This window comes from Tenrec ecaudatus, chromosome 1 (genome assembly GCF_050624435.1).
Source record: "Tenrec ecaudatus isolate mTenEca1 chromosome 1, mTenEca1.hap1, whole genome shotgun sequence".
In the NCBI taxonomy this organism is placed as follows: domain Eukaryota; kingdom Metazoa; phylum Chordata; class Mammalia; order Afrosoricida; family Tenrecidae; genus Tenrec; species Tenrec ecaudatus.
The window spans coordinates 194,306,306-194,555,095 of record NC_134530.1 but is presented as its reverse complement, the minus strand read 5'-3'; the positions used below and the strand labels follow the sequence as shown (position 1 = coordinate 194,555,095).

Here is a 248,790-nt window from a genome sequence, read left to right as displayed (position 1 = left end):
GTAATGACTGGGGGGTCCCCACCACATGAGGAACTGTAGGATAGGGTCGCGGCCTGAGGAAGGTGGGGAACCACTGCTCAAGAGGGGCAACACCTTAGCCCTTGAGTGCAGCTCAGTCCTAGGCTGGGAGCTGCTTTATTTACTTTAGTGCCAGATCCTTTCAAAGCCAAGGCTTGGAGCAAACTCTAGGAGGAAGACAGGTGCATGGTGAATGGTGACCATGTGCCCCTCCTCCTTCTTATGAACAACTCAGAAATCACCGTCTTTAAAAATCTTGGACTTGCTGTGGATGGAAATACCCACCTGATTTCTCTCCCGACCACTCGGTGGGGGTGGTGGTGGTGGGGGGGGGACGGGCTCTGCATCCTCAGCTGGAATAAGGAGCAAGGCAAGGATGGCTTCAGGGTTAAGTGCAATGGATGAAGGGGGAAAGTGAGAGATGGTCCTCAAAGTCACACCATTAGAGCCAGGTGAGGTGGGAGGGACAATATCCCCCACACTCCCAGACCCACCATTCCATCACGCCACCGTTCTGTCTCAAGCTGCATGTCCGTCTCTGCTGGCTGGCAGCTGAATTCCCTAGTCCCTCTTCTGGTGATGGACCGATGCATTTGTAGGATGGTGCTGGCGAAGAGTACTGAAAGTATCATGGACTGCCAAAAACCAAGTCTGTCTTGGAAGAAGTACAACCATCATGCTCCTTAGAAGGAAGGATGGCAACACTTCCGGGAAGATGGCGACGGAGTGACACACACCAGAGGGACTCCACAGAATCCAGCCCAGGAGAGTTGCTCAGAGTGAAATTCAACGCCACTGGATCGCAGGAGGTGCATCATAAAGATAAGTAGGCACAGATCCACGGGGTTTTGAGGGGCTGGGGGCTTTTGGCTTACCTCAGTGGAAGCCGGCTGGGGCTCGACCCTAGTCCAGTTGCCGGATCTGCCCAAGCCGGGACCATTTGGAGCCTGTAGCAGGGCTTGGTCTCAGCACAGCCACAGTTTTTCCCTATCTGCCTCAGGGCAGGAACAGGACAGAATCGGGGTTCATCTACATTGTTGCTTATCTACATTGTTGCTTCTGTTTGCGGCTCTGCTTTATATTCCCACACAGCCTTGGAGGGCTGCGCAGGGGCTTTTTCAAGGCACAGCCGCAGCCGCGTCGCGTGGTCTGAGCAGGGAATAAACCCAAACCCCCACAGCTCCAATGGCAGGGATCAAGCTTCAGCTACACGGCGGCGTCTGTTAACATCTCTGCTCTCTGTCCCCCCATTTCTCTGGGGGCTGCTCAGCAGTTTTCTTGCGACCCTTCTTGGGGCTCAGCTGCAAACTACCGCTGGGGCTTGGGGCAGGGAGTAAGCCCTTGTAGATCCACAGGCAGGGAGTGGGACTCAGCTACATAGTTTCTTTTGCTTCCCTGTACCCCTGCACAGTCTAGTCTCACTTTTTGATTTTTCTCACCCCCCTTGTTCGTGCCTTGCTCTCTCACACTCCTTTGCGGACTTACGGGGCACTCCCATTGCCCTAGGGCATTTGCGCCTGGGTCACACCCAGCTAGGTGAGCTCCACCCTGCATAGATAGCCCAAGGCTAGGGTAAGGCCTGCTTGCTCTCCAGGGGCTACTCCTCAGACTTCTCACCAGGGAGTTCCTGCCTGTGTACCTGGGGACATAAGGCAGCTCAGCCAACACTTATCAATATTCAAATCAATAGCGGGAACTTCAGCCTAGCCTCTGCAACACTGGTGCAGGCAGTCGATCTGCCATCTGGGGCACTCCCCTGATAGGGAAGCCACAGGAAGATAAAGTGGTAGGTTAATCCCATAGCAAAATCAGCTGTAGGCAGATCGAAGAAGAATTCCTATAAGTCTTCCAGAGAGAGACTAGAAAATGGCACCTGGTCCCTCAAAAACAACTCAACGCAAACAGCCATCACCCCCAACGACCTCAACAAAGAAGTAAGGATGGCCAGTGTACGTGCTCTGGTTTAGCCGGATTTGTAAGGTAGAATTGGAATCATGATAGTGGTGGATAGGAAGCATTTAGGAACTAGAGGAAAGTGCTACCCGGCACCCTGACTGGCTCATCTCCTCCCCACGACCCTTCTATAAGGGGATGTCCAGTTTCCTACAGAAGAACTGGAAACACAGGGAATCCTGGACAGATAAACCCCTCAGGACCAATAATGAGAGTAGCCACGCCAGGATCTACCTGTAACCCCCTCCCTGGGGACAGATGACAGAAAAGTGGGTGAAGGGAGACATTGGACTGTGTAAGACATGACACAATAAAAATAATTTATTTAATTATCAAGTGTTTGGGAGGGAGAGTGGAGGAGGGAGGGGGAAATGAGGAGCTGATATTAAGGGCTCAAATAGAAAGAAAACGTTTTGAGAATGATGAGGACAACAAACATACAAATGTGTCTGACACTATGGATGGATGTTTGGATTGTGATAAGAGTTGTACGACCCTCCAATAAAATGATTAAAAAAGAAGAAGAAATAAGGATGGCGAGACTTTTCCCCCTGTGCTTTGGACGTGTTATTAGGAGAGACCAGACCCCGGCAAAGGACAATGTGCTCGTAAAGCAGAAGGTCAACCAAAACTGAGGCAGGCTTTGAAGAGATGGACGGACACAGTGGCTGCAACACCGGGCTCAAGCCTAAGAACCACTGTGAGCATGGCCCGGGACGGGGCGCTGTTCCACCGGCAGGGTCGCTATGAGTAGGAACCAGCTCACCAGCACCCTCACCACGACTTTTCTTGATGCCGGAGCAGGTGGAAGGGGCAGATCCCAGCAACAACCCCAGGGCGTGGTTTGCAGCCCCGGCCTTCATTGAGGCCCTGTTTGCTTCTCTCCAGGAGTGGCCCGTCCTGCCTGTCTCTCACCTGCTCCAACCTGGCCACCCTCCCCTGTGGCTTCTGGGAAGCTGGTGAAAAGAGACCTAACCACGTGGCAATCCCGAGTCATTAGGTTGGCGTACAGCCCAGAAACCGGCTTGCTAATTAGCTTCTGGGTGATGTTGAAGCCCAGCCAGCTTTGAGACGCACGCGTGCTTGGGTTAAAATGCAGACGCCTTCGGATGGCACCCAGGTCTCTCCAGCCTCACCTCTCACGACCCCTGCCGGCCCGCCCTGCAGCCCAAGCACATTGAATTGAATTGTTCAAAACCAGCTCACTGGCCCTGCTGATTCAGGTCTCCTGGCCTTTGTCCAGGCTTTCCTCGGCCTGAATCACCCTGCTTTATTATACACACACACACACACACACACACACACACCCATCCCAACACCACACACACCCATCCCAACACCACACACCACCACCACCACCACCACCACCACCACCACCACCACCACCACCACCACCACCACCACCACCACCACCACCACCACCACCACCACCACCCATCCCAAGGTGACTCTAACTGGCATAGTGGTTACACGAGAGGCTGAGATACAAAAGGTCAGCAGTTTGAAACCACCAGCCACTCTGAGGGAGAAAGACGGGCTTTCTACTCCCTGTAAAGAGTTCCGGTTTCAGAAATCCACAAGGGCAGTTCTACCCTGCCCTATAGGGGCGCCATGAGTCAGCATCGACTGGATGGGAGTGAGCTGGGTTTGGTTTTGAGTCTTCTCTGGGAACGAGTTACAGTGGCAGTTCTCCCCGTCCTGCAGGGTCACTGTCAGTCAGCACCCCCTCAATAGCAGTGAGGGGTTTTGTTTGTTCTTCCTGAAACTGCCTTTCACACACAACTCTCATGTCACCCTCAGGGAAACCTTTTTCACCACCCCCCCACCCCTCTCCCAGCAGTCCTCCTAGCAGGGGCCTGAGCACACGGGTGCGTCCCACACTGTGAGTCCCCTATCACACAAAGGGCTGACCCTCTCTGTGTCTCCGGCACCTAGCACTGTGCCATCTCCATCAAACCCATCCACCCCCTCCCTGCCATGAGTCCGTTCTGACTCACTGAAACTGGATAGAGCAGAATAGAAATGTTCCTGTGGGCTTCTGAGACGGTAACTCTTTATGGGAGGAAAAAAGCCTCGTCTTTCTACTTCCCAGCAGCTGGTGTTTCAAGATGCTGACTTTGAGGTTAGCAGCCCAACCCATAACTCACTAAGTCATCAGGCCCTCCCTCCATTAAAGGTAAGTAAGTAATAACTAAATGTGAAGTGGTTAAATGGAAGGGGGAAAATCCCCTACCAGTTAAGATGCTGCAGAAAAGAGGGAGCTGTTGCTTGCTAAGAAGATCAAGGGAATTTTCTAAAGGCTTGGTTTATCCGCTCACTGTGACAGTCCTGCCCCAGCCCGTAAGAATGTCCCTCCTGGCGGGGCCAGGACCAGCACCCAGGTCTCCAGCCTGACCCCAGTTACATCTGATGCCCAGGTGGCTTGCCCCTGACCTTTTCCCTACTTCCCCAAAGGGCCTTTGGTCATAAATGTCAATGACATATCAGTCCTTTCATCCACTTCAAGTCAGAGTGAGCCTGGAAATGTAGAGAGGAAATAGCTATCCAAAAAAGACATGGAAGCGATTCTGAGGGGACCCTCAAGAGTGGAAAACCTGGCTTAGAGAAGCCACCAGGGAAGCACGGGGCCAGGCACTGCCCCTGGGGGAAGCAGGCTGCACGGGGCCTCCTTGTTTTGTCGCTGGACCTCCCTGCACATGCCCACACATACACGGGAGTGTGAACACATGTCCCATGCTCTTCTATCCCATACCAGCCTAAGGGGTGCGGGTGTGAGATCGATCCTTACCTGGCCAGGACCAGCTTCTCCCAAGCGGACGGGCAGAAAGCCCACTGGATGGGATCCGGACTTCACTAGCCCATATGGACCCTGACCTTGCCAGCTTGGATTCAAGCTACAGGTCTTGTTTCATAATCCCAGTCACAGGGACTGGATTAGGAAGATCTTTTAATACTTTTAATACTTCCCTCCGAGCCTACCCTGCCTGCCAGTCATCAGACTCTGAGAACACCTGACTCTGGCCCCTGCCTGCTAACAGCCCCTGCTGCGCTCACTGTAACTAAGAGGACACACAGCCAGAAGCGTGCTTTGCACATCAAATGAGAAGACTTTGACGACTGTGAAAAGGCCAGGGACTGGGGCTGAGGCAGCGAGGGGGGAGTCTGTGGTGGTTACACAATTTCATGTCAACTTGATCAAAGAATGAAGGGGTCAAATCTATCCTGGCAATCAGGTCACAGCTGATGACAACCTCCTTGTGAGCGCGGCCTTCTCATAAGGATTCTAGGAACTTCCTCTCTTGATTCTCCCATCAGAAGAGTCGGGACACTCACTCTCTGCTACACATTCCTGTTGACAAGCCACATGGACCCATGCTGATGGCAGCCAGAGCCCTGGAGAGGCACCCACCACCATTGGATCCACGAGTCTCTTCATCCGCTGGCCTGTGCTCTAACTGCAGTTGGCATCATTGCACGTACTTTGTGAGTGTAAACAGGAATCTATGAATCATGACATGTGGGTAATATCAGAATTATGGACTTGCTCTGGACGGCTGGGATGTTTTCTCAATATACAATTGCGCTTTTATATAAAGCTCTCTCGCACACACATATGAGGGTCTCTGGATTTGTTTCTCTAGACTAACAACTGAGGCAGAAGAAATATGGAGGCAGGGTCACAAAAAAGAACCACATGTATTGGGGGCTTGAAGCAATTCTATTACTGATTTGATTCGATGAGGTGAGGTATACAATTATACAGACTATGTTTTTCTTTAAAAAACAAAATTAAGTAAATACAGTTTTTAAAAAGAGTGAGGGCTTGTTAGGCAACTTAGCCTAGGGAATTGGGAAGTCCATTTACGCATGCCCAGGAGAGCCAGCATAGGAAAGCTGGATTTTCCCGCTGGAGGCCTCAGATGGTTGTTACACCTGGAGCAGCCCACCTGGGCCAGGTGACTGCAATTCAGCTAATGAGATCGACCTGGGGTCATTCACCACGCCTCCCCCAGGAACCCTTAAAAAGGCAGGAACCGAGAGGGAGAGGGTCTTGCTTGGGCAGTCTGGTCGTCTTCCTGGGAGGAGAGAGATCCTTGCGTGACCCGGAGCAGTCTCTGCCAGGCCGCATGGTCAAAGGAATCCTATGGGTGCCGCGTAAAACCTGAAGCTTCTTTTAACTCTCATTAAATTCACTTGGATCATGAACCAGGCTTCGGCGTGAAATCCTTCTCATGCGGAGCCAAGGGCCGAGGCTGAAATCTAGTCCCGGAGAGAGAGACCTAACAGGTTCATGGCCTTTAAAAAAATCATCTTACTGGGGGCTCATACAACTCATCACAATCCATACATATATCCATTGTGTCAAGCACATTTGTACATTTGTTGTCATCATCATTCTCAAAACATTTCCTTTCTACTTGCGTCCTTGGTATCAACTCCTCTTTTTTCCCTGCCCCCTCACTCATGAACTCTTGATAACTTATAAATTATTATTTTTTCATGTCTTACACTGACCGATGTCTTCCTTTACCCATTTTTCTGTTGCCTGTCCCCCTGACAGGGGATTATAGATAGATCATTGTGATTGGTTCCCCCTCTCTCCCCCACCTTACTCTTACTCTCCTGGTGTGGCTACTCTCATTATTGGTCCTGAAAGGTTTAACCGGCCATGGATTGCATGTGTTTCCAGCTCTTATCTGTACCCATGTACATGTGATCATGTCAGGAAGGTGAGCATCATGGAATGCCAGGTTAATAGAACAAATTGTTATTGTGTTGAGGGAGTACTTAAGTAGAAGCCCAGTGACCATCTGTTACCTTAATACTAAACCTATAAATATATGTTCATAATCTATTTCTCCATCCTCATATATAAATCTATTTACATATGTACATGCTTGTATTTAGATCTCTATAAATGACTATTGCCTCTTAGTTCCTTTTACTTTCCTCTTGTCCCACTACATGTTCAGCCTTCATTTGGGTTTCAGTAATTCCTCTTGGTTACATTGCCCTTAATCAAGCCCTACCAGGCCTCCTACACCCTCCTCATCATTGATTTTATATCACTTGTCCCTGAGTTTGTTAACACCACTTCCTTTTCCCCACCTCCCTCTCTCCCATGTCCCCCTGGAAGCATCAGTCCCATTGTTTTCTCCTCCAGATTGTTTATCCCACCTATCTTATCTAGATAGAACTGCAGAGATAATGATATGCACAAAAACAAGACAGAGCAAAACAAAGCAACAAAAGAAAACTAAAAACAACAATGGCAACAACAACAAAAAAAGCCTATAAATAGTTCAAGGCCTGTTTGTTGACCTTTAGGAGTGTTTTCTAGTTGAGTCTGAAGGGGTGCCATGCCCTTGTCTCAAAGTCTATTTTTGGTATTCCCTGGGGACTTCCTTGCTCTGCTCCCCTTGCTATTCTGTTGCATACCACGGTGTGGTGGGGTCAGATCGGGTGCAATTCCCAAACTGTGTCTCCAGTGTTGTCCCCTGCAGGACTGTGGGTCAGTGAGGGACATCGTGTCTCATAGTGGACCAGGCCCTATGGTCCTCTCTGTGTATTGGCTGCTCTGAGCAGGGATATCGTCCTCAAGGCTTGGTGGGCCAGGATGTGCTCCACTCTCCCCGCCCTCCCCTTCATTTGCTCCTGTGTGCTCTGATCAGACATGTCCCTCTCCCTGAGCTGTAGCTTCAGTGCTGTCCTTTGAAGTGAATTCTTCTGGGGGCTGGGGGTCTGTCCATGTAGTTTGGATTGGGGCCGGCCACTCAGACCTCTCTGTTGGTTCCCTGCTTCATGCTGGTATGTTGCATTCCCATCTTGGTGCTCGGGGTTGAAGTGTGGTTCCTCTCTCCCTCTCCTTTAGAGATATGAACAACACCCTCCCCTTGGGTGGGTTAGTGCCTTATTCCCTCACCACCCATTTCTCTTCCTCCGCCTCCTTTTTAGTTGGCTACCATATGTATTCCTGGATTAGGTCTGGTCCCTGCCATATTACCTGGACCTCACCCCAGGAATGTTTGTATACAGTAGCTTTTTCCCTATGCCCCTTCTGCATTTTTTTAAAGCTTACCTCAGCGGACTCATGTTATACTTGTCCTTTTGTGCTTGGCTTACTTCACCTAGCACAATTTCCTCCAGTTCTTCCCATGCGGCGATGTGCTTCATGCATTCATCACTGCTTTCTAGGGATGCATATTACTCCATTGTATGTATGCACCAGCGTTTTTTAATCCATTTGTCTGTTGATGAAAATTTGGGTTGTTTCCAACTCCTTGTGATTGTGAACTGTGCCGCGATGAACATTGGAGCACAGATATCTGGCCGTGGTTTGTTTCTTGCCTCTTCTAGGTATATGCCCAGTAGGGGGATTGCTGGGTCCTGTGGTAGCTCAATTTCCATCTGTTTTAGGTATCGCCAAATCAATTTCCATAGTGGCTGTACATACCAACAGGGCCCCCAGCAGTGGATGAGAGTTCCTGTCTCCCCACAGCCCCTCCAACCCTTGTTGCTTTCTGATTTTTTGAATTGGGCTACCTTTGAGGATGTTAGGTGGTATCTCATTGTTGTTTTAATTTGCATTTTCCTTGTGGCTAATGATCGTGAACCTTTTCTCATATGTTTGTTGGCCATTTGGATTTCTGTCCTTGTGAAACTTCTGTTCAGGTCCTTTGCCCACCTCCTTAGTGGGCAGTTAGTTTTTTTGTTTTTGAAGCTAGCAGAGTACTGTAGATTTTCGTAATAAGGCCTTTGTCTGATGTGTCATTACTAAAGATATTTTCCCAGTTTGTGGGCTCTCTTATTGCTCTCTTGGTGAATTCTTTCGATGTACACAGGTGTTTTATCTTCAGTATATCCCACTTGTCAATTTGCGACTTATCTGTATTTGTCCTTCCCTATTTCTGATAGCCTATGTAATTCCTGTGCCAAAGTTCTCAAGTTTGTCCCAACTTCCTCATTGATGGCCCTAATAGCTTGGGGTTTTACTTTGAGGTCTGTGATCAACCTTGAGTTTATTCTTGTTCATGGTATGAGATAAGGGTTTTGCTTCATTTTTCTGCAGGTAGATATCCATTTTTTCCAGCACCACTTGTTGAAGAGGGCATCTGCTTCCCATTTAATATTTTTGGGCACTTATCAAAGATCAGTTGTCTGTACACTGATGATTTTATTTCTGGGTTTTCAGTTCTTGTCCATTGGTCTGAGTATCTGTTATTATACCAGTACCATGTGATTTTGACCACCATGGCTATATAGTACGTGCTAAAGTCAGGTAAAGCAAACCCTCCCACTGTGTCCTTCTTCTTGAGTAGTTCTCTGCTAATTCTTGGCTTCTTCCCTCTCCATATGAAGTTGTTAATCATTTTTTTCCAATTCTTTGAAGAAAGACAATGGTAACTGTATTGGGATTACATTAAATTTATATAATGCCTTGGGCAGAACTGATGTCTTTACTATATTGAATCTTCCAAGCCACGAGCATGGGATAGTCTTCCATTTGTTGAGGTCATTCTGGGTTTCTTGTAATAGTGTTTTGTAGTTTTCCTCTTAAAAATCTTTTGTTCTTTTAGTCAGGTATATCCCTAGATATTTCCATCTATGCTTGGCTATTGAGAAGGGCACCACCTTTTTGATCCTCTCTTCTGTGGCCTTATCTGATGTGTATAGCAGTCCAATAGATTCTGTTTGTTGATCTTGTATCCTGCCACTTTCCCATATTCCTCTATTGCTTCCAGTACTCCCTTGTGGAGCTTTTGGGATTTTCCATATATAAAATCTTATCATCTGCAAATAACAATAGTTTCACCTCTTTTTCCCGGGAAAATACCTTTGATGTCTTTTCTTTGCATTATGCTTAGACCTCCAGTACAATGTTAAATAAGAGTGGGGACAAGGGACATCCTTGCCTGGTCTCCTTTTTCAGAGGGATTGTTTTCATCTTTTCTCCATTGACTACCACATGGGCTGTTGGTTTTTCATATATATATCTTGTACTATATTGAGCAATTTTCCTTCCATTCCCATCTTCTCGAGTGTCTTAAGCAGGAATTGGTGTTAGATATCGTCAAATGCTTTTTCTGCATATATCTATATTATCATGTGGTTCTTATTTTTCATGTCAATTTGGCAAATGATACTAATGGTCATTCGTATGTTGAACCATCCCTGCATCCCTAGTGTGAATCCCACTTGGTCATGGTGAATTATTTGTTTTTTATACTTTTGTAGACTATTGGCCAGTATTTTGTTAAGGATTTGTGCATTAGTGTTCATTAGGGATATTGGTCTTTCGTTCTCGATTCTTGTGAGAAATTTCGAATTGAATTCTTAATTCTCAATCCTTACTCAGTTTCGATATCAGTGTTATACTAGCTTCATAGAAAGTGTTCAGGAATTTGCCATCTTTTTCTATATTCTGGAAGAGTGTGTATAGGATTGGTGTCGGTTCTTCCCTGAATACTTGGTAGAATTCTCCTGTGAAGCCATCTGTCCAGGGGATTTTTTTTGTTGGTAATCCTTGATAACCTTGTCTATTTCTTTCAATGCTATGGATTTGTTGAGATTCTTGATATCCACTGGGGATGGTTTAGAGAAGGATTGTTTGTCCAAGAATTTATCCATGCCTTTCAAGTTGTTGAATTCATTGGAGTACAGTCCTTCACAGTACTGCATAATTATACTTTTGATTTCATTAGTGTCTGTTGTAACATCCCCTCTTTCATCCCTCTTCCTTGCTATTGAAATTCGATCCTTCCTATCTTTGGTTAGGTTTGCCAGCAGTCTGTCAATTCTGTTTATCCTTTCTTCCCCCGCCCCCCCGTTTATCCTTTCAATGAATCAACTTTTAGTAGCACTTTTTCCATAGTTTTCTTATTTTCCCTCTCCTGAATCTCAGTCCTGATTTTTATTATTTATTTTCTTTTGCTATTAGTAGGATTGTCCTGTTGACTCTGCTCTAGTTGCTGTAAATTTTGTGCCAGAATATCAATCATAAGTCTCTTCCTTTTTCATATGTGCATGTATTGCTATGAAACTTACTCTGATAACTACCTTTGCTGTGTTCCATAAATTGTGGTATGTTGGGTTCGCATTCTCGTTGGCTTCTAGAGATTTCCTAATTTCATCTCTGATCTGGACTAGTACACACTCTTTTCTCAATAAAGAGTTATTCATCCTCCAATTGTTTTCCCTTGTTTTCTTCATCTTCCTTTAGTTGATTTACAGCTTTATGGCACAGTGGTCAGAAACAGAGGTCTGTATGATATCAATGTGCTTAAATGTATGCAGATTCAACTTATGCCCAGCGTGTGGTCTATCTTTGAATATGTGCCATGTAGACTTGAAAAGAATGTGAATTTATTTGTATTTGGGTGGAGAGCTCTGTAAGTATCTATTAGGTCAAATAGTCTAATTGTAGTATTTAGATCTGTAGCCTCCTTGTTGAGATTCTTTCCCTGTGTTCTATCTTTCTCAGAGAGTGGCATATTGAAGTGACCTACTATAATTGTTGAGCCTGTGATTTCTTTTTTCATCTTTTGGAGCATTTGATTGACATATTCAGCAGGTCTCTCGTTCAGGGAATATGTTTAAAATGCTTAGTGGTTATTTTTCTACAATTCTCTTGAGCATTATATATTGTCGGTCCTTATCTTTTTTTATGGTTTGGACTGGGGATTAATTTTATCTGAGATTAGCATTGTAATGCCTGCTGTTTTAAAATTGCTGTTTGCTTGGTATGATTTTCTCCAGCCTTTGATTCTCAGCCTATTTTTGTTTGTAGTCTTGAGATGTGTCTCCTGTAGGCAGCAGATGGACAGGTTGTGTTTTCTAAGCCAGTCTGCTAGCCTCAGCCTTTTAATGCTTGAGTTCAGTCCATTGATATTGAGGGTTATTATATCCATCTGTGGACTCTGTGATGTCATGTTATACCTTTTGTCTTGGGTGTTTTCTACCTCCGTCTTATCAATGTGTTGTGCATTCTTAATCCAATGCTACCTTCTGGGTTGTTTTCTCTTTGTTGCCTTCTGGATGTGGTTGGTCTATGTGGTGATCTCTATGCTTGGTGAATGCTGTTCTTCTGCCGATATGGATCTGCAAGCATCTTTTGTAGGGCTGGATTTCTTCTAATGTATTCTTTGAGTTTTTCCTTGTCTGGGAAGACTCTTACTTCTCCATCTATCTTGATAGATAGTTTGGCTGGATAAAGTATTCTTGGGTTTGTGTTGCTTTCCTTCAATTTTTGGCATTCATTACTCCATCTCTCTTCTTCATAGTGTCCACTGATAGGTTTGAGCTTATTCTTATTTGAAAAACTTTATGTGTGACTGCTTGTTTTTCCCTAGCTGCTCTCATGATTTTTTCCTTTTCCTCAAGTCACGTACTAGTTTAACTAGCAAGTGACTTGGTGACTTCTTCTTGTGTTTCAGTCTAGCTGGTGCTCTTTCTTTCTTTCTTTTTTTCTTTTTTTAGCTGGTGTTCTTTCAGGCCCCTAGTTCCCTCTGCGCTACTGCTTGGAGAAGGCGGAACACTGCCCAGCTCCATGAGTAATTCCCACTAATCTAAGTCATATGCGTAAACCTCACATCTACTCAACCATTTAGGGCAGTCACGTCTACTTAACACTGCTCTTTGTTAAAACGAAGCTAGCAGTCTGCTGGGTGTTTCATGCATGCATTATTGAATCACGAAAGTAAAAGGGCAATGACCTTTGCAGGCGGTGATAGTGCATCTTGTTTCTGATAACTATTTGTCCTTGCTTTATCTTTTCAGGGAGTTCTATGTCTGTTAAAACATGACATTCTGACTTGAAGGAAAACAAGTAGCCATCTAGCTGACAAGCAACAAAGCCCACATGGAAGAAGCACACCAGTCTGTGTGACCACGAGGTGATGAAGGGATCAGTTATCAGGCATCAAAGAACAAAAAAATAATATCATTGTGTGCTCACCTCCCAGATATAATAGCTGAAGACAAATGGGGGCATAAGCAAATGTGCTGCAGAAAGCCGATGGTGCCCGGCTATCAAAAGATATAGCACCTGGGACCTTAAAGGTTTGAAGGTAAACAAGTGGCCATCTAGCTCGGAAGCAAAAAAGGCCACATGGAAGAAGCACAGCAGTCTGTGTGATCACGAGGTGTCGAAGGGCATCACGAGGTAGCAGACATCAAAGAACAAAAAATCATATTGTGAATGAGGGGGAATCTAGAGTGGGGACTTAAGACCCATCCATAGGCAACTGGACATCCACTTATGGAAGGGTCTTGGGGAGGAGACGAGTCAGTCAGGGTGCAGTGTAGCAACAATGAAACAAACAACTTTCCTCTAATTCCTAAATGCTTCCTCCTTCCCCGCCCCTCCCCCACCACCCAACTATCATGATCCCAATTCTACCTTACAAATCTGGCTAGACCAGAGCATGTACACTGGTACAGATAGGAAATGGAAACAAAGGGAATCCAGGACAGATGAACCCTTCAGGACCAGTAGTGAGAATGTTGATACTGGGAGGGTGGAGGGCGGGTGGGGTAGAGAGGGGGAATTGATTACAAGGATCTACATATAAGCTCCTCCCTGGTGGACTGACAACAGGATAGTGGGTGAAGGGAGACGTCAGACAGTGTAAGATATGACAAAATAATAATTTATAAATTATCAAAGATTCATGAGGGAGGGTGGGGGGAGCAGGGAGGGAGGGGGGGAAATGAGGAACTGATGCCAGGGGCTTACGTGGAGCGCAAATGTTTTGAGAATGATGAGGGTAACGGTTGTACAGATGTGCTTTATACATTTGATGTATGTATGGATTGTGTTAAGAGTTGTATGAGCCCCCAATAAAATGATTTAAAAAATGACATTCTGTGTGGTGGAAAAGGTGTGACATAAATTCTTTAAAAGAATAAAAAAGAAAACCAGACACAACTAAACCAGCAAACAAACAAACAAAAAAACAGAGTGAGCCCCTTCTATGCTACCCCAAGACCACTCCTGTCAGCTCAAAGTCCCTGCCCTCCAGCCAGCCCGACTGCTATCACCCGGGTGGACAGGTGGACCTGCCTGTGTGAGCAGGTGGCCCACAGTGTGGTGGTCATGCGGGGAGCAGCCCACCTCAGGGTCAGCAGCTGGAAAGCACCAGTCACTCAGCAGGAGAAACAGGGCTTTCTGTGAGAGCTCACGGCGATTGCTCACAGGGAGACTTAGCTCACCCTGAGGGTGGTCACCTTGAGCAGGAAGGACAGTGGCTGTCGCTCTCCCAGACTCTGCAGGGCAGACAGGGAGGGAGGTCTCAGACAGAGTTGTTCAGCGCAGGGCCAAGGAGAGAGTACATGCTCTTGAGTGGTAAGCAGGGTCTGCCCTTGGGAGAGCCCCAAGATTTTATTTCCTGTGCTTTCTTTCCTTTTCCTGGGGCAGGAGCCGAGGCTGCTGTCTCCAGGGGGCCCAGTGCTTGTTTACCTTGCAGATAGTAGCCCCTTCGGAATGAATGAAAAAAGGGGAGACCAGCTCCAGGCTGGTAGATAGCCTCTAGGTACTGCATTGTGTGCTACAACCAGTGACTCCCATGGCCATGGGCTCACTCCTGCACATCCTTTGTTGTAAAGCAGATCTGCCAATCCAAAGTGATATTATGTGGAATCCTATGCCAGAGGGTCAAACCCATGATAAATCTTCAGATGATAGTTGAGACTGTGATCAGAAAAGACAAAACCATATCCTGAATATGTCTAATCCTGCAAGAACAAAGTACTGGATCTTTCCAGAATGGAAAGGGTACAATATAGTCAACTTGCCAGCAAATGGCTGGTTGTTTTTGAGGTATGTTGCCATCTCAGGGGTCAGTGTTGGTCTCAGTTGTAAACAGACTGGGCACTGGAGAGTCAAATCATCTGTGATAAGTGGGATTCTAGGCTGTTGGGCCCATGCATGTCCTCCATCTCTGCCACCACAGCCTTTTTTAGTCACGTTTTCATGGCAACCTTGGTGACTGAAGTCCATGGGCTGGCATCCTATTTGGTTGGTTAGTGTTTTCTCTGTGGTGCGTATTCTTTGGCAGGTGTTAAAATGTAATACAAAGGTTGTCCTGTCCTCTCCCATAAATCCATCCACATACTACTACCACAGACTCCTTCTCGTCAATCTTTTGGGCTCTTGAGCGACTGGCCAGATCATCTGCCACTTGATATTCTAACCTTGGATGGCTTTTCCACACGATGCAGATGACCAGGTGCACTACTCAAAGCCCTATTAGGAGGAGTTCTCTGTCAAGGTTACCCCTGAATACAGGTATAGTGCAGCTGCCAACCAACTTTAGCCTGCCTACCATTACATATGGAGCTGACCCATTTGGGAAGCAAGTTCAGACTTTGCCTTCCTCTTTCAGCTCACCTTATGGAAGTTCCACTGCAACCACAGGTGTGCTCCAGGGGTGATGACCTGGATTACTTGCTCCTGTGGCTGATCTGTGCCCTCTGATCCTGTTAGTGCACTCTCCTGTGGGTACCACTTCCATCATACAATGGATTGGTGTTAAGCGCCTCTGACAGGTTAGATCTTCTAGGACCCAGTTTGTGATGAACAAGTCTAGCCACAAGGTCACTTAGTAAACTGAAGTCAAGCATTCTTATCCACCAGGACACACTAATAGACTTGGAGTTGCTTTCTTTTTTGTTTGTAATAGTTTCTTATTGTAAACCAGGCAGAGTTTTGCATTTCAGAACAACCACTTTGTATTCAACAGTGTAAACTATTAATCAACACCCCGTAATAGTTTACCTTCACCAGTACCTTGATTTCTCTTCTCCCAATACCCATCCGCAGTCTAGCCCATTGCTGTATCTTCCCTCCCTTCCCCTCCTCCTACCAACTGGGCAATCTCCAAAGTCTGTTCCCCTTTTCTACCGTGGTCTTCTACAATGTCCGTCCTTTTGCGATTGGCGGATTGGACTCAGCGTAATGTTCTTTGGGTTCATTTGTGCCATAAAGTGCTTAGTGGTGCCCTTGGTTTTTTTTTTTTTAACGATGCACAGTATGATTATGCACCAAAGTTTCACTATCTTTTCCTCTACTGATGAGCATTTAAGAAAGTCCGTCTTCGTGCTACTGTGAACAGGATTTGTAATGAACACGGAGTTCATTCATACCAGGGGGTACCCCCAAAACAACCAGAAAAAGGCTCCACTGGGTGCAGCTTTCATTGGAGGCATTTTTCCCGCTAGGCGAGCATCCAGCAACTCGCTCTGAGTTAGTGCACCCAGTGGCATTGTCTGGGAAGTTTCTCTGTGGTCAGAGTGAATTATTTTGTAAAAGCAGTTTTGCTCGAACCTTTTTTTGTGATGGTTGATTTAAGAGAACAGCGTGAGGTTATGAAATTTTGTTTCCTGCTCAGGAAAAAATGCCACAGAAACTGTTGTGATATTGAACATAGCTAAGAAAGACAGTGCTATGGGGGGGGGGGGAACAAGTGTACAAGTGGTTTTCTCTTTTCAAAAAAGGTGAAATGCCCATTAGTGACAAACTTCATTCTGGATATTTGTCAACTTCCCAAATAGATGAAAATGTTGACTCCGAGTGTATTTGGAGTTTCTTTTACCAGGTCAGAGTATTGATCAAGATTTCTATTTAGAGGTTCTGAAAAGATTGTGTAACAGTGTGTGACAAAAAGGCCTGATTTGTGGCAGACGGGGGACTGGTTTTGCCACCATGACAATGCACCTGCTCAGTCATCTTGCCCCATGCACTTTACCTGACCTCACTTGTGCAACTTCTTTTTGTTTCCACGAATACAGGACATAAAAGGGTATTTGATGATGAGAAAAAACAAGGGAGGTGCTGTCAGCCATCCAGATGAGTTTGAAAAATATCTCCAAGAGTGGAATTGCAGATTTGACAAATGTCTTAAGTGTAATGGAGAGTACTTTAAAGGTGATGTTGTTTTATTAAAAACAAACATAGCTTTGAAAAAACAAATTCCTGTTTTTTGTGGGGCACCCCCTCGTGTTTCTATTTGTGTTGTGACTCTTAATTTTCTTTAGGATATATACCCAGCAGAGGGATTTCTGGATCCTACGAAAGTTCTATTGCCAGTTGTTTGAGGTAGCGCCATATTGCTTTCCACACTGGTTGTACATATTTTCAGTCCCACCAGCATTGTACCAGAGCCCCAGTCTCTGCAGCCTCTTCAGAATTTATTTATTATGCCTTTTAGGGATGTATAATTCTTATTATGCTTTTTAGGGACATATAATTCTTCACTGCAGATGGCATGATCTTGCTTCAGGGCTCTAAGGATTTGTATGTGATTCCCTCACTGGGACTGCCACAGATTCTTCGTGGCATCTCTCCCCACCACTGATGTTTCAATCCCACAGGGCCAGTTGACAGCATCAGCAGAATTACTGACATGCAGCCCGGGCCTCCTGGTATCCTTTCCTGGTGGAACATTTTCATAACACATGGTGAGCCAGAGCAGTATTCCCAGGCGTCCCAAAGAGGCCTGCCAGGCGTGTACCTTCTTCATAATAAGAAGTACAAGATGCAATTATTTGTCTTTTACTTGGAGATGCTCTGGCACCCCAGTCCAGACAAATCTACATGTCGTTGATATCATGGATCAAAGGGATGTTCTGTGGATGCTCAGCGGGCGCAGTTCCCCTTATGCTCACCATAATGGAGCAAAACAGTAAATGCATATTGTTGTCATTTCCATGCAAAATGAACTGTTTTGACTTTATTGGGAATAAAAGAATGTTGTAACCAAATCAGCGGCTGCATGTCAAGTGTCCGAGGCAATACTGAGCTGCTTCATCACTTCTGGTAGAGTGAGGAAGAGTGTCTGGTAGAGTGTCTCTTCTGGTAGAGTGAGGAACCCTGGTGGCCTAGTGGATTTGGGTTGGGTCACTAACCCTAATGATAGGAGTTTGAAGCCACCAGCTCCGAGGGAGAAAGAGGAGGCTTTCTATCCCAGTCGTTTTAGTCTTTGAAACTCACAGGGGCAGTTCTACTCTGTCCTGCAGTCGGAATTAACTTGATGGCAGGTAGCTCTGGTATGGTGCCTGCGATCGGGCTATACTTGATGGAACGTGTGATGGTCTGCAGTAACCCTCCTTAGTCCATTCAGTTTCTTCAGGGGCCAGGCTGGTTAGCGGAACGAGCACGGAAAGGTAGCAAGACTGAATGAAACTTTTATTATCTGGCGCTAAAGTAGCTTATACATTGGGCTACCAACCACAAGGTTGGCAGCCTGAACCCATCAGTGCCTTTGAGAGAAAGACAAGACTTTCTATTCCTATGAAGATTTACAGTCTGGCACATGCCCTCTTCCTTCACCACTGCCACCTCCTCCTTCTGCCACTCCTTCAGGGCTGACCTGGTACAGCTTTTGTGAAGCAGCAGCTGAGGAGACTCCAGGGCGCACCCAAGGAAGGAGTCAAGACTGAGTACAATGATTATCTGAATTTGAAGGTGGCGGGGCAGGTTGGTTCTGTGGTCCAGGTTAAAATTAAGAGGCACATGTCACTTAGCAAACCAATGAAAGCCTAATTTTAATGATAGGGTTGGTCAATGAGGCAGATGGATTCTGATTTGACCGACAGCCAATCAATGAGACAGACACACCTGCACTGTTGGAAACAGAGGATGAAGATACAATGGATGTGTTCCAGCAGCAGATAGGAGGCATCTTCTAAAAGGGAATCTCTCCCTTTTCTCCAGAACTCTCTTCCTACCAAGAATCCAGTCTCAATTAGAAAACCAGTTTGGTTCCACCACCTTCTTTCACTTCCCCTCCCCCATTCCTTTATTGTACATCAAGTAACTGGTGCATGCGCACAAGCACACTGCATCCCCCATCCCTCCTTTTTTTTTTTTTTTTAACTAAATGGCCAAAGGTAGGTTTTGATTGACATCAAGTGGAGCAGGGATGGGGAAATGCTGGTTCTGTGCAAACACCCCCTTCATTAGTGGCACACTCTTTATATTGCACTGCTCCTTAACACAAAAACCAAAAGTACAAAAAAACCCAAACTCTTGCATACTTTGTTCAACTGGAAAATCTGAATGTTTTTCATTTATCATTGTAAAACCAAGGGGAATTTTATAACTTTTTTGTAAGTAACTGTTAACATGTAGGGCAATGTTGTTTTTAAGTAGGGGTAAATTACTCTCAAAGAAATGACGCCTACATAGTTTTCCCTTCAAGTCAAGCATCTTTTTGTTTAAATACACCTTGTTGAAAAAAAAAAAAGTTAAACAGTCTTAGAAACCCACAGGGCCAGTTCTACCCTGTTTAGAATGGACTAGATGGGCAGAGCCTGGCTTTGGACTTCTCTCTAGACATGGCTCTAGATTTATTGTGCCTGGGGGAGGTGGGAGAAGGGTTAGTTTCACATGCCCACTTTCTTTTTCCTAGTAGTTCTGTCAGACCAAGGATGCAATGTGGGAATTGTATCAACTGCCGAATAGGTCATCCCAATGATATCTTTAACGAATAAGGAAATGGCCACAAGGCGGGTTCATGGATGCAGTGAACCACTCTAAACTGGCCCTTGGTCAGGACTGCATCATCTGAGCTCAGATGACCCCTTAACATGGGGCTCGTGATGATTCAGGATTCTGGATATCAATGACAATTCTGATCCTATGTCCGACAGTTTTCAAAATGTCTGTGTAGTCTTTACCACAGGGTACATTTACCTGAAAGAAAAAATATAGCCATAGGGTTCGGGGGAAGACCTAGGGGTCACTGTCACGTGTACTTGCCATAATACTGCAGGGTCCTTCATCTAGAGGCCCTGCCACATCATTAGTCAGTAGCTCTGTGCTTGGAAATTGGCTCCAGTTCAGAAGTGGCAAGGGATTGCGATTTTTTTCCTGGGACAACTGCCTCAGTCTCCTGTAATACAAGTAGAGTGCTGCTCTTCTACGTCTTCTCTAGGCACATTGTGTCCTAAAACTACTATCTTCTGGCTCTGGGTTAGAGTCGTGTCACCTCTTTTGCTGTCAGTTAACACAGCTTGATAATAGTATCCTCTATCATCCTACAGTAAAGTCAACTCTACTTTTAATAATGTTTTCACCAGTTAATTTCTTATGACCTTCTGGCTGTAGTGTTTCCATTTCAATATGCCCAATGCCAAAGCCCTTGAAGATTCAACTATCTATCATGACAATTTTGGAATTTCAATTTTGCAAAGTGGGCTATTTTTTCCCATGTTTCCAGGAATCAGGCTATCAGCAAGGACTCCTGGGGGCCTTGCTAACGATGTTAGCATTCTCTATCTTGGGGAAGCAATTCCAGGTTTAAAAAAAAACTTTAACCTTATAGTCTAGCTTTTTTCTTCAAACCCTCTCGGCACCTCCTCCAACTTCCATCAACATATGCTGTTTTGAAACTTATGGGTCAGTGAATTACTTAATATAGCTTGTCATAGCCTCTGACTTCGACAGTGATTGGGTGGGACTATGTAAATAAGAGTGTGTGGTCCACCTAGGGGATTAGACCAAACAGTGTCTATGGAACCTGTGATGGTTAAGATTACATAGAACCTTGACTGGGGCATTGTTTCCACTGATTTGGCAGTTGTATGAGACAAATAACCTCCCTTTTGTGATGTGCCTCTATATGACTATGGTCCCATTTGGGAGTGCATTGTCTGTCAGTAAAGCAGAATTAGAGTAGGATGTATCTGGAGTCACCACCTTACTAGAGGGCATGACTGAAGTCATCACCCTTACTTACCTCAGTGAGTTACCACCCTCCACAGCCTTGCTCTCATGTAAAGGGTCTTTTCTGGATCCTGTATTTGTCTCATCATTGTCTGAGCCTCCGTTCTTAGACCTTCAGCCAATAGTTTGCTATCTGACTCTATTCTCCAGTTTCCATAGCCTTTCGAGCCAGCAGCCTGTTATCTGACCTGATTTGGCTTCATCAGCCCTTGCAGCCACGAATCAGAAGCCTCCAGCCTGATGTCTGGCTCAAAGATTTGGGGCTTGCCACTCTCCACAATGATGTTAGCCTCATTTCCTCGATAGTTTGTGAATTCTGAGGGGTTGCAGTGAATTATGGACCCAAAGACGGGAAGGAGTATGAGAGGTGGAGGAAGGGTTGATGTTAAAAACTACATAGTATTGCCATTTGGAAAACAAATGTATAATTGGGACTTTAACTTCTGCCTCTAAAGGAAATTATTCAAGTAGGCCCTTCAGGGTAAAGAGATCTCCACACTCCCTCAGCAGGCCCAGCATATCTTCAGTTCAGTCGTGGAGGGTCCCAAGGCTATACACGTAGCTTTGGATGAGAGGCCTCTTCAATTTGGTCTTCCATTATGGAATGGAGATGGAATGCGGGGTGGGAGAATCCAAGGAAATGGTGCCATCTGATGTGTCAGGCCTACCCAATTAAGGCCTTAACCTTATAAGGTAGATGTGCCTGGGTGGCATCGTCAGTTAAGTGCTGGCCTACTAACCACAGAGTAGCTGCTCTGTGGGAGAGAGAAGTGGCTATCTGGTCCCATAAAGATTTACAGTCTTGGAAACCCTAGATAGAGTTGCTTGCTAAAGTCAGAACCCACCTGATGGTAATGGGTTTGGCTGGGTGTTTAACTGCCTTTTAAAGTTCTGCCGTGTACATGAAGTCTTTGTACAGAACCGACCAAGCACACATTTACACCTGGCTTTCAGTGGCTTGGCTTCAGATACAGATATCAATAACCGTAGCATTCAATCTCATTGTCCTATAAGTACTATTTCCAGCCTATATTTTAAATGTACTCCAAGTGCGTGCCTTCCTCCCGCACACCATTCCAGTTCATTAGTGGTGAGCATTTTATCAGCTGGGAGGGAGGGTAGGGGAGGTACAGGAGGGATAGGGAGTGGCTGGTACAGGAGAGGACACCGTGAAAAAGGTCAGCAGTCAGAGCAGCATCTGAATCAAGTTTTCACACAACTCGCTGTTACACAAGCGAGGAGACTAGTGTTTGCTAGGGAGAAATCATCCATAAGCAGCAGTCTCTGAAGCTGGTAAAATCCAATTACTTCCTAAAGGTATTCAACAATGAAGATATCAATAGGCTTCTGGAGTGATTAATAAATATACAAGCCCCTACTATCTACTAGCCATTTAAAACATGTTGGTAAATATGACTTTATGTCAACTCCTGGTGACCAGAGCCCTACATTTGGAAAAATAATGTCTCCTCCTCCCTGAATGGTATTATTCCCGGGTGGCATCGTGGTTATGCCTTGGGCTGCTGTCATGTCAGTAGTTCGAAACCACCAGCGGCTCCTCGGGGAGGAAGGCGGGGCCTTCTACTCCCATAAAGAGTTAATCGTCTTGGAGACTCACAGGGGCAGCTCTACCCCGTCCTATAGGGTCACCGTGAAGCACGGATAGTGCAGATGCTGATTCAAGGGTTCACTGGATGTATGTGTTGGGAGACAGGGAGAATGAGGGGGTTTGGGGAGCCGACAAGGAATCGAGGAGGGGATAAGGAGCACTGGAAGGGATTGTGACGATGTACATGCAGCTCATTTTAAAAGTGGTTTAACCACAAATGTGTATGATTTGTGAATACTGTATCTAGAAAACCATTAAAGAATGTTGATGTGAAAAATGTAGCCAAATGTCATTGAACAGTATGTATAGAAATTGTTTAATGGGAACCTAATTTGCTATGTAATATATTAAAAAAAAAAAAAAAAGAATGAGTCTCAGAAACGCAAGGGGCAGCTCTCCTCTGTGCGAGAGCGAGCGTCACCAGGACCTGGAAGGGGCTCCACAGCAGCGCGGCACTTTATAGAGCCGTCATCTTTCTAACTGCCAGGTGAGTGAGGTGGACTATGCAAATGTGGGGTGATTACAGCCCACCCACGGGATTGGATGGGCTGCTAATATTGTAAATACGGCACATGGCACCCTTGTAGGGAGGGATCATGCACATACATCGTAGGGACCCCTAATAAAGGGTTTGTCAGTTTTAGTTGAGTCAGTGGTTCTCAACTTTCCTCATGCCATGATCCTGTAATATAGTTCCTCCTGTTGTGCTGACCCCCAACCATAAAATTATTTTTGTTGCTACTTCATAATTGTCATTTTGCTACCGTTATGAATCATCATGTAAATATCTTATATGCAGGATGTATTTTCATTGTTACAAATTGAACATAATTAAAGCATAGTGATTAATCACAAAACAGTATGCAATTCTATATTGTGAAATATTTATTTCTAATGACAAATGAAACTTTGTCTTGAAGCATGGTGTAACGTGGGTCACAGTCTTCATGCCGAATACTCATATATTGGCATATCTGCATGTGGGTGGACCTGCCTGGAGACAGACAGTGTCTCGGTTCCTAAAACCATCGAAAATGTGTTTTCTGATGGTCTTAGGTGACCCCTGTGAAAGGGTCGTTCGACCCCCAAAGGGGTCACCATCCACAGGTTGGAAACCACTGATCTGAGTAGACTTGAATAAAGGGCAGTCAGCCCACATGTGTGAGATGTTGCATGTTGTTACACACCAGACATACAAATGTTGAATGCAGTAAAACCTGTGAAAACTGGAACGTGTCAGATAAGGGAAGCATGAATACTGATTTTCTACTAAACCAGGTAGGTGAGATGTGGTTAACTGCACCCGGTCAGTAGTAGAGAGTGAGAGACAGCCCCGAGTCCTGGCTCTCACAGGTTTCCCTGCACCGGCTGCCTGCAGGAAGGGGCATCGAGTATTGATGGACCTGCTGAGCCTGTCTAGACTTTGGTCTGCAAAATCCGCATTATTCTATTCTGGGTTAGCCTAGACCAGCAGGTCTCATCCTGTGGGTCGTGACCCCTTTGGAGTTAAATGATCCTTTCACAGGGGTCGTCTGATTCTTAACAGTAGCAAAATTAGTTATGAAGTAGTAACGAAAATAATTTTATGGTTGGGGGTTACCACGACATGAGGAACTGTATTAAAGGGTCGCGGCATTAGGAAGGTTGAGAACCACTGGCCTAGACTGAAATAAAGCAAGAGCTAGTGGAACTAAAATAAAATGAAAAGGTTTTGATGTTTTACAGTCAATAAAAAATTGTTTTTGTTGGCATTTTAGGTATAGGATGTGTTAATGTCCCATTTTCTCCCCCAAACAGAGATAAGGAGTGAAGATTCATTCGAGAATGGCACAGAAAACACAAAACCTGGGTAAACTCACTGTCACGTTAAGTTTCCGCGACTGGAACTGCTGTTTATGGGACCAGAAAGGCCGGTCTTGATTTCTTGGAACAGCTGGTGGTTTCAAACTGCTGACCATGCAGATTGCTGCCCAAGCGGTAACGTAACCACCAGGGTTCAGATAGGTAGTGGTGATAGTGCCCAGCTCTGTAACTTAGTAACTAACCACACCACTGCACCTAATAGTGGAGACTCTGTGTGTGAGCTAACTAATGACCCACTGCATTAGGGCCACACCTCCTACCCGACTACATTTAAAAAGCCAAATAATTTTTAACTTAGCGAAATAGCTTAATTTCGTTCACCCTTGAAGTCTGTGTTCGCTACTCATGTTCTAGAATCCGAGAGCTCCAGGAGCAAGCCACAGTCACACACACACACACACACACACACACACACACACACACACACACACACACACCACTCGTCAGCGACAGAGGGGGCAGCACACTGCTGGAAAACACAGCTTGTAATAATGAAAAAAGGACAGAGGTTTGTAACCAATCACTTATTTTCTTTTAAAAACACATGACCACATTAACTGTTTGCTTTACACAACCATCTAGAAACTCTAAAACAGTACCACATTGTGCATTTAACCTACTTTGTCAAGAAGAGAAGTCCACATTTCATCAGAATTCTACCCATGTAAGGAGGGAAAAGGAGTCGGCTAGTCGCATCGTCAGACACTACAGGAGTCCAGAGCAAGCATTAGTTCTTGACGTCACCTTTTCCATTTATCAGAGTGGAGAGAGTCAAAGAAAGAGAAACAGCGCGAGAAAGCAGCACCCACAGAGGACTAATCACATTCCATAGTTACTTCTGACAACTACAGCTCAGGGTTTCATAGGACAGCATCATTTTGACCAACACAGCGTGTGTGAAGCGCGGGGCAAGCAAACACGAGAAGGGGAGAGGGCTTGAAAAGACAAAGACTTTTTCCCACCCGACTCCTCCTGAATACTCATCACTGATGCAAGCTTCTGTGCCCACACGATCAGGACAACAGCACAGTCGTAGTGGCCAGTGTGATCAAGCTACAGTTCTGCTCTCTTTGCAAATGCGATGTGGGCGGACCAGAGCTTTATTTTACAGTGCGAAAGAAAAACCATGTCATGATCGGCTACTCTGTCGGGATCCTCCCACCCTGTTCCCACCATGCTGGTGTTGCCACAGGACACTGGGCAAGTGCAGGCAAGGACTTCAGAGAAGGGGCTGGCAGGAAGGGGACCCCTCTCTCAGGAGCCCTGGTTTCTGGACGCACGTGCTGCAGGCTTCCCGGGGTTGGCGGTGGTGCAGGGGAACGGCACAGGAAGAACTAAAGTGACTCGGTGGCAGTTTTGTCAGTCGCTGGTTTGAAGGTATACAACCGGAGACCGAGACCGTGAGATTACTGGACACGCGGCATCCAAGGCAAACAGCAGGTTATTGGATTGTCCTTCTTAGGTTGATGGCACCCTGAAGAACTAAAGGCGGCTTTGATTTTATAACAAGAGAAATGGCAGGTTTGTTACAAAGGACATACCTTTGGGATGGAAAGAAGTATGATAGCTCTCTTTTCCCCAGGGTAAACTCTCATCTAGCCCCTCTCACTGCCTCAGCAGACAGGGTGGAGGCCGGTCTGAAGTTCTAATTTTACTCAAAAGGCCTTATGAGTCATCTCAACCAGTAGGCTCCTCCTTTCGTCTCCACTGTCAAAGCTAAGGAGATGCTTTCGTTTTCCGGTAGTTGGCGATCGTGTGGTTGAATACAGGAGCCTTGGTGGCGGGGTGGTGAAGCACTTGACTGCTAACCAAAAGGTGGGTCGGCACCTCCGCCGCGGGGCAAAGATGTAGCGGCGGCTCCTGTACAGATTTACAGTCTTGGGAACCCTGTGGGGACAGCTATACCCTGGGTGGTATTCAAGTAGAGGGCAGTGGATTTGGGGTTTTTGGTGTGGTTCAATGCTGGTTAAATGATTGGCTTATAAAACCAACCAGCACAAGTTTGTTGTGCTTTAATATAACCAACCAACTCTATCCTACATTGCTACTGCGCTCTGACTTCAAGTACAAGGCAGAAGAGGGGGAGCTTTTCAGATTCACCATCAAGAATGCCTGAGATGTAGCAATGAATGCGTGTACAAGGAACTGAAAAACTCTGTGCTTCAGCTAATGGCCAGCAGCAAGAAATGTATCTCAGACCCATCAGATAGAGGAAAGGAATTAAGTGGATACATTTGACTGAATCTCCTTTACCTCTTTTCAAAAAGTTCTGTAAGAACCTCTACAGTCTTCACCTAGTTAATATAGACCTTACCTGTGGTGACATTGGTTTTTGTCAGATATGAGACAAACATGATTTTATTGTTAGAAAGTCATTCATTCAATAGTATTTTTTGAGGGGAAAAAAACCTTTGCAGTTAGTATAATTTAAAAATTCAAATACACTATACAGTAAGGAATACTCATTTTGTTGAGGGTGTTAACCAAGTTTCTTCCACACTGTTAAAACAATTATAATCTGAAATGTTTACCAAATAAAGTGCAGTCATTTCAGAGACTCCTGAATTTTAAAGTAAAACAATGGCATGAAAACAAAGGCAGGTAGGTGTCTCACCAGCAACATAATAGCCATGAGTCTTCATCATCAGTTCAACAAGCCTGGATTTGAACTAACATGGCTTCCGAACCCATGGCTAGTACCTCCTGCTCTTCTCTGCTGCCTCCCAAATTACTTCTCTTCTTGTTCTGTTCCTGTCTTCCCCTTAGGATACCTGTTAAGAGACGATGCACTTTTCTTTCTCTAGGTAATGCGCAAATGTCCTTTTGGTCAACCACGTGGACGGATACATGTATCAACAAGTTTCCTCTAGTAAAAGCTCAGTTAGAATCTCGGACAGAACTGTTTAGAAGATCGGGAAGTCATGGATGGTAGGGGTTCTGTAAAGATTAGAGCCTTGGAGACCCTAGGGCACAGAACTGACAGAGTGGCAAGGGGTTTGGTTTGTTATTTTCCCGGAGGCCACTGCTGGGGTAATGGGCATCTTCTCAGACCGTGGCTTCTGAATCTGAAGCTAAGCAGCTCTTCTAAGGAGTTAAATGGCAGGTGCTGGGAACCAAAGTTACACTTGGGCTTTTAACTCGCTCCAATCTTACAAATATCCATTACAACCTAATTAATGATGATTGCTTTGTCATCCTTTTGGTGCCTCCTTGTATGGTTCAAAATCATCAACTATTCTGTTCTAATAGGGTTAATTTATGCACAAGAAAGAAACCAATTTTGTCTGCTTTCTACACGACCTATCATAAAATGAAAAATGAATTTACTTCTTTTGTTTATATTACTTTGCTGTTGGGGAGAATTTTCACTGGTATCCTAAACTGAGTGTTTCTCAAGTAAAGTTAAACCTGCATTTTTAAACCTAGAATCAGACACAGCCTATCTTTGGGTGGGCTGTTTCTCTTTTAAAATGATTATGATTTCTATTGAGAATTTTATTTTATACACCAATAAAACCTCAGGTGGGGCGTAGTATACTCCAAGCTAGGTTCTATCAAAATGGAGAGAAGAATGCATGTTGCCCTTTAAAAGGAAAAAACCTAGACATCACAGTATGTTTCCCACCTTTCCTGTGGAGGAACACTTCTCTCATTGGGGTTTTAAGACAAGCATGAAGCTGTGTGTTTAAATGCATATTTGAGTATCTTTCAGGTAGGCTGTTACATGAGTCTTTTTCGTTTTAACTAGATTATGCCAAAAGGACAAACACATCATAAAAGGGACACACTACATCAATCTATGAAAAAAATAACACTGTTTAGGGGCCAGGATTCTAAGGAAAGACAAAAGCCCCAATGCCCCCAAGATAGAGTGAAGTGAAATGACTAGGGAGTCAAATACTACAAGTCAACTGTATGATCTTGTGAGAGAATGACACTTACCATTTAAATAGCTCTGGACACACATTGGTGCCAATTTTATTTGTACAAGAAATAACTGGCCCACTGGACAGATCTCTATAATCTCAGAATAATTACTGTTGTTTCTTGACAGACCAGTGATAGCAGTCCTCTCCCTCAATAGTAAAAAACAATAGGTAGGGGTGAAAATCCCAAGTATAAATAATCCAATCTTTAATCTATCAAGGGTGACTAAATTATTACCACTGATTATTATAAGTGATTTGATTTATTTAAACTAAAATACTGAAAGAAAAAAAATCCCAAACTCAGTAATTAAATGGTTTCTCTTTAGTTCTGGGCCACAGGACATGCTTGGCAAAGGACACCCCCCCCCCCCAAAAAAAAAATAGCAACCAAAGCCAGGAAATTGGATTATTTTCCAGTAAAACAAATTTTTAAAAATCCTCTCTACTCTGAAAAGGAAAAATTTTTGAAAGATTGTCAGAACAAAGATGGAAGAAACTTCCTTAAAAAAACCCAACTACCTGTCAGTTAATTGATAGCACTTTGGTGCTAAGAGTAACTTTAATAGTCTCCTGAAGCAATGATGGGGTGACTAAAGACTTGTGATGTAAGGGGGTGGAATGAAGGGCAGCACACAAATATTTATAAGACTAAGTGATGATCGCTGCCCCTTTTACTTCTTGACTCTTTGTTTACACCAAGTTGAAAATGACAGAAGTAATTTGCTGGGATGAATTCACTGCTGTTGACTCTCAAGTAGCATGGGGATCAGGAGCAGGTCAGTATGCAATGTGAAGTACTTCATGTGACAACTGCTGTCAATCACACAGGTAGAAATGAATACGCTGAAATTTTCCTCTCCATTTGGGTGGAGGTGAAGTGGTTAAAAGACACTTTATTTTTGTGTCTTGTTAATTTTGTTAAAAATGAAAGAAACACTAAATTTAAGGCCAACCATATTAAAAAGAAGTAAAATCTCTTACGGTTTCAGAGCAATGTGGGTGACTCCAGGGCAGAGTGAAGAAAACGAGACAGAAGTGGAAATGGGCACTGTGTGCAGACTATGATAGCTCCAAATTTCTAAGAAAGCCTTTAAACGTGTATTACCAACTTTAGATCCTCAATATCGACTGTTGTGGGAGATGATGAAATCCAATGTTCGTCTCTTAAAACTGCTACCGAGGTTTGTCTTAGCTGTCGATGTATTGTGAAGGAGGAAGGAGAATTTGTTCTGTGTGCTCAAAAACCCCATCCCTCCACAACAGACGTCTACATTTGATCAAACTGTGGCTCAGGTGCACGCGTCCAGAAGAAAGATGAGGGCACAGGGTTGTTTCTCTCTGCCATCATTTTGTCCTCCAATTTGGAGTTCAGAAAAGCTGCCCCGCAAGTACCCTCCACGTGGACGCACGGGAAAGCACGACCTCAGTGGGTATAACCCGGTGTGGGCAACTGTGCTCCACATCTGTTCCTTAAGGGGAGTGGGGGAGGTCTGAACTCTTACATAAATTTCAACCAGTTGTGTGAAAGTGTGTACGTAATAAGAGACAGGCTCAAGATTCTAATGCCATAGCAACCAAAAAAAGCCAGCAATAGAAACTTTGGTTTACAATGAAAAAGAAAAGAAAAGGTCCAAATTGGTACGGGTGTTCCATCCACGAAGGACTTACTGTGGGGCTGAGTCCTCTCAAGCACTCGCCACCATCATCCCCTGCCTTCTTTCACTGTTGTCACCGTCACTGCACAGGAGCACACCTATCATTCTCTTATGCTTAAGTTTCATAAATAATGAGAAAAACTGTATGTAACAATTACATCATATTTCCCACCCAGCAACCCTCCCACAAATAAGAAAAGTTACATCAAATTAAAAAGCAGCTTCATGAATGAAGGTACTGCCCTACGTTGCACTTTCCCTGCAAGTGCAGCCAGTGCCTTTGCGCTGGGTATGAAGGAAAGGAAACATTTCTCCACATAAACTGACAAAAAATTTAAAAACCAATGTCCGGTTTTAACCAGTCAAAACCGGGCCAACCGGAAGCCGAGCTAACTCGGTACCGTCCCATCAGAAGGTCCGTGTGTCCCATTCTTCATCCTGATAGGTATCTATGTCCTTGTGATTGTAAACAATCCATTGGATACTATGTTTTTGTTCCTCAAAATATCCTCTGATTGGCAAAATGAAGTAAATATTTGTTTTACAACTAGAAAATTAAAATTAAACCAGAAGAAAGAAAAGAAACACAGTGAGCTTGTTTGGAGTCCATAGGATCCGATCTGGAAGAGCTCGGAAAATGTGTCACGCGTCTTCTGTTCCAGCTGGAAAGGTACTCGAGGTTGCATTGGTCGAAGAGAGAACTGAAGACAAGGAAACCAAGGATGCTAATGTAGACTTCTGAGAGCTCAGGTGTTAGCTTCATCGTCGGTGTCTTCTATCAGTACTTTAGTGTCACGGGCCTTGGATCTAGGGGTATGGGGGGGGCAGGATTCAATCAATTAATAAAAATACACACACCATACATAACATTAGGTACATTTTCAATTAAACATACATGTCCTAAATGCATTATTACCTGGGTTTTGAATTCAATTTCAGGTATTCCTGGAAAAGCACTAGGAAACTAGATTACAATCACTCGAGAGCTACAATAGTTAAGTCAAATGTGTGTGTAGTCAAGTCCATTTGACCAGTAGTGACCCTGTAGGTCTGAGGAGAAGTGTCCATGGATTGCCTAGGCTGTAGTCTTTGCGAACAGATGGTCAGGGCTCTTCTCCCAAGGAGCTGCAGGTGACTTTACAACACTGGCCGTATGGCTAGCAGTCCATGCTTAACTACCACCTCACCAGGGCCCGTAGGTCACATGTAATGATGAGTTAATCTGTGAGATACTCTTACATACTGACTTTGGTTTTATAATGATGCAAAGCTATGACCTCTTTCCATGCCAGTTTTAACCTATGAAATAGGAATAATACCTATTTCAGTTAATACTTTCATCTCATGGGTATGGTATGGATATCAAAAGCATCAGCAGAGCACTAAACAAATATTAGGAGTTATGAAGATGACAGAAATACTGCTACTGAAATCTGCCTGAAAATAGGAGAGTTAGCTAGCTGCAGAGAAGACTCTGAAGCATGGCAGGTGACCGTCTTCAACCAATTACCAAGGCCTGATTTAGCAGGGAGACACACTCTAGCGTATGTCAGAAAGCTCAGCTAGGATCAGCTGGCTGAAATTACAGGGCATTTCAGCCCAATATGAGCTATCTACTTCTAACAGTAAAATCAGTTATGAATTTCATTATTAATCATAATTACCAGTTGATGGTCTTAAATTGAATTTTGTCATATTATTATGGGCTTTGTTATACTTATGAATTTTACTATAATGACTGTCTACTCAGCATGCTGTAGAAAAGAGTCCTACTCTGAATGAAAAATGAGAGGAGAAATGCGATTGTTAATTGTTATTGTTAATATATTTTGTAGCCTATAAGGCTTATGGGGTAAAAAGGATGTTGGTGAAATACGCTATGATGTTCCTTGGGCGGAGTGGAAACTGACATTCAAAAAGGTCAAGAACATGTTAAGAGTCCAAGGAGTCAGTATTCAAACTAAGATCTTATTTTAGGTTCTCTTCTCTCTCCCTTGCACACAACCCAGCTCCACTGTTGTAAATATCTTCCTCTGATTGCAATCTACATTACCGGTGTTTTCCACCAAACACTGAGACTGGACATTAAAATCTATTTCCCCAAAGCCTCCCTGGCTGTGAAGTAGAAATAACGTGTTTAGGTTGCCCTCTTCTGGTGACTGTAAAGGAGTAGCCCTTCAACTTGAGGAACCACAGCCACCGACAACATTCCCTTCTAACCCTTTGTAAATACTTACCTTGCTGACCTTCCCTTCCTTTGTTTCCTCAAGAGCAGCGGTCTTCAACCTGCGGGTCAAACCCTTTTGCGGGTTGAAAGACCCTTTACGTGGGCCACCCGATTCATAACAGTAGCAAAATTACAGTTATGAAGTAGCAATGAAGTAATATTATGGTTGGGGGGGTCACCACCACATGTATGAAAGGGTTGCGGGATTAGGAAGGTTGAGAGCCACTGCTCCAGAGGCTTCCCTGGTTTTATCAGAATCAAGCTTTGTCTTGATGCTCTTTCTACTTACCTGCCTGGTCATTCCTTTCCTCGCTCTTTTGTTTATTCTCCTCTCCCGCCCCTACCCACCCCCCTCCCTACTCCCCCAAAGCTTCCTCTGCATACTACTCCGGTATTTTTATCCCTCAGGCAATGTCTACATCTGTTACCTGAAGTATTAGCTAAAGTTTGGGCATTTTCTACTCTATCTCCCTTAAAATCAGTTTCATGGTTCCCAACTTCTGTTTTTGTGGCCCAGTCCACATACCCATGTTGTCTCAATAGCTGCTATTCTGGCCTATAGCTTAACCTTTTTCTCTATAGTGCCACGAAACCCCTCCTGAAAATACTAATTTCATGTCATTCTTTTATGATAAAAATCCCTTGTGATTCTTCCCTGCCTCAAAGACCAATGTTGCTTTCCAATGTGTTTATTCACACTGTGCTTCTGGCTTATTCAGACACCTGCTGATCCTCAAAAAGCTGGTCCTGCTCCCTCCACTCCAATACACTGTCCTAGCTATCCACCCCTAAATTTCAAGTGCACCACCATATAACCTACCTTATTTCTACTTTTAAGAACTTAGAAAGTCAGAAAGTGACAAAATAATCTCATTTCACAGGTAAGAATAACACTGGGAAATTAAGTAACTTGGTCAACAGAGGGGAAATGGCAGAGTCCTAATATTTATAACATGAAAATGATTTTTGCATAAAATCTGCTAGTCAAGTAAATAATTTCCCAGCAAACTTTCCCCCAAATAGTGTACTTGGGAGTGCCAAGCTAGCAAGTCATGCACGAATGACTGTTATACTCAACATGCTCATTATCATTCCGTAGATTGTGCCACATGAAATGACTGTTTATTGTAGGTGAGATCTGTTGAGTATCTGCAATTTTATTTGGTCTAGCTTAATAGCATCTTAGTTTAGAAGTTACTCCATGGTAAAAAACCTTTACAGAAACCTGCTTCCCCGGGAGAGACCCCATACTAACTGGGAAGCGAGGCGAGGCCGGCGCAGGGCTATGCTTTGGTTGTATTTCCACTGGCGGTTCTTCTGGCGGTTGCGCACCCCGTCTTCCTGGTCCATCATCTGCTCCAGGAGGGTCTGGTCATCTGCGTTCAGTGGGGCCACAGAGATGTCGCGCACAGCACGGAATTCACCACAGTTGTTCAGATGTTCGTTCTCCAGGCGGAAAAAGTTCCATACAAATCGCCTTAGGGAGTAAAGCACGCATAAGCATTTTAAAAACGGAAATACTTTAAATTGATTTTGTTGCTACTGAGAATGTACACAGCAAAGCATATACCAGTTCAAACATAAGTATTCTGATAACATCCAAATTTGCTTAAAATATTTATTATGCTAAGTAAATTACTTACATATCTCTTACATATCTACTATCACCTGAGTATCTCCTAGAATATCAAATTTCAACTCATGGAAACTAATATAAGGAATGAAGGGATTAGACTATCAAAATAAAATAGAAAATATGAGGGGAAAGATAACAGCACAGAAGGCAAAGGAATGGAGCTCATGGGAGGCAATTTCAGAACACATTCTTTCACTTCATTCTACAAATATGAAAGACAGGGAAAGGCACCGAATAGAGCAGGCAGACAGATGCAAGGACTAGTAAATAAATCATCGGTGAAAGGTAAGTGCTCTGAAATAGATAATCAGTCAGCTCAAACTCAAAGCCGCCAAGTTCATTCCAAACCCACTGCCCCTGTGCGTTTCTGAGACTGCCGCTCTTCATGGGAATAGAAAGCCTCTTCTTTCTCTCAGAGCGGCTGGTGGTTTCTAACTATTGATCTTGCAGTTAGCAGCCCAACTCATAACCCACTATGCCAACCTAGGTTCCTCTGAAAAGCAAAAAAAAAAAAAGGGGGGGGGTGGTGGTGGTGGAGGAGAGGGAGAGAGAGAATTCAGGCATGATAAGGTTCATTAGGATGGCTGCTCGGCAGAGATGGCATCTACCAGATCTGAGAGATGCAAAGAAGTGAGTTAGGTAAAATACTCCAAGCAGCAAGAACTACATGTACAAGAGGAAAGGCCTTTGGTTTAAACAATAACAGGGACAAATGGGACTAAGATGGAATAAATCAGGTTAAAATGGCAGGAGATAAAGATGGAGTGATAGTTAAGGGTCACAGTAGAGATTTGAGACTTTAAGTGTGATGGAAAACTGGAAAACAATGAGAGTTCTGAACAGGACAATGATACGACTTGTTTGAAAAATCATTTTATCTGTTGTACTGCACACAGACTGAAAAGAGACCCACTAGAAGGTTTTTGGGGTCATCCAGGAAAGAGACAATGATGGCTTGGATTAAGATACTAATTATAGAAAAGACAAGAAACAGACTTGGGATTTATTGTTGAAGATGGAGCTAAATAGCACTTACTGACAAGGGATTCACATCCCTTGAGTTGCCTTAGGCCTTGGTATGAATGAATGGTGTTACCAGTTATTAAGATGAGAGGACCCAGCAATCCTAGAAGTAAAGGTAGGAAGACAAACAAATCTGGACACAGATGTTCACTAGTCCTGACAGTAAAAAGGCAGAAACAGCAGATGAATGGACACACAAAATATGGTCTTTGTACATATAATAAAACATTATTCACCCATGAAGAGAAATTTAGTTGTGGTATACTGTAAGATGGATGAACCCTGGAAACAGTATGTGCTGAGTAAAATAAGCCAGTCAGTCACAAAAGGACAAGGATTCTATGATCCAGTCTTTCTGAACTATCTAGAACAGGCAAATGAACAGAGAACAAAGCTTATTCCTGGTTACTAGGGGCAGTGGGGAAAAAAGGAGAGAGATTCAAGGTGCAGGGGACACTAAGCTTCTGGTATAGGTGATAGGAAAATGTGGAACAGATAAGGGAGATGGTTGAACATGATGAGTAAAATGTCCTAACTACTGTACATGTGAAGATGGTTGAAATGGCAAATGTTTTGTTAAATACACCTATTTACCAGACACAGAAGACTGTAAGCTCATCTGTTTCTACTTTTAGCAATGGTAAATTTCCTTTTTTAATATTTTCAAACATCATACAATTCAATAGTTCAATCACATGAAGAAAAGTTGTACAATTATTAACACAATCAGTTTAAAATGTTTTCTTAATCCTGTACTCATTATTATTAATCCCCATGCCCCCCCAACTATGTTATTAAGCACATATAGATCTGAATTGTCCATTATAATGGAATCTTAACATCTAAAATTATAGTAAATTTCGTTAGGGCCTAAGGGGTTTGAATGTTATGCTTACCCTGGGGGTTCCTGCTTTATTCTATATTTGGAGCTATCCTGTCAGATGACTGATGCTTTTAGGAAAGATTTCAAAAATATTTCACCTGGCACTTTTACTGTTTTCCACGAGAAGGTTGGGCTGAATACCCTAGAATGCTAACTTGCCTGATATGATACAAGATTTTAATTTCTGTCCTCAGTCTTTTTACCTCTCAATTTCTACTCATGACTCTTCTCCAGTAGACTCCAATTCTAAATAAAATAGCTTGTAAGTCATCATCAACAATCAGTTCAATGTTGTAAGTATTAAACTCAAGTCCCTCAATTAGGATTTTCCAACTAAGAGGCTGAAGAGAAGTTGGATAAGAAGTTGAATAATTTAAGCTCTTCAAGTAAAAGTTTAACAATAAATTCCTATCTGTAACTAGTGACTTGCCTTTAGGTAAAAAGGACTTTTGATACACCTTTTACTTGTTTGCTTACCGGAAAACCTCAAGGGGAGCAAAGACAGTAGCAATGATGTCTCCAGAATGAGGCAACACAGTCGTGGAGGTAATTGAGATTTGAATAGTCCAAGCAAAGCGCAATATCACATCCTCAATGATGGCACAGTAGTAATAGGCCTGAGGAACAACACACAGATTGAGTATGCTTCCCACCCCATTCCTTACAAACATGCACAACTAATACTTTACTTAGTGCCGTAGCATTTAAGAATCTAAAAGTCTTTTTTTCTTAAAGTATCCAGAAGTCTTAAGTACACACACATCGCCAATTGACCAGAACCATAATTCATGAATTTAGACATTTGCACATCTGGGCTGTAACATCTTTTGGGGAAAACATTGGCTATATTTAAAATCAGTGTTTATTTTGTTAAAAAACAAAACTTTTTATTATTAGTGTCAGAAGCCATTAAAAAACCAATAGCTCCTTTCCCAACAAGAGACAAATATTTCCAATATCTGTAGCTATTTCTGCTGTTTGCCCTTCATATTCCTAAATGTGTGTATACTACTATACTTAGACTCATCAATGCTTGGCATTATCCATTGCTCTTATGATAGGCAAAGATTTGAAATATGAATACATATCCTTGTTTCTCCCCTTTCCAAGCCTCTTATGACAGCGGCACTGCAAGTTTTAGATCCGGCCACATTCAGGGGATTCAGTATTAGGTTTATATGAAGAACTGTAATTTCATGTAGCCTTTTAGAGTTAGTTAGCCTTAAGTTGATCTACATATGACTGAGATGAAAGCTCATGCTACCGAAAATGTGAAAATCTTTTAAGAGGAATATATTCAATTAAAGATGCAGAGAAGTGAAGTTTTTTTTTAGAAGTTAAGTTTTAATAGGGAGATAATAAACATGCTTCTTGGATTTGAAATGTGGTGTTCAACTGTATGTACTGTCCATCCTAAGAACTGATTTTACAGTTTATCTGGCTGTATATGTGGAAACTCATGTAGGAAAAAAAGCACACATTTTATCATGAAAACATCTAATAGGGAAATGACTTAAACATTCTATTACTAATTTTATTACATGGAACAAGTTTTAGAAGGGGATGAATGAACTTTTATATAAAGATATCGTTTATATAACCAATCGGCATTAAGGAAAAATACATCTCTCATTAAGTCAAGAACAAGAAGTTTGAAAGGACAGTCGTCCGAATGGTCTACTCTTGGGTGCCCATTGTGGTCGTTGGCAGCCACTGAGTTGACCTTGGTTCTCAGTGATCCCATGTGTGCAGAGGAGGAATGCTCTATAAGGGTTTCAAGGCTGTGGCTTTTGGAAGCAGCCGGCCAGGCCTGTTATTCTGAGGTGTATCTGGATGGGCTTGAACCACTAACTATTCGGCCGGCAGTTGAGTGATTACATGTTTCCACTACCCAGAGACTGATCTTTTTTTCCTCAAAATCAGATATATAAAGATATGTTACACATTTTAAATTTGCACATTGGTATGATTATTGCTATAGCTTAGATTAAAAGACAACAATCATTTCTGAATGAACATCCTCTCTTCTACCCTCATTTGCTCACCAGAGGTAACCCTATTACCATTCCTTGTATTTATTCTCCTATCTTTTACCTTCATTTCTCACATTTTAAAACCGCTGGGATTACTCACTAATATTACACATTCATTTATTTTTAAGCATAATTTTGAGTACTAGGTATATTTTGACATATCCAATCCATACTGTCTTCGTCCATCAGAGAAATTTAAAATTGTGAGAGATCAAAGAGATAAAATGCTCAACATGCTCACATAATAGAAGATAATCCACTGTAGTTTGAGTTAGAAGAGAACTGGGATTAAAACTCACGTACCAAGATTCCTAGTTCATTGCTTCATTCCTTTCCCGGGTTTAACAGTGATAGCGATCCTTTCCTGAACACTGAGTAAAGGGCCTCTTGGCCTTTTAAGATTTTAATAAGGAGCCCTGTGGTGCAGTGGTTACACAATGGGGTGCTAACACAAGGCCAGCAGTTCAAAACCATCCCCTGTCCTGAAGGAGAAAAAAGCCTTTCTATTCATGTAAAGAGTTACAGTTTTAGAAACCTGACAGGACAAATTTCTAGGAGTTCCTAGGAGTCGGAATCATCTGAAGGCAGTTGGGCTTCTTTTTGTTCTTTTAATTTATATGTAGATAAAACCTTAAGACAATTTCTCATGTATTACTGATATTTGCAAAATTGAATTGGAATCTGACTAGAACAAATATTGGTTGAAATAATGTAAGGAGAAGTCTTCCTGATTCATCCAAGCAGAACCACACAGTCCCCTCCCTGTGCTCTCATAATACTGCTAAGTTAACCTTCCATTCATTAATTCCAGGAAGATTTATTGAGTCTGCTCTCAACCAAGCACTCAGCTGGACAGTGAGGGATACTGAAACCTAAATGTGGTAATTATAGTACAATGCAATACTTGCTGTAATGGAAATTTATCTAGGCAAACTAGGAGCTGGGCAAATAGTTCAAAAAGCTTATAAGAAAACGAGAGAGCCCTGGTAGCACCGAGTGCTCCTTGAGAGAAAGATGAGCCTGTCTGCTCCTGTAAAGATTCAGTGTAAAGTTGCTATGGGTGGGACTTATGTAACTTGGTGGCGGTGGGTTTGTTTGGGCTTTAGAGAAAGGTATCCTTGAAACACTTAAGATCATTCTTAAAGAGGAAACAGGAGGTTGCAAGGCAGACAAAATGGGAGAGTGGGCTTTTTAGAGGGACTTGTGTGTTTAAAAACAACTAATAATTATAGCAATTTATCCATTCCTCTTCTCACGTATCTGTTTAGCATATAGTGTATTTCCTATAACCAGCAGCCAGTTGATGCACCCCATGTATGTGAGAGCAGAACTGTGCTCTGCAGGGTTTTGTACAGCTGATTTTTTGAGAGCAGTTATTTCCCCCCCAAGGCACCACTGGGTGGACTCAAACTGTCAACCTTTTGGTTAGCAGCTTTTGCACTGTCCAGGGACCTTCTGGTTTCATACGGTGCCTAGGACAGAGTAAACATCCGAGACATTTTCATGGGCTGAATTAGTACTTCTGATAACTACAGTTATTTTTCTTATGAAAAAGGCTTGGACAAAATCTGTGCTGCCTTAGGATTTAGCTGTTGAGCATGTGAGTTTTCTAACACACATACTTTTTGGGGGTAGACAATCTCTTCCCGGAGGAAGGTGTTTTCTCCAGCATTCTTATCAAAGAGACCCCAGTCCATCTTTAGATCCCAGATGAGGGTATAGCAGGAACTGATGATGCAAAAGACAATCCACAGGTAAAAGAACACCATGGTATCCGAGTGACTTCGTGCTGAAGACAGAAAAGGGGAAGGAAAAGAAAAAATGTTTAGGTAAAACTTTTCATTGAAAAATAGATTCTTTGTAGAACTCTGTAAAAGCGGTAAGATTTTTATAAAAATCTCCTTAGGAGGCTGTTAAATTATATATGCCCAAAATCCAAATGTCCAGCTGCTGAGTTGATTTCAACTCATGGTGACCCTATATGTGTGCCAGAGTAGAATTGCTCTATGTAATGCTTTAAACAGCTGGGATCCTTTCAAAGTGGATCTCTGGGGCAGCCTTCTGAGGCACCACTGGGTAGATCTGAACCACCAACCTCTTAGTTAGTAGCTAGGGACAAACTGATGGGGCCATTTAGGGATCTTAAATAATAAATAAAAGTTAAATAATAAATACAATCTCCCTTCAGTCCCAAGTAATTAATGCATTTATAAAATACATATAGCTTGTACAAATGTTCACTTGGTGTTTTAGAAGACCACATTGAATCCATAAAAGTCCAAATAATGGTAATATAAGTTTTCAATGTTATAGAAGATGTCATTTTAATGTTTGCCATCAGGTGGCAGCAGGTGGGAAGAAAATCCGGTACAATTAACAAGGAATGTGCTGCCTTTGCTTCAAGAAATTCTTGGATTGTTTTTATTTTCAAACGACATTTTCTTCACACAACTAGATTTGTTAATATCTTTTTTATGAAGGCCATCAGATAATTCTAAATCGAGATAAAATACCAGAAAGACTAATGAGGAATTTACCCTTAAGGGCTTATTTGAAAGCAAATTTCTCTCAAGTCATAAAGCAAAGCATGATATTCTTTCTTTTAGAGGCAGTTTACTGAAACAAAGGCCACATTTAACTTCATGCTGGGACAATTATAAAGTAACACGTGGCATTATACTGAAAATACTCTAAAACGCACTACATTCAGAATAATACATACACCTCAATTATGTAATTTAGTCTTTTAGCTCTTGGGTCCTTCATATACTCTTGAAATGAAAACCCTCTCCGGTAAGTTACAAAGTCATCATGATGCTATTCTTTAGGTGCAGGATATGGGTGTATAAATGCTATTGTGGTTCTGAATCAACAGGAGAAAAAAACAGCAACAAAACAAGGTCAAAGTGAGCTTCAATTTTAGACTGCTTTCCAAAGAAATAGAAACATTCCCTTTAAAAAGGATCTAAATTATTAAAAAAATATTTTAAAGGGTGATGTATCAAACATTATCCGCAATTCTTCCTAGTTTAAAGCATCAACAAACCCCAAAACAATGCTTATTATCACACTGAGAAATTAATGTACTAGGTGTAGGATTCAAAAGCACCCTTTAGAAATGTATAACCTACTGAGAGAAACAGACATTTATTAATACTGATGATACTTAGTGCTCAAAGTAAAAGTATAAATGAAATGCTAATAGAACATGAAAAGCATGGGAATGCGTCCAACAACTGGACAAGAGGAAGTAGCAGTTGAACTATTTCTAGAAGAATAAATAAACAGTATTACAAAAGTCAGGCAGATGAGGCAAGATCATTTAAGGCTGAGGGAAGATACTGAAAGGCATGGGGATGAGAAAATGCAAGGTGTATTAGAGGAGCTACAAATAATCTAAACCTAGACTAAGTGAATGCAGAAGATGTTAGGGATGAACAGGATTTGAAATAGGTCTAGAGAAGAAATTTTGGATCTGATTGTGGCATGCCTTACTGGGCCCACAGTCAGACCAGTGTTTTAGGAAAAGAACTAGTTGGAAGGTTGTGTTGCCAGCATTACATAATTGGTTAAACAAACAAAAGCAACACGGCTATTCAGTGTTCTAATAGAGTCAATTCATACCAGTTAAAGAAAGCTGATAAATTTACCCAAAATGTATAAGCCCAGTTGTTAAATTATTACTAATTTAAATGACAAAAACTTACAATTAATATATAAAACAAAGGTAATACATATTCAAAATACCCACTTCCTGATTATTTTAATCAGTCACAGATATTATAATTGACTATTATGCATTCTCTTGAGGTTGCATATATTAATGTATTTGTATGACATAAATACTATATGCCTTGGTTATCTGGTAAGCATGCTTTTAATGAACAGTAAGTCCTTTTCACAGTTTAGGAGGCTAGAAGCCTGAATTCAGGGCCCTAGTCCTAGGGGAAGGCTTTTTCTCTCAGTAAGCAATGTGGACCCCAAGCCCCTTGAAGATCTCCATGCCTCAGCATCAAGCTTCCCCTGGGTCTAGAAGATTCACAGCCTAGGGATCTTTAGTCCAAAGGTGGTACTCTGCTCCCAGCTCTTTATTAGTGGTTTACATATAGTAGTAAAATATAGCAGTAGATAAGAAAACAAGTATTTTTAAGTGAGTGTATAGACAATATCAAGTGTTATTAATGAAAGTGTATTTTCTTTCAATCTTTCCTAATTATTGATACAAGTTGTTGAATACAAAATTGATGACCTGAAATGTCAAAGAACCACCTTAATTCACAACTTGGAAATTGTTAAAAAATTTGTCATATTAAAAAAGGTTGAAGGAGGAGGAAGAAAATAATTGTGATGAAACTCATAGGAAGAAATGTAAAAAAAAAAAAACTAAAAAATGCTATTTTTCTGTCATTTCTCCTAGATTTTAAGTACAAGTCCTTTCCATGGAGTATTATTTATAAAATGGTAAAATGGGACAGCTGAGGGGAGTCTGAGTTGCACACCCGAGCCTTTTAGGCTGCCGTGTTCCACCACGCCCGGAGCCATGGGGGAGTGGAGATGTGAACTGGAGCCTTACAGCCTGCTGCACACAAATTCACCCAGAGCCGCGGGAAACTAGAGATGTGGACCAGGGCCTTGCAGGCCTTCTGAGTTGCAGACCAGGATCTTGTAGGCCATTGTGTGCCACCGTGTCTGGAGCCATGGGGAAATGGAGACGTGGCCCACTTTGCAGAAACTTGCCTGGAACTGCTGGGAAACAGAGATGTGGACTGGGGCCTTCTAGGCCCGTGGCCTGCAGCTCTGCCTGGAGCCTTGTAGGCCTGCGGTCTGCGGCTGTGCCCAGAGTCATGGGAAGAAGAGAGGAGGACCAGGGACTTGCAGGCCCGCTGTGTGCTGCCTTGGTTGGAACTGTGGGGAGTCTATATCTCAGACTAGGGCTTGCAGGACCACAATGTGCCTCCTCATTTGGAACCATGGGGATTCTGAGTTGCGGACTGGGACCTTTCTGGGTCACCGCACGTCTCCTTAGCTGGCGCCACAGGGAAGAGGAGATGGGGACTAAGTACTTGCAGGCCTGCCGTGAGTTGCCTTGCTCAGAGTCACGGAATGGGTCTTTGCAGGCTCATTACATGCCCCTTCGCCCGGAGCCATGTAGAGTTTCGGACCAGGTTCTTGGTCCTTGCAAGCCCGCCCAGGAAGCGCCCAGCCCCTGGGGTCTTAGATAGGCACTGCCTGGGTCTATCACAGCTTCGAGAATCTTTGCTAACCAGTCTGCTCCCAGACCATACAGTGGAGAATACATCCCAGGCCCAGAGGGCATCCTTGCCTCAAATGTAACCTAGATCCGGAATACAGGGGACCAACAACCAGGTTCTGGGAGCTCCCCCAGCTCACACTGGTCACATCACCTTAGACTTGAACGGCGCTGCCACCCACCCATTGGCCCCTACAACTGTACCGGAGCTATCCACCAGTCGGATTGAGTTCCCCACAGCTGTCCCCACTGGTGCTCGCAACTTCTCATCGCTGTTGACCAACTGAGTCACTTCAGCACCTACCTACACAGCAGCCTGACCCACCTCTATAGTAGGCCACAGGCAGCCCTTAAAAACACCATTGCCAGTCACACAGTGAAAGAATACAGGGCCTCTTGGTCTCCCAGAAATATGGTGCCCAGTTCTTCGAAATCATCACGTAAACAACAGCAAATCACATCACTCCCAACAAGTTAACAAGACAAACCACATTAGCAAAGCTAACAACACTTACAGAAGAATCTGACGTGGATCTGCCATAAAAAGAAAATTTCAGAAGGCTTCTTGGAGTAATACAGGAGATGAGGGAAGCCACACAGACTAAGGATGCAACAATAGAGGAGATGAAGTCCACTATAGAGGGGATGAAGTTCATACATCAAAAGGAAATACAGGAGCTAAAGGATAAAGTAGCAGAAGCTGTACACAAAATCACAGATCTCATGAATAGACTAGAGGAAGCTGAGAACCATATCAGAGATCTTGAAGACAATTAGGCAGACCTCAGCAAATGAGAAATACAATCAAACAATATAATAAAATAGACAGAAGAAAACCTGAGATTAATGATGGATGCTATGAAGAGAAACAACATCGGAATTACTGGCCTACCAGAACAAGACATAGCAAAGAAGTCAAAAGCTCAACTTAAACGGGAATTTCTGAAAGAAAACTTCCCCACTCTAATGAATGAGAATCAATCACTCATACAAACAGGAGAACACCATATAGCCCAACTCCAACTAGAAGTCAATGAGCCGATACCAATCACCAAGATAACATGGTCAGAGGGAAAAGATGGGAATAAAGAAGCCCACCCAACAAAGACACAGTACAGTGATAAGAAGGGTGATATGAAAACACCCAAATCAAAAGGCACGAGATGTCAGCATTGAATCCACAGATCGTGATAATAACTCTGTCATCGATCGTGATAATAACTCTGTCATCAGCTTTAACTACTACACTAAAACAAAAAGGCTTGCAGACTGGCTTGGAAAACACAATCCTTTGATCTGTTGCCTGCAGGAAACGCATCTTAAGCTTGCAGACACGAATAAACTAAGAATAAAAGGCTGGCAGAAAATATACGCGGCAAACGGCAACTCAAAAAAAAACCAAACCAGCGTCATAATCCTAATCTCAGACAAAACTGATCCAAGGTTCAAACCATAAAAAGAGATGAGAGCCACTTTATAATGCTCAAAAGATAACTTTACCAGGAACCAGTGAGTATAATAAATATACATGCACCAAATGAGTACCCGTCAAATCTGTCAAACTATTGAGAACATGACAAAAGATATCACAGATTCAACAGTTATAGTAGTTAACTTTAGTATACCACTTTCAGAGAAAGAAAGATCATTGCGAAGGAAGCTCAGCAAAGAGACTATAGAGCTAAACACTACAATTAGGAAAATCGATCTGATAGGCATATTTAAAGCTTTCGATCCAAATGCAAAAAATTCACATTCTTTTCAAGTGCGCATGGCACATTTTTGAAAATAGACCACATGCTGGGACACAAGTCAGGTGTGAGTAAATTCAAACACATAGAGATCATACAGACGTCCTTCTCAGATCACCATGACATAAAGCTGGAGATCAAGAAAAGGATGACCAGAAAAACAGGCAAACAATTGAAGGATGAATAATGATCTTCTGCAACATGAGTGGATACTGACCCAGATTAGAGGGAGATCAGAAAGTTTCTAGAAGTTAATGAGAATGAAAATACATCATATCAAAACCTATGAGATATGGCTAAAGCAGTCATCAGAGTTAGCTTGATAGCAATAAGGACACATATGAAAAAGGAAGAGAGACTTATGATGGATATGTGCTCATAAAACCTCCAGCAACTAGAACAGAGTCAACAGAAGAATCCCTCCAATCGCAAAAGAAAATACATAATAAAAGGGCAGAGTTGAACCACTGGGAAGACAAAAGAAAGATTGAGAAAATTAATGCAGCAAAGATCTGGTTCTTTGAGAGGATCAACAGAATTGACAGACAATAATAGCTAGGATGAGGAATGAAACAGGGAGAATCACAACAGACCCTAATGAGATTAAAAGGATAATCACCAAGTACTATGAAAAGAATGGAATCTAATGAATTCAACAATGTGGAAGAAATGAACAAATATTGGGAAAAAAAATCCCTCCCTAGACTATCCCAGATAGAGGTCAAGAATCTAAACAAACCTATAACAAAAGAAAAAATATATATGGTTATCAAGAAGCTACCAAAAAACAAACAAACAAACCTTTCCAGACCAGATGGCTTCATCAGAGATTTCTACTAAGCATTCAGGGAAAAGCAGACACACCGGTCCTCCACAAATGATTCCACAGTGTAGAAAAGGATGGCAAACTCCTCCTACCCAAACTCATTTTACGAAGCCAGTATAACTTTTATACTCAAACAGAGCAAGGATCCCACAGGAATAGAGGACTACAGACCACTACCTCTAATGATCATAGATGCAAAAATCTTCAACACGATATTGGCCAATAGAATACAAAAGTATGTAAAATGCCATTGGCCACCAGGATCAGGTAAATTCATCTTAGGGGTGCAGGGATGGTTTAACATTTGAAAATTCATCAATATTGTACACCACATTGATAAGAAAAAGTATAAGAACCACGCGATAATATCTATAGATACAGAAAAAGCGTTTGACAACATCCAACACCCATTCCTAAATAAGACACTCAGGAGAATAGGAATGGAAGCCTAACAGCTAACATCATAACAAATGGAGAAAAAATGAAATCAATTTCACTGAAAAAGGGGACGAGACAAAGATGTCCCTTGTCCCCACTTCTATTCAATATTGTACTGGAGGTCCTACCTAGTAACATAAGACAACGGAAGGATATCAAAGGTATCCATCAGGGAGAGGAGGAGGTGAAATTATTGTTATTTTCAGATGACATGATTCTGTACATTAAAAATCCCAAAAGCTCCACAACTGGAATACTGACAGCGATAGAGGAATATGGAAGAGTGGCATGATACAAGATTAACAAACAGAAGTCGAATGGTTTGTGATATATATTGGATAAGACCATAGAACAGGATATCAAGAAGGCAGTATCATTCACAATCGCCAAAAACAAACTGAAACACCTAGGGATATATCTAACCCATAAAACAAAAGACCTACACATAATGGGGAAGCCTCGCGGCCCGAAGCCCACAAAATGGAGCTAATCAAGAAGGGAGCATATCTTTATAAACAATCTGGAGGAGAAAACAACGGTACTGACGCTTAGGGGGGACATGTTAGAGGGGGAGGTCGAGGAAAGGAAGTGGTATTAGCAAACCCAGGGACAAGGGAACAACAAGTGATCCAAAGTTGGTGGCAAGGAGGTTGTAAAGACCTGGTAGGGCTTGAGCAAGGGTAATGTAACCGAGAGGAAATACTGAAACTCAAATGAAGGCTAACATGATAGTGGGAAAAGAGGAAAGTAAAAGGAAATAGAGGAAAGAACTTGGAGGCAAAGGGAATTTATAGAGGTCTAAATACATGTATGTACATATGTAACTATACTACTATAAGCTGATGGGGATATAGATCTCTGTGCATATATTTATAGGTTTAGTATTAAGGTAGCAGATGGACATTGGGCCGCCACTCAAGTACTCCCTCAATGCAAAAAAACTTTGTTCTATTAAACTCTGGCATTCCATGATGCTCAACTTCCTGACACAATCGCTGAAAACAAAATGAGTGCATAAGCAAATATGGTGAAGAAAGCTGATGGTGCCCGGCTATCAAAAGATATAGCATCTTGGGTGTCTTACCCAGGGCACTCTGTAAGTTTAATGCTATCCCAATTCAAATACCAACAACCTTCTTCAAAGAATTGGAAAAAACTGACCACTTAATTCATATAGTGAAGGAAGAAGCCCAGAATTAGCAGAGAACTCCTCAAGAAGAAGGACAAAGTCGGAAGACTCGCTTTACCTTTTTTTTACACCTACTACAAACTCCAGTGGTCTACACAGCATGGTACTGGCATAATGACAGATACACAGACCAATGGAAAAGAACATAAAAGCCAGAAATAAAACCATCAGCATAAAGACAACTGATCTTCAACAAGGGCCCCAAAAGCATCAAGTGGGAGGGTGACACCCTATTTAACAAGTGGTGCTGGAAACAATGGAAATCCACATGTAGAAAAATGAAACAAGATTTCTACCTCACCCCATGCACAAGAACGAACACAAGGTGGATCACGGACCTAGAAGTAAAACCTCAAACCATCAGGAACATTAGAGAAGGAATCGGGACAAAACTAAGAACATTGTCCCAGGGCATACAAAGGCTAACTGCAATAGAGCAGAGTACACACACTAGAAACCTCAAATGGACAAATGGGATTTGTAAGGATAAATCACCTGTGTGCATCAAAAGACTTTACCAAGAGGGTAACAAGGGAACCCACAGACTGGGAGAGGATTTTTAGCAATGACACAACAAAGGGCTTATTACGAAAATCTACAATACCCTCCTTGCCTGAAAAAAGAGGAAAACAGTTAACCCTTTGAAGAAGTGGGGAAAAGATCTGAAAAGAAGTTTCACTAGGGAGGAGACCCACATGACCAAAAAACATGTGAGAAAATGCTCCAATCATTAGCCATCAGAGAAATGCAAATCAAAACAACCATGAGATACCATCTAACACCCGTGAGGTTAGCCCAAATATTGGAGGGGATGTGGTGAGGTAAGAACTCTCTTACATTGCTAGTGGTCTTGTAGATAGGTACAGCCACTATGGAAAGTGATCTGGCGATACTTAAAAAAGATAGAAATGGAGCAACCTTATCACCCAGCTACCCCTCTACTGGGCATATACCAAGAAGAGATAAACCACGACCAGTTGTATGCGCTCCAATGTTTATTGCAGTGCAATTCACAATCACAGAGAGTTGGAAACAATCTAAATTTCCATCGGTAGACCAGTGGACCAGTAAACTCGGGCACATACACACAATGGAGTACTATGTATCACTAAAAAGCACTGATGAGCACATGAAACATGTCTTTTCATGGGAAGAGCTGGAAAAAATTATGCTAAGTGAAGTCAGCCAATCACAAAAGGGGAAATACAGCATGAGTCTCCTGAGGTAAGTGTAATCAGCCCGGTAGGTATAGAAGAGAAGCCACCTATATCACAACATTCGGGCTGAGATACAGGGAATTGGGAGGAGGTTGGATCAAACCCAATGGGAAAAGGAGGGAGGTGGGGAGGGAGAAAAGGTGGGGGTGAAATGATTGTCAGAGGGAGCACGACACTAATCCACCCAGGGGGAGAGCACTGGTCTTGTCTGCACAGAATCGGGAGTGCGCATGCAGACCTTACCATGATGTACCAAACCATGAGGAGAGTATGGTGGGGAGGCAGTGTGGTCTGAACCCCTCAAAACGGAGCAAACCAACAAGGGAGCATACCTGATCAGCAGCTGGAGCAAGGCAGAGCTATGAAGCCCCTGAGGAGCCCCCAAGGGGGTGCTCCAGGCCAGGAGGGATAGCTCCTGGACAGTCTTGAAGGCCAATGAACAGACCCAGGATTTTGTGTATTTCTTCTCTTTTAAGAATAAAACTTTTTTCTTATTTATTTACTATTTTCATTAAAAAATCAGGATAGGCACGGAAGGTATGCCTGAGATGAGAGCAGCAGGGTTGGTCCTGGGAGACCTTGGAAGTGAGGGCAGTGGGGGAAGAGGGGCGGTGAGCAGGCTGCGCCATGGACAGGGGAACAACTGGGGTGTTGGAATCAATAGCGAGTAGATACGGATCCGAGGTAGGGGAGGGGGGTGTCGGAGCAACAGAAAACTAACTAAGAGGAGGTACCAAGAGGCAGAAATAAGGGGGAAGTGACAGTGGGGCAGGAGGAAGGTGAAAGGAAACAGAGGAAGGACCAAGGAAGCAACGCAACGGATAGAGGTATAAACATAGTGGTAAATATATGTAAACACATTAATCCACAAAAATAAAGGTATTGGTCAATGCACGTACATTTATATGGCAATACACTGAGGTAGGGAATGGACTTTTGGCCTCTACTCATACCCTCCCTCAACACAAGAATACTTTTTTTTTTTTGCTCCTCCTTCTTCTTCTTCTTCCCCGTTTGATCTACAAGAACACTTTGTTCTAACCAATCGGCAGTCTGAGATGTCCACCCTCCCAACACAATTGTTGAAGACAAAACGGGTGCATAAGCAAATGTGGTGAAGAAGGTGGATGATATAGTGTCTGGGGTCTTAAAGGCTTGAAGTTACACAAGCTGCCATTCAGCAGTGACGCAAGAAGTTCACATGGAAGAAGCACACCACCAGTGCAATCATGAGGAGTCATAGGGACCTGGTAATAGGCATCAACAGACACATAACAGACAAAAACAGATTGTTGAGAACGAGTGGGGCTGTAGCAGAGATCCAAAGCCCACCTGTAGACAGTGGAACAATCTCCCCACAGAGGGGCCACAGGGAAGGGATGAGTCACCAGGGTGCAGTAAACCATCGATGAAACACACTCTATTCCTCTGGTTCCATGAGGCTTCCTCACCCCCCACTAACCATAACCCCAATGCTGCTTCTCAAATCAGACAGACCAGAACATGTACACAGGTATAGAAAGGGTTGGGAACTCACAACATAAGAGAATCCAGGAACAGGAGTGGGAACACTGACACCAGAAGAGTGGGAGAAAAAGGGAGAAAGAGGGAACCGATCACAATGATCGACACATAACCATACACCCTTCCACAGGGGGAAGAATAACAGAAAACATGGGGAAAGGGAGACAGCAGTCGGTGTGAGAGATGAAAATAATAATGCACAATCTATCAGGGGCTTATGGAGGGGGGAAGAACGGGGGGAGGGGGGGAAAGAGCTAATACCAAGGGCTCAATAGAAAGTAAATGTCTAGAAAAGAATAAAGGCAATATAGGTATAAACATGCCTGATTCAACTGGTGTATGGATTGTGATGAGTTGTATGAGCCCCCAATAAAAGGATTAAAAAAATAATCATAAAATGGTATAATGGGTCAAAGTATCTCCTTCTTTTCTAAGCCCATATTATTCCCATGAAATTTCTATGGCACATACATGGTGACTTATTAACTTAAGCAAATATTATTCCAGGATATTTCAGAGTAAACAATGTTATAGACTTCTTCAAATAATGAGTAGCCAACACTTGGTCTACAAAAGCTACAATTTAATATGCTCATTTAAATGATTTCCCCTTACTCAATCTTACAATCTCCTGAAATCTTCTGCCTTCATTGGTATTCAGGAGATGAACTGGAAAGAAATTATTACTCTAGGCAAGCAATTACATCTTATTCTCTCTTGGCTAGCCCTGGTACCCCACTTTAGGAGATTCACAGTTACAGAAAATCAAGTCATTGCTATTCTACATGAGGCTTCCGAGCTATTGAACACCTGCCACATTAGACGCATACCTCATATTGGACATGTTTATGGCAGCAGTTTACTGAATCTAAGAAAGAAACAACTCTCTTAGAGCTTTGTGCCCAGTCATAGGGATGATACAGTAGAAGGCATCAGAAAAATTACATATGGAACTCATCCTAAACCATGTTTCAGAAAGGATATTCTAAGAGAAAAAAATTTTTAAGTGGCACTGAGAAAGTGAACGCTCTTTTCAGCTAACAGCTTTCTGTTCTGGTAACAGTTTAGCAGTTTTTAATCTGAATGTAAGTAAAAAAACCAAATAAAATAGACTGGCCACAGCTTTCAAAGCTATCATAGGTAAGCTGAATTATGAGTAAGTTGGGGACTTAGGAAGTCCTCATTTTAGTCCTATAACCTAAAAGAGGCGCACTATTGAACTTATGAGGTTAATATTGCTCTCTGACAAACGTATTATCGTGGTGGTTGTTAGGTGCCATCAAGTCAATTCCAACTCACTGTGACCCTGTCTATAACGGAATGAAAACACTGCCCGGTCCTGTGCCATTCTCACAATTGTTCTCCTATTTGAGCCCTGTGCTGCAGCTACTGTGCCGTCCATCTTGTCGAGGGCCGTCCTCTTTTTGCTGCCCCTGCACTTATCAAGCACGACAGCACACGGGTGGGGTCACACGTGTCACTCCTTCAGATGATTATCTCCTGTTCCTCAGTATGATTACTTCCACTTCATAGTTAAGTGAAGGAAGTGAAGCTTAGAAAAGCAGTCAATCAACGAAAGAGAAATGAATTCAGAGTTGGAAGATCATCCCTTTCTCACTTCATGACCTCTGTGTTCGACAGCAGGATTTTTCCTAAGCCTAGCTCAATTGTAAAATGAAAAACAATCCCATGAAACTATGAACTAACAAAACACATAAGAAACTGGAAAATAGACTTGAAAAACTATACACAATGATTTCATACTGCACATAACACCATGCTTATTAAAAAAGATAGAAGTGATTAGCTCTGACAAAGGAGGTAAGATTAAGAGGACTCTACCTATTTTCGTATTTTATCTTATTATATATTGAATGTATATCCTTGTTTTACTTGTATAATTAAAGTTAAACTAAAAAGGAGAAAATGAAAGACAAGATTAGAGGCAATATTTTATAGATAATATAAATAAATATTTAATGCTGTTAATAGTGTTTTACAATGAAAATCATACACAGAATTCATTTATTCATTAAAATATTTGCTGAGTTAACATTTTTTAAAAGATCATTTTATTGGGGGCTCTTACAGCAATCCCTACATCAATTGTATCAAGCATATTTGTATATATGTTGCCATCATTATTTTCTAAACATTTACTTTCTATCTGAGCCTTTGGTATCAGCCCCTCTTTTTACCCTCCCTTCCCCCAGACTACGTATCTTTTAGTCTGAGGCCTACTCCCTGATTCCAGCTAAGTGCCTGCTCTAAATTGCATTATTTATTATATGGATAAAATACCTGAAATTAACACCAAATAAAAATTTTCTCACTTCTAAATTGAACAGACATATGCTGAATGAATGTCTAGTGGGTAACCAGGCATATCTTAAGGGATATCCTAAAGAATTATTAAGTGCTAAGTTTAAGGAGGCAAGAGATAGAGTACCAACAGTGTGGAAGTAATTCCGGGTGGTGACCTTCAGTTTTCCATGAATTTGATCATTAGGACCAAAGTACAGTTTGAATTGTTCTCCTCCAAAGACCTTTTGTGCTTTCTCAAACATAAATCTGACACTTCCATGGATATCACACTACACTGTCTGACCTTCCTGTTTTAATGTACCACGAGTTTAATATTTTACTACGGGGAGAACTCAGAACATTATATAAACCTAAAAGGCAGTATGCTAGCATAAAAACAATCACAAGACCCCAATGTAAATTCTAACTTTGTAAGCTATTTGATTTTGGAGCTACACTGTTGGTATTTGGATTCACAGCTTACTACCCGTATGACTTTGGGTAGCTACCTTAATTTTCCTGCGCCCAGTTTCCTCAGCTACAAAACAGGGGTCAAGTACTTACTTCAGAAAGCTCTCGTGAGGATCACAGTTAATACATGTTAAATGTTTACTGTAGAGAGCTCAGCACCTAGTAGTATTCAATAGATGTTAACTATGTCTTACAGGGTGGCTATTAGCATTGACTTGATGGCAGTGAGTGATATTACTTTTGGTAACCTACACCCACTCCTCATTGACATAGTCAGTTACCAAAGACCAGGTTGTTAGATGAAAATCATTGCTAAATGAAAATGGAGAATGATCACATTACATCATTAAATAACTGCCAAATTTCATCATTACATAATTGCCAAATCACTGAGACTCATGGCCCAGACAAGCTGATCCACAATCTCACACCATCACAGCCAGTGTTACTCTTATTTTACTTATACTTCAGTGTTTATTACTACCAGGCACATGGTGTTAATGCGCATACTAGCAAGTAGATTTTTATTCATGTGTTTAAATCTGAAATTTCAGATAGCACATTGGTCAGGAAAGAGTAGGTGCATAATATTCCATGTACCATACCATACAGTTACTGTAATTTAACTAGTTTCCAGTTGCTGAAACTTAAATTACTTCCAATTTTTCCAATATATGCTGTGAACTTACATTTATTTTATACAAGTCTCTGATTTGCTTCAAAAGGAAAAAGTAATAAAGGGAATTACTAGGTCAGAAAGTAGGAATAATTATATCTCTTCATAAAATGCCAAATTGCTTACCAATTTGTACACCAACAGAATAAAGCCCATTTTTCTGTATCTTTGCTGGTATTAAGTATTATCACTTCTTTAATTAAATATTATTTTCATTTTAGGAGTTAAATATTTTATCACGTTTATTTCTTCAATAAAACGATCAGTTTACGTTCTTTGGTAATTGAAAACAAAAACCAAAACCCAGGATCTAAATGGTGTTCCATATCATGGCAAACTGGATTACAGTTCAAACATACTTACTTACTTCCTCTCCACCCTCCCAGGCCCAGGCCTAGCCTATAGAACAGTGGTTCTGAACCTGCCTAATGCTAGGACCCTTTAATACAGTTCCTCATGTTGTGACCACCCAACCATAACATTATTTTTGTTGCTCCTTCATAACTTTAATTTTGCTACTGTTATGAATCGGGCGACCCTATATGAAAGGGTCATTTAACCCCCAAAGGGGTCGCGACCCACAGGTTGAGAACCACTGCTATAGAAGGTGTATATATGTCCTTGGTCGCTCGATGTTGGGCTTAGTGTTTTGCTTTGTCAGGCAGAACAGGCTTTCTTTGGGCTTAGTTGTGTAACTTACACCTTTGGTCCAGGGAAGGCTAAGAGGTAAAAAGTAGACTTAAATTTGTTTGAGCAAGCAGAGCTTTTTGTTGTCAGTTTTATAGTAAGAAGTGTCCCTGAATAACTGCTGCCCATATCGCCTGGGCCCCCAAGAGCACACATGCAACAGTCAGGAACACAACTTGCAGTGCAGAGCCCAGTCCAGTCTCAGCAGCAGTCTGTAGCAGCAGTCCTTGGTTGAGCCCAGGCTAGTTCTCTCAATTCCCAGACGACCTACCGACTCATAAACGAGTATAAATTACTGTCTTAAGCTACTGAGTTTTGGGATAGTTTATTATGTAGCAATTTATGTGCTTATTGCATTAGACTATAAAACTCTGCAAGAGATCCAGATAGAATCTATTACGTATCTTCCCTAGGGTCCTATATTCTCAGCAAACACTCAAAGCCTCAGAGTACATTGTGTGCTTATTTTCCCTCTTTTCTTTTTGTTGAAAGTTCCTAGATACAATACTTTGTTTTGATGTTTTACACTTTGCATGTATCACCCTCAAATAAAATTACATATAAAAGATAACATACAAAATACAGCAAAAATAATATATTTAAGAAATTACCTTTAAAGTTATTTCTAATTAGGTACTTTAGTTTATAAGTTGAATTCATAAATAATTTTCAACTTTGCTACTATTAACTATCAGTGATGTTTTCCCAACTTAAGCCATAAAAAGTATAACCTGCTTTTAAATTTGGAACCTGTGTGTATGAGTGTTCCAAAAGCAATCCAATTTACACAGAAATGCGAATCACATCAATCAGCTATAGGAGCAACTAAGGAACACAAAACTGACTACAAAAACAAAACAACCAAATGGCATCAAGGTACAATTATTTTAAAAAGAATATACTCTTACCAAGAAAATAGAAATAACTTATTAAGAGGTTTAATTAGCATTTTAAAAGTTACTTACCAAACCCCAAACTAAATCGATTGCCAATGAATGTGAGTTCAACTCATAGAGACCTGGGTGGGGCCAAGTAGAGCTGCTGCTCAGGATTTCCCAGACTCTAACTATTGACAGGAATAGACAGCCTCACCTTTCTCCCAAGGCTAGAGACTGGTGTGTGTGCGTTGCCGACCTTGAGTTTAGCAGTCTAAGAGGAGTGTTAATGTAATAATTTTAAAATCAATGAAAATTAGCAAAATGCCAAGTAGATAGAAGACTATCAATAATTACTTGTTAATGAAGAATGAGAACAGGAGTTCACCTTTAGTTTGATCTCATGTTTGTACCTAGTGCATCAGCAGGATTATTAGTATCTGCATTATTCTTTAGTGCTAGAGAGAGCACAGCAAGTAGTGTATTTTCAATTTTCAAATGGGTTAAGGGTTTGTGCTACTTTAAATAGTGAGCCAAAAATGAAAGCAATTATACAAATGAGTGTTTTTGTGTATGTTAAAATAATAAAAAAAGAAGTCAATGGAACAAAAACACTTCTCCAGAGAGTTAAAAACAATTAGCATGTCTATTATAATATGATAAGATTAAAATGAGAAAATCCTAGCTTAGCAGCCTATTACTGGGTGTAGAAAGAGGGTAACAAACTGGCTCTCCCCCCAGAGAGGAAGCCCTTCAGGACTGCATGTGCTCAGTGCTCACAATGAGCTGATGATTTGTATTGCAGGCACTGAACTACCTCCGCTGAATCCTCATTAGGGACACAGCATTCCTAAGAGGGTGCCAAACAAGGGGGCCGGGAGGGGTCGGATCTGGGAAATGAAAAACAGCCCAACATACACAAGTGAACCCAGCTTTTAAGTGAACAGAGAATATCTCTTTTTTCTTTAGTATTTTTGAACGCTGAGTAGCAATGTTAGGTAAGAGACTAAAGTAAAATGAGGTATTTTTAAAAGACATTTTCCCCTTTTACATATTTAAAGCACAGCAAAATGCTAAATCCACAAGTAATTTATAAATATTTCAGTAGAAATATTAGGAACTGTCAAAGAAAAAACAGGAAATCGAATGAAGTATCGTTTCCATCAACAAGTTAGAAATGGCAACATAATGGTTTTCATTTTTCTTTCTTATTGTACTTCCCACAGGCTTTTCCTTGCCAAAGCCAAGACACTTACCATTTAAAACACCTATCCTGTCTCCTCAAACAACGCCCCCTGCCCATCCCAAGAACAACAACATTTTTAAGAGTTGTCTTCGAATTTAGCCTTATAATAAAATGTGAATACTTAAAATAAGGAAATTGGCTGCTAAATTTCTTTGTTTCTAAGATCAGTGGTGGAAAACAAAATATACTGAAATGTTTCCCTTTTCATATAGTACGTAGGACACTAAATTCTCTTTTCTCACCTTCTAAAAAATGATTGTTGATGTAGTTAGCTCTTGTTAACTCCATTCTTACAAACCATGCAACATAACATATGTAACTTTTGAAAACCCTTGAAAATGCTCTCAATAATGCTGTTACTATGATTACTCATACAGGCTAGTTCTCTGAGGAAATGAAGATTGCTGAACCTGAACAAGGTTTCTCACCATACCTCTTTACACTCATGAAATTTATCCTTTGCAAGAGCACACATACATTTACTATCTATTTGATTAGCTACATTAAATATTTTTTGGGGGTGGGGGCTCAATGAGTATCTCTAAATCTATGTTTTCTGATGCCCTTTCCCTTGCAACAATTTTCAAGATAACAAAATAAAATTCTACTGTCGATCATCCTTCAACATCATCTTTTCTGTCAGTGGTTCTACTGAGCTGTCTTTTCAATTTTTCCTCCAAGTTTTTCTGTTTAGTCATGTAAGTATTTATATGCAACATTTTAATAGATTTTTAAATCTTAGAAATATGATTAAAATGTTTAACTCGCTACAAAATATTTCTTTGGTTTCTTAATGTTCAAGGAGCATACAGCTGGCTACTTGGTCAAAAATCCAAACACATTCCCAACTGGTACTTGGCTCTACAACTCCCTACCCAGGAAATTTTTAAGAGTTTCTCTTCAAAAGACCTTCCTAAAGGAAGACATATATATGATAGCCATAAAGGAACAACAGGAATTATATTCTATTGAATCATAGATTCTATTGATGTAGCACATTAGAATTTATAAAGGTAATTTTATGGGTATGATTTCCTTTAATTCTTACAACTCTGTGAATTAACCAGAGCAGGTGCTATTAATTTCTTTAAAAAGATTTGGCTTTGTTTGAATGAAAGAGTCCTAAGCCTGAAGGTGAGCTGAAAACAGTATCACTTTTCACAACCTACAAATTATATGGCTTTGGGAAAGACTCATGAGACAAATGGAATCCTTCTAGCTTATGACAATCATGAGGGTCAAACCAGAACTGTTCTTCATAAGGTTTCCAAGGACGGAGTTTTTAGAAGTAGACTGCCAGGCCTTCTTCAAAGGCACCTCTGTTTGTATTCAGACTGAATTTTTCTCTCAACAAGCCAACCAGAAGCCTAAGAGTGTAGGGGTTTGTGTGTAGGCAGTTCTAGTACCCTGATTAAATTTGTATACTCCTTTTTAAGGCCTTTTTACTTATCTTGTTTTTTTAATACTGGATTGTAATTTCTTCAGGGTCGGAACTATGCTTTCTTTGTTGCTGTATCTCTAGAACCAAGCACAGCCGTGGCCCACAGAATATTCTCAGTAATTACTTGAATTCATGCATTCTCTCTACCTCCCTCCCTCCCTATCCCGCCGTGCAACCATACTTAATTTGCAATTAAGAAGTGAGGTGTTTTTACAGTAAATGGAAATCTGAAGTTAAAAAATGTTCTTATATAGCTGGTTTGGCTGTTCGATTTCAACATTAAGGTATGGCAGGTATTCTCCGTAAATTAAATGAGAATAATTTGAAAAATATATTTTAAAAGTAGGATAAAAGCTTTTCATAAAACAAAACAAAAAAAATGAACTGCAAATGTGTACTGAAATATGCACTGAAAGGTAACTTGGTATGGAATATTTTTATTTCCCTAAACCTTCCTGAGTATGCGGAACTAAACAACCTCCACATAGGTCCTACAACAGGAAGAGGAAACTGTGAAAGGCTCTAAACACTACTAATTAACAAATCCTTTTCATTGCAGCTTATCTCTAATTCTTTGATTTCAACAAAGAACACACGGCAGATCATTGAAAATAACTGATGGTGGACCACTGCAATTCTGGGGCTACTGATAATACTGAATTTTACCTGTGAGACTGAAGACAAAACAAAACTTAACAGCAGTGGTTAAAGAAATTCCTCTCTTCTGTTTAAACTTAGATAAGACTCATGAAAGGCCTATTTCCTATGAACAGGTCACAGACAGATCCTCCAAATCCCCATTCTTTGCCTCATAAAGAGCAATGGAATTGCTTGTTCCCAAAGAATCAAAAACAAAGTGCTTGTTAACCAAAGTCCCATGAAGCTTTTCTCCTTCCCACAAGTCCCTGGTCTTGGGCCCAGCCTCAGTCTGAATCAATTGCAGTGTATTTCCTTCTTCAAGGGTCCCTCACGGAGAAGAGAGGTTGCCTTCAAGATAAATCATTCTGATTTAACAGGTGATCACATGTCTGTTTTATCTCATTTTCTCACACCTATTTTTTCCCTTATCACTTTGTATTCTCAGTCCCTCCATAAGAAATACAATTTCTCTCTACCGTGCTGAGTCTTGCATTCTTGCACACCTTGAAGTTGGCCAGCGCCCTGCCTATTGTCTCTTTCTTCTCTTCCACTACTTCTAACGCTCATTTTCCTTGCTCTTCTTTCTTCCTCAATAAAACCTCTTCCTATTAATGCTCAGCTCTTTGATTTTGCTTCGTTACTTTGACAGAATATAACTCAGACACGGTTCAAAAGCTCAGCAACATTGCAACAAATTGCCTTCCATTCTCCCTTGTACATCTTTGTTAACAAAGTTTCTTAGAATTTATTTAAAGGGGGCAGCTATAAGTAATATAAATTTATCTAATTGCCAAATGCAAAATAATTTGTTAAAATTCATAATACATTTGTAATGTTTGTCTTGATCCATTATAAGTAATAATCATGGCAATGATAATCATAATCCAGAAAAGAAAAAAAATCTCTTAAAGACAGGGAGTGATAGGAAATTTCAATTTACATAAAAACACATGGAGCAGATCAAAGTTATTTAAAAAGCTATATTAATTTAAAATGACATTCAATAGGAAAGGGATGCAAAATTTCTATTATAAAATTTTTTTAATAAAAAAAAACATGGTATCAGATTGCTTTTATATTTAGATTACCTGGACATATTTAGTAGAGAAGCATAGCAGCTATTTGTTTTTTTTAATTAATTTTAACAATTTATTAGGGGCTCATACAATTCTTATCACAGTTCATACATATACATACATCAATTGTATAAAGCACATCTGTACAGTCCCTGCCCTAATCATTTTTTTCTCCTCTTTTCTTTTTTTACATTTTATTAGGGACCCATACAACTCTTATCACCATCCATACATATACATACATCAATTGTATAAAGCACATCCATACATTCCCTGCCCCAATCATTCTCAAAGCATTTGCTCTCCACTTAAGCCCCTTGCATCAGGTCCTCTTTTTTTTCCCCTCCCTCCCCTTTCCCCCCTCCCTCATGTGTCCTTGGTAATTTATACCTCGTTATTTTGTCATATCTGGCCCTATCCGGAGTCTCCCTTCCCCCCTTCTCTGCTGTCCCTCTCCCAGGGAAGAGGTCACATGTGGATCCTTGCAATCAGTTCCCCCCTTCCAACCCACTCACCCTCCATTCTCCCAGCATCGTCCCTCACACCCTTGGTCCTGAAGGTATCATCCACCCTGGATTCCCTGTACCTCCAGCCCTCATATGCACCAGTGTACAGCCTCTGTCCTATCCAGGCCTGCAAGGTAGAATTCGGATCATGGTAGTTGGGGGGAGGAAGCTTCCAGGATCTGGGGGAAAGCTGTGTTCCCCATCGGTACTACCTCGCACCCTAATTAACCCATCTCCTCTCCTAAACACCTCTATGAGGGGCTCTCCATTGGCCGACACTTGGGCCTTGGGTCTCCACTCTGCACTTCCCCCTTCATTTAATATGGTATATATATACATATACACATATATACACACACTTATATCGTTGTTGTTTTTTTTTTTGCATGATGCCTTATACCTGGTCCCTTGGCACCTCGTGATCGCACTGGCCGGTGTGCTTCTTCCATGTGGGCTTTTTTGCTTCTGAGCTAGATGGCCGCTTGTTCACCTTCAAGCCTTTAAGACCCCAGACACTATCTCTTTTGATAGCCGGGCACCATAAGCTTTCTTCACCACATTTGCTTATGCACCCATTTGTCTTCAGCAATCCTATCATGGAGGTGTGCAGTCAATGATATGATTTTTTGTTCTTTGATGCCTGGTAACTGATCCCCCTGGGACCACACGATCACTTCCATTTAGTAGAGAAGCATAGCAACTATTTGTTTTTAAAGTGAATAATGAAAATACAAAGCCAACTATATCCTTTGAAATGATTTAAACTTAAAGTGAAAAATTCTAGATGTCAACTTAAAATGCAAATGAGGTAACGCAGTTCAGGAAGTTCTTTAAGGGGTTCATAAGAAGAAAATACCTACAGATTACAAGCCAAGTCAAACTACTACTTCTCTAGATTTGGGTTTTCAGGTTTGGAGTTGGTGGATTTGAGGAATTCAGATTTTAGTATGTTATTTAGTACCAGTATGTTTAAAGGTATTTTATGTCACACAATAGGCAACTACAAAAAAAAAAAAAACAGTACTAATTTCTACCCAGGACTGGAGAAAAGTGCAGGATTCTTGATAATTCTGTCACAGGAATCACAGGCACTTGATTTACAATTTCTCTAGTGCCAGACTGATGCCATGAAACACGCACACCTGACTAAATGACAGCAGTTCTTGGCAAGAGGTGAAATTACGGGAGCTTTGGGATGTTTTTTTTCGCTGAGGTACTCAGTTAAATTATATCACTTAACAAGAGTGCCTGCACAGTGATAAAATTATTGGCTACGTTTATTAATACCAGGGTAACTGCTGAATTTACTGCAAAAAGTCAAAGTAGGTCAGAGTATGTTCTTTTGGACCAAATTCCAAGTTTTACTAAAACAGTGTTTTGTTTAATGATTATCTTCATGTTTTAGAGTTTTGTAGCACCAGCTCTCACAATATAACAAGAAAACAACTCACTGCCATCAAGTTGATCCTGACTCATAGTGACCTTATGACTGGGTAGAACAGCTCTTATGGGTTCCCAAGACTAACTCCCAAGAAAGCCTCATTTTTCTCTAGTGCAGTGGTTAGTGGTTTCAAACTGCTAACCTTGTGGTTAGTAGCCCAATGTGAAACATTAGCTAAAGCTCCAAAGATACCCGCCACCCACCGGCAGACCCACTGCCATCAAATGCGTTCTGGCTCACAGTGACCCTATGGGACAGAGAAGAGCTAGCCTACAGGGTTGCCAAGGCTGTACGTTTTTACAGCAGACGGCCTCATCCTTTTCAAATAAAAATAACATCTCTTAGTAACATTTCTTTACCACCTATAGATTAGAAAATGTAGCTTCTGAAGCGTGGGCTGATGTTACGTAGACAAAGAAGAATTTCATTTTAGTAAAAGGAACCTGGATTGAGCTTTGATTGACAGTTCTTAGAAAAAGGTTAAAAATTCAAAGGGAGTGACTGTGTGTGGCTCAGAACCTAAAAGCTTTTTTCTCCTCCCAACAGAAGCAGTCTCAAGTACTATCTGGTTGCCATGGAGATAAGAAACTAGAGGGATGGCAAACTCAATTTGCAGCTAAATGGGCTGGAAACAATCCTTACTACAAGAAGAGGAGAGATTAAAAATATACAAGATTGCCAGGGGGGATCTTTTTTACCTAGCATTTCCCAACCTCATTAATGAAGGAGGAAGTCTAAAAAAGCAAATGAAAACCCTAGGTGCTCATCCATCGAACACAGAATTTCATGCATTGCCACACATCCTGAGCAACTTTGCTCCTTTCTGATGGTACTTGTTAGCAAATATTGGAATGCGACTAAAGTTGTGCTCAGGAGCAAACAAGAATGCCCTAAGGGTGTTGGAATTCCAATGGGAAAAAACCAGACAAATGGAAACCTACCGGGCCATAAGAAAGAAATACATACATAAATGAAAAATTTTTTTCCAATCCTAGAATACCTTTGTGCGTGCTGTAAAGGGCTGCAAACGTCACGGTGAAGAAAGTTGTGGAGTATTTTCCAGCATTAACTAGGTGAGGAAATGCCCTTTTTGTGTCTCGGTATCGGCGCAGGCACTGGATGAAGCGAAGCCAGGCGGGGATGCACTGCACCACGGCCCGCACTCCGTATGAGTAGCTGTGGCAAATTTCTGGTCCTGTGAAGATTTCAAAGAAGAAAAAAATACAATTAAAAAAGTAACTTGGTATGGATTATTATAAGAGCTGTAACAGCCCTCAAAATGTTTTATTAAAAATAATAGTAACTTGTCCACATCGCTTAGCCACTTAATGAAAAAATCAACAAGTCCATAAAAGACAGGAGATGGTTTCAGAATCACTTACTTTTTTGCAACTATTCACAAATTTTCTAGTGGTAGATAAAAGCAAGGGGGAGGAGAGCTGCAGAGGGGACTAGTGGAAGGCTGTCCTCTTGGGATTCTGACTATGTATCTGTTCTGGAATAATTTTCTATAGAGTCTTTGAAAATCATAGGAAAATTCGGTTAGTATCTACTAATCAAAAGGAATATAAAACAAACTTTACTGATACAGACGGTAGCCCTGTAATTTGAAACATCTGAAAAACAAGTATCACAATTCTCTTGAACTTTAAATTACTGTAATACACCTACTATAGGTTGTTCACATTCTTGGGCTCTTTTTCTGGGATGAAGAAATGAATTTGTGTTTTTAAATGAGAAAAACCAATTTGTCTTTGAATTCCAGCAATATGTCATGGCATGACCAACATACAATATAGTACGATAAACCAACTGATGATAGTTATAAGCTTCCATTGGCAATCAATGAAAAGGCATTGGGTCAGCCCTGGTTTAATGAACTGTCATTAGTCACGTGTTAAATTATCTGTCTAAATAAAGTTGTTTTTATCATTAGCAGAATTCCTTTATAGCCTGAACTACCTGAATAAGGTAAATTGTGAAAAAAAGAGGCAGGAAAAAACAAGTACCAAATAAAAGTAAAAAACAATTTATAAAGCACTTAACCTAATTCTAAAGTCAGCATTTTAACCACTGCCTTCTTTGGAATATTATCAAGAACACTGTGATGGCAAATTATTAGCGCTAAAAGCATCTGTGGTACAACTACCAACAACCTAACTTTTTTTTTTCAGTCTGAGAATTCTTTGAGTGTAAGTTGTAAATCTCTTGGCAAAAGGATCGTAAAATCTTACCACATAATTTAAGAGCCAAATTATATCAGAGAAAGAGAATGCTAAGATTGCCAAATACATTTAATTAAGTTTGCAATATTATTGGATAAGTTTTCATCATAACCTTAAATTTCTCAGGCACCATTCTCAATAACTCTTGGTTTACACTGGCAGTTTAGTAGTGTGAACTTTCGCACCCTACCTGCTATATCATCTGGCAACAGGCCCTTACTTTCATCCCATTTGAGCTCAAAACTGTAGAAGCAAATCATGTATTCTAGGTCCATCAGAATCACTGACAGGCTGTTCAGCTGATCAGCCAGCCAGAAATCAGCAAAGCCTACTTTATGGAAGGGGGCTGTAAATACTCGAAACTAGAAAAAGAAGAAGAAAAAAAATCAGAAGCATAGTAATAAAATGCAATTAAAAAATTTAAATTCTATTTTGAGCACTGTGGTAGGTCGGGCTGACTAGAGAAACAAATCCAGACACTCATATATATGTAAGAAAGAGCTTTATATTAAGAAGCGTCCCAGTCTAGTCTAATTCAAGTCCATAATCCTGTACTATTCCATAGAAGCCTCTTCAGACTCATGCAGCCACATGCAATGACACAGACTGCAGGAAGACCACAGCGCTAGGGTGCAAAGTCCAGTGGATCCAAGGTCAGTGGAAACATGGCAGGGCTCCAGTAACTCTCTGGGTGACCAGCAAGTGGAAGGTGAAGGCAGAGAGGAGGTTGTTTTCAGGGCCCTCCTTATGAGAGGGCCACGCCTACAAGGAGGTACCATTAGGTTGGGACCCGACTGACAGGTTAAATACCACCCTTATACCTTCATACATCAAGTTGACATAAATTTATTTACAATAACCATGTAACAAAATCGTGCAGTTTGTAAGTGGAAGATAATGAAACCAATCACAGACAAACTGAATAATAGCAGGCAGGTTGAGAATTCATCATAAAGGCAATGAGTTGCGGAATAGCTAGCACACAAAAAGGAGAAAGGTAGGCAGAGCTGAAGCTGAAAGAAAAGGGAGTGTCAGAAGATAGACTCTGAGAGGTGTTGCGAAGACTCCAGGTTGGTTTTCCCTAAAGACCCCAAATGCTTTAAATTCTGGAATGTTTTCTCTTCTTGGCTAGCTGGACACAAAACTTCTCTGACCACAAGGAAGGGTAGGGAAGGGTGATACAAGCCTTAATCCTCTGACCTATATCACTTTCACTGGACTGAGACCATAGTGATGTTTATGTTCATCCTTAAACAGGGCCACCAAAGTTAGTTCTCACACCCGTTATGAAAACAATGATATAATAGCTTAAAGTTATTGAAAACTTGTCCATGCTGTATACTCTTCTAAGTGCTTTTATATGCTTTAATTCATTTAATCATAAAAACATTACAAAATTTAAGTACTATCTATATATAGATCCTCCTTTTAAAGTGGACCCAAAACAAAGCCATCCTCACTGATCTGTGGAAGCCTATTTATCACTGTAAAGGGAAATCCTAGCATTGCAGATCAGGTAGGATTAGATAGCAATATAACTTTGAACCCATTTGTTCAAATTGCGCAGACTGTCTTGAAATGCCATACGAGAGGAGGAAAAGAAGGTAGCTATAACCTTTACTTGTCAGGCCCTACCTTACTTAACTAGCGCCACTGTGACAAAATGACTACAAGTGCTGGTCTAGCAACAGGCGGTTATCTTCTCCTGGATGAGGATGCTAGAAGACTGCACTTAGGGGACCAGCTCTAGGGGAGGCCTTTCTCACTCTGCTGGTTCTGGGGGAAGGTCCCTGTTGCATTTCAGCACCTGCGTTTTGGGGAGCTCTCTGTGTATCTTGGTCTTAATTGTCTCCTGGGTCTAACACTGTCTCAAGACTGGGACCTTGGGGACAAAGGGTACCCTCCACCAAAAGTTCTTTTTTCTCCCCATGGTACTGAAGTATCTCAGATCTCTACTCATTTCTTTCTCTTAAATCTAAAAGGAGATGGGCCCAAGATAAAAGCTAATCCTGTTGATTGTATCCCATCTTGTTAACATAACTGCAATCTTGCCTACTACTTGTCTGTCAGTTTGTCATACTGTGGTGGCTGGTGTGTTGTAATGTTGGACGCTGTGCCATAGTATTTTAAGTATCAGCAGGGTCATCCAAAATGAATAGGTTTCCTCCAAAATGAACTGTGAAGGAGGAATAGGCTGTCCACTTTGGATGAATTAGTTGATGAAAACCTTATGAAGGGCATGGAAATGTCACATACTGAAGGCCTAATGAAACTGAACTTTGTCAGAGACTGCGCCACAAAACGAACCTCTCAGGTCAGGAGGAGTTCAAAATACCACCGAGGAAGAGCTGCCAGATAATCAGAGTCCAGTGGACCATAATGACACAAATGGAGTACAGCCTTTGGGACTTTCATTATGGGGCATGGCTCAAGATGAGAAGAAACTACTGCACACAGCTACAAATAATCGGAACTTGGAATGCACAAAGTATGAACCTAGAAAAATTGGAAGCCATCAAAAATAAAATCAATGAAGATTGATAGCCTAGGTATTTTAGTGTGCTGACATGGACCGGCATTTGTCATTTTGAATCAGAGACTCATGTGGTGCACTATGCTGGGAACGACACAATCAACAAGAATAGCATTGCATTTTTAATCAGAGAGGACATTTCAAGAGCTCGCTTGAAGTACAATGCTGTGATCATATTTATCTGCATGTAAGCATATCTAGTCACTACAACTATTATTCGAATTCATGAACCTACCATGAAAACTAGTGATACAGAAATTGAAAAATTAAAAAAAAAAGAAATTGAAAAATTATGCCTTCAGTCTAAAACTGATCAAATGTGCAACCAAAATGCATGGATAATTCTTGATGACTGGAATACAAACACTGGAACAAAGAGGAAGGTACAGTAGTTGGAAAATATGGTTTTGGTGATAGAAACAAAGAAGTTGGAGATTACATGAAAGAATTTTGTAAAACCAATGGCTTCTTCTTCATAGCAAATAGCTTTTATTTTTTGTTTTCAACACAAATAGGACTATACACAGGACTTCTCCAGATGGAATACTAAAAATTAAAATGACTACATCTATGGGAAGAGATGCTGGAGAAGCTCAAAATCAGCAACTAAAACAAGGCTAACTGTGGAATAGACCACCAACTGATCATCTGTAAGTTTAGGATAAAGCTGAAGAAAATGAAAATAAGTCCAGGAGGGCCAAACTATGACCCTGAGTACACCCATCTGAGTTTCAAGACCATTTCAAGAACAGATTTGCTATGTTGAATACTAATGACAAAAGACCTGATGAATAAAGTAAAAGGTCATTTAAAAGACTGGGAACAAAGAAAAGATCGAGTGGTTATCAGAAAGTGCTTGAAACTTGCTCCTAATTCATAGATTAGCTAAGACAAATGAAAGAAATGATGAAGTCAAAGAGTTGAACAGAACATTTGCAAGGGAAACTTGAGAAGCCAAATAAAATATTACAATGAAATATGCAAAGATCTAGAGTTAGAAAATCAAAAAGAACACACTCGCATATCTTAAACTAAAAGAAATATAAAGGGAAAAATCAAGCCTTTAGTCGCAATATTCAAAGATTCTATGGGCAAAACACTGAATGATGCAGGAAGCATCAATAGAAGATGCAAAGATTTGAGAGTCACTGTACCAAAAGGAACTAGTGGACATTCAACCATTTCAGGAGGTAGCATATGAGCACGAGCCAATGGTGCTGAAGGAAGAAGTTCAAGCTGCACTGAAAACACTAGTCAAAATCAAGGCTTCGGGGATTCACGGAATACTATTGAAATGGTTAAACAAGCTGATGGAGCACTAGAAGCACTCACTTGTCTACACCAGGAAATCTGGAGGACAGCTACTTGGCCATGTGACTAGAAGAGATCCATATTGATACCCATTCCAAAGAAAGTTGACCCAACAAAATGCTCAAATTACACAGCAATATCACTGGTAACACAAGTAAAATTTTGCTGAAGTTTACCCAATGGTTGCAGCAGTACCGTGACAGGGAGCTGCCAGAAGTTCAGGACTAATTCAGATGAGGAGGTGGAACAATGGATATCACTGCTGATGTCAGACGGATCCTACACAAGCTATGGTATTTTCAATTGCTTCATACGCATGTGAAGAACTGAGCCGTCTGAATTACGCTGCTGTCAAATATTGAAAGTACCTTGTCAAAAGAACAAATAAGTTTGTCTCGGAAGAAGTGGAGGGAGAATGCCCCTTAGAGGCAAGGATGGAGCGGCTGTCTCGTGTACAATGGACATGTTCTCAGAAGAGAACCAGTTCCTGGAGAAGGACATCATGCTTGATAAAGGAGAGTAGCAGCAAAAAAGGGGGAAGGCCCTCGATGAGATGGACTAACAAGGTGGCTACAATAATGGGTTCGAACATAAGAGCCATTGTGAAGATGGCACAGGCCCTGGCACTGTTTTGTTCTGTTGCACATAGGGTTGTTATGAGTAGGCACTGACTCAATGGCACCTATCAAAAACAATCGTTAATTCTGCCTCAGTAACAGATTAGGATTTATAACATAGGAAGTTTTATCAGATCACAAAATAGAGGTGATTATATTATACTGAGAATTATAAATTATGACCTAGCCAAATTGAAACATTTTGGAGGAGGTAACAAATCAAGACTTCTACCTTATTTATTTAGTACAAATCTGTTCCATTTATTTATTTTTAAAGTTTTTTTTTAAAGATCATATTGAGGCCTCTTACAGCTCTTATAACAATCCATACATCAACAGTATAACGCATATTTGTACATATGTTGCTATAATTTTCTAAACATTTACTTTCTATTTGAGCCCTTGGTATCAGCGCCTTATTTTTTCTCCTGCATGTGAGTTTCCAAGGCTGCAAATTTTTTACAGGATTTGAAAGACTTATCTTTCTCCCATGGAATAGCTGGTGGTTTCAAACTGCTGACCTTGTGGTTAGCAGCCCAAGATATAACCCACTACACCACCAGGGCTCTTTGTATAAAGTAGAAGTGTTAAGGGATTTGACGATGGCAGTGACTTTTCCCCTCTATCTTATACATCAGAACATGGATTACTAAACCACTAACTTCTCACAAAGCAGTTTTGAGAAAATATGTGTAAATTTTTTAAATGATTAGATTATTGCAGTACAGCGAATCACTTGCTATGGCTCTTCTAGTCCTAGTCTTTTAAACTCTTATCAAGTGCAGGCAGGGGCAGGGACTACTCACATAAGGGAAATGGGACTCTAATGAAGAACCTGGTGAGTTTTGATATCACTCTGGGTTTAAAATCAGCCATCTGAAGAGGCAGGAAGAATGACTTTCAACCAGGATGGGTGACTCCAGGATGGGAGACAGTAACTGGATTGTTTTTTTTTGGGGGGGGGGGGGTATGGCAGGGGAGACTGCAGGAAAACAGGGAGCTGATAACAATGAGTACAATAAAGAAGAAAATGTTCTACAATGAACTGTGGTAATGATTGTACAATTCTTCTTGATATGAGAGACTTATTGAATTGTATGATATGTATATTACATCCCATCAAAACTGTTGGAGAGGATTTATTTCACTGCCATCAAGAAAGAGCTAGAAGTGGAATTTATCTATGGATTCCAAGATTCCTGCTTATTGAACCTTCCAAATCTAGGAGACAGATCTGTAACACCAGAGACTTGGGGGAGATGGCAAAGTGGCAGATCACCAAGAGCACAAGATAGGCGGGCTTCGGCTTCTCTTCTCGGCTTACAGTGTGAATAAAGCTTTAGGCAGGAGGCTTGCTTGTGGAGTGGTTTGCCTCCAGGCACTTAATTAGGGGGAGTTAGTTTTGTTCACCCACAGAGCTACAGTAGCCAAACACCTGTGGGCTGTAGCTTAGGTGAAGTGGTGTGTCCTTCCAGCCATTTGTTGTAGCACTAAGTGAACTTTGTAACAAGTACGGCAGACACCTACTTGGAGCTGAGATGTGGCTGGGCTGGATAGAAGCCCTATATCCTGTGCATTTCTGATCTTGAGTTGTAACTTGTTAACCCCCATAATAAACTTCATAATCATAAGTACTGTCTATGTGTACTCACTGCAATGAAAGTTTGAACCCAGCAGAGAAGCAGAAAGTGCTTTGGGAGGAACAGTTGGTGCCAGAATTAGTACAGAAGTTGGAGGGGTGGAAGTATGTCTGACTGACCTCAGCCTAATAGGACTCAGCCTTGGGCAGAAGTTGAACTGGAGTTTCCTTTCCCCTGGTGAAGTCAGAAGAGGCCAGTTATCGCTCCACATCATTTTTACAATTATGAGGCCAGACTGCCTGGGCTCAAAACCCCCTCTCCATTAATAGCTGTGTGGCTTCAGGCTAGTTATTTGATTTCTCTGCACGTCTGATTCTTCTTTGTTAAATGGGGATGCCACATGGGTTATTAAAAGTATTACATAAATTAACACATATAAAATGCTCAGAACAGTACCTGGCATAACAATGTTAGTCAATATTAAATGAAAATACCTGTCTTATTCCTATCTCATCTATTCTTATAGTGAACATGTGCAAAAATTTTATATATTCAATCACAGAAGATATGGACACAAACTGCTTTTGAAATTATATAGTATAGTCTAATTAAAATATATTAACTAGCTTACTATAAGTTGATACTTTTGTTTAGGAATTCGGAGGCATTGTATATATTTCCTAATTGGATATTCAAAATTAGAGTAAATTGATATCTGGGAGATGATGTAGGACCTAATGGATACAATTAACTTTTATTAACTTGATCTAATATTTTCATCTTAAGAAATCAGTTTCTTATATAAAATTTTTAAAGCCTTTGGGAGCAAGGAGAGAAAGTCAGGCAGCAGATTCACAGATTCGATCCAGATACAGATGATGTCAGTGCTTCTAAGTACAGCCAAGCAATATATGTGCTTTAACTTTAAAAATTAAAGAGAGAAAAAAAATTAAGTTTCAAAAAAAGGTACAATCAGAGAAATAATTAGGGTAGAAAATTCATTAGAAATAAGTTTAAGGGTAAATTTTCTTCACTGAGACTTAAAATAAGTCAATAGGTCATTAAAATTAGATTGGTTTATAAATGATAATATTCTATTTATAACTTAAAACACAAAAACAACAGACTACAATGCTTCTTTCTGTATCTCTTTTCTTCTGATAGATGGTGGTGCAGTGAATTACTTAATGTGGTCATTTTAGCTATGCATGATCTGGTAACTTCCACAGTGACTGAGGGACTATGCAAATAAGGTACATGTGCTCTACCAAGGAGATTAGAGAGGTTGTAAAGAAGGTACATGGAATCCTTTTAGAGGTGCGTCTGTAGAACCCTAACAGAGAGATTGGTCAGTTTTGCCATTCTGTTAGACTTTAAAGAGAGCTAATCCTAAAGTTGAAGCCACGGGGACCTCACTAATACCAAGAAGGTGCAGGAGTGCAGTGTATCCTTTGGACCCTGGACTTCTACACCAATAACTTCCCATACGACAGAGGCAGAGAGACTAAGAGAACTTGAGCAGGTGTAGCATTAATGAAGATATTGCAGAGAAACAACTATAGCAGAACCAGGCCAGCTGGGGACAGCACAGTGGGTTTCTCTCCCTATAGAGCAGTGGGTCTCAACCTTCCTAATGCCACGACCTTTTAATATAGTTCCTCATGTTGTGGTAACTCCCAACCATAAAATTATTTTCGTTACTACTTCATAACAGTAATTTTGCTATTCTTACGAATCGGGCAACCCTTGTGAAAGAGGTAGCGACCCACAGATTGAGAACCGCTGCTATAGAGCAAGGTGATTATAGTCAGCTTGTCAACCAGAGTGAGAGCTGAGTGCCTGCAGGCAGGAAGCATTCTGGCAGAAGGGGTGCCTTTGGGCACTTATCAGGGAGCAAAAGAATGTTGTAACACTTGCTGGAGGAGCACAGAAGCCCGGCCAAGGAGACCAGGAGAGACCAACCCATGGGCATTGCTGAGGGGCTGTCTCTATAGAGGAACTATATTCTGAGTTGTTACTGAATTGTAAATCTATAAACACTGTAAGTGTAAACATAGTTTGTGAGTCTGTGTGGCCACTGCAACAAATTATCAAGGCCAACAGAGAAGTAGAGAGTATCAGTTCTGTGGAGAGATGGTTGGTGTCAGAACCAGTAAAATGTTTGGAGAGGAGGTGTGTCTGATCTTCATCTCACAGGAGGTGATCCTGGGCTGATGGTAATATTGATTCTCTTCTTCCTTGCATATTAGAAGTCAGATGAGACAATAGCCATTTCTACAATTATTCCATTACTATATTATCATTGTCAATTTATTCCGTCAACATGACCTAATTTATTAACAAACATAAAACAGATGCATAGATAAATGTCTACCCAATAGGGGATCATTCTATTAATAACAGTAATTGGTCATGTATGAATCATAACTTGTGACTTGGACAAAGAAGAATGCACTGGGAAAATAGTACAGAAATGTACACAATGATTATCTGATTTCTGCAATGATGCAATCATAGTAACAATTACATTTTCTTCATTTTAAAGTAACTTTATAGAAATTTCACAATAAAAATTGAGGCACAAAACAATAGGTGTTTATAATTGTAAATGTATTTCATCATAACTAAAAGAATGTTATAAGTAACAGTTTAAAAAGTCACAAAATCTGGTAATAAAAAATGACAGACAACCTCAAATGAGAACGGTAAACCAGAACGGTAGCAACTGGCAATGTTGTTTTGGTATAACTCTGAAGACACAGAAAGAATAGCTCATATTTTTTCCCAAATTCACACAAAACAAAAACAACAGCCGCTGTGCCCTTAAAGGAAAAACATCACCTCTAAAACATATGCTGCCATGTGATGACAAAATGTAGGTGATCGTGTGCTTTATGACTGACGCGGCAACTCCTGAACCGAGGTGCCCCAGGGCACAATTCACACCCAGTCTCTGGCTATACCCATGGAATGTGCAGATCGTGTCAGAATTCATATCCAGTTTTAGGCTCAGATTTTCAACTTGTACTAAAAACCCTGGTACAAGGTGAGCTTTTCATAAGAGATACAAACAAATCACGCTGGGGCTGGGGCACCATGATGCGAGCCATTTTTGTTTCGTGACTGTCACGCTTACTACAGGTTAGAATGTGTGTTGCCTTTTATTTACTGGACATTTAACCATTTTCTTTTAACTAAGTAAGTCAAACAAAGGGACTACAAAAATTTCAGGGAAAATAGAATTAAAAGCTAAGAGATTTTCTCCACAAGCTTAGAAAATTCCTTGTGTTAATCTTTTTTGTTGTTGCTAAAGCTACAGTGAGTGAACTTCTAAGAACTACAACAACACTATAACACAATTCTGCTAAACCAGAGTTTTCAAAGCGGCAGGTCTGTAAGGTGAAAAAGCAAACTCTGAACCCTTGGATAGAGCCTGGACTCCTTGGGTGGTGCAAATGGTTAACACATTTACTGAAAGGCTGGAGGTTTGAATTTGTCAAGAAGCAATTCAGACAAATGACCAGAAATCCTACTCTTGAACAATCAGCCTTTGAAGACCCTACAGAGCAGAATCTATTAAGACAAACTTGGGATCACCCTAACTTAGAATTATTTTTTTGTTTGGGTTTTAATCTGGTGTATAGATTGGCCAATATAATTACTAGTCTTCTTTCAATTTTTACTTATAATTGATAAGCTGAGAATCAACTACATGAAAGCATTCCAATTCATTTTTTTAAGTAAAAGTGGTTTCAGAGGGAGCAGATAATCCAAATCTAAAGGAAGGAATGGCATCACAGCTTAAATCGTGCACACCTGGTTTGCAGAAGGCAATGAATGGATGGCAGTGGAAGCCCCACATCTATTGGCACAGGGTAAATTTAGCCTCCCTTGAATCCTTTCGATCATAGTTACCACACAGGAAGCACTGTACAGTTGATTATGGCAGATATAGTTAAGTCAAATGTAATATCTTATAATTTGAACTCCCTTCAGATTTATTTCACAGCTGTTTCAGTTAAGAACAACAACGACAACAACAAACAGGGGAAATACACATGGATTAAGCTCCTACTGATTTCCCTCTGGCATAGACCAGGGATGTGAATAGCCTTGTTAGCATGCAGAATGAAAGTGGATAGATGCAGATGTAATTAGGTTAAAATTTAGCACCCTACCATTTGATCACCATTATGATCCATTTATATGTGTTCTTGTTTCTAGTATTTTCTCTAGTAGTTTCTTTCTGATTGGGTTTTTATGTTTTAGTTTGGTATCTTTGTTAGTTTTAAATATATTGCTGTATGTGAAAACCAGGATAGGTAAATCTAGGACAGTTATTGGATTAATTATTCCTTGGCAAGGGAGTCGGGGGGAATGAATAGTACAAGAATGAAGAAAATTTTCTAAAACTGACTGTGGTGATGATTAAATAACTCTTCTTGGTTTCACTGAACTATTGAATTGTATGATATGTTAGTTATATACCAATACAATTTCTGTGAAAAACCAAACCCCCAAACCAAAACCAAAGCCACCCCCCACAAAACTAAGAAATGGAATTTAAAACAAAAAGAAAAAAAATGAGTGAGCATATCTATTTTAATGTTATCACAAAAAAATACAGCTTATTTTTCTCACCCAAGAAATTGTAGACTCTATGATTTGAGATTATTAAGAAACAGGTAAATTAGAAGAAGAAAAAGAATTTATCATAACCCAGCCTAGAAATACATTTCCCATATTAAAGTTTGTGATCTGACAAGCTATTCCTACTGCTTTTAGGGAACTAATAGTGTAGTGGGTTGCTAACCTCAAGGCTTGCAGTTTGAGACCACAAGGCACTCTGAGGGAGAAACGGGAGGCTTTCTACTCCAGAAGAGTTATAATCTTGGAAACCCAAAAGGGGACAATTCTACCTTGTCTATACGGTTGCTATGAGTTCAAATGGACTTAATAGTAGTGAGTGAGTTTGTGAGTGATGTCAGACAACAAAAAACCTGGTTGACTACTGTTATGGAATACATTATGTCACCTCTTAAAATGTGTCCACTTGGCTGGACCAGATGCTTAGTGGTTTGGCACTTATGTAATGATATAATTTAGCAATTATCTGCGATGTAATCAGCCAATTCAATTAAGATCGGATGAGGCACCTGGCTATCTCAGTGTGTGAGGAGCCCTGATGGCACAGTGGTTGCTTGCTGGGCTGGGAACAAGTGAGTAGTTTGAAACCACAAGCAACTCCAAGGGAGAAAGATGAGGCTTTCCACTCCCATCAACGGTTACAGTCTTGGAAACCACAAGGGCAGTTCTACCCTGTCCTACAGGGTCGCTACAAGATGGCATCACCTGGATGGTAGTGAGTTTGGAGGTTTTTTGGAAGGCAGGATGTAACACCCTCACTTTTTATCTTATAAGAGATTTACGTAGAAAGAGGCAAGCCAAAAGACTAAAAGACCTGAGTCACCAAGAAAAAGAGCTGTTACAGAACATTATTTTCAGATCCAAGATTCCTGTGTTAGGTATCCCTAAACCCAGAGGAAGAGCGACGTCAAGACCCATGGAAATCTCCAAGGAATGCTGGGTCCACAGGAGTTGAAAGGAGAGTAGGATCTTCATCCAAGGACAGAGAGTCTTCCCCCTAGAGCTGATACCCTAAATTCAGACTTTCAGCAATTTAGATTGCGAAAGAAGAAATTTCTACTTATTAATGCCACCAACTTGTGTTTTTTTATGCCATAGTAGCATTGGAGATTTCGTGATGTAGTGGTTATGCACTAGGCGGCTAGTTGCAAGGTCAATAATTCAAAACGACCAGTTCCTCCGTCAAGAGTTACAGTCTCAGAAATCCATAGGGGGCATTTCTACCCTGTTTTATAGGGTCATTATGAGTCAGCAGTGAGGGCTTTATTTTTCTTTGAGAGCACTAGATAACTAAGACAACTACCCACGTTAACTTTAACTGGACAATAATCATAGGTTTACCAGTTTTAAGATACTGATAAAGTTCTACTACAATGCACTAAACCAGACCCACTGCTTTCTAAGTCTATTCCAACTCATAGCTACTCTGAAAGGCAGTTATCACTTCCCCATAGGGTTTCTGAGGTTGTACTCTTTACAGAAACAGACTACCACATCTTTCTTCCACGGAGCATCTGCTAGGTTTGAACTGTCAGCCTTTCAGTCAGCTGGCCAATGCTTAACCCACTGGATCACCTTTAATAGATGGCTAAAGAAGTGTGTCATGAAGTGATAATTATATTTAACAAAATAATTTCAACACCTGGCCACTTTATACTTCATTTTAGGAGGAAGAAATGCATGAGTGTTTTTCCAGGGCCAAGGTGTACCTGTTTTCAAATACAACTAAAGGCTATCTGTCACACTGTATTCTTTGGCTTTGGAGCTGGGGCACCACTCACTTATGATGTGAAAGGAGCTTTTGATGTCAGGGAACCCAGCATCTTTGTCTTCATTCTAGAGGACACGAGTGACCAATGTGTTACTCTAGAAATGGTACCAAAGTTTCTGGACTTACCAGCAGTTTTAGCAGCCAAAACCGAGATTTATAATAGAAAGTTTTGGTGGGGTTGATAAGAAAGAATATCATAAATCCATAAAGGACAAGTGGATATACATATGTGGGGATGATGCTGATGGGAGCAAAGAAGCACGCCAGAAGGCTCAGGCACCACAGAATCCCAAGGAATCCAGCGATCTGGTAAAGGATAGGGAAGACAAAGAGAAAAAACTTGTTACTTATACTTTCAGCAAGATTCAGAAATAACTTTAATAAAACCAAGGTAAGGACATTTAGTTATTAAGTTAATAACCCTTTTCAAGTAGAGGACAGATTTCAATACCCACGAATCTAGGTTTATAGCTAATGCAAACTATATTCGTGAACTTTATGTCTTGCTTTGTTTACCTCAAAAAGATGCTGATGGGACAAATTGCTTCTTGGATTAAGTTCAAAGATGAGCACATGATTTACTCCAGCCTGTCGCCAACCATACGTGTTGATGCCCAGTAGAAAAAGGAATTCAATCAGAAGAAAGCCACCCCGATAGATTCTTATCAAGGGCCACACACTTCTATCTGTTTCAAGTTTAAATACAGCTGAAAGAATATTAATTTGTTGATTAGTTATACAATTCATCATAGTTTCTCCTTTCATTATCTTTTCTCTTCATTTACAATGATATGACTGTGGCAGAAGAATTTTTCACAAATAAAATCAAAATATAAATTATTTAAAGAGCCCTATAACCCTGACTGCAGGTTTCCTTTTTTCATTTCACTTCAGAATTTCATCAATTTCCTAAAATTCAATTTTTTGTCAAGTCATTCGATTGTTCCATTAGTTTCACAGAACAATCATGGTATTATGACTTAGTCCTGTCAGCTAAGGATTTCTAGCATGACACAACTTTTGTGGCTTAAGCAGGATACACTGAAACCACCAGCAGAGCTGTGAAAACTGAAAAGAACAGTACACACAAAAGCAATGTGAAATCACTCAACTATAATAGAAGTGAAATAGTTAATATTTATAATTATTGCCATGTCATATTTAAGTCTTATTGATGTTCACCATGTGCTAAGCATTGCTCTAAATATTCTTATACACATACTCAATAATCCTTACAATGCCTCTACGAGTTAAAGAAGTTAGCTCCTCTTGATTGATATGAAAATTAAAAGCACAGACATACTAAGTGATCTAGTCAAGTTTACTGAGTTAGCAAAGAGCAGAGACAGGATTTGAAACCAGTTTTGTTTCCAAGTTTAATTACTACATTCTATTGCTCATATGTTCACATGAACGTTTGGTCACTCCCCAATAATTATGATGTTCAAACACCATAGCCAGGCATTCAAGTTCACCACACAATCTGATGTGGAACTAATTTCTCTGGTACTTATTTAACAGCACCCCTAAATATTAAATTCCAGCTCTGGGTGAGTCTGATAAGTCTTTTTAACAAATTTGCTTTTCCACATTCAATCAGTTAAGTGTACCTAAAATGGTCTTTGCTTTTACTCTAGCAGTTCAAATTCTACTTATTACTCTTTCAGAGTCACATCTTTAGCTGTTCAGGGATTCACTGAATCAATAGTTTTGATTTTGAGTCAACACTTTGGGGATTTTCCATGTTCCAAACAACTATAATATTTATTGTTAGTTCATTTGAATTTAATTATATATGGACTTATTTTCTATAGTACATAGAATATTTAATTTTTCAAAAAAGAGATACAAAATGACTTTGCTCTGGTGTCAAGTAGTATATACCAAATTTTGAATTCTAGTTATACTAGGGAAAATTATTCAAAATTTTAAAGTCTTAGTTTTATTGTTGATCAATGGGGAAAATGTCTATTTTTATATAGTTAAGGAGATTAAATGTGAACTACATATATCAAATGCCCAATAATGAGTTTGTTCATTGTTAAGTTTTTCCTTCCCAAATCATGTTTATCCATTTGACAGATAGTAGGTGCTTATTAAACACAAAACTATTCTAAATGGTGAGTTTCGTAGAGAGCAAGGAAGAAGACAAAACACTTCTCTTCAGGAAACGTCTGTATGTCAGACAGTGATAAGTGCTTTCAAGAAAAATAAATTATGACAAGAAGATAAAGAGTGCTATTAGACACTCTTTTAGGCAGGGTGGTTAAAGGGAGACCTCTCAGGAGATGGCATGTGCCTCCGGAGACCTTAAGGAAATAAGAATATGAGACTAGAGCACTAGGTGAAAGGAAAGGTATGAGCGTGGTGTGCTCCTAGACTATCAAGAAGACCAAGGTCACTATCAGTGGAATGAGCAAGAAGTGTGAGAGTTAGCTAGAGGCAGTTTGGGAAAGGCCTTGCAGAATTTTAAGATGAACGCTTTAACTTTGTTGTAGGAAGTCAGCTGGTAGGCTGGGTAACTGTCGTCCAAGTTTCTTGGAATGGACAAGTAAGCACTTACAGAATTGCATCCATTTGTTGAAATATCTCAATTGGTATTCTTGGAGGCTTGTTTTCAACAATGCCTTCAGTACAGCTTAGACTTCTTCCTTCACTGCCATTGGTTCATTAAATGCTACCTCCTAAAATGGCTAGATGCTGGCAAATTATTTTGACACAGTGACGCTGTATATCCCTCCATCTTCTGATGACTCCTGCACTGTTGAATATTTTGCCCAGAGAACTGGTTTGATTTTTCTTTAGTTCTTTCAACTTGAGAAATGGCAAGCATGTTCTTTTTCTCGTTTGCTTTTCTAATTTAGGGTCTTTGCAAAACTTCACTTTAATACTTCATCTTCTTGAGCTGCCCTTAAAAATGTGCTATTCAACTCTTTCAGCGTATTATGTCTTCTATTACATTTAGCTATTCTAGGCTCAAAAACAAGTTGCAGAGTCTCTTCTGACACCCATTTTGGTCCTTGTGTTTCTCAAATGACTTTTGCTTTTTTTCATGTATGCATCACAAGCTCATAAGGATTTAAAATCCAGTTTGTAAGCAACTCCTATAACTTAGTAACAAAAAGGAAAACAACGGAATTAAGAACTAGAAAATGAACTGCCATTTCTCCACGGTATACATATGGTCCAATTAAACTCAAACTCAATGCCATCAAGTCGATTCTGACTCAGCAAGCCTACAGGACATGGTAGAATTGCCTCTGTGGGTTTTTGAGATTGTAACTCTTTACAGGAGAAAAAGCCTGGTCTTAGTCCTATGGAGCGGCTGGTGGTTCTTAACTGCAGACCTTGTGGCTAGCAGCCCAACCTGTAACCACTATGCTTCCAGAGCTCCCTAAAGTGCTCAACATCATTAAAGCTGGGAAGAACTGCCCAATGAGGCTCCCAAGGTTGAATCTTTACAGACTCATCAGTTTTTTGCTTAGCAGCAGATCCCTTAATCACCGCACACCAGGTCTTGTTCATTAGTCATTAGGGGAATGTAAATCAAAACCACAATGAGATACACCCACTAAGATGGCTAGTATCAGTAAAAGGAAATACAATACGTGATGAGGGTGTGAAAAAGTGGAACTCTTGTAATATTGCTGGTGAAATGTAAAATGCTGCAGTCTGCAGAAAACAGTTTGGTTATAATCCAAAAAGTTAGAGTGAATTACTATGTTGCTGTTGAGTCAATTCTGACGCCCTAAACTCCGTCTATGTCTGAAAGAACTACTGTATAGTTTTCAAGCTTGTGACCTTTGGAAGCATATTGTCAGGCTTGTCTTACGAGGCACCACTAGGCGCACCTGAACTGCCAACCTTTTGGCTACTAGTCTAGGGCTTATATACAACTATATTAACTATAGGATTAAAAATGGCTCAGCAATTAAACTCCTAGACACATAGTTCTCTCCAAATAACAGAAAACAGCTACTCAGAGACATGTGCACACATATTTTCAGAAGCAGGACAGTATTCACAATAGCCAAAAAGTAGTAGTATCCAAATGAAATGAAGTTCTGACATGTTGACTCTATTGTGCCAAACTGTCAAGCCAAGGTCTGAGGTCATCAGGAAAGACACGACATGTCTATGGACATTGGGTGAAAACAACTCTTTCTTTACACAGAAAAGTAACAGAACAAGGCCAGTTTTAATAATGGTTGTGCTATTGAAGAGGGGCCTTGCTCACACACACACACACACACACACACACACATATCAGGCACAGATACAGAAATGGAGTTGTCTAGGTACCACATGCCACACATGCATTAACAGTAAGATGACTATGAACGCAGAAGAGGGAGGGAGTTTTCACAATGGAGAAGAAACAGGGAGAGAACGGGGCTTGGTTCCCAGCCTCCATTATTAGGAAATGTTCTTAGCCAAACACTCTAAGTGGTCCGGGTGGAGGTTGAGCACCTGTGATAAACTGCTTTCCCATTTATGCAATATGATACATGGTCCAGTGTGGATGAACCTTGAAAATGCTATGCCAAGTGAAATTAGTCAGACACAATATGGAACATACTCTATACTTCCATTTTAAATCAAGTATCTTGATAGCTAAATCCACAAACAGAGTAGTTTAGGAGCAACTGCTTAATGGGCACAGAGTTTCCTTCTGAGATGATGAAAATGTTCTGGAAATAGAGGTGGTAGCTGCATAACACTGTGAATGTACTAAATGACACTGAATTGTTACATTAAAATGTTAATTTGTTATGAATATTAACTCAAAAAGACTAAGAAAATATGGAGTGGAAAATAATCTATCTGAAGATGACATCATTGATTCTTCTGTTTGGCATCTTTGAACTATTTTACTAGTGGTAATGATGTATTTGATCTAGTCATCCTGCTATTTCTTAGTCTGTCTCATTAACATCTGGGGCTATGGAGAAGTAAGGACTCAGGACCCCAGCCTGTAGCGTTCTGTTCTACATATGAAGACAATGGCCTGCACCTGGCAGAGTAGTACTGATTTGTAACACTAATGTAACTACTTGATGAGAATTGTTGCTAGGTGCTGTCCAGTCAATTTCAACTCCTAGTGACCTATGTGACAGAATATGACTGCCCCCTAGGTTTTTCTGGGCTGCCATGTTCACTCAGCAGTTAGCCAGGTCTTTCTCCTGCAGACTCTCATTTGGTTTGAACTGTTGTACCACAGAGCTCTGTCCTAAAAATTAAAAGATCTCTAAGGCTTTTAATATCCTATGATCCAGCATAAAATAAGATCCTTGAACTCCACAATTTGTTAGAAATGTTAATTAGAAACAGTGCTAAACAACAAAACAAAGATTTTTGTAAAATAATGAATGTTAAAGGTATATAGCCTCAAATGAAAATGCAAGGTGATTAAATGTTAATGAACTGGTTTAGTTTCAAAATGTTTAAACCACACCTGGCAATCTTAACTGCAATTGTCAAATTAACCTTCAAAGATCAGAAACGCCAAGATGGCACATACATCTATACTCTGAGGAGCCCAGAAGGTGCTCTGGGTTGGGCACTGGGTTGCTAACCACAAAGTCGAGTCTCGAATCCTCTAGCAGCCTCTAGAAAGATGCACAGCCTTGGATACCTTATATAGGGTCACCATGAGTCACAAATGGGGGAAAGATGAGGCTGTCTGCTCCTGCAGGGTCACCCAAGGACAATTGGACTGTGTCATATAGGGTCGCTGTGAGTTGGAATCAACTCTATGGCAGTGCATTTGCTTTTTCTTTTGAGGATGAGTCTAAATCAACTCCATGGCAGTGGGCTTCGGGTTAATGGCATAGGTTTAATAACGCAATAAGATAGCTTTGAGGCATGACCTCCACTAAGCAATCTTTTATAGATTTCCTGTGGGTGCTGAATCATAACAATTCTTGTTAGACAAAGGTCATCATGAAAAATTCCAGGAAATAAAAAAAAACCCAGTGAATTAGTACTATTTTTAAAGAATAAATATCATCCCTGTGATCCATGGCCCACAGAACAAAAGGTATATATGGCTCCATTTCAAATAGTCTGCAGTTTTATGCATTTTTAATTTAATCAAATAACTAACATTTACCAAATACTTATTCTGGGCTAGACAATGTGTTCCTTGTTTTATGTTACATAATTCTCCTAACAACACCATAAATTGGTTTTCCTCAATGGATATATGAGGAAATTGAGGGTTAGCCCAATTAGGTAATTTGCCCAAGGGTATATAGTAAGTGGCTCCAGAGCTGTATATACACACAACATGTCCATGTTTGTTTGTTTATTAAACAAAACAAGTGCTTATATTAAAAATTACAGTCCTCTCTGCATTGTACCATGTTGTCAAATCAATTAAGAGAACATTAAATACATAAATATATGCGGATGAGGAAAATCATTTCTCAGTTACCCAGAATTTGAGAAACACTCTTCCTCCCCTCCCAAATATCCTCACTTTCCCAGAGGAAATCAAATCAATGATTATACCTTTCAAGAAATTCTTCCTGAATAAACATCTTAAACGACAACAAAGCAATGCATCGATTAAAACTGAGCGCATGCTTAGACATGCTATTGTATTCCCAACTTTTTCCACCTATATCTGGGAGTGGAAGCTTTCCCTATCACTGCTCAGAACTACCAAACTCCATTTTCCTTTTTTTTCACTCATTTTCTTAATGTAAGCATAAGTTTTAAATTTAGGTGTTATCTACATAAACCAAAATGAACAAAAACTAAGCATACAGTATGATGAATTTTCATAAAGTGCACCAGCACCAGAACAGTGTCTTTCTCATGCCTACTTTCCTATTGCTACCCAGCTAGTGCTCAAGGGTAACCCCTATTCTCATTGCTAACATCACAAACTTTTTGCCTGTTGAGTTTATATAAACGAAATCATGCAATGTATATTTTGTTTGGCTTCTTTTGCTTTTCCTTTGTTTTCTGGATTCATCCATATTGTTTTACGTAGTTCTAGTTTGTTCTTAGTACTGCATACCATTTCTTTGAGTATGTTTTGTTATGCATATTTTATCACAAAACGGATATATCTATTCTACTGCTGATGGACGTTTGGTTTGTGTCCAGTCTGGGGACCATTAAAAACAGCACTGCTATGTGCATTCTCATATATGTCTCTTAGTGAAGCATTGCTGTTGGACACACAGTTATATAGGAATATAATTGTTGTTTCATAGTTAATGTACATTCATTTTTGTTAAATATTGCCAAATAGTTTTCCAAAATGTTAATACCAATCTCCATTTCCATCACTATTTCACTCATTTAAATATTTTCATAGCATTCCTTTGTATAAACCAAACCCACTCCACTGTCAAGTCAGTCAATTTTGACTCATATTGACCCTCTAAGTCAGAGTAGAATTAATTGTCCTATAGGGTTTCCAAGCCTGTAATCTTTTTGCTTTTTAAAAATAATTTTATTTAGGGGCTCATACAACTCTTATCACAATCCATACATACATCAATTGTGTCAAGTACATTTGTACATATGTTGCCATCATCATTCTCAGAACACCTGCTTTCTACTTGAGCCCTTGGTATCAGCTCTTTATTTTTTCCCCCTCCCTCCCTGCTCCCCCTTCCACCCCGAATCCTTAAAAATTTATAAATTATTATTATGTTGTCATACGTTACACCATCTGATGTCTCCCCCTCACCCACTTCTCCTCTGTCCGTCCCCAGGGAGGAGGTTATATGTAGACCTTGTAATCTGTTCCCCTTTCTCCCTCACTTTCCCTCCACCCTCCCGATATCGCCACTGTCACCACTGGTCCTGAGGGGTTTCATCTATCCTGGATTCCCTTATTTCCAGTTTCTATCGGTGCCAGTGTATATCCTCTGGTCCAGCTGGAATTAGGCTCACGATAGTGGGGGGGGGGGGGAGGTGCGCAAGGGGGAGAAAGCATTCAAGAACTAGAGAAAAATTGTATATTTCATCATTGCTACACTGCACCCTGACTGGCTTGTCCCCTTCCCTGCACCCCTTCTGCCAGGGGAAGTCCAATTTCTCACAGATGGGCCCTGGGTCCCCACTCTGCACTCCCCCTCATTCAGAGTGCTATGATTTTTTTTTTTTTGGGCCTTTGATGCCTGATACCTGATCCCTCAATGCCTTGTGATCTCACATCAAGCCTGTAATCTTAATGGAAACAGATTGGTATATCTTTCTCCAGTGGACTGACTGGTGAGTTCAAACCACAACCTTTTCTTAGCAGTCAAGTGCCATAACCACTGTGCTACCAGGATTTCTTCCTAGTGTAAAGGTGTAAATATAATTTATTTATTTAAATAACTTTCAATTCATGGACAACTGAGTGGTTTCTAGGATTTTGCTATTTTTAAAACCTGTGGTGAAATATGCAGAACAAAACATATCCACTTAACAATTTCCACACGCATGGCTAAGTGACGCTGATTGTATTCTTCAAGCTGTGTAATACTTCTCACCGTCCTTTTCCAAATCCTTTACCACCATGAACACAAGCTTAATGACCCCCATACATTCTCCTAGCCTTACCTTCCCTGATAATCACTAATACACTTTGGTTTCTATGTGAAGGGACTACAGAAAGTTCATACCAAAATGTTTTTTTCAACTGAGACCTTACAGGATAGGTCCCTTTGTGACTGGTTTCTTCCACAGAGCAAAATGTTTTCAAGGTTTATCCATGTTGTGGCATATTATCTCTAGGGTTTAGTAATATTTCAACATATGTATAGACCACATTTTGCTTGTCCATTCACTTGTGGATGGACATTTAAGTTGTTTCCACCGAAGCCTGGTGCACACATTTCTGACTGCACTCTCACTTTTGCTCTATGTATCTACCTAGGATTGAGATTTCCAGGCCGTATGCTAATTCTATAATCCTACGTTCAACTTTTTGAGAACTGCCAAAATGTTTTTCACGACTGAACCAATTCATATTCCCACCAGCAATTGATGATGGTTCTAGTTTCTTCACAACCTTGCCAACTACTGTCATTTTGTCAGTAGGATTTTGCTATTGTAAACTAAATGGCAACAATACTCTCCTTACATATACATATTTTTGTAGTCATGCCGAAGCAGATTCGTATATATATTTCTAGACATAAAATTCCTAATCAAAGCACTGTATTTTAAATTCTTATATGCATTGCCAAATTATTCTCCAAAAGGACTACAACAAAATCTCACTGAAAATGATCAGACTTTCTGATCGATAAAACCTTTAAGTGAAACATGTGTCACTGAATGAGATTACCTGAGGTAAAGGCTACTAGGAATCTGTAGGACACAAGTTAAACCACCACCACCACCAAGAAATTTCTCATCTTCATGAAATGAAATATCTGGAACATGTGATTTTCAGACAGATTATTACACATTAAGCTGTGTCCTCATGAGAAACTAAAACAATTATGCATGTTATTTTTTATGTCAGTGCTTGAAGACAAGAACTGTGCGTATGCATGCATTACTACTGCTGTGGCTGGCTCTAAACATTGTTATCTTCCTAGTGCCCACTGGGAGATAAATAAGGATAGACAGCTGGCTTTAAATATATTTACTCACCCAGCCCCCAGCGCGCGCGCACGCACATACACACACACACACACACAGGCTTCTAAAATGAGAGAACACAATGACCAATACTAAATGCATAAACCACACATATCCAAAAGCAAATCAGACAGTCTCATGTAAAAGTCTATATTTACTAAAGAAAAACCTCAACTTCTCCTGAATGAAAACAAATAAAAACCTCATTTCCTCCCCCAACATAACTTCTTCCATAAGCCTGCTAAACCTGTTTGTTTAGCCACTAGTTTCTTGGATTGGAATGCCTTTCAATCCATCAATGTCCAGTCTAAGCACCATTTCTCCTTTAAAGTCTTTTTAAAAATTTAAATAATTTTATTGGGGGCTCTTACATGTCTTATCACAATCCATATATTCATCCATTGTGTCAAGCACATTTGTACATATGTTGCCATCATCATTTTCAAAGCATTCTCTTCCCACTTGAGCCCGATATCACCACCCCATTTCTTTCCCTTCCTTACCCCACCCTCCCTCACCACATCTTACATAATCCTTCGTCACCCCTCACCCACTTTTCTGTTTTTCATCCCCCTGGTGGGGGGGTTATAATAGGTTGATACTTGTGATCGATTCCCTCTTTCTCCCCACACCACCCCATAATACCCCTGGTATCTCTACTCTCATTTTTGGCCCTGAGTGGTTTGTCTATCTGGATTCTCTGTGTTGCAGGCTCTTATTGGTAGCAGTAAGAATGTTCTGGTTTAATCCGATTTATAAGGTAGAATTGAGGTCATGATAGTGGGGCGAAGAAAGCACCAAAGAGCTAGAGGAAAGTTGTGTGTTTCATTGGTGCTATACTGCACCCTGACTGGCTCATCTCTTCTCCGTGACCCCTCTGTGAGGGGATGTCCAACTGTCTACAGAAAGACATTGTGTCTCTACTACATGCCTCCTACCCCCATCCCATTCACATTGGGTATGATTTTGTTCTGAGTCTTAGCTGCCTGATACATGATCCTGTTGACACCTCATAATCACACAGGCTGGTGTGCTTCTTCCATGTGAGCTTTGTTGTTTCTCAGCTAGATGGCCACCTGTTTTATCTTCAAGCCTTTAAGACCCCAGACACTATATCTTTTGATAGCTGGGGACCATCAGCTTTCTTCACCACATTTGTTTATGCACTCATTTTGTCTTCTGTGATCGTGTCGGGAAGGTGAGCATCACACAATGCCAGGTTATTAGAACAAAGTGTTCTTGTGTTGAGGGAATACTTGAGTCGAGGCCCAATGTCCATCTGCAACCTTAATTCTTAACATATAGATGTAAGCACATAGTTCTAGTCCCCTCTTGTTATATATTTACATATGTATATGCCTGTATTTAGACCTCTATAAATGTCCTTTGCCTCCTGATTCTTTCCTCTACTTCCTTCTACTTTCCTCTTGTCCCATCATCATGTTCGACCTTCATTCAGGTTTAGTAATTCCTCGCTGCTACATTGCCCTTGATTAAGCCCCACTAGGCATCCTACACCCTTCTCTCCACTGATTTTAGTTCACTTGTTGTTCCCTTGTCCCTGGGTTGGTTCCAGCAACCCCTTTCTTTCTCCCACCTCCCCTTCTTCCATATTCCGCTCCCACCCTACCCACTGGAACCATTGGTCCCATTCTTTTCATGTCTGAACTATTTATCCTGCCTAACATACCTAGATAGACACGCAGACACATTAATAAGCACAAAAACCAAGCAAAACCAAACAAAATGACAAAAGAAGTCAAGATCAACAAAACAACTAAAAAACCACCACCAGCAAAAAGAAAGCCACTGACAAAAATGGAAGCGCCTATAAATAAAGGTCTGTTTGTTGACTTTTACCAGTGCTTTCTCGTGGAGTCTGATGGGGTGCCACACTGTCTCCAAAGTCTATTTTTGGCATTCCCTGGGGATTTCATCCCCTTGCTGCTCTGTTGCATGCCTTAGTGTTTTGCCCAAGCATGATGGGGTCAGACTGTGCACAATTCACGCACTGTGTTTCCAGTGTTGTCCCCTGCAGCACTATGGTTTAGTGAGGGACGTTGTGTCTCGTGGTGGGGCAGCCCTATGGTCCTCTCTGTGCGTTGTCTGCTCCGAGCAGGAATATCGTTCTCGGGGCTTGGTGGGCCAGGATGTCCTCCCCCCTCTCTCTCCACCTGTTTCCCCCTGTGCTCTAATCAGATGTACCTCTCTCCCCAAACTAGCTCCAGCGCTGCCCTCTGAAGTGCATTCTTTGGAGGGGGTGGTGTCCACATAATTGGGATTGGAGGCAGCCCGCAGACCTCTCTATTGGTTCCCTGGTATCTAAAGTCTTTCTTGTTGCTCTCATTTTCAAGTAATCAGTTGTTCATGTGAACTACTTAAAACATTGAACACTTTCCTTCCTGTAGTGTGTGGTGTTTTATATCTATAGATATCTATCTTAATCTCTTTGTCATAATGAGTTACATAAGGTAAACAATTCTTATCTATATGATGAGATATAAAATGTATTTGCTGAATGAGTAAATAATGCATATTAAAACAATTAATTTACAATATGAACTCATTAAAAAATTAGAAAATTATTTCAGAGGAATGATAGTCTTAAAACCACAACTAACTAACAGTGAAACTGGGATTTAAACCCAGGGCTGTGGAATCCAAGCCAAGGTTCTTTCCTTAATAGTTAGCTTGGTAATCCCAGCCTTAAGTTTTTTACTGTAGTTATCGCCACGTCTTCTATATAAGTAGATGTATTGAGTCTAAAAAAAATAGAACCATAATAAAATATAGTCAGAAAACCCCTTGCCATGGAGTTGGTTCTGAACCAATTATTGTAACTCTATATAGAACAGGGTAGAACTGTCACATTGGGTTCACAGATTGTCATTTTTCACAGGTGCAAACTGCCACATCTTTCTACTGTGGAGCAGCTGGCTGGTGCAAACCACTAACCTTCTGGTTAGCAGCAGAGTGCCTAGTCATTGCACCACCAGGCCTCCTGCAAACACAATCACAAAATATATTAACATTTATACCATAAAAAATACTGAACCTAAATTATAAAATAATATTACCACTATTAAACAGTAGACAATTCTAGTTTACTTTTAGTGTTTGGTAGGAAGCGAAGCTATAAAAGTACAACATGAAGAAGCCTTGTTAATAAAGTAAATATGCTCTTGAAAGCCATTAAACTTGAGTTACAATTTCATAATGCACTAGTGAGAGTCTTAATTAGGATAAATGTTTATAAGGAATAATAAATTCATCAAATTATTTCTTGAACACCTGCTATATGCTGGCAGTGTGTAAGGAACTGAAAACACAAAAATGAGTATGATGTGGAGAAATTCACACTCTAGTAAGTGTGACAATTATGTAAACTTTTGTTCAGACACTATCATGATTACTAAAAGTTCAAAGCAGAGTATAATGAATATTTAAATAGTAACATCTATTTTTTTTGCACATTAAGCTTTTAAATTAAATCTCCCAGCCCTTTCACTTCCACCTGCCAAACTGAAGTATAAAATGCATATTAAAATATTCACTGAAAGTGTATAGATCATTGCAAATCACAAAATAAACACATCCATATATCTTCTACCCCGACCAAGAACTAGACATTACCAGCACCCCTGAAGCCTTCTGTGTGCCCTCTCCTAATTACTATGGCATCCCGCCCCCTCCTCTAAAGAGTTAGTCTTGGGAACCCACAGGGAAAGTTCTACAGGGTCATAATTAGTGGATATCGACTCAATGGCTGAGGTTTATTTTTTCTTCCTTCCTAAAGACAGCCACTCTTTTGATGTTTAACACTACAGAACATTTGTAGTTTTGCTTTCCCCCCTTCTTTTAATAGTAACACCTATTTCTAAGTCATGTTCTTCTGCAAATTTCTTTCTTTGTGTGTAAATTTCATCAAGGAGAATTTATGGATATAGTGAAAGAGTTAGCATCATAAAGATAATTATTATATTTATATAACAAATCAATTCTTGCGGCATATCAGGATTATTTGCCCTTAGGCTGCAAGAACCTTCTAAGATTTGTGGCCACCTTTGTGTGTGTGTGTGTGTTACCATTAAATTTCTCTCTCCCCTTTTCAACCACTCATTAAAATTCTGATCAATTTTTTTAGTCTCTATAAAGGAGGCTTCAAAAGGTTCACGGGGAAAAAAGAATTAAAAGATAATGTTGTAATATGTCTTAGGTACTATGCTGGGGGACAATGATGAGATAGAAAAAAGTCCAGGCATTAAGGTGCCTACATTTGAGTAGGAAAACTAAAGAGGAAAATAGGTACATAGTATGTCACGTAATTATAAATATTTAGAAGAAAACTAATGTATACTAAAGGGACAGAACAAGCTACCTTTGAGTAGGATGTACTCAAAGGGAAGGTCTTGTGGAGGTGGTGGCATCTGCATAGAGAATTGTATGAAGTGGGAAGGAAAGCCATGAGATATCTTGGGGAAGTGCCTTCTCAACAACTGCCGACTCCAAGCTGGAAGCATTCAAAGAACAATAACTTCAAAGTGTTGTTTGAAGCAGTGAAACCTAATGGAGGGAAGGGTGATAGGACATAAAGTCAAATAGGCTGACAGGAGTCAGATCCTATAGGGCTATCTGGGTTATTATAAGCAGTTTGAGTTTTATTGCGAGAGCAGCTATTAACCAATAGGACAGTGATGTGGTCTAATTTACATTTAAAGAATAAGGAAGAGAGAAGAGAGAGATTGGTGGTGATAGGAGGCAAGAATGGGTGAGGGGAGACAAGTGTAGAAAGCTGTAGCATATTAAGTAATAAGAAATGGTGACTTAGACTAGGATGGCATTGATGGAGGTGGTAAGTGGGCTGAATTGGAATATATGTAGGAGGTAGGATGTGTTGATAGAATGGAGATGGGATTTGATGTCAAAGAGCAGCTAAAAGTTTTTGGCTTAAGAAACCAGATAGAAATTGATGCCATATGGAAGACAGAACATATTTAGAGGTAAAATCAAGGATTCTTTTGTTCATGTAAGTTAGAGAATGCTTATTGGAATACAAGTGGCCAATCAGATGTCATTTAGAGATCCAATAATATTTCGTTGGGAGTCATTATTGACTTCAAACAACAAGAGCAAGACAGTATTTATAACCATAGACTTCACTAAGACTGTCTACATAGGAAATGAATGTAGATAGAGAAAGGGAATTGAGGATAGAATACAGCAGACCTTCTCACTATTTACACATCACAAAGAAAAGTTAGCAAAGGAAACAAAACTGCCTCATGAAGTTTAATAGGAAACTCAGCAAAGTGTGGTACTGACAGCAAAATCAAATGAAGAAACAATTTCAAGAAGGTGTGATTATCATGGTCAAATGATGCTCAAAGGATGTCAAATTTGGATGGGAAATTTAGTAAGATGACTCCTTTGCAGTTACATACTTTTTGATTTGGCATGCACTTGCTTTCAGTAATTCTTTCTCCTTCTCATTAGTTTTTATGTTCTGTAACGCAGAAAATTACATAACCAAGATTCTTAATCCAAAGTAACTAAATAAGTTCTGAAATCGATGTGAAAGAGTCTAATAAGTAAAATGTATGAGCTTCTGTGCATGAATTTTATAAGATCTAACTTACTTTGACCTGTGATCAAGGGGGCTGAGGTTTCTAATAACTAAACTCTGAAAAAGCTTGAAGAATTCGTATTACAAAAAATGAAAAATGATGGCAAATAAGAAGCCATAAAGGAGCAATGTTTTAAGGTATAACTATATCCAAAGGAAAAAACAAATAAAAAATCCTAACTTATTAATAAGAACAAAAAACTCAAGTTTGACAGATATTTCTGTCATTAGATTTGATAGTTGCATGCCTGATTCCTTGCTGGAGTCCAGAATGTGATATAGGCATATCAACAAGAACAAATCACTTCACAATTTAAATAACTTACCGGCAAGCACAAGGGTAACATTCAATACAATGAATATTCCACAAAATAGGCCAACTCTAAATGTAGTCCATGCTGGGGCAGGCTGTGGATCGAAAAACAGTATTTCATTACAGTGCAAAAATATTGATAAGATTAGCACATACTGTAGTAAATTAATACAATGAGATTACATTAAAGGCCTATGGTGAAAATAACAATACCGTATGATGTAAAACTCTTTTAAATCTGAACCATAGAATCGTCGTCACACTAAAATACTAGAAATATAGTTGGCAGTTAGGTTATTTCACAAAAGTCTAATGAATCACTTAATAAACACTATAATCCTAGGCATCAAAATACATATACACTGACTCTTATGGGAGAAATTAAACATGTAATTTTTTAAGATACGAATTTATATTTATGGTTTTATATACTGCTCTAACTTTTATAATAAATATAACACAATTAGAGTTTATATATTTGGTACTATGAATAATATATAGAGATAATGGCAAAAATAAGAATACCCATTTTTCGACAGTTTTCATTATACCAAGGTAATTTACAGTCAAATTTTCAAGACAGAGGTTTTTAAGAATCTTCAAGTGAAGTGGGTGGGTTAAAATTTTTTTGAATTATAATTTTATATTTAGAAAGCAATAGAAATGGCTATTCTTTAAAATAAACAATATAAATACCTGGTATTTTATAAGAAAATGAGAAAAACAGAAATAACCTTTCAGTTGTAAATATGTGTTATCTTGCGAAAATGTGGTGACGTTAGAGGCGACATGACTTCTAACACATTTTTAATATAGCCTAAAAACCTTCAAAGCAAAAAAGCATCGAGACTATCTCTAACTTAAATTAGTAACAGACATCTATAGTTAGTAGTCTTAGGTCGGGCACACTCAGCAGAAAGACAACAATTTGCATAAATTAAAAAATTAACTTTACTTTGAAAACTTGTGCAAGGTATTATATATACAAAATAATGTATATATTTGGGTTGTTAGAAAAATTAGTAGTAAAGTGAACCTACACCTATCACCCGTCTTTGGAAACAAAATGGTACCATTACTCCTGAAGGCCCCTCCTTATACAATATTACAATACTCTCCTCATCAGAGATAACTATTTCCATATTTCCTCCAGGTTTTCATGCATTTCTAAACATCTTAATTAAAATTTTTTTCTTTTGTTAAGTTTTATTGATATAAATTTGAGTTTTGTTGATAAAAATTTGACATATAAGAAACTGCACATATTTTGAATACACAGTGTAAGTCTGCTATATGTAAATGCCTGGGAAAGAATCCCTGGGGCACAATGGTTAAGATTCAGCTCCCAACCAAAAGGTTGGTGATTTGAATCCAGTCAGTAGCTTTGTGGGAGAAAGACTATAGTTTAGAAACCACCTGGGCAGTTCTGCTGATGCATGGATTGCCTGCAATCCAGTCAAGAATTGACTTGACAGCACCCAACAACAAAGACCTGTGACATCATTGCTATAATCAAGAGAGTGCACTTCCATCGGCCCCAAGTTTCCTCTCACCCTTTTTTAATCCTTCCCTCTTACTTCACCCTGCTCTACTACTAGGCAACGGCTGGTATGTTTCTGTCACTTTTTCTAGCAAACTAATGAGATAATACAGTTATCTTAATTAGACAATAACAGTTAATATTCCACTGCAGATCAGGTTGGTAGGTGTTTCAGTTGCTTCTACTCTGGACTATTATGAATATAGTTCTATAAACATTTGCATCCACTGCCCTCAAGTTGATTCTAACTCAGACTGACCCTATAGGACAGAGTAGGGTTTCTCTACAGGGTTTCTGAGGCTGTAAATATCGTCACAGAAACAGATTGCCTCACCATTCTTCCTTGGAACAGCTAATGGTTTTGAACTGCCAACCTCTGGGTTAGCAGGCCAACACTCACTGAGCCAGGGCTCCTTAAACATTTGTATACAAATTTTATATAGACATATGCTTTCATTTGTTTTAGGAAAATATGTAGGAGTGGAATGGCTAGATCATATGGTAAGCCTGTGTTTACTTTTTTAGGAAGCTGTCAAACTGTTTTCGAACATAGCTGTACCATTTTACATTTCTAACAGCAGTGTATGAGACATGTGAGTTGCTGTTTCTCCAACATTTAGTTTAGCCAATCTTTCTCATTTCAGTCATTCTAACAGGCATGTGTTAGCACACTGTGGCTTTAATTTGCATTTCTCCACTTACTAATGATGCTGAGAATCTTCCCCTGAGCTTATTTTCCATTCACATATTTTCTTTTTTAAATTGTGGTAAATATGTAACAAAATTTTTGCCACCTCAAAATTCAGTGACATTACGTTCACATTGTTTAACTATCACTCTTATCTCATTCCCAATTTTTGTCACCCTAAACAGAAAAAAACCCCAGTGTACTCTAAACACTGAGTCCTCCTTTTCCCTCTCCTCCACCTACTAAATGTTGGTCTCTCTATACTTGCCCATTCAGGAGATTTCACATGAATTGGGACTGTTCTAAAATAATCAGGCAGTGTTAATCCTCCAAGCTAGTTCTTCCAGAGTTGTTTTTGCTCCTCTAGTTGCTTTACATTTCCTTATTAATTTGAAAAATAGCTTACCAATTTTTAAAATGCTTACTCAGATTTTGAATAGGATTGTGTTGCATCTGTAGATCAATTTATCAAGAAATGATATCCTAAATTGATGACTTTTCTAATCTATGAACATAGTGTATCTCTCATTTTTTTTCAAGTCTTTCTTTCAGCAAGATTTTTATTTTTCAGAATTATCCATGAGTATCTGATGGTGTTGAAAAGAGCCTTTAAAATTTTTCCTAGTGTTCTTGATAGAATATAGAAATTATTTCCCCTCCCCAACTGCTGTTGAACATACACTAATCTCTCACTTACTGACACAGCTACATTCCAAAGACTAGTTGCTCCATGAAATCAATGTTATGTAAGAATTGGGTTCACATTCTGTCTTCAATGTTGGAACATACCAACTTTCTTGAGTTATTCACCACTCAATGGGCAACTCTTGTGTCTTGGGATGTGTATGGCGCTGCAAGGCCCCCCACCCCTCTTCTTTTCAACTATGATTTCCTTGCCATCATAGAACCCACTAGGGCAGGGGTCCTCAAACTACGGCCCACGGGCCACATGCGGGCCGTCAAGGACATTTACCCGGCCCGCCAGGTGTTTTTGTCTTGGTTTGTTTTTTACTTCAAAATAAGATATATACAGTGTGCATAGGAATTTGTTCAGTTTTTTTTAAACGATAGTCCGGCCCTCCAACGGGTCTGTGGGACAGTGACCTGGCCCCCTGTTTAAAAAGTTTGAGGACCTCTGCACTAGGGTTTCAGGGTGGTGGTGGTTGGGTGTTATCTGCCACTTGCCTGGGCAGGCACTTTTCTCATCCTCTGTCCACCCAGCCCCAGAGCCTGGCAGAGATCCCTTCTTTTGTCAGCCATTTCCACTTTGCCTCTGCCTCCCAACATCCTTAGCATCTTTTATTCTTTAACCTTGCAAAATTCACTTATTAGTTATAATATCTAAGATTCCATATAATTTCTACATATATCACATCACTGGTAGAAAAAAACAAAAATCAACCCCCCAAAGAAACCAGTTGCATTTCTTCCTTCAATTTAGATGTCTTTTATAATTCTTTTGGTTACCTTATTGCACTAGAATTTCCAGTGCAATCAAATAGAAGTATGAGCATGAACGTATTTTTGCTCCCAGTCTTCCAGGGAGAAAGGACTCAGTGCCATATCATAAAATAGAAGACAAGCCCTAGGTTTGTCCATAGATGGCTTTTATTAGACGTGCTGATATCAATTCGGTCAGAGACCATACGTACTTTGTATGATTTAAGTTCTTTTAAATGTATTGAGACTTGTTTTATGGCCTTCAAGATATTACTTAATAAACACTGTTTTGGGTAAGCACTGTTAAAGATATTGTAAAATACCGTATATACTTGTGTACAAGCCAAGTTTTTCAGTACATTTTTAAATGCAGTTTTTGTTATACAATTAGGTGCCTCGGCTGATATTTGAATCAGCTTATACTAGAGTAGATACAGTAAATGTTTATTTTGTGCTTAACTGCTACATTTTGAATAAAGCCAACTACTAGTCAAGCATATCTAAATCCCCATATCAAATAAATATCTCAACTTAATCACCTGGTGAGACCAAGAAGTTATTCTAATGTCAATATAATTCAGTATGAAGTGAGATGTGCTGTCAACTTTTTAAAACAAATTTAAAAACTATTTACAAGATTCAACTGAAAAAACTTTAATGAAACATGTATTTTATTAGCTAAACAGATTATACTGATTATTAAATAGACAAAACAAGTAATCAAATAAATAACGGGAAACAAACACTAACCTGAGCGGCTCCCAAAGGGGGGACCCGTAATCGTTTCATAGCCTTCTGTCTGTCACCATCTTCAAGTTCATTGGTGACTACAGCCTAGAAACACAAGTTATTAAATTCTGATATGGGTTATGCTAAACTTAAGTGATATATAATTTTATACCATCTATGAGGGTGCTTCAAAAAGTTTGTGGAAAAATTCCATTATCTTTTGAACTTCACTTTTCATGAGCTTTTTGAAGCCTCTGTGTATGTATATTTGTGTGTGTGTATGCATGTATAGTCAACTTCTTAGATGTTTACTGATAAGTCAAAAGAAAAAATCATGAGTAAGACTATGTATTCAGAACTAGTGACCAGTTATTACTACCAACTATTCGAAGAGTATTAGAAGGTTCTGAATAGAGGGTGAAAAAAAAACGTGGAACAAAATTCAAAACCATAAAAAAGATCAGGCTTACTATTGGGCTAGAGACTGGTAGCCTGAGACTATGGCCCTTAGTTAGCCTTCAGTCTCGAACTAAACTTTCTCCTGTGGTTCAATTTTCAGCTAAATCACACTATAGAGATATGAACTCCTTAGAATAATCTACTCATTTGAAATCCAAGGGCAGCATTTATCCAAAGACAAAGTTCAAAAGGGTTAGGAAAGAAAGAGGAACGGAAATAGGAAGAAGAAAGAGAAAGTAAGACAAGTGATGTTATATTGTGGGGACTGCAATCAATGACAGGAAACAAAATAGATAAGAATTATGGAACGCTATAGAAGACAGCACTGAAGATACAGCTCGGGGAGAGGTGTGGGTCTGCTCAGAACACACTGGAGCAAACTGAGAGAGAGAGAGAGAGAGAGAGAGAGAGAGAGAGAGAGAGAGAGAGAGAGAGAAAACACTGCATCTTGGCCCACCAATTTCAGAGGACGATAGTCCTGCTAGGAGGAGTCAATGCACAGAGGCTGCCGGCCCCACCACGAGACGCGGAGTCCCCTCACTGACCCATAGTGCTACAGGGATAACACTAGAGACACAGTGTGGGAATTATGCCTGGTCTGATCCCCCCCCACACCTAGGTGAAACACTAAGGGAGTGCAACAGAGCAGCAAGGGGAGCAAAGCAACGAAGTCTACAAGGAATCCCCCAAAATTTTTTGGAAGCAGGGTTTGGCACCTCATCAGACTTGATCGTAAAACATTCATAAAGGACAACAGACAGACCTGAAACTATTTATAGGCTACCCCCCCATGTCTATTTATATAAGATAGGCAGGATAAACAATCCTGAGAAAACAATGGGACTGATGGTTCTGGAGGGACGTGGGAGAAGGGGAAGTGGGGAAAAGGAAGGGATGAGCCAACAAACCCAGGGATAAGGAAACAACAAATGATCCAAAAAATTGATGGTGAAGAGGGCGCAGAATCCCTGGTGGGGTCTGATCAAGGGCAACGCAGCTGAGAGGAATTACTGAAAGCCGAATGAAGGTTGAACAGGATAGTGGGACAAGAGGAAAGTAAAAGAAAATAGAGGAAAGAATTAGGAAGCAAAAGACATTTATAGAGGTATAAATACAGGCACATACATATGTAAATATATATATAATGATAAGGACATAGATGTATATATATTTATATGTTAATTGTTTAGTAGTAAAGTAGCAGACGAACATTAGGCCTCTATTCAAGTCCTCCTTCAAGCAAGAACACTTTGTTCTAATAACCTGGCATTCTGTGATGCTCACTTTCCCAACACGATTGCTGAAGTCAAAATGGGTGTTTAAGTAAATGTGGTGAAGAAAGCTGATGATGCCTGACTATTACAAGATATAGCATCTGAGGTCTTAAAGGCTTGAAGATAAACAAGCGGCCATCTAGCAGGGAAGCAACAAAGCACACATGGAAGAAGCACACCAGCCCGTGTGATTATGAGGTGTCAACAGGATCAGGTAGCAGACACCAGAAGACCCAAAACAAATCATCATATCGATGAGAAAGACGTGGGACAGAGTGGAGACACAAAGCCCATCTGTAGACAATTGCACATCCTCTCAGAGAAGGGTCACAAGGAAGGGACGAGCCAGCCAGGGTGCAGTATAATACCTGTGAAACACACAACATTCCTCTCATTCTTTAAGCTTCCTTTCCCCCACTATCATGACTCCAGTTCTAGCTTACAAATCCAGGTAGACCAGACCATGTACCCTCGTACAAAGAGTTCTCAACACAGAATCCGGGACAGATAAATCCCTCAGGAACAATAATGGGAGTAGTGATACCATGGGAGAAGGAAGAAGGTGGGGGGAAAAGGGGAAAACCAATTGGAATGATCAACATATAACCAGCCCCACCACCACCCAGGGTGATGAACAACAGAAACATGGGTGAAGGGAGACAGCATATGGTGTAAAAGATGAAGATAATAATAATTTATAATTTATCAACGGTTCCTGAGGGTGGGAAGGAAAAAAAAAATGAGGAGCTGATACCAAGGGCCCAGGTAGAAAGAAAATGTTTTGAAAAGGAAAATGGCAACATATGTACAAATGTGCTTGATACAATGGATGTATGGGTTGTTATAAGAGCTGTAAGAGCCCTAATAAAATGATTAAAAATATGTGGAATGGAAGCCTGACTTGTTTTAAACTTTTATCCAATTCACAATGAAAAAAACAAACTATGTATTCAAAACTATTAACAATTACAAAAAAGGAAGCAGAAAAAAATTTCATGAAAATTAAACATGGATGTTACTGAAATATATGGTATTAGATGAAACATTACTGCACCTCAGTTTCAGAGATTAGCTGGTTGATTTTCTTGCATGTATAAAATGGGGCCACTTCTACATGAGCCACTCGCCAGTCTGCACCACGAGACGTTTCCAGTATCTTGTCATGCTTTTTAAGAATTTTTCGAAACCCTGTGAAATTCAGATTCTGCAGAAAGAAATGAGAAACACTACTATAATTTCTAACTCCATTAAACAAGATAAAAAATAGGTTAAGTACTATCCATTCACAGAGCAAAATGAACTAAGACTAGGTACTCTGGGAAATTATAATACTTTTAGAATAAAAGCATTTTCTTTAAGTTTATGGTTCTTTTTTCTTATGTCACATATTTCAAGTAGTATGTTAATTCTTAGTAAAATACAAAAACTGATATGAACCTATAATTTCCAGATAAATTATTGACAGCCCTCAACTCAGAATAATTTTATTTCCACTTCCCAGTGTAACTGTTCTCAAAATAGGTAAATTTTATTATTTGACTGTTCAGATCAAAAGAATATTTTCAGAAAATATGTTGGATTTATCAAGCACTAAACACAAATAAAGACAGATACATGGAGGCACATATATACCAGCATGAAAGACAGATCTTCTAGAGCTGTCACCTTCACTTTGTTTCTATCAATTCTCAGTTTGATTCTCTTGTTACAGGGATGTACTGATCATGAGTGGAAGACTTCATCTTTCCTCAGTTTTCCACAGTATCAAATTGCTATCCTTTTAAAAATTTTCAAATTCTGTTTGGCCAACATTCAAAGCAGGAAACTCTGAATTTGTATGGCTCTGTAAACCCAGAGTTATTGATCATGTATCTTTTTTCTCATACTTTAATAGCTCATCTTAAACTTCTTGAGGTACAAGGATAATGATTTGGAAATGGCCTTAAATAAACAGCCCTTTCTCAATTATTCTCAAAATAAATGTACTCTTATAGAATAAGACAGCTCCAAGAATAGAGAATGGAGGAGAATTAATATAATTAATAATTAAATTTATTTTTCTATGAATTAAAATGTAACAAGGATACTTCTCTGTAATACACACTCACACTCATGCACACACACACAAATCAATGAGATTTAAAATTCAACATTTTAATAGTCTTATAGGAAAATTGAACTATATCTTTCTTTATCCCTTTAAAAAATTAAATTACAAAGCTATGAGTAAACTTCAAAGAAAAGGGGTTTCTATTACATATATCATCTTATTTAATTACTTTTCTACCCTTTAAAAATTATTTTCTATTTAGGTTCTTCTTAGAATAATAAAATATTAACTCACCAAAGAAGAAAGTACACTTATGCTAAGAAAAAGATAAGAATAGTAGAGTATATACATTAACAACTTATATCAATGTAGAGAAGAGGCTTTAATTAGTCTTTTACTTTGAACTCTCAGTATTTACCCTGGGTACTATCTTTGATTTTAGCCTTTAGTTTTTATATCATCGTCCTATGATGATCTTAACAAGAACAAAATGAAATAAACAATATCTAAGATCTCTCTAAGATTAAGGTGATGCATTTCTCCATTTACATTTTTGTTATTGAACAATAATGTTTTCTAATTTAGTTCTTTATAGCTTAACTACATAAACAATTCTAAAAAGATTACAAGAGGACGTGGTCCATAGCTGCACCTACGAGCTGGCCTCTGGCTCACAGTGACTCTGTGGCACTGGTGCAGCAGGTTGTCTTGGCTATTATTATAGAAACAGATGGGTAGGCCTTTTTTTTCTGCAGAGCCACTGGGTAGGTTCAAACTACCAATCGTTAGTTTAACAACCAATAGCCAACCACTTGCATTACCCCTTTACAAGTGAGTAAAAACTCTGTAATCAACATAACTGGAAATTCAATTTTGTGATTAAGTTGAAAAAATATTCAGTTATATTTCAAAATAAGTCTGTACACATATTTGCTATGATCTAATTTATCTTCTTTCTCAAGGACTTCTTGTTGTCTCTGGGTAATCAAGTAGGAAAAATTCTTTTAGTGACAAAGTTGAAAAGTCAGGAAATTTGACATATTAGTATTAAGTGTAGGAAAATCAACTGTCCAATTGCTTTTGTTAAAAATTTTATCAGGTAAGGAGAATATAAAAGTTCTCAACCAACAATTAATTCTCGTGTCAAGGTCTACTTCTGAGTATGGTATATAACTGAGTATGGTATATAACCACTGATTTACTGCCTGTGATACATGCTTTTAGCCAATAAAGTTATCTGCACACTGAGTAAGAACTCCAAGAAAAAGTCCATGCTAAGGCTTTTCCTTCTTGGACTGGGTCATTAGTAAGTTGATTTACTAGCGCTTCTCAGTTATTTAACCATTCCAATGTCTAAGACAGTGGTTCTCAACCTTAATGCAGCGACCCTTTAATACAATTCTTCATGCTGTGGTGACCCCCCAAGTATAAAATTATTTTCATTGCTACTTCATAACTGTAATTTTTCTACTGTTATGAATTGTTATGTAATTCTGATATGCAGGATGTATTTTCATTGTTACAAATTGAACATAACCACAGCTGAATATAAAAAGACCGATCAGCATCCAAATTAAGTTCCCATGGTACAGATTTTTTTTGCAGTAGTTGATGATTTTACAGTATATGATTTTACATTTACACAGTAATTGTAATTCGTGAAGTGTCACTTTACCTCCAATACTGCTGGCTTTCAACACAGTAGCTGCTTTTAACAGAATAGCTGCTTTCAACACAGCAGCTGCTTTCTATACAGTAGCTGCTCTCTATACATGTGACTGGTCCGCTTAAGTACGTTATGACACCAACCCTGTCACATACATCTGTATTTGTACAGGGTGTATGTGATGGGGTTGGCGCGATTATATCATCACGCCTGGTACTGGTATGTAGATGTATCTGTATGTGGGTGGACCCACCTGGAGATGTATAGAGGAGCGGTGCCTCAGTTCCTAAGACCATTGGAAATATGTGTTTTCCAATGGTCTTAGGTGACCCCTGTGAAAGGGTCGTTTGACCCCCAAAGGGGTTGTGACCCACAGGTGGAGAAACGCTGGTCTAAGAGAAGAATTTTTGTACCTGATAGTTCTGCAGCAGGATAAGACTGAGGTAGAACTCGCTGAAGGCCAGCTTTAGGTCTTTAATGTTCCTGTGTTGAACACGTTCCTCATGGGACAGGTGGAAGACTGGCTTTCTGCGCTGTCGCAGTGTGGTAACACCAGTAGCTTCTTTCTGTGCATCCAGTGATGACTGAAGCTCATTCTGAAGGGTAGCAAACCTGCGCTGGGCCTCTGCAAGCTTCTCTGTAGGAAATAAAACAGAATTGTTAAATCAGAATGATAACAATAGGAAGTATATGCTCTCACTAACCTCTGACTTTTTTACTAATCTGTTTTGCTTGAGGGAACAAAATGTAACATGTAAAAATCAAACCGAATAGAAACAAATCTTTCGGTATAACATTCTCCTCCAAACAAAACCCTTGAATGCACCCTTTGTCTTTACAGACAGAAAAACAAAATGTAGAAAGCTATTAAGAAATGGGAATGTAAAATAGTGCAGCCACTTTGAAAAAAGTTTGGCAGTTTCTAAAAAGATTGAGCACAGAGTTACAGTATGATCTAATAATTCCACCTCTAAGTATACTTCAAAGATAACTCAAAACCTAAATTCAAGTACAAAGTTGTACTTGAATATCCATAGCAGATTTAGTGACCATAGCCAACAAGTAAGAAGGAAACACAAATGTCTATCACCTGGTAAACAGATACACAAAATGTGGCACATCCATATAGTAGAATAATGTACACACAGCCATACAAAGCAAGTTCTACTTCAAGCTCTAACTTGAAGATATTATGCTAAGTAAAAAAAGACAGACATAATGGGCGACATTTACTTATGATTCCATTTATTTGAAATGTCAAGAAGAAGAAAATTCACAGAGACAGAAAATTAGTGATTGCCAGGGGCTGGAAAGAAAGAAAGGGCAGTGACTGCTAAGGCGGAGCATACTTTTTGGAATGATAAAAATGTTCTGGAACCAGATAGCGGTAATGGCTGCACAATCTTATAAATATATGCTCCAAACACTGAGTTACACATTTCTGCGGAAATGTCATGGTATGTGAGTTATCTTTCATTTTAAAAAAGTGATTAAAGAGCATTTCCAGTTACATACTTTAGTGTAGAAATAGGATTAAATTTGGGCTTTAGTTTTCAAATCTGCTTCATTTCCCACTATGTCTCATTTTTTCTGTAAGACAGAGGAGTTACACGAATAGACAAAAACTGGCAATTTGTAAGAAGTAGGTATAGTTGGCTCTATAAGTGCTTGTGTACACATAAATTTAACAGTAATACTCTGTGACCCTTTCCCACTGGGACTGGCAAACTAGGGTACAAATCCTTGCCTTGTCAAAAACTAACTGCTGTGAATTTAGTCAAGTTTTTTTTTATCTTTGTTTTTAAATTGTTCTAAACCTTATAGATGAAAAGGGGACAATAGTTTCTTTATAGATGAAAAGGGGATAATACCAACTTCTTCCCTCATAAGGTGTCATGATTAAATTAAATGAGTTATGGAAAATTTCCAGGGAAAAACTGGCACTCAATAAATAATAACTAACAAAAAATAACAAAGCACTACTTACAATTCACTCTTTCTCAGAGTTCTCGTCTTGCTCCCTTTGTATAGTGCTATATGTACCACCATGCCGTCTCTAACCATCTTAGCTAGTGCTTCTTCAAGGCTCCCTGCTTCTCTGTGAGTATCACCATCTATATCTTCATGGAAAGCTTTATTCATTCCTATGACATTTTATACAACCCTCTTTCTAAACCAAGAATTATTTCACAGCAAAGGTAGCAGAGCAACAGGATCAGGTACGATCTTACCACATATTCAGAAGCAGCTGACCTACTAGAAAGGCTTATTGACACCGCAATAAGGCCCCCAGGTGGTAGGCAAAAGACTGAAAGGGCAGGGTTCCATCTTATAGGATGCAGTTGGCTTTGAATTTAAGGCCACTATATGGTGCTGTTTCTCACAAAGCCAAAATATATGGTCTATAAATTGAGGAAAAGTGGTAGTAATTCCTCTTGCTACATCTAGTAACCCACTCACCATATTTTTGCTTCTCAGTCCTCCAACATGATCTCTGCTAATGGTTATTTCTCAAGAAGGATATGCTTCTATCATGGGAATATAACAATGGTTTCACTTAACTGGCAGGTAAGTGTGGTACTTGATATGGCTCTTCTAACCAATTCCTACCAAATAACTGGGTAGGATGACTAAGCAAACATGAAATGGTTATGCCTCACACCAAAGAGACTGGACAGCTCACTAATAAGGTAAACAAGCCACATGGTACTCTTATGGAATGTGAACATGAAAAAAAGCATGTATGGAACTCTAAAGAGAACACTGGTCAATTTTTCTATCCTCCTTTGGTTTAAAATGAGTCATCTCAGAAGTGGAAAAAAGGCATCTCAATACCATCAACAAAGAAAAGCCAGGAGTGAAGTATGTCATTTGGACGCCAACACCATAGGAGAGAGCACTGCGACTTTAAAGACTGGAGAGAAGTGGCAACAGCAGATCCAAGAGCATGAGACAGAGTGTTGGGGTTCCTGGCCTATGGGTTGAGAAAGTTGACTTCCTTTGGACAGGAGGCTCTGAGGAGTGGTTGCCTCCGGGCACTTAATAGAGGGGAGGTTAAGTTCGCTGCTTCTCAGAGCTAGAGCTCAGCACCAAAGCTAACTGGTAGAGTGAGCAACTAATCAGCAGAGCTACACTTGCTCAAGCAGGCATGAGGTCATGTCAAAGAGAAGCTGTGGACCAGAAAGAACCATGTCGGTAGGCAAGGTTGAGAAGGAGCAGTCCTGAACTAAGTGGTATATGCATCCTGAACATTTCTGAAACTGATAAACTAATAATAACTCTATTATCTTGAGGTATTGGATGTGAATTCTGTGTGGCCATTGCAATGAATTGAATCTAGCAGACAAGTAAAGCATGCCAAGGGAGGTACAGCTGGTGTTAGAGTTGATAAGGAAGGTTGGAGGAGAAAAGACTATCTGACTTCTGCATCATAGGAATTAGCCTTGGGCCGATGTTGAGTTTGACTCTTCTTTCCAGTGTAAAGTCAGAGGGAATCAAATGAGAACCCCATGCCATTTTTACAATGAGACAGCCAGTTAGTCATTGGGTATCAGAAATGTATAGGTTAAAAGAAAAGTTTTCTCTACTAGTTGAAGTAATTGGTCCTGATTATCAAAGAGAGAATAGGTTATTGAAATACAGTAAGGGCTGGGAAGATAATGTCTTGTATCCAAAAGATCACTGGAGCCTCTCTTTAGTATTTCTATGCCCAGTGAAAAATTATAGCGATCAAAAAATGCAGAACTATTGAGAATTCAGATCCTTCATCAATTAAATTTGGGGTCATCCCAACTAGTAAAGAACCCTGACCAGGTGGGTTTCTGGCTGAGGGTAACAAAAACATGGAATGGGCAGTAAAAGAACAAAGTCTCAGATATCAACAATGGCTTCTTGGTCTTCTGGCTTTATCTTTTATATCTCCCACGTTTTATTTCCTCGTGTTATATTCTGAGTAACTTTTTCAGGTCTTTCTTTTGAATATTCTCTTAAAGAAGTGCAGTGAATTACTTAATATGGCCCTTCCAAATAGTCTTTGTGACTGTGCTAGTCTGGTTAGACTAGAGAAACAAATTCATAGACACTCATATGTATATAAGAAAGAGGTTTATATACAAGAGCAATTGAATATTGAGAAAACGTCCCAGCCCAGTCCAGATCAAGTCCATAATTCCAATATTAGCCCATATGTCTGATACCAATCTATTAAGTCCTCTTCAGACTCACAAAACACATGTAATGATGCAGGAGGATCATAGGCCAGTGGGTTGGAAGTCTTGTGGATCCAATGGCGTTATAAGCATCTCAGTGCTGACAGGGGTCTCTACATGGCTTCACCAACTCCAGAGGTCTGGTTGCCTCAGGGTAGATCCATGTGGCTTCTCAAGCTCCCAGTGGGTAGCACCATGTGTCTTGTCAGAAGAGCATCTCCAGGGAGTGAACAGAGAGAGAGAGGGGTGTCTCCTGCCTCCAAGGAGGAAAATACCGGAGTTCCCAGAACTCTCAGGAGGTCATGGCCACACAGAGGCCTCCTTGTATGGAATCGTAATTGTTAAGGTTAATATGTTAATTTGCTGGGTCGTACCTTTCAGTGGCTTGGCAGTGTGGTTGGTAGGTTAGATGGTTTTAGGTCAACTGGATATTCCTGGCTGGGGTGGAGGCAGATCTGACAATAAGGTCACACCCTGATGGTGCTTCCTTGGGGGTGTAGCCTTCTCATATGGAGGACTCTAGGAATTTCCTTCTCTCTCAGCACTCTGCTTTCCTGCCTGCTGTGGCTCTCCTGTGACTGACCTTGCAGCTCCCAGAGCCCTGCCATGTTCCCACTGACCTTGGACCCATGCAACTCTGCACCCCTGGGCCTGTGATCTTCCTGAAGTCTGTGTCATTGAATGTGGCTACGTGAATCTAAAGAGGGATTTATAGAATAGTATGGATTTAAGTACTTGGGTAAGATTGGGTTGGGGTGCTTTGTTGATATATAATTACTTCTTTATATAAAAAGTTCTTTCTTTATATGAGTGTCAGTGGATTTGTTTATCTACTCAACCTGGCCTAACACAGGCAATTATATAATCATGATACAGTCATTCACAATTTCGTGATCTGCTTATGCTATGATGTCTTGTAAATGTAAGCTTCCATGCATGTAGTTATGGTCCCATTTGGGAATGAGTTGCTAATTACACTAATGAGGCAGGGTTACAGTGGTATGTAACTTGAATCAGGAAGCCATATTTGGTGCCATGAATTAAGCAGTAGGTTGTTAGCCAAAAGGTGGGCAGTTTGAACCTACCAGATACTCTATAGGAGAAAAATATGGCAGTCTGAACTCAACTCATAAGATTTACAGTCTCAGAAACCCTAAGGTGCTAAGTTCTACTCTGTTTTATAGGGTTTACTACAAGTCAGAATCTATTAGATGGCAGTGGGTGGGTATCTCAAGTCACTGTCTTACTGGAGGGTATAACAAAAGTCACTGCCCTTATTCAAGTCATACCCTATCTTATTCAAATAAGAGGAATTTCCTTGGGGCCATGGTCTGCTGTGTGTGTGTGTGTGTGTGTGTGTGTGTGAGAGAGAGAGAGAGAGAGAGAGAGAGAGAGAGAGAGAGAGAGAGAGAGAGAGAGAGAGAGAGAGAGAGAAAAAGAAAGAAATGTAAAGTGAATGTTTGGGCAAATTTCCTTCTCTTGCACTGGGTCCTGCATTTGGCTCATCATCATTTGACGTCCAGTTTTTTGAGCTAGCAGCTGACCTGATTCGCCAGCCTTTACACAGTCCCGTGAGTCAGCAGCCTATAGCAGAGTAGGCCCATTCAGGTTTGCCAGTCTATGCAACTACCTCTAGGCTTGAGCGTGGCCCACAGATTTGGGATCTGCCAGCCTCTACAACTGTACAAACCAAAATGTTTTGTGAAACATGGCAATGACCTATGAAGATCCTAAAGATGAGAGGTAGAGTACTGATGGGAAGGAGCAGTAATTGATTTTAGAGATGATAGAATGGATTAACAGTTCGGAAAAGTTGGATAATTGGGGCATATTTAACCTCTGTCTCATAAGAATTATCTTTGTAGTGATTTTTAGAAGAAAAAGTAATCATTTACCTGTGCTCTAATACTTAATTGGTCTATTAAGGTATTAATTTCAAAGATTATATTTTTTATTTTTTAAAGCTCTAAAAGGGTTTTAAAAATATGCCCTTCCCATTGGGCCTCCACTCAAGTACTCCATCAATGCAAGAATACGTTCTTCTATTAAATTGGCATTCTATGATGTTCTCCCTCCCAACATGACCGCTGAAGACAAAGATAAGCAAATGTGGTCAAGAAAGCTGATGGTGCCCGGCTATCAAAAGATATAGCATCTGGGGTCTTAAAGGCTTGAAGATAAACAAGCGACCATCTAGCTCAGAAGCAACAAAGTCCACATGGAAAAACACACCAGCCTGTGTGATCATGACGTGCCGAAGGGATCAGTTATCAGGCATCAACGAACAAAAAATAATACCATTGGGTGCACACCTCCATGATATGATCGCTGAGTACAAATGGGTGCATAAGCAAATGTGGTGAAGGAAGCTGATGGTGCCTGGCTATCAAAAGATATAGCATCTGGGGTCTTAAAAGGCTTGAAGGTAAACAAGCGGCCATCTAGCTCAGAAGCAACAAAGCCCACATGGAAGAAGCACACCAGCCTGTGCGATCACGAGGTGTCCAAGGGTTCAGGTATAAGGCATCATCAGAACAAAAAAATATTACCATAGTGAATGAAGGGGGAATTTCAGAGTGGAGACCCAAAGCCCATTGTCAGCCACTGGAGATCTCCTTGCAGAGGGGTCTAGGGCAGGAGATGAGTCAGTCAGGGTGCGATGTAGCATCGATGAAGAATAAAGCTTTCTTCTAGTTCCTAAATACTTCCTCCACCCCACCTCCCTTTCACTAACATGATCTGAATTCTACTTGCAAGTCTGGCTAGACCAGAGGATGTACACTGGTGCAGATAGGAGCTGGAGGCACAGAGATTCCCGGGTGGATGATACCTTCAGGACCAGCGGTGTGAGTGGCTATACTGGGAGGGTAGAGAGAGAGAGGGTTGGAAAGAGGGAACCGATTACAGGATCTACATGTGACCTCCTCCCTGGGGGACAGACAACAGAAAAGGGGGTGAAGGAAGACATCAGACAGGTAAAGATATGACAAAATAATTTACAAATTATCAAGGGCTCATGAGGGAGGAGGAAGTGGGGAGGGAAAGGGAAAAAAAAAGAGGACCTGATACCAAGGGCTAAAATGGAGAGCAAATGCTTTGAAAATGATAAGAGTAATGAATGTACAGATGTGCTTTACACAATTGATGTATGTATGGATTGTGATAAGAGTTGTATGAGCCCTTAATAAAACATTAAAAAACATGTTCTTTCAATTTTCATCTCATGTTCCTTGCTCATGGTTCTTGGTACACTTATATCAAGATAAAACATAGTATAGAACAAAACTAAAAACCAAATTCAGTGCCACTGAGTTAATTCCAACTCAGAGACTCTATAGGACAGGGTAAACTGCCCTTGTGGATTTATGAGACTGTAACTGTGTGGGAGTAGATAAACTCATCTTTATGCTGTTGAGCAGCTCGTGGTTTCAAACTGTTGATTATGTATCAGCAGCCCGATGCATAACCATTAGACTACCAGGGCTCCTCAGTATAAAATAACTCTCACTGCTGTCAAGGCTGACTCAAAGCGAACACCTGGGTTTCTGAGACTGTAACTGTTTATAGGAGTAGAAAGTCGAGTCTTTCTCCCAGTATATAACAGATTACCCAATTTTCTTGGTTTATAATAGCTTTATTTTCTCAGTTTTTTTCCTCCCCCATGATGCTTTTAAGAAGAAAAAAAAAAAACCCAAACAAAAAACCAAACACCAATGCCATTTAGGTCCAAACACTTATATTCTAACCATTTAGTAGCTTAAAAAAAACTATTATGTTATACATGTTTAATAATGAAAGAGTGTGAAGATTTATCCAAGATTAAATCTACTCTGCTGACTCAATACTCAGGCAATTAGTAAGAGCAAAAATCAGAGTATCACAGGCAATATGAGTTTTATTGTTAAGGGTTAACATATGCATTTGCTAATTATGTAGTTGTCCTGGTCAAATTAATTGTACACTTATTTACATCTCTTATTACATGGATATTAAAGCTGTAAGAAGTCCAAAAATAGAAAGTAAGAGGACTTAACTTACTAGGGGTCAACAGTAAGTCCAAAAGACAAATGTCTCTCTATCTGGCAGACTCCTAACTCATTTTGGAAGGCTAACTCAAGTATCACTTTCTATGTAGGCACTTAGGTACTACGGTACTTCTTACCTAACAAACATTTCAGTCACAACTAGAGGCTCCCTCCTAAGGGAGGCATATACATGCATACACAGTATACATCGTAAAATTCTTTGTTTATTTTATTGACTAAATGTGAGTTCTCTGCAGTAAGAGCGCTCTTTAAAAAAGTTCTATTGTTTTCACCTGCATCATAAAGAACATGTACATAGTAGACTCAATCCCTATTTGCTACATACATGAATTAATATATAAAAATTCTCTCTAGTAATCCAAGTTCCAATCTAGAAAGAAATCTAAAAGAGGAGAAATACAAGCTCCAGGTATATTTTACTACTTAATTTTTTTTTTTAACTAATCATTCCCACATGAGAATCTGAGGGGAAGTAAGGAGTGAAAAGCTATGTGTTTGAGGAAAAAAAAACTAGCTGTGTCGTGCGACTTTTCTATTTATTAAAAGGGGTATAAAAACCAACATTAAAAAATAAAAGGCATAAGAGCTTTACAAAAGGAGCCCTGGTGGTACAGTGGCTAATTCCAAAAGGTCAGCAGTTTGAACGAACCAGGCACGCCCTGGGAGAAAGATATGGCTGTCTTCATTCTTAAACAACTTACAGTCTTAAGAGGGCAGTTTTGCTTTGTCCTACAGGGCCTCTTTGAGTTAGAATGAACTTGACAGCCATGATTTGGTTTGAGTTTAAAAAATGATGAGAAGGACTTCCGGCAAGATGGTGTCTAGGTAAGCAGCTTTCAAGAGCTTCGTGGTGATGGGTAAATTCACTGATTAGGAGACAGCCTGGGGGATTCAGGTAAGTGAATTAACTCCTGCAGCAATCCAGAGTACTCCCTAGGCCAGGGAGGTGACCTTTCCCACCAACTAGCCATGCTCTGGAGCCCCTAAGCTCTATCTGAAATTTGCCTGCAACACTTACTGCCTCGAGCCGAACCTATCTCCCCACAAGGAGGCCACTCCCGCCACTACAACTAGTATCCTCCCGCCATCAACCCACAGCCCCAATTGCCATGGTGAAACCCTGTCTGGAGTCTGCCTGAGGTAAGCCCCACAGCAAACGCCACCCCCAATCCCACGCCAGCCTGTGGCCATACCCGCTGTAGGTTTCACTTACCTATCAACTGTGGCTGTGCCACTGAGGTCAGAACCCACCACCCATCTGTGTGGGCCTACAACAGCCATGAACAAAACATTTCAATAACTACACAGAGTAAAACTTGAGCCTGCAGCCAGATCCCTCTGCAGCGAGTGACCACGGCTCTTAAAAGTTAGTCAGAACCCATCTGCCATCCTCTGCATTTCATCTTGCAGGGCCTACCTGGACACCACACCCCTCTCATGAATCTGTCCCGGACTAGTAGCTTCCTGCCAGGCTACTTCACTTCCAGCCCCGAAGTTTTCCTGCATAGCAGCTGTGGCTGCTTCCACCCCCGGGGCCTACACGTGGTAACACTGAGACAGCACAGCTTCTCAGCAGTCCCAGCCCCAACATGGGGCTTTCCTGCAGCACTGCTGCGGCTCTGCGGACTCTCCAACAGGCAGCAACCAACTCTCAGGCATTACCCATAGTATCTCTGAAAACCTATGGCTTCTGGCCCAGATTTGTAGCTCCCTCTGCAGCACAACCTGGCCCAGTGGGGTCCCAGCCAGCCCAAACCAGTCCCGCAGACACACCAAAGTCACGCCCTGGCATAGTCCAGAATCACACTCACAGTCATGGGCTGTAGGCCATCCTCCAAACACCCACACTGCTGTCAGCCACCAAACTGCCATCTTACCTCTCTTATGTAGTAGCCTGATACACAAACACAGTAGGCCACACACAGGTAGGCCCCAGAATCACTCTTACTAGTATTACAGAGTGAAAGCTCAGGGGCCCTGTGTCTTTTTGGAATATGGGGCCAAGCGCCACCAAAATGACAGGCAAACAGCAACTTATCTCAACACCCTTGGCAAGAAATGAAGAGAAACAAAATGAAATGTTGGAGGTAGTCCTGAACCCAACTACACTCACTGAAGAAGCAGATGTTGATGTGCCACAAAAGGAAATCCTCAGAATGCTTCTTGGAGTCATATAGGATATGAGAGAAGCAATACAGAATAAGGATACAATGATTGAGAAGATGAAGTCACACACAAATGGAAATACAGAGTCAAGGGGCGAGGTAACACAAGCAAAAAACGAGATAACCAAACTTACCAACTGACTAGAAGAGGCAGAGAATTGTACCAGTGATCTCGAGAACAACCAGGCAGACGTCAACAAACGGGAAAGACAGTCAAACAAAACAATCAAAGAGGTGGAAGAAAACCTGAGATCAATCATATTAGGTGACTTTAATACACTGATATCAGAGAAAACTATGTCACCAGGAAAGAAACTCAACAAGGAAGCTATGCAATTAGGCAACTTGACCTGATAGATATTTATAGAAGTCTCCACCCAAATGCTAACATATTCACATTTTCAAGTGCACAAATGCTAACATATTCACATTTTCAAGTGCACATTGCTCTTATTCAAAAATAGTCTGCATGCTGGGGCACAAGCATAGCCTGAGTAAACTCAGACACATAGAGATCAATGAGATGCCCCTTTCAACCACCACACCATAAAGCTGGAGATAAATAAAAGGGCAAAAAAACCCCAAGGACAAACATTCGAAGATGAATAATGATGTTCTGCAAAATGAGTGGGTTACTTGTAGGAAGCATCAGGCTGATCAAGGTGTTTACTAATGGGTGACTATTTAGTCCCCTGCACCTCTGTGTCTCTGCAGACAAGAGCATTCCAAAATGACTGTTGTTTGTGACTTCACTGCTAAAAGCATTGAGGGATAACTCCGTTATTTACGATCTCTTTGAGGCTCTCTTGAATCTTGCATATCTGTGTGATTGTCCTTGAACCTAGTGCTTTTATTATTCTAAAGTTAAGAAACTGTGACTAGTTAAGTAACATTTGCATAGATAAGAGTTTAGGAATGTTTAAGTTCTTTGTTTTGTAACCAATTCCCTTGTGTAAGAAGAGTATAAATACCAAGCTTCAAATACACTAGAGACTTCAGTCCATCAGATTGGAGTCCTCCCGATCCCATGCTTTGTACATAGCTCTTTCTTTTCCTATCATCCGCACACCTCAGTTCGAACCCAGCTTGATGAGGGATAGCTGGTCTAATCCCCTGCAGTTACTGACCCAATTTAGAGTGGAAATTAGTTAAGATTTTAGAAACTAATGAGAATGAGAATACAACATATCAAAACCTATGGGACACAGCAAAAGCACTTATCAGAGGTTGTTTGCTAGTGATTAATGCACATGTGAAAAAGGAAGAGAGAGTTGTGGCAGATACACTATCACAAAATCTTCAGCAACTTACAAAGCAGTCAACAGAACAATTCCTCCAACAGTACAAGAAAAGAAATAATAAAAAACAGCGTAGAGGTAAATAGGTGGGAAGATATGATAATAATGCAAAGAAATCAATGCAGCAAAAAAAAAAAAAAAAAAGAAAACCGAAAAGCTGGTCCTTTGAAAGGACTGATAGACTGCTGGCAAACCTAACCAAGGAATCAGGAGAAATCACAACGGACCCTAATGAGATTAAAAGGATAATTACAAACTACTATGAAAATCTGAATTCCAATGACTTCAACAACCTGGAAGACATGGAAAATTTTCTTGAAAAACAATCCCTCCCTAGAATATCCTAGATAGAAGTCAAGAACTTCAATAGGCCCAGAGCAATGAATGAAATAGATTTAGTTATTAAGAAACTACCTACAAAAAAATTCTCAGGCCAAACGGCTTCACAGGATAATTCCACCAACCATTCAAGGAAGAGCTGACACCAATTCTACACAAACTATTACAGAACATAGAAAAAGACAATAAGCTATGAAATTCATGCTACAAAGCTAGTATAACACTTATACCCAAATTTGGCAAGGATGCCACAAGAATAGAGAACTACAGACTGATATTGCTAACAAAATACTGGCCCATAGAATATGAAAGCATATTAAATAAATCATCTATCATGACCAGGTGGGATTCATTCTAGGGATACAAGGATGGTTCAGCATCCAAAAGCCCATCAACATCATCCATCACATTGAGAAGAAAATGGTTAAGAAGCACATGATAGTATCAACAGACACAAAAGATCATTTAACATCCAACACCCATTCTTCATTTTGTGTGTGTGTGTATAAGAAAGAAGTTTATAACAAGAGCAGATGAATATTGAGAAAACATCTCAGCCCAGTCCAGATCAAGTCCACAAGTCCGATATTATCCCATGTTTGATACCAATCTATAACGTCCTCTTCAGACTCACGAAACACATGCCATGATGCTGAATGCAAATATACCACAGGCCAGTGGGTGGGAAGTCTTCTTAAAGAAGCGGTGGTAAAAGCATCTTAGTGCTGGCAGGGGTCTCCATGTAGCTTCTTCAGGTCAGGGCACTAGAGTAGTTCCATGTGCCTTGTCAGTAGAGTATCTCCCAGAGAGTACACCCATTCTTAATTAAGATACTCAAGAAGATAGAAATGGAAGGGGAATTCCTCAAGTTAATACAAGCTATCTCTGAAAAACCACAGCCTTTTCCCCACTTGCAATCAACATCATACTGGGGGTCCTAGTTAACAATAAAATGCAACGAAAGGACATTAGAGGCATTGGTCTGGGGGAGGAAGAGGTGAAACTATTGTTATTTACAGATGACATGATTCTATACATTGAAAAGCCCCAAAAGCTCCACAACCAGAGTGCTGGCAGCAATGAAAGAACATCAAAGAGTGGCTGGATACAAGATCAACAAACAGAAGTCTATTGAATTGCTATATGCATTGGACAAGACCACAGAAAAGGAGATCAAGAAGGCAGTGCCCTTCACAATAGTCAAGCACAAATTGAAATACCTAGAGATATATCTAACCAAAAAACCAAAGATTTGTATAAAGAAAACTACAGAACCCTTCTATAACAAACCAAAAGTGACTTTCACAAATGGAAGACTATTTATTCCATGCTCATGGATTGGAAGACTCAAAATAGTAAAGATGTCAATCCTACCCAAGGCACTATATAAGCTTAACGCTATACCAATACAAATACTAACAACCTTCTTTTCAAATAAATGAGGGGAAAAAAAACTGACTACCAACTTCATAAGGAGAGGGAAGATGCCTACAATTAAGAGAACTCTTTAAGAAAAAAGACAAAGCCAGAGGGCTTGCTTTACCTAACTTTAAAACGTACTACACAGCCACAGTGGCTAAAAGAGTGTGGTACTGATTTAATGATAGATACTCAGACCAATGGAAAAGAACAGAAAAGCCAGAAATAAAATCAGCAGCATTTAGTCAACTGATCTTCAATAAGGGTCCCAAAAACATCAACTGGGAACTGGATGCCTTCTTCAACAAGTGGTGCTGGTAAATGGATATCTACATGCAAAAAATGAAGCAAGATCCTTACTTCACCCCATGCACAAAAACAAACTCAAGGTGGATCTCAGACTTCAAAGTAAAACTCCAGACTATTAGGACCATCAATGAAGAAATCGGGACAAATCTGAGAACCTTGGTACAGGGAATACATAGGCTAACTGAAATAGGGAAGGACACACACACACACACACACACACACACACACACACACACAAAGTCCCAGCTTGTTTTAATTGTGGATTATTAAAAGAAACAGACATTCTAGAGATTTTTAATGTTCTTTTATAACAAATGCTGTCTAGAAGCTAAGTATTTTGAAGGGAGAGCAAAGGTCAACTAGGTTAGGAAAAGAGAAAGATGCAGTAACATGAAGTGATCAGAATCTCTCATGGGAAAAGGATATTACTGGTCACCAATATAAAAAGGTATAAAAAAAAAAGGTCTCTAGCACAACTGCCTTCCGAGTTGATATCATTTTTAGTGCTAGAAGAGACTGGTGAGAGTCACGTAAATAATGAGCTACAATTCCACTATAAAGGACTCTACCAAATATTGAAAGATTTTATCTTTAAATCTAAAGAGATAAATATTTGTTTCCCCATTTCTTGCTAGCCTAAAATATTTTTTTTTAAAGAGGATGAATATGATCCCACTATGAGATACGACATCCCTCGCAGACCCATGGCCCTACAGAGAACACTGGGGATTCAGTGTCTGGATTGGCCCAGTCTGACCCCACCACACAGAGGCAAAACGCAAAACACTAAGGGAGTGTGGCAGAGCAGCTGGGGGAGCAGAGCAGGGAGAATAGACTTTGGAGCCAGGACGTGGCATCCCATTGGACTAAACTAGAGGACACTCTTATGGGTCAACAAACAGACCTTGAACTATTTAGTTTTTTCCTTTTCTTTTTTAAATTAAAAAATATTAATGTATTCATTAGTCACTGTTTGTTGTTGTCATCGTTGTGTTTTCTTTTGTCGCTTTGTCTTGCTACGTCTTGTTTTTTTGTGCATATTATTATCTCTGCAGGTCTATCTAGATAAGATAGGCTGGATGAACAGTCTGGAGGACCGATGGTTCCGGGGGGGGGGGGGGGACGACATAGGAGAGGGCAAGGTGGGGGAAAGGAGGTGTTGTTGACCAATCCAGGGACAAAGGAACAAGTGACCCAAAATTAGTGACAAGGAGGGTGTGAGAGGTCTGGTAGGGATTGATCAAGGGCAATGTACCCAAGAGAAATTACTGAAACCCTAATGAAGGCTGAGCATGGTAGTGGGACAAGAGGAAAGTAAAAGGAAATAAAGAACTAGGAGGCAAAGGGCACTTATAAAGGTATAAATACTGGCATGTACATATGAAAATATATTTATATGTGATGGGGAAATATATCTACATTCATATATTTATAAGTTTAGTACTAAGGCAGCAGATGGACATTGGGCCTCCACTCAATTACTTCCTCAATGCAAGAGCACTTTGTTGTATTAAATTGGTATTCCATAATGCACACCTTCCCGACATGATCACTGAAGACAAATGCGTGCATAAGCAAATGTGGTGAAGAAAGCTGATGGTGCCACGCTATCAAAAGATATAGCATCTGGGGTCTTAAAGGTTTGAAGGTAAACAAGTGGCCATCTAGCTCAGAAGCAACAAAGCCCACATTGAAGAAGCACACCAGCCTGTGTGACAACGTGGTGTCCAAGGGATGAGGTATCAGGCATCAAAAGAACAAAAAATCCTATCATTGTAAATGAGGGGGAATGCAGATTGGGGACCCAATGTCCATCTGTAGGTAACTGGACATTCCCTTACAGAAGGGTCACGGGGAGGAGACGAGCCAGTCAGGGTACAGTGTAGTAACAATGAAACATACAGCTTTCCTCTAATTCTTAAAATGCTTCCTTACCCCCATTATCATGATCCCAATTCTACCTTACAAATCCAGCTAGACCAGAGGATATATACTGGTACAGATAGGAACTGGAAACACAGGAAATCCAGGACAGATGATTCCTTCAGGCCCAGTGGTGTAAGTGGCGATACTGGGAGTATAAAGGGAGAGTGGGTTGGAAAAGGGGAACTGATTACAAGGATCTGCATGTGACTTCTTCCCTGCGGGATGGACAACAGAAAAGTTGGTGAAGGGAGGGGGATGTCAGACAGTATAAGACATGAAAAAATAATTTATAAATTATCAAGGGTTCATGATGGAGAGGGGAACGGGAAAGGAGGGGAAAAAAATGAGAAGCTAATACCAAGGGCTTAAGTGGAGCGCAAATGTTTGGGAATGTTGAGGGCAATGAATGTACAAATGTGCTTGACACAATGGATGTATATGTGTGTGTGGATTGTGATAAGAATTGTATGAGTCCCCAATAAAATGATTAAACAAAAAAGAGAGAGGATAAACAATAAAGGAATTTACATCAGATTGTTTTGAAAACAGCTCAACTTTTCACATGTAGGGCTCTAGAAAACTGGGAATCAATTTGTTCAATTTATAAGCAAATCCAAATCCAAAATATAATTTATAGTGAATAATACTGGCATAAAAATGTCCAATTTTTATTAGCATTCATTCTCTATTCTGTTTGCTTGTTTGTTTTTTAGTTGTAATTGGAGATAGACATTTCATTAAAGTCTGTATTTAACTCCAAAACTGAATGGTAATGGACACTTACTTTCAGTTCCAATTTGTCCTCAACCCTCTTTTCACTAACCATTACTTAATTTGTGAGATGTAGATGGGTGAAGGTATGTTTATGGCTGAACACACCCGGGTATTATTTATAGGTATTCTTGTGCCCTAGTATCTGAGGACTGCAGTGTATCAGACAATCTGCTTTAGAGATGCCTAAATAAGGAGAGAAATTATACTGTCTAGGACAAAGGCCAAATTCCATTTCTGTCCATCATGTCTTCATATTACCTATTACTTCCTGACCTAGCAAAAAAAAAATCAGTCTGGAGACTATCAATTTATACCTGCTCTGTGATGACATGAAGAAACATACCCAAGGGGGCAGCAGAGAGGGAGGGGAAAGAAAAAAAAAAGAGGACCTGATGCAAACAAAGGGCTGAAGTAGAGAGCAAATGCTTTGAAAATGATTAGGGCAAAGAATGTACGGATGTGCTTTATACAATTGATGTATGTATATGTATGGATTGTGATAAGAGTTGTATGAGCCCCTAATAAAATGTAAAAAAAAAAAAAAAAAAGAAAGAAAATGATTAGGGCAAAGAATGTACAGATGTGCTTTATACAATTGATGTGTGTATATGTATGGATTGTGATAAGAGTTGTATGAGCCCCAAATAAACTGTTTTAAAAAAAAGAAACATACCCAAGTGGCCCGGCCAATACACATAGGAAAAGGAAAGTCATTAAATAATTGCTGTTTGATACTGTCAGTTCCAGCTCTTGATGACTCCGAGTGTAGAGTAGAAATATGCACCAGAGGGTTTTTCAAGATTGTAGCCTTACAGAAGCAGAACTCCAAGCCTGTCTTCCAAGGTGCCTCAAGGAAGGTTTAAACTGCCAGACTTGCTAGCAGCAGAGTAGTTAACCACTTATACTACCCATCCATGACAGACTAATCAAACCATACAACCCCTGCCCCAAGTTTTAATAATACTCCTTGCCACTGAGTGAATATCAACTGATAGCAACCCTACATATAGGACAGAGTAGAACTGTTCCTATGGGTTTCTATGACTATAGCTCTTTATAAAAGCAGAATGCCTCATTTTTCTCTTGAGGAGCACCTGCTGGTTTCAAACTGCTGACCTTGTGGTTAGCAGCTCAATGTGTATTACCACTATGCCATCGGGGCACCTGAGTCTTAATAACAGAAATCCTAAAGTTTTATCAGAAAAGCAAGCAAGATACACATTCTAAGACATCATTTTTCAAACTGATAATTATAACCCAATAGTGGGTCATGAAATCAATTTAGTAGATCATAATAGCATTTTAAAAATGAAATACAAATAGGCAAATTGTAGAACATCCAGTATATTACCAGAAGCTATAAGTATTAGTTCACGAAAATGTTTAATTAAATATATTGCATATATACATGTGTAGATACATATATAAAATACACATATGTACATGTGCATAGGGTCACAGGTATTTTCATTGTAAAACAAATGATCAAAAATAGAAACCTAGTATCTAGAAAAGGTATTTTCTTTGCAAACCAGAAAATAGTAACTATTCTTTGTGATTTAGACCCAAAGAACTCCCTAATCTCACTCTAAAATCAGTCTAAGAAAAATACTAGTAAACTTGGCCTTATAGTTTTCTTTATATCCCACAGTCTTTTCAAGCAGTCTTTCCATTACAAAGTGTCCTCTTCTTTCAGTCTTCCTCCTCCTCCTACATGGCTGCCCTCACCTTCTGTCTGTGTGGCTCCAACTAATTCCCATCATGGGAATTATCTTTGTCCTGAAACATTAGCGTTCTGTCTCTACACTTTCCCCGTGAAGAACACCTTCCCATTTGTATGAGTGCTAATAACCTAGTGGGAAAGACCTGCATGTATACCAGGTCCTTTCATGGTTCTGTGCCTTTGCATAAACTGCTACTTCTACCTTGGTGAGAAGAAGTCCAGCTAGCAATGACAGAGGGGAGGATAGAGAGCCAAGAACTTTGCTTGTTTGTTTATTTTTTGTTTGAAAAGAGGGAAGTTAAAGATAGGAGAATATATATGGTTTAAAAAAGCTCTTTGGAAGTAGAAAAGTATGCTAGTTAAAACCCATACATAGCTTTGAAGATGCAATTGGGCATATAGCAATGAATTTAAGGCAGTTTGAATTTATACTGCTGTGTCGTTTTTTTAATCCCTCCTTAGTTATTCAAAGGAGTTCTGAAAGCAGACATTATTAAGAAGGTAGAAAACTGGACTGATCTAATGGTTGGAACACTGCTACCTAGCCAGAACAACATAAGGGAACAAGGGTGAAAGCATTCAAAGCACATGTGACAAAGTGATTAAAATGACTGAGAACAAAAGAAGTAAATCCAGGAGAGCAAGGAAATCGGAAATAAAATGAAGTTGAAGCTTTTGAGCTCCAGGATGGAAAAGAGTGTTAAAGAGTATAGGAGTAAAAAGTTCAAAGACTGGAAGATGTGTCCATCTTGGGAAACGCAGTGTCTTAGAAGAGAGGAGAAAATACCACCAGAGCTGTGTGTGCCTAGAGTAGAGTGAAACTGTAGATGGATTGTTCTTCATGGCTACACACGCCATTACACAGAGAGGCATGTATTTTAGTTCTGGATACATGAGGGATCTTCAAAAAGTTCAGGACAAATGGAATAAAAGGACAATAGAATTTTTCCACAAAGTATTTGAAGCTCTTTGCACATTTAAACCCTGGCGATGTAGTGGTTAGAGTTCGGCTGCAATCCACATGCTAGGTAGTTGGAACCCACCAGCAGCTCCGTGGGAGAAACACTGGGCTTTCTAGTCCTGTAAACAGTTAGTCTCAGAAACCCACAGGGATCACTGTGAGTCAGCAATGAACCGATGGCAGTGAGTTTTTTTGGTTTGGTATACTCAAGACTTGAAAGCAGAAACATAAAGATCCACGTACAACAGAGTTCATAGAAGCACCATTCACAGTAGCCACAAGATGAGAACAACCTAAATATATATCAGCAGAAGAAGGGAAAGACAAAATTCAAGGAGGCTTCAAAATGTTCATGGAAAAATTCCATCAACTTTTCAATACATTTTTCTACAAAATTTATGAAACTCCCTTGTACAACACAATTGTGTGTATGTCTTATGAAATTTTAAAAGGTTAGACATAAATCAATATTAGTTCGGATTATTTCTTCTAGGGTTCAAGTGACATATTGTAGATTCCATTCTGGATGGGTGCAGCAACCAATGAAGAAACGCACAATTGACATAGACCAGAAAGATATCATTCAGATATGGAAAAGATGAAACCAAGATTCTGACTCTTTAGAACTTCTGACTAAGCCATGGATTTCTAAGAGTTACCAAGGTACCACTTCACAAAGAAGTTCCCAAATCCTTTTAATAGCAAAAGAATCTAGGCAATGACCAAATATAGCTCAAACACTGAGGACACCACTCCATAATCTTACACCAAAATCATGGAGTCAAGTTGTTTATATAAAATGTTGTATATTTGCATATAACCTATGCACATCCTTCCATATACTTTAAAATTATCTCTAGATAATACCTAATGTAATGGACACATAAAAGCTGGGTAAACAGCACTTTATAATCGCTCTTAGGCTTTGAGGGATTGCTTTGATCACTCAATCACAATTGTTTATTTATAATGTATTTCCATAGTTGGTTGGTTGAATTTTCTAGCACCCAAAAGCTGACTAATATTTCCCTCAAATACCGTAGATCAAAGAAAACCAATGGTATAGCACAATGTCTCCTCTACAAGAATAAAAAAATCTCTTACATGTTACACCAAAAAAGTCCACTCACCTGAATAAAATGTGTTGATTTTGGCAAGTTCCTTTTCACAGGTTTGGAAAAATTTTTCTTCAAACTTGGCAAAATACCTCTTTACTGTGTCTTCATCTGTAACTGTTTAAGGCAAGGAAACAATATTTAAATTTATCTGAAAGCTAATTAAGGAAGCCAGGAAACTAAAAATTAAAGTTACTATCTTCTTTAACCTTCAAAATGGCAACTATGTATGCCTTTCTGTGAAAAAGGAGCTGTGAACCAATAAAGGAGTAATCAAAGGCCTCTTCACATAAACACATACCGTGCTTTATTTTATAATATTATGTTTCTTAGTTTGTATTGCTACACTACGCACAGCAAACATACCCAGATCCAACAGCTTCGCCACTTGCCAACCAGAGGCAGTGACTGCATTCTTCAAGTTACACAACCATCCTCACTCTCCTTTGCTGAGATGTTTATCCTCCTTACCATAAATTCATGCACCCTTTAATTGAATGAGACCTTAAAAATCTCTACTATAATAAAATTTAGAGAATTATTACAGCTAGTGTTCTCTCACGTGTTACATCAAAACAGCGTAACAACTGAGATGATCTCTTAAATGATCATAGTCTACTCCAAAGTTTAGAGATTTTTATAATAAATGGAAAATTAATGATGGCTGGATTCACAGAGGAGATTAATATAGGAGAGGCAAGGAAAAACAGACAGAGTAATTCAAGAACGAAAAGAATTATAACAGCAAGAGATGCAGATATGAATGTGTAAAATGTATCCTACTGGGATAAAATAGCTCATTGTCCTATACTAAATTGCTCTCTGCTCACTTTCCCCTCAGCTGACAGACAGAGAAGGAAGAGTGGACTGATGGGTGTAAATTAAGATGATACAAACCACCCAGGGGTTGAGTAGACAATATAAATGAATTGACAAAGTGAATGGTTGTCCAAGTAAGCGGCAATAGGCAACTTCCAGATAAGAAGTCACGTGTGCTATGCAGACTATGGAAAATTAGAACGCACATGCCTGTCTAGGTAGTTGCGGCCACGTGGTAATATGTGGTCAATGTTGTGGAAAGAAATCATACATGCAGATACTTTTAAAACACTACTTTTGCCAATCTGTATATGTTTCCCTAGGCTGAAATAACTTTGTGTGTCAAGCAAGTCCAAGAGAGGGAGAGATTCCCTATATGTAGAGGCCGAAAAATCGACTGGTGCCAATCTCAGAGACATTGGTTTATTTACACTGGGGGTTTTCAGACTGGCACAGTATTGCTGCATTCAGGACAGGAAAGATCCTGAAAGCGGAATGTAGTAGGGGCTCTTTTGAGTAAGGCAGGTGGTTACTGAAACTATTTGCACTTATGACACTAGCTAGGTACTTGAAACTTATTGCTGTTTCTGCTATGGTGTGCACTGGATTGTGCAATACATCCAGCAAAGGTCTAGTCTGGCTATGTGGAGGGAAGCTGTCCTTTGAGCGAGCTGGAGGACACACTGGGAATGCATGCTTAGTAGAAGTGCAACCATTTTTAGTACCGTTAGTCAATATCCCTACAACATAATGATTGACTTAAACCCTAAGGACAGCTATATGTCGCTTTAGAAATTCCCAAGCCTATACGAGTTTTTAACCAAAGATCTGACTAGCCTCTCCAGAAGTTAATCATAATATATAAGAATATTATTTCTACAAAGCCAGAAATCCTTAAGTAACTTACCTTCTAGAAATAAAAGAAATGGTATTTTCCTGAGTAGTATTACACACACACACACACACACACACACACACACACACACACACACACTATTTATACAAGAGCTAATGAGAAAAACGAGCAAAGGATCTAAATAGATACTTCATCAAAGACAGTAAACAAACAACCATACAAAGATGCTCAATGTCATCAGTCTTTGGGAGATGTAAGGCTAACAACAACAACAACAACAAAAACCATATTGGATTAGGTTTTGATCTTCACTAGGATGACCAAGATTGAAAATTAACAACAAATGTTAAGTAGGATTTTTATGTAGACATTATAATGCATCTTTGGCAGTGGATTTGGTTTATGGCTAGGGCAATGCAAACATGAAACAGACACTAGAAAAATGTGGCAGTACCTCACAAGGTTAAATATAACTGTATGAACCAGCAATTTCTACTCGTAGGTAGTATATAGCCAAGAAACCTAAAAAGCAAGCAGGTAAACGTACACCAGTGTGCACTATTCAAAATAACTAAAAGGTGTGAAACAAACTAAGTGCCTCTCAACAGACATGAATGGATAAACAAAATGTGGCTTGATCATTCAATGCAGTAGTATTCTGCCATAAAGGGAAATAAATTCCTGATTCATGCTACAACATGGATAAACCTTGAAAACATGCTGAATGAAATTAAGTCACTTAAAAAGGGACAAATATTGTAGGATCTCACTAAAGAGAAGTGCCTAGAATAGGCAAAGGGATAGAAATTAAAGGCTACAGTGATTACCTGGGGCTGGAGGGACTGGGAGAAGGGAAATCATTGTTTAGGTAATACAGGATCTTTGTTTATGGGGATGGAAATGGTTGCACAAAATGACTAATGTAATTTATTTTACTGAATTTTACATGTGAAAAATACTGAATTCCCAAGTTTTTCTTTATATTCCTAGAACTGTTATTTTTTGAAAAAAAAAACATAGAACCTATCCATTTATTTGCATAATACAAATATAAAAACATTAATATTGCACAAAATCGTAACTTTTATTATATACTGTATACACTCGAATATAAGCCAACCCAAGTATAAGCCGAGGTACCTAATTATTTCCTGAGAAACCAGAAAAATTGATTGACTCAACTATAAGGCTAGGGTGGGGAAATGCAGGATGTGAATAAACACAGAGATCAGAGGGGAGAGATGGAGCGCAGTCACAGACACATAGTGAATCACAATGGTGCTTCTGTGAATTGGAGCAGTGCACGTCATAGGAAGGCTCTGATTGGTTAGATGTGAGTGAACAAACATTCAAAGCCCTGCAGTGCCAGCGGAACTTTGAATCAGCAGCGGAGGAATGGCAATCATCCGTGAGATGTTACACCTTGCTGGGGTAACACTGACCCGTGTATAAGCCGAACCCGTTTTTCAGCACATTTTTTGTGCTGAAAAACTCGGCTTATACACGAGTATAGACAGTATACCTTCTTTGGATAATAATAGTATAGACTGCTCTACTGATTCCACAGTAAAGAAGGTCTGACCACTTTAAATTCCTCATTTAAGCTCAGCAATTTAGGTATAAGAAAGCAGGAGCTGTCCAAGGCCACTGAGAGTTCTTCCCCCAATGAATAAAGCAGAACATGGCTTTTTCACTACCCTCAAAGCTGACCTTGAGTTTAGAAGGTACATGGCAACAGATACTGCTCTTATAATAGCATCTTTCTATAGCAGATTTTAAAATAGGAAGAGGCTACTTAATTACTGTATCTTCCCCTCCCGCTGCCAGCTTTATTCTTTCTATGCTTTTAGAAAAGAAAGCCCAATGGACTTGACTGTATTTACTTTGCTTCCCTATTAACAGATAGTTTTCATTGACAAAATCTAATAGAAATAGACAAAGTTGTTCTGTGAAATTATTTGAAATTAATTTTAGGCAATACTAATTTTTATACAGAAGCTATATATTCAGCAATATAAACCATTTAGAATATTACTCAGAACCTAGAAACAAAAAATCTAGGTCTCTGAAAAACTAAATATATCTAATAAATTTTATACATTTAAGTATGAGTATTCTACTATGAATTAATCTCCTATGAAGTCCTCATTTCTTTACTTGAAAGCATGTTTTATCTAAAATTCCAGGAGCTTTCATCTAATTTTCTACTTAACCCATAACTTAAAAGTAGAGGGCAGAACAAGATGTTAGCAACATTAAGAGTTAACAGCTACCCAAGAGGGAAGAGGAGAAGAAACATAAATAAAAATAGGAAATAGAGCTGAGAAAACGAAATTAAGTGAAAGACAATGTTCTTGTTCTGCAAGATTTAAAAAAGATACCATCAACTACAATAATTAGAAGTAGATAATTGGTAAAAGAATTAGTAAAAGAGAAAGAATATAAAAGCAAATACAAAAACAGATCTGCACATATATGAAGATTTACATTAAGCTAACAGGAACACTTACATTTAGATCAGTGAGATAAGAATAGATTCTACAACAAACAGGCTGGGTCAACTGGCCTTAGAATGACTTAAATGAACTCCAGATGGAGTTAAAGAAAAATTGAGTTGAATAAAATATTATTCAAAAATTACCTCTTTATAATTATACATAGAGAAGGCTTTCCTAAATACTACACAAAACACAGAAGCCATAAGGGAATGTTTGCACTCTCACAAAATGAGAATATTTCCATTCCAAAGAAATCATTGAAGAACCAAGTAGAGAAAATATAATATTTTAAAATAGTGCTATCATTTTGGCAATAGTGAAAATAAATGAACATTCTTATTACTGTAGGTTAAACTGTAAATGCAGAGGCTTTTAGAAAGACAATGTGACAGTAGTTAGCAAAAATTTTTAATGTTTCCTTGTGATCTAACAACCCCACACATATGACATGTATTCTAATAGAATCTCTTGCTGAATAATGAATATACTTAAAGAATGATCAGACACTGTCATTATTAACTGGTGATAGAGAGTAAAACCTGATGTTCAACAAAAGGGAATTGGTAAATAAATTACAATAACATTATATAAACCATTTTCAGGACTAAGATGTACCTGACCCAAGTCATGGTATTTTCAACTGCCTCATATGCATGGGAAAGTTGGACAATGAATAAAGACTGAAGGAACATTGATGAATTTGTATTAGAGTGGTGGCAAAGAATACTGAAAGTACTATGGACTGTCAAAAGAACAAACAGACCTGTTTTAGAAGTACAGAGTGCTCCTTAGACGCAAGGATGGTGTGACTTTGTCTCATGTATTTTAGACATTATGTCAGTGTTTTGCTCTGTTGAACATGAGTTGGAACCAACTCAACAGAATCTAACAATCTATAGTCTTTTAAAAAATGACACGGCCACATACAGGTATGACGACCACCACCAAAATACTGCTGAAAAACCCCAAATACATACAGTATGAGCCTATTTAGGACAAATATGCATGTAAATTAATATCCATATAAACAAATATAGAAAAAAACTGTAAGGCTGAATTTTACACTGTTAATTGTGATTACTTCCTTCCAAAGCTAAGAGAAGGATTCTTACACTCTGTTTTCTACACCTACTATACTGTTTCAATTATAATGAAAATGTATTCATAAAAGATAAATGTGAAGAATTACAGTAAAGAAGTAAAGGGCATTATTAAGTAGAATAAAAAACATGTCACGCAAAAGTCCTTTAATTTTACTTAGTAAGAAATAACTAACCTAGGTAGTAAAGAGTATCAGGATTTAGAGATATATACAAGGATTAAGCTTTTCTCATTTTTTTCATGAATTATTAAAAAAATGTTGATTTGTACAACATTAACTTCTGTTATAAAACTTATTCTGTAAGGTGCCTGCTGAATAATTATAAATCAGCAACATGAATCCAAGATCGAGAAAATCTGTTTTCAGAACATGACTAGCCTAATTCCTTTATTTTACAGATGAGGAAATTATGGTAGTCTAAATAATTTGCTTGTTTTGTCTGTTTTTGCCTTTTCCCCTTTCACATAATTTTCTTATTTCAAAATAAAGAGTAAATATATATCAATCATAGGAGCCTTGGGGGCTTTGTGGGCTCCAGGGTGGTGTGCTAATCTCAAGGTCAGCAGTTAGAAAATCACCAACTACTCTGCTGGAGAAAGACGTGGCACTTTCTAGTCCCACAAAGAGTTACAGTCTCGTAAACTACAAGGGCTGTTCTACTCTATTCTGTTAGGGTTGCTCAGAGTCAAAAGTGACTTGATGGCAATGAGTTTGGGATTTTTTTGATATGTTAACTGTGTGAAAGTAAATAAACCTACATAGATTTAAAGATAATTTTATTGGGGGCTCTTAAAGCAATCCATACATCAATTGTATCAAGAGTAATTATCATATATTATGTGGACTTAACATGCCCTGAAATAAATAATTAATCATAAACAACTAAGCCTAGTTCAAAGAAAGCTACCATAAATCAGTATAAACCTTGGAAAGATATTATGAATGATAGATTAGCAGTAACAAAAAATAAAAGGAATGAAAAAGTCCATTAGTAAGGAAGGGTTCAGAAAACACTGCTGTATAGATCGCTTTGCTCTGAGTTTTAAATAAATATTAATTCAGTCGGATAAACTAAAAAAATAGAATAAGAAAGGGGGGAAAGAGAAACATTTCATTGTCATCTCTATTATGATTGTGTCTCTGCCTCACATTTATGGATGACAGTTTCTCTCTCACCCACTCCCCAAATGACTAAAGCTAATAGAAAAAAAATCCAGATAAAAGAGCCCTATTGCACAGCAACCACTCTGAAGTTACTTTTTCAACAACTTTCCTGAATATTTTTATTTTTATACTATAAATGCCATTTTAATCTCTCATGCAATCTTTAGGTTAGATGAGAAAAGCTATTGTCTCTCATAAATAAATTCTTTAAACCACAAGTGGTAGCCCTTTTAAACCCTTTATATGTTCCTTTCAAATTTTTATTATTGTTGTCAATTTTCTTAGCTGATTATTTTTCTTCTATCTTAACAGATCCAACAGCCAACAAAATATCTGGTACACAGAATGTGCTCCATACATTTTTTAATAAATAAAAGTTTGGTTGGCATATAGTTCACATATCACATAATTCAATAGTTCAGTTACACCTAGAAGAGTTGTACAACTGGCACAGATAGGAATTGGAAATACAGGGAATCCAGGACAGATGAACCCCTCAGGATCAGTGGTGAGAGTGGGAGGGTGGAGGGAGGGTGAGGGAGAAAGGGGGAACAGATTACAAGGTCTACATATAACCTCCTCCCTGGAGAATGGACAGCGGAGAACTGGGTGAGGGAGACATCGGATGGTGTAAGATATGATAAAATAATAATTATTTATAAATTAACAAGGGTTCAGGGGCAGAGGGGAGCGGGGAGGGAGGGGAAAAATGAGCTGATACCAAGGGCTCAAGTAGAAAGCAGGTGTTTTGAGAATGATGATGGCAATATAAGTACAAATGTCCTGGACACAAATGATGTATGTATGGATTGTAAAAAGAGTTGTATGAGCCCCTAATAAAATGATTAAAAGAAAGAGAAAATGATGATGGCGACATATGTACAAATGTGCTTGATACAATTGATGTATGGATTGTTCTAAAAACTGTAAGAGCCCCAATAAAATGATTTATTAAAACAAAAAAAACAACAAAAAAGAGTTGTACACTCATCACCACAATCAATTTTAGAACATTTTTCTTCATTCTTGTACTCATTGTTATTAGCTCCCCATTCCCCTCCCCTACCAACCTCTCAAGGAACCATTAATCCAGTTACTGTTGCTATAGATTTACCTAAATGAAACATTGTTTTGAAACAATGTTAAAAATGAAAGCTATAAACTTCTTGGAAGCAAAAAATAGGAGTAAATATTTAGAGCCTGAATTTAGCAATAGATTATAGTAAGAAACAAGTAGCCCACTTAAAATATGTACAAAGGGTTGAATACACATTTCTCCATAATATACAAATTTCCAATAAGCACATAAAACAGGCATAACCCATTCATCATTAAGAAAATGTAAATCAAAATGATAAAGAAACAGCATTTCATACTTGGTAGGTTGACTCTATAAAAATATGGAAAAATGTCGGTAAGGATCTATGGATAATAGAAACTTTGATGGGATTGTAAAGAGGTGTGGTTTGCCAGTCTGTGTGACCACGTGCTGTCGAAGGGATCAGGTATCAAACATCAAGGAACAAAAAATCATATTGAAAATGTGAGTGAGTGCAGAGTGGAGACTCAAAGCCCATTGGTAGCCAACCAGACACCCTTTACTGAAGGGTTGTGGGGAGGAGATGAACCAGTCTAACTTTCCTCTACTTCTTAAATGCTTCCTCCCCCCGCCACTATCATGATCCCAATTCTATCTTACAAATCTGGCTAGACCAGAGGATGAACATAGGTACAGATAGCAACTGGAAACACTGGGAATCCAGGACAGATAACTCCTTCAGGACCAGTGGTGAGAGTGGTGATGCCTGGAGGGTGGAGAGAATGTGGGGTAGAAAGGGGGAACTGATTACAAGAATCTACATATAGCATCCTCCCTGGGGGAGGGACAGCAGAGAAGGCAGCAGGGGGAGACATCAGACAGTATAATATATGACAAAATAATAATAATTTATGAATGATGAAGGGTTTATGAGGTAGGGGGAGTGGGGAAGGAGGAGGAAAATAAGCAGCAGATATTAAGGGCTCAAGTGGAAGGAAAATGTTTTGAGAATGATGATGGAAGCAAATGTACATATATTCTTGACACAATGCATATATGTATGGATTGTGATAAGAATTGTAAGAGGCCCCAATAAAATGATAAAATCAAAAAATGAGGACCTGATGCCAGGGGCTTAAGTAGAGAGCAAATGTTTTGAGAACGATGAGGATAACAAATGTACAAATGTGCTTTACACAATTGATGTATGTATGGATTGTGATAAGTTTTATGAGGTCCCAATAAAACGATTTAAAAAAAAGAAGTGTGGTTTGGAATAATTTTGTCAGTTCCTCACAAATTTACACCAAGAATTACCATAATTTCAAGAACTCAATTTTTATGTATATACACAAATCAAACAAAAATACATGCACACTAATGATCATAGCAGCATAATTCATAATGGCCAAAAGTAAAATCAAATGTAATCAACTGAAAAATAAATATACAAAATATAGTATATTCATGTATTACAATGCTACCTCAAAAACAACTGGGCATAGAAATTCCGTATGCTCCAGCTATACTTCTACTATATGCACTACAGAAGTAAGAACCCTACACAGACATATGCATTCTCATGGGCATTGCCACACTGTTCACAATAGCAAGAAGTTAGAAACAACACAAATACTCATTGTAATCGAATGGATAAATAAATTTTTATATATACACACAATGGGATACTATGAATCACTAAAAACATTGTTGTGAAAACATACATTAAAATAAAATACATAACAATAAAAATTTTTAAAAAGAAAAACTAAAGTATTATATTCAGGCATTAGAGTATTATTCAGCCACAAAAAGGTATGAAGCCTTGCATGCTAATACCTCTGAAACATTAGATTAAGTGAAAGAAATCTATCACAAGAGGTCATATATTGGATTTATAGGAAATGTTGAAAATAGGCACATCCACATAGACAAAAAATAGGTTAGTGATTGACAAGGCCAGGAAAAGGATTGTTATGGGTGATGACAGCCAATAACTAAAGGGTACCCTTTGTGCGCATAATGAAAACATATGGAATTAGATAGTGAGGATGTTACATAACCTTATGAATACATACACACACACACACACACACACACTAAAATTCGCTGAATTCTACATTTCGAAAGGGTAAATTTTATGGCAAAATTGTATTGCAAGAAAAAAAATTCATCCAACTTTAAACCTAAAGCAGAAACACCTGATTAAAAATTAGAGTATTTCTTCAATAATTGTTTATTTAATCTGAGACCTGAACCTAAGGAATACAAAGAAACCAAGGCAAAATTATTTGAAACAATTAAAAAAACATGCTAGGAAATAACCTGACATGCCTGAGGAGATGTAAGAAGCCAGCAACGTGATTAACAGCAGGCAGTGAGGTGAAGAAGGTAGGCAAAGGGCTTTTCATACAAAGAAACCATATTAAGTTGTTTGAATTTTATTATAAGTGTAAATAAAAAGTATTACTGGGTTTTAAGGAGTCTAAATAGTATATTTAATTCTTGCTTTATTAAATAACATATAACATTTCTTAGGAAACTAGGTATGCAGAGGAGAAAATGAATACAGTTCCATCCTCAAGTATAAAAAATATCAACAGAGTTCAACAGTTTTCTTTATAGCAGTGGTTCTCAACTATGAACAATTTTGTCTCTTGGGGAATATTTGGCAACGTCTAGAGACATATTTGGTTGTCACAACTGAGAGGGTGTTACTGGAATCTAGTGTTGAGACCAGGGATCCTGCTAAATAGTTACAATGCAGAGAACAAGTTTTCCCTCAACCTTAAGTACAAAAGAACGAAACATTTCCACTGTCTTATCTCCAGTAACAGTAACTGGACAATACCAGTTTGGGAAGGGTTAGTTTTAATATTACCACATCACTTATTTCCATTTTTATTATTTTCCATTCACAATAAATTCTATTTAGTTTAAGTCATAAAAAGGAGAGCTGATGAGTGAAAATGAATAGAGAGAGAGAGACTCACTGCCATCAAGTCAGTGCCAATTCATAGCACTGGGCAGAGTGGAACAGCCTGCCATTTCCAAGACTGTAACTCTTTGTGGGAGTAGAAAGTCCTGTCTTTCTCCTGCAAAACTGCTGGTTTTGAACTGTTGACTTTGCAGATCGCTGCCCAATGTATAAACACTACACCATCAGGAATCCTTCTTCAACAAATACAGGAGGAATATTTAATACTATTGATTTCATGCATTTAAGAAAAGAGGTGTGTGTATGTTTGTTTATTTTTAAGAATGTCATTTACAAACTGGGAATAACTTAACTAACTTGAAACTATTCCCCCAGATGCTAGTTCAACAACAGATGGGTGGATGAATTATGCAAAGCATATGGACAAAGATTTCAAGGATGAAAATGTTACTCTAAAATCATTGGTGTAGTAAAAAGAAAACTAAATTTAGAGTAATTCATTCAACAAATATTGAGTCCCTCCCCTTGTGCACCAAGCATAGTAGCAGGTGCTAGGAAAACAGTACCAAACAAAATTACTTAATGCTGCCCTCACTGAGATCACAGCTCCGAGAAAACAGACATTATTTAAGATAATTACAAGTATCCAAACTGCAGTATGGATTTTATGAGAGTTATGGGGGGGGGGGGAGTAAAGATTTAAAAAGGGTAATATGGTAGCAAGACCTGGTCTAGCCTGCAAGAATAGGGCTAGAAACAGGGGTGGGATGGTAGAGAGAGGGTGAGTCCAAGGAGTAGAGGTTTCCAAGCAGTAACAGCATACAAGACTCTGGAAAGCAAAGGACACGCTACACTTGAGGAACGGAAGAGAAGACCCAAGGGAGAAGAACAGTGGTAACAATTAAGGCTGTCCAGGTAGGCAAGGTATGAATCAAGGACTAGGCTTTCTTCCTAAAACTAATGAGAAGAACTACCAAAACCAGGAATAATCATATACATTTTCTACCTGAAAGGTTACAGGGAGGCCTATTAGATATAGAACAGTAAATATCAAGTGAGTAATCATGGTAGCCTGAACTAGGGTGACCCGGCCTTAGAGATAAAGTAGAGAAATCCAAGATATTTTGGGGGTAAAATCAATAGCTCTGCTGCTATTTGGAATAGCACAAAGGACTCTGGTACATTTGAAAGCCAAGGGTATTTGAATAAGCAATCTGTAAGCACTCTCCTAGCTCTAAATTTCATATTCCATAATTAAAGCTACTAATTTCTACAAAAATGATTCCATCTAGACTGAAGCTGTTTTAAATCAAATTTTTGGATTTGAATCTTGACAAGGTTCACCATTTGAGGTTTAGCTAAATGTACTTTAAACGCGTGTGCGCGCATTTGGTAAAAATTCTAATGATAGAGTCCTGGTGGTGAAATGGTTAAAGCCCATGGCTAGTAACCAAACATCAGTGGTTCAAATCCATCAACCATTGCATGGGAGAATATAGCAGTCTGTTCCTATAGAGATTATGGTCTTGGAAACCACATGAGAGCCAATGGGTTCTATATGAGTTTGAATCAACTCACTAACAATAGAACAAGATATCAAGTTTAATTCACAATAGTGACATGTAATTGAGATAAACTGTTCCTAGCTCTAGCATACTATCTCCCTGAAAATATGTAATTAATATCTTTTAGGCAAAAAATATCAACAAATAAAATGCTTAACAGTTTAAACTAGGGATAATCCAATAGTTAAGTAATCAGTATATACACCAGTAGTCTTCAGATGTTTTTAAGTCTTGAACCCTTTTAAAGGAATTTTGAAAAACTATCTTTCTTATTTTGAAGTTACAATAAAAACTGTTGACACTTAAAAAGTTGTAAACAATTTCTGATATATTGAAATTATCCACTTTAAAAAATACTTGGAATATAGAAAGTTAATGTAATTTAAATGTCACAACAATTGGAAAAATACTATCATTCATTCCTAATACACATACAGTTCTCTAGCTGTGGGAAACTTCCTATCATCTCATTTTTTTCTTGAACATTATTTCCATTCCACTTATACCACAAAATTTTACCCTAAGGTTTTAATGCTTCAAGTCATTATTGATCATCCTGTCATGCTTCCTAGCTATTATATATGTATATAAATTAAAATTTTAAAACAAAGACTTCCCTAACCATAAGGCTTTAATTTCCTCTAGATTGAATTATCCTCACAAATATTAGCATACATTGTAGAACACTAACATAAATATGTAATATACTTAATAAATATTAAATATAGAAGGTAAAATTTTATTGGCAATTTAAAAATGAATCTTGTATTTAAATGAATAAAAATCTCTTCTCCCTCAATTAGTTCATACATCTATTGATAAATATTGTATTACTTGTAATAAATATTACATTATTTCCTAGAATATAGTAAATTTGGCACAATGAGACAATTAAGAATCATTACTATGCCTATTTTTCATTTTTATCCATGTACAAAACTTTAGTCACATAAATAAGCGTATGACAATGAATTTTTAAAAAATAATGGTGTGAATTATTTGAAGTCTTTTCCAAAATCTAGACTATCTATTATCAAAAATTAATTTTAATAATATATGAGCTTACAATTAAGTTTTCTTTCATTTTTTTTCCATTTCATTGAAAGCAAAGTATTAGAAGCAATTCTGGTGGGACAAAATCAGGTCTGTAGGATGGACAGATAAAGCTTCCAAAGGAGATATCAAGTCAGTCCTTTCTACACTGGAGCAATTAAGCAAATGTCAACATTGTCCTGATGGAAAAAATTCCTCCTCACAACTGTCCTGATCTTGTTCTCACCAGTGCACTTTTAAATTTTATAAAAATGATTTCACAATAAGCCTCATGTTTGACTGGTGTTCTTCAAGAAAATCTATCAAGATTAAGCATTTAGGATCCCCAAATCATCACATCGCCTTCTGACCTGGACCCTTCTGCCTTGAATATCACTGGTTCAGCAGATTTCCTCAGCAGTAACTGATCTCTTCTTTTTTAAACGCAATCTAAGGAGACTAAGATAAATGCATTACGGAGAGAATACATATGTTTAAAGAGACATGCTTAAACACATTGGGTTTAGAATACATGTATGAACTGGAATCCTCCTGGTAATACTTTTTGGCTTGCCTTCAGATGTATGTGGTAAGGACTGTTATTAGGTGTCATCAAGTCGGCTCCAACCCACAGAGAGCCTACACACAACAGTACGAAACACTATCGTCCTGCACCGTCCCTGCAATTGTTCCGATGTTCTGAGCCCGTTGATGTAGTATAAGTATACTTACACTCTTAAGTATAAGATCTGGACATTTTTTCTCCTAAAGCTACCTAGGCCCGCATATTCTGGGGGAAAGTCTTCCATGTATCCCCATTTAAAAACATCATGGTATTTGTATAAGTCCTACAAACAAGATGATGTCTCATTTTAAAAATGAAGAAGGGCTTTTCAAAGCACTATATCAAAATAAGAAATTTATCTGAATATACACGGTATTTCCAAGAGCATTATATATCTTTTACATAAATGCTTCCATTTGCTAATTTTAGCTTAATTACCTATAAACCTGAAGTATAATCAAATCTTTAAAGCCATTTTCTTTATCAAACCTCTTTAAGTTAGATATACCATTTTTATCATTTTATTGAGAGCTCTTACAGATGTCATAACATTCCATAGTTCAATCACATCAGACATATTACAAAATTGCTACCACAATCAGTTTCAAAACATTTTCTTTCTTCTTGATTATCAGCTTCCCTTTATCCCTTCCCTCCCCCATCCCAGCCCCCAGGAGCCCTAATTTATTTCTCCTATAATAGATTTTTGTCAATATCTTACACAATCCATATCTATTCACAGTCAATTTTGTTGTTCAACCCCATGGAGTGGGGTTATACAGTTATCAATGCTATTTGCTCCCTATTCCCCTCTCTTCCCTTATCTTCAGGGAACCATTACTACTGTTACTGTTTCTGAAGGGTTGGCTTTCCTGTTCCAAATGATCTTAATTATATAAATGAACACATGCAAGTTAACATGATTAATGAGGTAAAACAAAGACCATAATAAAAAGAGGAGGAAATATTAAGAACTAGAGGATAGTTATGTGGTTCATCTACATATATTACCCTCCCCCCTGGATTTATCATCCCTTCCATGTGGCCCTTCTTAGAGGTACTGTCCAATTATCTTACAGGTGGGTTTGGGTCTCCACTACATCCATGCCCTTTCACATCAATTTGGTTGCTTGTTTTTGAACGTCTGATACCTCTTCCCATTGACATCTCAAGATCACACAGGCTGGTGTGCTTCATCCATGTGGGCTTTGTTGCTACCTTGCTACATACCTTGCTACATTACTGCTTGTTTAACTACAAGCCTTTAAGACCCCAGACACTGTATCTTTTAATAGCTGGTCACCATCAGCTTTCTTCACCATGTTTGTTTATGTACCCATTTTGCCTTAAGGGATCACATCAAGGAGGTGAGTATTATATAATGCCACATTATTAGAACAAACTGTTCTTATATTGAGATAAGATTTAAGTAGAGCCCCAAAGTCCATCTGCTTACTTGTTGCATTTTCTTATATATATACATAGATAAACAAACACACACGCATGTATTTGGATATATACATATTTTTCTTTCTTTCCTTTTTTTCCCCTCCTGCCCCACTATCACGTTTAACCTTCTTCACCTCTCAGTAATTCCTCTCCTATACAATTTGACTGATCAAGCACGATCAAAAAAGCACCACCCTCATCACCATCAATTTCAGAACAGTTGATATTCCCCTATACCCGTCATTATTGGCTCACTGTTCATCTCGTCTGATTCCTCCCTTGGCCCCCAGGAGCCATCAGTCCAGTCGCGCTCTCTCTAAGACTACCTACTGGATCTACCTTTTACTGAATTATTACTAAATATAGTCATCTTTTATTCCTGAATATCATTAAGTTATACATATAAAGATTGGAGTTATAAACAAAGAAGATATATGATATCTGATGATTATTTAAGATGGCCAAAATTAACTTGACTGAATTGCCAAGCTTGTTGGCAAATATATGTACAACTATGAATTTTAAGAAGTATAACTACTTATTTATTCCATGTAAAAAGCATTCAAAGAACTAAATTTGTGTAATTACCTCATTTCTTTCTGAAGTGAGACATAGCTAAAGATAGAACACATTTATGAACATAATGATATCAGTCTTTTAATCAGATATAAAGAATTCCCTCATGGGAGAGGGGGAGGTGAGGGAAAGGAAGTGGTGCTAACAAACCCAGAGACAGGGAACAATAAGTGATCCAAAACCAGTGGCGAGGAGTGTAAGAGGCCTGGTAGGGCTTGATCAAGGGCAATGTAACCAAGAGGAATCACTGAAACCCAAATGAAGGCTGAGCATGATAGGGGGATAAGAGGAAAACCTAGGAAGCAAAGGGCATTTATAGAGCTCTAAATGCAGGCATGTAGACGTGTAAATATATTTTTATATGCTGAGGGGGAAATAGATCTATATGCATATATTTACAGGATTGGTATTAAGATAGCAGAAGGACATTGGGCCTCCACTCAAATACTCCTTTAATGCAAGAATACTTTGTTCTATTAAACTGGCATTCCATGATGCTCACCTTCCTGACATGATCACTGAAGAAAAATGTGTCTATAAGCAAATGTGGTGAAGGAAGCTGATGGTGCCTGGCTATCAAAAGATACAGTGTCTGGGGTCTTAAAAGCTTGAAGATAAACAAGTGGCCATCTAGCTCAGAAGCAACGAAGACCACATGAAAGAAGCACACTAACCTGTGTGATCATGAGGTTTTGATGGGATCAGGTATCAGGCATCAAATAACAAAAAAAATTTATCATTATGAATGAAGGGGAGTATAGAGGAGGAGCCCAAAGCCCATGTGTAGGCAACTGGACATCCCCTTACAGAAGGGTCACAGGGAGGAGATGAGCCAGTCAGGGTGCAGTGTAGCAACAATGAAACATACAACTTTCCTCTAGTTCTTAAATGCTTCGTTCCCCCCACTATCAAGATCCCAATTCTACCTTAGAAATTCGACAAGACCAGAGGATGTACAATGGTACAGATAGAAATTGGAGACACAGGGAATCCAAGACAGATAAACCCCTCAGGATCAGTGGTGAGAGTGGTGATACTGGGAGGGTGGAGGGAAGGCAAGGTAGAAAGGGGGAATCGATTACAAGCATCTGGGGGGGGGGGATAGACAACAGAAAAGTGAGTGAAGGGAGATGTTGGACAGTTTAAGACATGACAAAATAATTTATAAATTATCAAGGGTTCATGTGGGAGTGGGGTTGGGGAGGGAAGGGAAAAATGAGGAGCTGATACCAAATGCTTAAGTAGAAAGCAAATGTTTTGAGAATGATAATGGCAAGAAATGTGCAAATGTACTTGACACAATGCATGTATGTATGGAGATGAGTTGGACAAGACCCCAATAAAATGATTTTTTAAAAATTATATTAAAGAGTTTCCTCCAATGAGTGATAGAAAACTGACATGTATTACAGAATCATACTAAGAAAGATGAGAACAAAAGAAAAGTGTAACACAATAAAATAAACCAAAATGGGCGACTAAAACGCCATTTAAAAAAGCTTAGTGATTTTATATATTCAAATAAAAGATTTATATAGATAATAATTTCTATTTCCCTAAAGAAAAAAAGCCTATCAATTCAATTAAGAACATTAACTAATTTCTGATAGGAAATCTCAGTTGTGGCTTTTAATTGTTCTTGTTGCTGCTTGTTTGCCATTGCGTTAACTCCAATACATGTTAATCCTACCTGTGTCAGAGTAGAACTATGCTCTAGAGCAGCAGTTCTCAACCTGTGGGTCCTGACCCTTGTGGGGGTCGAACGACCCTTTCACAGGGGTCGCCTGATTCATAACAGGAGCAAAATTAGAGTTATGAAGTAGCAATGAAAAATAATTTTATGGTTTGTGGGGGTCACAACATGAGGAACTGTCTTAAAGGGTCGTGGCATTAGGAACCATGCTCTATAATGTTCTCAGTGGGTGAAATTTTTGGAAGTAGATCCAATCTCATTGCCATGAAGTTAATTCTGACTCACAGCGACCACATATAACAGTGTAGAACTGCCTGGGAAAAATAGAAAAAAAAGAACTGCCTGATGGTTTCCGAGACCACAAGTCTTTACAGAGTAGAGTCTAGCCTTTCTCACATGAAGTAGCTGGTGGTTTCAAACTGCTAATCTTTTGGTTTATAGCATAATATGTAACCCATTATGTCAGCAGGGCTCCTTTGGAAGTAGATTATTACCAGGTCTTTTGTCCAAGGTGCCTCTAGCTAGACTCTAGCCTATTACCCTTTGTATAGCAGCTAAGTATATTATTATTTACACCACCCAATGACTAATTCCTCAAAACTCCAAACCCACTGCTGTCAAGTTGATTCTGACTCACAGCAACCTTGTAGGGCTGCTACCTGTCAAGCATTTAACTACTCTGCCACCAGCGCTCCTTTAGGACTCATAAAAACCAAACCCATGTTTACTGAATCAATTGCGACTAATAGCAAGCCTATAGGGCAGAGTAAAACTGTTCTCTAGGGTTATAGAAGCTGTAAATTTTTACAGGCACAGACAGTCTCATCTTTCTCCCATGGATTGGGTGGTAGGTTCAAACTATTGACATTGCAAGTATCCATCAACATGCAACCCCCTATACCACCAGGGTCACTTTAAGACTGCCTACACACCTACCTTTCAGGAAGACAATCTTCCGAAGAAAATGTCATCTTAGAACCTTTATAAAAGCACATGAGATGCAAATAGATATTGAAAATAAATCTGCAAAAGTTTTTAGTCTAATAACAAAGGCTACATTATACAAATTTTCTATTGTAAAAAGAGAAAGATATATAATCATTCTGTTTAAAATACTTCAATAACTCTATTGTTCTTAGAATAATGGTTGAATTCTACAACAGAGAATCTTTCAAGAGTGGTTCCTATTTCTTTGCATCTTTAATTACTCTCTATTTTAAATTCTACAGCTAGTGCATGATTTCAGTTCCTTGAATCAGCCATGCTTTATCTCTTATACCACAGCATAGATTGTTCTTTGGTACAACATTTTATCCCTAAATCTCTTCTCTCAACCCCAATATTTATCTCTCAATCTCCTTTCCATGTATCTTTTTAAATAGGCCTTTTCAGAGACATTACTGACCAGAACTATTTACTTAACTCTCTATTTTCTGAGATGATATGCAAAGAAGCACCAAGTAAATTTCACATAAAAAAAGGAAAAGATTACTAGGGAACTACACCTTGGGAAGTTAAGATAGGAGTGAATTAGAGTAAACCTTGTGTATTGAACAATAATCAAACTTATCGATGTGCACTAATAGTTAATATACAGAAATATACAGAAACAAATATAGGTAGATGTGCATACAGGACACACACACATACACACACACACACACACACACACACACACACACACACACTTCCTAGTTCTGTTGCCAGGCAGTCTAGTAGGTACAACACGGTAGTAGTAATGAGCACCACTAGCTCCCAAATCTTGGGTTTCTAAATATCATTCCCCAATTAAAGGAGTTATCAGTTCCTTGGAGAAGAGGCTGATTTTAGGGTAGAGGCAGATAAGTGGAAATATAAGATGAGCCCCAAATACCCTGTAATCAACAAATACGTAATTCTTGAAAAATGGAGGGACATGTTAAAAGAAGACAGGAGCCCATTTGAGGAAGCTCTCAATGGCAATGCTGGGGCAATTTGGGTAATAAAATAAGCGATGACAGTATATACTAATAGTATAAAAAATTAATGAGGAAAAACCCCTTTAGAGATAATGTGTAAAATAATGGGCCAGTAATCACTGAAGTGTCAAAGCCATGATTAGGGTATTGTCACATTGAAGGAGACTAAAGAGACGTACAACTCAATGCAATGTGTGATCCCAATACAAATAGAAAAGAACACTAAAAGAGAACTAGCAAAACTCTAAAAATATCTGTAAAGTATCGCAAAAATCTATTACTTTCTAGGCTTTGATAATTGCATTATAGTTAAGTAAGTTGTCAATATTAGGGAAGGCTAGATAATGTGTATACATGAAATCTCTGTACTATTCTTACAAATGAGGAGTCTGGTAGTATAATGATCGAAGGTCACTATTTTGAAACAGCAGCTCCCAGGAAAGATGAGGCTTGCTGCTCCCCTAAAGAGTTAGAGCCTTGGATCTTACCATAGTGAATGAAGGGGGGAGTGCAGAGTGGAGACCCAAAGCCCATTTGCCACTGGAGATCCCCTTGCAGATGGGGTCTAGGGGAGGAGACGAGCAAGTCAAGGTTCAATGTAGCACCGATGAAAAATACAACTTTCCTCTAGTTCCTAAATGCTACCTCCCTCCCCCCACTATCATGATCCAAATTCTACCTTGCAAGTCAGGCTAGAACAGAGGATGGACACTGGTACAGATAGGAACTGGAAACACAGGGAATTCAGGGTGGATGATACCTTCAGGACCAGGGGTGTGAGTGGCAATACTGGGAGGGTAGAAGGACAGTGGGTTCGAAAGGGGGAACCGATTACAAGGATCTACATGTGACCTCCTCCCTGGGGGATGGACAACAGAAAAGTGGGTGAAGGGAGACGTCGGACAGGGCAAGATATGACAAAATAATAATTTATAAATTATCAAGGGCTCATGAGGGAGGGGGGAGCGGGGAGGGAGGGAACAAATGAGGACCTGATGTCAAGGGCTTAAGTGGACAGCAAATGTTTTGAGAATGAGGGCAATGAATGTACAGATGTGCTTTACACAATTGATGTGTGTATGGATTGTGGTTAAGAGTTGTATGAACCCCTAATAAAACGGTTAAAATAATGAGTTAGAGCCTTGGAAACCAAAAGTAAGCGGTTCCATAATGTTGCTATGAGTTAGAATTGATTCAATGGTTTTGGATTATTATAGCAACTATTGGTAAGCTTAAAATTATTTCAAATCTAACAATTCAACATGTCTAGAATTTGAAGCTAAGTTCAAGTAATAAACAATTCAAAGCCTCTTGAGACAAAGACTTAATTGTAATGGCCTTCATCAAATTACTTAATTTATAAAAATCTAATAAGTCTAAAGTATCAATGTTATACATTCAACAACAAATACATTTTAAATGTCTACTATCTACTATGTGCCAGGCACAGGACTAGTGACTAGGGATATAGTAACCAGCAAGACAAAACATAGTTCTCTCTCTTTTGAGAAAAAGTAGATATTAAATAACTAAGTGAGCAATATGAGAGGACTTCAAAAACTTCATGGACAACTTCCTTATCCTTCCATTTTATTTTTCCATGAACTTTTTGAAGCCCCCTCATAAGTAATATATATGCCCAAGATGCTAGAGAATGACAACAGCACTGAAGTGACACTTCAGGTATAAGAAGCAGCTGAGGATGTAGGAGACCTGAAAGTATGTCTGACTTAAGGGAAAGTCCCAACACTGCTGAACTATGTAAAAGGACAGAAAAAGTCACATGAAATAGGGTTGCAGAGGGAGTGAAGACCATGAAAAGGCCATAAATGGGGAATACTGTCTGATGCACATTTTACCTAGATTATTTAAAACTGAAGTTGAAGACACTGAGATTTTTGTTTCTGGAAGAAACCTTCAGAGTATGCAACACAAGAAAATGATGAACAAAAATTTAATACTGCTCTGTTAAGGAGAATATCTACGGAGGTCAAAAACCTCAGAGAAAACACATTACAAGAAGGTAACTCAATAAATACTATAGCAAATGGCTGTCCTAAGCACATCTGCTGAGATAAGCTGCATAATGAGGCAAGAAAGCAAACAAAATTAAGCAATGTTTAGATATAAACATAGTAATAAACTTAAAACCATTAGCTATTTAAAGAAAAAATACTGAATTTAAAGAACCAACAGATATAGAAGTCTTATGTTTTCATACATAAAAATTAGTGCTTTACTTCGCAAAAAAGCACACTTCACATGCTCAGTCTAATTTGAATACATATAATGAACTGCATCAAGATGCTTGTTTGGAAATATAGCGTGAATCTGCAGCAAAAAGGGTAGGAGAAGTACCATCTTCAAGAGCCTAACACCAATGTACTCAGTGACTACCTAATAATTTGGCAGATGAAGTCAAAACAAAGTTAGACGTACTTTTCATTGCAACTTGACAAATGCAGACAATATTGTTACCCTGAAAATTCTTGTCATGTGTTTTACTTGAACATGAAGAATACTTGAACAGAGAATATTTTAATCATTTTTACATTTTATACAAGTGTAAAAAATTTTTAATTGTGTTTGTCAATTAGGTGAAGGTTTACAGAGCAGAGCATCAGGTTTATACTCAACAATCCCTACACATTTTGTTTCAACCGATCCATTGCAAACTCAAAATTATCATCACTTATCCCATCTTCTCCTGTTTCCATTCCTCCTTCTTTCTTAACCTTCTGAGCTTTAACCTTGGATAAATGCTGCCCTTTTGATCTTAAAAGGCTGATTATTCTACCCAGAAGTATGTTTGGTTATAGTCCCACCTGTGTCTATCATATGTGCATTCTTTATAACTTTCTAACATGTTTGTATAAATTGATAAAGAATTTATTTCAAGAAACAAATTAGGGCCTGTGTCTCTTTCTATTTTTCGGAAAATTCATTCTTCCTTACAAAAGTTTATATTTTTAGAGGTTTGTGATAAATTAAAAATTTTCAAAACTGTCCTTTAAGACAGATCACTTAAGGCGCATGCTTTAAGGAGAGGTCCTGGGGCCCTGCTGTTGGAAGCATTAACATTGCCCTGGTTAGTTCTTTCCTTCGATCTGGCTATCCTGTTCTTTCGTGTGCTGCTCTTACACTCTTCAATAAAACTTGAGTTTTATTTAGTCATTTAACTTCTATTGCTTGCAGTGAAAGAATCCAACTGATAATTATTCCTGTATATACAGTAGAGAACATTATACAATAATACAAGCAAATTAATTTCTACAAATGTCGGAAGGTATAAGATATTACAAAACAATAGTAATTTACAAATTATCAAGGGTTCATGGGGGAGGGCAGACTGGGGAGGGAGGGAAAAAATGAGCAAAAACCAGGGGCTCAAGTAGAAAGCAAATGTTTTGAGAATGATGAGGGTAATAAATGTAAAAAAAGTGTTTGACACAATGGATGATGGCAGATTGTGATAAGAGCTGAACAAGCCCCCAATAAAATGATTTAATTTTAAAAAGACATTCCAAACTAAAAAAAAACCAAAAAAAAACAAACAATATGCCATCAAGTGCCTTTCTTAGGAAAGTCAAGAGAGTAGAGGGCAGCGTTTTCACGGTTTTATACGGATCTGGAAAGCAGAGGGCAGGTGCTGTGTGTGTAATGTTACAATGCTACACTTCCACAGGAAGGCTTAACTCTGCACAGGCATTAGTGTCTCATCCACTCTTTAACATGAAAGTTAGAGGAGAAAAAATATGTACAAGGCCTCTAACTAATAAAAATAAGTAATAAAAGAAAACCATTAACATAATACTTATAAGAAGCAATAGGATGGGAACTCTCGTTTATAAAAAGACAAAACTATTCAAAAAGAAGTCCTAAAAGAGAGAAATAGACACACAAAGAAAATCAACCACATTCAGAAAATGGTAATAACTAGAGAAGGATTCTTCTAAGACTGGATGTAAAATGATTAGACCATGGAAATCCATAATTCAAATCAAGGTCACTGCCATCGAGTCAATTCCAACTCATAATGACCCTACATAGGGTTTCTGAGATTGTCCAACTTTATGGGAGCAGAGCTTCATTTTTTCCTATGGAGTGGCTGATGACTTTGAACCACTGACCTCCAGTTGGGAGTCTAGCACTTACCTAGACCTAGATGGTACATAATTTAAATAGAATAATAATAATAAACATGTTTTTTTACCTTAAAGAAAGTTAAGAACCACTGCTACCAAATGTTAAAATATCTGAAATAAACAGAAGGGCATATAATAGTGCTTCTTTCTTGTTCCAGGATGCCTGAACAAATTGGTCCTACAACTGACTGAACTTACTGAATGCTAGTTAGTGAAAAAGCACTGCTTTTTACGGAGCTTATTGAAATCTTTAGTCATTGAATTTTTACTCACATAAAGAGGAGTAAAGTTCTTTTATTTGGGAAAGAGTTAGAGAATCACTAAGAACAGCAGTGTAGAGTCTTAAGGACCCCAAGGAATGGCTCCAGTTACAAAAGGAACCTGGAATTTCTAATAGGCTGGAACAGATTCAGTGGGATGTAGCAAAGTTATGTGTGCCTCAGATTTACTGGGCCCACATTTAATATCGTTTATTTAAATGTTACTAAGTATGTGCCTACATCCTGGAGTGAGAAATAGCTGGTAGTTGTGATTTCATTTACATCTTCTCTATCTTTAGATCTCCTAAGAGTCACAAAGAATTACAACATTGCAATCTGAGTACTAAAGGCCCAGGGCAATGCCAGTGGTCTGTGCTTTGCTACTGATCTGTACATTGGCAGTTCTCACCCACTTAGTGGCGATGCACAAGGCAAGGGCTGGCCATCTACTTCTGTAGAGATTACAAATGGATAACCTAGGGGGATGCTGCAGCTGTAAAACATGGGTCACTTGGGTGTTGGAATCAACGAAATTGGCAATGAGTAATTTTAGTTATGTCTCCAATTTAAATTCTGATGCATTTCCCAAAAGAAGAGTGGAATAGATGTATGTTAGAGTGTACCACTGCAGTATATATACAGTGTGTACCACCACAGTAAATGCACACAGGTGAGCAGCGTGCCATTGTTTATAGGATGGGGCAAAAGGCCTAGTAACTCATTCACTGAATATGCTTCGTTATTAGGTTGAGATTTATGACAAGTCTGAGGTTGTGAAATTCACATATTTTATTTTGAACTTTATAAGAGTTTCACTTAAATACCCAAATGAATCTACTGTGATAATGATAGCTTAGAATATTTTCTAGGAATACCAAATTATAGGTTTCAAAATGGTATCTCAGAAAATGGGGTTCTTGCTTCTTCACACATCTGCTTTGGATTCCATACTCTGAACGTGACGGAAGCACCTCAGTCCACGTCTTGCCGTCTCGCTCTGGCCTGGTCAGAGTTTATATTGAAATACAAGCCTAGTATTACACAGACTCACACACACAGAGGAAACAGCTATTGGAGATGAAATTCTCAATAGCAAGTACCTTCTTTAATAAAGACCATGCCTTTGAGAAAACCATTTACGTGAAGCTGGAGCCACTGCTCTAATTGGATTTGTAATAGGAATTATATGATTAAGATGAGAATGAACAGAATTACGAAATTACTGGGTTGCATCATTCATAAGTAAGCTACAGCAATAAAGCAACTGAGGTCACAAGTGTCCAAATGCTACATGATATCATCAAGTCCATTAGTTATCGGGGGGAAAATCTTTAAAATGTACAGTTTTTAATAAATAGAAAATAATAACAACAAAAACTATTTTGCTCAACAAAGAAGTGTGCTGGTCTCATGAGAAAGTACTTTAAACGAGTTGTTAATCTAAAAACTGTGCTGTTTTTTAAACTAGAGGAAAATGTTCCAACTGTGCTAGCCTTTTCTGTAATAGGTGGCTGTCAGTAGTTTACTATAAAACAGATATTATAAATAAATAAAAGAACTTAATTAATCTGTCCTTTCAAAGTAAAGTAGATACGTCAATAGTAGGTAAGAAAGCATGCACTTTTCAAAAGTGACTTGCGGTAATGGAGAAAGCCTTTCAGAAAAGGTTATTGTGGAGTGGGGATTTTTGTTGTTATTAAATTAATATATACACAAACTCTACACATAAAGCATTTTTGAAATAATTTTCTCAATTTAAAATATTCTAAATAATTATTAGTGATTTTTTAATCCATCTGATTAAAAAATGGAATTGAGCAAAACAGCAACTACACATTGCTACAGAGTTGGTTCCAACTCATTGGACCCTACAGGCCAGAGTAGAACGGTCCCACAGTGTTTGCAAGGCTGTAAATATTTAAGGAGGCAGATTGTCATTATCTTCCTCTAAATGATAGACTCCAACTGCTGACTTTTCAGTTAGCATTGGAGCATTTAACTACTGTGTCACCAGCTTAATACTAATGGGTATCAAAGAAGATGGAAACTGACTAAACACATTTAAAGAAAGCCTTTTGCTTTAATTAGTGGATGATATTTAAAAATAAATAATTTACATTCATTTGCATAGCCATGTTCTTCCTTCTGGACCTGCTCTTCTTTACTAGATTATCTTTTTCAAATATGACAGCCAGCCAAACAACATATCAAAACAAATTCAACTTATAAAAGTGTCTCTATAAAAAACCCCAAATTATGAAATTATGAAGTCAACTCCATTTAAATCACTGATAATCAGGAAAATTAAATCAAACCATAATAATATTTAAAATTAGAAAATAACAAGTGTCAAAAACGTATGGACATTGGAATACTCATACATGGATGGAGGGGCTGATATATGGTACAACTGCTTACAAAGTTATCATGTGAGCCAGCAATTCCCCAAGAGAAATGAGAACACAGAGCCACACAAAAACTTGTATATAAGTATTCATAAGAGTGTTATTCATAACAGTTAGCAGGTGGAAATAACCTGAATGGCCATCAGTTGATGCATAAGTGAGGCATATCTGTGCAAAGAAATATTCAGCAATAAAAGGAATGAAATATAGATGTATGTTACAACACAGATAAACCATAAAACTATTTACTAAGCAAAAGATGCCAATAATAAAAGACCATGTATTGTATCATTTCATGTATATGAAGTGTCCAAAATAAGCAAGTCATTTTGGAGCCAAGAGAAAGTTTCTAAATTTGACTGTGGTGATAATGCATATTGCTAAAACTCATTTAGGTGTATACTTTAAATGGGTATTGTGAATGATCTGCAAATTACATTTCTCATTAAAAAAATAAACATAGGCCATCACCTTTTTCTCACTTTTAAAAAGTGGTTTGGTACTATTAATGAACATAAAATTACCAAAAAATATATTGTTAATTTCACCTATCATACTTATCTTTGCATATTCTTATAATGAATCTAATATTAGTACTATACACAAAAATAAAAATGGCTCTTCTACTGGTAGAGGCTCAAAACTTTTTAGTGATGAGGTACACAATTTTTAAAAAATCTTAGGAATATGGATGATGTATTTAGCAATTATCCATTTACTATATTAAAACAACTCTTGTTAAAAATGGGCAAAGCACTTAACCTGATATTTCACTGAAGATGATAAATAAATGGCCTCCAAATACATGAAAAGTTGCTCAATATCATTAATCACTAGAGAAATGCATATCATACCCACCATAAATTACTTTTACACCCACTAAAAACCAAAAATACCAGAAAAACTGGAAACACCAAGTGTTGGAGAAATTGGAACCCTTGTGCATGGGTGATGGAAGTGCAAAGCAGTACAGCTGCTGTGGGAAACAGTTTGGCAGTTCCTCAAAAAAAGTTAAACATAGAATTATCATATGACCCAACTATTTTACTCCTTGGTATTACATCCAAAAACCTTGAAATCAAGGGCTAAGAAAGATATTTTTATGGCAAAAGTAGAAACTACCCAAAAGTATCCATCAAGAAATGAATGCATAAATAAAATGTAGACTACAGTGGGATCTCATTTAGCCATCAAAGAAATGAAGTCCTGATACATCTATATGGATAAATCGTAAAAATATTAATCCATTGCTGTCTACTCAATTCACAGCAACCCTCCAGGGCAGAGGAAAACTCTCCTAAGGCTATAATCTTCATGGAAGTAGACTGCCACATTGTAATCCCAGTGAATGGCTGGTGAATTTGAACCATCAACTTTTAAGGTAGTACTCAAGCTTAACTATTGGCCCACCAGGGCTTCTTTTGAAACCGTAACATTCAATGGATATAAAAGGGCAATTATTATATGGTCTACTTACATATTTAGGCTGTGCAAGTAAACAGAGACAAAAGTTTATTAGCACTTATCAAGGGTTGGGGGGGGGGTGAGTGGGAAAATATAGACTGCCAAAAGAATCAACAAATCTATCTTGAAAAAACACAGCCAGAATACCCTTAGGAAGAAAGGATGCAAAGATTCACCTCACATATTTTGGACACGTTATCAGGAGGAACCAGTGTCTAGGGATGAATACCATGCTCGGTAGAGGGTCAGAAAAAGGAGAAAGACCTTCAAAGCGCTTCAACAATGGGCTCAAATACATGAATTTTTGTGTGAGAATGGTACAGGACAACCAAGCAGTGTTATACATAGGGTTACTATGAGTTAGAACCAACTCTATAGCACCTAACAAGAACATGGCTATACAAAGGTGTGTGTATATTATATGCATACATATGTACATATATAATAAACTACACAGAGATAGATATTTCTATCCATAAACACACACCAAAAGGCCTTAGTTTTCTGGGTTTAAAGACTTAAAAACTGAAGTCTCATGTGACAATTTAGTCGATTAGGATAACACAGTTCATAAAGTTAATGTTCCACATCCTCGTTTGATGTCTGGAGTCTTAGTGCTTTTAACAGCCATCAAAGACATAACTCTTGGTCTCTACTCATCTGGAGCACACGAGAAAGGGGACATCCAAGACTCACAGAGAAACTAGTCTACAGGATTAATGATCTACATGAATCACAGACTCATGTACCCTGAATTCAAAATAATTTGATGGTGTCCAGCTACCACTACAAACTGTTCTAATGAGGGTCACAATTGTGATAATGGGAGAAGAAAATGTGGAACAGAATTCAAATTCTTTAAAAAAAAAGTCCCTATATTAAGTTGGATGATGCCTCAAAACTATCACCTTGAGATTTTAAATCTTGAACTGAAACTCTCCCCTTACGCAACCTTTTAAACTAAATAGTAGAATAGGATAAAACAAAATACTGTACATCTTAAAGTCAATAATTACTCTACAGCAATGATTCAAGAGGGAAAGGGGACAAGAAACTAGGTTACTGGAAACAGAAAAGCTGAAATAGACTTCCTAAGAATGTTGAGAAAATGTAATCCGTGTCTCTGGAAAAATTACGTAGCAGTTGTTAATGGGCCTTAATATATTGTGTGAACTCATATATATATATAAGGCAATGAAACATTTTTAAAAATAATAAATATTTATCCATCCTATTTTCTCATAATATATTAGTTTCATTTTTATAAAAACTTTTTATTATAGAAAATTTCAAATATATGGAGAACTAGAGAGAATAGTGTGCTGAGCTCCCATATAACCATCAACTAACAGGAAGGGGCTGTGTATGAAAAGATTTCAGGACAGAGGGAATATAAAACAAAGATAAAAAGTGCCATCAAGTTTAAGGTTAGAAAAAAAGCTTTGAGTGGTAGAAAACAGTAATACAAAAGAATGATAGCGGTATTAGCTACAAAAGTAGAGGAAATAAAAGTGCACTTAAAATATGTATTTATCAATTTGTTTACCACACATATCAACATACATTTAGCACTATGCTAGAACTAAGGAGCCCTGGTGGCAGAGGTGAAAGCAATGGACTAACTGCAAGGTTGGCCCTCCGAACCTTCAATTATTCTGCAGGAGAACGATGAGACTGTCTGCTCCCAGTAAGATTGAGTTTCTGAAAGTCTATATACAGTTGGAGAGTCAGAGTCAACTGGACAGCAGAGTTGGGTTGGTGGTGCAAGAACTTTCCTATATTAAGGTATTTCCTTCTCTCTTCCAAAATATATTCTGTTGGATATATAGGTACAATTTGCAATGATACATGGTGACATACAATTAAGTAATACATGACTAAGTAGAAAAGAAGAAATTCAGTAGTTTTCTTAGATAATTTTTTAATGGCAATGCATTGGCAAGCATTTTCAGCCTTGCTTCTTTAAAGCTGATTACGTCAATACTTCGATTGCTCTTCTTTCTTTTAAGATTCAACTATTAATTATTGAGTGTCTACAATATGCTAAGTGCTGTGCCAGGGACCTTGCCATAACTATCTTGAAACATCAGTACACAAATTAATATTCTGTACTGAGTAAAATGCGCATCAAAGTAGTTAAATGACTTGAATCACCTTAAGTGCCATGAATCAGGAATGAAATCCAGATTCTCCTGCAAATATAGGTTTTTCTACATGATGAACAACTAAGCGATCTTTATTTTTGTTTTTTTTAATCATTAAAGATAAGTCCAAACCAAAATCAAACTCACTACCAGAGGGTTGATTTCAACTCATAGTGATTCTACAAGACAGGGCAGAATCGCCTCTGTAGGTTTCCAAGGCTGGTTAATCTCAAGGAAGCAGAAAGCCTCACATTTCTCTTGAAGAGCAGCAGTGGTTTCAAATTGCTGACCTTATGGTTAGCAGCCCAACCCATAACCCACTGGGGTAGTTACATCATTTCATGTCAACTTGAAGAGATATAAAAGTGTAGGGGTGGAATTTAGCTTGTCAATCAGGTTGCAGCCTGATGACCTTACCTGGAGGCGCAACCAAGTTAGATAGCTCTGTAAAGGGTGGTGGGGGATGCAGTGGTGGTGTGGTGTGTGTGTGTGTGTGTGTGTGTGTGTGTGTGTGTGTGTGTGTGTGTGTGTGCATCTCTCTCTCTAAAGGGTGTGTGTGTATGAATCTCTCCCTTTCTCTCTAACACACACACACACACACACACACACACACACACACACACACACACACACACACACACACACACACACACACACACACACACACACACACACACACACACACACACACACACACACACACACACACACACACACACACACACACACACACACACCCTCTCCCAGCTGGAGCCCTGGCTGGTACCCTGAAATGTTTTTCACTGACTGGATCCACACAACTTTGCACCCTCTAGCTTGTAATCTTCCTGCATTCGGCATTACTTCCTGGCTGTGTGAGTCTGAAGAGGGACTTACGGACTGCCATAGGACTGGACTTGAGGTGGACTGGGCTGGGATGTTTTCTTGATACAGAATTACTTTTTAATATAAAGCTCTCACACATACATGAGTGTCACTGGATTTGTTTCTCTAGCCAGCCCATCTTAACATACCCACTCTGCCACCAGGGTTCCTACTTATCATAAAGGACTCTAAAAATACATGGAGACTTTCTATGGTGTTCTAGCAATAAGTCAGAAGGTTTGTGACCTGGAAACTGTTCTAAAATATTCAGGAATTAAATGCTCAATTTTAGTGCACAGCCAAGACATTTCAAAAGTACAGATGATGGAAGTGCATTTTTATCCCAGATCTATCAAAGTATACCAAGTTAATTCTCAGTTAAAATTACCATCAATGAAACCTTCCCCACTGTCAACTTGTTTGACTAAGGGAACTTTAGAAAAATTAGTGAAAATTTGTAATAAAAATGCAATTTTTTCCACAACTTTTTGAAACCTAATTTGTATGTATGTAACCAGCAAACAATAGTGAGGAAACCTCCAATGAAGCACAGTAGTAAAAGTTATACATTGAAGATGAAAAATCAAGATGAGTTTTGGTAAAGTTAATACCTAATGCTGAAGTTCTCAGAGAGGATGAAGAGAATAGATACTAACATTAATGCTTCATGACAAACTTTCCTATCCAAATAATTTTATTATCTACCATGAAACTACACACCAAAAAAAACAAAACAAATTTAGCCCTATTATTCCAAAAAAAGAGAGAAAGAAATAACCTTTTTATTTTCTTTTAGTTTTACTAGATAACTACTATTCCTTCTTTGTCATATATCATATATATTCTATTTATTTCCTATCCTCTGGTATCTTCTGCCAGCCACAGTTACCATCAGTCTGCAAGCAAATGTTAATGCCATAAAGAGTCAATTGTTACTTGAAACTTCTAATGTATTTTCACTCAAACTCACACTATCTCCTCCCTCTTTTTTCAGTAACCCCACTTCTATTATTAAGTGTCATAGATGATACTATCATTACATTGCTCTCTGAATTTATGAGGGTCTGCACTCATATCCCCAGACTTAAGGATGACACATTTATTCCCCTTAGGCATTAACTCTTTCTTTCTTCTTGCTCCTTGATGAAAACCATTTTCAGTAGTCTGTGTGAAAGATGAGCTCACTACTCTTTACACATGTAATAGACATGTTGGTGAGATTTATTTCAATGTATATTGCCATTTGCACTTTTTATTTTACAGGGAAAAGGCCTGCTACTACAAACTAAACTACTGATTTATATCAATTACTTCACGTCTCATGTGACTTATAGTTGATTTTCTAGGAATTAGATAAAACTATAATGCATAGTTATAAATATAATAGAAGAAACAATAATTTAAAAGTTATCAGTTGGTTTGACTTCTCTATTATTGCTATTTTACTTACAGAGTTAACATTAATGCTCACAAAATAAAAGTATCACATATAAAATAGTTTGCTAAAAATTAGTCTTAAATTTTTAAACTAAAACAAATAAAAGAAGTAACACATATTTTATAATTCCAACTATTTCAGAATGTATTACTGTTAGACAATTTAAAAAAGGAACATCTTGAACAATTGGCCTCATTAGATATGCTCTACCAATGAGTCCTTTTATTTTCTAAGCAATAAAAGTACTTTACCAAAGTAAAATAGTTAAACTCACTGCTACTGAGTCAATTCTAATTCGTAAACATACATAAAAAAGTAAGAAATGCCTCATGATTTTTGTATTAAAAAATTTAAATCTAAGGCAAAAGATCAAAGGGGGTAGGGGGAAAGGGAAGATTTTTTATTCCCAGATATTATAACATATATGTCAACAATTTTCCAAAATCTCATGTAATTGAAGCTTCCTACGTTGAAAATTACAATGAAATATATATAATTCAATGGTACTTTTCATATTTCAACAAGATGACTAAAAACAAAATTTTAAAAGATTACCATTTATAATGGCACCCATGACATGAAATATTGAGATTAATTTAGTAAGGGCTTCAGTAGTCTTTTAAAAAAAATAAAATTTGATAAAGCATATTTTAAAATGTATACAGAAAAGCAGACAACCTAGAATAGCTAAACAACGTTTTAAATGAAAAATAAAGCTGGCAGATTTATACTATTTTATTTCAAGACTTACTGAAGATAAAATAATGAAGACCAGTGTTGCATGGACAGGACCCTACATACAGCAGAGTCCAGAAATAGGTCCATACAAACATGTCAATTGATTTTCAACAAAGATGCCAATATGTAATTCAACCTTCCATTATACACGTTTAAATATATGCAGGGAAGAAACACCATTATCTCTGTATATTATTCTTTTGGAAATAATAAGGCTAAGGTGTGTCAAGGCTTACTTTTCACTGATTAGTGGCATAATAAATGCACAAACACAGGGTCTCAATGTTACCTCCTCAATATTCATTTCCTCTCCTTTGGCCACTGTAAAGCAATCGGCTATGCACCACAGAAATACAACTACATTTTAGAAAATACACATGCTAGAAAGAGAGAGGTAGTGGAAGTGAGAAGTTAACTATATCGCCCCTTTGACATATTTGGCATACGTATATATTAGATACAACAATGTCAAGAAGCTCTTTAGAAAATGTTTTATTCCACATTTTACAATGACAAGAAAAACTATCCTGATTATAAAAAAGGTACTATCTACAAATTCACAATATATCTTCTGAATGAAGGAAAAATTAAAATTAGCTCAACTGCATCCAGTTGTATTTTTTGTAAAATTGTTTTGTCCTTATCAATCTTTTTAGGAGAAAAAGAGGAAAACTTCCAAAATTGAAACAAAACTAAATTGTTCCCATTTTCTGATATAATATTTTAAGGAAAATATTGGTTAAGTCAGTGGTTCTCAACCTTCCTAATGCCACAGCACTTTAATACAGTTCCTCATGTTGTGGTGACCCCAACCATAAAATTATTTTCATTGCTATTTCATAACTATAATTTTGCTGTTAGTTATTAATCTGGCGACCCCTGTGAAAGGGTCGTTCAATTCCCAAAGGGGTCATGCCCCACAGGTTGAGAACCGCTGGGTTAAATGCTATGATTCATAATTATTTTGAACATTCAATAAGCATCATATCCTTCAAGCTTTTATCACCTCCCTCTTTGAAATATAACAAAGAATCAATGTGTTTTAGAGCTACAAGTTCTCAGCATATTCAAGTCAAAAGAAAATCATACTCCTTCTTCCCTTCATTTCCCTTCTAACTAAGGTATGTTTTTAGTTCTGTTGACTGTGACTAGAAGATCCAACAGCCTTGAAATTAAAGCCAGTGTTAGGGCTTTCTTTCATCAACCTTGATTACACTGAACATGAGTTTTGGGAACAGAAAAAAGTCTAAAGGGACAAGACCAGGGTTGGAGGGTGGGTGGGTGGTGGGTGGGGTAAGGTTCCCTAATGAAATTCTCATTGAGCAGGCCTTGCTACCCTGAAAAAATGAGCAAGTACATTGTCCCAAAGGGGAGAAAATTCTTCAACTTAAGTTTCCTGATATTTTTCTTATCAATGGAACTTTCTATCTTCTAAAAACACCTTTATAACAAGCCTTCATGATCATCCTGTTCTTTGAGAAAAACAATCAAGATCCCTCCTTTAGAGGTCAAATAACATTTGCCATAACATTCTGAGTTAATATCTCTACCTTGAATGTCACTGCCCACTTAGATCTCCTTGGATGTTTTGAATAGACCCTATTTTCAAGGTCTCTTTAAAAAAATTAATAAAAGACAAGTATATTACTGAGAGAACTTGTCTGCAGTCATACATTAGTCACAGAGACATGTTTAAACATATTTTGTATGGGGGAAAAACTCATGCCTTTTAGTGAACTGAAATTCTAGTAGCAATTACTTTTTTACTTTTGTATTTACTACTTTTGCTTTTAATGTATTTATTCTACCATTTTAAGAAAATATATTTAAATATAATATATTTAATTATATTTTATAATATTTTTAAGTTTAGGTAATTTGCCTTTTAAAAATGGCTAGGCTTAACAATCAGCAAAATGTAACATCTGGCTTTTATGAGCTGGTACAGGTCAGTTCTTGCACACCATCAGCTGTGCAACTTAGAAACGCCACCCAGCAAGAAAATTACAACTCAGCAGTGATCTGCTCAAGGTCACACCGCTGGTAAATGGTGACGTTATGATTAAAGGTTCAGAACAGCTGAGGCTTTTTGTGTGACTGTGATGTTTACCATCTCAGGCTATCAAAGATATAAACTGTAGTAGTAGTATTCATAAGGACGGTTTTCCTCTGTTAATGTTCAAGTAGAAACCTATTTTTGTAATTTTTTAACCCAAAGTACAATTTGCTGTTGTTGAATAAATTGGCCCCAACTCATGGCAACAAGATCCGTCTATTGTGATAGGGTTTTATTGGCTGATTTAAGAAAAAACTAGATCACCACAGGTTTTCCTCCCTAGTCTGTCAGTCTGGAAGCCCACTAACACCTGTATAGTATCATAGAAACCCAAAACCTGCAATGATTGAAATACAAACCCGGTCGCCTACATGCAAGGCAAGAATTCTACCATAGTGCTTACATACTTTTACTTACTTATGCAAAATCACTTGCAGGATATACAGAAAGATAAGGCAAGTGTCTTTTTTGCTCATTGTCATGTTGCTGAGTCTAGTACATAACAGACTGGTAGCTGTGCTGTACGTGTTGAGAGGTAATGAGCATTTTATCTCTGGAGGCATTAAAAGATCACATTCTAAGATTACACTGTGTGGTTACTTCAGTAATGACCCCAAAAAATACATGCAATGAATGGGAGCTTGAAACTAGAGAATATTCCATTCTATTATTAAAATGTGAATGGCAAAATTTCAGATAATTAGAATATATGATACAGTAAAGCTGTTTTGAACAAATTTCTTCTTTATTCACTTCTTTAGAAGGCAACGGATGATTCAGAGTTATTAAGTGCATTAATAATGACCTGTTGATGAAGGGAATAGCTAATGCAGAATACAAGTTAAAATAATGTCAGATTGATCAGCTTTCACCACTTAATTCATCAATAAAATATTTAATGACTGTGCATAAAACATGGTTAAGACACAATGGTATTCACTCTTTGTTAAGTGTTATCAAGACTATTTCAACTTGGAGTGATCCATGTATCAGAGAAGAACTACCCCCCCCATAGGATTTTCTTTCTTTTTTTAGGGGAGAGCGCAAACACAGCCCCCACTACCACAAATTATGCAGTCGAGTTTCCCACATTTGGGGAAATCGCAGGGGTCAGCACATCCGGAGTGCAATGGATAAGCCTCGCCCTGGGAAAACCACCTTCGTGATCATGGTATCTCCCCGGCCAAGTAAGTATCCCCATAGGATTTTCAAGACTAATCTTTACAGAAGCAGACTGCTAGTTTGGTCTCATGGAGCCACTGGGGGGTGGGGAGGGGGGTTAGAATCGCCAATTTTTTAACAGCCCAGCACCCCTTTAATATTCATTAAATGTATTTAAGGTATGTTTGAAATAAAGATCCTAAATAGTACTTGATTAAAAATTAAAGACTCAAGCTCAATCTTGTTCTCCTAGATTCAATTAACAGATGTTGCCTGTTTTTGTTTGGAATACATGTCATACATGGAATTAATTATTTAGTTAATATTTTCTTTCTTATGAAATCTGGTGTTAATTGGAAATCAATATTTCTTAAGTCTAAACAAGTTAAATGTCTAGAGAGCCATAATGTCATATTCAAGTCTGTTTAAAATCATTAAAAGAAAATAGCACTATTTGCAGACGATTTTTTAAAAGATGTGGACTATTAAATATAAGAGACGCATTCTGTCTGACAATATGCATTTTCAAATGAAAGTGTGCTTCTGTACTTCAATAGGCATTATTCAGTGGAGCTACAAAAACATAAAAGATCGACTCTCCCTTTTGAGTAGTCAGGGCAATATAAACTCTTGATTCCTTCAATTACAGGTCAGAGTCTCTAGCTCTTTAATTAGTTACATCTGGAAAAACCCTGCCTCCAAATAAGATCAAATTCTAAGATTACAATTTTTTATACTCCAAATTTTCCTGCAGTAAGGAGGTGCTGATTTAAAAAGCCCCGGTAGTATAGTGGGTTACATGTTGGCGTGCTAACGGCAAAATCAGCAGTTTAAACTCACCAGTCACTCTGTGGAACAAAGATAAGGCTGTCGTCTGCTCCCGTGAAGATATACAGCCCCAGAAACCCAAAGGGGCAGTTCTATTCTGTCCTATAGGGCCGATATAGGGCAAAATCACCTTGATGACAGTGGGTATACAGGTGCTGATTAAAGAAAACCTTAAGTTTTGCCATCTCCACCAAAGCCATCTTGTTGCTGTTGTGGCAACAGGTTATCTTCTGAAACACCCCTGCTGCATTTCAGTTATAGTGCTCATAAAATGGAGTGACTATAATAATGAATAAAGTAATTATGAAGGTAGAGGATAGAAAACAATCTACCTGAAAGAATGGGTAAAAATTTAATAACTTAAAGATGAAAACTTGTCAAAGGAGGAAAATGGTTTTTGGTTAAAGTGCAGGCAGCAGGGAACAGAATTATCCATGTAAATCTTATCACCTTTTCTAGACAGTAATCATCAGTATGTCCTCAAAAACTGATGAATAAAATACTCCCCCTTTGGGTTCTGAGTCTATCTCTATGGAGCAATCAGTCTCATCTTTCTCCCACAGAGCACCTGGTAGGTATGACTTGCTGATTTGTGGTTAGCAGCACAACACATAACCCATCATCCTATCAGGAACTCCTCAGTCCCTCACACATGCAAACTACTATTTATCCAACGCAGAGAGGCAGTGTGACTTGCCCCAGGCCCTGAGAAAGTGTGCCTTTATGAGACACTCTTGTATTTAAAAAATATTGAAAATTCTATTTCCTAACTTCATTGGTATATAAATAGGTACAGTCTAGACTGAAATCATCATTATACATTATTATTGCAATTTTAAGACACTTTTATGGGATCCTAAAAGTACCACAGACCCAAAAGACTGCATTTATTATGCCTGCCGGATATGTTTGTGGGGGGAGGTCAGTTGCTCACAGCCATTCCCCCCAGTTGCCAGACTGCAGTAGGCCCTACTCCCTGCTGTAAAAGACAATGGACGCCTGCAGACATCTATTTGGTTCCAGTAGGTGGGGTTTACACCCTACTGATAATGGTTCCTATGGAGATCTAGGGAATAGGTCAAAGTTAAACCACCATCCTAAACCTAGGATCTGTCCATCTTGTCACGTGTATAACCCCAATCCCTCCCCCTCCTATTGCATGTATGTCCCTAGACCACCCCCCTCTCATTACTGTATTACCTATAGGACAGCCCCTTCCAGTGATGTATGTCCTCATCTGTAATCAGGGGGCTTGCATGTCCCCAGAGAATATAAAAGGGGCCAGGGCTAGCATTAAACTCTCTTCTCTCTCTCCCTCCACGTGGACCATCAGCGGGGCTGAGGTGAGCATGCTACCAAGAAATGTGTCTGACTCCATTTATTTCAATACTTCTATCTCTAATGCTCTCAATAACTCTACTATGATCTTTACTTATTATCGCTGTACAATTGCGCCTACTGGACCCATAATGATGTGTTAGGGGCTGGCTTCCCCTGACATATGTTGGCCTTGCTTAATAAGGTCTTGTTCCAATGTCAACCTCTGTAGAGATTTTTTTGGACTCCTTCAAAAGTTGCCTCAAGGCAGAATGTTACCTTCTATTATTACACAATGAGAGCCCTAGTGGTGTAGTGGTTACACTTTGGGCTGCAATCCACATGGTGTACCAGGGGTCCACAAACTACGGTCGCCCGGGCCACATGTGGCCCACCGACGACATTTATCCAGCCCGTCGGGTATTTTTGCCCATTTTGTTTTTTTATTTCAAAATAAGATATGTGCAGTGTGCAAAGGAATTTGTTCATAATTTTGTTTTTTTAACTACAGTCTGGCCCTCCAATGGTCTGAGGGACAGTGAACTGGCCCCTGGTTAACAAGTTTGAGGACCCCTGGTCTACATTAGCAGCTCAAGAGAAAGACGGGGTTTTCTAGTCCCATAAAGAGTTAGTCTTGGAAACCTACAGACGTTTTGCTATGAACAAAAGTGACTCATTGTAAGTGAATTTATTATTATACAATTTTTTTTTCTTTTACAGAACTTATTTCACGGAATTAGAGATACAATGAAAAATTTTATCGCTTGTAGGAACAGCGGCTTACTCATTTTTTTTTAATCATAACCTCAATCTTCAGCATTTAGCAATCCTGGTTTAATTTCATTAGACAAATTTACCGTAAAAGACTTCTTTTAAGTATTAAAAACCAAAAATGTCACCTTGATAGCTAAAGTGGACCTGACTCATGCCATGGTCTTTTCATTCGCCTCACACACATGCAAAGGATGAATAAAAAGAAAGACATAAAAACTGATGCATTTGAACTGTGGGGCTAGCAAAGACTACAAAACATATAATAGATATCCAAAGTACAAACCAAGTAGACTCAAACAAATGCAACTAGAATGCTCTCTTAGAAGTGAGGATAGCAAGCCTTTGCTTACTTGGGATACACATTAAGAAAGTACTATCCATAGAAAAGTGCTTTATGTTGAAAAAACTAAAACCAAGCCAACTGCTATTGAGTTGATTCCTACTCATAGCAATCCTGCAGGGCAAAGAACTACCCTTCAAGTTTCTGAAAATATAAAGCTTGAAGGGAACGGATAATCTCATCTTTTTACAGAGAATAAAGGGCCAATAAAAACGAGAAAACCCTTAATGAGAGAATGACACAATAGACATCACAATGAACTCAAATATACAAGTAGGTTTCAAAAAGTTCTACCAAATCATGAAAACGGTGTGATACCAGACAATAGGCTATCTCAAACCACTTGGGAGAGAGTTCCCAAGAAGGTGAGGGAAGGAGAGAGGAAAGGAGTGAGAGAGAAAGGGATGAGGGGAGGAAGAAAAAGAGGGAGGGAGGGTGAGAGTAAAGAAAGAAATGAAATTAGTTCCTTCTACAGGAAATAAAGTAAAAGCAGTTCCTTATATAAACTTTAATATGTGCACATGCTAAATTTCGGGAGTTTCTGGTATCATTTTATGAGTTTGCTCTTCTTTTAGAAACACAGATTATGGATATATAACCTATAATTTTGAAAATAGAGATAAAATGAAAAGTTTCAATAAATCACAAATGGTTTAAACAGTGACTGTGTTGGATTCCCTAAAAAACTTGGGCAAGCAGAAAAAACTGGGAGAGGAAGGGTGTTTATAATATGTATGTTCTTTAAGAAGATCCAAAATGCCCTTGAAGTGTTCAGTGAAAACACGATATGATTTAGCAGTAATTCTAAATGGTAAAACTCTAAAAAGTCTTTTTTCAAAAAAATTAAATAACTTTATTGGGGGGTTATTACAGATCTTATAACAATCCATACATCAATTGCATCAAGCACATTTGTACAAATGTTGTTCATTATCATTTTCAAAACATTTTCTTTCTGCTTGAGTCCTTGGTATCATCAGCTCCTCTTTTTCCCCTCCCCTGATCACCCTCCTGCCCTCATGACTCCTTGATAAATTAAAAACTATGGTTATTTTCATATCTTACACTGTCTACTCTCTCCCTTCACCCACTTTTCTGTTGTTTGTCGCCTTCAGTGAGGGTGTGTGTTATATGTTGATCATTGGATAGGTTCCCCCTTTCTCCTCCTTCTCCCCACCTCACCTTCACCCTACCCTCATGGTACAGAGGTTACCTACTGTTTAAAATATAAAATTGAAAGTATGTTCTCTACTCACCCACACATTTCTTTTGTTCTTTACTTTTAACAAGATAAAATGAAATATATTCATATTAAAAGCTTTAGAGATGGGGGGCGGGGCATGGGGGAAAAAAAGCTTTAGAGACATTTGATAATTCCAGTGACCTTGGTACCTGTCTAAAACTTACTGTTCTATAAGTTATAATAGCTTTTCCCATCCCAAAATTGAAATATCAGCTCAAGAAAAAAGCAAAAGTTAAGGGAGACAACTATGTCAAGTTGAGAAACTGCAAACTCTATTTTGGGTAAGTGTTCTCACCATTTTAAGCAAGATTTTTAAAAAGAGTATTCAAATCAGGTCAATAATTAAAATGTAACCTATCAGTTAAAAATAAAACTCTAGGAGTTTCCAAGAACATGCCTGACAAGTAATGAGCGCAGGAAGATCTCCTCAACAGTAACTACTGGAGAAATCTGACAACAAGGGAGGCCCTATACTCCCTGGAAGTCCCCCCACCCCCTCCAAAAATAAATAAAGAAAGAAAAAAACAACTTAAGGGCGAAGCACACCAAAGGTTCTTAAAGCTGGAGTTTGTGGGAATAGAGAAATCAAGGGGAGGAAGCAGCTGTTTCACACAGGAAGATCAGCAACACCAGTTGGCTTTATTGGCTCCCCTTCACTTCGGAGCCACTTCTATACACTACCCTTTCTTTACCCTGCACAGACATTCATTGACCCTCCATCACAGAGTTTCTCCTTGCCTGTTCATGCTCCATCAACCCAGCCATATCCGTGTAGTCTTGGAGTCCCTGTGTGGATAGCAGATCACTCAGGTAGTTCAGCGCAGACATCCTCACTACCTGGTATAGGCGACCCCTCCAAGCAAGGTTTCCCTCCCTTTTATTCTCCACCTACCCCATCCTGTGGAAAACACTCCCACCCCACATAGTGGACTTATACATACAAAAAAATTTAAAAATTCCCACCCAAACTGCTTTTTCCTTTCTCTCCTCCTACCTCCTATGTCCTCCCATTGATAAGTGTACCCCAGTCCCATGTTGATAGATATACTCCTGTGGTGGACATAGGCATGCATGTCCACACTACTACGGATTCAGGCACACCTCCCCCCCCCCCACAAAATGTCCACACCACTACAGATCCAGGCACACACACCCAAACCAGGCTTTGTTTTTTTATAGTTCCCCTTCTCAAGCATGCCTGAGGGCAAAGATCCGCCCACACTCACAATGCCACAGCAAGAAAACAACACATCCACACCCAAGCCACACACTTTTTTTTTATCATTCGCTTCTTAGCCTCTTTATACTTATTCATCTTTCATTTTTTCTTCTTCCCCTTTTGTAAAAAAATTGTCTTCTCTAATTCTACTTATTCTAAACATACCATGTATACTCAAGTATAAGCTGACCCAAATATCAATCAAGGCACCTAATTTTACCACAAAAACTGCACTAAAAATGTGCTGAAAAAACTCAGCTTAAACACGAGTATATACACCGTATAAGCACATACACAAATAAATTCATTTCTTCAGGACTAATATTTACTTACACTTTTCTCCTCCGGATATATCTCTTTTGGGCCTTGCTCTTCTTTTACCTTGTGCAATACATTCCCACAATACCTAGTAATTTTATAACGCTCTTAAAATACATTTCCCATCATTTTTACAAACCTACTGGTCCACTTGGATGCTCCAATATTATTATATTTTATTATCCCACCTCCCCCTCCTACACATCTCTCTCCCCTTTTGCCATTTCTCCCAAATTTGTTACCCAGCTCCCATTAGCCCTCTCCAGCACCACTAACAAAACCAACTACTCCTACAAGAACCAGCATTTAAATTACCTGCCTCAGAAACAGCAGGCACCTGCACGTGCACTCATCCACACACAAGCACGCATGCACATGCACACACACACACACACACACACACAATCAGGAAAAACAACCACAAACAACTGAAAATCAATCAATGCAAGTAGAATACTCTGAAATCAAGGCCTTGGAATAGATTGAAATGGAATTCAGAAGAATTGTGTTTAAGTGCCTTCAAGAGATGTGGGTAATGTTCACGAGAGTGGGAGAAAGTGAAAAACTAAAAACCCCTACCCCAAAAGGCATACCAGAAGATAAATAATAAGATAACAGAATTAGACAATATGGCAAAAGATCTGAGTACCAGAATAGAAAAAAGGAAAACCAAAGCAGTGAGCCTGAAGACAATCTATCTGAGTACAATCAATGAGAGAAGTAATGAACAACAACAAAAAGCAAAGGAATATAAAGAAAGTCTGAGGATTATGTGGCACACTATCAAGAAATAGACAATGTCTCATTGGGACATTGGAACAAAATGAAGCAAAATAAATCAATATAGAAAATTGCATGAGAAATCATGAAGAAAATTTCCCCAACCCCATAAAGGAGGAGAGAATAACTATTCAAGAGGCTGAGAGAATTCCAAACGAACTAGATCCCAAAAGAAAAACACTGCAACATATCATAGTCTACCTCTCCAAGTTCAAAGAAAAAGAGAGAATCCTGAGTACAACTAGGAAAAAAGAAACAGTAACCTACAAAGAAAAAGGAAAATGGGCAAGCTCAGGCTTCTCAGCAGAAACCATGTCGGCAAGAAGACAATGGAGTGACATATATAAAATTCTGAAAGAAAGTAAATGCTAAACAAAAATCCTAAATCCTTCAAATTCTCACTCAAACATAAGGAAGATACAGTTATTTCCTGACAAAGAACATTTATAGAAATTTATAAAAGCATGATCAGCATTACAAAAAAAATATTAACAGGATCATTATGGACAATCAACCTCAACTGCAGACAAACCTTAGGGCAACAAACAGGACATCACCACTTAGAAATCAATACAATGAAATCAGCACTCAAAACAACACAGAAACACAAGAGGTACAACCAACCAAAGCTCACTGTCATCAGGTCAATTCCAACTCATAAGGACTGTATAAGGCAGGGCAGAACTGCCACTAATTGCATCTTTTTATGACTAGAAAGTCTTGTCTTTCTCACATGAAATTGGTGGTTTCAAACTAATGAATTGCTGATGAACCTTGTGGTTAGCAACCCAAATAGTAATCCCTATACCTCCAGAGGTCTAAGAGGTGCAAAGGCACCAATAAAACCACACACACAAAAGAGCAAGACACCTTCCACTCCCAATTTACATACACAGCAAAATGACAGCAACAACCTTGCATATATCAACAATAACACTGAACGCCAATGAATTAAATGAACCAATCAAGAGAAAAGAGTAGCAGACTGGATTATAAAACAAGAGTCATGTATATACAGCCTATAAGAGACACACGGTAAAGTAGACTTCAAGGCAAATAACTCAATGAGAAACAAGAATAGGAAAGGACACTTTTTAATGATATACATCTCCAACGAAAGACCCTTGAAATACTTCAATTAAACCCTCACGAGTTGAAGAGAAACTAGACTGCTTGGCAAAAAAAGTAGGTGAATTCAATACACAATTATCAAGGAAATATGGATAATCAGAAAAGGAGTAAAATAAAGAAACAGAAGAGCTATTCAACATAATCAACCAAACTCCTAGACAATATATACAGGACACTCCACCAGACAGCAGTATAATAAACACTCTTTTCCAGTGCACACAGTACATACTCTAGAAGAGACCATGTGTTAGGCCACAAAAACTCAATCCCATGAAGTTGATGTTGACTCATAGTGTTGTCCTATGGGTTTCTGAGACTGTAACAGGAGTAGAAAGCCCCGTATTTCTCAAAGCCCAGTCTTTAACAAAGCTAGCCTTAATAAATTTAAAAAACCTCAAGTTACTATAATCCATCTCCTCATACTAGAACATTATAAAATTAGAAACCAACAATAGAAAAGCCAAGCACATGGAGATTGAACAGCATGCTACTTAAAAACAATTAGCTAACATATCAAATAAGGGACGAAATTAAGAAATTTCTTGAGACAAATGAGAATGATAACAAAATATACTAAAGCAGTTATCAGAGGTGAATTAACTTATGTATAGGAGGATATCATTAATAAAATATTAAACATATAAAACAATGTGCATATATACACAGAAATAATAAGCTTATGATTATAATGCATATTATATCATAGGAATGATAAGTGTCAACTTTGAAGAAAAGAAAGAAGTAATGCAAGGTAGCTGTCATTCATTAATTATATTTATAATATTTCATTTCTAAATACAGTATGAAATAAAGCAAAACATTAACATATTTAATTTCAGTAGAACACTGCTATATAATTTTCTATATTTTGTATGTCTCATAACTTTAAAAAAAGGCCTTTTAAAAAATACAAAGATAAAGTTTGAAAGGATAGAGATTAAACAGTATTTAGTGTCATCTCTAGGAAGAGACTGGCATAGCGTGGGTTGTACAGAGCATTTAGAACAAGGACATATTATCAATACTTAGAAATAAAAGTAATAATTTTTAAACGAGGTTCCTATTTCATTTAACATACAAATAGATGGCTTTCTAATGTACTGGTTATCAGTAATTTGTATTTTTCATCTATCTAGAATGCATTTCACACACTCTCCTATGCTTCATACAAATTCATCCTCATAACCAAATTTAAGTCATGGCTCTTCTAAAATCACAATTTCTGACAATTCTTCTCTTAAATATCTAAAGCATACGAGAGACTACTCCCCCCCAAACCAGAAGCGCACTGGGCAAAGCTTTTGAAGTACACATTCTTCTCACGAGGTGAGCATCCAGCAACTTGCTCTGAGTTAGTGCACACAGTGGCATCGCCTGAGAAGGTTCTCCCTAGTCACAGTGAAATTTTTCATAAAAGCAGTTTTTCTTAAACCTCATTTTTGTGACGGCTGATTTAAGAGAACAGCATGTGGCTGTGAAATTTTGTTCCCTGCTGCAGAAACTATTGAACATAGGTTACAAAGACAGGACTATAGGAAACACTCAAGTGTACGGGTTTTTTGTTTCCAAAAAAGGTGATATGTTGCTTGATGACAAACCTTCTGGACATCTGTCAACCTCCCCAACCAAGTCATTGTGCATTTGGAGTTCGTTCCACCAGGTCAGACTGCTATCAAGCTTTCTATTTAGGTTCTGAGACAATTATATAACAATGTGTAACCCCAAAAAGCCTGATTTGTGGCAGATGGGTGACTGGTTTTGCCACAATGCACCTGCTTCACTGCTAGTTTTTGGCAAAAACAGCATGCCTCTCTTGCCCCACACACCTTACTCCCCAGACCTTGCTTTGTACAAATTCTTTGTTTCCACGAAGGAAGAAGGACATGAAAGGACTGAGATTTGATGATGTAGAAAAGGTGAAGAAAAAACTATGGAGGTGCTGTCAATCATCTAAACAGATGAGTTTGAAAAATGTTTCCAAGAATGGAATCATTGATTTGACAAATGTATTAACTGCAATGGAGATTTCTTTGAAGGTGATAAGGCTGTTTTGTAAAATAAATTTAAATACACAGCTTTGAAGGGAAAAAAAATTGTTTGCAGTAACCCCTCGTATATTATGTTAGGTGGCAATTTTTCTAAATCTTATTTAATACTAAGACATCAAATCATGGATATATATTAGAAAAAAGCCATAAAAATGCATTCAAAAGATGATACAAAGATCAAAAAGTGATTATTATCTAACCAGGAGATCATACTCAAGTTGAAGCCACTTACAATTATTTCAATATAGCTACAAAGAAGAAAATGCATAAAAAATTATCTAGCCGAACAACCACATCTGACAAGAGCACAGGATTATGGTGTTTAGAAGATGAATCCTGGAATCCTCAAGAGGGTAAGAACCCTGTTAGGACACAGGGTGAGGGCTTGACTATGAACTGAGAGGTCAGTAGCTTGAAGCAACCATCGATTCTGTAAGACAAAGATTTGGCAGTGTGCTTCTTTCTACAAAGGGCACAGTTTTGGAAACTGACTCAATGGAGCATTTCTGTTCTGTCACACGGGGTCACTAAAAGTCAGAATCAACTCGACAGTAACAGATTTGGTTTTAGTTTTGCATAGTTCATATCAGAATTATGGATAATAGTCACAGAACATGAAGAGTATTTGAGACTTTTCTGCACAAAGTAACAAGAAGAAGTTTATATTAGGTATTCAGGTAAAAAAAAAATCTACATCCAACCTGATATAATTCTATTTCTCCACATTGATAGGTCTTCTAAGACAGACAATTACAAAATGATGGTGCAATTTAGTATCTGATTATATATATTTATATTTTTAAAAACCTGATCCTTGAAGGCAGAAGTAATTTTATATTCCCTAATGCCTGGAATTCGAAAAATACTTGTTGACTGATACAAAACACTAGCAATTACCTGTTAATGATGCATAAAGCTACTAATGCACGAGCTACTTTCATGTTTATCATTTGCATTCTCTCTGCTCTTCTCTCTTTGGTCTATTAGTGGACTACCAAGGAGCTCTCAGCATAGTGGGTTATGTATTGAGCTGCTAACTGAAAAGTAAGCGGTTCAGACCCACCAGACACTGCAGGAGAAAGATATACTCCTCTAAAGATTTCTTTTCAAAACCATTTTATTAGGAGTTACTACATAAATCATATTAATCCATCATTCAATTATATCAAGTAGAATTGTATAACTGCTACCATAATCAATTTCAAAATACTCCTATAAAGATTTAAAATCTCAGAAAAAAAGGAGGGGACAGTTTTCTTTGTCCTCTGGGTCACTATGAGTTTGATTAAATTTGATGGCAGTGTGTAATATATCAACATACTAATTCATTATAAAATTTCTTAAGCAGTAATAAAAAACACAGAACATTAAAACCATTAAACTATACATTTTAAACAAACCTATTGTCATTAAGTCAAATCTGATTCATTGTAACCCCAAATGCTAGAGAACAGAATTACTCAAAATGGTTTTCTCAGATGTAATCATTACAGAAGTATATTGCCAAGACTTTCTTACAAGTCTCACCGGGTATGTTCAAATCTCTAAACTTTGTGATTGGTCAAATACAAGCTACATGTGCCACTTAAGCTGATTCTGATTCACAGTGACCCAATACAGGGTTTGTGAGATTGCAACTCATTATGGGAGCAGCCTGTCTCATATTTCTCCCAAAGAATAGATAGTGGATTTGAATCCTTCGTTTCCTCCCAAGGAATGGATGATGGATTTGAACTATCAGTCTTGCTATTAGTAACCCAATGCTTACCCCTACACATTGCAACCAAGACTCCTTATCAATCTCAATTGAAAAAGAACAAAGGCAGGAATCCTGTGACCTTTAATAAACTACAGAAAACCCAATTTGAGGTAATTTACAACCAAAAATATTTTTATGCAAAATTTTTTAATTTTACACTAGACTAGTGACTGAATATGTTCATCTTGATACACAAATGTTTCATGTTTTCTTTAGAAAACCAGAGGGAAAGTACTTATCCATTTTACTAGATGATTTAAACAAATTAGTGTAATTAAATTTAATGATCTAACATATTATGAAAATTTCCTAAAAGGTAAAATTAAAACCAAAATAAATATCAAAACTCCAATGAAGTTTTATGGTTAGCTTGATGATTATTTAACTGATGAAAATTTGACCAAAACAAGGGAAGAAAAGTAAGACTTAAACAGAGTTGGAGTCTTTAGTGACAAACAAATTTATTTTAAACAACACAAAAGAAAATCTGGTATTAAGTCCTACTTGGCACTGTTTTTCAGTGCTGGCAGGTAAGCTCTGACTTACAGGAGCCCCATGTATCACAGAAGGAAACACTACCCAGGCCTTCACCAGCCTCTGAATTGCTGTGCTTGATTGAGTCCATTGTTGTAGCAACTTTCTCAACCCACCTCATTGCTCATTGCAGGTTCCACAAGGGGAAGGAGAGACTCTATCAAGGGGGAGAGGCTCAGCCAACAAAAACAGGCTTCGAGATAAGGATAGAAAGGGAGCAGGAAAAAGTGAGAAAGATTGAAAAAGGTGTGTGTGGGAGTGGGGGTGGTGAGACTGAATCAGAGGAAGAAGGGAGCAGGAAAAAATAAAGGAACTCAGGAAGGGTGAAAGAGGAAGAAGAAAGACGTTTCACCTCTCATCACCTTCAACTTGGGAAACGGGCTTGTGTTCATCATTATTTAAAGCCATGATCCTTACAGTCTACTAGCATAAGAAAAAGAACCAGGAATGATCATTAAAGACACTGAGCTCTGCACATCATGGGCTTTTCTAGTCAGAGGGGAGAATAGCTCTGCATATTACTAGCAAATGAAATCTACTTTTACCTCAGATATTAATACTCTCAGAAAAAACTTCATGCAATTTTGTGAGGTTCCAAGAGTCTTTGCTCCAGGCATCCAACAGAAAATAACAATAACTTGACATTCTTAGAAATAACCACATAAGCATAGCCACACAAATTTAGAAAGAAAATATTAAATTATACTTTAATTAAATATTAAATGTGCCATGTTCACCAGGACATACCTGATTTTCATGTCTATTTAATGTATATGATTGGTATTAGTTTGGTAATAGTTGTTTTTTGACTTTTTATTAAATTTCAAAATTAATAAAATACAAAGTAGAAATTCCAACATGCCCAATGCCCAACATTAACAACTTATCAACAAGTTGCCAATTTCATTATTATACACAATTCATAAACCAAATATACCTTTTCTTTTTAAGTCCATGATTTTTTTAAAAAATCATTTTATTGGGGATTCCTATAACTCTTATCACAATCCATACATACAGCCATTGTGTCGAGCACATTTGTACATCTGTTGCCATCATCATTCTTAAAACATTTACTTTCTACTTGAGCCCTTGGTATCAGCTCATTTTTCCCTCATGAACCCTTGATAATTTATAAATTATTATTTTGTCATGTCTTACTGCCCAACATCTTCTTTCACCCACTTTTCTGTTTTTTGTTCCCCAGGGAGGGGGTTATATATAGATCCTTGTAATCGGTTCCCCCTTTGTGCTCCACCTTCCTCCACCATCCCAGTATCACCACTCTTGCCACTGGTCCTGAAGGATTCATCTGTTCTGGATTCCCTGTTTCCAGTTCCTATCAGTACCAGTATACATCCTGTGGTCTAGTCAGATTTGTAAGGTAGAATTGGGATCATGATAGTGGTGGGGAGGAAGCATTAAAGAACAAGAGGAAAGTTGTATGTTTCATTGTTGCTTCACTGCACCCTGACTGGCTCATCTCCTCCCTGTGACACATCATTAAGGGGATGTTGGGACCCCACTCAGCACTCCCCCTCATTCACAATGATATGATTTTTTTGTTCGCTGATTCCTGATACTTGATTCCATCGACACCTCATGATCACACAGGCTGGTGTGCTTCTTTCATGTAGACTTTCTTGCTTCTGAGCTAGATGGCTGCTTGTTTATCTTCAAGCCTTTAAGAACCCAGATGCTATAGCTTTTGATAGACAGGCAACATCAGCTTTCTTCACCACATTTGCTTACGCACCAGCTTTGTCTTCAGCAATCATGTTGGGAAGGTGACCATCATGGAATGCCAATTTAATAAAACAAAATGTTCTCGCATTGAGGAAGTAACTGAGTGGAAGCCCAATGTCCATCTGCTACCTTAATACTAAACCTATAAATATATGTACATAGATCTATTTCCCATCAGCATATATAAGTATATTTACATATGTACATGCCTGTATTTAGACCTCTATAAATGCCCTTTGCCTCCTAGTTCTTTCCTCTAGTTCCGTTTTACTTTCCTCATGTCTCACTATCATGCTCAGCCTTCATTTGGGTTTCAGTAATTCCTCTCCATTACATTGCCCTTGATTAAGCCCTATCAGGCCTCCTACACCCTCCTCACCACCAATTTGGATCACTTGTTGTTCCCTTGTCTCTGGGTTTGTTAACACCACTTCATTCCCCACCTCATCCTCTCTCCCATATCCCCCTAGAACCGTTGGTCCTGCTGTTTTCTGCTCCAGATTGTTTATCCCATCTATCTTATCTAGATAGACCTGAAGAGATAATAATATGGACACAAAAAACAAGACAGAGAAAAACAAAGCAACAAAAGAAAACAAACTACCACCAAAAAACCAATGACAAAAAAGAGAAAAGCCTGTAAATAGTTCAAGGTCTGTTTATTTTCCAGTCAAGTCTGATGGGGTGCCACGCCCTGGCCTCGAAGTCTATTTTTTAATATTCCCTCAGGACTTGCTTGCTCTGCTCCCTTGTTGTTCTGTTGCACGCCCTTAGTGTTTTGCCTCAGTGTGGTGGGGTCAGATCAAGCACAATTACCGCACTGTGTCTCCAGTGTTGCCCCTTGTAGGGCTATAAGTCAGTGAGGGATGTCATGTCTCATAATGGGGGTCGGCCATATGGTCTTCTCTGTGCATTGGCTGCTCTAAGCAGGAATATTGTCCTCAAGGCTTGGTGGGCCAGGATGTGCTCCACTCTCTCTTCGTCCCCCTTCATTTGCTCCTGTGTGCGCTGATCAGACATGTTCCTCTCCCTGAGCTACAGTTTCAGTGTTGTCCTCTGAAGTAAATTCTTCTGGGGGGAGAGGCAGTTGTCCACATTGTTGGGACTGAGGCTGGCCCTTCAAATTCATAATTTTTTTAAAGAATGCTTTTTTTTATTTAAAAAGATTAGTCTTTAAATCAAGGGGCCCTGGCAGTGCAGTAGGTTACACATTGGGCTGTTAACCACAAGGTCAATGGCTTAAACACACCAGCCACTCCTCAGAAGAAAGAAGAGGCTTTCTGCTCCCATATAGAGTTAATGCAGCCTTGGAAATGTTGAATGGGATCTCAGTGAATTGGAATTAGCTCTAATAGCACTGTGTAGACTTTAAATCAATTATTTTTACTGCCATTATAAAATTAGCACACAAATGTTTAACTTATAGAATCATAACCTCGGTCTTACATTCAATAAACCTATGCCAATGCATTTCCTTGGTACTTATATATTGATTTTTAAAGTATTTTATTAATGTACACTATATAATATTTGTTCCAGGCAAACAAAGTATTACCATCCAATGTTAAGAAATGGGTAGTAAAATTAAGTACAAAAGTATTTTCTAGCTTATCAAAGCCAATGGTTCTCAATCTTGGCTGTATATTATAATAACTGAAAGAGCTGTTTTCAAAACCATCCTCTGAATATTTTATGCTCTTGGAATTCTTCTATTGAATCAGGATAATGAAATTGGAAAGACTTACTCTTGTCAACAACATGAGTTTACAGAAGATAAGCAAAAGACTGAATACAGAAAAACAACCTATTTTAAAGAAGGACCACTTTTGAATAAGGAGTAACAAAACAACTAAAAAATCAATTCTAAACCAAGCCAAATCCACTGCCACCCCCTCAATTCTGACTCATACCAAGCCTACAGGACAGAGTGAACTGTCCCGTTGAGCTCTAAACTTTAAGCCTGTATTAGAGCAGAATGCCTCAACTTTCTTCCAAGGAGTGGCTGGTGGGTTAGAACCACTGACAATGAACTTAATAGTTCGGTGTGTAAGCCATTAAGCTACTGTGGCTAGTATGTGTAAATCATCTGTTTCAAGATAAACTAGCTGCTAAGAAAGGGAATATTGGAGGTAAAGGAGTTAATATTCCAGGGAGGGAAAAATCTTAATGAAGTGAGCTGACCTTCTGAGCTGCTTAGTCTTACAGCTCAGGCATAAAGTTGAACTTTGCACATATAGAAAGTTACTACTGAGACCTAAACAAAACAAGTTTTTGTGAGAGGCAAGGCCTACATTTATATAAACAAGCAAAAAATAAATACATTTAACCAAGAAGGCAGAAGAAAGGAAACAATAAAAAGCAGAAATCAATAAAATACAAATGGACAAACCACAAAGAAAATCAATGACAATTCTAATCCAATTCTTTAAAGAAAGTGAAAAACTATTAACTTTATATGGAGAGAGAAGAGACCCAGGATCTGCAAAGAACTTAAGAACAACAAAATAGGAAGTTTCTACTGTCAGACCTCAAAGTCTATTACACGGCCCCAATGTTCAAAATAGTCTGGTACTGGTACAATGGCTGGTAAACAGACCAACATAAAAGAAAAGAAAAACACAGAAATTCACCCGGCTACAGATAACTGATCTTTGACAAAGGGCCAAAAAACATTACATGGGAAAGAGTCTTTTCAACAAATGGTTCTAACAAACAGGGTCTCCTCCTCAGATGAATAAAACAGGACCCACACCTCACTCCACCTACAAAAACTAACTCAAGATGGATGAAAGACCTAAATGTAAATCCTAGAGTTATAAAAATCATCAATGAGAAAATGGGCACAAACTTAAAGGTCATATTTTAGGGCATACACATATTACCAAACATAATGAAGGAAACACACACATTAGAAGACAAAACAAATGCCTATGACCTATGAAAAATAAGACACTTATGTGCATTAAAAGAGTAAAAGAAGAATCCATGGACTGGGGGAAAAATCTTTAGCAATGACATAATAAACGACCAATCTCTAAAAATCAATAGAAAGCGACTATACCTCAACAAGAATAAAATTATTAATCCAATTAAGAAGTGGGCAAAGGACACCAAAAATGACTTCCAAAGAGCTAAAAAACATGCTCTGGGAGAGATGAATCAAAAGATGATGAGATTGTAATTTACAGACAAGGACAGTACAACTACAAAAACAGGAAACAACAACCCTGGAGAGGGTGTGGAGAGACTGAGCCTCTCATAGCCTGGTGGTGGATTTGTAAATATGAATAACCATTGTAGAAAGTGATATAGTGCTATCTGAAAAAACTGGAATAGAAGTTACATACAATCCAGCAATACCTCTACTAGGTATACCCCCCCCCAAAAAAAAAAAAGGAATTGCACTGGGAGGAGTGGAGCTTTCATGGAATACATTTTTCCTGCTGGTTAAGCATCAAGCAACATGCTCTAAGTTAGTGCACCCAATGCCATCACGTGGGAAGGTTCTCTTTGATCACAGTGAATGTTTTCATAAAAGCAGTTTTGCTCAAACCTCGTTTTTTCTGTGATGGTCGATTTAAAAGAACAATGTGACTGTGAAATTTTGTTTCCTGCTCTGGAAAAAATGCTGCAGAAACTGTTGCGGTGTTGAACACAGCTTACAAGGACAGCAGTATGAGAAAAACTCAAGTATATGTTCTCTTTTCAAGTAAGGTGAAATGTCGCTTGATGACAAACCTTGTTCTGGACATCAGTCAACTTCCCCAACAGATGAAAATATTGACTCGTAGGGTATTTGAGTTTGTTCCAGCAGGTCAGATAGTTAATAAGCTTTCTATTTATAGGTTCTGAGACAATTGTGTAACAGTGTGACAAAGAAGGCTGATTTGTGGCAGACAGGGGACTAGTTTTGCCACAACAATGCACCTGCTCACGCAGCCATCTCAGTGCAATAGTTTTGGGCAAAAAAACCCCCCCAAAAACCTAGCATGCCTCTTGCTCCGCACACCTTACTCACAGGACTTTGATCTTTGCGACTTCTTTATGTTTCCATGAACGAAGAGGGACATGAAAGGACAGCAATTTGATAACACAGAAGAAAAAAACAAGGGAGGTGCTGTCAGCCATCCAAACAGATGAGTTTGAAAAATGTTTCCAAGAATGGAGTCGCAGATTTGACAAATGTATTACGAATAATGGAGAGTATTTTGAAGGTGATAAGGTTGTTTCGTAAAAAAATTAAGTACATACCTGGGGGTGGGATTTGGTGGATATTTTTGGTGGGGAATACCCCCTTGTATATGCTAGAGACGTAAGAATCCTGACCCAAACAGATATATGTATCCCCATGTTCAACTCAGTTGTAACAGGAAAAATCCATTACCAGAAATATAACATAAGATCTGGTTTGTTAAAAATGCAAAATGTTACCATTCTTCCCCACTTCCAGTAAAAATTCCTTTTAAGCTTAATGAGCAGGGATGTTCCAACTTGGAAGGAGATTAACAAACTCAGTAAGCCAGACACAAACATCATCCCAATTTGGATAAATAAGGGCACACGAAGCTTCCGGGGTTGGTGATCTAATGCCCCTAGAGAAATGTAGGTAAAGTTTCTTAAATGCTCACTGTCTTTTTAGAGTACCAATTGTGACACTGTAAAAAAACCTGCTTATCTCCTCCTATAATCACTGTAAAAAACTGGTTTCTTGTATATTAACCTGTGGGTCAGGAATGAACTTTGAAACAGCTCAGAGGAGAATCCGAGCTGTTTTCCTTATGCAGAAATAAACTTAGGAATTCTTGAATCAATAAAACCAATATAAAGACTTGCATACCAAAGGGAACAGGCTTTTTTTATTCCCAAGGGAGAGAGGGCAAGGGTGGGCAGATGAAGCAATGGACTAAACCAGTGGTTCTTAACCTTTCTAAAGTGCTACCCTTTAATACAGTTCTTCATGTTGTGGTGACCCCCCCCAACCATAAAATTATTTTTGGTGCTACTTCCTACTGTAATTTTGCTACTGTAATGAATTGGGCGACCCCTGTGAAAGGGTCGTTCGACCCTCAAAGGGTATTATGATCCACAGGTTGAGAACCACTGGACTAGATGAGGTTCTTAACAGTAAGAAGGGAAATCAAAGTGGGTTAGAACGGGGGGTGAGGGAACTGATGACTGGTTTAACTGTTGAAGGCAGAGTTGATGGTCTGAAATGCAAACTTTCCACCTAATTTGCAATTTTAAAAAACATTTAAACAAAAACACTGAAAATAAATAAAATACATATAGTTTATATGGCCCTCACCAGATACTTTCATTGGTTGTTTATTTTATATAAATTTTATTTTCCTGATTATCAAAAGGAAAACTTGTTCTATTAACTCCCTTTTTCTTTGTTTAGTACTAAATAAATAAATAAAATAGGGTGATCGGGGAAAAAAAAGAAAAACAATGAAATCAAAACCGAGTAGACTAACACTGTTAGACTTTTACTGATACTAACCATGGGGAAAAGTATAAAATGCACAACACCAATTTCAAAGTGAAAAAGGAGATGGAACTAAAGATTCTAGAAATACTAAAAAATATACGGAAATAATATGAACAACTTTTGTAAAGAAGTCTGACAACATAGAAAAACCTCCTTATAAAGAAAATTAGGTCAGGCAGTGGCATTGGTGATTTTACCAAATATTTTTTGAAAACAATATAACACTTCTGTAATACAAACTTTTGTGGAACAGGTCAATTCACATTACAAGGGTAATCCCGATTCCAAAATCTAACAAAATAAAGAAAACTATAAAGAAAATCTGCTCAGCAATATAAGAAAGATAACCAAGTAGAACTTATCTCAGGAATGCAGTGTTGGGTTTAGTAGTCAAAAGTAATCAGTGTAATTTACTATTTTAACAAAATATAGTTAATTCTCATTATTTGCAGATCAAATACTAGGGAAATCAACCACTCACTAAACTTAATCAATACCAGTGACACGTTCACAATTATTCATAAGCATGCACAATGTGGTGAAAGTTTTGAGCTATGTTCCCAGCTGCGATTGGACAATGCAGTGCTTTCTCGTTTAGGTTCATACTGTAAATAAGTGTCCTTCTGTGTATATAGTGTCATTTTTTCATATTTTTGTGTTGTCAATAACTTGGCTGTTTAAAATGGACCCAAAGCATAGTGCTGAACTCCAATACTCATTGTTGCTAGACGTTCTCAGTAAAATAGATATCGGAAGCAATTTTATCAATGTAAGAACTGCAACAAAGATCTACAGCTACCATTCCACCAATACCCCACACTCACTTCTGGTACTTTATTAAAAATACTATTATTCCTTCTTCAGAATTACTATCAGGAGATACACACAAGAGAGTCCTGGTAACAATGACAATAAGTTAGCACCTGTTTTAGGGTTTTCTTTTACTAAAGTTTGTAAACTAGATTATCCTTTTGTTGAACAAGCTCATTGAGGTTTGATGATAGTAAACTTCCTTATCGGTTTTTCTTTTGCTTCTTATAGTACCAAAACTCTTCTTAGGGAAATTATCGGCTCATGGAACTAAACCAAACTATTTCTGCCTTTAACTCCTAGAGCAAAAATTTTGGGAGACCAGAAGTATTGCTTCAAAATCATAGAAACCTTTATTAAGTACAAATATCAAAACCCAAATTGCTGATTCTCAAAACATAATCCTGAAGACTGTGTTTTCATCTCCTTAACTTTTCCCCTTAAAATGTTGCACTCTGATTTACATCACCTCAAAATGGCAGTTTTGCATCCTCAAGTTTTGCATCATAACCCAAAAGACATTTCCTTTTGAGTTTAAGGAACAAAGGGTCAGGGCTATTGGGTGGGGGTATGGTTTCCCCAAAAAATTCACTCATGACAGCCCTTACTACCCTCAAAAAAAATGCAAGTACATTGTTGTAATGGGGGGAAACAATCATCAGTGTAACTTTTCTGGCCTTTTACTCAATTTTAAGCTTTCTTAAAACTTCTTAATAAGAAGTTGTCCTGTATACTTGGAGGAAAACACTACCAAAATCTTCCCAACTACCTTAAAACACTTGATCCATTTAAAAATTCTCATAAGTTTGTTGCAAAGCTTCAATGGTTTGGGTCCCAGTTGAATCTTTGTTTAAAATTTGGTATTGGCCCCATCTTCAAAATGACTTTTTCCCATGTACAAAAATTATCTTTTTTTTTAAGGCACACTCACAGGACTAAACAAGATGTACTACTAAGGGAGCTTGTCTGTAGCCATCTATTGATTGCAGACACATTTAACTATGTTCTATTGGAAATAACCCCTGCATGCATGAACTGGCATCCTATCACACTCCTTGTTTACTCACCTATGTGCACATGGAGGGAGAGGGGCCCCTAAAATTTGTGGACAAATTCCATTATTTTCTAATTCTATTTTCCATGAAGTCACTTAAGCCCTCTCATATGGCAATTAAATCTCAATAAGGCTGTAAGAAGGATATTATTAACCATGAAAAAAAAATTAGAAACTTTGCATGCTTATAAACCTATTGGTATTTTAAAAATTCTAAAATGATCTTTTAAAAATGCAATTTAGACTGCATTTCATTTCAAGGAAAATTGTTCAAGAACAAAATGTTAATTTTACAACATAGAATGCCATTTTTATGAAATTGTAATTTGTGGTAGAATATTTTAAATAATGCATTCATGTAAATGCTTAAAATTAAAGGTGTGGTATCGCACCGACAAAACATATACCATTCCTCTAGTTCCTGAATGCTCCCCAACTTCCACCCCACTACCATGACTCAGCTCTACCTTACAAATCCGGCTAGACCAGAGTACACACATTGGTATAGATAAGAGTTCTTGACACATGGAATTCAGGGCAGATGAAACTCTCAAAAACAGTAGTGTAGTAGTGATATCATGAGGGTAAGGGGATAGTGTGTGTGTGTGTGTGTGTGTGTGTGTGTGTGTGTGTGTGTGTGTGTGTGTGAGAAAGGGGTACCCATCACAAGGTTGGTTATGTAGCCCACCCCCAGGGGGACAAATAATGGAAATGTGGGTGAAGGGAGACAACAGACAGTATAAGACATGAAATTACAACAGTAATATATAATAGATTGAGGGTGAGAGAGGGAGAGGAATATAAGAGCTGATACCAAGGGCTCATGTAGAAGGAAATGTTTTAGAAACGTTGATGGCAACATATGTGCACATGTGCTTAATACAGTTGGATGATGGATTTGTAAGAGCCCCTCCAAAAATGATTAATAAAAACCTATTATTTTGAATATTATGGCTAAAATAATATCTGAAGTATAGGATCAAAAAAAGCCTATAATTAAATCTCAAAACTTTAGAACTAAAAGGAAATCATCCCATATTAAAAGGTTAAATATATAACTGTTACTTTTATAAAACCACTCAACGCAGGCTTAGAATGACCACAATAATGATTACTATCTGAATTTTTTTTAAAGGTTAAATCTTGGATTATTTAATTTGGCAATTCTACTCCTAGGTATATACCCAAAAGAATTGTGACTTATTTTTCCAACAACTATTATTAAAAAAAGAAGAAAATTCTACTCTTGATGTTTACTTATGTTGATTCCTCAAAATCACAAAATTTGAATCTGAAGGAAAGAAACCAAAAAGGCATGTGCATCTACAAATGTTTTAGTAAAACCCTTCTTCACTGCTAATAGTCTAATGTTTTTGCTGACCATGTATGGTGTAGAGTTAGACGATTTGATGTCAACTAGACAGACACTCATGGCTAGGGGGAGAGTCAACCCTGTCAGTCAAGTGGTACGTGACTTTTTGTATGAAATTGAGGGATTCTGGGAACTGTCTAGTCGCTCTGAGACTTTGTCTCTTTGCTTGCTAGGACTCTGCTACCAACACTAAGAGCTGTCAGCACAATGCACGTTTCCATGAATTTTGGATCCACATGAGACTGCACCCGCCTGCCTGTAATGTTCCTGCTTCCCAGGTAGGTCACTGTTCTGCATCACTGGCTTGTGGCTACATGAGTCTGAAAAGGGACTTATGGACTAGCATCAGACTTATGGGCTTGCGCTGGACTGGGCAGGGATTCATTCTTGGTGTATAATTACTTCTTGATATGAAGCTCTTATACATAGATGAGTGTCACTGGATTTCTTTCTCTAAACAACCTGTGACATAACACATCATGTTAAGAGTGGAGCAGATTTTTCCTAAAGCAGAAATTAGCTGTATTCTTTTAGAAAGATAACAACACATGGCTCTATTAAGATAATTAAGATCTCAATCAGAAAAAGTAAGATTATAATAAATAACAGAGTTGGTAATGTAAATTATTAATTTGTTCCTTTATAAAAGGAATGCATAAAATGAGCTATTTTCATTTCTTATTGTAATGCCCAGAGGGTTCCTTTGCGAATAACCTAATAAGAACACTTTGGGATTACACAGCAATTGTGTAAGACAAGAACTCTTAAATATATTTAATTACACTAGATTTTCAATGCTTTGATCTAAAGGACAGATATTTCTTTCTCAAGTAAGATGCATGTGCTCAGATATATATACAAAACTAACTGCATGCAATAACTAAAATGAAAGTCAAAACGCTCACTGCTGTCAAGCTGATTTGAAGCCACAGCAATCCCAAACTGCCCTGGAGGTTTCCAAGACTGTAAATCTCTAACTATTGAGATGCCAGGGCTCCTCCTGATATAAATTCAATTTCTCTTTTCCCAATCTCACTGATTACAGCTCTCCTAACAAGCAAATATGGGTCAATTTCTCATCAGGAACCACAAATTGGCATTCAATCTCCTAGATGAAACTATGTTTCACCTCTCAACCTTCAAAAAAGAAAATGAAAATGTGATCAACATAGACAGATTCCCTATCCATGACGCACTAATTCCTAAGCGCTATATTTATGATTGCCAAGTCTTGAGAGTATAAGGTCCAAAGTGCACTAAGAATCTATGCTTTTTAAAAGAAAGTGGCATTTAATATTAAACAAATATACATACATTTAAAGTATGTGTTTTTATATATGAAGGTATGAGTGTACATATATATGTACATACATATGTATGTATTTCTGTCCACTGGATAAGGAAATATAAAATAATTTAAGTCACAATGACACTTGGAAAGTGGTGTCTAGTGCACTGATTCAAAGGAATTAAGAAAAGAAACAGAACTAGAAAAAATGGCTGATTCCAGGTCTCAGACAAGAAATATCTAAGAAGAGAATGGAAGATCTTGTTAGACTAAACCGAAAAGAAACTGCAATAGATTACTAAAGTCATATCTAAGCAGAAGCTCCCAATGGTCAAAGTTGAGACAATTCGATAATAAATCAGATAAAACCCACAAAGGACTAAACACACCAAAGATGTTTAACACATAATTTATGAATATCTTTTTACAAAATAAACATTTCATTGGTCACATTGGAATTGAAGGATAATAGAAAAGCAATTTATTATTTTGAAAACTGGAAAATAGAATTGCATATTCATCAGATCTTTCCTATACAATCTGAATTTTCCTAAACAATTGGAACCAAATAATTGATGTGTGGAAGTTCAATTTTATGGAATAATTAAAACACCACCATTTGCAAACCCAGATACCTTAATGGATCTAGATGCGGGCTAGTAACAATGCAGAGAGAGAAGAAATCAGAAATTATGGAAGTATACAACGCCATTTATAAAGTATTCTTGGGGACAAAAGAATATCACAGGCAATACAGAATGCAGAAGCCACAGAGGTGCACTCAGCAAAACAAGACTCTCAGAGAAAAAAGACAAGACTGTCTCTTCCATGAGATAAAAGTAAGAGGATGAACAGCAGTAATAATAATAAAATTGTCTAAAGGAAAAAGAAAAAGGCAGTGCAAGAAAAAGGGGGAAGAAGTTAAGGGGAAACCTATAGACCAGTGGTTCACAACCTTCCTAATGCTACGACCCTTTAATACAGTTCATGATGTGGTGACCCCCCAACCATAACATTATTTTTGTTGCTACTTCATAATTGTAATTTTGCTGGCTATGAATTGGGTGACCCCTGTGAAAGGGTCGTTTGGCCTCCAAAGGGGTCGCAACCCACAGGTTGAGAACCACTGCTATAGACCATTGCTGGCCACTACAACCTTCTGGGATAATACAAATTATCTACAATTATGCTGTCCAGTATGGTAGCCACTAGCCATATGTGGCTACTGAGCACTTAATAGGAGGAAAGTGTGTCTGAAAATCAGATTATTTAATTTACATAATAAAAAGACAAGCCAATCTAAAAAATGGGCAAAGGTTCTGAAGAGACATTTCACAAAGAGGACATTCAAACCAAACAAGCAAATGAAAAGATTAGCCATTAGAGTGATGCAGATAAAAACTATTACTTCACCCCTAATAGAACAGCTGTTGTTTTAAAAATGGAAAGCCTCAGGTGTAGAAATGAGAATCCTCACATTCAATGCTGGTACAGTCACTATGGGAAAGTTTGGTGGTGCCTTGAATAGTTGAACACAGAATTACCATGTGACCTAACAATCCAATGCTTAAAAGCAGTGAAGGCAGAATGCAAACAGAAACCTGTATATGGATGTTCATTTCAGTACTTTTCATAATAAATAAGAGGTGGAAATAACCTATTCAGCAACAGATGATTGGATAAAAACACAATGAAATACAACTTAGCCTTTAAAAGAAAAGAAATCCTGACACATGACACTACATGAAGGAAGCCCCAATACATGATGATTAAAACAGTTATTGCTAAAGGACAAATAACTGCATGATCTCATTTATAAGAAATAAGTACACATATACAAAGAAACATACTGCCACCAAGTCAATTCTGACTCCTAGCGACCCTACCAGGCAGGGTACAACTGCCCCCTTTGAGTTGCTGAGATTGTAACTCTTTACAGGAGTAGAAAGCCCTATCTTTCTCCCACGAAGCAGCTGGTAGTTTCAAACTGCTGACCTTGTAGATCACAGCTCAACTCATAACCACTATGCCTCCAAGGTTCCTTAATCACAGATATAAAGATGAAATATTAGTCATTACCAAAGATGGGGGAAATTTTGCTTAAAGGGCATTCACTTTATGTTAATAGTATTAGAGTAAATAGAAAAGGGTAGTACAAATGATAGCAGAAGAAAATAATCAATGTCATTTAATTATACTTGTAGAAATTGTTGAGATGGCATGTATTTTGTTAAATAAATATTCCCATAACAATAAAGACATAGCTACATGTGGCGCAACTATCAAACACTGGGAGAATTAAAGGATGCATCAACCAATAAATGCATTGTATGATGGATCTTATTTAGGTCCCTATTCAATCTAATACACCAATACCCATTATTATTAACAAATAATAAAATAAAAAACAGCTATGGAATAGAGGAAAGAGCTAGGAGGCAAAGGACATTTATAGAGGTCTAACTGAAGGCATGTACATATGAGGGGGAAATAGATTTATATTATATATGAGGGGGAAATAGATTTATGTGCCTATATTTATAGGTTTAGTATTAAGGTAGCAGATAAGACTTGGTCTCCACTCAAGTACTCCCTCAATGCATGAACACTTTTGTTCTATTAAACTGGCATTCCATGATGCTTACCTTCCTGACACAATCGCTGAAAACAATGCGGGTACTTAAGTAAATGTGGTGAAGAACGCTGATGGAGCCCACCTATCAAAATATATAGAGTCTAGGTTCTTAAAGACTTGAAGGTAAACAAGTGGCCATCTAGCAGAGAAGCAACGAAGCCCACATGGAAGAAGCACACCAGCCTGTATGATCATGAGGTGCCAAAGGGATCAGTTATCAGGCATCAAAGAAAATCATATCATTGTGAATAAGGGGGAGTGGGGAGTGGGGACCCAAAGCCCATCTGTACGCAACTAGACATCCCCTTGTGAAGGGTCCCCGGGAGAAGACGAGTCAGTCAGTTGCCATGCATCAGAACCAATCTGATAGCAACTGACAACAACAAAGGAAATAAGCAAAAACTAAAACATATTACTCTTTAAAAATAAAAATCCACTGCTATTGAGTCAATTCTGATTCATAGCAACCCTATATAGGGTTTCTGAGGCTGAAAATCATTACAAGAAAAGATAGGCTCATCTTTCTTCCAAAGAGCAGCTGGTGGGTTTGAACAACCACCTTACAGTTATCAGTCCAATAACTAACCTACAGTAACACCAGGGCTACCCTTTAATAAACGACAATTATTTGGGTGTCCTAGTCTTTGTCTAAGCATTAGTTTAGCCATAGATATTTCTATATAACTCTCAAAACAAAATTGCAGTCCCACTGAAATCTAGGGTTTCATTTTTTGTTTTGGGGGAAGAGAAGGGAGTTCTTTTTTTTTTTTTTTTTTTGTAACTCACTAGTAGTCCATGGCAGTCTTTTGTAACATTAAAAAAATAACAAAAAACCATTGTCCTCAAATTTATTCCAATGTCTAATAACCCTGTAGGACAAGAGTGGAACTGCCCCCCAAAGGTTTCATAGCTATAAATCTTTATGGAAGCAGCCTGCCATATCTTTCTCACACAAAACGGGAAGTGGCTTCGAACCACCAACCTTTCAGAGTTAGCAGCCACATATTTAATCACTCTACTACCAGGTTTCCTTACTGTGCCACCAGAGTTTTTGCAACATTAACACACTTTAAAAAGGGATTTTTGAAAATATACAATAAATGGTTAAGATACCATACTGATAAAACATATTAACATAAAACAAGGAATTTAGAAAGTTACTCCTGCTACTGTCCAGCTGAAAATGTTAGCAAATAGATACAGCCTGCTTGCTCTCTCTGGGATACATACCCAATGATTTTATTTCTAGAGGAGCAAAGTCACGTTAGATATAATGATGCATGGCAATACACTAAAAAAAGTCAGGGAGCAAAGATAAAAATCATAGATAATACCAGAAAAGTAAGATATTATGAATGCACAAATTTGATAGTAATCTTACACGTGTAATAGCTATTTCATGAGTTTAGAAATGCAATCCCTTCTTCCATCCTCCAGAACTGAAAAACAAGTTCACATCTTTTAAAACAGCAAAGATCAGGGACAGAGGTGCGATGGAAGATGATTCCTGAAGTGGACCCTGCCCATTCAAGCGTATAATCAGAATGAATAATTTACAGGCATACTTTCATCTTCACTGCCACTAAGAGCTGAATTCTAAGGAGCTTATGGAGACTGTAACACATCTGTTAAGCAAGTGGGATATGCAGTGAAAAACTAAGCAAAAATATTCACAAAATTGGCAGGCAGAGGGGATTAAAGACGAATGGAGGAAAACAGCATAGTATAGAGCTGGTCAGTGGGTTATATCCTTAACTATGTTTATTTCTGTGTAAGTCTGAAAACTGTGTTACGTTAGAAGTTGCTATAGTTTACTGTGCCAGCCTGGCCGATAAATACACAAGTAGGATTAACTGAAGGGCAGAGGGATAAATGGCTCGGTGAGCCTCGCCTTGCTTGTTCTGTGCCTCAGTTTAAAGGGGTACACTACCTGTGGGATGCCTAGCCTGTGGACTGTGTCGCTGTAAGGTGAGGTCCCTTCAAGCCCACACGATTGGAATGTTCATCTCTGGAGCTGGGGACTGATAGTTGATGACAGTTGGGGACCTGCCTTGCTGTTTGCTGCCTGGATATATATAGCCCAGCTCTCTCTACAGAAGGGGACTGGCAACTGGCAGCTCTCAAAACTTGAAGGACTGCTAGTGTCTCACTGCTTTCTAATTTAACTGTTAATTTCTTGTATTATCTATCTGTATATAATTTAATGGTTCATTTCTTGAATTATATATCTATCTGTATAAATATATTTATTTATAATTACTAGCAATCTGGTTTGTCTCTCTAGAGAACCCTGTCCAACACAGAAGTGTATTAAGCTAACATTAACTATGCATAATTCTCATCAAATGAATGCATTATAAGCTAATATAAGCAAAATGTGAAAAGAAAACAAAGCTTCGATAAGTCTTTCCATTTTAATGAAAACAAACTAAAAAGTATTACATGTAAAAATTTTTTACAACAATTCACAAGGGATCTTTCATGTCTATGCCTGTATCTCATCTCTTGTTGAGAGATTGCAAATTTAGTATGTAAAAACACAAAAAGTGCTCAAGTGGCTCACAAATAACCAGTCTCTCAATAGTGACAAAGTATCACTCAAAAACAACTTAATGCTTATCACTAAACCAACACAAAATCAAAGAAACAGAACCTCTAAAACTAGTATCTCCTAACATCTGCTTCTCTACACACTTAAATATTATACATGTCAATTTAGACTATGGCCTATAAAATTAGAATGCTAGCATTCTTTTAAAAAATATATGTGTATATGCATAGTATATATGTATGTATAGTATATGTAGATGACTATCTAGTCAGCGGGTAAACATTCTACACCAAAAAGTAGAGAGATCAGAAGAACTAAAATAAAAACAAAAGAACATTGGGGGGTGGGAAGCAAAATACATTAAAAAGGTTAATATGTTCAATATATTTTCTTAAGGAGTAAGAATCAGTCAATTTTTTTTAAAAGGCACCAAAAAGTTTAAGATGCTACACAATGAGAAATAAAATAAGGTCCCATCACAATATGAAGAGATACCCACCCCCCAAAAATGGGTATTTTTTTCAAAACTATGTATTTAACACTTTTATGACCTTCACAGTACTCTCCATTACACTTAATACATTTGTCATATCTGTGATTCCATTTTTGGAAACATTTTTCAAACTCATCTGTTTGGATGGCTGACAGCACCTCCTTTGTCTGTGTCCCCACCTTTTCTATGCCATCAAATTGCTGTCCTTTCATGTACCATTTCATTCATGGAAACAAAAGGAAGTTGCACAGAGCTAAGTCAGGTAATTCAGATGCTTGGGGCAAGAGAAGCATGCTGTTTTTTGCCCAAAACTGGCGCACCGATGGCTGCATGAGCAGGTGCACTGTCGTGGTAGCAAAACCATCAACCACAAAGCAGGCCTTTTTTGTTGCATACTGTTATGCTATCTTTCCAGAACCTCTAAAAAGAAAGCTTGATTAATAGTCTGACCTAGTGGAACCAATTCCAAACACAATAGGAATTACCATTTATGTCCATTCAAGTTGGCAGATGTCCAGAATGAGGTCTGTCAACAAGCATTCTTTCACCATTTGGAAACAAGAAAAACACTAGTACATTTGAGGGTGTTTTCCCATAGCACTGTCCTTGTAAACTGTGCTCAACATCACAAGTTTCTGCCACGTTTTTTCAGAGCAGCAAACAAAATTTCACAGCCGCACCCTGTTCTCTGAAATCAGCCATATCTCTCTCTCTCTCTCTCTCTCTCTCTCTCTCTCTCTCTCTCTCTCTCTCTCTCTCTCTCTCTCTCTCTCACACACACACACACACACACACACACACACACACACACCCATCTCTCTCTCTCTCACACACACACACACACACACAAAGAGCTTTGAGCAAAACTGCTTTTATGAAAAAATTCACTGTGACCAGAAAGAACTTTCCGAGGTGATGCCACTGGGTGCACTAACTGAGAGCAAGTTGCTCAAAGCTTGCTTAGTGGGGGAACATGCGTTCTACAAAGAGTACACTCCACCCAGCACAATTATGGTTTTGGGTGGCATCCCCTCGTAAGCTGAGTTGCCAATTAGACTCAGTATTCAGAAGGCTTTTTAAAGGATATGGCCATCCAGGGATCTAATAATGACTTATAGAAAGAGCAGAAGCCCAGATGCAAGAGCTAATTGGCTTGATTTAGATACCAAAAGAAAGGTGTAGGACATTTGGTGGCTGAAAAGCAAAACTTGCTAAAAATATTTTTCTTGACAGCTCCAGATCTGTTAACTTTAGGTTATGTATGGTAGTAGGACTAACAACTTTAATGTGAGAATGGAAAACGAGAAATATTGAGATCTTGGGGAGGGGGGAGGGAATGGAGGGTTGCGAAATCCTAAATTTTTTGATACTTGTTTTCTGTCTCTTAAAAACGTGTTGCTTTATTTTAAAGATTTAAGTCACATAGTAATCAGCATCTTTGAGTATTAAAGGATGGTGTTTTAAAAAGATTTTCCAACGTACTTCATTCATATTTATCACCAAGATAAGTCTCCATTTATTCAAGAACAGGAGTAAAATGTCATCGATAAATCTAATCCTGGCCAGCTAGAGTCTAACAGGAGAGTTGAAAACAAAGCCAATGCCATCAGTGACAGGATATATCTCTTAAATTCTACATCTTCTGTGTGAACTTTAGGCCTCAATTCCGCCCAAAAGGTAAGTGATTTTACTTCTGTATCAGAGACAAGTATATTATTATTTGAAATTATTTCTTATGGAAAAAAATTATTTCTTATGATCTGTTCTTCCAATATGGAACAAAACAGCAAGACTTACATTTAAACATTTTATTTCTGATATATGACTAACTCTGAGTTTTTAAGGGCAAAATAGGGAACAGATAGTTACAAACTTCTACTTCAAAACAATAAACTGATTAATTTGAGGTTTCAACTTCTAAAGTGAAAGAAACTTACCTTTGTTTTTCAGGTAAGTTCTAAACATCTTTTCCAATTTTTACTGGGATATCGCAAACCATCAAACCAAGAAATCAAATTTCCCAAGGATTTTGGTTGAACCTATAGTTTAAGAAGCTTTTCTTACTTTTTTCATCCAAACAGAACAAGGGTATGATGTGTGGTTTAAAATCTGGAAAGGTGTGTATATTGAACAGGGTGCTCTAGAGAGACAAACCATATTGCTAGTAATTATTTATAAATATGCTTATAAAGAAAGATATATAATTCAAGAAATAAACCGTTAATATACAGATAGATAATACAAGAAATTAACAGTTAAATTAGAAAGCAGTAAGACACTAGCAGTCCTTCAAGTTTTGAGAGCTGCCAGGTGCCAGTCCCCTTCTGGAGAGAGAGCTGGGCTATATATATTCAAGCAGCAAACAGCAAGGCAGGTCCCCAACTGTCATCAACTGTCGATCCCCAGCTCCAGAGATGAACATTCCAATCGTGTGGGCTTGAAAGGACCTCACCTTACAGCGACACAGTCCACAGGCTAGGCATCCCACAGGTAGTGTACCCCTTTAAACTGAGGCGCAGAACAAGCAAGGCGAGGCTCACCGAGCCATTTATCCCTCTGCCCTTCAGTTAATCCTACTTGTGTTTATCAGCCAGGCTGTCACAATAAACTACAGCAATCCACCCCTTGCGAGCCTGGCACCTGTACACAATGCTTTACCAATACATACTTATATAATTTCCAGATATTAATGAAATCACACTTATACTTATCATCAATCATCTATCATACATATAAATGAAAATACCCTGAGTCAAATTATATCTGATATTAACATACTTGAACAAAGGAAATATACACAATAATCACATACAAAGAAAATACATTGACAATTGCAAGCCTCGCTTTTGCAATTGATCACGTGGTCGTAATTGATAGGTAGAACTTCCTTCTACTGCTACCCATTCTGTATTACCTTTGCCCTCAGCAAGCATCTCAGCTGGCTGTAGTTTTTGGCCTGGCGGGGTGACCCAGACCTTCATTCCTGAGGGATCTGGGTCATTATAAGTCCTGTTAGGATTGGGTTGCTGCAACTTATCATTTACTTTAATCACAGGGCATGGTAGCACTAAGAGTCGGCCTATGGGATCTCCTGGATTCCAGACATACTCTTCTTTACCTCCATTATGTAACACCAGTCCAATTTCTCCTTGGTAGTCAGGATCAATCACCCCACTCAGTACGGTGACACTCTTCCTGACGTGTTGATCCAAAGGCATGAGAAGTCCAAAGTGCCCAGGGGGCATCTCAGCTGCCAGTTCAGTGGAATCCATGCTGTGTTTCCAGGTGGGAGAGTTCCTTTCTTCGGGACCAGGACCTCCAGGCCTGAGGAACACAAGGTTGCTGGGACAGGAAGCAAAAATGCTGCAAGGGGATCACTAGGAGTAATAGTGAGTGGTGCCACTTCAGCTTCCACCCCTTGGTTCCTGGACCCATGAATTCTGGCTACTGGAGACATAGCACCATGTATTGGCCGCTGGTTTAGAGCGTATACAGCTTCCTGGAGAATATTGCCCCAGCCCCGCAAGTTGTCACTGAGTTGGCGCCGTAATTGTGTCTTTAGGAGTCCATTCCATCGTTCTATCAAGCCGGCAGCTTCAGGATGATGAGGAACATGATACGATCAGTGGATTCCATGGGAATGGGCCCATTGCCGCACTGTATTTTCTGTAAAGTGAGTTCCTTGATCTGAAGCAATGCTATGTGGGATGCCATGCCGGTGGATGAGGCATTCTGTAAGTTCACAAATAGTAGTTTTGGCAGAAGCATCACGTGCAGGGACGGCAAATCCATATCCAGAGTAGGTGTCTATTCCAGTAAGAACAAAACGCTGTCCCCTCCATGATGGAAGTGGTCCTATGTAGTCAACCTGCCACCAAGTTGCTGATTGATCTCCCTGAGGAATTGTCCCATATCTTGGACTTAATGTTGGTTTGTTGCTGGCAAATGGGGCACTCAGCAGTGGCAGTGGCCAAGTCAGCCTTGGTGAGTAGAAGTCCATGTTGCTGTGCCCATGCATAATCTCCATCCCTGCCGCCATGTCCACTTTGTTCATGTGCCCATTGGGCGATAACAGGGGTGGCAGAGGAAAGAGGAGGACCAGTCTCCACAGCACGTGTCATCTTATCCACTTGATTATTAAAGTCCTCCTCTTCAGAGGTAATCCTTTGATGAGCGTTCACGTGAGATACAATATACTTTACTTTCTTGGCCCATTCAGAGAAGTCTATCCACATACCTCTTCCCCACACCTCCTTGTCACCAATTTTCCAATCATGGTCCTTCCAATTCCCTGACCATCCAGCCAAGCCATTAGCCACAGCCCATGAATCAGTATATAATCTCACATCTGGCCATTTTTCCTTATATGCAAACTGAACGGCCAGGTGCACTGCTCGAAGTTCTGCCCGTTGGGAAGATTTCCCTTCACCACTGTCCTTTAGGGAGATCCCAGAAAGGGGCTGTAGTGCTGCTGCTGTCCACTTACGAGTGGCACCTGCATATCGTGCAGAGCCATCCATAAACCAAGCATGACTGTGTTGGTCTTCACTTAAAGTATGGTAAGGAACTCCCCAGGAGGCCATAGGTGCAGACTGGGAGAAAGGAGGCAAAGTGACAGGAGTGGAGACTGTGGGCATTTGGGCCACTTCTTCTTGCAGCTTACTTGTTCCTTCAGGTCCTGCTTTGGCCCGATCTCGTATATACCACTTCCGTTTAACAATGGAGTGTTGCTGTGCACGTCCAACTTTATGATTCCGTGGGTCAGACAACACCCAGTCCATGATAGGTAATTCAGGCCTCATGGTGACTTGGTGGCCCATGGTGAGGCGTTCAGTCTCCACCAAGGCCCAGTAACAGGCCAACAGCTGTTTTTCAAAGGGGGAGTAGTTGTTCGCAGAGGATGGCAAGACTTTACTCCAAAATCCCAATGGTCTACACTGTGATTCACCAATAGGGGTCTGCCAAAGACTCCACACTGCATCTTTATCTACAACTGACACCTCTAGCACCACTGGGTCAGCTGGATCATATGGTCCCAGTGGCAAAGCAGCTTGCACGGCAGCCTGAACTTGTTGAAGAGCCTTTTCTTGTTCTGGTCCCCACTCAAAAATGGAGGCTTTTCATGTCACTTGATAAATAGGTCAAAGTAGAACACTCAAGTGAGGAAAATGTTGCCTCCAAAATCCCAAGATGCCCGCTAGGCGTTGTGCCTCTTTTTTAGTCGTTGGGGAAGCTAAATGTAATAGCTTATCCTTCACTTCAGTAGGAATATCTCGACATGCTCCACACCACTGGACCCCTAGAAATTTTACTGATGTGGAGGGTACCTGAATCTTTGTTGGGTTAATTTCCCAACCCCTTGTACGCAGATACTGTACCAATGAATCTAGAGTCTTTGATACATCCTCCTTAGTGGGTCCAATCAGCATAATGTCATCAATATAATGGACCAGTGTGACATTTTGTGGAATAGACAGGTGATCAAGTTCCCTTCGGACTAAATTATGGAACAGGGCAGAAGAGTTGATGTACCTCTGGGGGAGAGTTTTGAAAGTATATTGTTGCCTCTGCCCAGTGAAGGCAAACCTCTTCTGGTGGTCCTTTGAGACTGGTATTGAGAAGAAGGCATTAGCCATATCAATAGCTGCATACCATGTACCAGGAGAAGTATTAATTTGCTCAAGCAATGTAATCACATCTGGGAAAGCAGCTGCAATTGGAGTCACCACCTGGTTAAGTTTACGATAATCCACTGTCATTCTCCAGGATCTATCTGTCTTCTTTACAGGCCAAATTGGTGAATTAAATGGGGATGTAGTAGGAATCACCACCCCTGCATCTTTCAAGTCTTTGATGGTGGCACTGATCTCTGCAATCCCTCCAGGAATGCGGTATTGCTTTTGGTTTACTATTTTCCTAGGTAATGGCAATTCTAATGGTGTCCACTTGGCCTTTCCTACCATGATAGCCCTTATTCCATATTTTAGGGATCCGATATGGGGGTTCTGCCAGTTACTAAGTATGTCTATTCCAATGATGCATTCTGGAACTGGGGAAATAAGCACAGGATGGGTCCAGGGGCCCACTGGGGCCCATTTATCCCTCTGCCCTTCAGTTATTCCTACTTGTGTTTATCGGCCAGGCTGACACAATAAACTATAGCAGTGTGCATCAGAGAGTTGTATCCTTTCACCATACTTATTCAATCTGCATGATGAGCAAATAATCTGAGTAGCTGGACTATATGAAGACATCAGAATTAGAGGAATGCTCATTAACAACCTGCTACATGCAGATGATACAACCTTGCTTGCAAGCCTGGAGGATGATATGCCTGCTCTGAACAGCCAAAGGACAGAGTGGATAATATGGCTGATCCCACTACGACACATGCCGTCCCTTGATGGCCCAGGGCCCAAAGGGGGACAACACTGGAGACTCAGGGTCGGGACTGGCCCAGACTGACATTGTGACACCAAGGTAAACCACCAGAAGTGTGCGGCACAGCAACCATGGGAGCAGAGCAGGGAGCCCCCAAGGGAGTACAAAGAACAGGCTCTGGGGCGACAGCATAGTGCCCCATTGGACCTGACTGAAGGACAAGCCTAGAAATAAAAAAATCAGACCTTGATCTATTTACAGGTTTTTCTTTCTTTGTAAAACTTTTTTCTTTTAATTAATTTATTCTTCTATGGGTAATTGGTTTCCTTCTTTATTGTCATCGCTTTGTTCTCACTCATCGCTTATCTTGCTATGGCTTGATTTTTGGTGCATATTATTATCTCTACAGATCTATCTAGGTAAGATAGACTGGATGAATAGTCTGAAGGAGAAAACAACGGGACCAAGGTTCCGGGGGACACAGGAGAGGGGGAGGAGGGGGGCAAGGAGGTGGGTATGACCAACCCAGGGACATGGGAGCAAAAAATGATCCAAAATCAGTAGCAAGGAGGGTGTGGGAAGCCTGGTAGGGATTCAGGAAGGGCAAGGTAACCGAGAGAAATTACTGAAACCCAAATGAAGGCTGACCATGATAGTGGGACAACAGGAAAGTAAAAGGAAATAGAGGAAAGAACTAGGTGGCACAGGGTATTTATAGAGGTCTAAAGACTGGAATGTACATATGTAAATATATTTATATAAGAGTGTGGGGAAACAGATCTTTATGCATATATTTATAGGTTTAGTATTAAGGCAGCAGATGGACATTGGGCCTCCACTCAAGCACTTACTCAATGCAAGAACACATTGTTCTATTAAATTGGCATTCCAGTATGCACATCTTCCTGGCACGATTGCTGAAGAAAAATGAATGCATAAGCAAATGTGAAGAAAGCTGACGGTGCCCGGCTATCAAAAGATATAGCATCTGGGGTCTTAAAGGCTTGAAGATAAATAAGCGGCCATCTAGCTGAGAAGCATCAAAGCCCACATGGAAGAAGCACACCAGCCTGTCTGACCACGAGGTGTAGAAGGGACCAGTTATCAAACATCAAAGAACTAAAAATCATATCAATGGGTGCCCACCTTCCTGATACGATCAATGAAGACAAACGTGTGCATAAGCAAATGTAGTGATGAAAGCTGATGGTACCCGGCTATCTATAGCGTCTGGGGTCTTAAAGACTCAAAGATAAACAAGCAGCCATCTAGCTCAGAAGCAACAATGCCTACATGGAAGAAACACACCAGCCTGTGTGACCACGAGCTGTTGAAAGGATCAGGTATCAAGCATCAAGGAACAAAAAATCATATCATTGTAAATGTGGGTGAGTGCCGAGAGGAGACTCAAAGCCCATCAGTAGCCAACCTTAATGAAGGGCTGTGGGGAGGAGATGAGCCAGGGTGTAGGGTAGCAACGATGAAACATAAAACTTTCCTCTAGTTCTTAAATGCTTCCTTCCCCGCACCCCTCATGATCCCAATTCTATCTTACAAATACGGCTAGACCAGAGGATGTACATTGGTAGAGATAGCAACAGGAAACACAGGGAATCCAGGACAGATGACTCCTTCAGGACCAGTGGTGAGAGCAGCGATGCCTGGAGGATGGAGGGAATGTGGTGTAGAAAGGGGGAACTGATTATAAGAATCTATGTATAGCCTCCTCCCTGGAGGAGGGACAGCAGAGAAGAAGGCGGGGGGAGACATTGGACAGTGTAACATACGACAAAATAATAATAATTTATATAGAGTTCATGAGGTAGGGGGATGTGGGGAGGGAGGGGGAAAACGAGCAGCCGATATTAAGGGCTCAAGTAGAAGGTAAATGTTTTGAGAATGATGATGGCAACAAGTGTACGTATGTGCTTGACACAATGGATTTATGTATGGATTGTGATAAGAATTGTACGAGCCCCAATAAAATAACTTTTTAAAAATGAGGAGCTGACACCAACGGCTCAAGTAGAAAGCAAATATTTTGAGAATGATGAAGGCAACAAATGTACAAACGTGCTTGACAGAATGGGTGGATGTATGGATTGTGAGTTGTACAAGCCTCTAATTAAAAGATTTTTTTAAAAAAAGCATGAAGAGCAAAACATTTCATATTATCAACCATGAATACCTTATTTCCCTTTCTTAGGACTAGAAAGTAATTCAGAGTATGCATAAAAAGAAAGATTCCTAATGTAGTAAGAATGTTTTTAGATTATAAATATGAAGTTATAACCACTTATATTTAATTGATGCAGGTGTAACAGAAATTAAATAAAATATATATTTTAAAAATAAATGTTCTCTAAATACTACAAATAGGAAAAAGGAAGGAACCTCCTTTGTATATACAAGATCTTAGTCTCAGTGTGAAGGTTCGAATCCACCAACAGGTACCTCAAAAGAGACACTAGGTGATTAGCCATTGAAAACTTATGGAGTACAGTTCTATTCTGCCACCTATGGGGTTACTATATGTTAGAATAAACTCTCTGGTAACTGCTTCTTTTTTTGATAACTGTTTCTATGTTAATAAACCAATCAATAAACTTAAGAGGCCTATAAACTTACTGGCGAATTGTTGTAGAAAAGAAGGATAACTATTAACTAAAAAATTACGGCAGAATCCCGATTTTGGCTACCCTGGTGTTCTTAAAAGCTTGTGAATGGCTATAGCTAAGATATAACTATTGGAGTTAAGAGAATCCATGACCCAAGGAAACAATTAGTCCAAAGGTCCAATGGACCACATGAACCACTAGCCCAAGACCAGAAGAACAAGTTGGAGCCCAGCTACCACTACTGATCATTCTGATCAGAATCACAGTAGAAGACCCTACCTACACTGAGCACAAGAAAACATACAGAAGATGTACTGGTCTGATAAAGACCAGTGTAACCCTTGAAACTCTCACTATTAGGCACCCTTTAAACCTACCAATGGATCACCGTGAAAATAAGCTTTCAGCAAACAATATGCAGCCCTATAAAGTGAACAATAATTCCTGTGATGACTATGCTCTTCGGAATACTAAAACATGTGAGGGGCAGGCTGGAAAGACAGGTAAGTGGAAACGGTAACCCAGGGAGAAACTGGGAAGGAATGTTGTTGCACTGAGGGCACTACAACCAAAGTCACAAAACAAAATGTATATAAATCTTTGAATAAGAAACTAATTTGGTTAATAAACTTTCAAATCATAATTAAGCCACAATTTTTTAATCATTAAAAAAAGACCCTAAGGAGCACAGTTCTACTGTGATACAGACGGGGTCATCCCGAGTCAGAATTAACTCAATGGCAACAGTTACTGCTCTAACTAGGAAATGTCAGCCCAGAAAAAATGTTACTTGCCCAAGATCCTTTTTTTTTCCCCAAAAAAAGGATAAACCAATTTCCAAGAACTTTAATTCTCAAATGACTCAAAAGTGAAAAATCCACATTTATGAGGAAAGAAACTACCATTTAGTCTGTTTCCATGACCAAAGGAAGAAAGAACAAGTGCAGAATATTCCCCATATGAAAGTAGCATGCACCCATCATGAACAGACTTCAACACTCCCACTGTGGAGCTACAGAGAATTTCATGTCCTAGGCAATGAGATAAAGAGAAGATTCTTATCTGTAAGTATTTGTCATTTTTGAGTATACTTTCAGGGAATTCTGTGTTTTTCTAGTAATAACTGAAAAGAGAATGGAAAAACTACCAGAAACATGCTAAAGTTCCTGGGAAGACTAGAGTTTGCTACAATCTTCAGTACACTTCATATTGTCTTTATTACCATCTTTATTAAAAAAGGAAAAAGTCATTAACATAGTTATTCCTTGATAATAAAGTTAAAAGAACTAATATTAAATCAAGTATACAATATGGTAAATCAGCTTAAAATATATATAATTTCAGTTTTACTTCTTTCGTAAAATATTTTGAATAGTTATTCTTCAGGACATGTAAAATAAGAAATAATTAACCCAATGAAAATTAAGTATTAGGATATATCATATATGTCCTTGAATTAAATATTAAATCTTATTTTTGCCACAATTAGAAAAAATTACATGAAAAGCATAAGTACAAGGAACAAGAAAATGTTCTAGAATTGAATGTGGTAATAACTATATAATAGATATGAATGAATTACTGAATTGTATGAGATGTGGATAAAGCACTAATAAAACTGTTAAAAAATATCTTATACTCTAAAACTCAGTGAAACATTATAAAACCATTTAATACCAACATATTAAAACCATGGTTTAAAAAACTAAAGAAAAAAATTTCTAGATGTTAGAAGGAATGGTTAGGAATAAAAACTAGGCAATTAATAGAAAAATAGTTGAGTACCTTGGTTCTAGGAATGGGAAGGTCTTCTTTAATACAACTATACAAACAAGTTGCTAAAGTTAACTAATTCAAAATTGAGGATTTCTTGACAGTATACATAAAGATAAAATAGAGCTGAATACATTCAAATAAATGGTGTTTGTTAACCAGTGTGGCCTAAAGAATCATGTGTGAGGATAAAAATGAGTAAGTAAGGAAACAAACGAAGGAAAGACTTTAGAAAGACCCTATAAGGCGTGCACACGCACACACACACACACACATATATAGGGTCTTTATATATCTGCCATACATTGAGAAGCATGATTTACTCTATCTCTGTAATTTGTTAAGAGTAAAACGGAGAGAGAGAGAAATGTGAAGCAACAGGTTTGATGGGTAGAGAGGGGGATTACAAGGAGCTACACATAACCTCCTCCCTGGGGATGGAGAAAAGAGAAGTGGGTGAAGGGAGAAGTCAGACAGTGTAAGATATGACAAAATAATAATTTACAAATTATCAAGGGTTCATGAGGGAGGAGAGGGAGGGGTAAAAATGAGGAGCTGATGCTAGGGGCTTATGTGGAGAGCAAATATTTTGAGAATGATGAGAGTAACAAATGTACAAATGTGCTTTATACAATTGATGTATGTATGGATTGTGAGAGTTGTATGAGCCTCCAATAAAATGATTAAAATATATATTTTTGCATTACTGATTACAAATCTATTGTGTTATAAATATATTAATTACTACACCTTATCTAGAATGGTCTTGGTGTATACTTTTTTTATTCATCTCTCCTGAAAAAACATGAGGTAAAATGTTAAATACACAGACTCACAAAAAGGAAAATTCCCACAACAGTTGTTAAATTAGTTTGTTATTTACTAACATGATAATTTCTACAACCTTCTCTCTCTCTAACCTATTAAAGGTAATCCCATAAAGAATGAGCTGACGAACAGATGTTGAGATACTACAAAAGGAAAAACCAATAAAGACAATTGGGGAGGTAACCACGGCTTTGAAAGCACAAGGTGGCACAGGGTACTACGACTCCTTTTTATGTGCCAGCAGTGAAAAGGCAGTGAAGATTTTTAAGCTCCTATGGCACAGGGCTTCCTCCATGGAATTACCTTCTTGTTAACTCTATTTCAGTAACACCAATAAAATTGTTCATAAGGCCATAATTTTCTCCAGAGGCCTATAGGAAGGGAATCACTTCTTAAACAGCAATAGCAGTCCTGGCAAGCAGGAAGCACTCCATCTGAAGAAGCCAGCCCATCTTGGGGACATGATGGGTTTGAACAAAACCAGTTCCCTTCAAATTTCTAAGTCAGCACCCATCAGCTGGGCTGGGTTACTAGATCATCTCCACACTCCAAACTAATCTTAAGGAGCCTACCTTCAAGCACTATAGACTCATGCCCGCAATCATGCCAGCACCCAAACCTGTCAGTGCGCTGATGAACCCACAGTGCTCCTCCTAAGTGTGTCCACATTAGTTTCCTTCTGACCGAGTCAGATGGACAAGGAATATGAGAATATAATTTTCAAGTCCTGCACATGCAGGTGATAGCAAAGGCACGGCTAGTGTTTCCCAAATATATATATTAAAACGAAACAATTATCAATGTTTAAAAAAAGTCAGTCATTTCATGGCTGCCAAACTGTGCACATACATAAATATATATGCTTGCATAAACATACATGCACAACCACAACAAATATGCTCTGTTGTCTAATTATAGCTCTACATTAAAAACAAACCATAGAAAGAAAGAAAAACTGCATTGCACAGACTAAGAACTAAGGATTTATGAATCAATGAATGGATAGATAGACTAACAGATGGTCAGTAAGTCAGAAATGGATGGAAAGATATACAGAAGGAAGAAAAAAAGAAAACAGAGAGAGGGAGGGAGGGAAGAAGGAAGCAAGATAGACTGGAAGGAGAGGAAGCACAATACAAAAAAGAAATTTGAATCTAAGTATTGATGATTCCCAGTCCTCAAGGGGACATAGGATCTTAACTATAAGAGATCTAGCACACTACACAATCCTTCAATAGTAGTGATCTACAAGCAGAAGATGCCTGGATGGATATGCAGGATGAGGAGGTATGGAAGAGAAAATGGTAGTATATCACATACACACACACTGGGCAAAGGAAATTTGTATTCATTCATCTTTGCTGTAACTATATCCATACACATAACCAAACACATTCAGGAAATGAGTTGCAGGGCTGGGAAATCCAGACGATAGGCTAGGGGAACAGCAAAGTTAATTGGCATAACATAGTTCACAAAAACAATGTTCTTTATCTTATTTGGTGAGTAGTAAGTAGGTCTTTAAAGCTCGAGAGCAGCCATCAAGGTGTAAATGTTAGAGGGAATCAATAAGAGGGAAGAAAATCAAGAGAAGCAGGGAGACAATTGGCTCAATGGATTAAAGAACCATGCAAACATCAGTCTCCACAACTCTGGGTCCACAACTACGTGGTGCTGCCTAACCACCATCAACTCCTCTAAAAAGGAACACATTTGAAGGTTCCAAATAGAGTGGGTGAGAAACGTGGAAAGAGAAATCATAAAATCATACAAGAACTGGCTTACTAGTTGGAGAGAGACTGATGGAACTCCCAAGAATATTGCCCTTAGTCACCATTCAGGTTTGGAACTGAATTCATCCCCATTAGAATAATCAACTATTTAAGATAAAAAATGCAGAATCTACCAAGGGGCAGAGGGTTAAGGAAAGAAGGAGAAAGGACTACTGAATATAAAATGATCATCTGCTCTACATTCCTTCACCTACATCACAGTAAAAAGTGTTTTTTTTTAAATAGGGTAAATATGCACTAGATAAAAGAAATAATTTGGTTAAAGTTTAAAATAATCATAACAAATTATTGAAAATAAAATTACGCAATAGGGCAGAGTATCAAATTATACTTTATTGTTTAAAATGTCAGTCACTAAAAAGATGTTATGCAACTAAACATAGGGGCAAATACATCTTACCTTCCACAGAAGGTGCCTGGTCCTGAGCTGAATACAGCATATCCTTGAAAGCCTATTAAAGAGAGGGGGGGAAAGGAAGAAATAAATACATGAAACTATGTGCAATCTTTATACTGAAGACTTTTGAAGCTTCACAATTAATTCTTTCAATATCCTAGAAATGACTATATATAGTTCGGTAAATTCAGAATTTAGTGAAATACGTCAATCAACTTCAATAAAGTAAGGGCAAAATTATATATTGCACAAATATTACATATTGAACCACTCAGTGTTGCTCAATCTTTAAAATCAGAGAAAGGACATATAAGAAATGTAATTTGTATAACCAAACCAATCCCACTCCATCAAGTTGATTCCATACAGCAACCACACATGGCAGAGTAGAACTTCCTTGTGGGGTTTCCAAGGATGTATATCTATACTTAAATAGAATGTCACCACATCATTCTCTCAAGGAGCAGCTGACCAATTCAAAATGCTAATCCTGGGAATAGCAGCCCAACAGGTGTACATCAGATATCTCAGGGACCACTAACTTCCAGGCTTAGAAAAATAAGAGTTCTAATCCAGAAGATCTTATATATGCAGATTGCAGTTTGAGACTTTATTTAATAGTCCTAGACAGGTATGGAGTGGTTGTTATAGAACGCTTCACTGATAGGAATTTTTTTAAATGTTAAATAGGAAAGGTATAAGGATAATAAAACAAACCGAGCCAGAGAAGAGTTAAGATTCTGTCATGGTGCTGGTAATATCGGAGACTCTAATGACTGAATGAAGTTCCACTCCTGGGCATTTCCTATTGTTGCTGTTGTTAGTTGCCAGAAAAAAAGATTCCAGTGCATGGTAAACCCACAAGCATTAGAGTACAAATGCTGCATAAAATATTCAATGCTATGACCTTTAGAAAGCATTTCAACAGACTTGTGGATTGAGGCATCCTGGAGTGGGTTCGAACTGCTAACCTTTACGCTAGTAGGCAACATCTTAGCCAAGATCTTAACAGTTTATACCACGAGTACCAAAATTAAGTGAGGTTAACAAGAACTAAATAAACATCAATGCTGGCTAAAGGGATTTCTACACTATAGGAGCCCAATAACTCTTGAGTGCAAAGGGTTTCTTCTTTGGAGAAAATGAAAGATAATTAAAAAATCATATAAAGTAGAATCTCTTGATATGTAATGAAAATTAACTAAATTTATAAAAATAACATAAAATTAAGTTCAAATAAAAATATAAATTAAGGTTTTATAAATAGAAAATGGTGACACTCTTCATTCTGATTATAAACCTGAATCATAATTTCCTTTAAATCAAAACAATTCAATGAAATTATGGACCACTCAATTTGCTTTTATTACTTGTTTCCTCTTTAAAAAAAAAATTCCTATGTTTCTTGTTATAATAGTATCCAGAGAATTCTAAATATACTATTCTTTGCTTATGACTAGAGACTAAGACCCAATTAGGAACTAGGGGTGGGAGAGAGGGAAAGAAATCTTACAACAGATTGTGTTTGTATTGTATTAGTACCTATGGCTATTTGTCTTTATTGTTACCCATTGCACATCCATTTACAAAAAAACAAACTGTACAGATTTCCTGAATTAGTACTATTTCACTTGAAGGAAATCTAATATTTGCCATAACTCTAAATCTAAACAATAAATTAAGTAATATGCTTTCTTCAACAAACCAGTACTATTCAATCAACAACATTAACATGACAAGAAAATATGTTATTTTGCTGAAACAAAATCTGAAAATTTTGTAACAAGTCCATTTGAACAAGAAATACCTACCTAGTACTTTGTCAGATGTTGATGCAATTCTAGTATTTGTCTCTACTATGGCAGGGGAGCAAAACCTAAAACTCATATACATTCTTATGGGAACTTCCAAGAAGATGGCAACTTAGTAACATGTACAGGAGGGATTCCTCAGAAATCAGCCCAGGAGAGTTACTTAGAAGAAAATTCAACAATGCTGGATTACAGGAAGAGCATCATAAAGATAAGTAGGCACAGATTCACAAGGTTTTGAGGGGCTGGGGACTTTTAGCCTACAACAGTGGAGGCCGGTTAGGGCTTGACTTTAGCCCCGCCACTGTCTCCGCCAGAGCTGGGACCATTTGGAAATGGTGCAGGGGCTTAATGTCAACACAGCCACAGTTTTCCACCGAAACCCTTGCAGCTCCACAGGCAGGGATTGGGGCTCAGTTTAAGCAGGCTTACTTTTTAATTTTTTATCCTCTCTCTCCTGTTCTCTCACACTCCACTGCTGACCTCCAAATCATTCCCCTTAGCTTAGGGCATTTATGCGTGAACCCCACCCAGTTAGGTGAGCTCTACCCTGTACAGAGTAGGCCAAGGCTGGGGAAAGCCCTGCAGACCTACACCAGGGGATACTCCGCCCAACTTCTTACTGGGAAATCCATGCTTGTGTGGCGGGGGGAGCACCTATTTCACCTCTGTTATCCCACGTGACTGAGGAAACTTCCTCCTGCCTACCTTAGTGCCTCACAAGGCCGAAGGCAGCTTGGCCAACACTCGTGAACATTCCAAGCTGCTGCAGAAACCTCTACCCAACCTCCACAACACCAAATCAAGCAAACCACCAGCCTTCTGGGCCACTCCCCTAAGAGGGAAGCCACAGGAGGTTAATTTGGTAGGTTAATTCCACAGTGAAATTAGCTGTAGGCAGTTCAATGAAGCATACCTACAAGTCTCCCAGAGATAGCCAGTTCTCTTCACCTCCCTGAAAAATGACACCTGGCTCCTCTAACACAATGTAATGCAAACAACAATCAAACGACCTCAATGAAAAAACAGGAGAAACAAAAGGCAATGGCAGAAGATGTCCTGAACATAATGACATGTATAGAAGAAGCAGGCATGGAACTGCCACAGAAAGAATTTTTCAGAATGCTGCTTGGAGTCATACAGGATGAGGGAAACAATACAGAAAAAGGATGAACTGATAGAGGAGATAAAGTTCATACAACAAAGGGAAATACAAGAGCTTAGGAAAGAGATAACAAAAACCAGTAGACTCACGGACCTCAACAATCAACAGGAAGAAACAGAGAACCGCGCCAGTGACTTGGAGGACAGCCAAGCAGACTTTAACTAACGTGGACAAAAATCTAATAAGATCATCAGAAAAGCTGAAGAAAACCTAACAGCTACGTCTGATGCTATGAAGAGAACAACATCAGAATAACTGAATAACCGGAGGAAGATTCAAAAAAGAAGTCATCTGAAACAATAGTGAGAGAATTTTTGGAGGGAAACTTCCCCATCATAATGAACGAAAACCAGGCAACCATTCAGGAAGCTGAAAAAACACCAGCTAGACTGAATCCCAAGATTCAGGCACATTAAAGTTAAACTATCCAATTTTGAAGAAAAGGAGAAAATCATGAGAGCAGCTAGGGGAAAACAAGCAATAACAATATAAAGGTTCCTAAAAAAGAATATGCTCAGACCTATCAGTGGAAACTATGAAGAAGAGAGAGTGGAGTAAAGAATGTACAGATGTGCTTTATACAATTGATGTATGTATGGATTGTATGAATTGTGATGAGTTGTATGAGTCCCTAATAAAATGTTTTTTAAAAAATAGGTGGTACCCTTCACAATAGTCAAACACAAATTGAAATATCTAGGGATACACCTGACTAACAGAACAAAAGATCTATATGGGGAAAACTACAGAATACTATTACAAGAAACCAAGAGTGACCTCAACAAATGGAAGAACATCCCATGCTTGTGGATTAGAAGACTCAATATAGTCAAGATGTCAGTTCTGCCTAAGGCACTATGTAAGTTTAATGCCATCCCAATACAATTACCTTCATCTTTCTTCAAAGAAATGGAAAACCTGATTATGAACTTCATATACAGAGGGAAGAAGCCCAGAATTAGAAGAGAACTCCTCAAGAAGTACACAGTGGGAGGGCTTGCTTTACCTGACTTAGCACATACTATACAACCATAGCTATCAAAATTGCCTGGAATTGGTACGACAGATACTCAGACCAATAGAAAAGAACTGAAAACCCAGAAATAAAATCATCAGCATACAGAAAACTGATCTTTGATAAGGGACCAAAAAATATCCAATGGGAAACAAATGCCCTCTTTAACAAGTGGTGCTGGAAAAAATGGTTATTTACCTGCAGAAAAATGTAACAAGACCCTCATCTCACTCCATGCACAAGAATAAACTCAAGGTAACTCACAGACCTTCAAGTTAAACCCCAAACTATTAGGGCCATCAATGAGGGAGTTGGGACCAGCTTGAGAACTTTGGCACAAGGAATACACAAACACAGAGGAGACACAAATTGACAAATAGGATATATTGAAGATAAAACACCTGTGTACATCAAAAGAATTCACCAAGACAGTAATAAGAGAGTACGCCGAATGGGAAACATCTTTAGCAATGACACTTCAGACAAAGGCCTTACTACTACAATCTACAATACTCTGCTAGCTTCCAAAAAGAAAAAAAAACTTAATTGCCCACTGAGGAGGTGGCCAAAGGACCTGAACAGATGATTCACAGGGGCAGAAATCCGAATGGCCAACAAACATATGAGAAAATGTTCCCCATCATTAGCCATAAGAGAAATGCAAATTAAAACAACAATGAGGTACCACGTAACGCCCTCAAAGGTAGCCCAATTAAAAAAATCAGAAAGCAACAAGTGTTGGAGGGGCTGTGGGGAGACAAGAACTCTCATCCACTGCTGGCGGACCTGTAAATATGTATAGCCACTATGGAAATCAATCTAGCGATAACTAAAACAGATGGAAATTGAGTTACCATACAACCCAGCAATCCCCTACTGTGCAGAGGTAAGAAAGAACCAGACATCTCTGCTCCAATGTTCATTGTGGTACAGTTCACAACTGCAAGGAGTTGGAAACAACACAGATTTCCATAAACTGATGAGTGGATTAAAAAGCTGTGGTACATACATATAACGGAGTACTACACATCGCTAAAAAGCAGTGATGAATATATGAAGCACATTGCTGCATGGGAAGAACTGGAGGAAATCATGCTAAGAAAAATAAGCCAAGCACAAAAGGACAAGTACAACATAAGTCCACTGAGGTAAGTTTTTAAAAAATGCAAAAGGGGCACAGGGAAAAGGTTACTGTATGCAAACATTCCTGGGGTGAGGACCAGGTAGTATGGCAGGGACCAGACCAAATACATGGATACATATGGTAGCCAACTAAAAAGGAGATGGGGAAAGGAAAAAAATATTAATAAAGAAATGGGTAGCAGGGGCACAGAGCACTAACCCACCTAAGGGGAGGATATTGTTTATGTCTCCACAGGGAAAGAGGGACCAGACTTCAACCCAGTGCTCCAAGATATGAATGCAATATGCGTGGAGTAGGGAACCAGTGGAGAGGTCTGTCTGGCCAGACACAATCCCAACTACGTGGACACCTGCACCTCCCCCAAGAAGAATTTATTTCAGAGGACAGCACTGAATCTGCAGCTCTGGAAGAGCGACATATCTGATCAGAGCACACAGGAGCAGATGAAGGGGGAGTAGGAGAGTCTGGAGCACATCCTGGCACCCCCATGCCTTGAGGACAATGTTCCCATTCAGAGCAGCCAGTCCACAGAAAAGACTACATGGCCAGCCCCACTATAAGGCATGACGTCCCTCACTGATCCATAGCCCTCCAGGGGACAACACTGGAGACACAGTGTGGGAATTGCGCCTGATCTAATCCCTCCACACAGAGGCAAAACAATAAGGGGGTGTAACAGATCAGCAAGGGAATGGAGCAGTGAGGTCCCTAGGGTATGCTGAAGGTGGACTTTGGGGCCAGGGCGTGGTGCCCCAACAGACTGGACTGGAAAACTCCTAAAGGCCAACAAACAGTCCTTGAGCTAACTACAAGATTTTCTTTCTTATTGTGTTTTGTTTTTTGCCATTGGTTTGTTGTTTTTGTCGTATATTGTTGCTTGGTTTTGCTCTGTCTTGTTTTTGTGCATGTTATCATCTCTGCAGGTCTGTCTAAATAAGATAGGCTGGATGAACAATCTGGAGGAGAAAACAATGGGACCAACAGTTCTGGGGGGACATGGGAGATGGGGAGGTGGGGGAAAGGTAGTGATGTTAACAAACCCAGGGACAAGGGAACAAGTGATCCAAATCGGTGGTGAGAAGGGCATAGGGGTTCTGGTAGGGCATGGTCAAGGGTAATGCAACCAAGAGGAGTTACTAAAACCCAAATGAAGACTGAGCGTGATAGTGGGACAAGTGGAAAGTCAAAAGAAATAGAGGAAAGAGAGATGAGGCAAAGGGCATTTATACAGGTCTAAATGAAGGCATGTACATGTGTAAATATATTTATATATGAGAATGGGGAAATAGATTTATGTGCATATATTGATAGGTGTAGTATTAAGGTAGTAGAAGGACATTGGGACTCCACACAAGTACTCCTCCCTCTATGCAAGAATATTTTGTTCTATTAAATTGGCATTCTATGATGGTCACCTTCCCAACACAATCGCTGAAGACAAAGCTGGTAAATAAGCAAATGTGGTGAAGAAAGCTAATGGTGCCTGGCTATCAAAAGATATAGCATCTGGGGTCTTAAAGAATTGAAGGTAAACAACAGGCCATCTAGCACAGAAGCAACAAAGCCCACATGGAAGAAGCACACCAGTCTGTGCGATCACAAGGTGTCAAGGGGTCAGGTATCAGGCATCATCAGAACAAAAAATCATATCATTGTGAATGAGGAGGGGAATGCAGAGTGGAAACTCAAAGTCCATTTGTAGGCTACTGGACATCCCCCACTGAAGGGTCTCGGGGAGGAGACGAGCCAGTTAAGGTGCGATGTAGCAGTGACGAAACATACAACTTACCTCTAGTTCCTAAATGCTTCCTTCCACCTCACCTCCGCACTATCATGATCCCAATTCTACCTTACAAATCTGGCTAGACCAGAAGATGGACACTGGTACAGACGGGAGCTAGAAACAGTCCAAGGCAGATGATCCCTTTAAGACTTGTGTGAGTGGCGATACTGGGAGGGTGGAGGGAAGATGGGTTGGAAGGAGGGAACAATGACAAGGATCTATATATGATCTCCTCCCTGGGGGATGGACAGCAAAGAAGTGGGTGCAGGGAGACGTCGGGCAGTGCAAGATATGACAAAATAATAATTTGTAAATTATCAAGGGTTCATGGGGGAGGGGGCAGCGGGGAAGGAGTGGGAAAAATGAGGAGCTGATACCAGGGGTTTGGGTGGACAGCAAATGTTTTGAGAATGATGAGGCCAGTGAATGTACAAATGTGCTTTGCACAATTGTATGTAGGGATGATGTTAGATGAGCCCCTAATAAAATGATAAAAAAATTCTTATATTATGATTCATGACTATACATGAAGAATATTTAGAACAGAGCCAAAAACATACAAAATGCTCCATAAAATATTAGTTATTAGAAAAAAAATTAGTTATTAGAATGTAATCTACTACAAAACTAATTTCAGACCGGGGGCTATGATATCATTTGTCCCTTCACTGGAACACATCATTTGTGCAATAGATGTGGGTCCGTTTTAATTGTCAGAACCAACATGCCCACACAAGAATTAACAGAGGCAATACAGACTCTGGTTGTATGATAATAAAATAGTCTTCTCCTTGATTAGAAATATGCCATTATATTTTTAGATGATTATTGATGTGAAAACACAGCATGTTCGACAGGCACCTAAAAAATATATGCAGAGCTCAGTTTCAGTATGTTCTACATAACAAAGGTGTCTGTTTTATGTTAAACTGTGAAATCTGAAAAATTAAACTTCCTAGCAATGCAGCTATTTTACAAAACAGTACAGTTCAAGCGTTATACTCGTATAGAGCATATTTTCAATACCAATACAAGTTGTTTTATGTTGCTAATTTTTAATAACCCACAGCAGATCAACTAAAATCTCCTTTGCATCATCAAGATGGGTTTCAGACACCATAAGGGAATCAGAAGCTTACAATCTCCTATCAGCTTACCACTAGCCTCATACATAGCATACAATAAATATCGCCTCCATCAGTAAAATATCTAGCCTATCATGTTTTTGTTGGCTTCAACATTAATTCACAGTCAGCACACTGCATTCTAACTGCTGTAGAAACAGACGATAAAACAAGTACAGCATTTGAAGAGGAAGGGCAAAGAGCATTTGTATCATAAGTCTTTAAAGGAATCATAATAATTGGATAAAATTTCCACTACTTTTTCTCCTGAACATTTCCAAATGCAACTCTTGAATTAAACTGGAATATATTCTTAAAAATACACACATTATGGGCTGATCTACAGCACGGCAGAAACACTCCCTAATTATCTCTTTTTCAGTTTTCACTTCCTTTTTGCATTCCCTTTTAAAAATTTTTCACCTGAAATGGATAGTCTGTGAATAATTTGCAAGTCAGTTACACCTGACCTGATTTCCTTGTCGCATCACTTAGAAATCAGTCCTGTTTTCTTGATACTCAAGTGCACAGGACAAGTATAGGTCTCAAGAGACCTTATATAGCATTCCCATGTGTTGTGTACAAAGTCTCCCTCCTAAATAGTCTTTTCTGCTCTCAAATAGATACGAACTAACCTTGTTTTATTTTTGCTGATAGAAATGTTCAATAAAGTCAATAAAAACATACACCGGTTCTTAAACTCTAATACATAGAAATTTACCATCAGTGAATCTTGTACAAGAGCTTGTGATCACCAGCTGAAAGGTTGGCAGCACAAACCCACCCAGAAACTCCCTGGAAGGCAGGCCTGGTGATCTGCCTCTCAAGGTCAGTCTTGGAAAGCCTATGAATCAGTTCACTTTGCATAAAAGGAGACAACCACAATGTCTGCAGTATATTAGAAACATGCTTAACTAGAAAATTTCATGGAATTTAAAAGTATGTTTTCGGTAGAAAGTAATTCAATATACAAAACGTGATTTCCCTGGTGGTACTGTCAGTAAAGCATTGGACTGCTAAGTACAAGGTTGGTAGTTCCAAACCACCAGCTGCTACAGGGGAAACTGTGGCTGTCTGCTCTGGTAAGGAATTGCAAAGCCTTGAAAATCTTATATAGTGTCGATATGACTCAATTACAAGGGATTTGGGTTTGGGTTGCAATATTTAAATATTATTAAATTGATTCCAATTCATAACAACCCTATCTATGGTTCCTAAAGCTATAAATCTTTCAAAGAGCAGACAGCCTCACCTTTTCCCCTCAGAGTAGGTGCTGAGTTTGAACAGCTGAGTCTGTGGTTACTAGTCTAAAATTTACCTTATACCAGTGGATCTCAAGCTGTGGGTCCAACGGCCCTTTCACAGGGGTCACCGATTCATAACAGTAGCAAAACTACAGTTATGAAGTCGCAACAAAAATAACTTTATGGTTAGGGTCAGCACAACATGAGGAACTGTATTAAAGGGTCGTGGCATTAGGAAGGTTGAGAACCACTGCCTTATACCATGTGGCAGTTACATAATCTCCTGTCAACTTGAGTAAAGGGGTGGAGTCTAGCCTGTCAATCAGGTCATAGCCAATCATGTCTCTGTGTGAACATGTGTGTTAGTCTGGGTAGACTAGAGAAACAAATTAATAGACACTCATATGTGTGTAAGAAAGAGCTTTATATACAAGAGCAATTGAATATTGAAAAAACATCGAGGCCCAGTCCAGATCAAGTCCATAAATCTGATATTAGCCCACATGTCTGATAGCAATCGATAAAGTCCTCTTCAGACTCACAAAACACATGGAATGATGCTGAATGCAGGAAGATCACAGGCCAGTGGGTGGAAAGTCTTATGGATGCAGTGGTGGTGGAAGCATCTCAGTATTGGAGTGAGTCTCTATGTGGCTCCTCCAGCTCCAGGGCTCTAGCTGAGCTCCATGTGTCTCATCTGCAGGAATGTCTTACAGGAAATAAACATTATATCCAACCTCCAGTGAGCTATTTATCTCCTTAGAACCTCCAAATGAGGTCATCAAGCTGTGACCTGATTGACAGGCTAAACTCTACCCCTTTACTCTTAAGTTTTAACTTGACAGCAGATTGTGTAACTACGACAGCATGGCTTTCTACTGAGGATTCTGGGAACTCCTGTCTTCCTCCATGGAGGCAGCACATGATATCTCTGCTTCACATTCCTGTTGAGAAGCCACCTGAAACTATGCTGATGGAGCCAGAACCCTGGAGCTGGAGGAGCCATGTGGAGACCCACGCCAGAGCTGAGATGCTTCCACTGCCACTGGATCCATAAGACTTTCCACCCACAGTTCTGTGATCTGCCTGCCTTTTGCATCATCCCATGTGTTGTGTGAGTCTGAAGAAGAATTTATAGACTGGTAACGGGCATAAGGGCTAATATAGGACTTATGGACTTGATCTGGACTGGGCTGGGATGTTTTCTTAAAATACAATTATTCTTTGATATAAAGCTCTTTCTTACACATATGAGTATCCCTGGATTTGTTTCTCTAGCCAAATTAGACTAACACATACCATGCATGACAAAAGTTCTTATTAAACTTGTTAAATTAAATGTTATTATTAAATACATTAAGTAAGTAATTTATAAAACTCACCACTGGCAAATCAATTCAAACTCACTGCTACCCTAAAGGGCAAAGTAGAACTGACCCAGTGGTTTTCTGAGGTGAGGCCATAATTCTTTACAGGAGTAGACAACCTCATCTTGTTCCCACAAAATAGCTGGCAGGTTTGAACTGCTGATTATGGTTGTTTAGTAGCCAATGCATAATACACTATGCCAATAGAGCTCCTAAGTAATTTATAATAGGAACTACTTTGGAATATGTGATGTTATATTCACATCTGTAAATTTCTACACGAACACAATCTGTCATCTACTTACATGACTTTTACTATTTCCATGAGGATTTCCTTATTCTATCCATAGCTACATGTCTGCTAATGCAAACTCAAAATATCCAGAATTCAATTCATGTTCTTGCCACACTCTGCTATTACTACTTTATTTCTAATCACAGACAACATTTTGTTGTCATCACATTCTTTAAATCACACAGATTCACAATTCCAGTAACATTTGTCTCATTCATTCAACAACTAATTATTAAATATCTACTCTGTAGCAGGTACTGTTCTGGACATTTATGACACATGGGTAAGGAAAACAAAATTATCTGCCCTAGTGAAATTAAAATACTTGCATTCTCTTTTTGCCCCTGAATTCGGTGATCTGGTCCTATCAAATTCACTACCACAACCTCTTTTCATTTACTTTTTCATACTCGTATTGTCACTGTACTTTTTGCCTGCAATGTTTTAATAAAACTTTTGGCTGTTTGGGGTTTTTTTTAATTTTCATTTCTATAACACATTTTACTAGCTGCTGTCAGGTCAATAGTCCCAAAGCATTGCCCCAACTGTCCTACTCAAAATCCTGCAAGGAATTCCCCAAGGCCACAACTTAAGTCCATATTCCTCTGCTGGTCTCTAAGGCAACCAGTTGTCCAATCTACCTTTTCAGGTGTATGTTCCAAACTGCAGAATACCACTTTTCAAAACCTGACCTGCAAGTCAAAATGCATTACAAAATATTCATTTTAGGGGCTTTGGTATTTCTTCCATCTTTGCCTTTGTTGACATCTATTATCAACACCTGGGATCTCCCCCACCCCTAACTTTTAAATTTCCAAATCCAAGGTCATGATCAAATTGAAATCCTTTTATCCTTTCCTCCACCTGGAAGTCATCTCACCCTCCTTTGAAATTCTGTGGTATTCTATTTGAAACAGGAGAGTTTAACTCAAAGCATTGCCACAAAAATCCCAGAAACATTTTTTAAAAGTCCAAATGTGCGCTTGCTGTTTCTGGACATACCCTTCATGTACGTCTATACCCTTTCCTAAGGAATTGTACGCTCTTCAACTCACACAACAAAATAGCAGTTTGGGCATCCCTGAGGGACTCATAATGTGTTCCTTTTCAATGTTCTGAGTTTGGAGAACAAAAAGAAGTCTGAAGGGGAAGAACAAGGATATAGGATGGATGGGATACAACTAATTTCCCAACAAAATCTAGGAGTTTGGGCTACTCTCAATGAACGAACAGGCTTTTTTACTTCATGAAGGAAAAAAATTCCTGAAAATTTCCCCCACTAATTTAGTTTTCAATTTTCTTTAGTAAACCTCATGATCAATCATACTGTATTCTCTGAGAAGCTCTATCAAGATGACTCCTTCGGGATTGAAAAAAAAAAGTCACCATAACTTCTGGGCTGACCTCTCTGCCTTGAATTTAGTCGATTCAGCAGAGCCCCTCAGAAGTTACTCTTTTGTTTGAACTTTGCTATGTGGTTCATACTGGTAATTTTTAAAAAACATTTTATTAGGGGTTCATACAACTCTTATCAAAATCTATACATATACATATATCAGTTGTATAAAGCACATCCGTACATTCTTTGCCCTAATCATTTTCAAAGCATTTGCTCTCCACTTAAGCCCTTTGCATCAGGTCCTCTTTTTTTCTCCCTTCCCTCACCGCTTCCCCCTCCTCATGAGCCCTTGATAATTTATAGATTTTGTCATATCTTGCCCTATCTGGAGTCTCCCTTCCCCCCCTTCTCTGCCGTCCATCTCCCAGGGAGGAGGTCACATGTGAATCCTTTTAATCAGTTCCCCCTTTCCAACCCACTCTCCCAGCATCGCCCCTCACACCCCTGGTCCTGAAGATATCATCCAATCTGGATTCCCTGTGCCTCCAGCTCCCATATGCACCAGTGTACAACCTCTGCCCTATCCAGTCCTGCAAAGTAGAATTCGGATCATGGCAGTTGGGGGGAGGAAGCTAATTTTAAGACGTCACTCATAACAATTTGTTCTAAATCATCTTCAATCTTGCTTAAAGACTGATGGAAAGATCAGCTTTTCGAACTAGCTGATCTTCACACAGTGCTTTTGATACCTATTCAATACCAAGCCTGCTGAAGCCAATATGTTCATTTAAAATAGAAAATTACGAACTTTAACAGTTATGGTAATTATACAGCCTTTGTTCACCATTTCCACACTTCACTCACAGGTTCAGGTTCTTCATATGTCAAGGTTGTCTGTCTTCCCTGTCTCATTTAGTATTGTTTTAATCCTCTTGTTTATAATATCCATTGCAATGGCTACACAGAAACCACAGACAAAATTCATAACTAAAAGGTTTATTAAGGAGGTTGAAAGGTTGTAATCCCAGTGAGAAATGCTCAGGATAGCTGTTTATCAAGACAAGGTACAAAGTTATTTCAGGTATGCTAATAAATTCCCAAAGAAACACACCACCACTCCTCTGGAAGCCTTAACCTGAAGGCATTCAGCTGGGTCAGCAAAACCAGATCCCTGAATTAAGTGCCCAGAGGCACCCCACCCCAATAGGCCTCAGCCCAAAGGCCCTCAGCCTCCATTTTTGTAGGTTGGCAAATCTAGCTTCCTCAATTATGTCCCCAGAGGCACCCTACTCCTAAAGCCTAGTCCTCAAAGTGAGGTGGCAGCAGTGGGCTTGCCAACCCACAGAGCAAGTGAGCAGAACACACAGCTTTGGGACAGGAAGCTCCCTGGGAGAGTGGGGTGTCTCCAAGCGCTAGTCAGAGATAAAGCACTGTAACACTTGTTCATGGAGGCCGAGAGGAGGGTAGCCAGTCCTAGAAGCATGACTTGCCTGCAAGCACAGCCAAGGAGCTGAGAGCTGTCTTGGATGGAAGCTTGACTGACTATATTGCATTCTGCCACGTCCGAGTTGGTTCTAATCTGAATTATATCCTGTTACAGCCCTGATGGTGGAATGATTGAACACTCAGCTACCAACTCATAGACAGGTGGTTTGAATCCATCAGCAGCTAGCTCCACAGAAGAAAAGACCTAGGGATCTGTAGCTAGGGATCTGTACCCACACAAATTACAGCTTAGGAAACCCAGTGAAACAGCTCTACTCTCATATATGGTCCCTTAAACCTCAACCTTTAAACTCCATGGGTCATCAAACCCAAATTCCTGAATTAAATGCTCAGAGGCACCTCATTCCAGTAAACTTCATCCAGAAGGCACAAAGTTTCAGTGCTGTGGGTCAAGCCCAGCTTCCGGTATTACTTGCCCAGAGGCACCCCACTCCAGTAAGCCTCAGCCCAAGGACACTCTGCTCCACTTCTGCGGGTTAGCCAGTCCAACTTCCCCAATTTAGTGCCCAGAGGCACCAACCACGCTGTTCCATGCTCTGGCACCTGGTTCTGCTACTGCTCCTCTGATGGTATAGCTGTCTTCTGGATCCAGGAGGGTCAAACTATGCAGGGATCTTAGGTCCAGAGGGTGCACTCTGCTCCTGGCCCTTGCTGGTAATGAGATTCCTCCTCTTTCTTCCCAGAGGACTCATTTTATACACAGCAGGGTGGCACTCCATGGGGTCCTAGTTGCAATTACTCACAGGTAAATCCTATCTGTATTTTCTCTCACCTTCTTAAGCAAACCCATGCAGGGGAAGGTCAATTGGTGGGAATTAAAGACTTTGGATAGAAGAGTCACATTAAATAATTCACTGCCCCTGCACTTGTGACCCAGAATCGACAAGATTGCAAGCAACAACATTTTCCAAATGAACCATAAACCGTGAGTATGGTCAGTGAGTTCTATGTGACCAATGCAACAAATTACTGAACACAACAGAGAAGTGGAACAGTACTGTGAGGAGGTCAGATGGTATTGGAATTGGTGTTTTTAAAAAAAAAGTTGGAATGGAGATGTGCCTGACCTCAGTAGAATTAATTAGCTATGGGCTATTCTTTTTTTAATTCGTTTGTTTAATTTTTAAGTTTCATTGACATACAATTCATGCATTTAATCACATTGATAAAAGTTGTGCAGTCAGCACCACAATTAATTCTTCTTCCTTGTACTTAAATAGTTTCTTCTTCCTTGTACTTATAGTTTCCCGCCAGCCTCTCCTGCCATGTCTCTTTGAATCTATTATTCCAATTGTTGTCTTTATAGGTTTACCTAATCTGTCATGTACAGGAAAAAAAATTTTTTTAATCAACACTAAATACAAACAAATGTTTCGGGGCTGATCTTGAATCTTCCTCCTCCCTGTGAAGTTACATAAAAGTCTGACACCCCTAGATCACAATCATAAATACAGATAGGTATACGTCGCTTAACATCCACAGTATGTTCCATGTAATAATAGGAGGCTATGTGAATTGGATGCTGTGCAAACACCATATTAGACCCTTATGGGAGCTCACTTTTGGTAGTCCTCTTCATCACTCTTTTACTGCTACTGCTGCTGGAGTTGCTAGCAGAGGCTAGAAGACTGTGTGGCAGCTGAAAAGGGGGGTGGGAAAGGAGGGAGAGCACTCTCACTTCAACTTTGAGAATACACACACACACACACACACACACACACACACACGACTGACAGGCTATGGGATTTACCTGGCATGTCATGAAGGGTTAGAAAGAGTGATCCTACAGAGGATAGTGGAGAAAAATGAGTGGAGAAAATAACATTTTCTCCTTGCTCCCTATAGAGCAGCAGTTCTCAACCTGTGGGCTGCAACCCATTGGAGGTCAAGTGACCCTTTACAGGGGTCACCCAATTCATAACAGTAGCAAAATTAGAGTTATGAAATAGCAACAAAAATAATTTTATGGTTGGGGCGTCACCACAACAATATTAAAGGGTTGCAGCATTAGGAAGGTTGAGAACCACTGCTATAGAGTGTGGTTAAATTTCTGAAAATTAATGATTTGGGGATCAATTTCAATTAATTTCTTAGTCTTTTAGCTTTTTTTATTCAGTGAATGAGAGCTAAAATCTGATCTGAGCATTCCCACCTGAGACCATCTCAAAAGCAGGCTTGACACACTGAACGTAATGATGAAAGACCAGACGAGATGACAAAAAGAACAGCACACATGAGGAAAAAGCCAGTGGGAAGACAACCAAAGTGGGTGTCAAAAGAGACTCCGAGACTTGCTCTCAAACGTAGAGTAACTGAAGTAAATTGAATAACGGAGCAAAAGAGCTGAACAGAAAATGTCAAAGGGCAACTAGAAAAAGACAAAGAAAAGCATTATAATGAACTGTGCAAGAAGAGTTCAAAAGTCAAAAATGAAGAATACACTCAACGTATCTCAAGCTGAAAGAATTTTTAAAACTTCAAGTTTCAAGTTGCCATACTGGAGGATTCTATGGGCAAAATATTGAATGATGCAGGAAGCAGCTAAAGATGGAATATACAGTCACTGTACCAAAAAAGAATTTGTCAGATTACAACTATTTCAAGAGATAGCAGGTGAATAAGAATCAGTGGGAATGAAGGAAGAAATCCAAGCTGCACTGAAAGGATTAGTCAGAAACAAAGCCCCAGGATAACTAGTCTATGCCAATCAACTGGAAGACCAGTTGTACCCATTTCATTTGTACCCATTTCAAAAGGCAACCCAAAAGAATGTGGAAATTACCAAGCAATGTCTTTAATATCACATCCAAGTAAAATTCTGTTAAAGATAATTCAAAAATGGTTACAGCAGTACACACATTGTCAGGGACCTACCAGAAAGTCAAGCCAATTCAGAAGAGAATCAGAATGGGAGATATCATTGCTGATAATCATATGGGGCTTGGCTATAAGCCAAATAAAAATGTTTAGTTATGTTTTGTTGACTATACAAAATCATTTGATTGTGTGGATTAAAATAAACTATGATGTAAGAGCCCCCAATAAAAGTATTTTAAAAAAACTATGAATAACATTGCAGTGAATGGAAATTCCAGATCACTTCACTGTGCTTATGGAGAACCTGTACAAGCACCAAAAGACAGTGGTTTGAACAGAACAAGGGAATACTACATGGTTTAAAGTTGTAAAAGAGTTTGTGTTAAAGTTGAATCCTTTAATTATATCTGTTGAATTTGTATGCTGGGCAAATAATCCAAGAAGACGGACTATATGAAGAAGAATACAGAATCAGGACTGGAGAAAGGCTGTATGCAGATATTACAATGTTGGTTGCTGAAACAAAAGACTTAAAGCATTTGCTCATGAAGATCAAAAGCTGCAGCCTTCATTATGCATTACAATTCAATGTAAAGAAACCCAGAGTCCTTAAAATATCAAGAAACATGGTAGGTTAGGGGAAGTAGATAGTACAGCAAAAATATGACGGACTGACCATATATGAGTATCACCTTACAAATCCCATGAAAATGACAAAACAGTATATGTATTACGTATAAGCCCACAAGGATAAAGAGAACGAGCAAGAGCTATCAACAAACATGTATTTTTGGAAGGCAGAAAGCAGAGAGACTAGTAAACTGATTTTAAGGGACAGAGCTGAAGAGCTGCACCCTGATACCTCTAGAGAGGGAAACCACAGGAAGCAAGCCAATTCTGGCCCTAAAACTCAGAATAGCTAAGGAACTGGAAGTACTAGGTACCTTAAAAAATAGAGTTAAGGGGTAAAGCTGAATAGATGAGGTTTTGTTGCATAAAGTCCAGTTTCACATCACCACTACCCATACCCCATGCTCCTTACACCACACCCAGGAACCTGAAGTTTGTTTCTAAGGAAACTGGATTAGAGGATGAGAAGAGACAACTGAAGAGCCTCCAGAGAATAAAGAAGCATAGAACTGAAAAGAGTTAAATCTGCATACTGAACAGTAGGATGCCCAGCCTCTTTTCTTACAACCTCTAATTCCCACAGCTAGGGACACCAAAAGTGTAACTTGAGGATAACGCGGACATTACCCGCTTTGATCTAATATCCATTATTTAAACAAAGACAGAAAGCAATTATATTAGTGAATTATAATCTGTCCTTTCCATACAGCATATATCATTCCAGAGTAAGCTCTGAAGTTAAGCACTTAATATTCTGTATAAGGAACCCCTCCCTGAATTTGCTTTAGGGTAGCTATGCATCTTTAATTCTTTAATCAGAGTACTAAATGGCCATTAACTTGCACTGGGAAACATTCTCCAGGGTTAGTTTTACAAATAAGGGAGAGATTTATGCTCTTCCCATAAACACATGGAAAATGTAAGAAATACAACATAATTTCCAGAAGACTTGGTATATCAGCAACATTAAAAATTAAAGAAGTTCCTCCCAAAGATGCCAAATACACACACACACACACACACACACACACTATTAGAGATAAAGGGAACTGAAGTAACAGTCCAGTAATCACCTCAGGAGTTTATAAGGGGAAAAATATAGGGAAAAACTCTGGGTTCTGAATCCTAAACTCTACTTTCTGTAGATCTTTAAGAGCGTGTTATCTTAATGAATGTTTTCTATTTTACCTCTCTTGTTTCTAATATCCATTGATTGTTCTAGGCCAGTGTAACTGTTCACAGCATAGTCCTGTCTATCATTTGGCTGAAAGTTGAGCCATGGAGATAGGGTAGGTGTTTTATATACAATTATTTTCTCTATATCACCATTACTAGGAAAGGAGTCATACAGCTAGTGTCTTGAAAACAGAGAAAGATTCAGAAAATGTTTAGACCTAATAAATTAGTCTGATGGATTCCAAGTACACTCTAAAACCAGAAAGAGAATGTGGCCTTTCTAACCTGGTTCCAGCACTATGGTTCCTGTTCAGCTACCAACAAAGTCATGCCCAGAGAGAGAATACACCACCAGCATTCCCAAGTACATCCAGGGTATGGGCTTCCAAGAAACGTGCCCTTGGGGCATTCAAAGAGATTCAGAAATTTGCCATGAGGAAGATGGAAACACCAGATGTACGACACCAGGCTCAACAAAATAATCAGAAAGGTCCTGTAGTATCCATGCACAGTTGTCCAGAAATGGAATGAGGATGAAGATTCATCAAACAAGCTCTATAAATTGGTTGCCTATGTGGATGTCACCACTTTCCAAACCCTACAGATAGTCAGCATGGATGAAAACTGCTGATTATCAAATAATGTTATAAAACTGCCCCCTAAAGAAAGAGGAAAACAGCAAGGTGGATTGTAGACCAGTACCCAGCCAGTGCCACAGTACTTCTACAGAACAAAGATGTACTGTCTTTTATGTTTCCCAGACTTTCAGAACTTTATAGGAGCAGACAGCCTCTTCCTTTTCCCTTTAAGTGGGCTGGTAGGTTTGGACCACTGACCTTGAAGTTAGCAGCCCAAAGCAAAACCTACTTCACGACCATGGCTCCTTCTAGGCCAGTATAGGTAAGTAATCCGTATCTAAGACAATAAATGTAAGGCAAAAGAGAAGGAGGTCATCATAAAAAACACAGCAAAAAATTTCAAAGCAAAAACAATGGTGACACATCCAAATATCATCCAGGGAAGGGTATAACCTGAACCAAGAAACTCAACCACCCAAACTAGATCATAACTCTCCCTTTCTATATATTGCCAACCAACTTTCTAATTTGTCTCCCCTCATAACTTGCCTATATGGAAAGGTTATGCATAATAGGTACCATTTTCAGCACCCTGAATTTTATACATCACTTCTTTATGTTTCTTAAACATTGTCAATCACTGAATTACAAATTGTTGTCCAAGTCCCATCAATATGAGATCATTTGAAAGACCAATTTCTGTATATTTTAAATAATTTTAATAAATCATTTTATTGGGGGCTCTTACACCTCTTAAAAAACAATCTATACATCAATTGTATCAAACATTTGTACATATGTTGCCATCATCATTTCCAAAACTTTTTCTACTTGAACTCTTGGGATCAGCTCTTTTTTTCCCCTCCCTCCCCTACCATCCCATCCTCGTGAACCCTTGATAATTTATAAATTATTATTGTTTTCATATCTTACACCATCATGTCTCCTTTCACCCATGTTTCTGTAGTTTGTCCCTCTGGTGGGTGGGCGGGGGGGGGGGGAGTTGTACATCAGGCATCGTGATCAGTTCCCCCTTATCCTCCTACCTTCCATCTACATTCATGGTATCGCTACTCTCATTATTGGCCCTAAGGGGTTTTTAGCTGTCCTGGATTCTGTGTGTCAAGAGCCTTATCTGTACCAGTGTACATGCACTGGTCTAGCCAGATTTGTAAGATGAAACTGGAGTGGAGGGATGATAGTGGAGGGGAGGAAGCATGTTTCATGGATGCTATATTGCACCCTGGCTGGCTCCTCCCTTCCATGTGACCATTCTGTGAAGGAATGTGCAAATGTCTACAGATGGGCTTTCGCTTTCTGTATCCATTCAGACCCTCCTCATTCACATGGAAATGGTTGTTTGTTTGGGGTCTTCTGATGCCTGATACCTGATCTCATCAGCACCTTGTGATCACAAAGGTTGGCGTGCTTCTTTCATGTGGACTTTGTTGCTTCCCTGCTAGATAGCCTCTTGTTTAACTTCAAGCCTTTAAGACCTCAGATGTTATTATTTTGTAATAGCTGGGCACCATCAGCTTTCTTCACCACATTAAGCTTATGTACCCATTTTGTCTTCATCAATCGTGTTGGGAAGGTGAGCATCACAAAATGCCAGGTTATTTGAGCAAAGTATTCTTGCATTGAGGGAGGACTTGAGTAAAGAAAGACCCAATGTCTGTCTACTACCTTAATACTTAACCTATATATATATATATATATATATATATATATATATATATATATATATATATATACACCTGTATCCCTGTCACTATTAACATATTTACATATGTCCATGCCTATGTTCATACCTCTTTAAATGTCTTTTGCCTCCTAGTTTTTCCCTCTATTTCCTTTCCTCCTATCCCACTATCATGCTCGACCTTCATTTGGTTCTCTGTACTTCCTCTTGACTACATTGTACTTCTTCAAACCCCACCAGGCATTCTATGCCCTTTTCACCATTGATTTTAGATCTCTTGTGGTTTTCTTGTCCCTGGGTCTGTTGGCTCCACCCTCCTTTTCCCCCACCTCCCCCCCCACCCCCCACTACTGTCAGTCCCACTGTTTTCTCCTCCGGATGAAAGACCAATTTCTGACCATAACTTAGGTTACAATGAATTCACCAAGGTAAAAATCAGTCTCCTGGCAGTTAAAAAGACAGTGTTCACAAGAAACCCTAACCTCGAGTGCACCTCCTTTTCAAATTCCATCAGCATTTATCAGTCTCTGAGGGTTAACAAAAATCCTAACAGTTCTAGTTACCAAATTCCTCTCAAATCTATCCTTCCTCTTCACATTTAGGTGAAACACAGTAGGGAAACACTGTTCAGTGTTAAAAGAATGGTAAGTGCAGCTAGACGGGCTCACATCCACCATACTCTATTTTTGTATAAAACGAGGGAAGCACTTCTATCAAGAAGCTTGTTTTAGGATCAGATAATTACTCACCAAATATGTGAGTTGCTAGCTAATATGTGAGACGCTCTGCTTGAAGCTCTGCTTGATGCTGGATGCTATCTGACAGGTATCCTACTATTGTGCTGATACAGTAGGCATTCAGTCAATGCTATATAATAATGCTACCATATTGCACCAAATCTAACACGAAACCAATAGTAATAGACACCTAGGAATGAAAAAAATCTCTAATAATTAAACTATGATGTAGTATTAATCGAAGGGTACATCCTTATTTTAAATGTTAAAGTATGGGGAAAATATATACAAATTAAAATATATTAAACACAATATTGATACAAGCCCTCATTATTTTCAGCTAATTGGTTTTCTGGTCACTAGCCTTACCATCTGAAATGCATCCTCCAGTATTTAAATTAAACATCTCGCTTTCATTAACCATCCCCTGAAAATTTTTCTTACAATCTTTGACAGTTCACACCTAGAATAATGCTTAAATTGCTTAGCAAGGATTTATTCTAAGCCATTCACCATTTGATCCCTCCCACCTCTCCACATAATCTATTATACCAGGTTTTAATAGCTATGCTTGAGTACTTCCACATATCCATGCCTTTGTTCCCTTCTTCATCATGTGATAAAACCTATTCAACCTTTAGAACCAAGTTTAAATACCACTTCTGTATTTAATTTTCCAGGATAAATACCATGCGCTACAAAGTGAAATCATTTGGCCATTCCTCTGTAGCATAAACATAGTGTGTGTGTGTGTGTGTGTGTGTGTGTGTGTGTGTGTGTCGACACATACATATGATCAGTACCCAATGAAAAATCAGGCATTTCCCCCCAAAGCTATGTATTTAAATTTTTTTTACAAAACAACTTTAGCACCTTCAAAGTACTATCCATTTTCACTCAATACGTTTGTCAAATCTGCGATTCCATTCTTGGAAACATTTTTCAAACTCATCTGTTTGGATGGTGTGGTAGTTACATAATCTCATGTCAATTTGAGAGGAGTACAAGTGAAGGGGTGGTCTAGCCTGTCAATCAAAATAGAACCAATGAGGTCTCTGTATAGGCATAGCCTTCTCCTGAGAATTCTGGGAACCCCTATATTTCCCCCTTAGAGGCAGGAGACACTTCTCTCACTCTGCTCACTACCTTGGAGACTCTCTACTGACAAAACTCAAGACTCACTTCCTGTGAGACCTCCCTGAAGAGAAGCCACATGGACCTACCCTGATGTAGCCCTGGGAACTGGAGAGCCATATAGAGACCCCTACCAGAACTGAGATTCTTCTACCATCACTGATTTCGTACCCACTGGCTGTGATCTTTCTACATTCAGTGTCATTGCATGCATTTCTTGATTCTGAAGAGGACTTTATAGATTGGTATCGGACATATGAGCTAATATCAGACTTTATGTACTTGATCTGGACTGGGCTGGGCTATTTTCTCAATATTCAATTGTTCTTGTATATAAACCTCTTTCTTATTCATATATGAATTTGTTTTTGGACTAACACAGATGGCTGACAGCACCTCCCTCATTTTATTCTTCACCTCTTCTAAGCCATCAAATCACTATCCTTTCATATCCCTCTTATTCGTGAGGGAAAAAAAAGAAGTCACATAAAGCGAGGTCAGCTGAGCCAGGTGCATGAGGCAAGAGAGGCATGCTGGGTTTTTTTTGGCCAAAAACTGGCACACTGAGTCGAGCAGGTGCATTGTTGTGGTGGCAAAAGCAGTGCCCCAATCTGCCACAAATCAGGCCTTTTTTGTCACACACTGTAAGGCTATCTTTCCAGAACCTCTAAATAGAAAGCTTGATTAACAGTCTGATCTGGTGGAACCAACTCCAAATGCACTATGAGTCAACATATTCGTCCTTTCAGGTAGTTGACAAACGTCCAGAACAAGATTTGTCATCAATCAACATTTCAACTCTTTTGAAACGAGAAAACCACTCATACACTTGTGTTTTCCTCATAGTGCTGTTCTTGTAAACTGTGTTCAACATCACAACAGTTTCTGCCGCTTTTTACCTGAGCAGGAAACAAAATTTCACAGCCACACTGTTCTCTGAAAACGAGGTTCAAGCGAAACTGCTTTGATGAAAAAAATTCACTGTGATCAGAGAGAACCTTCCCAGGAGACGCCACTGGGTGCACTAACTCAGTGAATTGGTCCATGTTCCCCCAAAGGGAAAAAAGTATACTATAAAAACTCTGCCCAGCAGAGCTTTTTCTGTTTTGGGATATATACGGGTATATATATTCCGAAAGTATTGCTACCAGGGTTCTAGTTCATATAGGCATAAATTTCTTCCAAATAAAACTGAGCGTCGGTGCAACTGGTTGTGGATGGCTGCAGACAAGGTCTATCAGTAATACATGTTCACCCACTCTCCACTGCCACTGAGTTCATTCTAACTCATAGCAACTCTATATAGAACCTAAGGCTGCAAATCTTTACAGGAGTAGTTAGCTATCTTTCTTATAATCTTCCTCCCATTAGAGCAGCTGTTGAAACACCAACCTTGTAGTTAGCGGTGCAATCCTTACACAAGAGCACCACCAGGGCTCCTTTACAAAAAAGAGGTCCAATCAAACTAGTAGTTTCCAGAGGATTTTAATAGACAGTTCAGATTCAAGACAAAATGGTAGCTGAGAAGACTAAAGAGACTTCTATTTTAGGATTCCAAGGGGATCTTATTAGATCCTCTCAAAGGATATATAGGACAATCACAGGGGGTTATGGAGTTTTAAGAAAATGGAAAACTGTACTGAGGAGAAAAAGGCTAGGAAAGTTGCACCAATTTTTGCCCTCATCACAACATGCTTGTTCATTCTCCAAAGGTAGCAAGGGCTGTCCTTTAAGAGTGTTGTTGAGGAACCACACCTCCTGCACCCTACAGCCCTATCTTATACCTTCAGGCTTTTCTTTCTGTTCCCAGAACTCAAAGAAGATTGAAAAAACACAACCTGAGTCCCTCAAAAATGTCAAAATGGCCAGTTAGACCTGGTGTTAATTGAAGAGTACAAAATTCTTCAGGGAAGGGTTAAAGAGATGGAAGTACTGCCTTTGGAAATGTACAGACCTAGACGGAAGAGATGTCACGAAAGAACAGCTTCACATTTTGATATTTTTGTTTAATAAAGGTTTCTGTGATTTTATAGGAATGTTTTAATTTAAAGGCCACCAAAATAACAAGGTTCTTCCCACTCTCATTTATCTCCACGTTGCCTGACCATATAATACTGTACCATGTTTAGAATACAGGTTCTGAAATAGACACACCTGTGTTTCAATTCTGGTTCTACCACTTATTAGCTATGTGGCCTTAGGCAATCTATTCAATATAGGGCTCAGTGTATTCTTAAAATGGAGATAACACAACTGACCTTGGAAATTAAAGATTAAATATAAAATGACTACCACATCAGAAATATTCTGTACATATCAGCTGCTTTTACTGTCTTTTAAAAAAAAGTATTATTGTTAAAAGGGAAGGTGAGTATTCATGAATACTTAATGAACTGATATACATTTGTATCTTCTCTCGTTCCACATTCCTTGACTGTGTCTTGGTAAATTATAAGAGATATGTGTGTGGAGGGTGGATAGCCAAGAGTTCTTTTTTTTTTTTTTTCAATTTTCTAGGTCTTGCTCTCTCATCTCTACCTCGCCCCTCAAGCCTTATCATAACTCCTGTGGTAGTTACATAATCTGGTGCCAATATGAGCATTAACAGTGTAGGGCTGGAGTCTAGCCTGTCAATCAGGACATAGCCAATGAGACTTCTTTGTGAGCTTGGCCTTCTCCTGAGGATTCTGGGAACATCTATATTTCCTCCTTGGAGGCAAGAGACACACTCTCACTATTCACTCCCTGCTAGACATCCCTGTGGCGAAGACACATGGAGAGAGACTGATGGAGCCAGACCTCATTTGATCCTCATGACAGTCCTATAAATACTATTATCTCCACTTTACAGATGAAAAAATTGAAGCATGGAGAGGCTAGTGATAAAAGGGTTTGCCTAGTAAGCTGAGAAGCTGGGGTTTGAATGCAGGCAATCTCGCTCCGGAGTATGCACTCTGCACGCATTGCTAACAGTGGAGTGATGGACCACTTTTACAATAGCCTTTTTATCCATGATCTTGTGATTCCCACCAAAAGATTGGATGAGATTATGCGAATGAGCTGCTTATAACAGACTTAGTCAGCTTGCTTTAAAGGGAAAAAAAGATTTATGGCAACCTTGCAGAGGTGGGACAGTGCAAATAAGGTATGTGGACCCTAAAAGAGGATTGATTAGTTTTATCATCCCGTTAAGCTTAAAATAAGCCATCCCAGAGGTGGACAGGGGTTATGACAACCACCAAGAACAGAAAGGAATAGAGCGTATCCTTTGGGCCCAGTCCCTTTTAGACCCAAAAAACTGAAAGGTATAACACTAGAGAAGTAGCAGAACCAGGAGGCCAGAAGATAGTGGGGTGGAGTTCCCGACCTGCCGAGAGCCTTTGGGCCAAGGCTTAGTGGTGGAGTAGGAAGCCTATGAGCACTTTATCGTGGAGCTAAAGAGCTTTCTAACCTTTTCCAGCCCTGGGGGCATTGAGAGTTACTAGTTGAGCTGCAATTCTGCTAACCACAAGGTCAGCAGTTTGAAACCACCAGCTACTCTATGGGAGAAAGATGAGGCTTTCTTTCTACTCCTGTAAAGAGTTCTACTGTAGTGAATGTTACTGAATGCTATGCCCTGTATATAACCTTCATTGTGTTCTTAAACAGGATTGTCACTTAAAATTTTAAAAGCACGTAAGCATCCCATGTATTTTAGTCTAAAAAACTCTCCTATATGTGAATATGCCTCGTCTCAATAGGATTTCCAATTCTATACCATCAGCTTGTTTAATACTATTAGTAGAATCACCAAAGGCACCGGGGAGGTTATTTATAGTATCTCTCAAAAAGCTAACAATGCTGCACTGAAGTGGAACATGTATATCAGCGGTTCTCAACCTGTTGGTCGGGACCCCTTTGGAGGTCGAATGACCCTTTCACGGGGTCACCCGATTCATAACAGTAGCAAAATGACAGTTATGAAGTAACAAGAATAATTTTATGGTTGAGGGTCACCACTACATAAGGAACTGTATTAAAACATCACGGCCTTAGGAAGGTTGAGAACCACTGATGTATATAAACCTTACATATGTGAATGGATTTTGAGCTTGCACTTCACCATAAGCCCTAACCTAAGAGCAATCGGTTTCTGTGATACAACCCTGCTCAGTACCTACCCTCACAAAGGGATCACTGAAGATATGGGTGCTATGGCAAAATGTGGTGAGGAAATCAGATGGTGCCCAGCTAAAAGAAAGACATCTGGGGTCTTAAGAGCTTTTGTTAAAACAAGCAGCTATCTAATCTAAATGAGGTGTCAGTAAATCTACACAGAAGAAGCACACCAGCCTGTGTGATCCAAAGATTGTAAATAATAAATCCAAGACTGGAAGAAGGAATGGTATTAGATCTCAAATTCTGAGCACCAAGTTTGGCCATGGACAACAGTGAGGGCCCAAAATACATTTGAAGGGTTCCCACATGGATTAAGCCACTAGTGAATCCCCTCTGACCACTGACTAGGGATGTGAACAGCCTTGCCCTCACCTCAGAAGGAATGCAATGGAGAGTGGGCTCTTGCAGATATAAACAAACAAAAACCCAAACTAACTGCCAGTAAGTTAATTCCTACTCATAGTGACCTCATAGGACAGAGTAGAACTGCCCCTATGGGTTTCTGTGACTGTAACTCTTTACCAAGGTAGAAAGCCTTATTTTTTCCAGTAGCTAATTTAGATATAAAACCACAAGCAAACTCACTGTTATCTAGTCGATTCTGACTTATGGCGACCCTTTTGAGCAGAGTAAAACTGCCCCTGTGGGTTTCTGAAACTGCAACTTTTTACAGGTGTAGAAACCCTCAACTTTCTCCTGTGAGCTGCTAGTGGTATCGAACAGTTAACTTTGCAGCTAGCAGCCCAACATGTAACTACTACGCCACTAAGATTCCACCATTAAAACTTAACACCTTATCATTTGTTTTCCCTCTTACCCATTTTGATTTGTTCTGGTTTTTATTATTTTCTGCTTTCTTTTGGATTGAGGGATTTCTGTTTTGTTGTTATTGCTGAATCTTATTTGTTTTCTACAATTTTCCCTTTTTAAAAATCATTTTATTGGGGTCTTATACAACTCTTATCACAATCCATGCATACATTCATTGTGTCAAGCATATCTGTACATTTGTTGACCTCGTCATTCTCAATTCTCAAAACATTTGCTTTCTCTTTGAGCCCTTGGCATCAGCTCCTCATTTTCCCCTCCCTCCCTGCTCTCCCCTCCCTCATGAACCCTTGATAATTTATAAATTATTATTTTGTCATATCTTATACTTCTTTATATGAAATCTAGGTTATGGATATCTACAGAGACAGTAACTAGATTAATATTTTCTTAAGAGTTATGGCAGATGAGGTTGGAGAGAAATAGGGAGCCAATAATAATGAATACAGGAATGAAGAAAATGTTCTAAATTGATTGTGGTGATGGCTGCACAATTCCTCTTAATATATTTAAACTATCTGAATTATATTGCATGTGAATTTTGTGTCAATAAAACTGCACTGGTGGAAAAAAGACAAAAAAAGTTGCACGAAGTAATCTTTTCTATCACAAAACAACAACACATGCTCGTTCTTCAAAGGTAGCCTGGGCTGTGTGTCCTACAGTAACACCTTTGCGGGATCTTACTCCATTCATCTTTTGTTCCTCAAACTCAAAGAACACACCAACATAGGTGATCGTGAAGGGCAGAGGAGACCAGGTCTCCAACAACAAAGGTGGTGGTGGTGAGAATCACATCACCGTGAAAGAGGGGGAGTGCGTGATGGGGACCCAATGCCCATCTGTAGACAGCTGGACACCCTTCCAGAGGGGTAGTGTGGAGGAGATGGGCCACTCAGGGTTCAGTGTAGCAACAATGAAACTAAAAACCTTCCTCTTGTTCCTGAACGCTTCCTCCCCTCCCAATCATCATGACCCCAATTCTACCTTGCCTTGCGGACCTGGTTATACCAGAGGATGTACAGCGGTGCAGTGGGGATCTGGAGGCACAGGGAATCTAGGACAGACGAACCCCTCAACACCAGCGGTGGGAGTGGCGACACCAGGAGGGAAGGGCATGTAGAAAGGGAGAACCGATCTCGGAGATCTATGTGTAACCTCCTCTCTGGGAGATGAGCAATGGGGAGGCGGGTGAGGGGAGACGCCGGGGAGTGTAAGATAAGATATAATAATTATTTATAAACTATCAAGGGACCAGGGGTGGGATCGGGGAGGGAGGGGGACAGGGGAAAAAAAGGGAAACCGAGCTGATTCCAGGAACCCAAGTGGAAGGTGGATTATGAGAATGACGAGTGCAACGAATGTATAAGGGTGCTTTGCTCAATTGATGTATGTACAGACTGTGATAAGAGCCTTATGAGCCCAATAAAAAGATTTTTAAAAAAAAGAACACGATTTGAAAGGGAACTCGATTTGAGTCCTTAGAGGATGCCAAAACCACTGTTTGACATGGTACAAATGGAAGAGCATAGACTTCTTCAGGAAATGGTTAGAGATGGAAACACTACCTTCAGAAATATATAGACTTAGATTGGGGACATAGCTTCACATTACTATTTGACATTTTTATTTAATAAAGATTTCTAGTATTTTGTAACAATACTTTCTTATTTACCCGCATATATCTGACCTCTGCTTCATAGAAAACAACTTTGGGCTAGTGCTGACAGTTGATTTCCCTTCCCACTTTGTAAAGTTAGAGGAGATTAGCAGTCCCCACCAGCCCTTTTCACATTAACATATTAGCACATGATGGCAAATGAATCAGGGTGAATGTGTTAACTGGGCTGCTAAAAGTAGCCAAGTGACCTTGAATCACTTTATATTACTAGACATCACTTCCCACTTAAGTAAAAAGGGGAATTGATTTATTTTTCAAAGAAAAAAAATTCTAAAGTTCCTTCTAAAAGTTAACAGTCCAAAATCTATGTTATGTCGAATGTTACACTGTGGCATAGTCACTAACAACTGTACCCACTTTTATGGTCCTCCTTTTACTGTCACCCTATTTCCTAATTTTCTGAAGTTTCACTTTTATAAGGCCCTCTATTTACCAGTTATCTGACCAATAAAAATTAAGACTAAATACCTTGAGAGAATTATAATCAAAGAGAGAGATAAACTCTGCCTTCTAGACTACACTCTACTTCCTGTAAGCCATGTAGATTCAGACCAGGGCATAAAAAGAGGCCCACTAGTACTTCACCAAATTAAAGCAGTGGTGCTCGTGAATAGGTCAAATTAAGCCTTAAATCAGCAGTTCTCAACCTGTGGGTCGCAACCCCTTTGAGGGTCGAACAACCCTTTCACAGGGGTTGCCCAATTCATAGCAGTAGCAAAATTACAGTTATGAAGTGAAAACGAAAATAATTTTATGGTTGGGGTCACCCCAACATGAGGAACTGTATTAAAGAGTAACAGCATTAGGAAGGTTGAGAACCACTGCCTTAAATTATAAATGTATTAATGGATAAATTTACTTGTTTCTTTTCACAAAGCAGTAAGACGGAGAAGTTAAGTGCATGGGCTCCTGCAACCATCTTTGCTCCTACAATTCACAGTATGCACATAATCGGTTACTTACTGACTCGAAGACTTAAGTTTCCCCCATCAATAAATGGAGCTAACAAGCTACCTTAAAAGCTTGCTATGAGGAAAAGTGTTTTTAAAGGATGGAGCACACTGTCTGGCACAAACCCCAAAATAATAGCATCGTTGCTGTCTTAACACCACTGTTACAACCTTCCTGTATACCACTGGTCCTCAATTTTGACACCCGATCCCTAAAATCAGTCCAACACCACGTAATTCATGGGTTAGGCAGGTAATTCACAGGTTAAGCAGTACAACTTGTATAATCTTACAAACTTTTTATGGTATACCCACCCTGAGCCCCCTTGTAAAAGGTTTACTACATAACATCATTATATGTATTTATTTATCAAATGCACTATAAAATATAGATGTTTTAAAAGTAAAAGTTTTTAAAAGATGAACTAAACATTTTCATTTAATTATACAAAAATATTTTATCTTTATAAAAAGTTGTCATCAGTAGCAATACTTTTATAGAATTGAAAACTTTCATAACTTTTCAAAATTTTGGCTTAAATTTCATAACACTATTTTAAAAGTTCAGAATTCAGGAGATTTTGATACTTAGTTGTATAGGCTATAAGTTAAAAATACACTTCACAACAAAGGATATTCACAATATATAATATATACTGTGAATGATATTCATTATGGATGACAATGTATATAATAACATTACTCCAAATAGCTTTCTCAATAACTCTAAAATGCTTTGCCCAGCATTTTCTTATCAAGTACACTGAAGTGGCTTTTTTTTCTTAATCTGTAAATTGCTTGACAAAAGCCTAGTACTAGAAGGAGTCTCGTCAGCTCTATTTCCTAGCTGTATGCTTCAACTTGCTAAACTGGTATTATTGTTAAGGCTTCTGTATAGAACTCTGTAAGGCACATCCATCTACCCATAAATACAGTTAACTGCAGTCATAAACTAGATTAATTACCATTTCTCAAAGTGAACAAGCAAGTGACAGAACCACTGTCAATCCTCTCCCCCTCAGAATGTCTGTGTAAGGCCTGCATCAACCATTTAAATATTAAGTCTCATTTCTTATACACAAAAATAATATAATTAACAGTTTTAATACTATTTTCTTTCTCCATGAGAGTTGTGGGTATTATCCTTTAGGACCTGCTATTTAAATACTCTGGAAACCCCTAGCCAGCATAACTCAATCAGTCTTTGAAAGTGCTTTCCGTATTAGGACTGAATTAGAAACCAGGACTAATTTTCCATGGCCACCCCAGGTCAAATAAGATTCTTAGGATCTTATGAGCTGGGCCTTTACCCAAAATCTGATTCAAAACCAACCTTTAAGATGAACATGTATCATCTTTCCAGAATAATCATCCTAAAATAATTTGTAAAAATAATGAAGAACAATTATAGACTCCTGTCTCGTAATATTACCTATTCACCAATTTAAGGAACATTATTAAATTCCAAGCATCTCATTGATATAATCATTTACACGTGCTATCTTAAACTTTCTACGGTATTCTCCTTTGTGGAAGACGTGCCTGGAAAACAATGTGTGGTTTGTGCCCCATCGGGTGGCCAAACTGGAAATTTCAAACAAGTTTCAGCAAGGCAAGTTAGTCTTAACTAAGCAAGATAACACCTTTGGGAAACTGAAGCCTGCAACACAAGTATTCTCATGAGAGAGTTCTATAAATGAAGGTCATAATAATGTTTCCTTACACTTGAAAATAAAAGAAGTACCACTTATACCAAACCCCTCTCTTCCCAAATGCTGCAACAAAACCGTAATACACGACGATCATTTTTTTCTATATGTAAACTAAATAAGAGTCTCAGGGGACAACTTTCCATTCACAGATTATAATCTCATCACAGTTTTTTTAAAAAGATACCTATATGCCATGAACAATGTCTTTAAATTCTACCCTCTCATCTATCAAATATAAAATCACAAAAAGCATGGAAACAAAGCTGGATGGGTCCTAAGAAATTACGGGCTGTAGTTGAGAACCCGGTCCAGTCCTTTCAATTAACAGATGAAGTGCCTACAGCCCAGAGAGAGGGAGTGATTTCATCATCAGGGTCACACAGCTAGTGTGACCTGACTTCCAATGCTCAAGAGGCTAGCTACATACATGATCTTGGACCTTTCTGACTTAACCTTTCTGGACCTTCCATCCCTTGCCTGAAAAAAACAAACAAAAAATCATGAAGGTAAATAATCTCTAAATTTCCTCTCTGCTTAAGAAATCCTATAATTTACAGATCTCATTATTTTAGTAGCTTGCAAAACTACATTATACGCTGGGAAAAAAAAATCCTGGTTCCTAAGGAACCAAAAACACACAGATCCCTAGGGAAGAAAGCTCAAGTCAGCACCACTGCTTTTGCTCATATTCTGTAAAATGTTCTGTAAAGTCTATTTGGCTTTAACTGTTTGATTAATCAGCTACAAAGCTCTAAAGTGTACAATTACTGATGTTGAATTTTTAAATAGTGTTCTTATAAAGATTTATTGATGCTCTATCTTATATGTAGGAATTACACTAACCTAGATTACTGGAGACAAGAACAGTCTCTTTTCATGCTTATTCTTTGTAAGAATTATTCACAAGATTGAATAAAATAGGTTTTCTTTAAGTGATTTCTTTATATTGCTCTATTCTTTTATATTTTATTTATTCTATTTATGAACTTCAATCTATTTTCTAATTAAAACCCAGAATAATTTTCCAGATAGCATTAAAAAGAATTTAGCAACTCAAGGAATAGCATCCATTAAAAGTTAAATCAAAGAACCTAACAACTAGAATGGATCTTAAAACACTCTAGTCCTATGTGTTCATTTTATGAAACAAGAAAGAAGCCGGGAAAAGCAAAAAAAAAAAAAAAGTCTCCAGGGTCTCCTGGTTAACTTACAAAAGAACTCGCATCTACCATGTAACTGTCTATGCACACTATTACTGTTGATCATAAATACAGAAGAGAATTTTCAGTTCTGGCTAATGCTCTACTTATTTAAAATAATATATAGCAAAAAGTCAAAGCCTCTGAACAGCTCAGAATGATTCACAGTACTGAGAGCACCCCTAAATCAGGGATGATACACAGCATTTTACCACCAGTGCTGGAAAAACATACTCAAGTGTTGCTCTCCTCACAGTTTCAGGAGCAGCACCCTCCTACAGAGGAACCCCAGGGAAGGTTGTTTCTCCAGCAAAAGCGAACACATCCCCTATGTGTGCCCTTCTTCCCACAAGTCTGCAACTGTCAGAATTCCCGAGTTCTAAAGACCATGTTGCTTCATTATCTTTAAAGGAACACCAACTCTTGAGAAACAATATACAACAGAGAGAGCACAACCTTATCAGCATTCCTTTAATGGCTGCAGCTCTCAGGGAAAGGCGCCCCCACTTCAATTTTGCCTACTAAACAATGATTGTATCTGGGTCTATCTAGGTCAGGAGCCTATAGTAGAGAATTTGCAGAATCAATTCCAACTGTCCACTATCAGTGAAATTTCCCAAAAGCAATTTATAATGGGCCCACACAAGGTAATTCGGCCAGTCATACATATGCTCAGGAATTTTGTCCCAGGGTGGCCAGCAGAGTAACCATTAGGGTTAGTACAAATGGGCTACGTGAAGAGTCACAAAGCCGACTTCACAAAGCAAGTAGTAATTACAGTTCCAAGTTAAATCATATGCTTCTCTTTCCATTCTCAGGTATCCCTGTTTAATACATTTCTAAGAAATAGCTAAGTGGTGGAAAACTTAAAATGAATTATAGCATACATCCAACACTATTAACTTCTTTTTAAATCAAGCCCATCATACTATACAGCAAGCACAAGAGATTGTTCCCGTTGTACATCCAATGCCTCCACAAAGAACTGGCAGTGGTGCTGAAAATTACTACTAGAAAGACAGATACTCTTCTTTCAATAAAAACCATCCTCTGGACTCTAGCCGAGATTCTTTAACTGACTGTTATTAGAAACAATAAATCACACACTCTACTGACTGAAATGCCAGGTCCCTATTATATCATCCTGATTTGCGATATGTGACCCCAAAACACTCTAGGAAAATTAAGTCACAAGAAAGAATGAATAATTCCAGGCCTCTCATTTCTGGCAAGAATAAACAACTGTTACAAGTGAGTTGCTTTTACAACCTTTCTGTTTTTGTTTAACCTACCTATACCCGTCCCCCTAGTTCCTTCAATGATTACAATCACTAGATGGATCAACTCCTGCTAAACATCCTTATGGGCAAATTAAGATATTAAACAGAATACTACGATTGTTGAATTCATAAAGCTAGCTGGCATGTGTGTGTTCATATTGATTTTATACTCTTTGTTCATGCACATCATACATGTGAATTCCTGGAGGTTACAGGCAAGTCTTTCTCTATCCAGGAGCTGAACTGCCAGAGACTGTAAATAACCTACTGGAATGTTTAAAGCCCTTCAGATATCTTGCCTTCTAAATATATAAATGAGGCCACTACCTTTATTTTTCTCTGAATTAATGTATAGTAATGCGTGTTCCCTATCACTATTACTGTTATCACAGAAGCTGGGGAGGGAGTGGGGCGCAGGAAAAGGGGACATGAGTCCTGTGAATACGTAGGCATGTTTTAGAAAGTACATTGTTTACAATCTAGTCATATCCTCCCGGGCGCGCACATTTTGGGAAATAAAACTTGAACTGTTCGACAATCGGCCTCTCTGTCCTCCTTCTTCTTCCCCCTTCACTCCATTCCAGAGCAGGAGCCAGAACCGAAGACATGGTTACTTTGTATGATACTTCATGCCGCCAGTAAAAAGACCAGTCACCGTCCTTTTATCAAAACAGATTAGTTCATCGGCGTGCGCGTGCAGAGGGTAATCACTGATAGGGGACATACATTTTAAAGCAAGTTCCAAGCCGGTTACAACGCCTTTGTCAGCACTGGGCAAGTAGCAAACAGTCCAGGGGCTCGGCGGGATCCCTGGAGGGGCTTCTCTCCGGAAGGCGCTTTCTCCGGCGAGGTGAGCAGGGAAACAAGCTCTAACCTTGGCAAGGGGGCGCTCGCCGGGGTGGGGACGCGAGGTCAGGGTGCGTGGGGAGGAGGGCACTGAGCGCGGAACGAGCGCGACCCCGGGCCACCCTCCGCACCCGCGCCCGCCGCACCTGGGGCTCCCTCCCCGGCCCAGGCCGGGCTGTGCCCCTTCCTCCCGGCCCGCCGCCGGCATATCCGTTACCCCGGCGGCCGCGGGGCTGCGGGGGAGGGGAAGGACAGCGGGCCGGGAGGGGGCCGGCGGCGGCGGCGATGCCGCAGTGGCTCCCGCGGCAGCCGGTCAGAGTCCGCCCGCCACTGCGCGGGGAGGCGGCAGGGGCGGAAGGCGGCCGTGGAGGTCGGGACCGGGCGGGATGGTGGCCCCTCCGAGCCCTCCCACACCCCGGCCGCCGCTGGTACCTCATACTGGATGTACTGCTTCCTCCACTCGGGAGTGATGTGCGCGGAGAGGTGCTCGGCGAACTTCATCCTGCCGTTTCCCCCTGGCTCCCTCTCGGGTCCGGCAGCTACTGGCTGCGGCGGCGGCGGCGGCGGCAACAGCGACTCCGACTCCTCCCCACATGGGCCCCGGCGCGGCGCGGCGCTGCTCTTCTCTCCTCCTCCGCCGCCGCCGAGGTCTCCTCAGAGCCGCCCTCCCGCCATCTTCCTCCTCCTCTCCATAGCCCCGCCCCTCCCCGCCCTCCATACGTCATCCCCATGGTTACCGCCTACGCCGCACCGACGAAAGGGGGCAGGGCACAGGGCGGGGCGTTCCTTAAGGCCCCGCCTCTTCTGGGCCGAAAGTGCTGGAGGCACCTCCCCTGACCCCTGGCGTCTTGCTCTGGTTAGCCCTATATAGCTGCTCTCCACCTGATGCCTACAAGCACCAGAATAGTTACTGCAATTAATATTAATACTGTAGCAACAATAATCCACATAAAACGTTTATATTTGCAAAGGACTGTGCAAATATTCTTCCATTTTAATAGTTATTCTTCATAAAACCGTTAAGGCTAGATCAGCGTGAATCCAAATCAAGTAGTTTAAAGCAGTCTAAATATTTAAGGCCCACTATCAGATATAATACTGTCTGCCGTCCTAACGGCTTGTCTCCAAACAAGCCATCTAAGTAAAATGTCAACTAAGTCCACATGAAAGCAGCGCACTGTCATCAGTCACCGAACGATTGTAATCCGTATAATCTGAAGTCGAAGGAGGGATCAGTATCAGAGCCTCCATGGTAAGAATCCGGAGTGTGCCGAAGGTACGGATGACAGTGGGAACCCCAGAGTCATTTGTGGAACTATGTCGGTAGGTAATAAGCCCCCAGCGAACTCCCTCTATCTACACTGGAGGGCGAGGAAGAAAGTGGCTACTAAACAGAGTGCTTTGGAGAGATGAGCAGAAGATCAAATGTGTAAATCTGACTTGGACAGTTACAATGCAGGCTGGACCTGCTCTGGTTTCCAAAATTTTCTGTATTTTTGGTTTGTAACGTTTTGTTTGTACATACAAGGCTGTATTTCAGAGGTGTTATGTCCCTGGAGGCCACCCGCTTGAAGTTGTGTTGTTTTCCTGTTTTTTAGTATATGAAACCCAGGACTGATGAAACTGTGGGAACAGGAAGAACAAGTGTTCTGGGGGGGAGGTACAGTGGTGGTGGGTGGATAATAGGGAGATGATGTCAAGGAGCCCAGGTAGAAAAAGAATATTTGGAAACTGTGGTAGCAATTGTATAATTCTACTAGACAGAATTGAATTATGGAAGGATATGATATATGTATTGAATCCCAATTAATAAAAATATATAAATAATAAATATTTAAGGCTCAAATGTACTTGTATTTTAAATAAATGATATTATGTACACTTTAGGTGTTCAATAATGCTTGTTGAATTTAATTTAGGTTATCCGTGTCAAAATCTTTCAATATAATTGCTCAGTCGGGGGGTTGGGGTGGGGTGAGTACCAGAAAGAAGAATAACAACACATAGATCCAAATCAGGACTAGTGGGTCCTTACTGGACTTGTGACAGTGTCCTGTGTAAGTTGGAAGCTGAGCGACATCAATGTAGAGAGGAAAGAGAACCAGAAAAGAATGGTAGCAACCCCTATCCCTAAAGAGACCAGGAATGGGACCAGCCTCCAGGCTACACTACCCTTAGGGAACTTAGAGAATAAATCACTCCCACAGATAGGCACTACTTTGAGTGTGAGAATGATTGGCCAGGTCTGATCTCAGAAGCTAAGCAGGGTCAGGCCTAGTTAGTACTTGGATGGGAGAATGATTCGTCAAGAGGGCCTGATTTGGGACAGAAATCCAGATCCCCTTCTGGAAGAGAAACCCTAGGTAATAATCCCATTGCCATCAAGTTGATTCTGAGTCACAGAAACCCTATCTAGGATTTCCAAGGCTGTAAATCTTCCCTGGAGCGGACAACCTTGTCTTCTCCCATAGAAACGCTGGTGGGTTGGCCCAAAGACCTTGTAGTTGGCAGTCCAGTGCTAACTGGACAGCCACAAATAGCCGACATGTATTAAGTAGGAGAGGCCTGGTGATCTACTTCTGAAAGTTAGCCCATACAAATCCCATGGATGACAATAGTCCAATCCCATTGTTGATGAGGCCACTATGAGGAAGGGCTTACCTGACAACAGCTGACAACAACAAAACGTGTATTGAGCCCAAGCTGTCCAGGTATGAAGCACTATTTAAACTTCTTACAAGTACTTTGTCCTTTGCTGCTCACAGCTTTGCAGAGACACAAAGTTTTCTAGAGGCCTACTGTGACGAGGACAGCGTTCTGAGACACCCGTCTGCACTATCGGCTTTTTCCCCTCCATGTACTTTCGCTCCTCCCTTCCCCTTAATTCATGCCAATAGGGGTTCTGCCATTGTTTCTTCAGGGGAGACATGGTGGCAAACCATAAACTAAGAATCTTTCTGGCTCTCCTTTTAAAAAGCCTAAACTCCTGGTAAAAGGTTAATTAGGGTCAACTTTTTTTTTTTTAAGTGAAGACTCCCCTCATGTCAGCTTCATGTCAGACTGCCCTCACAAGAAAGACTCCCCTCTGCTGGAGGAGAGATCAACATACTTGAGGAGAAGGTTATGCTTCCAGGAAGGAGGTACAACTAGAGAGAGGAAACACCTACATGATGATGGGCCCAGGAAGACAGAACTAGGGCCAGTTGTAAGATGGATTGCTAGGCCTTTAGTCAGACGTGAAAGTAGCAGAAGCTTCCAGCCTTACCAAGGTATGTGGACTGGGATGAGAGTGGGCTCCTGCCAGCAGCCCTTGCAACCGAAGCATGACCTTCACAAACATCCTTGTGTTAGTCCAGGTAGACCAGAGAAACAAATTCATGGACACTCATAAGTGTATATAGGAAAGAGCTTTATATACAAGAGCAATTACATATTGAGAAAACATCCCAGTCCAGATCAAGTCCATAAGTCTGATATTAGCCCATATGTCCGATACCAATCTATAAAGTCCTCTTCAGACTCATGAAACACATGCAATGACGCTGAATGCAGGAAGATCACAGATCAGTGGGTGAGAAGTCTTGTGGATCCAGTGGTGGTGTAAGCATCTCAGCAGGGGCAGAAGTCTCCACGTGCCTTTTCCAGCTTAGGACACTAACATAGTTCCATGTGTCTTGTCAGTTACAATGTCTCCCAGGGAGTGCACTGAGAGAATGTGTCTCCTGCCTCCAAGGAAGAATACAGGAGTTCCCAGAATCCTCAGGAGAAAGCCATGGCCACACAGGCTTCAGTGACTGTGACCTGATTGACAGACAGGCCAAACTCCATCCCTTCACTCGTAAATCCTCTCAAGTTGACAATAGATTATGTAACTATCACACTCCTGCTCCCGGCAGCACCGTGCTTTCCCCCTTTCCCACTGTACAACTCTGGCCCAACATCGGGAAGAAAGGAAATCCCCAGCACTAGCTTTGAAATCAATACTATTTAATTGTTCCCACGCTTGATCCAGAGCATTGCCTCCCAGTTGAACAAGAAAATGTGACTTTATTCACTGAAGTAGATTTAATAATAAGTTTCCTTATTCCTAGCATTAGTTCCAATAATGGAGCCACACTGACAGAACCATCAAATATCTAGTATTTATTGAATAGACCATTCTACTGGGGACTGTGAAGGATGATCTTAATAGTTTTACTCGGAACTGAAGGGGCTCCTGACTTATATATTCTTTTCTGAAGAGACAAATAAATCATTCTTCATTTAATAAAAATTTATAGCATCTATGATAGTTCAGCCATGCCACTTTGGGGATGAAGGATGGTTTATAAACAAAATTCTAGTTTTTTTCCTAGAGGAAATCACAATCTAGTAAAAAGGTAGGCAGATAGACCCATAACTGGACTATCATGGGAAAGAATCTTGACTGTGATGGAGGTATGTAGTAGTAGACAAACAAGCACCCAACCTGGAAGTAAAGGATGACATCAGAGAAGGGGGTTTTGAAACCCAGTCTTAGACAACAATCTGACAGGGAGAAAGGCACCCGAGAATCTGAAAGGAAAAGCAAGCGCAGAGTATTTTGTAAGAATTGCGATTGATTGGGAGGGGGGAGCGGGGAGGGAGGGGAAAAAAAAAAAGAGGACCTGATGCAAAGGGCTTAAGTGGAGAGCGAATGCTTTGAGAATGATTGGGGCAGGGAATGTGCGGATATGCTTTATACAATTGATGTATGTATATGTATGGATTGTAATAAGAATTGTATGAGCCCCTAATAAAATGTTTAAAAAAAAAAAAGAATTGCGATTGAGAAGATGGCAAGAAGCTATCTGACCAGATGGCCCTTTAAGGCAGCCGAACGTCTCTCCTCAGAGAAACTCGGCAGGCCCCTCCTCTCTCCAACTCAGTCTAGGCCAGTTAACCCTTCCGTGACCCCCACACCACGGTGGTGCCCTCCCTGAATTGTCAATTAACATTTGTGTCAAAGACTATGAGCTCCTTGAAGACGAACTGCCAATTTCTCTTGTTTGTCTCCAATACAGCAAGCTATTGGCACTTAGCTATTCAGAAGGAAGGGAGGGAAGGAAAAGATGGAGGGATGGAGAGAAGAAATGAATGGAGAGAAGTGAAGGGAGATAAAGAGAAGTTGGAACAAGATTGTGAAGGGACAGGTCATGACAGCAGAGGTAGAGTTTTTGAAGAAGTTTAAGTCAGGTTTATCAGACATTCGGTTGTTCAGTGATAGAATTCTTATATCCCAAACAGAAGACCTGCCTTCAATCCTAGGTTAAGAAAAAGGTTCCATCGCGACCACTGCCCGCCTGGGTAGCAACCACATATCTGTCAATGGAAGCTTGTGTGTTGCCATTATGCTGAACAGGTTTCAGTGGAGCTTGTAGGCTGATATGGACTAAGAAAAAAATGACTAGAGGATCTAATTTTTTTTTAATCAGCCCATGAAAACCCTCTCAATCATGGGGTCACCACAGGACCAGCAGGGTTTCATACCATAGTGCCTGGGGCTACTGGGGAGTCAGCACCAATGTAAATAAGGGCAGAAAACAATAGTTCAGCTTTGGAAACACAGCATATTACAGCTTCCTGACTCTGGACACAAACAAGCCCCAAACCAAACCCATTGTCATCATGTCATTCCCAGCTCATGATGACCCCCTAGGACAGAGTAGAACTGCCCCAATTGGGTTTCCAAGGTTGTAATCTTCATGGGGGTCAATGGAGGCACTGAGGTTAAGCACTCAGCCACTAGCCAAAAGGTTGCTGGTTTGCGACTACTGCCCATTCTGTGAGAAAAAGATGTGGCAGTCAGCTTCCGTAAAGATTTACAATCTTGACACTCCTGTCATTCAGTTCCATTTTGCCTTCTGGGGTCACTATGAATCAGAATCGACTTGTGGACAGTGAGTCTAGTTTGATTTTTGTTGTTGTTGTTGCTGCAGCAAAAGTAGACTGCCACATCTTTCTCTGGGAACAACAGACTTGTATTAAAACACCTATCGGCTCTGTGACCTTAGCATAGGACCTTAGTTCTTATAACTTTCGTTTCCTTACCTCTCAAATGAGGGTAATAAACACCGCCCTCCCCGGCTGTTATTAGGATTGAACGAAAGGCTGTGCACAAACCGCTTAGCACTGTCGTCCCCAGCTGAGCACGCCCTAAATGGTACATCTGGAATCATAGGAACCCCATATGACAATAGGAGAAATACACCATAGGTTTTCGTGCCTGTGAGCTTTACAGAAGTAGATTGCCAGATCTTTCTCCCTCAAAGTCTCTGGGTGGATTTGAACTGACAAACTTTAAGTTAACAGTTGAACATTTAACCGTTTGCATCACTAGGCTTCCGGAATACATGACAGCCTCTCATAAAACTCTCAGCAGTGCAAATGGACTGATGTGATCACTCCCTGTAGCAATGACCTTGTTACTATTTTTTTTTTCAAGAAAGAAAAGCTTGTAGTTAGTTCAAGGATCATTTGTTGGCCTTTAGGAGTGTTTTCCAGTCCAGTCTGTTGGGGCACCACGCCCTGGCCCCAAAGTCCACTTTCAGCATTCCCTGGGGACCTTGCCACTCCATTCCCCTGCTGTTCCTCTGCACTCCCCCAGTGCTTTGCCTCGGTGTGGAGGGATCAGGTCAGGTGCAATTCCCACACTGTGTCTCCGGTGCTGTCCCCTGTAGCGCCATGGGTCAGTGAGGGGCGGCATGTCTCCTAGTGGGGCCAGCCATGTTACTATTAACCTTACAAAAAGTAGCTTCAATGGCAGGAGAGCTGCAGCAGTCTAAATAATAAACAGCATTCTGGCTTTTGCAAATCTTAAATCATATCCATCGTGTGTGCGTGTCATATGATGAGCAGGAGTGAGAACCCAACAGCAAACTCAACAATTTATCCACACATTCCTAAGTGCTGAATCGAAAGAGTTTACATATAGCACACGTAATTCTAAGTTTTGGAACAGTTATACTTAACCACAAAGTAACTGTTCCAAAACTTAGCATTAGGTATGATAAATATAAAGGTGAGCCGTTGCTTGCGAACACGAGACTGGTGATCATGCTTCAGGGTGAGGACCTGGCCTGCGGAGGATCAGCCCTTAAGCTACACCTCCGATGAAGCTGAATAAGCAATCATTCCACAGGAGAAAGAGCCTGCTCCCAGTGCAGCTCAGACTCGCAATGAAATGGGCCTCACTTGGCCTTTCGCGGTGATAGATGTAGAGATTTAATAGGGGTTCAATAGATGGGCTTCAGAGGGCCCATGGGGCCTCTAAAATAATATGCAAATTTAATGTGTAATTTCAATATTTTTCTGGAATAGGGGGCCAGAGTTTTCATTATTTCTCAAGTTCCCATAACCCCAAAATGCTTAGAATAGCTTCACAAGGAACTGACCCACCCCCACCAAAAAAGAGAGAATTACAAATGATGCTTCAAAAGGTTCATTTTCATAATTTCTAGAAATACTTTTTCTACTGACATGATTTTGATTAAGTTCACTTTGAGGTTTGTTTTGTTTTTAAGGACGTAGGGTGTTTTTCAAATTTCAAAAGAGCATTTCTTTCTTTTTTTTTTTTAAGATTTTTTTTTATTATTATAGTTTGCATCAGCTAGCCGGGTTCATTTCAGCTCCTTCACTGCCAGACCTGGGGACAGAGACTGCTTCAGCTTCTCGGCCTTCCCCTTGTCGGTGATGACCAGGGTGTAGAGGTAGCTGCTGCACCGCACCTTGAACTTCACGTTATCCTTGTTCTTCTTGATCTTCACAGACTTGGCGTCCTTTCGCCGCGCCATGAGCAGGAAGTCCTTGATCTCTTCGATTTTGCTAGGCTTGGCAACGAGACGCGGACCGGCACAGCAAGACGCAAGAAGCGAAGAGGGCGGAAGAGGAGCCACAAGAGCATTTCTAATATTCTTTCACTCAACAGATATTTGTTGAGCAGTTACTCTTCACCAGGCACTGTTCTAGGCATTGAGGATAGAGCAGTGCACTAAACAAGGGGCGTGGTGGGCAAATGCGACCTTCACTGCCAACTTCCCGGTAAGGACCGGGAGGAAATCAATCCCCGTGGAAAATAGACCTGGTCCTTACCTTCGCATTTCTCTATTTTCATAGTCAACCACCCAAATGGCGCACTTTCAAATCCCAGTCTCCCTGAGCCAGGACAGAGCACACAGTTAAAAGGACATAATCCTTCAGCATACAAAGCAAACAGCAAGGACTGGCTTTCACTTCCTCAGGGTTTGCTAATTCTCAGGAAAAACAATTCACAGTATTCATGGAGACGATCTATACTTAAACAACAAACAGCACATTGCTGTGCAGTAGATGGATCCTGATTCATAGTGACAGAGCAGACCTACTTCTTCTGGTTCCCAAGGCTGTACCTTTTCCAGAAGCCGACTGCCACCTCTCTTCCCCGCAGCATGCTGTCTTTTGGGAAGAAGATGAAGACTTAAACTCTGGGCGACTGAGGCTCCTTTCCCTAACTTAGCCCCATCTAGCCTATTGCATACTGGCTCTCTTATTGTCTGGTTCCTCTGCTTGAGGAGCCCTGGTGGCACAGGGGTGAAGTGCTCGGCTGCTAACAAAAGGTCACAGTTCAAATCCACCAGATTCTCAGAGGGAGGAAGATGTGGTAGTCTGTTTCCCTAAAGTTTACAGCCTCGGAAACTCTCTGAGGAAGTTTTACTCTGTCCTACAGGGTAGCTTGCAGAATCAATTTGACAATATACAACAACAAGCTATTCAAAGAATATGGCACTGTTTTTTATAGGGTATCTACAGCCTCCAAAATCTATATAATGTCGCTATGGGCTAGCAGCAACCGGATGGCACTGGGTTTAGTTTAGTGGGTTGTCAAGAAGGGGCTCATCAAGAAGGTGCTTTTTAAGCACAGATGTGAAGAAACCCCAAAACCTACTGCTATCGATTCCAATTCATAGCAATTCTGTATTCGGTTTCTGGAACTATCAGTATTTGTGGGGCAAGAGACCCTCACTTTTCTTTCTCAGAATGGCTGGTAGATTTGAACTGTTGGCCTTGAGGTTACTTGCATTCTCTCTCTCTCTCTCTCTCTCTCTCTCTCTCTCTCTCTCTCTCTCTCTCTCTCTCTCTTTCTCTCTCTCTCACGCACACACACATATCACACACACTGACTGGCACAGACACACAGAAACACCAGGCACAGGCTCAGACACACCAAGACACACAGTGAAAGGGAGAGGACAAGCTCTGTGGATGTGGGGGGACATGGGGTGCGGTGAGGTGAGAAGAGGATTTAAAGCAGTAGCATCAACAAGTGCAAAGGCCCTGCAATGGGAATTTGCTGAGTGCATGAGAGGCACAGCCAAGATGCCAGCGTGGTTAAAGATTGTTTGAGGGAGAGAGATGAGGTCAGATAGATAGTTGGAGGCCACATTGCTGAGGGCTAAGGTAGAAACTTGGACTACAAATTCATTGAGACTTTTAGAAGTTTTAGAGACTTCTAGAAGTGTCATCGTCTGATTTACACTTTTTTGTTGTCTTGAGGGATTTTCAAAAGGAGGCTTGATGGCAGAGTGGGTTAGGTGTTGAACTGGACAAAAAAGAAAGGTCAGCAGTTCAAACCCACCAGTTGGCTCTGTGGGAGAAAAATGATGTTGTCTATTCGCATTAAGAGATATTACCTTGGAGGGAGGGGGGGGGAAGAGGGACCTGATGCAAAGGGCTTAAGTGGAGAGCAGATGCTTTGAGAATGATTAGGGCAGGGAATGTGCAGATGTGCTTTATACAATTGATGTATGTATATGTATGGATTGTGATAAGAGTTGTATGAGCCCCTGATAAAATGTTTAAAAAAAAGAGTTATTACCTTGGAAATCCTAAGAAAGGGTTCTCCTCTGTCCTATAGTGTCGTTATGAGTCAGAATAGATTCGATGGCAGCGCAAGAGGGTGTTGAAAACTGAAAGAAGTTGGAACATAGATTTATTCTGAACAGTTATTATGTATGCATATAGGGAAAGCATTTTGATTCCAAAAAAAGCAAAAGCAAGTGACTCAAAGTCAGTGGTTACATTGATGCTTAGATCAAGAAGAGGAGGGAGAGGAACAAAAGATCACCCATTGGTTCACCGTAACAGGACGAAGTGAAACCTACCCTCCTTTTCTGGATCAACGTATATCAGATAATTGGGTGTTCTCCGGCCTGATGCTAAAATGTTGGTTTTGTGGATAAGAAAACCTTAAAATCAAACTAAGATGTCTACAGTTTTTCTCTTTGACCAAGAGAAAAGGAAAAAGCAGTGAGTTTAGTAAAGAGAGTGTAATAATCATCGTCCAAGAGATATGATGATGACTTGGACAGGGAGATTAGCAGTCGAGGTGAAGGGAAGCAGTTGGAAATGTAATGTATTTTCAATGTTGAGCGAACAGGATTTGTTTGTGGATTAACCAGGATAGGAACAAAAGAGAGCGATATCAAGAATGACTCCAAAGGTTTTTTTCTGAGTAAAATAACAGATTTGGAAAATATTGCAGAAGGGACCAGTTTCGAGTGGGGAATAGAACTCGGTTCCATGTGGGCCGGGCATATTATCTTGGGGTTGCCTATCAGACATCCAGGTGGAAAGGTTCAACAGGCAATTTAGAAGCTAGGAGATCAACACAGAGGCCCTGGATGGATGGAAATTTTTTAAATTGCACCTCAACAAACCAAAAGCCAAACTCATGGCCACGAAGCCGATTCTGACTCAAAGCACCCCTATAGGAAAGGGTGAAACAGCCCCGTGGGTTTCCAAGACTAACTCTTTAAGGGTGTAGAAAGCCTGACTGGTGGTTTCAAGCTGCTGACCCTGTAATTAGCAACCTGTGGTAGTTACATAACTTCATGTCAACTTGATATTTAAAAGTATAGGAGTGGAATCTAGCTTGTCAATCGGGTCACAGCCAGGTGCCTCCTTATTGGTGTGGCCTTCTCATAAAGAGGATCCTGGGAATCTCTGCTCCCTTTCTGCCTTCACCTCCATGCCACCGGGCCACTCTGGGACCTGCGAGAACCCTGTGAAGCTCCCACCACCATTGGTTCTACACTCTGCACCCTCCAGCCTGTGATCTTCCTGCATCCTGCATCGTTGCATGTGGCTGTGTGAGGCTAAAGAGGGACTAATGGACTAGTATTGGACTTATGGACTTGATCTGGACTGAGCTGGGATTATTTTTGATGCATAATTACTTCTTGATATAAAGCTCTTTATTACACATCTACAAGGGTCACTGAATTTGTTTCTATGATCAACCCAACATAACACACTATGGTATCTTGGGAGTGAGGTACTAGAGAACGGTTCTCAACCTGTGGGTCGAGACCCCTTTGGGGATCGAAGGACCCTTTTACAGGGGTAGCCTAAGACCATCGGAAAACACATATTTCCGATGGTCTTAGGAACTGAGACATCACACCTCTCTGTCTCCAGGTGGGTCCGCCCACATGCAGATACACCCACATAGAATACCCAGCATGATGACATTATCGTGCCAATCCCATCACATGCACGTGTATTGATATGGGGTGTATGTGACAGGGTTGGTGCCATAATGTACTTATGTGGACTAGTCACACATGTGTAGAGAGCAGCTACTGTGTAGAAAGCATCTGCTGTGTTGAAAGCAGCTACTCTGTTAAAAGCAGTAGTATTGGAGGTAAAATGACACTTCATGAATTATAATTACATATTTTGTGATTAATCACTATGCTTTAATTATGTTCAATTTGTAACAGTGAAAACACATCCTGCATACAAGATATTTACATTATGATTCAAAATGGTAGCACAATTACAGTTATGAAGTAACAATGAAAATAATTTTATGGTCAGAGGTCACCACAACATGAGGAACTGTGTTAAAGGGTCGCAGCATTAGGAAGGTTGAGAACCACTGTACTAGAGAAACAAATCATGAAGATGGAGAGTGGAGGCTTATTTGACCTCTCCCTTACTACGGTTTTTCTTATTTAGCTAGCCAGAGTTCAGCTATGCCATGCATTTTACTTGATTGTTTTCTGTCAAGGATATGGGAAGTAAAGATTTTGATTCCTAGTTGTCTTGGGTTATTTCTGTCTGAAATGGCAAAAAAAAAAAAATGTGATAAATGTAAATGTTGAGCTCAGGGGGAGAAAACGCCTCTTTAACTTCTCTGAGACCTGCCAGAGCCCCGGAGATGTGTCTGCCGCCACTGGATCCACAAGACCTTGCACCCACTGGCCTGTGATATTGTATTCTGCAGTATTGCTTGTGACTGTATGAGTCTGAAGAGTATCAGACTTATGGACTTGAGTTGGACTAGGCAGAGATGTTTTCCTGATATATAAATCTCTTTCTTATAAATATATGAGTGTCTGTTAGTTCGGGTAGACTAGAGAAACAAATCTAGAAACACTCATGTGTATAGGAAAGAGCTTTATATAAAGAGTATTTGTACACTAAGAAAACATCCCAGCCCAATCTATACCAAGTCTTTTAAGTCTACTATTATCCCATATGTCCAATACTAGTCCATAAATTCCTCTTTAGACTCAAGCAACTGTGAAATAATGCTGGATGCAGGAAGATCACAGGCCAGTGGGTGGAAAGTCTTGTGGATCCAGCGGTGGTAAACGCATCTC

At 39.3% G+C, this 248,790-nt stretch overlaps 1 protein-coding gene, 1 non-coding gene and 1 pseudogene across 2 annotated transcripts; all 3 read right to left on the bottom strand.

Annotated features, from left to right (window-relative positions):
- Positions 1 to 24,700: 24,700 nt before the first annotated feature.
- Positions 24,701 to 236,813, bottom strand: XPR1 (xenotropic and polytropic retrovirus receptor 1). Its single transcript, XM_075528060.1, has 15 exons — positions 236,561 to 236,813; positions 200,911 to 200,962; positions 121,473 to 121,574; positions 101,588 to 101,811; positions 98,513 to 98,662; positions 95,747 to 95,830; positions 91,342 to 91,423; positions 76,312 to 76,502; positions 75,922 to 76,101; positions 63,527 to 63,698; positions 62,112 to 62,306; positions 39,176 to 39,342; positions 35,998 to 36,137; positions 33,234 to 33,455; positions 24,701 to 30,558 (listed from the first exon to the last, which is right to left on the bottom strand). The coding sequence occupies exons 1-15, from the start codon at positions 236,627 to 236,629 to the stop codon at positions 30,498 to 30,500; spliced, it is 2,091 nt and encodes a 696-aa protein (XP_075384175.1). The 5' UTR covers positions 236,630 to 236,813; the 3' UTR covers positions 24,701 to 30,497.
- Positions 157,258 to 157,420, bottom strand: LOC142437819 (U1 spliceosomal RNA). The gene has a single exon (XR_012782334.1). It is a non-coding gene; the product is annotated as a U1 spliceosomal RNA (small nuclear RNA).
- Positions 236,814 to 243,743: 6,930 nt separating the features above from the next.
- LOC142439204 (large ribosomal subunit protein eL38 pseudogene) lies at positions 243,744 to 244,245 on the bottom strand (annotated as a pseudogene).
- Between the last annotated feature and the right edge of the window lie 4,545 nt (positions 244,246 to 248,790).

What these genes read in the sequence shown, in the direction of transcription:
- XPR1 (XM_075528060.1), bottom strand. Translation starts at nt 236,629, where the DNA reads ATGAAGTTCGCCGAGCACCTCTCCGCGCACATCACTCCCGAGTGGAGG. An exon ending in AGCTAATCTCTGAAACTGAG is followed by an intron (nt 95,831 to 98,512) that starts GTGCAGTAATGT and finishes TTGTGTTTCTAG; the next exon opens with GCTGTAGTCACCAATGAACT. An exon ending in TTTGGCTGCTAAAACTGCTG is followed by an intron (nt 63,699 to 75,921) that starts GTAAGTCCAGAA and finishes TTCTTTTTCTAG; the next exon opens with TTTCGAGTATTTACAGCCCC.